Below are 288358 nucleotides of genomic sequence, written 5' to 3' on the forward strand. Positions count from 1 at the left end.
CAGTTGGTGTCCTTTGACAATAACCTGCACAGAGAAAGTTCTTGCCTGTGTAGAAAATCCCCAGTTTATCCAAGAACCCATGTACATTAACGAGGGCCTTGTCAAAAGACACCAAATGCTTAAGAAGTGAGCAATGGCCATTTGCTTGATGGAAGGTCCCATGGGAAGGACACTCAAAACTGAGGATTTTTTCAGGAATCCAGCTTTCTCTCCCAGGCTTATGTCTGTATTGTTCTTTCCGTCTGCTTCTTGTTCCCCAGCAAAGATCCTTAATGATACACCATTAGTAAAATGGACATCACATCCAGACAGGATCTCTGTAATCTTTCCACACTGGGACATCTCTCCCCAGCTAGGTGGTTCCTGAACTATTTGTTACCTGTGATCCTGCCTCCTTGAATCTGGGATGGGTGTTTGAGGGGTTCCTTTCTCCCAGGAGGCTCATAGTGACCACAACAGAGATTTGATTGTGAACAAGCATTCACTGAGGAGTATGGGTTGGTGGGGGGGCAGGGTGGGGAAGGAAGCATGACTTCCCAAAGCAGCATGTATGATATACCTCTGGGCAAGCAAAGCCATTGTGATGAAAAGCCTTTGCTCAAGCAGGCAGGGAAGTAATCACTGTGTCTTCAGTTTCTGAGATTTACCAGCAATGTCTCAATTTAGCTGCTGGCGTAGGCAGTGCTGAGTTTCTTCTGGATCGGTGCCTCAGAGGAGAGCCATTCCTCCTGAATGTGGGCTTCATAGTAACTGGCAGGTGGCTGGTGATTTTTTTTTCCCCTTAAAAACAAGCTTTAAAAAAATCACCCAGTTTCAGGAGCTGCCCTGAACTAAAAATTGTGGATAATTTTAGGTGAATCTACTCCAGAGGGCTGCAGGAAAAAAAAAAAGGCCTCACAAATTTGGACCCCCAGATGAGCCGTACTGATCTTTTCTGAGACAGTGCCTTTTTATATAGCTCTGTCTGTCCTAGAGCTCACAGGGTTACGTTTGAAGTCACCCTGCTGCCTCCACAGTGCAGGGATTAAAGGGGCAAGGCAGACTGGATACTTGTAAACTCACTATAAACTAGGCATGGCCTCTCCTCAACCACCCCTCCACCCCACCCCCGTGTCACCAGGAGAAAAGTCAAACTTCTTTCTCTGCCACAAAAGCCCACCACTAGATCTAAGCTTTATGGCCGTTTGGGACAGGAATATTTTAAATGAGTTGACAGGTAGTTTGGGGAGGCTCAATGCTGGTAGCTTTTCTCTAGTTTCCTGGTATCAAATCAATAGCACACATGAGTGGAAAGTCGGTAGCGAGAGAAGGAAAAGCCATAGGTTGTGGTTTTCACATGAATGTTGGTCCAACTTAAAAAGCTATTCTTTATTCTAAGCTTGTGCCCTTTATACAAGTGGGGCGTTAATTATCTTGTAGGTACACCTATATACTGTTTGTTTGTTTGTTTGATTCCTCATTTATTGAGTCAGTCTCCCTAAGTAGGCCAGGATAGTCTTGAACTTTAGACCCTTCAAATGCTGGGCAGCAAGTTTATGCCACCATACTTGATACCTTTCTAAGAAATGAAGGTCACCTGAGATAATTTTTTTGCTAGATATATTGGCCAAGAAAGGAATAACTCTGTAATAGGCCCCAAGCCACCTTGTTTTCTTTTGTTTTATATTAGACTGTGAAATTTTGGTGAATCGTTACATTGGGGAAGTCCACAATAGGAGAAAAGAAGTGGGTCTGGGAGTGGATACAGTTGGGTAGATAGGAACGGTTCTTGGCCTGGCTTGTCCCCAAGGTCCAGTGTTGTTGGGAAAGGAGTTTAGGGAAGACTCTAGAAGCCTGGGAGTCAGGATCTGGATAGAACATTGGGAGATATTCCAGGGAGCAAAAGGTGAGGAGAGGCTGTGTGTCTCCCACACAGCATCCATCATGTGCCTCCCAGCTGTAGTCAGGTCCCCTGATCTAACCTTCAAATAACCTCCTAGGAGCGAGTGCCCCAGGCGCTCTCTCTTATCACTGAGCTCCAACCCCTGCCCTGGGTTGTTGTTTTGAGACAAAGTTTGGTGAAGGCCAAGCTGGCCTGTAATGTGCCACATAGTTCAGACTGACCTCCAACGTAAGATCTTCTTGCCTCTCCCCCACCTGGGTATGCCCAGCTGTGTTTGCAGAAATGCAGACTCCTTCCTGTAATGAGTCCATGTGAGCCGGACTCTGCAGTCATCTCACTCACAATCTCTACTCTGCCCCACACCTCAAGGTCCTGTTTCCTAGAACTGTATTGTCTGTGGGCTCACAGGTCACAGGCTCGGTTTCAAGCCAGCTTGTGAAGTAAAGAAATGCCTGAGAGCATATGGGCACTGGAGCCCAAGCTGAGCTGCCTGCCTCTGGGTGGGCAGGGGTGGTAGTGGATGAGACTGGCCTTGGGGGTGGGGGCTTCTCAAAGGAGCTACTGGATCTGCAAATCAGCACACAAGAAGGCAGGGAAGCCTCACAAAGGTGGGTACAAGCTGGCCACAACTGCCATTTTTAAACAAGTTAGTTAGGGGGAAAACATGACAAAAGAAATCAGTTGTGTTGTGTTTATGTTCATTTTAACAGTCTGTGGGTGAGAAAGAGCATTAATTCCAGCAGAAGCAACAGTAGTGGGAGCAAACATTTGCCTTGAATCTGTGACACTCTCTGCCCTTGCCACTAAAAAAATTTTCTTCTTTTTTTTTTTAAATTTTTATTTTATGTACATTGGTGTTTTGCATACATGTATGTCTGTGTGAGGTGTCATATTCCCTGGAACTGGAGTTACAGACAGTTGTGAACTGCCATATGGGTGCTGTGAATTGACCCAGGGTCCTTTGGAAGAACAGCTGGTGCTCTTAACTACTGAGCCATCTCTGCCAACCCCACTACAGTCATTTTCTATTTCTAGGCACAAACTCGACCTGCACCCAATCACTTTTATGATTGCTTTGTTTCTGTGGACCAGTATAGGCTAGGGACTCTAAGAGCAAGTTCTCAGCACAAAGGAGATTTGCCTAGAAGGTCAAAGAACAGCAAATAAGAGACAAGGAGGAGACAGAGGATGAGGGAGAAGGGGAAGGGGTTGAGGGAGGGGAAAAGGTATTTGTCCCAGAAGGGTGTCACAAAGGACTGCCTCTGGATAGAGAGGAGACAGACATGACCAATAGGAAAATGGCCATTTATAAAAGTAAAAGGGGAATCCCAGTGTTAGAATGGGGTGTTTGATTTTAATTGGGCATGTTAATTAGGTGAGTCAAAGAGGGTTTTTGATTGATGGACTTCAATACTTTCATAGCTGGACCTTGGAGGACAGCCTCAGGAGGAGGAAGTGGCCAAATAAGGGAATAGACCCAAGGGGTTTATTTAGGGTGTAATCTAACTGTTTAGAAAGGCAAAGGGAATGGAGAAGAAGGGCAAGGCCTGCCAGAGCTGTGTTTGCCATGCTTGGGCTAGCCAGTGTCCCTTCAAGTTCTCTAACGGCTCAGCAGAGCTCACCGAAGCTGCAAGCAAGCTGCTGAAGCTGGCTTGGAGCTAGAAAACCACTTCCATGTTCACAGACGCAGCAAAGACAGGAGCTGCGTCTTTTGTGCACCATGTCTCAGAGGTGGCATCCCATTGTTTTTACATACTCGATCTGAGAGAGGTAAAGAGTCCAGTGCCTAGGATGAGGGGTTGATCATACCTGGAAGTAGTTAGCACCAGAGGCCAGCCTAAAGGATGCCTACCCCAGCTACCCTGCTTATCCTCATATTAATTACAGTAATAATGGTCCATTCGCTTTGCAGGGCTGCTGTGAGAGTACTCTGGGAATGGAGAGGCCCTGGAAATACAGTGCAATCAAAGTTTCTTACTGTACCCTCAGATCAAATGATGATAATGAACCTAGAAACTGGCATTTAAGCAGAACCCCAGGCATGTATCAGGCAAACTGGACCATAAGATTACACAAACACATACACACACACACACACACACACACACACACACAAATATATATGAAACATTTTATATGTTTTTTTTTCTTTCCACAAACAATAGATTAAAAGCATTCAAGAAGAGGTGAAAGGGAGAAATTTCTAATCCTTAGCTGCTGTACTGGGATCTTGCCATCTAAGTAAATGTCTGAGTTGCTCTCACGGTAACCTAGCTGCCAAACACACTGGCAATTCCAACACTTCACAAATGTAACCTCACTGGAGAAGTGTCTTGGACCCTGTTCAGAGGCCACCATCATTACTTTATGATCAAAATCCCACCCTATACAACTACCTCCTCTTCCCTTCCAGCAGCCTGTGACTCCAGGTCACCATGGCAGCCCCTTGAACAGTCAATGTGTTTGGCGTATACAAATAAGCATCCTTAAGTTTAAAACACCCTGGAGGGCACTTGGTGTTGCCTTGTCAATGGTAAATACTCATTATTTCACGCAGAAGAAAATGGAGTGGTTTAGCTATGGCTCATGGCAGAAGGACACACAGACAGACAGACACTGGATGGTACAGGGACATTGCATTAAAACCATCCCCCCCACCCCCTCCCAGGCCACGGGGAAATCTAAGACCCCATAGATAAGTAGTCTCCCACTTGATCCCTAGACAGCCTCTGCATCTACTTGCTTTACACGTAGCTGAGCCTTTCCTGTTATAACACATGGCTTCCCCTGGTTCTGACCTCATGAGAAACAATCAAAGCCTTTAAAAGTCCATATTCTGTGTCTGCTCAACATTATTCTGCCCTTGGGGAGGTGGGGACTCGTGACAATTCTTTCTTTGTATCTTTTTCTGTCTTGAGCTGCTTGTCCTATTTCTGATAACAAGAAACCCTTTTGTTGCTGCTGCTGTTGTTGTTGTTTGTTGTTTTGTTGTCTTGTTTTGTTCTTAGTGAATCAAACTGTAAATCATATTCAGGAAGGCACAACAAAAATAGCATTTGATTATTTTTATAAATCCTACCAATGTCTGGAGGTCCTAATAACATGCTGTGGCTTAAAGAGATATGTAAAATTCGGTCAGTTTTTTCCTACTGCCAGCTAAAAATAAATCAGAATTCTGGCCTAATCTGGAATGACTAAGTAAGTTCTACTGATGTTTGATTCCAAGGGCATCTAGAATTAAAATCAGAGATCATCTTTTTTTTTTCCTTTTCTAAACCCCTATACATAATAAGCCTCTCTTGAGTCTTAACGTTAACTGTGGAGTGCTTCCAAAATTTGTCTTGAAGTCTTTCAAAGCGACTCTCAGATTAGTTGATGTGTCCGCCAGCTTTGCCCACTGTTTACTTGTGACAGCTATAGGAAGAGGCAGAAAGGGAGCGCTCACGCTGTAGACCTGTTCATCCAACCAAGGTGCCCATGGGAACCTGTCAAAGCTGAGGCTAAACCAGAAAAGTCTGATCTCCTCACCCTCAACTCTGAGTTCATTATCGTTCAAAAAAACAAACACATCACATCACAGTGACCGAATTTCCACACATGCTAAGTACACAACTTTTTTTTTTTTTTGCTATTGTCATCTGTATTCTCAATTCTCAAATATATAATTTTATCAGGACACAGTGACCATTTAAATAAGCCACAAAATTCTGTCACTACATCTGAAGAAATCATCGTTACGATTTCACAAATTCCTTGTTTTAGCAAAACCCGCTTCTAGGGGTCACCAGTAGGCAACACACCCATAAACACGCTGTGACATTAAATGGTAAAGCCCATCTTACTCACAAGAGGACAGGATCATGGCGACCCTGCTTGCTGGCCATACACAGAAGCCTTGGTTCTTCAGCTCTGTTCCACTCACAGTAACACATCTTTCAACTGAAAGCATAGTTGTTGGCCTGTGACGTTTCTCACAGGCAAAGTTTACCCCACCTAATTTCCTGTTCTGAAAACCTCAAGAGTGTGTGAATGACAACCCAGTGGCCTACATAAGAAACTTCAGAGCTCTGTATCCAGATCTGAAGTGTTAGCACTTCCTTATGCCTACGCTGTGGGTGTGTCTAGAAAACACTTTGAAGAAATCACAGAATTTCGGTAAAAGGGACCTTCATAGTAATCAAGTAAAACTATCTTCCCTGTGCTGATACTGGAATAAAGGACCATACAAGAAGAAATTTTACTTGCCCGAGGGCTCATAGTGGAACAGGGAAAATTGGGTTCTAGGATCATGAGTATCCAAACTAGGATGTTTGGCCCTCTGATTTGGGACTGACTCTAAAGACTTGATTTGGGTTTAGGGGAGAATCTAAAGATCTGTTTTAAAAACTGGCTGAAGCTAGGTGTGGTGGCAAAAGTCTTTAATCTCAGCACTCTGGGAGGCAGAGGCGAGTGAGTTCAAGGCCAGCCTGGTCTACATAGAGTTCCAGGACAGCCAGGGTTACATAGAGAAACCTTGACAGAGAGAGAAAGAGAGAGAGAGAGAGAGAGACAGAGAGAGAGAGAGAGACAAAGAGAAAGAGAGAGAGACAGAGACAGATACAGACAGAGACACAGAGACAGAGACAAGAGAGGCAGAGAGACAGAAATAAGAGAGACAGAGAGACAGAGAGACAGAGAGACAGAAAGACAGGGACAGAGAAAAGAAAAAATAGTTCCTAAGTTCTGCCATGTATCATTTATTCTGTTTTCCCATAGGAAGCATTTGTATGGGCTATGGAAGTGGCTCAGTGGGCAAAGTGTTTGACACTGAAGTATAAGGACCCAAGTTCAGAGCCAGAAAAGTTACAAAATTGACAACCAGTAAATCAAGTGCTTGGGAGATGGAGACAAGAGATCCTGAGGGCAAACTGGCTGGCTAGACCAGCCAAATTAGCCAGCTCTGAGTTCAGTGAGAGATTCTACCTCACTACACAAGGTGGAAAGCAGCTGAAGAAGACACACAGCATCAACTCTAGCCCCCCTATGCACACAGGCACATATGCACACATGTACACATGTATCCTGCCCCCTGAGACCTACATGTGATTAGAAAGAGTATTTCAAACTGTTCACACAGGAACTCAACCTTCTTGTAACTTTCCTGAGCTGAGCCACCTTGGTTCATTTCACAGCTCATCCAGATAAAAGGAGACGATGGGTGGGGCCTGACAGCAATAATAGTAAGGCATGCTTGCCTATCACCAGCTGCTTGAAGGAGACATGAGTTGATTAAAAAGTGTGTATGGTTTTGTGATGTGGGGAGTTGGAAGGAATATGGCACATTATGACGAGAATATTTCATTTTTTACCCATTATAAAAGGAATGAGCTTAGCCTTCGGCCCAACCTTCAATATGGCAGCACAGACTCTTAACCAAACGGGTGGTTCTCCATGGTCAGAGGGAAGTCAGCAGCCAGCTCCAGTCTGTGTGCTCACCACATGCTCCAGGGTGGGAGGGATTACAGGGGCTACCGACATGGGAAGGAATAGTCCGTAACTGCCTCAGTTTTGGGAACTCTCAAATACCAAGAACAGTGTGTTGGATAGGAAATGGTTTCTACTGATGGGAACTTGTGGGGCAACGGGCTACGCAGAGACAGCCTGGTCTCCAGTCGAGCTTAGGTCTTGAACCCTGGTGGGACCCAGAGAGTGGTAATTTCCACCTACATGGGATGGAAGACGTTTGATCATGTCTCCTGGACCCCTGGCTCCTGTCAAAGTTACAGCCCCCACAGGAGAGGCACGTGGCTATCAGTCACGTAGGAACAGCACCAAGCCTTTCCACATGCAAATAAGGTTTCCCCCAAACTCTCAGTCCAAGCCAATGAGAGGTACCTGCTGTCGAACCCTGAATCACCCCCAGAACTGTATATAAATCCATCCAGGGAATTAAAGGTACGTGAGAACTACTTCTTCCTCTGAGTCTTTTGTCCCAAGAGCTGTATGTAACACTTGGGAAGAGAGCTTCTCTCCCGAAGAGCCACCTGAGGTCCCGCCCCACTCCTCACTGGATAGTCGGCTTCTCATCAGCTCAGCCCCACTCCACTCAGTTCAGAGTGGTTTGGAGTTACTGAGCAACCTGGAAGGCACTGCAGAGACTTCATCTCCCTGCCTGCACTCACTTCCCTTCATTGGAACTCTCGCACCAGGCCTGGACAGAGATCTCCGTGGAAAACCTCTGGTACACACAGGAACTGGGTTAGCTTCTTCTCCTGAAGCTCGTGAGGAAAAGGAAACTGCAAGCGAAATTCACTCAGAGAAACTGGACATCAGGGTCTGGTTCAGGATTGGGATGGAGACTTTCACTAATCCAGGGATCCAAGTCCAACAAGGCTTCTTGAAAAACACATGGCAGCTTGGAACACTTTCTCCCTAGTTCCTTTGGCAGCCTCCTGGACTCCCACAGATAAGCCATTCTGAGAACCTAGTTGGATTATATACCACTTGGTTCTAACACCTCTGGTCCAGAGCCTAGCACTTCAACAGGAGCATCTTCAATGTCCTGAGCATATTCAATGTCCTGGAAACAGTCTTAGGACTTTGGAGGTACCTAATTCTGACATGAAAATTCCTACCTAATTCTAATCAGCTCTGACCACAATGCTCAGGATCAAATAGTTCATCATAGACCATGGCTCGAGAGGGGCAGGCACTGCTATTTGTACGAGTCTGCTTGTGAGTCAGGTATCTAACAACTAAAGGATCCAGGCAGTCTTCTCTTCAGAAAGCTGTATTTGATCCCTGGGTGAGATAGAATTAGCAGCTGTCAGATTTAGGACTAGACATTCTCTAATCCTAAAACTTCCAATTAAAGGCAGATCTCTGCAGGTTTGGGGATAGGATGGTCTATGTAGTGAGACCCTGTCTCAGAAAACAAAAACAACAAAAATTTCAGCTAAAGAGATAAACGTGTTACTTATAAATATATAACTTTATATATTATATGTATTTACAATATATACAATATACAAATTTTTAAGCATACTACTAAGAACAGGTTTGGAAAGAGATGTTTCCAAAACAGAGGATTACTACGTATCCAGGTGGGTTCCTACTTTTCCTAGAACTCAGTGGTAGACAACACTCCAGGCCCAGGTTTATGTAAAATCCAAAGGGCATGGAAGAGACGCTGGGATATGATTTGTCCCCATCACAACCACCCTGGCTTTCTGCTAGCACCAGCTAGTATAGTCCCATGTTCATCTCCTGAGGCCTGGGCACAGAGCCTGATGCATGGCTGGCACTCAAACCCTTGAAGAAATGAGCAAAATGAGTGCTTCAAGTCACCAGCTCTGAGAGACCATCTGTGCAGCCGGCAAAGCAGCCACTGAGCTCAGACTGGATCAGCAGCAGATGCGCTGGGGCTCCCGTGTTGTAAGCAGAGCAGTCTATACTCCCAGGTGCCAAGAGAATTGTGTTCCGATGGCACACCATTTCTTCCTCTTGCCTTGGAAACTGGGGTCACCATTCATCTTCCAAAAGTTTCTTCACATTCAACTAGTTCATCTATCGTACGCAGCAAGTCTTCAAAGGAAGGCCTTCCCTCTGGTCTCTACAGTTAAAAATCGAACAGAAGCTATGAGTTTCAGAAGCGGCTCCCCAGAAAATTCTCACTGCTCAAATCCTGCGCCACTCTGCAGAGGCAAGACTCTTGGGGAATGGGGGAACACAGGATGCGCTCTCTTTGCCCTAACCAACCCCAAAGCTGCTGGGTTCGTTTTGGAGCCCTTGTCTTACTCATTTTGAGGGCCCTCTGTGACCCCCCCCACACTCCATCTCCTCATCAGCTAACCTCATTTCCCACAAAATTCAGACTAAGCTCTCCTGGCACACACACCATGTTTATAACCAAATCCTCCACTGTGCTCACACTGCTCTCCCTGCTACCACTTCCCACCCAATCAGCCTCTGTGCACCCCAGTCAGTGCTGGTGGGAGGTGTTATAGCGAGTGATGGCTTCGGTACGGGATAGGCCTCTGATGTTCTGTAGGTAACGGGCCCCAGGCAAGTATCACCCTTGTGAGCCTTATGGTCACAGTACAAGCATCTATGCCTCAAAGGGTTACTCTGAAAATGAAATCTAAAGGGTTGGATATGAAATATATGTGAACTGCGGTCTTTCAAAGGTCTCTCTGGGGTTTAATGTCTTCTACGGAGGTGGTGTTTCAATGTTTCTAGAGATTAAGTAAGATACCTAGAGACAATGGGTTTAAAGAAGTCCCTTCTCTAGAAAGTGACTTTCTACCTCACAGTTACTGGACGGAGAGAAGCAACTTCTCCGGGCTTTTCCCAAGGTCCAGCTGCGGGGGGGTGGGGGGGGCCCACTTGGGAGTGAGGTGTCAGCCTGAGTCTATTAAGCTAACTATTAGCATTGTTTGTGTCTTCAGAGTCTTCTCAATATTCAGCAACGAGACAAAGCTTCCTGCTAGAGTTTGACATTCCTGTGCAGGAGCCAAGCCCTCACTGGGCTGCAAGAACTGTACCTTCCCTATCCACTGGGCCCAACCATGGATCGTTTCACAGGCCAGAAAAACAACACAAAGGTACAGCCGTACCTCTTGCCAGCATCTCAGCATCACCTCATACAAATATTTGGAAGCCAGCTTTGGCCGGTGGAGGCGGTGGCCACGAGTAACCATGGTTACCACTTCGTAATTGGTGTTCTTCTCAAAGGGCATCCTGCCTTCTGTGAATATTTCCCACATTAGCACACCTACAAAAACGACACGGTTACTCAACGATGAGTCCACTTCCTCTTTGGAGGGGAGGGGAGGAGACGTGCATCGTGGACCTTACCAAACGACCAGACATCTGACTTGCTGCTAAAGCGGCTGTAATTAAACACTTCTGGGGGACACCACTTCACAGGGAACTTGGCGCCAGAGGAACTTGTATACTGATCGTCCAGAACGTACCTAGGATGAGACACACCACGCACGGGTCACACCTTTGCATGTCAGACGTGAGCTTTCGTTTACCCCTTACAAAGACAGACCAAGACAGTAACGGCAGTCTAACAGGCCACACACACGTTCAGCTCATGGCCTTGCCCAATGATGTCTGTCTAGCTCCTCGGCTTGAGTTAAGAATCTGAAGAGGTGACCTAGTGTGTGGACTTTTATTGTTCTGCTGTTTATCTTTCTCTCTTATGAGGTACCAGAGGCAGAATACTATAACAACTGCTGCAAACTTATCGGGTAGGGTATGTGTCTTTGTTCTTTGAACAAAATTTTATCCAAAGGCCCTGCATGCAAAATATCTGAAGAAGAGCTGCTTACAGGAAGGGGTAACAAGTAACTAGAGCCGCCCGTGCTCTGAGCCCCACAGCCCCTCAATTTAAAGCTACAGCACATGTAAGCAATGAGAGCACTGCATTAGAAAGATCAGAGGCAAAAGGAGGTCTAAGACGATGGTAATATACCATATTTATATACCAGCACACTGTCCCTACACACACACTCTCAAACCATGCTTTATTCTTTTTCTATCTGAACATTTCCAGATCCATCCAGAAAGACACCTGGAAGCTGTAGCATTGACCACTTGTGGGAAGAATCTTTGATGAGTGACAGATGTGAGGACTTCAGCCCCTTCGCTGTATGTGCAGCAGGTATTTATCAGAGGGATTATTAATGCATTACATATTTATAGGAAGTCAATGCTAAAGCTGCCAGGAGCAAAGATTCAAATGAGCACACCGACTTTCCCTTGAATGGACAAAGATGGTATCTGGTGGACAATGCCACCTTGGGCTGGATCAAATAGTTGTCAGTCAGACACGGCTGAATGTAGTGCATAACAAGTAGTTCTACAAGGACTGGTGGAAAAGTACCAGCTTTCTGCAAGCCAAATATGAAGAATGGTGATAAGACAGTGCAGGGTTCCCCGTCAGGTGCTAAATATCTTTACCTAGAGCACATAGAGAGGACTGGGTAATCAGGGCTTCGAGAATCAGAAACTACTAAAGATTGCATTCAGGCTGCCAAAGGCCAGTGTCTTCTTGGGAGCTGGTGTTGGCCCAAGACCCAACACATCTCTGCTTTCTTGTCTGTTCTTAGCTCTGCCTCTGGACCAGCTTCCTTGGCCCTCTTCTGATTCCCTGGGCAGGTCACACTAGTCCCAGACTTAAGGTGGCACCGCTATGGCTCTCCTGTGTTGTTCACTCAATGTTCCCATGCAAGAAAAGCCTTTCTGGTCACCAGATCTCCAGCGTCCGTCTCCACCCCCACTCCCAAGTTAGCTCTTTCACAGAACAGTAGACAATTTCAGGGAAAGACGAGACAGATAATACAGAGGATTTCAGTGTCTGCAGGGCACGCCATCTGTGTGACAGCTCAAGGTTTTGCATCTGCAGTGTGAAAGTGACCACAGATGGTATCAACAGTTGGTCAAGACTGCAAGTCGAAAGTCTCAATAACACTATGTTTTTGTTTTTTTTTTTAATTCTCTTGTGTCCTGACATGCTTTTAGTCTCTTTTTTAACTGTTTGTAAATAAAAAGTTCATCTCCGACACATCTGGTGCACAAAAGGCACAGGCTGGACCGACAGGCCACTTTCTGCTGACACCCCCACCCCCACCCCACTCTGACACAGTCTCTTTCCCCAGGGCTATGTATCTCCTTTCTCCGGCGTTTACACTACATGTGGGCTCAACCTTCAGTTTACTCACTGCTGTGGCTCACAGGGTTAGGCTCTTCACCCACTAGACACCTGATTTATAATATATGCATGACTCAAGGGACAGAGGGAAAGGGAAGGACAGACAAAATGCTTCTTATAAGTCTATTCTAACACTAGTAAAAGTAGAAAAACTAAGAGATTGAAAACATTGCAAACAAGGCTATACTAAGCACTGGACCACCAAACAAATCGAGAGAGAGAGAGAGAGAGAGAGAGAGAGAGAGAGAGAGAGAGAGAGAGAGAGAGAGAGAGAGAGAGAGAGAGATTTAATAGGCTCTACTACCATCTAGTGGAAAGAATTACTAATGCCACAATAGTAGTTAGTCTCATTTACCCTTACAACATTTGAGGAGATTTCCTTATTGCTTTATTGGTGCAAGTCATTCCCACGTTAATTTTTTAAAGGCACGATCTCATGTAGCCCAGGCTGGTCTCAAACTTGGTATATTGCCAGGAATGACTTTGAAATCCTGATTCTCCTGCCTCCACCTCTAAGTATTAGATTACAACAAGCATCACTACAACCAGGGCCCGAGGGCCTGAGTTTTTGTTTCAGTTTGGGGAGGGTTTGCGTGTGGGCAGTTCGTGCATAGAGAGGACAGAGGCAACCTTGGATGGCATGGCCAGGAATCAATTAATCTAGGTTTTCTAGCCAGAGAGCCTCAGAGATCCTCCGTCTCTGCCTCTCCAGTTCTGGGATTACAAAGCCTAAGCCACCACTCCTGGATTTTTTTTCCTGCATTCTGGTCAAACTTAGGCTTGGGAGGCAAGCAATTTATCTATTGAGCTATTTCCCAAGGCCTTCCCATGCTTATTAATTATTCAAATATAATGTGACCACTTAAAAGCACACAGTACTCAGTCATACCTGGCCATTCCAAAATCAGATACTTTGACAACTCCTGCTTCATTCACTAGACAATTTCTGGCAGCCTGGAAAACAAGATTATGATGTTACATTTATTAAAAGGTCCTGCAAAAAAGGAACAACAGAAGTTCACTTTCTACTAAATATAATACAGTCCACATCAGAAAGAACTGTACATGTGTTCATATAAACTGTTTACAGCCATACTGAAGGTACCTCCAACATAAATCTGAAGCAACCTGAAAAAAGACAGATTAAAAACGTCACATTCATTGCTAAATGCATGAAACTCAAGAAGAATGAAGACTGAAGTGTGGACACTATGCCCCTCCTTAGAATTGGGAACAAAACACCCATGGAAGGAGTTACAGAGACAAAGTTTCGAGCTGTGATGAAAGGATGGACCATCTAGAGACTGCCATATCCAGGGATCCATCCCATAATCAGCTTCCAAATGCTGACACCATTGCATACACTGAAAGGAAATAAAACTTGAGACCTGTGATTCATGTAATGTATGTCAAATAGCCCAAAGAGTTGTTTGTGAGCTTTGAAACCTGGGGCTGAGAACATAGCAGAACAGACTAGGACATGCCCGGGCAGGCCCATTGCCTCCCTATCTCCCACCCCTCTGACCTCAGGCTGCTGATGTTTAAATGGACCAATCATGTGAAACCACGCCAATTCCTCCCCCAGCCCCACTCCTTTTCTATAAAAACCCCTAGCTTCCAAGCCTCATGGTCGAATCCACTGTCTCCTGTGTGAGATACGTTTCGACCCGGAGCTCCACCATTAAAATACCTCGTGTTGTTACATCAAGGCGTTGTGTTCTATTCGTGATTCTTGGGTGCACGCTGAATCGGGAGTTGGGTGGGGGTTTCCCCACTAGGTTCTTTCAACACTAGCAAGATTTTGCTGAAAGGACCCAAATATAGCTGTCTCTTGTGAGACTATGCCGGGGCCTAGCATACACAGAAGTGGATGCTCACAGTCAGCTATTGGATGTATCACAGGGCTCCCAATGGAGAAGCTAGAGAAAGTACCCAAGGAGCTAAAGGGATCTGCAACCCTATAGTTGGAACAACATGATGAACTAACCAGTACCCCGGAGCTCTTGTCTCTAGCTGCATATGTATCAAAAGATGGCCTAGTCGGCCATCACTGGAAAGAGAGGCCCATTGGACTTGCAAACTTTATATGCCCCAATATAGGGGAATGCCAGGGCCAAAAGAATGGGAATGGGTGGGTAGGGAAGTGGGGGGGGGGTAATGGGGGACTTTTGGGATAGCATTGGAAATGTAATTGAGGAAAATATGTAATAAAAAAAATATTGAAAAAAAAAACGTCACAAGGCATTATGGCACTGTCTTTACCAACACCACACTTCACGAGGATCAACGGACATTCCAACCTTCTTCCTGGTCCAGGCCTATTGTGTTACTATGTGATTTTCTTACTGATATCGACAACACTCTTAAGTCTTTAATCTAGATTAAAGATGAATTCTCTCTAGGTAACAGTAGAAACACGCGATCGTCACAGTGACCAGTAACCTGAGAGTTGTCACCTCAACAGGCAAAAGAATGGCCAAGTATAAACACAGGACCTGCTTTATCGTGTATGAGGTTGCTAATATATTAAGGCATAATATACTCAGCTGGTAAAACACAAACATATGTTATTTGGGGTTTGGTGTTCTTGAATCCATCAAGAATTACATGGGTACAGGTCAGAGTGGGGACCACAGAGGCAGACAGCTTCTGGGACAGGCAGGAGCCACAGAGCCACTGAGGCAGCACCCTTTTGGGGCCGCAGACTTCCGGCACCCTCCCAGCCGGAGGACAGAGACCTGCCCTGCAGAGAGCACCATCTTGGCTCCGGGACTCCGCCGAACTTAGTCTGTACAGGTCAGAGTGAGGACCACAGAGGCAGACAGCTTCTGGGACAGGCGGGAGCCACAGAGCCGCTGAGGCAGCACCCTTTTGGGGCCGCAGACATCCGGCACCCTCCCAGTCGGAGGACAGTGACCTGCCCTGCAGGGAGCGCCATCTTGGCTCCGGGACTCCGCCGAGCTTAGTCTGTACAGGTCAGAGTGGGGACCACGGGGGCAGACGGCTTCTGGGACAGGCGGGAGCCACAGAGCTGCTGAGGCAGCACCCTTTAGGGGCCGCAGACATCCGGCACCCTCCCAGTCGGAGGACAGTGACCTGCCCTGCAGGGAGCGCCATCTTGGCTCCGGGACTCCGCCGAACTTAGTCTGTACAGGTAAGACTGAGGACCACAGAGGCAGACAGCTTCTGGGACAGGCGGGAGCCACAGAGCCGCTGAGGCAGCACCCTTTTGGGGCCACAGACATCCGGCACCCTCCTAGCTGGAAGACAGTGGTCTGCCCTGCACAGGAGCCCTCTGCCTCAGGAGCAGGGAGCACATCTTGGATCCAGGACTCCACTGAACTTAGGAACTTAGTCTGCACAGCTGAGAGTGTGTACCACAGAAGCCTACAGCTTCTGTGACCTGCCAAAGCAACACAGCATCTGGGAAAGGTCCTGTTTTCCGCCTTCTTCTTCGGCCAGGAGGAGGTCCAAACCCCAGATATCTGTACACCTTCCCTTTAAGAGGAAAGCTTGTCAGCAGGGAGTGCTCTAACCACTGAAACTCAGAGGAGAGAGCCTGTCTCCCAGGTCTGCTGACAGAGGATACTCAGAATCCCCAGAAGAACAACCTCTGAACAGAGACAACTATAACAACTCCAGAGATTACCAGATGGCGAGAGGTAAAGGTAAGAATCTTACTAACAGAAACCAAGACCACTCACCATCATCAGGACCCAGCACTCCCACTTCGCACAGTCCAGGGCACCCCAACACACCTGAAAAACTAGACCTGGATTTAAAAGCATATCTCATGATGATGGTACAGGACATCAAGAAGGACTTTAAAGAACTACAGGAGAACATGGCTAAAGAGTTACAAGTCCTTAAAGAAAAACAGGAAAACACAACCAAACTGGTAGAAGTCATTAAAGAGAAACAGGAAAACACATCCAATCAGATGATGGAAATGAACAAAACCATACTAGACCTAAAAAGGGAAGTAGACACAATAAAGAAAACCCAAAATGAGGCAACACTGGAGATAGAAACCCTAGGAAAGAAATCTGGAACCATAGATGCAAGCATCAGCAACAGAATACAAGAGATGGAAGAGAGAATCTCAGGTGCAGAAGATTCCATAGAGAACATCGGCACAACAATCAAGGAAAATGGAAAATGCAAAAAGATCCTAACTCAAAACATCCAGGAAATACAGGACACAATGAGAAGACCAAACCTACGGATAATAGGAGTGGATGAGAATGAAGATTTTCAACTCAAAGGACCAGCAAACATCTTCAACAAAATTATAGAAGAAAACTTCCCAAATCTAAAGAAAGAGATGCCCATGAACATACAAGAAGCCTACAGAACTCCAAATAGGCTGGACCAGAAAAGAAATACCTCCCGACACTTAATAATCAGAACAACAAATGCACTAAATAAAGATAGAATACTAAAAGCAGTAAGAGAAAAAGGCCAAGTAACATATAAAGGCAAGCCTATCAGAATTACACCAGACTTTTCACCAGAGACTATGAAAGCCAGAAGATCCTGGACAGATGTTATACAGACACTAAAAGAACACAAATTCCAGCCCAGACTACTATACCCAGCCAAACTCTCAATTAACATAGATGGAGAAACCAAAGTATTCCACGACAAAACCAAATTCACACATTATCTCTCCACGAATCCAGCCCTTCAAAGGATAATAACAGAAAAAAACCAATACAAGGACAGGAACCACGCCCTAGAAACAACAAGAAGGTAATCCCTCAACAAACCTAAAAGAAGACAGCCACAAGAACAGAATGCCAACTTTAACAACAAAAATAACAGGAAACAACAATTACTTTTCCTTAATATCTCTTAATATCAATGGACTCAACTCCCCGATAAAAAGACATAGACTAACAAACTGGCTACACAAACAAGACCCAACATTTTGCTGCTTACAAGAAACTCATCTCAGAGAAAAAGATAGACACTACCTCAGAATGAAAGGCTGGAAAACAATTTTCCAAGCAAATGGTCTGAAGAAACAAGCTGGAGTAGCCATTCTAATATCAGATAAGATTGACTTCCAACCCAAAGTCATCAAAAAAGACAGGGAGGGGCACTTCATACTCATCAAAGGTAAAATCCTCCAAGAGGAACTATCAATCCTGAATATCTATGCTCCAAATACAAAGGCAGCCTCATTCATTAAAGAAACTTTAGTAAATCTCAAAGCACACATTGCACCTCATACAATAATAGTGGGAGACTTCAACACACCACTTTCACCAATGGACAGATCATGGAAACAGAAACTAAACAGGGACACAGTGAAACTAACAGAAGTTATGGATCAAATGGATCTGGCAGATATCTACAGAACATTTTACCCTAAAACAAAAGGATACACCTTCTTCTCAGCACCTCATGGTACCTTCTCCAAAATTGACCACGTAATTGAGCACAAAACAGGACTCAACAGATACAAAAACATTGAAATTGTCCCATGCATCCTATCAGATCACCATGGACTAAACCTGATCTTCAATAACAAAATAAATAATAGAAAGCCAACCTTCACGTGGAAACTGAACAACACTCTTCTCAATGATACCTTGGTCAAGGAAGGAATAAAGAAAGAAATTAAGGACTTTTTAGAGTTCAATGAAAATGAAGCCACAACATACCCAAACTTATGGGACGCAATGAAAGCATTTCTAAGAGGAAAACTCATAGCTCTGAGTGCCTCCAAAAGGAAACTAGAAAGAGCACACATTAGCAGCTTGACAACACACCTAAAAGCACTAGAACAAAAGGAAGCAAATTCACCCAAGAGGAGTAGACGGCAGGAAATAATCAAACTCAGGGGTGAAATCAACCAAGTGGAAACAAGAAAAACTATTCAAAGAATCAACCAATCAAGGAGCTGGTTCTTTGAGAAAATAAACAAGATAGATAAACCCTTAGCCAGACTCACTAGAGGGCACAGGGAAAGCATCCTAATTAACAAAATCAGAAATGAAAAAGGAGACATAACAACAGATCCTGAAGACATCCAAAACACCATCAGATCCTTCTACCAAAGGCTATACTCAACAAAACTGGAGAACCTGGATGAAATGGAGAAGTTCCTAGACAGATACCAGGTACCAAAGTTGAATCAAGATCAGGTTAATGATCTAAACAGCCCTATATCCCCCAAAGAAATAGAAGCAGTCATTAATAGTCTCCCAACCAAAAAAAGCCCAGGACCAGATGGGTTTAGTGCAGAGTTCTATCAGACCTTCAAAGAAGATCTAATCCCAGTTCTTCACAAACTATTCCACAAAATAGAAACAGAAGGTACTCTACCCAACTCATTCTATGAAGCCACAATTACTCTGATACCTAAACCACAAAAAGACCCAACAAAGATAGAAAACTTCAGACCAATATCCCTTATGAATATTGATGCAAAAATCCTCAATAAAATTCTTGCTAACCGAATCCAAGAACACATCAAAACAATCATCCATCCTGACCAAGTAGGTTTCATCCCAGGGATGCAGGGATGGTTCAATATACGGAAATCCATCAACGTAATCCAGTATATAAACAAACTCAAAGACAAAAACCACATGGTCATCTCGTTAGATGCGGAAAAAGCATTTGACAAGATCCAACACCCATTCATGATAAAAGTCTTGGAAAGATCAGGAATTCAAGGCCCATACCTAAACATGATAAAAGCAATCTACAGCAAACCAGTAGCCAACATCAAAGTAAATGGTGAGAAGCTTGAAGCAATCCCTCTAAAATCAGGGACTAGACAAGGCTGTCCACTTTCTCCATACCTATTCAACATTGTACTTGAAGTCCTAGCCAGAGCAATTCGACAACAAAAGGAGATCAAAGGGATACAAATTGGAAAAGATGATGTCAAAATATCACTTTTTGCAGATGATATGATAGTATATATAAGTGACCCTAAAAATTCCACCAGAGAACTCCTAAGCCTGATAAACAGCTTCGGTGAAGTAGCTGGATATAAAATTAACTCAAACAAATCAATGGCCTTTCTCTACACAAAGAATAAACAGGCTGAGAAAGAAATTAGGGAAACAACACCCTTCTCAATAGTCACAAATAATATAAAATATCTTGGCGTGACTCTAACTAAGGAAGTGAAAGATCTGTATAATAAAAACTTCAAGTCTCTGAAGAAAGAAATTATAGAAGATCTCAGAAGATGGAAAGATCTCCCATGCTCATGGATTGGCAGGATCAACATTGTAAAAATGGCTATCTTGCCAAAAGCAATCTACAGATTCAATGCAATCCCCATCAAAATTCCAAATCAATTCTTCAACGAATTAGAAAGTGCAATCTGCAAATTCATCTGGAATAACAAAAAACCTAGGATAGCAAAAACTCTTCTCAAGGATAAAAGAACCTCTGGTGGAATCACCATGCCGGACCTAAAGCTCTACTACAGAGCAATTGTGATAAAAACTGCATGGTACTGGTATAGTGACAGACAAATAGACCAATGGAATAGAATTGAAGACCCAGAAATGAACCCACACACCTACGGTCACTTGATCTTCGACAAGGGAGCTAAAAACATCCAGTGGAAGAAAGACAGCATTTTCAACAAATGGTGCTGGCACAACTGGTTGTTAACATGTAGAAGAATGCGAATCGATCCATTCCTATCTCCTTGTACTAAGGTCAAGTCTAAGTGGATCAAGGAACTTCACATAAAACCAGAGACACTGAAACTTATAGAGGAGAAAGTGGGGAAAAGCCTTGAAGATATGGGCACAGGGGAAAAATTCCTGAATAGAACAGTAATGGCTTGTGCTGTAAGATCGAGAATTGACAAGTGGGACCTCATGAAACTACAAAGCTTCTGCAAGGCTAAAGACACCATCAATAAGACAAAAAAACCACCAACAGATTGGGAAAGGATCTTCACCTATCCTAAATCAGATAAGGGACTAATATCCAATATATATAAAGAACTCAAGAAAGTGGACTCCAGAAAGTCAAATAACCCCATTAAAAAATGGGGCTCAGAACTGAACAAAGAATTCTCACCTGAGGAATACCGAATGGCAGAGAAACACCTGAAAAAATGTTCAACATCCTTAATCATCAGGGAAATGCAAATCAAAACAACCCTGAGATTCCACCTCACACCAGTCAGAATGGCTAAGATCAAAAATTCAGGTGACAGCAGTTGCTGGCGAGGATGTGGAGAAAGAGGAACACTCCTCCATTGTTGGTGGGATTGCAAGCTTGTACAACCACTCTGGAAATCAGTCTGGCGGTTCCTCAGAAAATTGGACATAGTACTACCGGAGGATCCAGCAATACCTCTCCTGGGCATATATCCAGAAGATGTCCCAACCGGTAAAAAGGACACATGTTCCACTATGTTCATAGCAGCCCTATTTATAATAGCCAGAAGCTGGAAAGAACCCAGATGTCCCTCAACAGAGGAATGGATACAGAAATTATGGTACATTTACACAATGGAGTACTACTCAGCTATTAAAAGAATGAATTTATGAAATTCCTAGCCAAATGGATGGACCTGGAGGGCATCATCTTGAGTGAAGTAACACAATCACAAAAGAACTCACACAATATGTATTCACTGATAAGTGGATATTAGCCCAAAACTTAGGATACCCAAGATATAAGATACAATTTGCTAAACGCATGAAACTCAAGAAGAATGAAGACCAAAGTGTGGACACTGTGCACCTTCTTAGAATTGGGAACAAAACACCCAGGGAAGGAGTTACAGAGACAAAGTTCGTAGCTGTGATGAAAGGATGGACCATTTAGAGACTGCCGTATCCAGGGATCCATCCCATAATCAACTTCTAAACGCTGACACCATTGCATACACTAGCAAGATTTTGCTGAAAGGACCCAAATATAGCTGTCTCTTGTGAGACGATGCTGGGGCCTAGCAAACACAGGAGTGGATGTTCACAGTCAGCTATTGGATGTATCACAGGGCTCCCAATGGAGAAGCTAGAGAAAGTACCCAAGGAGCTAAAGGGATCTGCAACCCTATTGTTGGAACAACATGATGTACTAACTAGAACCCCGGAGCTCTTGTCTCTAGCTGCATATGTATCGAAAGATGGCCTAGTCAGCCATCAATGGAAAGAGAGGCCCATTGGACCTGCAAACTTTATATGCCCCAATATAGGGGAATGCCAGGGCCAAAAGAATGGGAATGGGTGGGTAGGGAAGTGGGGGGCGCTATGGGGGACTTTTGGGATAGCATTGGAAACGTAATTGAGGAAAATATGTAATAAAAATATTAAAAAAATAAAAAATAAATAAATAAATTTATTCTTTATAAAATAAAAAAAAAAAAAGAATTACATGAACCAATACAATAATTTGGTAGAATGACAGAGGGCTTCTCAGAAGCAAAATAATGGTGTTTTTAACACCCTAACTTATGGGGCAAGGTTTCTCCCTCACTCGTCGGATGCTTGTTTTTCCTGTGTGATAATTCCCCAGAGCTCCTTTCCTCTGAGCACATTTAAGAGCCTCTCTCAAGTGACAGTTAATGCCCATCTCTTGAATTATCTGCACCTTCCCGGGAGGACAGCCATGGCACTGTCACTTGCAAGCCCATGAAACACTTTACTCAGGGGAAAGGCACATTCAACACTTCCTTTTGTGAGGGCAAAAGTTACGTTTTACGTTTTAAACTGCTGTGCCTAAAAGATCTGTAAAATAAAAATTTCTTTAACCTGTAAGTTTCACTTGTTTCCAGGACAGAAACTTCCTGGAATGCTGAAGACTGTGGTCCACCTACGACCACAAGCCATGTGTTCTCACTTCTGTAAACAAGGGTGGTTACCCCAGGTGCACAGGATGTGCTTGGTCACATGTAAGCAGAAGGTGTATAACTGTAGCTGGGAAGTATGCTAGGATATATGCTTGTCCCTGATTGGACAAAGTCAAAAGTCTATAGCCTAATAGGTTTGCCTTAATAAGCACTGGGCTTATGTAATTAGCAGCCATTCTCTGGGAATCCCGGGAATGGACTTGGCTAGTATTCACCATCCTGGTCAGAATTTAATAAAGCTTGCTTCAAATTTGGCTCAAAAGTTGTGTTAGTAATCTTATTCTCGCATGGCAGGATTAATACTTTAAAGGGTGTTAAAACCTTCCAGGGATTTATATCAATATCACTGGCCAAAAAAAATTTCAAAACTCACTTTCAAGAAAATAAATTCTGTACGGACAAGTGCAAGAGTCATGAAAGTATTCCGTCTGCATCCATTCTCCAAGAACAAAACTAGAACGATGCTTAATTCATGAGTTTCTACATGACAATTAGCCGTTGTCATAGCGACACATAATCATCAAAGCTAATGTTATATGTCACATCTAGTTTACAAAGCCTGTTGCCTCTATTAAATGGTATGAACTTTAACAAGATGTTGTGAGCCAAACAATGAAGTGCACATTGCAGATCCAATTTTCAGAATGGACTAGGACTAGCCCCACAACACACCGAGGAGATCAAGTCACCTTGCCAAATCCTCAATTGTTACTATGCTTTAAATCTAGAAATGACATCGGAGTTACAGTCCTGACTCTAAAGGTAAGTTCTGGGTCCAAACTCCTCCATCTCCCCAGCACCTGATGATATTTTATCCAGTTCTACTCACTTCCTTTGCAGATAGGAATAATATTCACTTCCTTATCAAAGGAGCTTACAGTACAAAAGTAAGGCCTATGTCAGGTGAGGTTACAACAAAGCACCCTGCTGCTCCTGCTCCAAGGAAACAGATCCAAGCTCTATCACAAGGCAGCTAAGGCTAAAGGAGGGTGGACACAATGCGAATCCTGGTGGTTTGGTAGACTGATCAAGGTAGATGGTTACTTGTTACAGTTACAGTGTTGCTTGTAACAGTCACAGTGTTGCTTGTTACAGTCATAGTGCTGCTTGTTACAGTCATAGTGTCACTTATTACAGTCGCAGTGTCACTTGTTACAGTCACAGTGTTGCTTGTTACAGTCATAGTGCTGCTTGTTACAGTCATAGTGTTGCTTGTTACAGTGGCAGTGTCACTTGTTACAGTCACAGTGTTGCTTGTTACAGTCACAGTGTTGCTTGTTACAGTCATAGTGCTGCTTGTTACAGTCACAGTGTCACTTGTTACAGTCACAGTGTTGCTTGTTACAGTCACAGTGTTGCTTGTTACAGTGTTGCTTGTTACAGTTGCAGTGTCACTTGTTACAGTTGCAGTGTCACTTGTTACAGTCACAGTGTTGCTTGTTACAGTCATAGTGCTGCTTGTTACAGTCATAGTGTTGCTTATTACAGTCGCAGTGTCACTTGTTACAGTCACAGTGTTGCTTGTTACAGTTACAGTGTTGCTTGTTATGGTTACAGTGTCACTTGTTACAGTCGTAGTGCTGCTTGTTACAGTCATAGTGTTGCTTATTACAGTCTCAGTGTCACTTGTTACAGTTGTAGTGTCACTTGTTACAGTCACAGTGTTGCTTGTTACAGTTACAGTGTTGCTTGTTACAGTTGCAGTGTCACTTGTTACAGTCACAGTGTTGCTTGTTATGGTTACAGTATTATTTGTTACAGTGGTGTTAACTGTGAAGAATGGCAGGGGAGGGAAAGAAAATCAGAGGGAAGAGGAGGAAAACTGAGAAACCTCTCCACCACAGCCCTTTAGAACTGGGTTGGATTGTTTTTTAATTTTTCTTCCTATTATTATCAGAAGGAATGAAAACTCCCAGAATTCCCTCTTAGTTGAGCTCAGGATTTCTCTGGTAGTTTCTGTTCAGCACTTAAAGCAGAAAGAGCTGGAGACTTGGTCTGAAGGTCAAGGCTAAGCCTAACTTCCCCATTTCTCACAATAGGCAAGCCTCTTTCACTTCCCCCAAAGCTAACACTCTTATCTATAACACAATGACATCAAATAAGTCTGCTCCAACGAGCTATCTCCTGGGAATCTCCCAGAACTCAAATAATTAATTCACGGAAACTTGCTTGGAGATAATAAGTCTGTACACTATTAGATTTAATAAAGGTCTTTTCCTTAGAAATTATCAAGTGATTGAAATTTACCAAGTTTGAAAATAATGAAATCTTGCTAAGGACAAAAACAGGCAAGTAATACAACAAAAGCTCTCTGTGTAACCCAACGGGACAATGGGATCCAGCCAGGGTGTAGGAAGCCACAGCAGTGGGAGGCCAGGAGGACTCTGGTTACTCACTAGGTCTCTGTGGATGAAGCTGTTTCTCTCCAGGTACTCCATCCCTTCACAGACATCTTGACACATGCTTAGCAGCATGTCTCTGCTGAAATGGCCTTGTCTTTGCCGGAGGAAATTCAGAAGGCAGCCCCTTTCCATGAACTCAGTAACGATGTAGATGGGCTTCTGCTGGGTGCATACACCATAGAGCTGTACCAGCTTGGGGTGTGTCAGCTTCCTGGGAACGACGACAGACACAAAGAGTTACCACAGGAAAACAAACCAGCAGGCAGATGTGCTGGGTGTGGCCAATTTTTAATACAAAAGAGAGGAGCTAGAAATTTACATCATGGGATCTAGAGATATGACTCAGTGGATAAGAACACTGGTTGCTCTTCCAGAGGACCTGAGTTCAATCCCGAGCACCCACAGGGTGGTTCACAACCACCTATAATTCCAGTCCCAGGGGGATCTGGTGCCCTCTCCTGGCCTCTGCAGGCAATGTATACACATGATGCACAGACATACATGCATTCAAAATACCAAATACACATAAAACAAAGAATAATAATAATAGAAACTTACATCATGACTTTAGCTTCCTCTATGAAATCCTCTTCACACATGGCACCTTCCCGGATAGCTTTGATGGCTACTTTGTACTGGGCCCGCCACTTGCCAAGCCTCACCACTCCAAACAGTCCACTCCCCAACTCTCTCATAAAGGTCAGCTCTGATGGGTTAATCTCCCACTTATCTGTAAGACAGACAGGGAAAGGATGCCTTACAAAGGAAACAGCCTAAAGTCATGGGGAAGAGACCAACCCCACAGCCCTGAATAACACAGTAATAATTACTATAAGATACTGAACAGAATTACAGCCTGTACCCAGACACCCAGACACCCAGCCAGCATAGCCAGTGAAAACCACCACAATGGCAACTATTTTAGCAGCGATGTATTTAGTTTTTACCTATGGAAAGTTTTTATAAATAATGATGAGAACAGAAAATCTAGTGTTACTATAAAGTATAATCTTCTAAAAACCCATTCTATGAATGCATTAAAAACAGCTGTAAAACTTGCATGCAAAGAACTCTTTGGCTAAAACCACTGAGTCCTCCTCACTGGGGCCTGCAGGGTGACCCCAGCAGGGTGAAAGGCTGGCATCTCTGCCTCTGACTGCATCTGTCTCATTTACTTCTGGTCACATACCTGTACATGTCAGCATGTTAATCACCCAAAGAGCATCTATGTCAGACCTGATGATAGCTAACTTACCTCCCCCCCATCCCTCATCCCCCCCCTCCCAATGAAGGCACAGAGAGGTAGGAGTAACTGAGGCATCTTACAGGTTTACAACACCCTATTCTGGATACTCCTCTAAGACACTAAATGTCTCCAAGGGCTGTCCTAAACCTACAGTCTACCTCAGATTCCATGAATAACTACATCTCCCAAGGGCGGACAGACCCACCAGGTGCACGTACAGGCAATGATTCACAATAGCAACGCTGCATCCTTGTGCAAGAACAGTTAGCTCCTTAGACCCAGCTTGTCCCCTCAGGCAATAAAGACTTCTTCAGACCCCCTTTCAGGACTAGATCTGAGATAATTATCAACCAGGCCACACTTGGACCTCCTGTCTGCCTTGCCCCAAGCCTTTCTCTGTTGCAGCCTTTGATGGGTATACTCAGAGGCATTTTCTTCAGTCCCTCTTCCTAAGGCTCAGTGACTAAGCCTCCTCTCTCTGCTTCTTGCCACTCTGCATCCTTCGCTGGCACTGTGAGACGGGTAGAATTGCTGAGGCTCTCAGGGCTACAGGGACCTAGGCTTGCACTCTAGAATTCTGGTTAGAGTTGAATTCTACAGGTCTCCATTCATCTTGTAGAGATGGATTCTTTTCCAATAAAACTGGCCAATGCAACTTCCAAGTGAGTCTTACCATAGCTGAAGCCGGCAGTAGTGGGAGCGTTCTTCCCCTTTGTACTGACCGGGTACCGCAGCCTGGTGACAAGCCCTAAAAATGAAAGAAATGATTGCAGCTGAATTTTATCCTAATCACGATACTCAGTCAAATGCTAAACAAGAAAAGCCCAAGAAACACCATTCGCTTATTACTGAAGCCTCCTCTTCGTAGACACATGGCGCTGCAGAGCAGGCTTTCAACCGTTCCGTACAGTTCCCTCTTAATACAGTGTGTATCTGGCGCAAGGCCAGCTTCCGCTCTCCTCTAATATTGTAAAGGATATTAGAAGATTCCCAGCACTTACTAATCTTTTTAAATATGAGATCTGAACTATGGAAGAGGATTTTATTAGTCAGCTAAAAATTAAAGCAGTTCACCTGATGTAACTCAGTGTTCCTGACATTAGCACTAAAATCTGGGGTGTGGATTATCAGCCACTGGAAATCAGTGAGGCAGATCAAATCATTTAAGTGGCTTAGAGCCTCAAAGAAGAAGTGGGGGCCTTCTTCCAGGAGCATCCAGACAGGGCTATACATCTTCTATACAGCACATTTCATACTGTGTGGGCATCTGGACTGATCACCATTTAATATTCACTGTACTCCCCTCAAAGGCTTGGTTTCTTATATGAAGCAGGCATTAAATGCATGTCAGCTAAATAAATTAAGATAGTGGTAAAAATTTAAACACAGAAGAACAAAAAAAAATAGGAAAAGAAATACAATAAGAATAAGAGACTATCATCAGAACAGGGTTATAAAAACGTTTTTTGAAAAAACTGTTAAGAATTAATTGCTCAAGTTGGTTTTGGTTTTGGTTTGATTTGGTTTGGTTTTGATTTTGGTTTTTGCCTGTTTGTTTTATTTTTTTGGTTTTGTGTAGCCCCGGCTGTTCCCGAACTCAATCTATAGACCAGCTGTCTCAATCTCAGAGATGTCCCTGCCTCTGCCTCCCCAGCACTGGATTAAAGATGTGTGCCACCATGCCTGGCTTAATTGCTCAAGTATTGAGCACAGAATTTCAGAAAACCCAGCAAACCCACTTGTAGATGAGTACGCTGATGAAAGGAAACCCTATTTCCATGAAAACACATGAATATAAGATTATCATCTGAAAATAAAAAGGAGTGGACACCTTCTCTGACTGAAAACCAGAGCTTTAAATTTTCTACTTCCTCGGGATTTCTTTGCAGGGACAGGGCACGCTTGAGCAGAACACACAAGGCAATGTCTAAGAGTATGCTCAGCGAGTCCATCGTATAAAGCAAAACAACAACAAAACCCTGGGGATTTCCTCAGTCCAGAATCCCCATCAGCCTCTCCTCTAGTGTCATCACATCTGGAGCTGGTGCAGACCCAGGCTGCATCCTGGTTTCCACCGATGAAGGAGAGACCTTGTCAAAGTAGGTGTGTTAAGACAGCTTCCAAGACTGCCAACTAGAGGGTCAGCTGTTTATCTCACCTTTTAGCACCATTACATTGACACGGGCAATAATTTAAAAACTAAACACAGATTTCTAATTGGACTGGGTACCTAACACTTAGGCAAATATTATCAAGGCTCGGCATAGTAATTTATGTATAATTCCCATAGGTCAGGCCTTGATCATTTTTATCTTTTCTGATTATTTCAACAAGGAATGCACAGTACATGGACAAATGTAAAAAATGTTACAATGTGTCAAAACAAAAAACAAAACAGAACAACCCAGCTACAGTATAAATTGTTATCTCCATGAACTGTTCAGAACAAACAAATCTACTAAGACAGAAAGTGGGTTAGTGGTTGCCTGGGGCTAGGCTGGTGCAGACAGGGCATGGGTGACTGCTAATGGGTACAAGATTTATTTGTGCGGGGATGATGACAGTGTTCAAAAAATTAAGATTACGGTGATGTGACCGTTGGCACACTGTAAACATTCTAAGAGGTGTTGAACCCTGTGTTTTACATGGATGAATTTTTTGGTATGTAAATTACATCTCAATAACTCTTCCTATGCTCTGTATATATAAAATAATAAAGGACCTCAGAGAACAGCAACAGACATTGTAAAGAGGGCCTTTGATGAAAAACTCATAAGCCAATTTTCCACAAGTGAAATTAAGCAACCAGCTGTTGGACACATTAGCTGCTTGCACTGTTAAAGTACAAAAAGGCTGGAAACCTGCTTGTGGAAGCCTTATTTCTTGCTGTTTGTTTGGTGTTGGATGTAACACAGATTCAGGCTGTTGAAAAAGCTTGTGGGACATGCTATCCGATCATCTGTCGCCTTCAGTGGTTCACGTCTCGGTGGGTCAGCTTTAGCACGGGACCACAGCAATGTGCGTACCATGAAAATCATCTCTTTTAAACTAGACCTTTGTTGGGGAGAGTAAACTGTGTCTTCTCCTGGGCCAGTGTTGTAAGACAGGATACTTTCCAGGTGTAATGAGCCATCACTCCCAGCCAGTCATGTGACCAGGAGGGTCACCCCCTGGTACTCTACAGAGTACCATGGGACAAAGCCAGGGTGCTCAGTAGATTAGCTGTATTGAATACATTTTGTACTGAAGGCATCTTTAGTTTATACCGCTTTTATCAGGACATAACCTCACTATGAATTGCAAAGTGTATGTACTCTGTCTCTTGGAAAGCTTTAGCATTAACTGAACCCCTGGCTCATCTGAAAGCATCTATGCCCTCTCCACACACATTTTTCACATTTACATGATGAGATGGGGGAGGGGGCTTCCTTGTGTTGCTCAGACTAGCATTGAATTCTCTGACTCACATGATCCTCCAAACTAGCCTCCTAGGTTGCTCTTAAAGTAGGCATATCTTGGAATTTTAGTTTAGTGCCAAGGCTAAAACCCACAAAGGTGGAAATTTCCACAGATATTAAAGACCTACAGTCCTGTAATGGGAACATGGTATCCTATGAAGTCTATTATGCTTTCTGGGTTTTCTCTGGATACAGAATGTTCTTAATATGCAATAATTCTACTTCAGTCACACTTTAGAGATAACTACAAAAAAAATCTACCTTTTGAAGAATCCATCACAATATCTGAGCATATGATCACTAATACTCAAAACGGGTCTTCATAGCCCACTCACCTGCCGCATTGTGCTTGTGATATTCAATGATCTCAGGAATGGACCCGAAAGCATGCTTCTCTGCCAGGTAATACTTCTTTGGGGATGTTGCTGTTTCCTTTATGTGATAATGCCTGAAACCTGATGAGCCTTCTCTATTAGAAAGACAAAATAAAACAGGATTTTACACCCAGCATAAGTGTATTTATCCATAGGTGTTAATCTCCAAAGAAGGGAAAAAGAAATGAGAATTGATATAAATGTTTTCAAGGGTACATAGATAATAAATAAATAAATAAATCCAGGCCTTTGATATCTACACTTGGGAGGCAAAGGCAAGGACACATAGGTTCCTTGTGAGTTTGAGGCCAGCCTTATCTACAGAGCAAATCCAAGACAGCCCAAGCTAACCACTCTGTCTCAATTAATAATAATGATAATAATAATAATAGTTGTATTTGTTGTTTTTACTTGTTTTAAATTATCAAAATAAAGGTGGCTATAAGTTCTACGGCTGTGATGGCATTACAAATCATCTATGAGAGAGGCCAAAATAAAGAAGACACAAGTAGAAAAGGAGCTGCTAAACTGGACCAGTCTATCTACTCTCAATGATTTAAAATTGCTGGACCAGAGGTATGCTATGTTGGAAGAGAGCCAGGCAGGAGATTGGCCTGGGAAAGATGTAATGAGACAGACATATGTATGGCACATGAGCACAGGTAACCAGCCATGTGGCAGAATGTAGGTTAAAATAAATGGGTTATCTTAAATTATGATTCTAGTCAGAGAAGAGCCTAGCTATATGACCAAGGTATTTGTAAATATACTTGGAGTCGGAGTCTTATTTCTGGGAGCAGAAAGCTAACGTCAACCATGCAGGTAGTACTAACAGAACTTCATGTGTGGATGTTATCTATAGGGCAATCTCTGTAGAATCTCTTTCTACGGGCTCCTTTCTATTCCTGACACAAATATTACTTTTCCTATGCCCTAAGCTTTTTGACTCACATCAACTGGTGGAAGTCTTGAAAGTGGTCACAATAATAACTCAGTTGCTTGCATGAGAATGGAAATGAGACCATGAACCATCAGGTCAGCAGCAGTAGAATTTTAATTTGCTGTTCGTTTCTGTCCTGCAGAGACTTAGACCTGCAGTGCCTAGAACCCTCTCCCTTCTCAAAGGGAACGGATTGGATTTAAGCAGAGACAGCGCCCCTTGTAGGTATCTCTGTAGAATACAGGTTTCTAGGAACTCTGCTTTCCAATGCTCTCGAGATGATACATAATCGCCCTTAGGGTGGAGCTTGGGTTCCTTGGCCCCGAGGCGACCTGGAGTCAGCTTCTACATCTGTCAGCCTGTCGTAGGCACCCCACCTCCCTTTACCCTGTCATCTCTGTCATTCCACATTCACCTCAGACCTTCCCTGTGCGTCTCTGCCCTCACCATCTCCTCTCACTGTTGAGTCAGCAAGTCTCCCTTCACTCAGGCTTCTTCCTGTCTTGCTATAAAGTCTCAGCTTAGATGTCACTAAGGAATAAGTGAAATGTGTCTTAATAACAGCCCCTCCCCCCCCACACACACTTTTATACTACCATGGCTGCATGCAGGCCTGTCTGGGGCCCTCATTAAGCTACTAAAGCCCACTCTACTCCATGTAGCATCCTTTGTGCATAGCTCAGGGCACAATAATTATCTTCCATAGATATTCTCAACATACATGTTGTATGTGTATGTTGTTTGGGTATACATAGATACACATGTATGTAGACACACGCATCCACATATTTGAAAAACTATAGGGAAATTCTCTGGAGAGAAAAAGAAGAGGACATAAAATAGCTCAGCTTTTAGAACTAAAGATTACATTTTTTTTTCTAATGCTGAAAATTCCTATTTGAAAATTAGGACCACATACAAGCAACATGGGAGGAGGTCCTATCAAAACACCGAATTAAAAGAAAAAAAATTATAGCTCAAGCAGATGGAATGCCTGCTATGAAAGTGTAAGGACATGAGGTCAGGTTCCCAGCACTCCTAGAAAGCTTAGATGCGCCAGCGTGTGGCTGGAACTTCAGTGCTCTGCAGGGTTGAAGGGTGGGAAGAGGCAGAGAGAGTGGGCTCTCTGATCCCAAGAGCCCACTGGTCGGTGAGGCTAGCCAGAGGGTGAGCTCCTGGTTCAGTGAGAAACCCTGGATGGAAAATTATAGCAAACAAACAAAATAGAGAAACCACTGAGGAAGGTATTTGGAAGCCAAGCTCTCGTCCCACCTGCATACACACACAGGTGAACACACCTGCACACACACATTCACAACATGCACGTGCTGCATACCCATGCACCCCCACACACACAAAATAAAATAAAATAAAATAAATAAATAAATAAATAAAGCAACCACTAAAAAAAAGCCAGAGTATAAGGACTTACCCCCCAAACTTTGTGTAAAGGGAGACTGTATACAAGCCTGGTTGACTGGAGTCTCTCACCATAAAACCACCTTCTTTATCCTAAAAACCAAATGAAGAAATTCCTTTTTTAAATTCCAGTTACTAGTGCCCTGGCAAAGATTCAAGAGTTTAACGTCATTGTTTTTCGATCACCCTTTGTGTAGAAAACTCAGCTGTCAACAAGAGCAACTGAATAGCGCCCCTTGAATTTTCCACACACATGACTTTCTGCCCGGAACTCCTGGGCTGGAAAGGACTGGAGGAGGCACACTCGCAGTCCCTGACTACAGCCTCGCAGCCATGCTGAAGTGAGGCCTGCAGCTAGTGTCTCAGGACCTCTGCAGTGCTACCAGGTAGGTCCCACGGTGCTGTAAGCCACAGGCTTGTGAAAGTAACCATTGAGAATCTATTTCTAGGTTTCAGGTCATGCCATCCCCATGCTTGGTAGGAGCTTTCAATCCCTCGCAGTGTCAATTCCTAGCACACAGCCTTTATCCCGAAAAAAAACCTCAGTGCTCTTTACGAGACCGTGTTTCAGTACCCTCGATTTCCTGTGTCATTCAGCATCCAATGCCATACATAGCACAGGAGAGGGGGTGACTCCCACAGAAATTCAAATCATGCAGAGTAATGCTGACATTCCCACCAGAGCCCAGCTGAAGGGCAGGAAATGGAAGTTATATATCTCAGACACTTCGCTGTCAATGGCACCATATCCATATCTGTTCTTTAGCTTTCATATTACTTCAAGACAAAAAATGTGTTTCAGAGTTGAAAAATAACTTCTATTCTTATTTATAAGAAAGGCAGTGGAACTAAAAGCCCCCCAAGTCTATCTGATAACAATTTGAGATAATAATTATGATCATGAATTCGTGGATTAAATAATAATAATAATAATAATAATAGCTACCATTTTGAAAACCTAATCTTTTTAAATGTAGCCTCATACGTAATTTAATGCTCATTTGAGTATTTAACAGCCAGTTGAGTAATACACTTTCTTGGTTTTCTTCTCTTATTTCACAGGTAAGGAGAGGGGACACAAAAAGATGAGGTAACTTTCCCCGGGTCACCTGACTAGTCAGTTGCCAATGAGACAAAAGAGAATTTGAAGGCCAAGCTGTCAAGGTAGCAGAAACCAACAGCTCTGGGTGTGTGGTCTCTGGGAAACCAGTAAGGATCCTAGGGTGGGACCAAGCCTTGTAGTATAACCTACACTCAGTGCTCAGCGAAGCCTTGGTCACACACAGAAGAGCCAACATCTTGAACTATTACTAAGTAAAACAACTAGAAAGTAAAATGTGGAGGCTGAAACCTCGGCTTCTGGGCCAACTTCCCTATCTTACAGACCTGGAGCATGAAGAAAGCTGCCCTAGAGCAACCAGGCCCCCCTCAGCTCAGCACAATTTCCCCCTTGCATATACTGTCTTTCCCTCTAATTTCACTTTAAGGTTTCAGAAATTCATCATGTTTATTACAACAGGTGACTACAGGTTATTAAGTTTTCACTTATAAAGTACAACACATAATATTAAGGTAAACTATCCTAAAACAAGTAAAACCAAGCAAGAAAGAAAATACATTGAAACGCTAAAATCAAAGCAGCAAATGAGCCACCAGTGGTTTAGTAAACGCTGCTCAGGGGTGGGTGGTCCCTCACAATGCAGATTCCCGAGGGCCCATCCACAGTCTCTCTGCTCTACTCCAAAGAGCTGAGTCCTAAGCCTCCGAATGTGCCTGTACTTTGACATACTATGGGTTGGCACAGGTCATTAAATTAAAATATAGTCATCAAGGGGACTCTAGTTCAGTATGACTGGTACCCTTACTAAATGAGATGATGTAAACAGAGACAGAAATGTGTGCATGGAGAAAAACAGTGATAAAGTGGGGAGGGTGGGTAGCTGTCTCCAAGCCAAGGAGAGGGACTTAGGCCCTCCATCACAGGTCCCAGAAGCAATCAATCCTATTGACCATTGAAGGAGACCCCTCTGCACAGTGGGGGTTCCCTCCTGGACCCTGGATTAGAAACAAATTACACCCAAACACCTGTTTTCACAGAGAGATCATTTATTAAGCAGGAAAGAAAAGTTAAAGTGGTTGATTTCTGACTCCTGGAGAAAAACACCCAACAAATGAGAAAAAAGGGGAGGTGTGTCTTAGAATGGGCTAGGATTCAGTGTTATATTTTAATTGGTCATGTTAATTTGGTTAGCCGAAGGTGGCTTTTGATTGCCAGACTTCAATACTGTGATAGCTGGACCTTCATAGTCAGGAGGAGGAAGTGGCCAAATAAAGAGATGGACCTCGGTGGCTTTAGGACTATGATCTAACAGTTTTTAGCCAGGCAGAGGGAAAAGGAGAGAAGGGCAAGACCTGCTAGAGCCATGCCTACCACGTTCAAGCTAGCCCGAGTCCCTTCAACCATGTTGTCAGGGATGGACTGTAAGTGATGAAGTTCTGATGTTTGAGGTTCACTCGCTTTGTGGCTCTTTGTTCCAGTAAACTAACACCCCAGTACTCTCCTTTAAGTTTTGTGAAAAAGACAGCTTGTATCTTATTTATATCACAGCCATTTCAGGCCTTAGGAATAAGTATACAGAACAACACATGAAGGATTTATTGAAATTAACCTGGGCTGAAATGCCACTTGCAAACCGAGGGCGCACACTTACTTCCGTTCTGAGGAGCTGTTCTGCTTTGCTTCTGTTGGTATTTCTGCAGTACCACCTGATCAGAAAGAGATGCTCGTCAGCTTCTGAAAATTACCTTTCATGCATAGTACGACTAGAAAGCTAATATGGGAAACCAATAACAAACACATCAATAAGATACACAACCACGGTAAGAACACTCGCAATCTCAATAGCAATGACGAATTATCATGAATATACCACAAGGCGTTTCTTACCCACATGTTATGCATGCCCTCATGTATTAGATGGGATCAAAGGTTATTTGTATGTCACAACCTGAATTTGTCACAGGATAGCTTTGCAAATCAATACAAGTTCTGGGCATGGAGGTGCCATATTTCATCAGTCCTTACCATTTAACAAAAGAATCAGTTCCCATGTTTTACGACAACATTCATAACAAGAATGAATCTTGCTCCAATGACTAACCCACGCAAGAAATATCACTTTACATTACTGTCTTGAATTCAAACTATATCTTATTCCAGTCCCCATCTACCTGTGTGGCTGGTCATCGTGTCACTGTGGTACCAGTTCACTGAATTTCATGTACAGCTCAAGGGTCAAGAAAGAAGGAACAACCCTGAACAGCCATCCAGGCACTCCAGACTTCCTGATGTCCAGCACCCCTAGACCCTGTGGTTACCCTAGCCTCTACATCAATTCTGTGCCTTGTCCTGAGTACCTGCCCTCCTTCCCACCTGGTCCATACCCTGAGTCACACATATCTGTCCCTTCTTGGCCTTTGAGAAGACTCTGTGAGTACTGCCATCCCCTTCCTTATCCTAGAGACAGTCTGCCCTTCAGCTCCCCCCAGTATCATGCCTCCGTGTGACTATAAGCAAATGGACCCCAAAGAGTATGACTAAGATCATTTTCTCGGGCCTTCAACTTTAAGTTTGTTTTGCTAGATGTTTTGAGTTGGCAATAAATCCTCCATCACAGTCAAATTCCTAAAAACCTCAAAAGTCCTAAAGTCACTGGGGCCTCTTTGGTCATCTGAATTTCCCACTATTGTCCCAGCCTAGTGATTAAAGATCCTGTTGGGTAGCACATTCTCTGGGATTGAAACATTCCATCCTGAAGGAAGCTCCATAACACAGAAGGTAAAGAAGTCAAAAAAAAAAAAAAAAAGCTTCAGGAAGTCCCTGAAACTGACCAGATTTGCTGATCTACTCCCTCTCTAGGAATAAACAGTAAAAGATTGCTGAGAGTCACTCACAGGCAAGACAAGATGAATGAAAGACTATCAGGTCACCAAGAAGAAGCTGAAACTCGCCAAGCTGTCTGAAAGAGGTTTGGATTAGAGGAGTCACTTGGGAAGAATGTGCTTCAGTCTGTGGAGCTGCCTGCAGGCTGTGCAGTGTGCTCTAGGTTCCCATGCTGAGGTGGGCTTTGGCGGTGTATCTATCTTGGAGTCATATCTGTTCCTGTAAGTGACCCCTCACCCATATTCCCATAAGTGATTCCAATAAAACTCACTGGTTCGCCAAGTTGGATTTTGGTCTGTTGTGAGTTCAGTAGGGGTGTGTGTGTGTGTGTGTGTTGCTTCTTCCCGCAAAATTCATACAACAGGCTTCTGGATTTTAGCCTCAGACACCCTAGACAAGAGAATTCAAAGGCTCCCCCCTGATTGAGAAAGGTAAAATCACAACAAGCAAAATGCAAGATAAGAAAGCTGTCTGTCTGTCACCTGAGTGTTTTTAGAGAGCACCTGAATGCCTAGAAAAGTGCAATACCCTGTAATGACTTTGGAGCCTGTGGTGATGAGCCAAGGTTAGGAAGGATCGACCTGTGCATCACACTTTATGAAATGAGGCCAAATTCAACAGAACTGTACTATGGTCAGTGCAGACCATATGATCAAGCTGTTTATGAATGCAATTGAAATATGGTAATAAATTGGAAGGGATTCATTTTATCTCTAAAGCTTTTCTGATGATATAAGAAATATTTGTCAGATCCCAGAACTGTCACACACACACACAATATGGTTAAGAAAAGGTAGCTAGTTAGTCACTATTAACTAGCAAGATGTGTAAATTAGAAAATTCTTATTTATCAACAAACAGAAGGTCCAGTTTTAGATCTCCGCGGTGAAAGCAAGGGAGGGAAACTTGGTTCAGGTGCAGGAAACTTGGAGAGCTACAATGTGGCTTTAAGAAGATAGTAAGATAGCCAGGAAAACAAGGTAGTCCTCTCCTCACACTGTAAACACAGATCCCAGGAAAGGATAAAGGCATCAGGAGAGAGAGAGACAGAGAGAGACAGAGAGAGACAGAGAGAGACAGAGAGACAGAGAGGATGCTGGCACAGGAAGCTGCTCTTAGAAACCTGTTTTAGAGACTTGTTTCTGCAGCATCTCCGGACTCCTGAAAAAGATCTTTGCATCCTTTAGACAGACTGTGGTTTCTACCCACACCAAAGGGATTCTAGTCAGCACGAGCACAGCAAGCATGGCTCTGGCAGGCCTTCCCCTTCACTATCCCCTCTGCCTTGCTAAAAACCATTAGCTAATATTCCTGCAGCGAGCCACCAAGGTCTGTTCCCTTATTTGGCCACTTCCTCCTCCTGAGGCTGACTGCCAAGGTCCCGTGATCAAAGTACTGAAGTCCAGCAATCAGAAGCCCCTGAAGTCCAGCAATCAGAAGCCCCTGAAGTCCAGCAATCAGAAGCCGCCTTCAGCTCACCTAATCAACATTAAACTCCTCATCCAAACATGGTTTCCCCATTTGCCTTTATAAACTGCCATTTGCCCATGAGTCACATGTCTCTCTCTTCTATCCAGAGGTGGTCTTTGTGCCTCTCTCACCCTTCCCATAGAACAAATACCCCTTCCCACCTCTCCCCCTCTCCATTGTTCCCTTCCTCTTTTCCCTCCTCCTCTATCTCTCTCCTGTCGTTGTTCCTTACTCCCTGTCCTCTGTCCCTCTGAGGCAAATAAATCTCCTTTGTGCTCAGAACTTGGTCTCGGGGTGCCTTGTGCCAATATCCTTTTCACTCTGTGTGCCAAAGTCCTGTGTGCTGGCTGCTTGGTGCCCAGAGTGGCACTAATGGAAGGCCGAGCAACCTCTTACTGAAACGTCTTTATAGGAAGTTCTTGTGCCACAGGGGCACATCTCTGGAGGAGACTAGAGTGACCCAGTCCCTTCCTCCCAGCTTTCCAGTTATGATCAAACAGGTCTGTTCTAGCGCATGTTCCCACCATGGTTATTTTCTCACAACAATGCTAAAACAATACTATCACATATCATGGAGCCCAAACTCCAAAACTACAAGCCAAAATCATTTTTTTAAAACCAGGGATTTGTTACAGTAATGTGCAGCTGAATAATATTAATACACAAGTACAGACCCTTTAGATATATTGAGTTATTAACAAATAAATAGATGAGTTAACTGGTAATAGACTGGCAATAGCTATTTAATAGCAGCTCTTCTCTCTCCCTCTCTCTCTCTGTCTCTCTCTCTCTCTCTCTCTGTGTGTGTGTGTGTGTGTGTGTTTCTGAACCTCTAGAAATGAACCTCTAGTATCCAAAATGTTGAGAGGTGTACAGGTCAAACTACATTACTGAAAACCTTGGTAGACCTGGGTCTGACCCAAGAACAGCAGAGATCTGGGGTTCCTAATTGGCCCAAACAAACAGAAACACATTCGTCTCAACCTCCATGAGGACATGCAAGATGTGTTACTAACCCAACAAATGTGGGCAAACCCCAACAAAACAGAACCAAGCATAGGGAGGCACAAAGCAAGGACTCTGAGGACAGCCTTCAGCCTTGCTGCCCAGCATAATGCCAAGCTGGACTCCCATCCCTGGCAGATGCTGAGGGACTCCCACACTGGAGTCATCCAGAGGAGAAAAGTTCTTCAATGAGATTACATTTCCAAGTGGCGCTATGACCCAAACACTCGTGTATCCAAGTTACAAACTCCAGGAATACAATCCTTACTTGACATCCTGTGAGCCATAAGGAATCTTCATAGTTATACCAAGAATGTCTGGCTTCCATGAAATATATTATCAGTAGTCTTTGGTCCTGTCATTTCAGATCAGTTGAAGTTTGAGCCTTTGGGCATATTCGTGTTTCTGAGGATTTTGTTATAGTTTCCTAAGACATGTTTAAGAGCCAAGCCACTGTAGTTTACATAATTATCTATTAAGATAAGGAAACTACAGAGGAATACATAGTCTGGCAACTGTCATTAAGGAAGTCTCATAGAGTGCACTTAAAAGACCTAGCTCATATAGCCCACTATGCCCATGGTACCTACAATCTACTACAAGCCCCCCCGCCCCAGACTCCATGAAGTAGGCAACAGCTCTCAAGTGCTATGTTACAGAACTATGCAGTATGCCACTATGCAAACAGTAAAGACCACTATAGCATAGGGTAAGCATTTGCATATCTACTACATACACAGAAAACACAAAGATGTTAGGCAATAAGAGTTCTTCAGCTCCATCCCAATCCTGTGGAAAGATGGTCAGGCACACAGTCCATTTGATAAAAACACACTATATAGTACATAATTGTACACCGTATGCATGGACATTAAAGGACCATGCCACTGATGCTGGGCTATCAGACCCTGGTGGTCCTCTAGATTAGGAGATGCCCATGTCATCATGGAGAGAGAGCAGAGAACCACTTGTTGCTCTAAGGAGTCATATCATATTAACATCCTGCCTCAGGAGGGCCACAGTGCAGTGATACCCATGGGCTGTGCACTGGAACCTGGCTATGCACTGCCTGTGGACATAGAAAGTGAAGTGTTGCTGTAAAGTTGGGCAGTATGCATCAGGAGTCTCAACAAAGGATCTCAGAGAGATGGTTTAAGGCAGCAGAGGAGGTTATCCCAATTATTTTACTATAGCAAAACCACCTGAAATAATCCAATACCTCTCTAATAAGAAGGCAATTGTATTATTATGTGTCCATATACTGGTTGTAGCCATTGGCCCTCACCCAACAGTAGATCAATGCCAAGAACTCAAAAAACATTTTATAAACTTGTGACTGAATGAGTTATAATGCAGCTATGAAAATATTTTCAAAGACCATTTAATTGCAGGAAGACAAATAAACTCAAAACGCACTCATTACCCAGTGGAAAAAGAAAAATATCATTAATGACAAAGGTCAAATCTTATTCAAAATATTTCCTTAGTAATGTTTTTTCCTGTTTTCAAAGTTTTAAAAGAAAAAACCATAATCACACAGTGTTATTTTCACTTGAGAAAAAAACAAAAAACAAAAAAAAAACCACAATGAAACATTTCCTCTAGGAAATGTTCCCTTACCTTGAATGAATGAACAATGATATTTACTTCAAACTCAGCTGAGCTGTGCTTGTTCAAACCCAGTTCAACAGTGCCTGCTGAAGGAATGGTATTCCCACACAAGATATTCAAAGAAAATGTCTTCTAGAGAGAAGTCTCACGTTGTTACTAGGGCAGGCACCCGAATTAAGTATATGTCAGCACCTTCTAAAGACACTGAAGTCATCCCTTCATCTTTAAAATGTCTTACACAATTAGGAAAACGACAGTTTCTGGTTCCCCACTCTTACAAGGCTACTTACTCGTATTGATCTAAGTTGTTGGATTTCTTCCCTGTGACGTAATTACTTGGGATATATCCTTCACTCCTAGAGGTGGATAAGCAAACAAAGAGAAATGACTTTACTGTTTGTTTCAGCAAAGGCAACTGGTCTTCTAAAACACGTTACCTAAAGTTTACACGAAAACGCACCCATCCCCGTAATTCAATACATCTGTATTGTCTCACCACTTTACAATGTATGTCCATGTTTGATCCTCACAGAGATTATGGATATACAGACATTATGATACCCAATTTCTCATGAAGAAACCAAAAACTAGACTAAGATGTTCCCTTCGGCCCACCCCCAAAGTCAGCCAGCATCAGGGTTTAAACTTGCCAATATTCCATGATGCTGGTAAAGAAATGATCATTTCTTGGAATGTCTTCACGAAACTACTACATCACAACGTATAAGCATTGAATGGAGTCACCAGCTGCTCTAATACCTCAACAAGTACTGCAGGACAGCATCCAATGGGAGTACATGCCCTCTGCATTAGTATCATGAGAAACGTTTTTAAAGGAAAAATTATTGTTAGGAATTGAGAAGGCCTGTATGGTACAAAGGAACCTTCCATTTTGCCCCCAGGAACTCCTATGTACTGTTTAGTAGGAGTTATGATACTCATGTATAAAAATTTTTTAAAAGTAGATGCTTTATAGTGTTTTATTTAGTACTGAACCTTTTAGTAAAAGCTTATCATAAACATGCACACGTGCACACATTTTTCCACACCGACAGAAGCCTAGAAGCAGTAACAGTATACTAACAAATAGAATCCCAGAATTCTACCTATTATCTATAAAACAGTTTCTGACTGAAAAGAGGCAGAATTCCCTTGAAATATCAAACTGCAGGTCTGGCGAGGAAAAATACAAGGTGAACTTGAGTTATTTTACTGAGCCAGAAAGGAAAGAAAAATTGCAGCAGCTACCACTGACCTAAGGAGCAGAATGATGGCTACTTTGGATCAAAACCTACATAAAAGAATCCACGAAGGTAAGAAAAACTACTGGGTACCACTGTGATCATCAGAGGAAGGCCAGTCATCAAGTCCTTCTGAAAAACGGTGAGAGCTCAGTATCAGCTTTATCTGCCTCTCCTGCAGGGCCTGATGCACTCATCTGCAAAGCAGGTCCTTGGAGGATGAAATGCTGGCTATGCCGGCAGAGTTAGGAAAGGCACCATTTTGTAACGCCTAGTCAAAGAGTGGCTCTAAACAGCAAACATTCGTGGATGCTAGCATCCAGAGGGAACACAGTAAGAGAACTTTACAGTGCATCTGTCAGGCCAGTTCCTGAACCACAAGCAAACTCAGTACCACCGACAACAGCACAGCTAGAGCTCATCTCTAAGGTGACCAAGCTTCTAACGCCAACCACCAGATTACCAAAAATGAGATGACACAGAGGTATGCCAAACATCCCAAGAAGCAGGCGGTCCACGTGAGATAGATGATGATGGTTCATTTGATAAGCTAAATAAACTCATCTTGTCAACAGATCAAAAATGAAAAGTGTAAAACAAAACAAAAAGACAAACAAACAAAAAGCCCACAGGAGACATCCAAGTCAGGTATGGGGGCACGTACCAATGGTCTCTTCCCTTAAGACTTAAATTACCTGTACAAGTAATGCTTACTGTATATACATATATATGTATCTTATATACATTTATACCTATATACACACTGACAGAGATAATGAAAAACTCAAATAACAAGTTGTTCCCTTATACTGTGAATATACAGAGAGAGAGAAATTAGAAGAAAGTTTCAATAAATTATTTCTTACAAAAAAAATGTAGCAAAATGTAGAGCGCTGTGTAGCATGTGCGATGATCCAAGTTTGATCCCAGCACGCACATACAAAGAAAGAAGGAGAGAAGGGGGAGGGGGAGGAAGCAAGGAGGAAGAAAGGGATAGAAGGAAGGGAGGGAGGAAGGGAGGGAAGAGAGAAAAGGAAGAGAAGGGGAAGAGGGGAGGGAAGTGAGAGGGAAGGAGAAAGAATGGAGGGAAGGGGAGGAGAAGGAGAGAGGGAAGACAACAATTTTAGTGAATGAGAACTAAGTATAATGTATTCAAACACCCAGAAGGAGGTAATTGATTAATTTGCATTTATGAAGTGATCACTAAGGATACATATATTTCAGAGTTGGTGAGATAGTTTAGTGGGTAAAGAAATCAGCCACTCAAATCAAACAACCTGAATTTAATCCCTGAAACCCAAGGCAAGGTTGACAGAGAACCAGCTCCACAAGCTACCCTTGAGTAGACCCTGGCATACAGGCAGACACAACACACACACACACACAGACACGTGCACACAGACACACAACACACAACACACACACAGACACACACACCAATAACAAAAATAAATTTAAATTTAAGTAAATTTTAGAATGCACCTCACGATGATGCAAATTCAGTTTGCTTGCACCAGTGGTCAGCGGGACTAAGTCTGTTCTAAGCAATTAGAGTGTTCACACTTCCCTCGGCACGTGACTCACACCCACCGAGAGTCACACACCACTGAGGCACTTACCCATGCTTATCTCTTGCTCTCCACCAATGGAGGTCATTCTTCTCCAGGATGATATACTCTTGGCCTCTCTCTAACCTGAGGTCATGTGCTTCCGTCGCTTGGAAATCATACATCGCTACAACGATTTCTTCAGTATTTTCTTCCTCTGGGGGAATTGGTGGAGGAGGCCTTCTCTATGCAGAGAGAGTCACATTGTCAAGTTCAGCTTCTATTTGAAAGGGATCATGAGGCACAGCCGTAAAGCACTACAGGAGTCACAAGTCACCCTAGAGGGAAGCCTCAGGTCTAGCCCTCCATGACAAGGCTGGTGCTGTTGGAATTTTTAAGAGTTAAAATTCAAGGGAGGAGCAAAGCCTGCCCATATATATATATGTATTTACAAGGATTTTGCTTGACAATTGCTTGTTTGGCCTCAGGTCAAGGATCATTTTCCAGAGAGAGAGGCAATGAGAACTTACAAGTAGGTACTAGGCAGACTGAAGGACCACACGTGGTGGGAGACGGGTGCATCATGGACTCTATTGCTAGATCTCCCACTCCGAGCAATGTGCATGTCCTTGTCCCTTCATTGTGTAAAGCACATGCTTAGGATCTTACAGGTTTCCTTATTTATTCTTCGTGATGCTACTATGAAATAAGTCCACAGCTGAAGCAAGCCACCCATAGTTACTCATAGGTCCTATCAGCTAAGGTCTTGACTGGGTCCAAATTACACATTACTGTACCATATCTCACTCCACAGGCATATCATTAAATTTCTAAAGCCACTCCTTTATTGTGCTGTGTTCTTAAGACAGACATATGCCTTTAAAATGTCACGCCTCCCAAATGACTCTGAAGCCAATCTACAGCCAAATGCCAGCAGGTAACAAATGATAAAACTGACCCCAACAACAAAAGCTAAAGAACTAAGCTGATAGTGCTAATATTAAGAACTATTCAAATGGGCTCCAGCACACCTGCTTCTCAGGTGGTCCTGGAAGAAAGCAGCACAGCATGGCTGAACATAGCATAGTCAATAAAGCACAGACCCATTCCAAACACAACTTAAAGATGAGTTAGGGGAGGTCCTGTTACTACGGTCTTGTTCCCCAATTGGTCCTTGACTTGTCAATAAAGAAGGCCAGGAGCCAATTGCTGGACGGAAGGTACAAGTGGGAATTCCAGGTCCCAAGAGGAAAAGGAGACACAGGGAAGGAGAAGAAGGCTTTTTCTGCCATGCTTTGGAATGAGAAAAGAGCAGCAGTCATGTAAGGTCTCCAGGCAGCTAGGGCCTTCAGTCTCCACCATGGGCCGGGGCCAGGAGATTGGCGGGGGATGGCTGATACAAGCCATTAAGTTTAGGGCAGGAGGAGAAAGGGAGATAATAATTGGTAAGGGCATGCCTTTGAGGCAAGAGATAGCTGAGCCCAGCAATTGTGCCTAACCAGCAACTAGTAATAAAGTTGTCTGTCTGTCCTTCATCTGTGGATTCTAGGATCTTAGGAGTGGGCTGGTAACGTTACCCCTCCAGGAGCAAAGGCTGCTAGGAAAGAGAAGCCAGGTCAGTGCCGGTAGCACAGATCCCTAAGCAGACCCCGGAGCTAAGCAGGATAGAATGAGAGTGAGCCAGGAGTGGGCTGGTAGCTTGGTTGTAGCTCCCAGGCTAAAGCAGGAGCATGTTTTTAAAACTACATGCAACAAAGACATGACATGTGAAAGCAGAGAGCACTCACCTTCTTTATTTCTGGCGCGGGAGGCAGGGTCTTTCTTATACCTGTAAATGCCAATAACTGTAGATCATGGTGGTGTCTCACAAGAACTGACAGAAGATACTAGTGTCTCGGAGAGTGAGCTGTCCACAGGGAGCCACTGTACCCAAATCCCCACCTACTCTAACATCAGGACCTCAGGATTGCCTCCACTGGATTATCTGGCCTCTTACTTCTCAATTCTCAATTCTCAAAGTGAATCGAAGGATAAACTGGAGCTGGGGTCTGACAGAGCGGGTGCTTAGCAGTATGAGGCCCTGGCTCAGTGTTTAGCATCATGGAAAAGCAGATGAATAAACACATATGCTGGTTATGGTGGTGTTCCCTTATCTGTGGCTTCACCTCCCACAGATTGAGTTGTACCAGCGTGAGAGCCATGGTATGAAAATACTAAATGAAGCAACTCCAGAGCTTGCATTTGCACTCTCCTGAGAAATGTGATAACAATCTCTACTTGTCTGCTCACACCCTCCCAGGCCATGAATCATCCCTTGGTCCAGCACATCCACACTGCATCCACTCTCTGCTCCATTAGTTACGTTACCATCTCGGCTCCCATATCAAATGTGGTGGGATCACGGCACATCAATCATTTTTAACTGATGACTCCGAAGGAAAGCTTAGCAATGCTGGCACTCACATACACCAAAGAGAAGCCACAAATAAAAATGGACCCTTGATCTGAAAAGCTGAAAGGTCTCAATAAGGAAATTTTTTTAAAAATCGCTGCTATTACTAAGATAACACAATAAGAAAGTGTGTTTAATAACTTTGATTGTGGCATGAGATTAGAGTTGTATTTTACTGACATGTATCGTAGTTAATCTCTTATTGGGTCCAAATCATAAATTACTTTATAGCTAGTATGTATGTGTATAGGTATTGAGAAAGAGTATATGTAACGTTCTATGCACTGGGGACAGATTCTCTGAAGATAAGGTGGTACCACTGTAAAGACAACAATGACAACAGTTCTTGAGTTTAGTGTGACACATGCTTACCCAGTTAGTGAACACAGATGAAGTTCTAGTCAAGGGGATGGGCCAATTTAGACCCTGTCCCCATAAAAACTTGTGGGCACCCTGGGTCCTCTCATCACTCCTTGACCAAAGGAGAAAGAGTGGCAGAGTTGGAAGAACCTCTACAGCCACCAGCAGAATCATGCCTGACAGATCTGGGCCAGCTGCTTGCCTCTGTAACTTTAACTAGCTGTAACTTCTCAGCCATGTCTACAGCAAGTCAGGCTGGTCTTTACCTAGGTATGTAATAACAGTCTGGAAGCCTGGGTCTCTCTTGTTTATGTGCTAGGTGAATGCCAGCATGACTACCCAGGAAGAGTCAGAGTGGAGGAACTCGGAATCAGGGCAACAGCCCTGAGGAGTGGCCACTATCTCCCTCCCCAGAAGTTGCATTGATGCAACACACATCTGGGAAAGAAAGAAAGAAAGAAAGAAAGAAAGAAAGAAAGAAAGAAAGAAAGAAAGAAAGAAAGAAAGAAAGGAAGGAAGGAAGGAAGGAAGGAAGGAAGGAAGGAAGGAAGGAAGGAAGGAAGGAAGGAAGAAAGAAAGAAAGAAAGAAAGAAAGAAAGAAAGAAAGAAAGAAAGAGAGAAAGAGAGAGAGAGAGGAAGGGAGGGAGGGAGGGAGGAAGGAAGGAAGGAAGGAAGGAAGGAAGGAAGGAAGGAAGGAAGGAAGGAAGAAAGAAAGAAAGAAAGAAAGAAAGAAAGAAAGAAAGAAAGAAAGAAAGAAAGAGGAAAAAAAAAGATGCAACACACATGGTAGCCACAATGCAGGGTGAGAAAGAAAGAAAGAAAGAAAGAAAGAAAGAAAGAAAGAAAGAAAGAAAGAAAGAAAGAAAGAAAGAAAAAGAAAAAAAAAGATGCAACACACATGGTAGCCACAATGCAGGGTGACCCCATAGGACATGCCATCCTCCTTGGTACTAGTAGCTTTTGGTCTCTGTGGTTTTCACTCATGACTCTCACGGTAAGGGTTTATAGGGGTCCTGGGTGCATCTGAGCCTGGGATTACAGGCATGCACTGCCACCTATGGTCCACACTTATAACAGATTCATTTTAACAGACCTCACTGTTGTAATTAAGCTCCCCAAAGAGGCCTCGCCTCTGCAAGGTCCCACTGCTACATAAACACCATCACTCTCAGAGGCTGTATCTGCCCTGGAGTGTCCTCCACTCCATCAGCATCAAAATCCCATCACTTCTCCCAACACCAAAAGCCCACTCATGCTGTGTACATCACAGCTAAAGAGTCAGATGAATACTTACTACTCTCAAAAAGATTGTACTTTTCACATCCCGGTGCTAGTTTTTCTGTTTGTCTACAACACTGGTAACTCCCATCTGCCCAGAATTTAGGATGGTATTTAATCATGATATTATTGTTGTTCTTTATTTCTGCAACGCACAGACACATGAGTGGTTAGTGGAATAAAACAAACAAAACTGTTGGTAAGTAACTGACGATCATCATTTCTTCCTTGACCAACATGCTTGGTATGAGAATGCCATTGTGATATCACATATTCAATATTCAGAGCAGCTAGATGGTTCTCTCTCTGTCCCCTCTTCCTCCCTCCCCCCCTTTTTTTTTGGAAACACTCATGTGAACAGAAGTGAATCACTGCTATTCGATGGTTGATTAATGCCCACTACCATTGTATTCCATCAAGTAAGGAGTATCGTGCAAGACAAACTGTCCATTTAAGCACTTTGTCAGGAATATGTGAGTCCATCCACAGCAAGTGTTTGACACAGGCAATTGCTTAGGAAACACAAATCCGGCTATCATAAAAGTCTATGTTTTATCACCTCCAACCACACTGTGCAATAAACAGAAGGTGCTTTTATGAGGAAAGGACATTCAACTAGTAAGAAAGAGGATTTTAAAAAGGGAAGCTGTCCTCAATGTGCTATCACTTACAAGGAGTGACTGTCCTTGGAGGGATACTCATTATAATTTATTATAAATGCAAGAGCTATGTTAGCAATGCTTCTGGGGGTTTTGTGTATGTGTGTGATATCCTAAAATTACATAAAATACACCAGTTTTTACCTTCTTTTAACTTCTTCACCCATCGGTCCCTGCTTTGTGGACTAGGTGCAAAAATATAAAGTGTGTTAGCATCATGAACAACCTAGAACAAAACAAAAGATGAAAGCAGTGATAACACTTAGACACAGCGCTTCCACGTATCAGCATCCCTGGTACTGCAGCATCAGTAAACTATTCTTGGATGGCTGTTAAACAATCCCAGTACTTCAGAAATAAAGTTTTCAAAGACACTGGATTCCAAAAGCACATCTATTTCTTAATTTCATCAGGTTGGATGTATGTTTTACAAAGGATTATGAAAAGTGTATTGCACGTGTGCCTACATTCATGCAAAGGCCAGAGGGCATCCATAGGTAATGTCTCTCAGGCACCATCTACTTAATTTATTTAGATAAGGTCTCTCACTGGGCTAGAACTTACCAAGTAGATTAGGCTGCCTGCCTCCACCTCCCTGTACTGAAATTACAAGCACACACCACCACACCTGGCTCTTTTTCTGTGGGTACTGAGCTATAACTCAGATCCTCAAGGAATTTACTGACTGCCTAGACCCAGGATTGTATCTTCACAGAGGAAAACTGGTACCAACAGCGATCAGGATGCTTCATTGATCTTAGCGTTTATTTCAACTTAACTGACTAATGTTCTGTGGATAAATTTAGTGCCGCAGGGCTTATTCGAATCCACTATTTTTCAAAATAATGTTCTGGATTCATTTCAGTATCACTTCTGTCATTTCCTTTGCCCCATTAATAGATACAAGAGCTGGCTTTAACAAGCTGAGTCTTTCAGTTCCAGACTATTAACTCAGCCTCACCATTGGGTCCTAGCCAAGACCCTACTGTAGCTGGCCTGGGCTGCTTTGTGGGTTCTTCTTTTTCCCACCCTTTATCCCCACCACCCTGTTTCACCCCCTAACACTAGATGGGAGAGAAAGAAGGAGAGAACAGAGAGAAAGAAATAAAGACCTTTCATCTAATTTCCTTGTTCTTTTTTCTTTGAGCACAATTACTAACAAACAGCAAACAACCCCCTGAACAACCAACAACTTCACCCATCAGGGTTCTAACCTTTAGAGACCCTGGGAAAATCTCCCATAATTCCAAACATCACACAATCAGAGGAAATGTCTGTAGCTGGCAAAACTACACCTCTGCTAAAGTGCGAGGCAAATCATAGTCAGCTGCTTCAAAGTAGCCTCATATCCCACACCTGAGATGAAAATGAAAACATATTCTTGTAATATTTGTATTTTTTAAAGAAACCAAACTTCCAGAATTCTCACCATACTACCTTACATTCCTGTATAACTTCAGCAGGCCCCATTCATACAGCAGGTACTAAAAGTAGTGTCTCCCAACCATGTCCCACCTAACTGTCCATTACCATTCTGTAGACGATGTAAAAAGTAAAGATTTCAACCCCTAAGCCCAGGCTTTCACGCATCAGGCATCTTTCAAAGGAGGTTCCTAGTGAATGATTAGTCTTCTTTTGTAATTTTATATTAATAATAAGCCTTGAAAAATTGCCTAGGATCCTATCACTGCTCAGAGACTTATCCCTAATGGTTAGTCACAAGGCAGACCTGACTGACTGAAACATAATGTGTTTCATTATAAACCTCCCTCTACCCAGACAATATCATCACAGTGAAAAACAAATCTCACTATCTCACTGGTCACAGCTGGTCCCGGCCCAGTTTGTCAGGTAAATCCTTCCCATTTGTTCAACAGCTACACTTTGGTGGGACTACCCAAGATAAAAGATGTGTCAAACATGAGCCTACTTCTAAGATATATCTGGAAATGCCATATTATAAGACAGAATGTGAGATACCGGAGACAACGTGCTGACGGACACTTGGAGAGATGGTTTCATATTTGCTACCTGGTTTCCACACCTTACTCAGGTTTGTCTGTGCAGCCAGCTCTGCACTGAACAATTGAAGAGTGAATTTTAAATAACCAGGAACGTCATTGGCAGGGATTGTCATTTTCTATCTGGAAAGAAAAGCTTGTGCTTGGACCATCCCAAAACTTACAGTATTGTTATAATAATAATCTGTTTAGTGTAATAATTTATTGACTCCCTAATTTGATCTAAACATGTAACAGATGCTTCCTGGCTTAAGCTGATAGCAGCCAGGATCTCCACCGATGGAGAAGATTTAGCTCTATCTATTACCTTAGTAACATGGGCCATTTTTGTATTTGTACAAGAACTTCTAGTAATACTGCCCTTTATCAGAATAATAAACATCTAATTTGCATCTCAGGCAGTTTGATATCTAGGATGATTCTAGGGTACCAGTCTCCTTCCTTCTACAAACCCCAGCTCATGTCATGCCTGTCCCATGAAAACCTCTAAGAGTCAGAAACTGGGCTGGTGAGATGGCTCAGTGGGTAAGAGCACCCGACTGCTCTTCCGAAGGTCCAGAGTTCAAATCCCAGCAACCACATGGTGGCTCACAACCATCTGTAACAAGTTCTGGCGCCCTCTTCTGGAGTGTCTGAAGACAGCTACAGTGTACAGTGTAATAAATAAATAAATCTTTAAAAAAAAAAAAAAAGAGTCAGAAACCCTGTTACGTTTGCAGCCAACTCACCTGGAATGGAAATTTATTTTGACAGGGAATGATAGCATCATCGTTCTTCACTATCTCCACACACTTGATTTTTGAAATGTCAATGACGCCCTTTCTGTATTTCTTCTGTGAGAAGAGAAGAAGAGGCGATGTGTCACGAGCAGAACACAGGACATAAGAAAACCATTTAATGGCCGACTGTAGTTAATGATAAAATTACTGACTCAGAAGATTACAACTTAGAGCAGGCAAGATTACACAAAGATAGCCCAGTTCGTAAAGGGCTTGCCTTCAAGTGTAAGGACTTGAGTTTGATGCCCCAGAAACCATGTAAAAACAGCCAGGCACAGGGAGATGTTTGGCATTCCAATGCCAAGGAGGGATCCAGTGGCCATGGTGAAGTGGGGAGAGATGGACAAGTTATTGAGAACAAAGCCATGCTCACACCTATGCGCTCGCACACGTGCGCACACATGCACACACCAATGGATACAGTATGATTTCTTTAATAATTATATAAATCACATCTCCCTTAACTCTTAAAATTGTTCAAAAATACTAACCTTGCGATGACTACAGTGGAAGGCATTAGACCCTTTCATTTCTAGTGGTGAACTTGCTCTGTCAGGAGCCACAACGGGACAAGCTAATAACTATCAGGTGCTTGTCCTGAGATGGCCTGCCTCAGATTATCATGTAATCTGCGATACATTCGCCCTTATTAAGCAAGGCTGAAAGGGATTCATTTTAGGAAAGATTCCTGCTATTAATATGCTTTTCCTGTTATTATTAAACATATATAACAATTACTAATTAATAGCAATCCTCTTTGGAGCAGATCTCTGCAGATCCACAAAGATGTACTGTCTTGTAGTGATGCTATATAGACAAATAGATGACTTCTTAAGTCAATGATTATCCTATAAGAATTCCTAAAATTATATCCGTGATCATTAATTTCTTTTATAGTAGGACTGCTATTAGGTCCTTTTCTGATAGCCAAAACTGCAATGAGAACTCTGTCAGTCTCCCAAGTGTCGCCAGTTAATTGCTCTTAGATGATAACCAGACTCTCTCCTACTCAGAGCACATTCCAAGAGGTTGTAAAACAATTAACCAAAGGTCATAAAAAGGGAACTAATGATTTATTATAGGTGCTAGGACAGAAGATAAATATTGACTGGGTTTATCTATACAAAACTTTACTAATAACTTAGTTATGGTTTTAAACCTTCAGTGAACCTGTGGAGCTGAGACAGGTAATGGATGTTTAGCTAGGTAATTACTCCTAATAGATATGCATGCCAACATTCTCTGTTGTAAACTTCTATTTTATTTATGACTTGATATTCTGTGTGAACTTTTGATGAACTTTTTAACATGTGATCATGTATTCTAAAAGATGTTTAAGGGCTGAGGACAAAGAGAAGAGTCAGAACTAAGGGACTGTGAAAGGGAGCTGAGCAGAGGAGAAGTTTTTAGACAGAACACTTTTTAGACAGAACTGAACTCAAGAAAAACTTAGAAGTACAGGCATAGCTTTGGGAGAAAAGGCATTGAGAGTTAAGTGCGTTGTTGTGACTTCAGAGCAGGAGGAGAGAACAAGATTAGAAGGAGAATGCAGAGTGGAATAACTCAGAAACTATAGGTAACATTAAAAAAAAAACTAAGAGAGCAATATGCAGAATGCAGAGGGAAATTAGAACAAAGGAGAATCTGCGGAGAGAAGAAGGAGCAGGCAGGCTTCTCCTTACCATGGGACAGAACAGATCCTTTTTTAATAGCAAGGCAGGCTTAGACTTATTAAAAGGAACAAAGATTTTTTTGTTTTTGTTTTTTTCTTACAAACGTGGGTTTAATTCACTTAGCATTAAAAGGGTAGAAGCTTTTTCTTTCTCTATGCAATAAAGATTGGAGCTCATTTTTCACCCAGGATGAGTGAGTTCTTTCTGCACCGGTGCTTGGTCTTTTGCTCCACATGCACATGTAAGCATGGATGTGTGTGTAAATATGTAACTGTGAGAATGTATGTATGTGTGTGTGTAAGTCTGTAATTGTGAGAACGCATGCAAGCTGGACCTAACTGGTTTGAATGGAAGTATATAAATGAGCATGCATGAATCTATATATGAATTTATGTGAGATTATGCATATTAGCTTATGTAAAAGTTTTTCCTTCTGCAAGTGTTATTCTCTTCTCCTGGTTCAACAGAAGTTTACTGCTCCAAACTTCCCCCTAGCCTGACAAGCAAGAGGCATCTGGACAATAGGGAAAAGTCTCTAGCAATTAATCCTTTACTTAATCTCCTGCTGTTTAGGATGAGGTGCTAAGTGCCTGAGACTGCAGTCTCTGACCCCAGAGGAGCACAGAAGGCAGGTCAGCTGCAATAGCATATCAACTTGGACTTAGATAAGTAAACTTTTTATTATACAGCAACCCTACATACCTCGTAAGACAAAGTCTTCCCCTCCGCTGACACTCTTCCCCTTTGCTGCCTCAAGGAGAACTGACAAGAAAGAATCCCCATGCCAGGGCTGCCCCCCCCCCCCGGCATCTGTCCTTTCTTCAACACACAAACCTCTGAAACAGAGACATCAACTCCCTTTCATTGCTGCCTTTCCCTCTAGAAACACCTTTGTTCGACCTCTTGACAATAATGTTCATTTAAAAAAAAAAATTAACCAAACACACAGAGCTCCAGTTACTGGGTCACTGACACCCTCCTGTGTTCCCCCTGTATGGAGATGCCTTCCTTGGGATGGGGAGTTCAGGATTAACTGATGGGAGGTGGACTGCCCATAAACACATGGCGCTCGACCTGAACAACAGTGTGAGAGGCTGGACGCCGCCCCTCCTGCCCCCCCACCCCCCGCCCCCAGCATCCTCCCAGTCTCCCTGCTCACTGCAAATCTGCCAGCAGTCCATCAGAACCCACCCACACCCTGGAGTACATTAACTTCACACCTGAAAATTCATTCCAGGGAAGAATCCGAAAGAATCCAAAGAAGCATGTGCAAGGGTCCAGGAGTGTGCATGCATGAAAAACTAACAACAAATACAGTATCCAGATAGAACGCATTTGCTACATAACACATCTGATACACAGCACACAAGATGTGCTCCAAAGACTAAGGGGAATATATATATATATATATATATATATATATATATATATATATAGTAATGCATTGAAGGAAGAGGAGAGAAAGACAAAATTGAATAGTCCTGGAATCAACCACTAAAAATTATTTTAAAATTAAAGGTCCATTTTAAGCCAGACCTGATGTCATAGTCCTGTATCCTAGCTACTCAGGTGGCTGAGGCAATAGGATCACAAGGTTCATGGACCGCTGGGGCTAGACAGAAAGTGGAAGGCTAACCTGGGCAACTAAGTGAGAAGCAGCGAGGAGGGGCACAGGAACACCAGTGTAGCCCAGTAGCAAAGCACTTGCCTGGCCTAGGCTAGGCCCGTAGTTCAATCCACAGTACAAAAATAAAAAGACAAAAAGAAAATGATTTTATCCACTGCTCGGCGGCCTCTCCCTTGGCCACGGTTCTGTCTCTATACTGTGCCCAAGAACACACATGACGTCTTCAAAAATAAGACTTCGCAATGCAAGCATAGTGGAGTATGACTTTACTCCCAGTATTCAGGAGGCAGAGACAAGCAGATCTCTGTTAGTTCTAGGCCAGCCTGATTTACTTAGTAAGTTCCAGGATAGTCAGGGCTACATAGTGAGACCCATCTCTGGGTGGGGGAGCAGGAGGGGATGACACTTCAAACCTGCTCTTGCTCATGGCCATCAGCAGCTTCTCCCCCACTAGCCTCATTTCTGTCACCCCACTAGTGTGTGTGTGTGTGTGCGTGCATGTGTGTGTGTGTTCTCATATATATTCTCAGTCAGTTGTTCATTACTCATCCTCTCCCTTCTTCCCTCTCCTTCTCTCCTTCTCTCCTTCCCTCCCCTCTACCTCCAGATATTCTAATCCATCTTCAGTTCTGTCCTTGGTCCCTTGCAAGTGGGCTACAGATGGCCTATCCTCTCCACACTTAGATGGGCCCTCACTGCTGCTCTCCAGTCTTTTTTGTGTCTGCTCCAGAGGCCACCAGCTCTGCACACGCATCCCCCCACCCTTGACATATTCCCTCAGAGGATAAGCTCTAACTGCTTTACAGAAAGGCCCATAGCCACTCCAGGTGCAGGCTCTGGGCATCTCCATTCTGCCTCTCAGCAGCACTCTAAGATCATAGCATTAACCTTAGATCTCTTCCTTTAACCCTGTGTCTAAGACAAGATGAAAAGGACACAGAGGCTGTAAGATGGCAACTGACATTTAAGCTCTGTGCTCACGGCATCCCATGAGGTAGGCCTGTTCTCCTCATTCTGTGGGTGATGAAACCACAGCTCACACATGTTGAAGACAGTCCCTGAGGGCCTCTAGTGCTGCTGAAGCCCTCTGGCCCCTGGCATGCCCCAGCTGCGAGGGGTGGGAGGACTATGGGGTCAAGTCCCAGGCTGGACAGTTCGGATGTGGAGCATGGAAGTTCTCCAGGCCTGATTCAAATTCAAGGTCAACCTGGTCTACATGGTTAGTTACCGGACAGCCAGGGCTACAAAGAGAGACAAGCCGTGGAGTTGTTCTCTTCCAAGTATTTGCTTCTCTTTACAGACATCTAAATCAAGCCCCTGCCTGTGGACTAGCCTACTGCCTTCAGCCTTCTCCTTCCTTTTTGAGAGAAGAGTTGAATGTTCAGCCTACACTTCCTTCCCATCCACTCTCCTAACCACTCGCAACCTTCAACCCCCGCAGTCGGCTCAAGGCAACCTCGAAAAAAGGTCAGCAGTGACCAAGTTTGGCGGAATTGCTAGCCTGCCTTGCCTTCTGACCAAAGAGCATCGACACTGTTCTATGGCAGCTTTGCCTCTGGGCCATCCCAATGTTGCTTCTCTCCTTTCCCCTTGGTTTCTCAATCCGCTGTCTGCCTTGGGTCAATAATAGCATCAAGAGAAAAAAAAATCTCAAGACAAAGGAGGGCAGTGGTGGCACACACCGTTGATCCCATCACTTTGAAGGCCGAGGCATGCAGACTTCTGTGAGTTCAAGGCCAGCCTGGTCTACAGAGTGAATGCCAGGACAGTCAGGGTTACAGAGAGAAACTGTCTCGAAACACTAATAACAAAAAGATATTCAGAACTGTGGCTTCTGTGTCAGAGGTGGAATGACAGAGACAGAGAGACCCCAGCAGAATAAACAAGCCAGGCAAGGAAAAAAATCACATTCCTACATCACTCCCCATCTGAAAAGTGGGACTAATAACAGTATCAATCCCATAGGCATGGAATGAGGGTTAAATGAGCTAAGACCGCAGAAGTGCTTAAAAGGATGTCCGGCTCAAAGAAACAGACTCTGGATTATTTTCTAAATAAAAACTCAAAAGCAGACCAGAGTGACTAAGGACAGCTTAAGGCAGGATGGAAGGGTGACCAGGGGCCTGGTACCCGATGTCTGGTCAGGCAGCGTTTCCCATCGTGCTCCTCAGGCCTGCACTCACTAACAGGTAGAAGAAATTGCAACAGCATCGTCCTTCTATTACCAAGTCATGTGTGTTTGTTGTAGAAAGCTGAGAAACAGCACAGAAATCCTGTGAGACCTCATCCCTCACCCTCAGAGGCAATGGCTTTAAGCCAGGGTGCTGTTTACCCCATCTTTGCTCAGTCCTTGGGGGACTATTCTCACTGGTCCTGCAGCAGGAAGGCGTGGCCTATCTCCAAAATGCCTACCTCAAATCACTTCAGCCATGGCTACCACAGGCCAGTGTCATAGTTAGGTCATTACCTCCAGGGAAACGGGATGACTCTGATACTGGGATAACTGATACACACCCTCTACAAACATTTCCTAATGTGCTAATTAGTATTTGAACTTTCGGCTCCAAAGAGCTTCCAGTAGCATCGTCAGTGATAGTAGAGAGACAGTGGTCGACAGAGCCACTGTGAGGGCCTAAGGACCATCACTCGGGAAAAGCCCCGAATCCACGGAAAAGAGTTTCAGGATAAGTCAGGGTGAAGCCAAGTTAACGAAGTTTGCAGAGAGGAGTTAATACGAGCTAATACGAGTTAATACGAGAGACGATGAGCACTTACACCGTAAGCTGAGGAGCTGGGGAGGAGCGGGAGGGAGAGCACGCCAGAGTGTGTCTCTTCAGAGGGTTTCCCTTGAGTTTCTAGCGGGCAGCAGATAGAGACTAGCAGCCCTCTGCTAATCTGTCCTCCTTCCCATGGGATGCAGCCTCTTGAAGAGCCCAAGGCAAGTGGACTGGTCAGGGAGAAAGGACACACCCAGACAGACAGATAAGGCAGATCACCCTGGCAAGCGGCACAGATGTCGCAGCCTGATTGCCCTCTCACCAGACTTTGTGTCTTAGTTGCACTGCTCAAAGGATATGTTTTACAGGCTTCAAAGATAAATCAAAGGTTTAAAGCCTAGCAGTGGTGGTGCACGCCTTTAATCCCAGCACTCGGGAAGTAGAGGAAATTGGATGTCTGAGTTTGAGGCCAGCCTAGTCTACAGAGCAAGTTCCAGGACAGCCAAGAGAACCTTTTTTTTTTTTTTTTTTTTTTTTTTTTTAAACAAAACAAAACAAACAACAAAAAAAACCCACAAAGTTTTATACTTAAATTAAGAAAATATCAAATGAGCTGTTCTATGTAATTTTCTTAAAGAAATTGCTTTTATCAGTGAAATGGTTTTAGGGATGAGAGAGGAGTACTAATGAAGTTAAGATCAAGGTCAAAGACATTTTGACTCTAAGTAAGCCATGTTCATCTGTTGTTTCGAACACCCCTGCATGAATGGCCCTTAGGGGGCGATTATTTCTGCAAGCTATCTTGATTTTATCTGTTGTGCTGAAATTTCTTGGACACTCAGCCAGCAGGAAATGACTCCAAAATGAGGGGCCTCTTTCTCTTTCCAGGACCCCTCAATTATTCCTATTCATTTTTTTCTATCCTGTGTCACAGCTGGAAGTTTGAAGGGCTGGAGAAGTGGCTCAGCAGCTAAGGCTGCTTGCTGGTTCCCACCACCCACAGGGGTCAGCTTCCAGTAGCCTGAAACTCCAGCTTCAAGAGGATCTCTGCTGGCCTCTCGGGACACCCGCACTCGCACACACACATTTGTGTTGTCCCGTATTTGCCTTATTCAGCCAGTCCCAGGGCTGTGTGTTGAAGTCTCGGGGCTGGGAGAGAGGGCGGAGGGTCTGTGGAAACCGTCATCGAAGGAATGCTTCGGGCGGAAGGGGAGGATGGTTCCTAATCGGGGAATGAGAAAGCCAGGAAGTGGATGGAGGAGAAACTGGCTTCTAAGGAAGTAGCTTTCTCTGTAGAGAAAGCAAGGAAGGTAACAGGCTGCAAAAACGACAGAGCTCTGAGAGCACTTGGGGAACTGAAACCAAAGCACAGTGGCTAAACACAGGGGTGGATCAGGAGTATAGGAAATGACACAAAGAAAGGCTGTTTGAGGCCAGATTAGGCAATGCTCACATATAAGGCTGAGGAATTGGGGTCTCTCCTGAGCAAGTCTCAATGGTTAGCAAGTAGTGAGATAGATTGATAGATAGACAGACAGACAGATAGATGATAGGTATAGATATAGATCAATCACAAGGCATATATTTGAAAAAGTAATTATTGTTGGGGACACACCACCCATCAAACCATTTACCACTCTTCCCACCATATCCCAGTGCTCCTAGTCTTTGTCCGAAGCTCTGTGCCTGGCTCACCCTGGGCATCACTGCTACACGCCTCCATTAGAACCTCATTATATCTCACCTGAAGTACATAGCCCTGCTGGCGTCCCGGACAGCACCCACATTCTTCACGCGGCAGTTAATAATTATTAGCTGTTACTGTGGCACTGGGGAGTCAGGTCACAGCCTTGTGCATGAACAATGATAGACGGTTTGGGGTTTGAGTGTCACCATGAGCTATGACAGGTAAAACCAAAGGATAATCAGGCCAGAGCATGCCAATGCTGCCACTACTGAACTAGCAGCTGGGCTGTTTGGAAGGACCTGGAAGTTCTCAGGACCACCCTCTGTATAGATACAGATTTCTGCTCTTTCCCGGTGCATGTGGAGTAGACATGGCGTAACTTGGTGTAAGAGCCAAAGTTACCTTGTTTTAATTACTGTGCCTAAGAGATCCACAAAACAAAAATGCCTCTTAGCATTTGATGCAATGTTGATGCAATGTTCCCAGCAGCCTCAAGTTCCTGCCACCATGATGGATGGATGCATGCATGCTAGCAATGAGCCAAATACACCTTTCCTTCCTCAAGCTGCTCTTGTCTGGCATTCCCACAAGAAGGAGTAGAGTAAAGCAACAGCAGGGTGAACTCTGTTCTTGAGATTCCACCTGCTCATCCACAGAAATGAGGGACATGGTCTACTAAAAGTCTCAAATGAGCACCAAAGGCCCATTCATACGGGTAACTTTTTCCTCTTCCACCTGTGCACAATTCAGAGAACAAGTCCCAAGGGTGGCAGGTGCCATTACTCAGGGAGAGGCAGGAAAATCCTGGGTGGCTATGACATGTTCCTGTGTCCACTGAAAATAATTTGATAGGAACTCTTCCAGGATCGGGAGACCTAGAATGAATAAAACCAAAGTTTTTTCCTATTTGATGGTTGATGGCTTCTCTTTAATAAGAGTGAGATTCTAGAGTCAAGCAAAGAATGACAAAACCTAACATTCTAATAAGGGTGCTTTCCATCTGACACAGTTCTGCCATTCTTTAAAGAAAAATAAAAGCCTTAATATCAACAAACAACTTCGTGGTTACACGTAAGAGTGGCTTAGGTATGAAGATTATGGTTTTAAATATGGTTCCTATCACTGCTCGGACAATTAGGCGAGATCAAGTTAATATTCAGAGGAAAAAAAAACCACGATTTTGAAAATCTCAAGGCAAAACTTTCATTTCCATTCCTAAAATCACAGAATAATATTCATGTAAGACTGTGCCAATGTGCCGGGTGTGGTGGCTCACGCCTTGAATCCCAGCACTTGGGAGGCAGAGGCAGGCCAATTTCTGAGTTTGAGGCCAGCCTGGTCTACGGAGTGAGTTCCACAACAGCCGGGACTACACAGAGAAACCCTGTCTCGAAAATTAAAAAAAAAAAAAAAAAGACTGTGCCAATGCAGGCAATTACAGTTCCTAGAAATATGTGTTACTGCACCTAACAGTCCCATTAAAATCCTCCCAGATCCAGTAAATGCAGTCAGGATATTCCCCTGCCTCTGCTATGGTGCTCACTGCTGACCAGAACAGAACACCTCACTGGTCAGCAGCAGAAAAAGACAGGCCCAGGCATCTCTGGATTCAGTTTCTATAGTTCACACTGACAGGAAGCATTTTGCTTCTGTGATGGGGATGTCTGTCTGTCTGTCTATCTCCATGTGATCTGTATTTTTTTTTTCTTCCTAACACTTCATATCTTTGTGAGAGTAGAAATAATTAGAATCATGATTCAACTCTCCCACTGGATTAAGCGTGTGCCTGGCGTTTGAGGACTGTGTGAGCACCAGAGATAACTAGCAACTGAGACAGGAGTCTAGCCCCGGGGCTTTTGCATGGAAATGAAATGCACAGCATAGAAGACACAGTCCTGGGACTCAATCAACATTCCCACCACAGCCAGTGGTTAGTGTGATGAGAAATGACAGCCCTTGCGTTACCTACAGTGTTACCCTGGGCTTGCCCCAGGCCTAGGTTGCGTTACCCTACAGCGTTACCCTGGGCTTGCCCCAGGCCTAGGTTGCTAGACAGGTCCAAGTTGGGAAGCTTACGACTTGTTGAGAACTGTGCCTCTATAGTGCCCATACCTGGGAAGTTCCTCCACGAAGGGAACACAGACACAGGGGCATGCAGGTAAGTGTAGACTGCAAACATGAACTATTTGAAACTGAACCAAGCCAGAGAGAGCACTGCAAAGGCAGAGCCTTAACCAGCCCTTCAAAGAAGCTGTCCTGAGAGTTATGCTGTTCTCTTGCTATCTGCATGGTTCTCTAGCTTTAAAATACTAAACTGCTGGGTCTGAGGAGACAGCTTGGCGAGTGAAGTGCTTACTGTCACACACTAGGACATGAGTTCGGGTCCCCCCCCTCAAACATATGGTAAAACTGGCTGTGTTGGTTTGAATGAGAATGCCTCTCACCGGCTCATATGTTTAAATGCTTCACCCCCACTGGGTAGAACTGTATGGGAAGGATGGGGAGGTGTGGTCTCGTTAGAGATGTGTCACTGAGTGTGGACTTTGAGGTTATAAAATTCACACCATCTCCTCGTGTCTGTGGATCAGACGTAAGCTCTCAGCTTCTGCCCCAGCACCATGCCTACCTGTCTGCTGCCATGTTTCCCACCATGATAATCATGGACTCAAACCACCTGAGACTGTAAGCCCCCATACTGTTAATACCTATAATAATATCCTTTCAATTCATGTTGAAAAATTCAATTTACAGTATTTTTTTTTGGTAACATACCCTATCACTAGGACACATTGTATAGATAAAGTTATTTGTAAACCAATTTCTTCCTCAGCCTGGATACGTGATGGCACCAAGGAAGTTCCATTGGTATAGTTAGGAATACAGAGCTAGTGCTGTGCCTTTGCTTAAACTGGATACCCTGTGTCTTGTGGAACTTGTATTCTGAAGGCTCTGGAGTAGAGATGATGTGAATGCCATACAGTAAGGACCTGAGGGTTTGAGGCCAGGACAGGGAACAGGCAGGAGAGTATGCTATGTGCTGCTTACTGTGTACAAAGGGGTTTACTATACAAGTTTACTATACAAGTCCACTCTCAAGTTTGAAATATGCCATAATAAAAGGTTAAAATGCTTATCAAAAACTTAAAACTTGAAAAGTATTTTAATAAATGCTTACCAAAATGTTAAATGGTCAAAATTGTCAGAAACACAGTTTAGATAATTTTTCCATGGGAATACAGAAAGGGTCTATAATCAATGGACAGAACTGAGACATGGGCACATTCCTTTAACTGCTACTACCAAAAGCACTGGCTGTTCTTAGGCACTGTGGACTCAAAACAGGAATTGAGCTTTGGAGACCCAACAATCCTGATATCTACATGACACCTCTCAAAAGTCAAGTGCACACAGCAACCTACATTCACCATTCAGTTCAAAGTTCTCCACTGTTAATCAAAGAGCTATGGACCCTACCGAAGTGATGGCAGGTTTAGCATCTGCCTGTCGATTTCAGCACAGAGGCTGAAATAAACCACCTAGGGGTGAATCAAGCTGGGGGATCCCATGGAAAACCATCTAGAGTAGAAAGGGTTCCTAGAGGCGCTCACTCCAGGATACATGGCTACTCTCTTCACCCACCGACTCTCACAGCTGAGGTGCGCGTGAACTCTTCATCCCCACTTAGCTTGCTCGATAGTGTAGTTAACTCTTAGCTCCATATTGCAGAACATCTGCCCATTCTCAAAAAAGTCTCTCAGCACCATCCACTGCCAAAGTGCCCTGAGGATGACGACACACAGTGGCAGCATTTTGCTGTCTGCTCCTCTCACCTCTGCACTTGTGAGTGGAGCATGGGTACCACACAACACACCCAGACAGCAACTGCCTTGGATGGCTTCAAGAAATTACGTAGGTTATTCTCATGAAATCACTGAACAAATCTGAAACCTCCATTCTACCAAATGCCAGCTTTTAAGTGATCTCCTAGAGAATAGGCTTCTCTTGCTAATTCGCCAAGAGGTTAGTAGGTCACGTTATCACAGACCGCCCTGTTTTTAGGACAAAAATGATCCAATACTGGTTATTTCAAATGATTCTGCTCAGTACAGTTTGAACCTGCCCATCTACCACAAGCAGCCTGCACACCTACCACTGTGGCTGTTCCTATCTGTGTGACCTTCAGTTGAGTACCTACTATCTGTGCTGGACTGAACAGGTAACAGGCAGAGGCATGTGTGGTGTGGCCACCACTAGCTCCCAACAAAGTGCAATGATATCTGGTGTTGACCTAGGAAAACGTTTGAATCTGATTAGCTTTAATTAGCTAGGTTCACCTAACGAACCTAGACTAGGGATAATCATTTTACATTAGAGGCAATTTTGATTGCCAAGATGATTACATGGCTTATGGAGATTATGATTATAAACATCATGATTTATAAAATGTTTTGTCATGAAAGGAAGGGGGTTCACACTGAGTGTCCACTTCTAAATCAAAGTTACATGCTTCTTGGGAAGGACAATAAACAGGGATTAACAGTTGAATCCCTTTACACTACCTGCTCTCTCTCCTACATCTTCTTCCTTCCAGCTTCATTACCGAACATTTATACAGCTTCTACTGGTAAGATACAGGGAACTGTTAACCAGACAACCAAGGATGAAGAACTTCTATAGTGGAGTGGGATATAGCAGTGGGACCCAGGAAGAGGTTCATTGGTGAGGGGACAGATCAGAGAAATCCTCATGAGGGAGACACTTCCCTGAATCAGACCTTGAATCCCAGATAAGAGTTTCCCCAAAAAAGAAAAGAAGAAAGACTGTGAGTGGCACAAAGCATGGGGAGTTGGAGAGATGTCGTTTCCAAGATGCTCTGCCAGGACTAGAAACTGTAAGTATCCGAGTGACTGATACATTAAGATGCATCAAAGTAAAGCTGAGGATATCAGTTGGTGATGTGCTTGCTTTATAAGTAACAGGGCCTTAGTTTGATCTCCAGAACCCTACACACACACACACACACACACACACACACACACACACATATACACACACACACACACACACACATACACACACACACACACACACACACGAAAAATAAAGAAATGAGTGCTTGTAACTGGGGAGCTGAAGGGGGAAGTGACCAGCGTCTGGACTCATCTTGAACAACTGATCCAAGCTCCCTGTACCTCTTCCCCTAGCTATAAAATGCGATGAGTAACAGCATCAAGAACTCTGTTGGCTTGTACTAAGAGTTTAAACTGTCAAGTCCTGTAGCATTAGGGGAAAAGCTGTGCTGAGGTTTGGTCTGCTGCTAGGTATTGTAATGCTACCAAAGGTCTAGACCTATGAGTAACTTCTCATGTGTACAAGCTTTTGTGCAAAACTTTTTTCCCTGATTTAAAACTACTAGTTAAATAAAATTGGCTACAGCCGATTACTAGAGGGATTAGAGGTAGGTGGGTTTAGAGTGACCTGGTTGGAAGAGGAGAGACCGGGGGAGAAGGAGGAAGGAGGACAGAGGAAGCCGCCATGGGGGAAGATGGACCATGAGCACGTGGCCAGGAGAAACAGCAAGTATTTTGGGGTACACTGCTGAGGAGGTAGCCAGGTCAGCAGCTAGAAGACTAGATTAGGGGTTACTCCCTAGTAATTGTCAAAGCCAAATAAAATAACCATAGTCTGAGTCTCATTTGTTTGTAAACTACTTGGGATAAGCTTAAATTGGTTTTATTACAGGAATACGGCAAGTGCTACCTTAAGTTAGCTACTAATACTCTAAAACCACAGGAGGCCTAGGAAAGGCGCAGCACCGGCTCCTAGACATAAGATAAGGAAAGACTCACTCACTGCAACCTTCAAGACTCCAGTAAGACTCATGGAAGGACAGGTATCAAACATCAGCTGCCTTACCAAATAAAATGAAATGAGAGTTCAGCTTGGGACATGGGGGATAAAGTAAGCTCTCTAAGATTTTAAGAGGAAAGAGAAATGACCACTGTCCACCAACATCTGTTCTTTTCTTCCTCCTCCTCCTCCTCCTCTTCCTTCTTCTTTTGTTTTGTTTTTCTAACACAGGGTCTAGCTATAAAGTCCTGACTGCCCTGAAACTCTGTAGATCAGGCTAGACTCGAACTCACAGCAATCCTCCTGCATCTGTTTCCCAAGTTCTGGGATGGTAGGCCTGTGCCATCCTGTCTGGCTTCAACATCTGTTGTTTTCAACCAGTTTACCTTGACTTCCTTGGGTTTTGCAAATCTTCTCTAAAAAAGATGACTGACGGTTCATGTGACTGGGCTATTTTTAGCCTTTGAACTATTTAAGCTGTCTCACTTACAGCTTGAAACCAGAGCAGTGGACTGACTCACCCAGAGGCCAGAAGCACTCTGGGAACAAAAGCAGGGGACACCTTTGGCTAAAGCTTCTCCTCTTCACTCAAGCAGTAAGAGTTCAAAGGCACACACATACCACTCAGGCAGGCTCTAAGATGGCCTCGGATGCTAGCAAATAGCAGTATTAGTGCACATTAGACTCCTGTGCAAATGCACAATTTGGCCAGCCAAAGGGGATCAGAGACTTATCCAGGGGTAACACAGTGATAGAGCATAGAGCAGTGATTCTCAACCTTTTGTGACCCTTTAATATATTTCCTCATGTTGTGCTGACCCCCAAGCATTAACATTATCTTGTTGCTACTCCCTAACTCTTATTTTGCTACTGGTATGAATTGTAATGTAAACATCTGACATGCAAGATACCTGAGATGCGACCCCCAGATGGGTCAAGACCCACAGGTTGAGAAACACTGGTGTGGGTGGCTCTGGGTGGCTCACCCTGCCTGTGTTTCCCTCCTGATTCCGCTACATAGTCTGGGACATATTTTCACATGGAATGCCACCCCCAGTAGACAGGGATGGATAGGACGATTCTCTGTTAAAAAGCACTGGAAATATCAAGTACAGGCAAGGCACACTGACCTGTACTCTCTTCCTGAAGTCCCCCCGCCCCCCGTGGGGAGTGTCTCCACAGCCACAGTAAGAAACATGTCCCCATCACCTTGGACAAGGAGCTGACACAGAGAATCATGTGTATTGTTGGGAAAATGTTCCCAAAGGCGTACGTTTAAGTACCAGGCTGTGCTACATTGAAAGGCGGTAGATCAGTGGTTCTTACCCTTCATAATGCTGCAAGCCTTTCATACAGTTCCCATGTTGTGCTGACCCCCAACCATACAATTGTTTTGTTGCTACTTCCTAACAGGAATTTTGCTACTGCCGTGGATCATAATATAAACAGCTGAGGTGCAGGATATCGGATGTGTGGCCCCTGTGGGAGTTAGGACCCAGAGGTTGAGAACCATAGGTGATGGTGGGTCATGGGAGTCATGCCTTGGGTTCCAGTCTAGCCCTGCTTTGGATACTGCTCTCTGCTTTCCTGGTCTGGCTGCTGTAAAGAGCTCTGTCTACCACACACTCCCTCTACCAGAGAGCAGCTTTCCCTGACACGGCAGACTAAAACTCTAAGCCGAATTCATCTTTCTTCTCGTAAGCTTCTCTGTCAGGTGTTCTGGCACAACACAAAAGCAACTCATATGCATGCAAGCCCTGTGCAGGTCACCTTTATCCATCTTTGCTTCTTGGGCTAGCCAAAGCCTCATCTGCTTGTCACAGTTTTACAGCTTGTCTCCCAGAGCACGAGCTTTTAGCTTTAACTGCCATCTTTCCATCTTCCTTTTCCTATGGAGGTGCCCACGCACTGGGAAGGATTACGGCTTATCTAATTTTTAGGGTCTCTGCCAGAAAAAACTAAAATAAGCAGAGAAGAGGAGGCTTCCCCCCCTTCTCTACATGCTGTGTAAGTATTTGATGGAGGGAAGGCTGTTCACCTCCACCTCTGTTTCCACCATTTCCTTGTCTTCTAAGCCACAGTGAGAGGAATCTGGAATATTCCAACAGGTTAGTATGTACATAGAGCCGTGCAGAGAGGGTGTTTGCTCCATTGACATGTGCAGAAATTGAGACTCGAGTTTGCTCCAATGCCTACTGCCACTGCTACAGACATAGCTGTGTGGCTCTAAAGATTAGAACTTGTGCCCTTGGGGAACCACCTCCCTAAGAACAGGCAGCAGCAAGTGAGCATGGTAGGATGGCTCTAAATATGGCTCTGAGTCCTGCTCTGTATCTCTGATGACCAGGCAAGGCTTCTCTCTCCCGTTCTCCTTTCCAGAGACATGACACAAAAGAAGTCTGCACACAGGCCTCCTTAGTCCCGAATCCCAAATTCTCCAGAGAAAGAAGATAATATAATCATGCTGATAATAAATTAAAATAATAAATTAAAACCTACCCATGTGTTAAAAGAGACAAGTAATAGAAAGATGGAAAATTCCATTACACAGGAAGATATATACATATATGGTGTTGAGTTATTGTTTCAGGTGATACCTAAAGATTGAACCTAGGGCCTGCAGCATGCTGCCACATCCACTCCAAAGAGCTGCACCCCAGTTCCACACAGGGAAACCTACCCTAAGCAGGGAAAACGGAGTGGAATTAGAGAAGATAGGATCACTGAGCTGAGATTTGAAATAGATAGCTCTGAGTCAGTGAACTGAGGGACGTGTGTTCTAGAAAGAGGGAGCAGCCAATGCCTAGACTCCGCAGTGGGGTGTGGGAGACACTGAAACCTTTGAGGATCAGAACTCAGAAGAGCAGAGGGGAAGTGAAGAGAAGCGGGGATACAGGTCCCTGAGAGCCGGGTAGCCAGTGGTTTCCCTTCTGGGATGCAGACGGGAATCATAGGATGTTCCTATCAAGCCTTAGGGAAGCACATGATTCTATTTGTCCATTTACCACTGGTCAGAGCCACTGTGCACAGTAGATGGAGGAGAGTATATATACAGTGGCTGCTAGTTGTCTACCACAATGCCCATTTTCTTACTAACGGCACCCGCTCTGGGGAAGGTATGCAGTTGTCAAGAATATAAAAGGGTTTGTACCTCAATCTGATCATGTGGCTAAGTTCTCACCAATATGGTTGATGAAAAGGCTCTGTGTGAAACACAAGAGAAGGTTGCTAAAGGGAGCTGGCTCTGGTGCGAGACGGCTCCTCCCACCCACCCACCTCTCCTGCTTCTGGCGGCTTCCACTGGGATAAGATGGCTAAAGCGCAAGTTGTCATCTTGGGCCACAGTAAAGAAGGTAAACGAGGAGGATGGCAAGAAAGGCAAGAATCGGGTCCTTTAGTTTGGATCCAGCCCTGAAGCGAATCCTGAGCTGCCTCCGGACTTTACTCTTAATATCTACACTGAGAGAAGAAAAAACACTTTCTACATTTGAAACCAGTCTTGTTCAGGGATCTCGTGGGAACAGATAACTCCATCCTGATACAGACAGAGGTTACTGTATTCGCCTTAGAAGCGGTGATGGTGTGGATTCGGGTGGGCGTGGGGGGGAGATAAGGGCAAAGGGCAGGACTGAGCTATACACAGAAAGTAGAATCCCAAAACTGGATGAGTTCAGACCTCAGAATATATGAGGCTGAGACGCAGGAATAGGGAAACTTATTAGGACAAGATGCTAACAGAAGGCACGGAAAAGACAGTGTACACTATGGCAAATGCCAAGCGGGAAGAGACAGTGAGCAAGGGGCACACGTGAGAGGCATGTTGGGGAAGCAGAGTCTTTGAAGGAGAAAAGGAGCCACCAGATCAAGGTCCGTGGAACTCGAGTGGGCAGACACTGCCAATCATTCGCTGTACAAAAAGCCAGGGCCATCAGGGAGGTCCAAGGATATTTCCTCCAGCTGTGCTGACAGTGATGGAGCTAGGAAGGACCCAGAGAGCCTCAAGGCAGATGGAGAAAGTGGATGAAGGGACGGGGCCATGCATGGTGGCACATGGCTTTAACACCAGCACCTGGGAAGGAGCCACAGGTAGATCTCTGTGAGTTTGAGGTAAGCCTGGCCCACTTACAGGGCTTCAGGCCAGCGAGGGCTGCATAATAAGACCCTGCCTATCCACCCCCAAAAGGGGGTAAGGAGATAAGGAAGCTCTCAGTGCTCTGTTTCTGGTGAGGGCTGGTGGAGGGGTTTGTTAGGGGCTGGAGAGATGGCTAAGTGGTTAAGCGCACTGACTGCTCTTCCAGAGGTCCTAAGTTCAATTCCCAGCAACTACATGGTGGCTTACAACCATCTATAATGGATCTGATGCCCTCTTCTGGTGTGTCTGAAGACAGATACAGTGTATTCATATACATGAAATAAATAAATAAATCTTTTAAAAAAGTTTGTTGGGGGGTTTGAGTAAAGAATTAGGAGAAGATCTGCGAAGACAAAGTTCTTAAGAGCAATGGTTTCCAGTCAGGGGTGGTGACACATACTTGGGTTCCTAGTCTTCTGGAAGCTGAAGCAAGTTCAAAGACAGCCTAGGCTACAAACAAGAGTGAAAATTTGTCTCCAGCTATAAGAAAAAGTATGGGGTTTTTTTGTAAAGCACATGACAGGAAGACCTAATGTATTCTTATAAGTATCAAGAAGATAACAAAATTAAAGACTATAGCTAAAATTTCAATTCCTACAACATAAACTTAAGCAGACACAGAAGTCTTTTTCAGGAGCCCAGAAATGTATCTAAATTGGTTTTTACGACTCTGGCCTCTACCTGGCTGAAGACTGTGGGTGATCCTTGTGGTAGGAGAAGCAAAGAAAATTATTCTTGCACATCTGACCAAGTGTTCAGTTCACTGAGCCAGTATGAGCTACAGCTGGAATGAGCCTCAGAGTTCACTGGTTTTTTGAAGGTGGACAGATTGTTTCTTCCCATCCCCCACCACACACACACACACACACACACACACACACACACAGAGAGAGATAATCCTTTCAAACAATAACCTTAAAATGTTTGTTACTGATTAAAAATACTACACACTAAATTTCATCTGAGCATAATTATTAAAGTTTCAAAAGAATGGGATGTAGAGTGTGAGGCATTTTGCTGTCTTAAGTCAATACAAGCGCTCACAACTAAAACTGATTCCGGCACCCTGAGACCTCATATCAGCAATGTTACTGACTTTCCTTGGAGGCTCGTTCAAGCCAGGCTGCTCTACAGGAAAGTGGTCGGATGTAGTGCTCTGCCCAGCTCCCACCCCGCCTCCTCCCCCCACCCATGAAGTTGTAACTGTCATCATCTCGGGGCGCTGATGCATCTACCTGTTCAGTGTGGGTAAAACAGTAAGTGCGAAGAACCATCGGGTGTCAAGACCAGTGCTTTTTGTAAGTCAGCCAAAAAAAATCTGCTCTGCCCAACTCTCACACCGAAAGACTCCTTCCAGCCTTCACACCGAAGGAGCCAAAGGAGCAGAAACCAAGAAAACAGCAGGAAAGAACTCTTCCCTTGACTTGAGGACTGAGAGGCAGGTAGCAGCAGCCAGTGTGTCCTTTCCCTCAGTCTGAGGCTAATTCGTTAGAGGGAGCAGCCTCCAGGCACAAGGGCTGATTCCTCCCAGAACTGCTCTCCCCCCACCCCCAGAAGAGCGTTTGGAATGTGCACCCACAACTGGACACCCACAAACACCTCAGTCGCCTCTGCACGTGACCCAGACACAAAGGAAGCCAGGCAGAGGAAAATGCTTCTCATCTAACTTCAACAGCGTAAAATGTGAATCAGAGGAGACAGGGTGTCTGGGGTTCTGGAACACAAACTGCAGAGCTCAGCTGTTCTGGTAAAAGCCTTTTCGGGGGCAGGGGGACCGGGGTGGGGGGGGGGAGAGAAAGTCACCAAGATTCCAGAGGCAGGCTTCTGAAGCCACTCGGAGCCATCTGCATTGGGCAGTCAGAACTCATCAGACTTGGAAGGAACGCCACGGAAACTTCCAAGCAGCCACCGCATTCTGTACAAGAGGTGCTGCGCATGCGCGCACTCTGCTCGACTGGGGCAGGCGGGTTTAGACAACCATACAACATCCAGTTTTCTACAGATGGTAACAAAGACCTGCTCCCTCCTCTTGCCATTTCACCCCTTCTGAATCTGGTTCCTGTGAAGAAACCAACACACTGCGGTGGACAGCTCTTCTTGAGAAGGCTTGGGGACACTGTCACATTCCCAGCTCTGACTGACTCACTGGGCTCAGTTTATAAAAACCGAAGTTTTGCTGGACTCCTGCTTTTATTCCCTGGAAATGTGGAATTGAAGGCAAACAATGAAGGAGGCACAGACACTTACAGCGAATTCCAGTCCCTGCTGGGGTTAATTAAGCATGCCTGAGTCGACTCCCCTGCAAGAGGACTTTTGGAAGCTCACACCAGGGTTCCTAGCAGACTTCACTGTGTAAGACTTTTCCCCTTTCTTCTTGTGGCTCTGCCTCTTTTCACTTAACAAATGACAGTTCTGAACACAGCAATGTGCTAAATCTTGTGAATCTGCAAATCACCAAGCCAGAGGGTGGACTAAGAAAACTCCAACCCATAATGCTTGATGAACAGGAGAGAGCCCTGCGGTAGGGAAGACCTGTTTAAATCCTGACATTAATCAGTTGGGAGCCAGTAGGCTGCTTAATTAAGTCCCCTCAGCTTTAGATGTCTCTTACAACAGTACAGCATGCCTCAAGAGACAGTGTTTAAAGATTAGGGGTCGATAATAAATATTAAATACTTTTCTCGCATACACTAGCAAGATTTTGCTGTAAGGACCCAGATATAGCTGTCTCTTGTGAGACTATGCTGGGGGCTAGCAAACACAGAAGTGGATGCTCACAGTCAGCTATTGGATGGGTCACACAGCCCCCAATGGAGGAGCTAGAGAAAGTACCCAAGGAGCTAAAGGGATCTGCAACCCTATAGGTGGAACAACAATATGAACTAACCAGTACCCCGGAGCTGTTGTCTCTAGCTGCATATGTATCAAAAGATGGCCTAGTCGACCATCACTGCAAAGAGAGGCCCTTTGGACTTGCAAACTTTATATGCCCCAGTACAGGGGAATGCCAGGGCCAAAAAGGGGGAGTGGCTGGGTAGGGGGTTGGGGGGGTGGATATGGGGGACTTTTGGGATAGCATTGGAAATGTAAACTAGGAAAATACCTAATTAAAAAAAAATCCTTTTCTCTTCTGACTACTGTGTGAATGGTACCCTGGGTGGCTTTGCACCGTCCTGCATGCACAACCAGGCAGCCTCAATACAGCTCCCTTCACCCTTCCTTCCCCTCCTTTGTTGCTCTGGAGCTACTAGTGAGAACAGTCTTACCTAGCTCTGTCCTCAGTATCATGTTGGACAGCAGAAAGCAGACATAGTGGGAATGCTTACTCCAACAGAATCTCAGAAAGCCAAAAACCAGGGCCCCCAGCTGTTTAATATTGATGAGCAGGCCTTCTTTGAGGGTGGGAGGGCACCAGTCCTGCCAGACAAGTTTTATCTATATTCTTTTTTTTTTTTAATTAAGGTATGTGAAAAGACTCTCAACATCAGCCCAAGGCAAAACCACAGTGAGACACCACCTCTTGGCCACTGGGAAGGCCAGGAGTACACCAGAGCCAAGAGTGATGGAGGATTCGCTATACACCGATGTAATACAGAGGAAGAAGGACCACAAGTTCAAAGCCAGACTAGCAACAAACAAACAAACAAACTACAAATAAACACAGCTTCTCAAAGGTAGAGCAGTGTAGCCCTCTGTACACAAGAGAAGTAAAACGCCTATGTCTACACAAAACATGAATATTCATAGCAGCTGTTTACAGTAGCCAAAATGGAGAAGGAATCTTAACATCTATCTATTCGTAAGAACAATAGAATGTGGTACGTCCATACAGAGGAGTACTATGCAGCCAGAAGAAGGGGTGAAATAGAAACGCACACTACATGAATGTCTCTTGACACCATCATGCTTAGTGAAAGCAGCCAGGAACAAAGATGACTGGTGTGACCCTATTTACATAATCAACTGAGTAGAAGCCCTTCTTAGCAGGAAGCAAGCTGATGGTTGCTAGGAGGTGGGAGAAGTGGGGAATCGTGTTCAGTTTGTTGTTGTTGTTGTTTTAAAATATGGACAATTTCTGTTTGGATTGATGAAAATGTTCTGAAACTAAATTCTTGTGGCTTTTATATAACTCATCTCTGTCACTGGCTCATTCCAAATGGTTACAATAGTAAATTCAGGCTATGCCGAGTTTACTGCAGGAAGAACTGTATACATGCACTCGCACATACACACACACCAAATAAATACATAAATTGAAATTTAATTTTAGAAGAAGAGACTAGACAAGCACAAACACAAGTATAAAACATACATCCTTGTGTATATATGATGTATATGATGATATCTTGATTTAGAACACATATCCTATATCTTATTAAAAAAAAAAGTAAAAGAAAGACAGGAGGAAAAATGCTCAAATGGACACATCAATAAATGCAAGTAGACATTGGCTCTAATATTCTTAAATCATAAGGAAGCCACCACTTCCCACAGTGCCTTAAGGAAGAAACAGGGGTAAATGGGTGGCAAAGGTGGCCCTTTTCGAGGCCTGAGACACAGAGCCAAGGGAAGTGAGGCAAAAGGAAGTCCATGTGCCAAGGTGGTCAGTGAAGATGTGTACGGAAGTCCCCCTGCGTGGAAAGTAGTACAGGGTGGTTTCACAGTCGGGGTGCTAGCCAGAGAGATAAGACATCCGGAAGCATGTACTCAAATGAGCGTGCACCTGACTTGGCTGTCCTGGGTTCTTTCTTCCCTTGTGAAACAGCGCGTGACAATGCTGTGGGCAATTTACAGGCATAATTTATGGGAAAGCTGATAAGACGGAGCCACACCAGGACATACGTAGAACCTTTGTGTCTCCATCGATCTCCAGTACCAATTTACGGATAGAAGGGAACCCTGAACTCTTCCTGTAGGCACAATGGCACCATAGCACATCTGGGAAGCTAAGAATCCAGCCTAGTTAGAAAGCCACAGCATCTACAAACAACCCTGCCAACAAAGTCACGGAACAGAAACTGCAGGAGAGGAGGCCAGGTTGCCTTCCCCACGGAGCCCAGACAGCCAGAGAAACTAGCAGAAGCCCACAGAGTTATTAGTGGGGTTCAATCAGACTGTGAGCTGAGCTGGGCCAGAATTTACTCTCTAATAAGTCTGCTTCCCCTGTTTGGTACCGACTGACTGGCCCGCCACTGTGCTTGGGAAAATGAGCCAAACCCCATATATTACATGATGGTGCTTGCTACCAGTAGGTTACGCCCCACCCTCAGTGAGGGTGCATGCTGCAGTCTGGACAGCAAGGGAAGGCTTGGTTTGCGTGCCTTCTGCAGCAGTGAGTACAGGTGGCTCTGCACAAAGGATCTAGGAATAAAGATGGAATAGAAAGCATTGTTGGTTGTTGTTGTTGTTGTTGTTTTCTCATACCATATAATGGGGGAAATGCTGTCCCCACAACTGACTACAAAGCACTAGAGAGTCTATAAAGTTTCTTTGTCACTTGTTTACTGAATAAACAACTATATTGTCACATTCTGAACAATTTTTCTTGGGGAAACTTACAAATGTATTTGCAAATCTTAGCGATTGTTTTCTAAAACGAGAAAGAGAAAAAAAAAGGTTAAGCCAAGAATAGTATTTCATGCCTATAACCCAGCAAGGAGGGGCAGTTCCAGGCCAGCCTGAGCTACACAGTGACCTCATCGTGTCTTTGAGACATCTCTGGGGTACAGACAAAGAAAAGAACTGTAAAATTAAAAACAAGAAAGACAAACATAAAGTTGGTCTAAGAAATAGATAACAGTTGTCACTGGTAATTATTAAACTTCAACATTCATCTTGGCTGTACAGTCTATTCACAAAGCCCAAAGCTAGCAGTGTTAAGATTTTCCTGATACAATTAAAACAATCCGTCCCATTGAGGTCACTCTGTGTGACACGCAGGCTTCTAAGTTCCCCTTCTGCTTATACCTTGCTACTTGTGAGAAACAATTTAAAGGGTAGTTCCACTTTTTTCAAATTGTCATGTGATGTCTCCTGGTGTATAATAATAATGTCCATTTTTTTAAATTGTCATGTGACATCTCCTGGTATATAATAACGTCTATTTTTTTCTAACTGTCATGTATGTCTTCTGGTATATACTAATAATGTCCACTTTTTACTCCGAGAGAGATTAACACCAGTAAATGCTTTACAAAACCTTTCTTAATGTAAATAATAGATGTCCTCAAAACAATAAAAAGGAACTAAATGAAAAGGGCAGCTACGTGACGGTGTCTAACGATATTTTTGCTTTCCCCACATACTTTCTGATCGCAGCCCTGCAATCATAAACAGCAGACGCTGTCCTGAGTTGATACTGTGAAGTGCTTACTCTGTGACACGCTTAAGTTATCCAACAACAGTTTGGGAAACCCCTATGTACTGCTAGCTGGTCAGGGAAAGCAGGAACACACACCCTCCTACCTGGAGCTGGGATGGGACCCAGAGCCCCACGACTCACATGTTCTTCCCCCCCGAGTGAGGTGCTGAGGCTGCTGGGATCTGCTCTAACTTCACACCGCGGTTATCTGATACAGTAGAGTGCTTTCATTTGTTTGCACAACCCACACACATCCTCTCCTAAACTGAGGTGGTGTAGTCAGAAAACGAGGGGTTTTCTGTCCAGGCTGGAAATCAGTTAACCAGTTAATCAGGTGACCTGAAGCAAATCTTCTCTTTATCCTCAGTTTCCCAAACTGGAACACCTGGAGGTCATTCTTGAAAGTCTCTTCAAGCTCTAAAAATGTGTAATTACTCATTATGACACACCAACTATTCCTCCATATCACTATTTATTATATACATCCATACAGGTCTGGGACCATAAAAGTTCTAGACTCGCCAAGCCCAGTTTTATTCTCAGGGCCTTTGCACATGCTGTCCCCTATGCACAGAGTGTCTTCTCTCTGTTTAACCATTCTCATGTGCTTGGTCTTGGAAGGCCAGACCTTTCCCAACCCCTATACATCAAAGAAAACTGTAGGGGAAAGGGAGGTGTGAGTAGGGGTGGGTGACACCCAGTGGGGGGCTTTTCCTTTTCAAAAGAGTAGAGGAAGGTGGAATGTGGGGGGAGGACATGCATGATGGGGTACTGGGAGGAGAGGAAGGGCCAACATTGGGTTGTAAAGTGAATAAATAAATAATTTTTTTATTTTTAATATTTTTATTACATATTTTCCTCAGTTACATTTCCAATGCTATCCCAAAAATCCCCCATAGCGCCCCCCCCCACTTCCCTACCCACCCATTCCCATTCTTTTGGCCCTGGCATTCCCCTATATTGGGGCATATAAAGTTTGCAAGTCCAATGGGCCTCTCTTTCCAGTGATGGCCGACTAGGCCATCTTTTGATACATATGCAGCTAGAGACAAGAGCTCCGGGGTTCTGGTTAGTACATCATGTTGTTCCAACAATAGGGTTGCAGATCCCTTTAGCTCCTTGGGTACTTTCTCTAGCTTCTCCATTGGGAGCCCTGTGATACATCCAATAGCTGACTGTGAACATCCACTCCTGTGTTTGCTAGGCCCCGGCATCGTCTCACAAGAGACAGCTATATTTGGGTCCTTTCAGCAAAATCTTGCTAGTGTATGCAATGGTGTCAGCGTTTAGAAGCTGATTATGGGATGGATCCCTGGATACGGCAGTCTCTAAATGGTCCATCCTTTCATCACAGCTACGAACTTTGTCTCTGTAACTCCTTCCCTGGGTGTTTTGTTCCCAATTCTAAGAAGGTGCACAGTGTCCACACTTTGGTCTTCATTCTTCTTGAGTTTCATGCGTTTAGCAAATTGTATCTTATATCTTGGGTATCCTAAGTTTTGGGCTAATATCCACTTATCAGTGAATACATATTGTGTGAGTTCTTTTGTGATTGTGTTACTTCACTCAAGATGATGCCCTCCAGGTCCATCCATTTGGCTAGGAATTTCATAAATTCTTTCTTTTTAATAGCTGAGTAGTACTCCATTGTGTAAATGTACCATAATTTCTGTATCCATTCCTCTGTTGAGGGACATCTGGGTTCTTTCCAGCTTCTGGCTATTATAAATAGGGCTGCTATGAACATAGTGGAGCATGTGTCCTTTTTACCGGTTGGGACATCTTCTGGATATATGCCCAGGAGAGGTATTGCTGGATCCTCCGGTAGTACTATGTCCAATTTTCTGAGGAACCGCCAGACTGATTTCCAGAGTGGTTGTACAAGCTTGCAATCCCACCAACAATGGAGGAGTGTTCCTCTTTCTCCACATCCTCGCCAGCATCTGCTGTCACCTGAATTTTTGATCTTAGCTATTCTAAATAATTTTTAAAAATCACAATTTCTGTGTTTGTAGCTAAAGCATATCCATTACCTAAATTTGATCTCTTTTTAAACAGTCTCCAAGTAAGACCAACCATTCCTATTCTTTGTTCTCTCTCTCTCTCTCTCTCTCTCTCTCTCTCTCTCTCTCTCTCTCTCTCTCTCTCATGTGTGTGTTTTGGGGGATAGGGTATGTGTATGAGTGTGTTTGGGGGAATAGGCTATATGTATGTATGTGTGTTGGGGGATAAGGTGTGTGTGTGTGTGTGTGTGTGTGTGTGTGTTAGAGGATAGGGTGGATGTGCCTCTCTGTGTGTGTATGCTTTGGAGGTTAGAGTGTGAGTGTGTGTGTGTGTGTGTGTGTGTACGTGTGCGTGCACTCGAGTTCGAGCATGCTTATCTCCTGGCATCATCCCTATTCTTATCAACCGACATTTAGAGGAAAATGAAATTTCAAGGAAGCAACTCCAGGGCTCTAAGGATCTCTAAGCCTGGCAGTTCCTGGTCCAACAGAGACAAAATGCTCATCGCATAAACTGTGACTGTGACATCAGCATGCTTAGGAAAGAAACTTCTATAAGAAGCTGACTACAGTGTGGCAAAGACAAGTCAGTCACTTCAAAGCAGATGGATGGGAAGAGAGAGGTGGGGAGAACCAGTTGACTTCAACTACGCTACTTCCCAAGCTTTCTGGAAGCCAACCTTTTATAATTGCCTTCGGTCCCTTCAGCACAGTCTGTTGAATATATTCAGTGGGGGAAAAAGAGCTAAATAAAACTTTGATGCAAGCTTGACTTTTGGTTACCACTAAAAATTGCTGAGAGCTAAGGCTTGTGAAAATTCAATGAAGAAGACTTTTATGGAAATTGTCTTGTTGATATTGCTAAGCACTGCTGAGAGCTAAGTTTTATAAATAAATTAAAGCAGACAATACCACTTTTGAGGGAAACTGCTGATCTCTCTAATAGTCCTTGTCTCTCTTAAACCACACATAACCAGTGTCGCACAGCCACCACAGCCTGGTCTCAGATATTTTTGTTATTGTCCCTACCTAAAGTTCTAAGAGGATTAAATTCTGACTAAGTTTCCTTTTTGCTTGGTTAGCTATTGGGGATACTATATTCTTCTTTATACAAAGCCTTTCATATACCCCAGGACTGATTTGACACAAAATAATAAAAAGTCAAGGAAATTGATAAAAATAACAACTGATTTTTTTTAACATCCTAGCAGACCATGCTGAAACAATAAATTTATGAAGAAGGAGGTCATCCATCCTCAAAGACATGGAGTATAAGGATGCAAGCGAGCATCTTGGGGTACAGAGATGACTTGGAGCTTAAGAGTAACCCACTGCTCTTGTACAGGACCTGGGTTCGGTTCTCAGCACCCACATCAGAAGGCTCACAACCACCTGGAACTCCAGCTCCAGGGGACCTGGTGCCCTCTGTCTTCCACGGGGAGCTATGCACTTAGTGGACAGGATCTCACACAGGCACATGTACACAACTGAAAAAATAAATAAATAAATGAGTGAATCTTTGAATCTTTCCAGAGCACGAGAACCTGAGGTGATTTCTTGCTGGGCCCTGGTATACGGACTCACTGGGAGTCTTTGATATACTTGTGTTCTATAGATGTTTCTCTTCCTTCATCAGGAGCACTAAAAAACAATTTTTGGGCCAACTAAGTTAATGTGTTAATGAATTATATCCTGGACTTTGGGGTGAAGAAGGAAGAAGGTAGAGAAACAGCTGTAAAGACGCTGGGCACCTGAATGATACGTGACTACAGACTCTGCCACAATGTTTGCATATTGACCTCTGTACCATTTTTCTGTGGCTATAAAAAGATGTCCACCTTGGGGCTGGAGAGATGGCTCAGTGCTTAAGAGCACGTGTTGCTCTTGCAGAGGACCCAACTTCAATACCCAACACCCACAAGGTGATTCACAGCCACTTTTAACTCCAGTTCCAGGGGATCTGACACCATCTTCTGACCTCCTCAGGCACCACGCACACACATGGTACACATACCCACATGCACACAAAACACTCACTAAAATAAAATAAAATAAACCCTTGGGGTGATCCATACCTGAATTTCTGATGGTTCTGAACCATCTATCACCTGCCTGGATTGGGTTGTTAGTTTGACTTTTACTTTAATCACAGGACATTGGTTTCCTGCCTTTGCAAAAAAAATAAAAATAAAAATAAAATAAAATAAACCCTTTTTAAAAGGCCTCTGCATCCTAAGGAAAAGGGGTAAATGTTATCCAATGAAGATAATTAATTTAGCAAATTAAGATAGTGTCAGTCCTATGACTTCTGACCTAATATCTTGTCATTTTCAAATAATTAAGGAGGCAGAAAATCAGGTATCAAGGAGAAGACAACAAACAAAACTCAAAAATGGAAGAACAGACAGAAGAAAGGGAAGTAAAATAGAAACGAGAAGTTGGTATAACTCCACTTTATTTCAGAAACAGAGAGGCTCAAATGCCAATAAGAAAAGTGAGTTTTCATGTAATGATTCAGCTAATTCTGTTTGCTACCAAATATTAGTAATCTCTTTCTATATATAAAATTTACATTAAGCTTTATCAGAAATATGTATTATGTATAGGGAAGAACTAATGGTTGCATTCATGATTTAAGTCATGCCTTTCAGTGTTTGCTGCAACCCTGGGATGAGGGGGCTCTGACATCTACAGCAATAACTCTACAGCGTGATGCAAATGCTTCCGGAGCCTCTGCAGTAAGAATGAATTATTATCCCATGTTGCCACACCAACTTCCCAGCATGCAATGAGGTGCTACGAGATGCAAACTTTTGGGAAGGGACTAGAAGGCCTGTATGCCTGAGGCATCCACCTGCTGATGAACTAACCTACAAGGAAGAAGCATTCATCTTGATGGCTCTTATCCCTGTGATGCTAAGAGCTTCTAGCTTTCCAAGCCTAGCTAAAGAAAAGAACCCTCGTATGACCCAGGATGCCTTCTAGAATATAAAAGATTTCCAAGATGTTCAACAGTCTGTGATGTCAGAACTATGACTAATTGCTTTCATTTCCTGTCAGGGGATCTCAGTGAAAGACCGAATCAAGCATCTGGGGGTCATGGATAATCCCACTCTACTTGCTTCCTGAGTAAAGGTTTCCCCAGCTCATCTGCAATTCACTTAACTATGTAGCACATCACATGTGCAAAAACCCTCAGCAGTAAACAGATGGGTGAGCCATGATCCCTGTCCCCAGCTCTCAGGAAGCTGAAAGAGAGACAGACAGACAGACAGACAGACAGAAAGAAAGAAAGAAAGAAAGAAAGACAGAGAGAGAAAGAAAAAGAGAGAGAGAAAGAAAAAGAGAGAGAGAAAGAAAAAGAGAGAGAGAGAAAGAAAGAAAGAAAGAAAGAAAGAAAGAAAGAAAGAAAGAAAGAAAGAAAGAAAGAAAGAAAGAAAGAAAACAAAACCTTTCTTTTTCATTATCCCAATACCTCGAGCACCACATATCACACTAGAAACGTACAAGAATGAGAATCTGAACTTGGTTAGCCTCACTCACTAGACACCAATTGGTTGAGCTACAGTTTTTAGGACTCAGTTCTGAAACTGTGTAGGGTCAACAGGAAAGGAAAAACACCTTGACCCTGACTTGACTCCAAGCCCAAGACCAGGGCCAAGAAATAGAAACCCACCAATCCCCAAACAGGAAAACGCAACAATCCAATCCCAGCGCTTGCCCAAGCTCCGACATTTAAATCCCACCAATCCTCACCCTGGAAATCGCCAACCTGGAAATCTCATCCCCAAGAAATCCTGTATAATAAGCCCTGCCTTTTGCTCAGTTCCCTGTCGCTTCTCCCCCACCAGAGGCAGCTCCCCTCCTGGGTTTTTCCCTCCCAATAAATCTCTGACGCGAGCTTTGCCATGGAGACCGGCTTTGTGGGATTCCTTGGCTCGAGCCTGTAAGGATATTCTCTGAGCAGAGCTCTAACACTTTTGCCCGAGACGAGCTTTTACTGAGGAAACCTCCCCCTGCCAGAGCAGAACTTTCACTGGGGAAACCCTTCCCCTGCAGAGCAGAGCCCTCACCGGAGAAACCACCCTCTCCTTCTCAAGCTGTTAACCCTTGCATTGAGATGCCGGCCCCCCCGCAGCGGCCTGAAGCAGAGCTTTGGTAAGGAACCACTTCTTTAGGGAAAGCCCCAAAGGATGTCCCTTCAGTGCTGCAACATGCACCCACTGTCGGAGCTCATACACGCTGATAAAGGGTTCAGCCCTGCAAACGTTAGAGATAATGCTTACAGAGTGGGTCCCTAGGTTAATAGGAACTGACTTCATTCCAAACCACAACTTCCCACAACCTCTTCTTGAAGTTTGAGAATTTTCTAGAATTTACCAGGCAACCCTAGTACTACTGACTTACAACAAATGAACCACCCAAGGAAAGTAATAGATACGTAGGTGTGAGCTAGGGGTGCCAACCCCAGAGCCCCTGTCGCCATGGAACCCGGTGATATGACACCATCCACCTGGCACAAGAGCCTGTTCTTGTCTATCACTCTGGGAGAGTCTGAGCCTTTCATTTCAGATCTGTGCTGCTGTCAAAATGGAGATGAAAATAAAGTTAAGCATATAAAAAGATTCAATCTACATAAGATAATTTTAAACTTCATATACAAACTGAAAGTGTTATTTTAGAACATCCAATTAGAGGCAGACAGGACCAAAAAAAGTCCTGTTCAGTGTGAATTTTTTTAATACAAAAAAAAAATTTTCACAACAGTTGTAACTGAAAATAATAAAATACACTCAAATTAAATTTTATCTGTATTACAGGTTATAACAGTTCGTTCTCTCTCTCTCCTCTACTCTACTCTACTCTAATTTTTCCCGGAGTAACAAGATGGTTTCAAAGATAGGCTTTGAAGAAACAGCCCTGCAATTTCTTGTAAGTATATGCAACTTCTAGCATGGCACACTTTATGCAAGGCCTTTTATCTTTCTTTGCCTTGCTTCCTCATTCTGAAATGAAAGCAAAGAAGCCTGTGTGTGTAAAGGACTTAGCACTGTGTCTGGCACGTAGACGGTGTTTCAAAAGTTATAACCAGTGTGCCTGAGAATGCTAAGCTAAGAAAGGCCTGCTTATGCACAGGCTGGACCTAGGCCCCCTACATATAGGTAACAGATGTGCAGGTTGGTCTTCATGTGGGTCCCCTAACAATTGGAGGGGGGCTGTCTCTGACTCTGGTGCCTGCCTTTGGATCCCTTTCCCCGAGCTCAGCCACCTTGTCTGGTCTCAGTGGGAGAGGAGGCACTTAGTCCTGATGTGACTTGATATGCCAGAGTGGGTTGGTACCCAGGGTTGGGAGGCTACCCTTCTCTGAGAAGAGGAAGGCAGAATGGGGGAAGAGGTTGGGAGGTGGGACTGGGAGGAGAGGAGGGAGGGGATACCTGGCTTGTCACACTGGCCCCTCTGACTTTATAGACTGTGCTGCATCAGATAGTACTGCAGCCAGCAAACCAGCTGCTGTCCAACTAAAGTCTCCTGCTTTCTTAGTAATAATTGTTGCAAAATTCACATAGTACTGGGTTTCTTTTACTAAACAGCTCAACGTTTTTCTTTTTTTATCTATGTTTGGTTTTTATTAACTTCTTTTTTTCTTTTTTTATTAGATATTTTCTTCATTTACATTTCAAATGCTATCCCAAAAGTGCCCTATACCCTCCCCCTGTCCTGCTCCTCAACCCACCCACTCCTGCTTCCTGGCCCTGGCATTCCCCTGTACTGGAACATATAATCTTGGCAAGACCAAGGGCTTCTCATCCCATTGATGGCCGACTAGGCCACCTTCTGCTACATATGCAGCTAGAGACACAATTCTGGGGGTACTGGTTAGTTCATATTGTTGTTCCTCCTATAGGGTTGCAGACCCCTTCAGCTCCTTGGGTACTTTCTCTAGCTCCTGCATTGGGGGCCCTGTGTTCAATCCAATAGATGATTGTTAGCATCCACTTCTGTATTTGCCAGGCTCTGGCATAGCCTCACAAGAGAGAGCAATATCAGGGTCCTATCAGCAAAATCTTGTTGGCATATGCAATAGTGTCTGTGTTTGGTGGTTGTATATGGGATGGAGCCCCGGGTGGGGCAGTCTCTGGATGGTCCTTCCTTCCGTCTCAGCTCCAAACTTTGTCTCTGTAACTCCTTCCATGGGTATTTTGTTCCCCATTCTAAGAAGGAATGAAGTATCCACACTTTAGTCTTTACCACTATTCAGCAGGATTTATTGTTGGTTGTTGTTGTTGTTTTTGTTATTGTCATTGGGTTTGGGGGGTTTTGTTTGTTTATTTGCTTTTTCAACAAACTCCAGTCTTGTGCTTCCCTGACTTCTGTCCCCGTATTGAATGGAGCCTCCCCAGGAAATCAAGGGGCCTATCTCATCAGGCATTTAGCTCCCTAAGTAGAAAGCAGCACCACATACCATGGTCTGTGTTATTGTAAGATTGGGTAACATAAGCTGTCAAGATCTCTGTTTCCTCAGTTCCCTGGAACATGCACAAACGTGAACAAACTAGCCACTGGAAGAGAGGAGACGCAAACTGAAGAAACGAATGGCCCGAGAGTTTTCCAATGTGAGACTTAACTGGATAGTTTAACTGGGTTTCTGAAGATCTATCTAAAATAAACTTTCTCAGTACACTTTGAAAAGCACACAGAGTGGATTAGCAAGAAACAGTTTCAGGACAGGCTTTGGCCATCATGTCGCAGGAGCTGGGTACAGAGACTAAAGGGTTGCCATTAAAAGCATTCAATGGCCATGAGGGAACTAAGAATGGAGACTACTAAAGCAAGAGGCAGCCTCTTCACTGTCCATTAGTTTTGGTGTTTTGTTTTGTTTTGCTTTGCTTTGTTTTGTTTTGAAAACAAATGAACTACAGACAATTTAAACCTCTCAAATGGTTCCAGTGGTTTTCAGCCCAATTCTAGAATCTTACTTTCTAACTCAACATTCTCATGGGCTTCCAACCTCACTGGACTTGTTGAGTTGTGATTCTAAGAATAGGGAGACAGAAAGAAGAAGACTCATCCCAGCAAACAGGAAATGAACACACACCCACAAACAGGGAAGTAACTCCAGTATGAAGGGCTTCTTGGATTTTCTAGATAATAGGCAGAGAGGAGTCATTTGAAAACCTGCCCAGTATTGTTAGAAGTACAGATAGTTAAAGAATTTTGATTCTTATCTTTAAATTATAATTCAATATAGCAAGTATTTGTTGTCTTAGGTGTGTGGATCTAATCAATCTCTTGGTACATTCTAAGCACACACTCTACCGCCTGACTACAGCATCCCTACCCCTGGTGACTATTTCACCTCTTACTGTGAGAGGCAACAAACCTGTGATCAGCTGAAGAAGCAAGTCACTAATGAACAACAAGCCACCCACGACAGCAGAAAGCATGAACAATCCAAACACCACCCCACACATTAGAGGAGTGGAGCGTCAGGAAAGGAACTTGGCTACTGGCTGGGGTCATGGGGCCAGTGAGTGACAGCCAGAAAAAACAAGGGCAGTGAATAAGGGTTTGAAGAGGGAGTTCTATGTGTTGGACAACCACATCATTCCACTCTTTCCGGTTCTTACAACCAGTGAAGCTGCTTCACATTCAGAGAGTGGACTGGGATCTGAAATACGAGGGGCTCTCCTGTCTTTTCTCTGCTTAAACAATCAGGACACTTTGAACTTTGCACAGTTGGCCTTACACACCTATAGGTTCTGAGTCCATAGAATCAACCAACCCTGGAAAATACATGGAGGGAAACTGCATCTTTTTGAACGTATACAGTCTTTTCTTGTATGATTTCCTAAGCAGTGTAGAATGAGTAGTTTTATAGCATCAATATTGTATCTGATATTATAAGCAATATACAGGTAAGTTAAAATACACAAGAGGTTGTATACAGGTTACATGCAAATATTTCACTCTTTTATATAATAGATTTTAGCATCTGAGGTGGTGGTGAAAGGAGCCAGCCCTCTCACAGATATCAAGGGCCAATCGCATACTAAGGATCTTCAGAGTGAGTTGGCCAGTATGCTACATTTTCTCTTTATGTGTATGGTGTTTTGCCTGTATGTGTATCTGCGCACCTCACACGTGCTGCTCCCGAAGAACGGCATCAGAATCCTTGTAACTGTAGTTGCAGCTGGCTGTGAGCATCCATGCAGATGCAGAGAATCAAACACGGGTTCTCTGAAAGACCAGCCAGTGCTTTTAGCCTCTGAGCCATCTCTCTGCCCTCACTGAGTTGTATTGTAATGGCATCACCCCATATTTAAGTTGACAGTTTAGGCTTCTACATGTTTGGGGTTGGTACCTTTACTAACTGTTACCACCTTTTACCACTTCTGTTGTCATATGTCTATTTTCCTGGATTTACTATGGTAAATTTTAGTTATAACAAATCATTGCCATAAAATACAAAAACTTACCAATCTCTCCCTCCAAATATGTTTGCAATTTTTAAATAATCTTTACTTCTGGAAACAATTCTTATCTGAAACTCTTTGGGGTTTGTGAACTTCTCAGATAATATGAGAATATAGGAGGCATATCATATTATACGACAGTTCTCAATAGGCACCTATCATAACTAGTCATGTTACACATACATATGTATTGAACATGGGTAGAATGAAGGGTGAGCTTGGTCTTCTTTCAACCTTAGTTTTACAATTAAAAGTGTCGAAGCTTTGATTTTCAGCATTTGCAGGGGTTTACAGTTAAGGGAATATGGTCCTATGGTGAGTGAACCTGAGATCGCGCTGGTCATAGCGTTACGCCACAGGAGAAGGAAGACTGGTTCAGGAGAAACAATGCCACTCTGCATAAATCACTGGAACGAAAACACGGAAGAAGAAAACAACCACAAAACAAGTAAACCAGCCGCTGATAAAAATACCCTAGGAACAGTCACAATTCAGTCCAAGCACCAGGGCCACCAGGCATTCACCCTGCCCACACTTGCTCTAGCACATTGTCACCCTGCCCACACTTGCTCTAGCACATTGTCAAGGGAAATTCAGCTCCTAGCCATTCTCTACAACCTAAAATTATTTCTGACAGAAAAGACTATGGCGGTAATAGAAAATATCATGTCCACCATGGCAAGGTTTTATGTTGGGCCAGACAGAGATAGCCACTCACTCACATTCCTTGTGGGAAGCCAGACGCTGTCTAACCAACACTGTCTTGCCCACTGTACCTCAACATCCCACAGCAGATGCTCAGTAGACACATGGTTCTTTAGTCTCCCTAACCCCATCAAAACCACCACACTAGATGCTTGGCATCGAGAGCTGAAGGATTCCCCTTCAGTAGATCGACTTCAATAAATGGTTCACCAAATAATTAATCAGCTGCGGGTGGTGAGGAAATGTTCACACAAAGGAGCTTGGGCTTTGATGCATAATAATATGGCGGTTTGTGGGGGAAAGCCAAGTGCTTAATGTGCCTAATAAATTCTATAAGGACCTATAAAATACAGGAATGGATTTTCTCTGACAGATTAATTCATTCGGAGGCTGCCACCAAATGGATGGCTACCTATCTTAAACTATAATGACAGACTCGTGCTGCGTTCTATCACATGCTAAATCTCAGCTCCCAAGTCTCAATGACAGCAAATTGTAGCCTCAAGTTCATTAACTCAACAGAGAGCAACAGTGTCAACGCTGAAAACAACAGAGTAGACTGCGATTGTCTCCTACCTCCGCTCGACCCTCATAGTAGCTCAACACGGACTTTGTAAGTACAAAAAGTCTCTCTTTGTAGTTTAAGGGTGATGTCTTCTTTTTCTGCTGGGACCTTTTAATAAGAATCTCTTCTAGGATAGTGTTAAAATTCATCTCGGTCTTCTGGTTGCTCTTTCTCCTGCCATTGACGATCTCCAGATTCTACGGTAAGAAAATAAACAGTGAGGATGTGGTGTTAATTTCCTAATTCATAATGTCCTATTTCCTAATGTAGATTGTTCAAGGCAAAGAGCTCTTCTCTAACTTCAGCCTCCATCCTGCCCTGCCATTTCCTAGGAAAATCTAATCAAGATTGATGATGATGATGATGATAATGATGATGACGATGGCCATGATAACAATGGTGATACATGCCTGCCTCTGTCTCTCCCAGTATCCCTTAGCTCTCTAGTACTTTCTGCTATTTGACTCCAGAGAACAAACACTTCAGATGGCAAAGTGTATTCCATTGCCTGTGTTGTTGATTTAGACCTCAAGATCTTGGTATGCAAAACAGCATAATTGATTTAAACGATGAATGAACATGGTAGTGGATACAATTCACTCATCTGTAACTCAGTGAAGATGTCATCTTGATCTGGTATCGTCGTGGTGCCACAGGGAAGCTGTTGCTAGTCCCCTGATAAATACACCATCATGATCCATAGATGTTATCCAGACCACAAGAGAAAAGAAGCCCACCTTGTCAGAGCTAGTCCTCCTCAGGACAAGGTGCCTGGATACAAAGACCCTCAATCCTGTACCTGTACCTTGTTTACATTTTAAAATGTAAACAAGAGCTGGAAAAGTGGCTTATTGGATAGAGGTGCTTGCCACCAAATCTGATGACTCCAGTTCAATCCCCAGAAACCCCCAGAATGGAAAGTGGGAAAACAAGTCCTGAAATGTGTCTTTCTGATCACTACGGTATAGAAAAGGAAAGAAGGGAAGGACGAGAAGGGAGGATGGGAGAGGAAGGAGAGAGAGAGAGAGAGAGAGAGAGAGAGAAGTAAAATTCAACTATATTTCTCAACCACTTGAAAACCCAAAGGTACTCAGAAGAGGCCTGCAGACTCTTCTCTGAGGCAAGCTGACTTAACGGTAGCTTTCTTTCCCTTGCCTGTTCCCTGCCCTTTCAAAAAGCAATTACAATCAAACCACAGAGATAAAAGGAGTCTCTTGAAGCACATTTAGCACAATTTAATAATGTAACCTGCGACTGGACCCTGAGCTACTAAAAAATTCCACTATGCTTCTTTCCAATCTTGTGACTTCGTGTTCTTCTCTTTTCTGACGACCATCAACCACTCGGGCTCCTCTGGTTTTTATGAGGGTCTATTTAACAGCATAACCTCCAAATATCCACCCCTTGATTTAGAAGGTGTGTTGGGTGTACAAGGTCAGTGTGAGGTTTAAATGAGATGTAGATAATTAACTTAATGTGAATGTGGTATCCAAGCATCTGTTACAGTTACATGACTTCCTCTGTCATTTCCCTAGTTCGCAGCATCCTGAGCTCATAGCTGGACAATGGCAGCACCTTCCCGACTGCTCTCCCATTACCCACACTCTTGCCCCACTGAACTCTACCTACCACCTACCCCTTCTGCCCGTTGACTCAGCCTTCAAAGTTCCATCTGCTCATTTCATTCTTCGGACATCCTCAGTGTCCTCAGTGTCGTCTGACACCTGCAGGATAAAGCCAAAACTTAGTCTGACCCTGGAGATGCTCACAATCCAGTTGCAATCGGACATCCAATAGCTACCCCCAACTCTCCCCCAGTCAGTCCAAACATTGCTCAAAATAGCCCCTGGACGTGCAGGGCCACCCCTCCTCAAGGTATTCAGCCTCTGGTCTCCGCAACTCTCCCCAATCCTCTCTCTCCATCTATGAAAATTCCATCAACTCAGAACTCCCCTCCTTGAAACAACCCTTCCTCATGTCTCTAACTAATGAAAATCTGCCAATACCTGGGCTCATAATCTCTCTCGTTCATCACCAAGCTCGTCAAATCCTTCCATGTCTAACAATTAATGGACACAGCATAACTTCTCACCTAGCTGTTGATCTACCAAGGTGTACATTAGAATCACCCAAACAATGCTTTAAAATACAGGTAGGTATCTAGGCTCTGCTCCCATTTTTCTTTAATATTTTCTAGGTTTGCAGCGGGGCCTGGACATCCTAACTCTACAGGTAGGTGGAACTGTGTCCCACTCTCCTAAAGAAGAACCTGAAGCCTTGTGCCTCTTCCTACCACCCAGCTGCTTGATAAACATTTGCAACCTGGACCCATTAATCCACGTGGATCATAAATGAGCAATCAAAGAAAGTTTATTCTCTTTGCATCTAAGTTGGTCCTCTTACTATATTACAATTTTGGCCTGTGCATTTTGGTGTATAGTAGTAAACCACAACCCTCAGGAGGCTAAGGAAAAGGGATCATAAGACTCAAACCAAACCTGGGCTACATAACAAGATCCTGTCTCAAAAATAGATAGGTAGGTAGGTAGATAGATAGATGATAGATTGATAGATAGATAGATGATAGACAGATAGATATAGATAATAGATAGATAGATAGAGATGATGATGATAGATAGATGATAGATAGATAGACAGATACAGATGATAGATGATAGATATGATAGATACGATAGATATAGATAGATAGATAAATATAGACTATAGATAGATATAGATGATGATGATAGATAGATAGATAGATAGTAGACAAATATAGATGATAGATGATAGATAGATAGATAGATAGATAGATAGATAGATAGATATGATAGATAGACAGACAGGCAGGTAGACAGACAGACAGATATAGATGATAGATAGATAGATGATAGACAGACAGATAGATATAGATGATAGATAGATATACAGACAGATAGATGATAGATAGATAGATAGATAGATAGATATAGATGATAGATAGACAGACAGATAGATGATAGATGGATAGATAGATGATAGATAGATAGATAGATAGATAGATAGATGATAGATAGATATAGATGATAGGTAGATAGACAGACAGATAGATGATAGATAGATAGATAGATTATAGATAGATATAGATGATAGATAGATAGACAGATAGATGATAGATAGATAGATAGATAGATAGATAGATAGATAGATAGACTCTATATTGTTTTCCTGAGAAACTATTGGTATGCAAACTCTACTTCCTTAGAAATCTTTATAAAAAGACATTTTCAGGAAGGAAAGAAAATGGCTACTTAGGAAAGGTTACCAGGAGCAAAGCAGGCTAGGCTCTAGACACACGTGTATAGAACACGTAGTTCTCATCCAGGAAGCAGCTCCAGTGTTGCCTCACAGTACACAAACTGGAAAGCACTGGCTACAGCATGTCCTAACTGCAGTTCTGAAAGCAAAAATTGGACACCAAAGATAAGAAAAATGTCTGTTTAATGACTTCAGGGTGAGGAGGAATCGTCCGATCTGATTTACTGAGAGACTAATAGTCTTATACAGGCCATACCATCTGAGCTGGAAGGGATCTTCCACATCATCTCCTTTGCCTCACAAATTAAAAATCTAAGGCTAGGTTAAACATCATTAAAGCATCTTGCCCAAAGTAATGTAGATCAAGACCAGAAAAAAAAACATTCCCTCCTAGTTCCAAATGAAGAGTTCTTCCCAGATAAATACACTTTCTTGTTATAATTCATTGGTCAATGGAAAATTCTAGCCAGCGAAAGCCTTTGTCCCTCAAAGGGTTTAACGGAAGTACACTTCTTCTCTTAGAAAAGTTCAGCTAAAGATGAAGGGCTGAATAAACACCCACTTCCTTCCTGGACGTCCATCAAAAAATAACTATTTTATTTACTTGTTATTAAGAAATTAACTCGCCGGGCGTGGTGGTGCATGCCTTTAATCCCAGCACTTGGGAGGCAGAGAGAGGCGAATTTCTGAGGTCGAGGCCAGCCTGGTCTACAGAGTGAGTTCCAGGACAGCCAGGGGAACACAGAGAAACCCTGTCTCGAAAAATTTTTAAAAAAGAAAAGAAAAGAGAAAGAAATTAACATGATGAGGGACTGAAGAGAGGGCTCAGGAGTTAAGAGCATGCACTATTCTTGAAGATGACCCAGGTTTGGTTCCAAGAACCCACATTGTGGTTCCATGGAACCCATGGGCACCTGCACACACATGCACATACCCCACAACACACACACATCATTTAAAATAATAATAAAATGTTTAGAAATAAATACAAATTTTAAAAAGTAGAAAACAGAAAAGTAAAAGATTTAAAAGATGTTTGGAAACCAGAAGACAAATACATGCTAGGTCTGACAGAGGCAGGAAACAGACACTTAGAAAACAACCATTTTATACCATAAAACTTCTAGATAGAATAAGAATTAAGTCACCAAATCTAGGAGCCCTAGGGCCCTAGGAGTGGTAGTAAAGAAGAATTTGAAGCTAAAATATGGGTGTGTGTGTGTGTGTGTGTGTGTATGCATACATGGGTGTGGATGCATATATAGGCCAGAGATTAATATCTGTCATCTTTCTCATTTGATCTCCATCTTAGTTTTAAGTTAGTGTCTCTCACAGAACCTGGACTCACAAGTCAACAAGCTTTGGAGACCTGTTTCTGTGTCCCCGGCACTGGATTGCAGGCGTGTCCTGTTTCTGTGTCCCTAGCACTGGATTGCAGGCATGTCCTGCTGTACCTTTTCTATGGATGCCTGTAAATGAGACTTCGCCCCCTCATACTTGCACGGCAAGGACTTTACCAACTGAACTCTCTTCCAAACTCTTTAAAGGAAGGAATTAGCGTTCCAGAGGAAAGGAGTGAAACAGGGTGTAGTGGGAATTTTGATTTCTTTTAAAAACACACAAATATTGCAAGAATATGTTTTTGTTTTAATCCCAGGACTGGAATAGGGGGTTGCTTCAGATCGTCACAGCAGCTGACTGTGATTTGCTTCGTGAGGACATGTGATTTTGCCAGCTGCAGACAATTTCTGCCATTGTGTGATATTTGGAATTCTGGGTACTTTTCAGGGGGTATAGAAATGCTAGGCCCCTGAGAGTGGGTTGTTGGTGTTGGTTGGTTGCTGTCGGTCACAGTTTGTTAAGTAGTTGTTCACAAAAAAGAAGAAGAAATTACATATCCTGATGGTGAAAATCAAGCTTGTCCCAAGCTTGTTCCCTTTCCTTTCTATCTTTTTTTCTCTCCTATCTAGTGCTAGGGGGCTGAAAGGAAGGAAAAAGGATGGAGAACAGAGGGAGAAAGAAGAACCCACAAAGTAGTGAAAGATCAACTACAACAGAATCTCACTATGCAACTCTGGTTGGCCTAAAACCCTCTATGTAAATCATCCAGGCCTCAAACATGAAAGGCATTGCACCACCATGCCCAGCTCCAAGGTAATTTTTTGCAGGTCTATTTAAAAAAAAAATAATACCCCCTTTTCTGTGTCATAAAGTCTACTCTCTATGCTTGGTAAAACTAAAGTTCTATTTGTTTGCTTTTTGTTGCTGATGTTGTTTCATTAAACTTAAGACAGGATCTATCCCAGGGAAAAAATGAAGAGCTGAGGCAGAGGTACCACCCTGCAAAGGGAGCTGATGTGAAAGGGCACACGTAAGTAAATGTGACCACTTGGCTCTCTCGTACCACATGATCCAGATCACTGGGTACAAAAAGACGCCAGAACGGCCCAACCCTAAACACAAAATGAAGGAAGGCTTAGGATCACCAAGGAATTCGAGGAAGGTCTTAATACCAAACACATATGGCACAAGGCTGTGACACGGGCAAAATAAACAATAAAGCACCCAAAGGAGGTGGGATGTGGGCACTGGAAATTAAGACAATAGAAATCAAAAACTCAGGAGAGTTAAAATGCAAGCTAAGGAAGTCTCCCATGAACTACAACAGAAAGTCAAACAAACAATGAATTGGGAAGAAAACACAATAGCATTAGAGGGCCCACCCAGAAGCCCAGGGACTGAAACTTGAGAGTTCAAGGGCAAAACCAAACAAACAATGGGGGAAAAAAGCAAAAAGTAGGCATGTTTTTTGTCAAAATAAAGGTTATATCCAGATTCAAACTATAACCAAGTCAAGGCACATCTTATGAAATTTCAAAATTATGGGAAGAGACAGAAGGTTCAAAAGGCTTAAAAGCTAATAATAATAGAAAAGATCAAAATTCTGAATGGCAGTCACCACAACAATCCTGGCAGCTCAGAAGCAGAGAGTTTCCCCCTAGAGGAAACTGAGACCTGAGAAAATGTAGGGAGAGCCACCAGAAGACAGTAGCCTGCTAACGTAAATCCTATTCTCAGCAGAATGTCAATACAGGCATAGGATCATAAATACAGCATTCATATGTGACCTATGAATATCTGAATAGTAGCCTCACATTCTCTGAAAGAAGTGAGACTGAGATAACCACCTTCCTGCTCCGGACAGGGAGCTGGTCTGAGATGTCCTCCAGTCTGGTACCAGGAAAGCCCAGATGGACTCTTAGCACCTGGAGCAAGCCAGAGACAGGCAGAAGAACCCTGCCTGAATCCCAGGCAGGAATGAGCCCAAAACAGATACTTTCACAAGGGGCAACTTGTGCCTGACAGGGAGCTAGCCTGAGAGATAACCACCAGTCTGGCACCTCACAGGCCTGGGGGGGTATAGGGGTGCCACACCATGCCTGAGATGACCCTTGCCTAATACTGTAATGCACGAGCGGGCATAATGACCCCAGACACTCAGAGACCCCAGGCACCACCTAAGAGGAACAAGTGAACAGTGAAGAAATGGAAGAGAAAGAGAAACAGAAAGATGAGGCCACAATGAAGAGCAGCAGAGCCAGAGATACAAGGGTAGTGGGGAAGAGCTTGATGTGAGTAGCTGGTGATGCCACATGGGACCGCGGTGGCATCCTAGCCTGTGCTGTTACCAGGGAGCCACGTCTGCGTTTGTGGCCCTATAGCAGCAGACATCCCTGGTCTGGTCTGCCACCTAGGGATGAGTTGATGTCTGAGGACTGTGCAGAACTGGCCCCACCCCTCACCTGGTCATCGTGGGAGAGCTGGTCTTGGGGGCATAAGAGCAAGAGAGCAGACCCCCACACCTAGCCAACTTCAATACTGGGGAGAGCAGGCCACACATTGCAGAAGTTGTGGGTAAGCTGACCCAAAGATACACACATGGAAGAACTGGCCCTACCACTCATCTCCCATGTGGTAGCATAGACAAGGGAGAGAGACCCTCCTCGCCCTCAATCCTCACCACCAGTGGCAGGCAGGAGACCTAGCCCAGGGATCATGAGAGCAGGAGAGCTGGCCCTGCCCCTCACCAGATAAAGCGCTCAGGAGAGTGGGCCCTGCTCCTCCCCTGGGCAGCATAGTAGAGCTGACACTGGTGGTGGGGGTGCAGGCAGGCTGGCCTGAGGGAGGGAGTGAGGAACAGTTGGCTCCACTATTTGTCTGCTGGGCAGTGACATGGGCATAAGAGAAATGCCCCCTCCTCCATCCCTTACTTCCTATAACAGGCAGGAGAGCTGGCCCCAAGATCATCAGGGCAGGAGAGCAGGCCCCGCCCCTCACCTGGGCAGCACAGTAGAGCTGGCCCTAGGAGTGGGGGTTGCAAGTGTGCTGGCCCAGAGGGTGTGAGCAGGAGAGCTGTCAGACTGACCTCTCAGGAGAAGATCCAGGGCTTTGAATTGGCCTACCCCAACATCTACCCATTGATGAGCAGGCCACAATCCATATCATCCTACAGATCCAAAACGATAAGATCTACAAGACACAGGGCAATAATGTGATATCCAAGAGGAATCCCAGTGAGGTTCCAGTATTCATAGTAGCAGAAGCCAGAGGCCTAGTCCCAGACCAACAAGTCATTGCAATGAACATTTGCAAGTAAAGAACTGTGGACAAAAGGGTACCCTGTGACACACTACAGCTTCCACAATGAGATTTTTTTTCCTCTCTGTTGGGGTGGGGAGAGATTGCAAGGGTGAAGGACAGGTACAGGAGAGGCGGAGATGAGTGGGACTGGGGTGCATGATGAAATTCACAAAGAAGCAATAAAAAGTCTTTTCAAAAAAGAAAAACAAAAAGGCAAAAGATTCCAATCTCCCATCATGATGAAGGGAAATTCCAAGATAAATGACAGGCAGCAGCAAGCCAAGTGGCCAACCTCTTCAAAATATCAAGTTAGAAGGTTCCTGGGAGGAATTCTTGTAGAAGATAAAAGTGAATACCTGGGGAAGCTTATGATAAATTAGCTAAGCATTACTGATATAAGAAATGAAAGTAATTAATTCCAAGGAAAATAAAAACCATACGGAAAAGTCATACAAAAGCAACCACATTCCATCCTGACCTGGCTATCTAAACAGAATCCATAATATAAAATAATATAAATAATAAGTAATAATCTTGCTATTATTATAAATGTTTGTGGAGGGCAGGAAGTGTTTTTCTGTGTGGGTGGGAGGGTAGGTTGTGCAAGAGAGCCACATTCTCTTCAGGAGTGACCAACGAGGCGGAAGAGGAAGTAAAATAGAACCTAAATTTGAAATATCAAGTGATACATGCAAGCGTGCTACTTAGAGATTATCAAGAGATAAAATGACATCAAGATTACACAGATAGGCTTGGCTTTTCTGTGAAAATGATAAATGGGGCAAAGTCTACTCTGCAAAACAGAATGAGAGCACCCTTGGAAATTGACAGAACAATGACCTTAGGACCATGAGACATGGAAGCCAATCAATAGATTTTTAAACTATGACCTGAGATCTTACTTGTTCTGATGAATTTTTTAGATAAGATTTAAAGCAAAGAGGACTCTTCCTCAGACTAAGATCTGTTTTCATGGAGAACTAGCCACCTTAGGGGTCTGCATGCTCGCACTCAGTCTGTGTGTTCATTATGTGGTGCTGTAGCACAAGTGACTCCATTTTGATTTTCTTAGTCTGGTCTGTGGGAGCCTAGAACAGAAACCCTGTCAAAATCACAGCTTCCCATGATTTTTGTTGTAAAAAGATACCAGTCCTAAAACGTTTGACAAAATAAAAATGATCATCTCTAACAGTCAGAAACTCTAGGAGAAAATGGAGTAACAAATGAGCAGGCTCTCTTCTTCCCTAAGCTATTAAAGCCAAAGGCAGATCATCTCAGTGTTGATGCCAAATGAATCTACAAAAACACCAAAATACAAACTGTGATATCCCTACCTATCAAATACTATGGAACCTAGATCAACACAAGGAAGGAAGCTGAAGACAGATTTCCCCAGAAACACTCATCCGTGTCCTGAAAGGTCGCCCCAGTGACCATCCAAAGGTACCTGTGTAATCCAGAAGGCTGGGCAGACCACAGAAGAATGGCCCTTTACACAGAAAATGCATTAAAATTACAAGCATCGTGATTAAAGTTAAGCAGGTTTTACCTGCTTTGTGATAATAAGTTCCCTCTATGGTGCCTAGGCTAGTCTTAACTCCCAGGCCTCAAGAGAACCTCCCAACTCAGCCTATGTGACGGGCAGTACAGGCTCATAGCACCACACCTGGCATAGTTTTGGGTTTTGTTTTGTTTGGTTTGTTTTGCTTTCTATTTTGCTCTATATTGACACAGTCCAGACTACCAAGCCCTCAGATGCATCGTGTCATTCCAAGCTGCAGCTTTAGCACCAATTGCACTCACTGCACTATCCAGGAAAGGAAGGAGGAGGGAAAGGGAACGCTAGGGAGCTGAGCTGTGTGCTTCTCTGAGCACCTTCATTTAGGAATATTATTGAAAGCAACTGTTCATCTTCAGAGGATACAACCTATGACTGAAAAGGAACCTTCCCATCTCCAAAACTAAAGGGAGCCATCTTCTTTGAATAAGGACTCAAGCATGTTGATTTTCCATGTAAAGGGTTGATCTCCTCGGATCTGCTCACTCCTGTGGATGATAGCCTTTGAAAGATAGGAATATCACAGTTTGTATTTGGGGGGGGGGGTTGTTGAAAGTAAGAGTATCCTCAAATATTCCAGATCCATCTCCCAGACATTATAAGACTCTGGGTTAAAACTTTCTTAGTTTCTCTTGGGGACAGAAAAACTGTCATAATGTTGCCCAGGCTGGCCTGGAACTTGTGGTTTTCCTGCCTCTGCCACCTAAACGCTGGGTTTGTGGGCATGTGCCTGACTGCCAATAGTGTCTTTGTATAATAACTGCCAGATGAAGTGCCCCTTTCCTATGTCACACTGGAGCTAAAGATAACTTGACCCTTTACCTCGGCACCTATTTAAAGCTTAAAACAGACATTATCGGACTTTGAACATATGAGGCAGACAACTAAAAAATAATGTCACCATCTCAGTAGTGAAAAACTCAAGCCACCAAAGTTATATTCTCTGTCCTGTGTTGCACAATCCGCAGTCAAGATGAATGCTTCCGTTTCACAATCGCAGTTGCAACGAACCGATCTTAGAACCTCATTGATCATGAAAGACTCTGCCTGAAAAGAGTAAGCTTTAACGATCAAGGGCTCCTAGGGCAGCCCATCCAGAAGGCAGGCAAAAGGCAGGAGGAAACGCAACGTCTATCTGATTTTAGACACTACACGTCAGTTAGTGCTGTTCTCTCCATTGGCCAGAGAAGCTTCTGTCGGCAGCGGGCAATGATAGCGGCAGACTCATCACCAGCAAAGTGCAGAGAAGTGGCTGTTAAGTCTCAGCCTCAAGTAAAGCATCTAGAACAGCCCCTGCCAGACTTAGGAGCACGGAGGGAGAGGTAACAGGAAAAATATAAGGAGCAGAGGATGGGTAGGAGTACTGTAAAGCTCTGTCACCTGGACGTGGCACAGCTACGAACTCAGCAGCAGTGGGCATCTGCGCAAGACCCGCAGAAGACATGCAAGGACTGATGGGGTCCATCGACACTCCAGCACAGATGGGGACCGCTAGGCCTCACTCCCCCCTGAGGACCTATGGGCAGTTAACAGTTACAATATATTCCTTGGTGGTGTGGCCAGTGGTAAGATGACCTTGCTCTGGTAAATAACCCCTTGTTCATACAAGCAACCCTAATTAAATGTAGTGGAGGATACATGTCGGGGATGGGGAATAGGAGGGGAACTTACTGGAAAGAACAAACTTGGTGAGGTGGGGTGAGGATAAGAACAGACAGGAGAGGAGATATGATGAAAGTGCATTATGTATACATGTATATATGTATGTAAATATGGAAAAATTCTTTAAGTCATCAAAATAGGACATGTCATAGTTTCTTCATTATCGTGGTTTAACGTTTTTCCTTCCTACTAGGAAAGCCTTGCAAAAACTGAGAAAGAAGTCTAATGATTTCAAAGATTAAAAAAAAGAACAAGCTTTCTCTCTTTAAAATAGTGCTAACAAATCCAAATCTAAAGTGATTTTTAGCATGTATTTATGCACAAAAATTGTGGAAGGAAAGTAAAAAATACTCTTTGTTAGGAGTTAACAGCAATGATCTAAAGGGGCTAAATATTAGATAAAAATCAAAATATATTTATTTTTCAGAATATGCCCGAATCACACTGACTTTGTTTTGTTTTACTCGGAAAGTTAGGTGGACTCGGTTTCAATGGTGATATTCAAGCATGAATTGTCAATGTGTCAACTGGGTAGTAAATTATACTAATAATATCAAAGTTTACTGGTGTATCATTCAGCTCTCCATTGCTATAATCAAGCAGTACCTAACTTTATAAACAAAACCGGTTCATTTGGGCCACAGCTCTGGAGGTTCTAGAGCTGCCGCCTACATGGGTTTAGTTCTGTGGTTCTCTCAGCTGAATCACACTGTGAAACATACAGCAACAGGGCACAGGAAGCCAGCAGTGGCATTTCCATATTGGAAACCAGAGAGTGGGGGTGGGCGGGGGGGGGGGGAAGGCTCTGGCTTTTATAACAGCCTCAGGAGAACACTCAACACTACTGTAATCCTAATGACTTCTAAGCCCTACCTCCCCAAGGTACCACACTGTAGACCATCCATCCCCTCAGGCACAGGATGAGCAGAGACTAGCGTCCCCCTACCCCCTGTGTGCTGCCCAGCTGTTACCCACAGAAACCATGTGAGTGGGACAGTTGCTCTTACATCCCCTGCAGTGTTGGGGGCTGTTCTCTCACCCGACCTCAGATAACTAGAACACACTGGCCGTTTCTAACCTCACCAGCCTTGTTTTGTTCACCTTGTACTCCTTCCTTCCCCAGCTACCCTCCTCTTCGCTTGCTCAACTTTCCTCCGAGCTAGGTGTATGAGCCGAGCTATTCACAGGAATGCTTTCAGACGTGAATATAATCACTCATTCTGACACTGATGACATATCTAGCATGACGATCAGCCACTTATGAGGCATGCAGGTGGCTACAAAAACGAACAAGCCATGATCTGTACAATGTGAAAACCAGACAGAAAGAAAGAAGGACACTAGGATCTGTGAAGGGCTATAAAAGTGACCTGCGTGACATATGTTGGAATTATTACTAACCCAAAATGTTCTTCATGCTGTGCTCATGAAACAGTAAACCATTGCCCCCTTTCATACTAGCATAATGTGACAGAAGGTTAGAGACACATCAACGGAAGAATAAAGTAGATGTCAATGTTCAGATCTTGATGGACACATCTTGACATAGAAATTCCTTCTAAAGAGCATCCACTTTCAGTCAGAATCATACAGAGAAAAGGCATGTTTTTACTATTTCATTTTCAAATGTTTGATAGTGATTTTCTCTTTTTTAGTTTTAATATTGAATGAGCTTTCATTTTTTAGTATTCTATTACTTATATAATTGAAGCTAAACAGAAAAACAAGAACCTTAGCTAATCTGATCTTTTAATTGTGATCATTTAAATGTTTCAACTCCACCTGCTTTCCCAGAGGCCACTCAAGCAGCAGAGGTAACAGGTAAGACCTTGCCCCATGCCCTATACCTGCCAACTCCCCTTAAAGTACATCTAACAGCCATAACTGTACCATGTTCCCTGGATTCCATTTTCCAGCCCACAACTCCACCTGCCTTCCCCAAGGCCATACTGGCAACAGACACAGCAGGCCACGCTGACACTAGGGACCCTAGCGGCAATGTTGTCACCCAAAACCCCATGTAGGTCATGCAGGCCACAAAAACCCCAGTGCAGGTACCCCAATGAACCTAAAGACTCACTGGTCACCAGAAACTCAGGCCACTCAGGCCAGAAGACAGAGAAGAAGCAGAAGCCAAGGAAAAAAAATCCAAAAAACACCCATCTAGCAAAGATAAAACTTAGAAATCAGCCCTAAACCTATAATAACCTCCAAATCAAGATTATTAGAGGCCAGCATAAGAACAAAATCAACAACAGCCAGAGAAGTATAGCAGCCCAGCTATCCTACTACAAGTCCTGGATATTCCAACACAGCTGAAGCACAAGAAAATGACAATTCATCCAATCTTAAGAAGAATGTAGAGGAAGGCCTTTAAAGAAGAAATAAATAAATCCCTTAAAGAAATACAAGAAAAAAAAAAGAAAAAAAGAAAAGAAATACAAGATGCCAGGCGTGGTGGCACACACCTTTAATCCCAGCACTAGGGAGGCAGAGGCAGGCGGATTTCTGAGTTTGAGGCCAGCCTGGTCTACAAAGTGAGTTCCAGGACAGCCAGGGCTATACAGAGAAACCCTGTCTCGAATCCACCCCCCAAAAAAAAAGAAAGAAAAAAGAAAAGAAAGAAACACAAGAAAATACAATCAAATAGATGAAGGAAATAAATATAACTGTTCAAGACCTGAAAATGGAAATTGAAGCAATAAAGAAAACACAAACTGAGAGAATCCTGGAGATGGAAAACCTAGATAAGTGAACAGGAACTAGAGGTGCAAGCATTACCAACATTATTCAAGAGATGGAAGAGAGAATCTCAGGTGTAGAAGATACAATAGAAGAAATTGATACATTGGTCAGAGAAAATGTTAAATCTATAAAGTTCCTAGCAAAACATCCAGGAAATCTTGGATACTATGAGACAACCAAACCTAAGAATAATAAGAATAGAAGATTACCAGCTCAGAGGCTCAGAAAACATTTTCAACATCATAGAAGAAAAATTCCCTAACCTTTAGAAAGAGATGCCTATTAATATACAAGAAGCTTACAGAACACCAAATAGACTGGACCAGTAAAGAAAATCTTCCTGCTACATAATAATCAAAACACTAAATGTACAGAATAAAGAAAGAATATTAAAAGATGCAAGGGGAAAAGGCCAAGTAACATATAAAAGCAGACCTATCCAAATTACACCTAACTTCTCAACAGAGACTCTAAAAGCCAGAAAGTTCTGGACAGATGTCTTACAGACTCTTAAGAGACAACAAATGTCAACCCAAACTACTATACCCAGCAAAACTTTCCATCACCATAGATGGAGAAAACAAGATATCTCGTGACAAAGTCAAATTTAAACACTATCTATCCACAAATCCAGCCCTTCAGAAGATACTAAAAGGAAAACTCCAACTTACAGAAGTTAACTACACCCAAGAAAACACAAGAAATTAATTACATGTATTCTTCACTTTCTAAACGAGAGGCAGGCCAAGCATATGGCTGAAATTAAACTGAGTTTTCTCACTTGAATTTAATTCTTCGATCCAAATGCATTCTCATGGAGAAAGAAGAAAATTCAACACACATGAAACAAATGCTGAGAAAGAATCAAGGACACCTGGGACATTCCAGATGTTAGAGAGCTAAGGAGGATCCACAGAACCTCCCGGATGATGTGAAGGTTTGAGCAGTTCTCCCACTTTCTGTGACTTCCCATTTACCTCCATCCCAGAACCTTTACTGTCAGCCCCAAATCAAAGTTCCATCACCTGTAACATCTGCTAAGATACACTCATCTTCACACATCTCCAACTTCTCCTTTTGTATATTACCTAAACTAAATCTCTATATTACATTCTGCCAACATAGTCTGAAATGTCATGACTTGAGGATTTACCACACAGTTCATAAAATAAATCAATGCCTACTTTTTTCCAGTGCACTATGAAATTCTTATAAGTAAACTGCTGCCTGTCCCAGTAGATGGGAACTAACACAGAGTGACCCACAATTAGGAATGTTCAGTGAGAGACCTTGGAACACTCAGTCCTAAATGAGAAAATCTTCATCCATCCCTCCTCTCAGGGCTCAGGAGCTCTTCTGAAGAGGAGGCAGAATGGTTGTAAGAACCAGAGGTGGTGGGTGACTCCAAGGTAACAGCAACCTCCAGACACAACAGGAGTAACATGGATTCATAGAGTGTGGCAGCACGCACAAGTCCAGATGTGATCCCAGAACTGAGAGGGGAAGTGGACCGGAACTCCCATCCCTAACCGAGAAGCTATCTCCAACTGACATCTGCTTGCAAAGGGAAATGTAGTTTTCTCCCATGGTATTTCACTGTGCATAGAAACCATACTTAAATGTAGGTCCTAGTCCAGCAGTAGATGATCAGCACAAAATGGCCTCAATGGTATTTTTATAGACTTTGTCTCGTAGTGCTTGCTTTCTTTGGGTATTTTGAGTTTTGTTGTTGTGTTGCTTTGTTTTGTGAGTTACTGGTATTTTTGCTTGTATATTATGGTTTCCAGTTTCTTTGTTTTCATGGTGTGTGTGCATGTATGTGTGCGTTTCTTATGTTCTTTCTTTAGTTCTGTTGGTTTTAATTCTGGTTTATTTGGGGTTTTGTTTGCCTGTTTCAAAGAGAGAGAGGAAGAAAGGGTACAGAGCTGGGTGGGTGTGGAGTGAGGAGGATCTAGGAGAAACTGGGTGAGGGAAATACATTGTATGAAAACATTGCAATAAAAAAGAATGGCTGTATATATGTCATAGATGTCAGCTTTCATTTGGTCCCACACCAATTTCTCAAACATGTATTTTCAAATCTGGCTACTTGGTCTTATATAAATCAAGCAAAAAGAATATACAGTTAGCATTACCTGGCAGCCAGAACCTTGCCTGGAATAAAAGAGCCATTTAGTAGGTAATTGCTGTAAGGCCTTAACTGTATTACTTTAGAATCAAAACCTCAGAGGTCATCAAAGTGTCTACTTTGTAGCCTTCTCATTTTCAGGGTCTCCTGATGTCACTGGACAGATGTAAGGAAAATCAAGTCTTTTATGAAGTTAAGCATCACAAGACCCTCACCATAAGCTGGTGATCTCTGTAATGCAAATATCCATCTGCACTTTCAGTCAGTGTCCAGGAATCGTTAACAGCCAGCCAGCAGGACCTGCCCGTTCTCTGATGCTCCTGGGAACCAGTTCTGCTCTGTACAGATCCTTTCTTGACAGAACTGGAGATTCAGAGCTTGTTCACCAGACAGGCCAACACCAGTGCCAACATAATTAATCTCTTACAGTCTTGTCTCTTTGAATGGGGGCATTCTGTGTTCCCTGCTGTTCTGAGGGGCCTTTTAACATGCATGTGGTAGCCTCTCGGGGAGAGAAGACCCCTCTGTACAGGATAAGCAAGAAAACGGAGGCCAAAGCTCAAATTCTAAGGGCTCTGTGACATTCTTTGTAAGATTTACAAGCTGAAGCTAATGACCTCCAACGTTGACTTTAAAGCCCTATTATTTTAAAAACCAATTATGCTAGCTCAATATGCTAGAAACCTACTGGCTCACCAAAGAACTACTGGCTTAAACAGGAAAATTACTGTTTAGGAGGCAAGCATGTGCCTTTTCATATATGAAAAGACCAAAAAGGGTTTTTTCTAAGTAAGGATCTCTCTGTTGCTGATTATGAACTCATAGGATTTAGCAATCCTCCTGCCTCAGCCTCCAAGGTGGCTGGGACTATGGACATGCAACACCATAATAAGAAACCACTCTTAACGTGTCTCCTGATGAAGCAATAGTTCTCTGAGCACTATCTTGAAGATGTTTTTCCTAGTACCAGAAAAACATTACCTCACTCTGCCAGTTACTCAGAGTGAACTGAACTAAGAGGCAAGGGTTATTGGAAGGAACTGGAATGGCTGAGCTGAGGAACATGACTCAGACCTTATCATCACAGAACTTCAGGTAGTTCTAACTCCTTAGGTGCTGTTGTGCTGCTCATGAGGCTGAGGATAGGTGAACCAACCTCAAAGGACCAACATCATAGGAACAAGCAAGGTAACGAGCAACTTCTTAGACATACACAAATGGTAGGGGGAAATGTTGCTAAGTTAGCTCTTGCTGTATCTTTATTCTGAACTGGTTCACACAACAACTGCTAACTGAACATCTAGTAAGTGCAAGATACATTCTCAGGCTCCTGAAAACAAAATAAAATAGATAGTGCCATTAGATTAAGCCACTCAGCCTAGTAAAAAGAGCAGGCATGGCAAAGCTAACTATTTATTTACCATGTGCTAGACCACAGATGGCTTCTGCTGAGGCAGATGATCAGTAGTAAGGGAATGCCAGAGAGCTGGGAGTGCCATATACATTTGTGTTCCTAGCACTGCAGAAAAGGAGGCAGGAAAACAGCCAAAAGTTCAAGGCCAGCCTAGGCTACACAGTGAGTTTCAGGCCAGTCTGGGTTACATGGCAAGTTTCTCTCATAAACAAACAAACAAACCAAAAGACCAAACAAACAAAAAAACAGTGGTATCTGGGTTAAGCTAAAAAAAAAAAAAAAAAAACCCTAGTAAGTCGTCACCCACGGAATAAAACGGAACAGGGCCTATGTCAGGCCAAGGGCTCAGCACTGAGAAATGCACAGTGGTTGAAGAAACACAAGCAGTAAAAACAGCTTGCACTAATTTAAATACATCCCATTTTAAAGCTCCTCCATCTTCTCCATTCTCACTCAGTATAAATAGTCCTGAGAAAAGAAAACTATTTCCACCATTTAAAACAAAATCCATCCAGTCCTTTACAACATTGGGTTTACTTGTTCCTAAGAATTTCCATAAACACTTCATTGCAGCTGCACTTGACATCAGGCACTGTGACAGACACAAATGCACAAGGGAAGGTCTCCTCTTCACTGGGCTTATACCCCAGTGGGCTTTGATGTGATGCCTTGATGGACTCCCTTGCAGCTTGCTTCTGTGTTGCTACTACATGTGACAGTGAGGCATGGCGTCAGAAAACCAGATTGTGAGGCCAGTCATTTGCAGACCAAAAGTCACCAGATCCAGTTTCTCTACTGAGAGACATTAACATTGACCAATATCACCTCCCTCCCTGTCTTCATCAATACTATGACTAACAGCTTAACTGCTTTTGCACTCAATTTGCCATGTATCAATTGTACAGACTGATGGGCTGCCCTGGGATTGATTGTACAGACTGATGGGCTGCCCTGGAATTGACTGTAGAGACTGATGGCCCGCCTTGGGATTGATTGTACAGGCTGATGGGCTGCCCTGGAATTGATTGTACAGACTGATGGGCTGCCCTGGGATTGATTGAACAGACTGATGGGCTGCCCTGAGACATTTTCATAGTGGTTTTCTTAGTTTATCCCCCTCCCACTGTTAGACTTCCTCTTCCCAAACAGTCTTCCTATGTTTACATCTTTTTTTAAAATCTAGATTACATGTGAACAAAAGGAGATATTATACTATCCATCATATTTTTTTAGAATCAAAAGTTAGTATTATGGGTATTTTCCCAAAATAATCATTAAGAAAGGGTAAAATTTCACACACACACACCTACAAAGTTATACCTTATTCAGAGTTCAACTTTATTAACTGAGCTAATGAATATAAATCACTTAGACATATATGTGCTGTGGAGGTGATTGCCATCTGAATTACTCTTGTATCTTAATTCCTGGAGCATTACTATAAATTACTGAGATGTTCAGGGAGGTTGCAATGTGAATAAATACAAGCAAAGAGAATATAACCAACATTATACTATCAATACCACCATATATTCTCAACAATGAAGAACTGATGGTATAGAAATAAACCTATCTATGGCCAACTAATTTTTGACTAGTGTGAATAGAGAAAGAATGATCTTTCTAACAAACCACACAGAAACAGCTGGATATAAATGAAAGTGAATCCCTACTTTATACAAGAAATGAAATCAACAAAATTGCAAAACTCTTAAAAGAAGCATGAGTATAAATTTCAATGACCTTAGACTAAACACAGTTTTTTGTTGTTATTGTTTGATTGTTTGGCTGGTTTCAGTTGAGTTAGGTTTGTTGTTGTTGTTGTTGTTTATTTGGTCATTTGTTTTTGAGATAGGGTTTCTCAGTGTAGCTCTGGCTGCCCTGGAACTCTCTCTCTCTGTAAACCAGGCCAGCCTCTGCCTCTTCAGTGCTGGGGTTAAAGGCATGCTCTACCACTGTCCAGCTAACAAGGATTTCTTAAATGTGAGCATAAGTAGCATAAGAAAAAAATAAATTAGGGGGCTGGAGAGATGGCTCAGCGGTTAAGAACACTGACTGCTCTTCTGAAGGTCCTGAGTTCAAATGCCACAACCACATGGTGGCTCACAACCATCCATAATGAGATCTGACGCCCTCTTCTGGTGTGTCTGAAGACAGCTACAGTATACTTACATATAACAATAAAATCTTTTAAAAAATTAAAAATAAAAAAAAATAAATTGGGTTTATATAACTTTAAAGCTTTTGTATTTTATTATCAAAAAAAAAAAACAAGTTAAGACAAGGGGCTGGAGATATAGCTCTGTGGGTAAAAGTACTTGTTGCTCTTGCAGAGGACCCAGGTTCAGTTCCCAGCACACACATGGTAGCCTATAGCTATCCCTAACTCCAGCTTCAGGGGACCTGACATCCTCTTCTGACCTTCTCAGGCACTGGCATGCATACAGTGCACACATATACATGCAAACAAAACACTCATACACATAAATAAATCTTCATAATTTTATAATTAAAAACAGGAGAATGTATTTGCAAATGAAATATCCAATAAGAAAGTATAGAACACAAATAATATAACTTACAGCTAAACAGTCAAAAAGCAAATTTTACTGAGCTTGGTGGCACAGGCCAGTAATCCAGACATATGGAAGGATGAGTCAGGAGAATTACAACCCAAGGCCAGCCTACACAACTCAGTAAGACCCTGACTGTCTCTGTTCATGCATCCGTCTGTCTCTGACTCTGACTTGCCTCTCTGTCTCTCTGTCTCTCTCTGTCTCTCTCTCTCTCTCTCTCACACACACACACACACACACACATACACATACTATACATACATACATACATATACAAACATACATATACACTCACACACATAACACACACACACATACATACATATACAAACATACATACACACACACACACAGCACACATATACATACCACGCATATACACATACAAACATACACACACACACACATACCACACCACACACCACACACATAACATTGAGAATAACTGACAGTTACTTGTTCAGTCCTTAGTGAGACATCTATATCATCCCCCACCCACCCCATCCCCTTGCTCAGGGCACAGAAGAGGAAGAAAGACTTAAGAGTTAAGAGGAGGAGGGCCACTGTGAAACACAGTCTCCAAGACATGGCATGGCCATTGTGATCATATGTCACTGAGGTGTGGTTCCTGACACAAGGTCAAGCCAACAGGATCAGGCATTGTTCCACCAGGCATCACTAACTGAACTCCCAAGGGGGGGTGGGGGGCAGATCGTCATCAAAAAATCAGTGAAAGACATTCTAAATGAATACATAAGTATTCTAGAGGACTGAGCCCACAGCACAGGGGTACAGCCTAGAATGCTCAGGCCTGGGGTTCAATGCTTAGGACCAAAATAAGAGGGAGAGGGAGTGGGGAAAGAAAAGGAAGGAGAGGAGAGGAGGGGAAGGGAAAGGAAAGGAAAGGAAAGGAAAAGGACAAACAAACCAAGGAAAAGGTAATCAGTGGAGTGAGGCACAGTAGCACACTTCAAACATCCCCAGCACTTGGGAGGCAAAGACGGGAGGGTGCTGGAGCCCCGACGTTCAAGACTGACCCAGGCAAAGCTATGAGGCCCTATCTCAAAGCAAACAAACAAACACATTACATTTGTTACAATGGGCAAAGTCCTCAAGCAGACATTTCTCCCAAGATTACTCACAGGTGACCAATAGCAAGGAAACAGTGTTTGGGTCCATTTGTCAGCAGGAAAATGCAAATCAAAGCCACAGAGTCCCACTTCAGACAGGACAGCAGCTAAAACTGAAACTAGAAACAGATGGAGAATCCACACAAGCACAGAGAAGTCAGACCCCACCTCCCATCCCCCATCCCCCACCCCCCCATGCTGCTGCTGGAACTGCGAAGCGGCCCAGACGCTGACTCAGTGACAGGTCCTCAAATGCTGAAGTTCAGAGTTATCATATGACTCTGCTCTCCACCTAAGAGAACTGGAAACATTCATACAAAAACTGCCAATAATAGCCAAAAACGGGGACCATCCCAGGGGGCTATCAACTGCCGAAGAGACAAGCAGAGCAACGTGTACCTATGATGGGATAGGATCACACCATGGGAAGGAATTAAATCCTGACACACCGGTACAGCTGGGACCTTGGAAGCATTATGCGATAGAAGGGAGACACAAAAGACCGCACACCGCCGATTCTGTTTCTATGAAATATTCAGAAAACGTAAATCCACACCAGCAGAAAGCAAAGTACTGATTAGCAGAGAAGAGGGGACATTGGAGGGGAGAGTGTGTGTTTGGGGATGGGATAACGGGTCTTCACAACTTGGATAATAGTGATGGCTGCCGCACATTAGAGACAGACTCAAAGTCACTGGCCCGCACACTTTCAAATGATGTCATAAACAGTGCGTCCCATGTCACTGAATTTATTTTCCAGGAAAGAATTATAAGGAAAAGAAAGACATGTGGATAGCAGATAAACAACCCATTGATAAGAGTTAAAAGTAAACAAGTTAGAAATCAAACAAGCAAAAAGAGAATGGAGTGGACCACACAGCCTATGTGTCCTCTGCATGCATGGGAGAGAGGGTGTAGGAAAATGAGCTCTGCCTGGTTCCCCGGGAGGCACAGGCCACCGTGGAGACAGATGCTGCATCTCCAGAGTAAGTGTACAGCATGAGCAAAAGTGTCCAGAAGCTGTTGGAAATTCTGCCAGCTTTTGATAAGAGCAAAAACAAAAGCCATACCCACAGAGCGGTGCTGCCCTCTGGTCAGAGTACTGAGAAGAAGGGACTGCTGAGTATGTAACTCTAAATGAGACTTACACATCTGCTTCCCAGGACCAGGAACCATCACAGAGAAGGGGTGGGAAGACAGTAAGAGGGAGAGGATAGAGACAACCTGAAATGATGATTTCTGTATATGACATAGCCATTGCAAAAATAAAACACATTGTCTGTGACTACCTGCATAAGACACACATGAATGTGCACACACACACGCGTGCACACACACACACCACAGGAGTAGAAGGAGGACTATTTGGGAAGAAGGGAAACCAGCAAAGATGGAATAAGAAAGGATAATGTTGATCAATACGATCACAACACCTTCTGTACATGTATGCAATTGTCAAAAATACAATATTAAAAACATAGACCTGGCAAGATGGACCAGTAGTTAAAGGCTTTTGCTTCCAAGCCCGTAACCTGAGCTCCATCCCCAGGGCCCACATAGCAGGAGAGAATCCTTCAAGTTGTCCTCTGACCTCCACAACTACCCTGGTCTATGCACACCCCACATACATGCACATGTCAGTTAATAAATGTAATAGGTAGATAAACTATAATCATCATTAGCATCAAACGGTTTGAATACATTATTTCTCTTGATTCTATAGGACAAGCAGTCCTGGCCTGGCACCTTAAGGCCGTTAGCTGGAACATGTGTGGCCTATTCACTCAGCCCTGTGGGTTCAAGTTCCCAGAGCAAAGAGACCAAGACCCAAGGCGCACACACACATCCACACCTCTGAGGTTTTCCATGTACTCTTGTTTCACTGGCTAAAGCCAGTCAAATTGCCAGGCCCAGAGTCAAGAAGGAGAGAGACAACACGAGGGCAGAAGACAGAGTAGAGAAAAGGAAGACATTTTTTTATTTCTTCAAATAAGGTACCCCAGAGAAAAGTTCACATCCATTTTCTTAGTTTCGCTCTACCGTAGTTACTGCATTGGGCTTTGAAGGCCGTCTCTGTGAAAAGGCATTTGCTTTTAACTGCCACACTCCCTGTTGGCATCCGCAGACACAGATGGGAAAGAAGCCTTGCCAGTTAACATTGGGAGTGGCAGTGGGGAGGGGGAGGAGAGAGCACAGGCCATGTGCTCTGGGGCATTCACCCACACACAGAGCATGGAATCACCTCTCTCTCTCTCTCTCTCTCTCTCTCTCTCTCTCTCTCTCTCTCTCTCTCTCTCTCTCTCTCTCTCTCTCTCTCTCTCCCCCACAGAATGGAATTCCCTCCGCTCCCATCATTCACACATCCAATGATTCTGCTCCGCCCTGAGAGTCAGAACTCAGAACTTCAATTGTTGAAACTGGAACTTCCCAGGGTACGGGGGAAAGATAGCCATGTGCCTCATAAAATGGTGATCTTATTTTTACGATAACAATTTATCAAAAGACAAACTTCCCAACTTCCCATTGCTGAATACCAACAGGAAATTTGCTGATATTTGACAGAGCAGATATGAAAACTGGAGCCTAATATCTTCGGTAGGGTTTGGCCAGAAATAACAAAAGCATTCCCCCAACAGGCTACTTCAGATGCTAACAGTTGGTGATGGCTTAGTTAAGCCTTGGGAAAGGCATTTCCATGTTGGCTGAGCCAAGTAGATTACTCTCTTTGTTAACGCAGAAACGGCAATAAGTAAAACATTAAAAAAAAATAGGCAAAGGTAATATGGCCTTTGGTCTAGAAATATTAAGTATTATCCCAATTCTACTCTTGACAAAAGTTGAATGAGAAGCAGTTCAGGGTTTCCTCCCTGTGTGACAGGGATGTAAGTCATTCATTGATAACAATACAATAGTGTCACTTAAACAACATGTCCGTCAATTGGGAAAAGGTTCACATGCGCCTTTCTGGAGGTCTAGATCTATTATAATATGGCTGGCTGAATGAGTCTCCATAACAGAAAATGAACGGAATGTAACAGAAAAGGCTCAGCGACCCATAGCCCCGCAGTGGAGGCATTCACACATTACAACACCATGATATTGATGGACTAACTGACTGATTGATTGACTGACTGACTGATTGATTGACTGATTGATTGAGGTACTAGTGATTGATCATCTGGCTAGGCAGGCATTCCACCACTGAGAGGTAGAGGTACATGCTCGGGTCTTTTTTAAGGTTTTGAGACAGGGTTTCACTACTTTGTCCTGGCTGACTCTGAACACACTGGGGCACCTTGAACTTCAGCTTCTCCTCCCACATCAGCCTCACAAGTAGGATTTACTGGCCTAAACCACCAGCCTGATAAAAAAAATTTTTCATCTGACTTAAGCCTTGTTTCTTGATATCATTTATGTTACTCCTCACTAACACTGAGCTAGGATATCTCCAATTATTAAAGGTAAGAACCATAAGACCCTGGCAGGTATTCTTTTCAGTATTATTTCTGGCAAATCAGAAAGCTCTGGGAGGTCTGGAAAGATGGCTCAGGGGTTAAGAGCACTGCATGTTTTTATAGAAGAGCCAGGTTCAATTCCCAGATTCCACATGATAGCTCACAACTATGCATATCACCAGTTTTACAAGGGCCAGTGCTTTCTTCTGACTTCTGAGGGCATTAGACACACAAGACACACATATGATATATATATATACATACATGCAGACAGAACTTTATACACATAAAATACAAAATAAGTCTTTAAATTTATCAAAAGGAAGGAAGGAAGTCTGAGAGAGAGAGAGAGAGAGAGAGAGAGAGAGAGAGAGAGAGAGAGAGAGAGAGAGAGAGAAGAAAAGGCAAGAAAGAAGGCAGACTGGCAGAGGTGTGGTTTCCAGTTCACACCATAAGAAGACACTAGTATTTTAAGTCAATGAAACAAATTATTGAGGCCATGGAACAAAACTTCTCCAAGGTCATCATTAAACACCAACAAGGCACCTCATCTCGCTCTACACGAGCACACTCACTCCCCTGGCACACACTGGGCACACACTCCCAGAGGGCTCACAAACACCAGTGCTCAAGCAAAAGATAAGCATGTGCCTGTCTCCAACCAAAACATGTTTCAAATGTGCAGCCCGTGAGACATCTGCCGTGTACTTTCTGAAATCTTTGAGTATCTGTGTGATGGGTGTGTAGGATGTGTGTATGGATGCAGGACCATATGCCGTGGCTCGCATGTGGAGATCAGGGGACCACCTCAGCTGTTGGCCTGCACTGTCAACCTTGTTTGAGACAGCCTCTCCTGTTGCTTTCCTGCTATGCAAGCTAGCTGGTCCATGCACTTCCAGGGACTCTCCTGTCTCCCCTTCATGTGTTAGTGTGTGCTACCATTTTTGGATTAACATGGGTTCTAGGGTTTCAAACTCAGATCCATACACTTTGGCTGCAAGCACTCTTACCCACTGAGCCATCTCTCCAGTTCCTACTTGACACTTCAAAAGTCCAGTTACACTGGCTTAAAAACCACAAGAAGGAAGTCATGGCTCAGCTAGAATTCTGGAATGTGTGCCTCTCTGGAATCCACCAAGTTGCAGGCTCCTGGCATCTAAGTCTGTGAATAAATGGGAATCTTTGCATTGTCAGATGCAGTTGGTTCTTTATATCAATCAAGAAGGGAAGTCAAGCCATGCTGGTCTAAGACCCTGAATGAGAATGTAGCACATGATTTCACACTCCCTTCCTAGCTCTGCCTGGGATCTGCCAGACTTGTAAACCACAGCCAAACCTAAGATATTGGATTTACCAGCATCAGTCAGAAGCCAGTGCAAGACACACTGAGAACAATCTACTTAGGGAGATGTCTTACTTAGGGTGACTCAGGTTGCGGACAGACACCGTGACAAGGGTGCCTTAGAAGAGAAATCTTTCATTAGGAGCTTGCTTAGAGTTTCGGAGGGTTAGTCCATGATCATCATGGTGGGAAGTATGGCAGGCAGACAGGCACACACTGAGGCAGTAGCAGAGAGGTTACGAAGGCAGGAGAGGAGGAGAGGGAGAGGTGGGGAGGGAGAGGGAGACAGAGAGATAGACAGAAGGACAGGGAGAGGGTGAAAGATAGAGACAAAGAGAGACAGAGCTGAAGAGAAACAGAGACAAAGACAGAGACAGAGACAGGGACCTGACCTCCTCCTACAAGGCCACACCTCCTCCAACAAGACAGCATCTAATCCCTCCTAAGCAGTCTACCAATGGGAACACATTCAAATATATGATCCTTCAAAGGGCTATTCTCACTCAACCCACCACAGGAGACATCACTAGTGTGAGAAGGTCTTTGAGCACAGTAGGGAGTATTTTTCCTGAGTTTGGGCCCCAGTACTCAAAGAAACAAACAAAGAAAATAGGAAAGGAAAATGTGTGAATGTACACGTGAGTGTATTTGTCTGAGTGTGTGTACCTGTTGGCTGGGCCTAAGGCACACTCACTAAAATTGCCCAGAAGGACCTCAGACACTCTCAAGTTGACAGAAGAAACTGTTCCAATAGTGGACATACCCTTTCACTCCAAATTAACCATCGAGTTCACGGAGACATACACCTGAAGGTCAGACATTGAATAAAGTGTATTCTGAATTTTCAGCCCATCCTTTCTGGCATTCATGTAGTAGCCTGTCTTCAGTACACCCCACCATCTCTATGAATCGTGCCCTGGCACAGTGTATCATTTACAACCCCTAAAGAAACCACCAGTTTGATCCACTTACACTTCCAAGTACCGTGTTTATTCTTGAAACTCAGGATTAGCTTTCCTGTCAGTCTACCTCCCCTCACATTCTCTCTCCTCCAACCCCTCCCATTAGGCTCTGTCTGTCTACCAAGACTGTGCCTGTCAATCACTAAGGATGTCCACATGACCAGACCCTACTTCTTAATTCACATCCTACTGGCTGCATGCAACACATGTAGATGTTTCCCCATCCCTGGTCCCGTGACACAGACATTCCCTATATTTCTTTGGTCCTAGACGCTGCAGCTTCTCAGCCACAAACACAAATATTTGCATGCTTGGTCCTCGGTTGGTGAATTATATGAGATGGATTAGAAGGATTAGGAGACATAGTTCTGCTAGAGGAAGCATGGTCTTGTTGGAGGAAGTGTGTGACTGAAGGTGGGTTTGCTAGGCCCAGTGTCTGCCTCTGTCTCTACCTCTCTGCCTCTCTGTCTCTGTCTCTCTGCCTTTCTGTGCCTCTCTGTTCTCTCTCTCCCTCTCTCTCCTGCATGCTGTCTATATATCAAGAGGTAAACGCTCTCAGTTATTCCCCAGCACCATGCCTAACTGTGTGGTGGCGTCATGCTCTCCACCATGATGATAATGGATTAACCCTCTGAAACTGTAAGCCAGGCCCCAATTAAATGCTTTCTTTATATCAGAGGAGTTGGCTCGATCGTGGTGTTTCTTCACAGCAATAGAACACGAACTGAGACGGCCACTTTGCTGTTTCCCCTTTTCTGTTTTACTTCTCAGGCAGGAGTGCCGGATTCCATCTGAGGCCTGCTTTGTTTCTACACCTAGACACTCCCTTTATGGTTAGCCTTGAATCAAGCCATAGCTTCAAATACAGTCTCTAGGGATGCCTCTGAAATCTACTTGCTCAGCCCTTAATTCCTCAAGAACTTCATCTTTTACATCCACCACAACCCTCACCCCTTCATCTCAGTTCCTATCAGTTATCTCAGAACTTCAGGGACCCTATCAAACCTGTCCTGTCCCAGGCCTTGTTATCCGAGTAAATGCTTCACTAAATCCAGAAGAGCTCAAAGCTGGGAAGTTCATTTGATTCTCACCAACATACACAACCTCTCCGGTCTTAAATCAAATTGCTCGGCATGTTCTTTGAACCATAAATACAAACTGCTTTCTGAGTCTATTCGACTCTCTCCTTCATTCCTCCCCACTAGTATTCACACTCCTGACCTTGGCCTGACCTTGGTTTCTCGTATTCTCCTCACACATGAGTGCCTGCCTCTTGCCAGACCCTCCCACGCTGACTATGAAGACCCTCAAACAACCTGCGTTGACAGATAGGACGGAAGCAAACTTAACCAAAGGTATGATCTTAAGACACGCTTGCTTGTTGTACCTCTGTCCTTGGTCCTTTGCCATGGTCATTAAAAAGGTGACTGAGAAGAAGCCCACACTAGGCTCCTAGAGAAGGATCAGGGACTTACGGGACAGAACAGAGCCATGCCAGCAAAGTCATCCTAAAGCAGATGACATCCAGTTCTCCCCAAAACAGTTAAGAACCCAGACAGCATGGCAAAGCTACTGAACTAAACCACAGCCACCACAGGTACATGGGCTAGTTTAGTCAAGAGCAACAGAGCCCAACTCAGAGCAGGAAAATGATACAAACATCCCACAAACTCCTGAGCAACAGTGGACCGTTGTTGTATGCTGCTGAGTTTATGGGGTGTGTCTCACACAGCATTACTGCAGTGATAACTGATAAAACTGCAACCACCATCATAATCTTATCAAAGCTCCCGCAATATCCCCAGTGGATCTCACCACTTCCTTATCTCCTTATACTGGTTTCTCCATTCACCAATCAACACAATCTTCTAAAAGCATGAGTCATGACCATGTTGCAATCCCTGTTTATATGCTTACACTAAAAGCCACTCTAACCTAGCCTACCTCCAACTCTAACTGTATTTAGTACCCACCCCCACACTGACCCATCATGGTTTAAGTATCCTTCTTCTTCCAACAGAGAAATCCATGGGCTCTTTGTACATGATGGTCCTTCTTCCTATGAATGTTCCATCTATCTATATCTCTTTATCTCTTTCTTCCCCTTTCTTTCCCCACCCCATCTACTCATTCTAATTTGAATGGTACTTTACATGTCACTTTCACAAAAAGGCATTGCTTTGACGACCCGCAACATTGACCAACAGTTGACAGAAGTATACTCACCTAGGAGAGACAAGCCTCTGATCTAGATTATGTTAAACTGAGGTGGAAAGACCCACTTTTCGGGTTACACCATCACCCGGGTTGGATCCCTGGGATGAATAAGATGAAGGCCAATGAGCTGAGGACCAGCATGTATCATCTGGTCTCTGCCTCCTGACCAGGGATGCAATGTGACCAGGGGCCTCCAGCTCCTGCCACCAGACCTTTCCTGCTGGGATGAGCTGGACTCACACATTGTGAGCTGACACAAACCCTTCCCTGTGTTGCTTTAGTCACAGCAACAGGATAGGTACGCATGTACTGCCAGATCTAAACTACACAGACTAGCTGGATAAAAGCCTGTAATCCCAGCCCTGGGGGAACTGAAAGAGGAGGGCTGCAACTTCAAGTCCAGCCAAGGCTAACTAGGAAGACCCTATCTCAAAAAACAAAAAATCAGTGGGAACTGAGAGCTGGCTCAGTGGTTAAGAGCACTGGCTGCTCTTCCAGAGGTCTTGAGTTCAATTCCCAGCACCCATATGGGGGTTCACAACTGTCCTTAACTCTAGTTCCAGATCTGATACTCCATCAGGCACATACATACATGCAGCCAAGATACCCAGACACATAAAATAAAAATAAATATTTAAATAAATAGACACACACATAAACCTTATGACTGAGAAAATAAAATATCAGTCCATTTTATTCTGCTTAATTTGCATTCTTAGCATTATACTGTGATGTTTTTCTTGATTCTGTGTCTTTACTAAGTATCCTCTTGCAATTGGCTGTTAAGTTTCACAAGAATAACATCCAAGAACGTGTGCCCACCTCTAGATCCTTAGCTCCTAGAGTTCCGTCACCTAGTTGGACATTCATAAAGGCTGTGAGAGATCTCCCTGGCTTAGTTGTTCAGGGAGTGGATCAGATCCTTTTTGAGAGAAGGTTTGTATTTTGTATATTTTATTTGTGTCCCTGTATGAGTGTATGCTGTGTACACAGGCTTCTGTGAGCACGAATGCATGGTGTCTTTCTGTCTTTTTGTTTGTTTATATGGTTGATTTGTTTAGTTTTGTTGAGATTAGTCTCACGAAGCAGCCCTGCCTGGCCTTGAACTTACAATGTTCCTCTTGGCCTCCTGAGAGCTGAGATGGGAGTTGTGTACAGGCATCTGGCTGAAAGTCAGTTTTTACAAAGGTGACAAGCTAAAATGGAGAAGAGAAAAGACACACTGACTCTGCCAGTTTGAACCTGAAAATAAACACTTCCTGTTGCACAGAACAGGCTCGAAACAGCCTAAAATAGAAGTATGGCTCTGCCCTTACAAGCTGTGTAAAATGGACACCGTACTCAGGCTCTGAGCTTCCTTCCTCGTTTATGAAACAAGGTAGTAATTACCACCTCACAGGGCTGAGAAATTAAAGAAATGCATAGAAAGTACTTGGCCAGGCACATGGTCAATCAAATCATCATTGGACAAAAAGGGTGGCAATGGAGATCCTATACTATACTGATTAATAGAGTTCCTATACTATTCTGATTAATAGAGATCCTATACTATACTAACTAATAGAGATCCTATACGATACTGATTAATAGAGATCCTATACAATACTGATTAATAGAGATCCTATACGATACTGATTAATAGAGATCCTATACTATACTGACTAATAGAGACCCTATACTATGCTGATTAATAGAGATCCTATACTATGCTGATTAATAGAGATCATATACTATACAGATTAATAAAGATCTTATACTATACTGATTAATGGAGATCTTATACTATACTGATTAAACTGTCACTGTCCACAGGCCCTCACTTAACATGTTAAATGGGTGTTTCTCCCCATTTTTAAGCATTTCAGGTTGTCCCTTCTCACTAAGAATGCAATGAGCATGGAACTTAGAACCAGTTGGGTTAGGTTCTGGCTTTTCTCCTGCAACCAGCTGGGTAACCGTAGGCAAGTCACCAGCTTCCCAGACCTGAAAGTTCCCTTGCCATGCGCTCTGGCCATGCAGAGCAGGAGGGACAGGAAATACTCTGTGAAGAGGTGGAGAGACTGATGAAGACCAGAGACATGAGGCCGATAGATAATCAATCACTCCACATTGCTCCACTCCAGAGTACAAGTGGGAAGGTTTAAACAATCGGCACACAGGCTTTGCCATGTCAGGCTTCTCACCACAGTAGGACATGTCAGATGATCACACACACTTAGGCCTGAGCTGACTCTCATAAGAGGAGGGGCTTGGGGTACCAGTGTTCTCTACTGCAGGACACAGGGCCAGCATGTTATAACCACTCCATGACAGTGTGCACTTCCTACATGTGTGCTGGATAGGGGAATGAATGAACACATAAACATATTAGGTAAAACCTGACTTAAACATCAAACCTGCTTCCTGTGTGCATTTCTGGGAGGGTTTAATATGTGAACATGCTCTATGAATCACACCAGCCACAGGGTTTCCCAACTTTATTTGGTCACAAAACTCATTGTATTTCCCTTGAACCTTATTAACATCTCTCAGGGTTGTAGCATTCTATAAAACATGCTTTGAGAAACATCACAAGCTTATATAGTGTAGGCCATTTTTACCCTCATGAAGGAAGTTATCTTACTTTTAATGCACAAGGTAATTAAAGGGCTAAGAACTTTGATTCCTAGCTAGTACACAGATGCTGTCTCCTGGCAGCCCAGAACACCTGTAAGTCTCTCATCACCGGGCCGGACCTCACTCTCACCAAGCTCCTAAGAAGCAAGATCCCAGCCTCGATCCTCCACCCTGCTCCCAGCTCCCTCGTAGCCAAGCAAGTTCTTCAAACTTATTCACTATCTTTCTCTACACCATGAGTCTTAGCAAGAATGTCTTAAATCTGCTTCCTTCACTAGTCCTCCTTTATAAAATCTCCAACCAAGTTCTCATCCTGTCTTCACAACAAAATCTCACTCTTTCTCCTGTCTGACTCATCCCTTAGTTGTAAATAAACACAACCACGCCTCATCAAACTGGGCTCTCTCTTCCTCTCCTACCATTAGTATCCCAGCAAGACTTTTTCTATCTCCAGACTTCTGCCCAAGCAGTTAGCTCTGCCTGGACAGCTCTTCCGCTCTTGACCTACCTACAGCAATCCTTTTCACTTCTGAAGGTCTTGATTACAGGATATCTCTTAGGAAATCCCCCCCTTTTCCCACAACTAATCGATTCCATTACAGACCCCCACCGACCCCCCTACTGTAAGTATAAAGTTAACTGTACACACGAAGACAGGGAGCAGGGTTGGGAGAGAAGAACAGAAGCCATCAAATCAGGGAGAATGACTAACAACAGGCTGGTAGGAGGAGGGTGTGTGCAACAATGGCTTGAACTCTAAAGGAGAAGGGCAGAAAGGGGTGCCCTGTGAACCTCCCAGAGAGCTGCGGAGAAGGGAGTGTTCAGGCTCTGTGTGGGAGAGTTGATTCACAATGGAACAATGCACTCGCTCTCGCTCTTGGAGGGCTGCCTAAAGTGTGGGAAGGAAGCCAGCGGGAAGGATGGAGGACAGAATCACAGCAGGAGTGTGAGATCACAGGCAAACAGCAGACCAGAAAGGCTGGAAGTCAGGGTGAGTGGGGCTGAGAACCAGGTTCTGACTCAAGCTGGCTGGGAGCCCAGAGAGTGTCCGGGGCCAGATGGATTCCATGCTCAGGAGTCTTTGATCAGCATTCAAAGAATAGGATGGTGCTCACATTGGTAATTCCCCAGTGTCTATGAAGAAGAGAGTTCTCTAATATTCTACTCATGGTTCAACATTCACCCTACCCATATCCATGTGTGTGGGCTGCCCCTTAGGAAATGGGGTGGGGGTGCTAGGGAATGGTTGGGTGTGGTATCTCCTTTCACTAGGGAAAGGAGTAACAACCCACAAGGAAAGGATACAGCGTGATGGGACCCAAAGTCTGCAGGGATCAAAAACATCTGGGTTCCAAGTAGATAGCAAGATCCCAGAATGCCTGCTCTCACCCAGAGACAGAACATGGCAGTAGGGAAGCCAAGGCTGCATTTTCAGGATTTGTGAGGATTTTGTCAAATATCAACACTTAGATTTCAGCAAACCACAACCAAAGCACCTGTCCCACGTAAGTCTAAAGTCCTGGACACAGGGAACACAGCTGAATGCAGAGCTTCAAAGGTGGCTGTCTCTATTCTCCCCGCAGCTCATGCCTCTTCCCCCAACCCCACCCCCCCCATGTGACAGTCACTCTCCTAAGTCAGAGAAAACCTCCTTCCTTAAAGGGAGCCTGGGAGCCAGCCTGGGTCAAGTACCAGCTCCTGAGCCAATCACAAGGCCTGATGGAAGGACTCCATAGATTGACCAGAGCTAAGTCACATGACCACCAGGGTTCTATCTATCCTACCCAAACCACATGAACCCCAGCTCCCCAGAGAAAAGAAGTCTAGGTCGATAAACAGTTAAGTCTACTATGGTGTGGCTCCTGTTCCTAAAGACCCAGGGACCATAGGCAGAAGTCCAACCCCAGTAATGGCAACACAGAAGAGCTTTGAAGTCAGGGGCAGGCTATAAAGATCCTCTGGGTCTCATTAGCTGTATAGCCTTGGGTAAAATACTTCATTTCTCAGTGCCTCAGTTTTCTTATAAAAAAAAATGGGGTATAATGCCTGCCTCCTGGAGATGTTTACAAGGACTAAATTAAATGACACACATAAACAGCTCCGAACGATGCCTGCTACAAGCGATCAAGAGCCCGCCCCTATTTATTAGAAGCAACCATGATGACAATGAGTGTCATGAGAAGACCTGTACCACATGAAGGGTGAGGGGGGGACTCCGTGAAGGAAAGCCATGTCAGCATTTACATCGGTCAGTCTAGGGTCAAAGGTCATTAGAGCAACTCAGGACACAAGTCAGAGGTTCAGGAGTTGAGGCCAGGTCTCAATGCCAATCAAGAAATGGGTTAAGCATCTGGGAATGCAATCACGAGGAAGACACATAGGGCTCCAAAGTACAACAGTGTGAAGAGTAGTGGGCCTCTAGGCACACTTTCTGCAGGTGGAGAGTTTGGCTAAAATCGCTTCCATATATCCAGTCACTGGCAGAGGGGATGAGACCCTGTTAAGCATTAAAAAAAGTGATGATGAAGAAGAAAAGGGAGGAGGAGGGGGGGGAGGGGCAGGGGGAGGAGGAGGAGGGGCAGGGGAGGAGGGGGAGGGGCAGGGGGAGGAGGGGGAGGGGCAGGGGGAGGAGGAGGAGGAGGAGGGAGGAAGAGGAGGAGGAGGAGGGAGGAAGAGGAGGAGGAGAAGAAGGGAGGAGGAGGAGGAGGAGAAGATGATGATGATGATCAGAAGCAGCAGCAGCAGTTGGGCTCTCAGAAGATACAGAGACTACGACTACTCATCCTTCCCTCCCCCCTCCCCCTCCCAAATACCTCTACATAAGTTAGGAAGCAAAATACCTTCCCTTAAGATTGTTACCTCTTACCCTCTCTAAACTGTGGCTACGAAAAGTAAGCAGACCCACTAAGATTCTGCTGTGAAGGAAGGCCAGCCCATGATGTTGCAATAATCCACACAACTGTGCTTGGCAGCCTTAGACACAGGCAGGTAAACAAGACTGAATGAGGGAGGGACAAAACTTGAGTCATAGGCCTTTGGGAACAGGGGACCTTTGGCTCTGTGCTGCTGTCAAAGCTGCTGTCAATGTGACTGTTACTCACACAGCTGCCTTCTCAGAGCTGGGGAGAACGAAGCTCTCCCACCACAGAAATTCTAATCGAAAACTGAAGCATTATAAGACATCTTCCCATGAACAACAGCTCTGTAGTTTGGAAGGACATTTCACTACCAACTGCCATACGTGAGGCACTGCATTGAACCACAACACGTTCTGTTGTACTGTGTTCATGATCTTGCATTGCTCCAAACTGCTTCTCATTAAAAATTTACTATATGGTTATATATAAGAAAATGACAGTATTTTAAATATTAGGTTATACGGCGCATGTTGTGAAAGTTAATTTCACTTGCCTTTCTCTTTTTCAAAGCCATTACTGTAAGTTTCTCTCTGTGGGTGTAGGGCTAGATATCAAACCCAAGGCTTTGCATGTCTCAGGTGATCACACTAGCACTGAGCCTCCATCACAGCCCCGGTGGCACCGTTAGACATGTTCAAGCTGCTGCGGTTCACGGAGTTGATCTGTTTGCTGCTGGGACGCATTCTCAGGACCCACGCCTCGTCAAGGGTCTAGAGCACACTGTATAAACCCAATAAACACTTGAGATGCTTTCTGTTGAGGACTAAGGAGCACTCAGGTGAGGGGTGTCTTCCTTACGGTTTCTGTTGCTGCTACGAAACACCATGACCAAAAGGCAAGTTGGGAAGGACCGGGTTTATTTTGGCTTATGCTTCCAGGTAACAGTCCATCACTGAAGGAAGTCAGGCCAGAAACTCAAACAGGGCAGACACTTGGAGGCATGAGCTGATGCAGAGGCCATGGAGAGGTACTGCTTACCCGTGTGGTCCTCACGGCTACAGATCCCAGGACCACCAGCCCAGGAATGGCCACGCCCACAATGGGCTGGCCCCTCCCCCATCAATCACTAAGAAAATGGTGCCCTACAGGTTTGCCTGCAGACTGATCTTATGGGAGCATTTTTTTTCAATTGAGGTTCCCTTCTCTCAGGTAACTCTAGCTTGTGTCAAGTTGACACAGAACTATCGAGCACACAAGGCCTCCCTGAGTTGGCTGGCTCTGTTTATGAGATGCTGGTCACTCGTTGCTTTGCTGATCTTTCTAAATAGAAGAGGACGATGGCAGTAGAAGACTGAGAAAAAAGCAGATGTATCGGCTTCTCCGAGTCCACTTTGTTTTCAAGATGCATCAATGAAAACTTAGAAAAACTGAGGGAAATGGCGTATTATGGAGTTCACTAACCACCTCATATGGTAGGGTCCAAAATATCGCCCAAAGTCTTGTGTTCTGAACACTTGGTTCCTGGCTAGTGGAACTATACTGAAGGCCGGGAACCTTTAGGAGGTGGGTCTGGCAGAAGCAGGTCACTGGGAGGACGCCTTTGAAGGCTATATTCACCCGTTTCCAGCCTAGCGCTCCCACTCCTGTCTGTACCACGTGAGCATGCTACAGTCTCACACTCCCAGCACCACCGATGGAGTGGCCATGATAAAGGTTACAGAAAGGAAAAGCGAGCCCTGTAGGAGATGGTGCCTTGCTAGGGCCCAGGGGGTAAATTTATCTCAGTGTATAGAACAACTGAAACATAAAATTCTCTGCCTCCCCAGTCCTTCCATGTGTTCATACATTTCCTGTCTATAAGGCTCACTCCTGCTAAGTCGGACTGAAATCTTTCTGAAACCATGAGCCAAGATAAACGCTTCTCCTCGTGTTTCTGTCGGGTATTTTGTTACAGCGATGTGACCGCACCCACCTCTTGCACATCATCTATCTTCAAATGGTCATTATTAGACTGTTAGATCATGCCTGTATCCTGAGAGGAGCCCCATGCTTTGCTACTTCAGTTCCTCTGAGTACTCATCTCTTTAAAATGTCTCCCAAACTCCCACGGGTTCCATATACTATCTGTATATAGAACAGTTCCAAAAATCACTTTGAAAGTGAAACTTTTTTCCCCCTGAATGCCTTAATTTTCTTTAAGGAAATAACAAGGAGCTCCAGGGATGGCTCCGCAGCTCAGAGCATTCACTGCTCTGTCAGAGGACCTGGGTTCAGCTCCCAGGACCCATAGCAGGTGGGTGAGAACTGTCTCTAAGTCCAGTTCTGGAGATGTGATGCAGTCCAGTCTCTGTGGGCACCTACGTGCACATGGTGTGCATAAACTCACACAGACACATGAACATAAAAATAATAAGCCTTTTTTTAAAAGAGAAAAAAATTAATATACTTTTCAAGCATGAACTTTTTTTTTAATGAAGGAGAAGTAATGAAGCTAAAAAGCAGGAGCAGAATCCCCCAAATGGTGCATTTGGTTAAAGCATACATGTGCTACGCAAGCACGCATGTACACACTGGAGTGGGGAGGGAGAATTTTATAGTTTATTTGTTCTAACAAGTCTGGGGAAAAATCCCATAGACATTATGTTAAATTTACCCTCTGATCCTCAGCAGGGCTCACTTTTCCTGTCTGTAAAATGGGCACAAGATAGGTGTTCTTTGCCGAACAGAGAAGCCACCTCACCGCTCGTGAATGTGTATAAAACACTCTCAGAACAGCTCAAAGTTTTCTTCACAAGCATTCGGCCGTGTACCTTTCTGAAGTGGGTTATTAATTACGTGTCATTATGCTTTGTTTAATAGATGGAAAGGCTGAAGCATGAGGACATAATTCCAGTTAATAGTTGACTGAGAAACACAGTCGAGGCTTTAAACATGGGAACAAGATAGCAGGACAGATGTCTGGGGAAGAAAGATCTAAGCAAGAATTCCCTCCACCCTAGCGCCTTATGGCAAATGGCTGTCCCTGGCGGCCTGTGTCGGCCTGCATGCACTACTGAGCAGGGCTTACTTGCCCGGGAAAGGAATGGGGGAATGAGTGAGAAGCTTTTAGTTTGCCACTTACCTCAGGTGCCTTCACAGGAAGACTGGGAAAGGATAGAGGAGGGCAAAGAGTGATACAAAGTTACCATCAAAACCTCTCCACCCTTTGTTAAGGACCCTTGGAGACTTACCAAAAGTCTAAACAAAATGTATGACCCAGGCCCTATACTCTCTCTCTCTCTCTCTCTCTCTCTCTCTCTCTCTCTCTCTCTCTCTCTGTCACTATGTAACCCTGGTTATCCTAGAACTCATTATGTAGACCAGGCTGACCCCCAACCCACGGAGGAGATCCTCTTAACTCTGCCTCCCAAGTGCTGGGATTAAAGGTGTGCACCACCACACACACACAAGTCTGCCAGCTTCTTCTGACCTGACCTGCAACCCAACAACTGCCTACATGGCCTCAAGCCATCTGGCTAAACCCACTCTACACAGGTGAGGCTGTCGTCCATCCCAGACGACCAAAAGGAGGAACAGCGCAGACAGACGTGAGAGTAAACAGCTAGCCAGCTTTTCTTCCTGGCGATGCTTGTGTTCCTCCAGCAGCCATTGATAGAAATTAGAAGCACTTTACTCCCAGGGTGGTGCTATGAAAAATAGTCCCCAAAGGGGAATAGAAAACACAGGACCTATAGAAGTCACTTCTGTGTAGAAAAGATAAAAAATAAAAGGTCCAGTCCATTTTTGGTCCAGCCCATGTGAAAATGTCACGGGTTGCGCCTGAAACCTAATACTGGAGACCACAAGAGGAAGCGGGGGCTCTCTAAGGAAACAGTACCAGACTCCTGCTTAGAAGTCTGTGCTAGATAAAGGGGAAGAGGTAAGGCCGCTGACCACTGAGGTGAGTTAGAAGGGAGTGGGATATCTAACAGGAGCCTGCAGGATTTGCATCGTACACAATGAATGGGGATTTAAAGCCTGTGACTTTGATACTCAGTAGCTAAGTATGTCAAAAGCATTTAACCTTGGACGTGAAGGATCTAGTTAAACGAGAAAAACATATATATATGGTGCTGCAATCAAAGGTCTGCCTCCTTCACCATAGACCATCTAACCACATGTACTTCCTTCCCTATCAAGTTTGTTGGCTTTACCACAGAAGCCAAGACAATGACGCTTCGCTAAGGAAAAGTATAGATGGGAAATAGAAACAACAGCAGCACATTTCCATGAAGAATATTTCTAACTAATATAGGAAACAATATGCCGGGAAGAACACAAATATTCTATGCTTCCGTCTATACAGCCAACCTGAAACTGAAGTCAGGGATACAGGAAATTTCCACAACTGGACAGAGCATGGTTAATTGTAACAAAATCTTTCTTAACTGCAAAGTGTCTACAATTATCTGGGGAAAGTCATCGGAGTGTTTTTAGAATTGTGCTTTCTCTAGAAGAGTGTATATGATACAGCTGAGAAGGCAAAACCAGTTCCTGTGAAACGCATAAGCTTGCGGAGAAAACGATTAGGTGTGCAAATGGAGCTTCAACAGCTTCAGTCTTTTAACATAAGCATGACAGTCGGATGTATATGAGGCTGACCTCAGCTACACTGGGTGAGTTCTAGGCCAGTGCATGCTTAGGAAAGCCATGGCTTTCTGGGGGGGGAGGGGGGAACGGTGTGATGATGCAAATCTTTAATCCAAGCACTTGGGAGACAGAGGCAGAAGGAGCTCTATGAGTTCAAGGCCAGCCTACTCTAAATAGTGAGTTCCAAGATACCCAGGGCTACAAAGAGAAACCCTGTCTCAAGACAAAGCAGAAAATAGATGACAGGTTGATGGACAGACGTACAGATAGACAGACAGATAATGTACAATTGATGGATAGACAGATGGACAGACAGATAGATGACACATACACACACTTTCCTTTTGGAAAAAAGGCCCAGTAGGCATGATGGTACGTAGTTTCAACACTCCTAAGTCTAAAACAAAAGAATCATAAGTTCAAGACCAACCTGGACTACGCAGAGCCAGTCATGATGACAAAATATAATAATAATAATAATAATAATAATAATAATAATAATAATAATAATAATAGAAGACCAATAGGCTTCTCTCAGACAAGCATGCATTCATATAGGCACCCACTGGGGAACAGCAACGTGGCTCTTGGCTGATATGATCTTTTCTCTCAGCCACCACAGTCCCACGAGCACTGGCTGTTTTGCAGCCATGTCCACTGCTTGTGGTCCGCCTCTTCCCTTGGCGCATGCGCACCTGCCATCTAAGAGTACAGAGGTCCGCCCATCCGGCATGTGAAATGACCAGTGAAGAATGCTCTTCCTGCTTCTGTGGAGGCTGATGCTTGGGGCCATTCCTCTGTGTGTCACCACTGAGAACGCTGATGCCATGAGGCTCTTGGAAGAAAATGCTGGAGGTCATGATTCAAGAAGGAAGGCTAGGCAGTGACTCAGCTGGTAAGCTGGGGCCGGGAAAGTTGCTATGGGCAGGGTAAGTCAGTATCCCAGTTCAGCAAGGCAGAAACAGGAACTTGGTACACATTCCAAGAAGGGCACCCACGAGAGCAGGAAGAGAGGGTTCTGGGAAGGCAGCTGGCCTCCAGAGAAATCGTATTTGCTCCTGAGGCTACACAGCCACCAACAAGAATCCTTCAAAGTGAGATGTTAGACATGTATAAAGAAGCTGAGCTTTACCGGTGGGCAAGACATAGTGGCCCAAGTGACTGAGTCTTCGAAGGCAACCTGGACTGGAGAAATAGGGCCATGACCGAAACACCATTAAGCGTCATACTGCCCACAGGTCTGAGCCTGGTTTATATGAACACTTGGCTTCCTGCAACAACTCTGATCAACTAGTAATGACTAGGGAGAGCTGAAGGCATTCTAAGCCCGACAAGTGAGACTCACTGGACCAGGCTAGTTAGAAAACGTGTACTTGTGGTACAGGCAGAGAGAACGACAGCACAACACCCAGACCCAGCCACTGGATGACAAAGTATTTTTCTTAGATGTATAAACCAGCAATTCAGAGAGAACCGAAGAGATAACACTAGACACAGTTGTGGGGTACTTATGGGGTGCGAAGACAATGATGAGATGTATAGTTCTTAAATGACAGCATGGGGATCAGCTAGAGTCTCTGGAAAGCTGGATTCAGTGAGGATGAGGTAGAGAGTATCTAATGTGTTTAAGGCTCCGGGTTCATTCCCCAACAGTACAAGAGAAAAGTCAGCTGGACCGTCCAATATCCCTTCAGCCTCTTGGAGAAGTTAAGTAACTACCCTGAACTTCTTCCTTCCAGTCAAGCTTGGACAAACAGCAAGAAAGGGTTCTGAGCCCCTGTGCCAGCCAGCCTACAGATCACCTGCCAGGCACGCCTTTAGCCTCTAGAAGACCAGACAGGCCTCTCAGATCACTCTCCCTCAACCAGCAATGATATCAGACATCACCCTCAAATGGGAGGCCCAACTGGATGAGCCTAAGATGAAGCTAAGGCCAACAAGCCCATCCTCACCTTCAGCTCGTTAACTGCCCTCCAACCCCCAAAGTCGAGGGGGTAACTAGAGCAGAAGGAACACTTCCAACACACTGCACTAGTGCACACTTCTAGCCAAAAAAGCCAGTAGTTTCCCCAGAGAGATAAGACCCTGGAACCAAAAGATAAAAAAACAAGAAGTACATAAACACGAAACCACACACACACACACACAAATAAACACACATGTGTACCGACTTGGAGAACGAGAGAGAGAGAGAGAACACTTTTAAATTAAAAATGCTAAAAACATGCTTAGAACCAGATATGGTGACACACCTGTGACTCTATCACAGGTGAAGTTAAAGCAGGAGGAAAGCCGCCTGTTAGGCAGCCTAAGCTATACAGTGAATTCTAGGCTGGTGTGAACTACGTAGCAAAGCCCTATCTCAATGATAACAACAACCATAGTAATGTTAAAGACACTGGGAAAACCCCAGTGTTAAACATGGATACTACTGATACTGAGAAGACCTTCCTAAAAGACTTGGGAAATAACAAGACAGAAACGTATGAAAGGCACAAAGTGAGAGGATTGATCCAAAATACCTGACATCTAAACAACAAATTCCTTAAAGAAACATTACAGAAAAATCGGACAAAAATACCAATGAAGGAACCCAAAAAAATTTCCCCAAACTAAAAGATGTAAACTCTCACAGGCAAAAGCCCACACACTGATAAGAACAAAGACACGCCAACGCACAGCATCAGGAAACTTAGAGATGGTGGGAAAGAAGAGAATAGTTCATAACCTCGCAGAAAGAGCACAGCGGGGCTGTGGATTCCACCCCAGCTGCACGCAGAGATTAAGGAGCCAGAAGTTCATAACCTAGAAGACACTGAGACAGTGCCTTTGAAATTCCCATCCTAGGAGTCCACACTCAGCCAGTCTGCAAATTGTGAAGGGAAATGGATAACTTCAGGTATTCTTGGTCTTAGAAAGACTGACATCCTGTGCTTCCCTTTCCAGGAAGCTTCGATGATTCAAAAAAAAAAAAAAATGGAGAAAGCAACATGAATACCAGGAGATGGGACACAGGAAAGAGATGATGGGGATTCCCAGGAGGCTAGTGACAGAGCAGCCTCTGGGTGACAGCTGCAATACATAAATAAAAGTCCACCTCTCCAAGTGTATGGATGGCAAGCCGGAAGGTTCATGTTCAGCTTCTTGGGGCAAATAAAATAAAGAGAAACCCTGATTCCTTTCAGAGAAGGCTTGGAGAATCGGTCAAGGGTTGCAGATTGAATTAATAAGAAGTACACACACACACACACATGCCAAACAATTACTAATCCCAAGGAACACAAAAATTTGTGTTTAGCTGAGCTGTGAATATTGACCTAGCCATAAATACTGTGGCTTATCTTGATCTAACCACTTCAGAGCCCAGATTCTGTGCCTACATATATTTAGATTTGTTTGCTCCTTCTGGTTTCCCAGTAGCAACCTGTGTATGGGGTTTTGGTTGCTGCTGCTGCTGCTGTTTTAATTCCTTCCTTTCTTCCTTTTTTTTTTTTTCCTTTACAATGGAAACATAATTTTCAACCTCTGCTTCATGGTAGCTTTGGTCATCTGAGCTCTGAGCAGTCAAACAGGCAGTCAAATTAGTAGTTATAATTTGACCCAAGTAAGGACTGGCTGACCCAGGCAGAGATTGAAAGGCAGGCCTAGGTGGAGACAAGCATGGAGATACAGATAAGGTCTACGCCCTCTCCTCTAGGTGGCTTGTGGTTGTTTCTTCCAACAAATCTCTTCTAACAGCATAATCACATGGAATAAGATCATTTTCCCCATGATCAGAAGTCAATTTCATTCCTTTCTTACAGACTTGAATGCCCCACGAAGGACCTTAATTCTTGGTAGGAATTCAACTTCAAAGACTCTGCTTCACCTGCTGTTCGCTGGACAAGAGGAGAGCTTCTACGGGCTCTGAACAGGGACAATGTCTACAGACACTTACTGAGAATCCACAGGGTAGCCATCAGCAAGCTGAGTATCAACAAATGATCTTCCCCAGATGGGAGTGGGGGGGTGGTGGTGAAGTAAATGCCAAAATCTAGTAGGACGGGTGCAGGGAAGAAAGAGAGGCACCAACCAGGGCAGCCTGGAGAACCTGTAGGAAGAGGTGTGGTTAGAGGCCCTGGGTGCAGGGGGTCAGGGAAGGCCAGGCATTCTTCTTCAAGAACACAAATGGGCCAGTAATTGTCCACAGTCTATCCATCCTCCTTTAAGGATCAGCTGTAGGGAGGGAGGTTACACATAGCCCCAGCCCTGTTTGTAAACAAGACCACCTTGTTGTAAGGGAACCAAGAAAACAGTGTGGCAATGCTAAACCATGCATTCCCACCCTAGCTTCTTTCCAATCTAGAAAGAGAGGGAAACTCTAGGCCAAAGATCCATGTAGGGCAAAGGTATCGCCAAGTAGAGCGTCTCACTGATTTGCATGTGTTTAAAATACTTGTCCCCACACAGTTCCACAAATCCGAAGGCACACACCCTTGTGGGAAGAATGAGGGTGATTAACATCGGCACCCTACAGAAAGCACCCCTGAGCTGGCAAGGATAGGAACGGTGATCAGATTAATAAGTGTATGGCGAAAAGATAGGCCTGTCTTAAACAATGAAAATGTAACTGGACAACAAGAATGTTTTCAAATACTTAATGTGTAAGTTGAGCCACAGCTCCCCCCAGCCCCCGCCCCGCGGAAAAATCAAGCTCTTCCTTATTTTGAGTCTTAGAGACCACAGAGCTACCAGTGTCGGTCACTCAACTATTAAATCCCAAATCTTACTTAGGAGACTCGATGCTTCCTCCTACCACGCCTCGGCTCCTTAAAAGAATTATCTAGACGGGAATAGGTGGTCAGAGTTTCCTAAGAGGGAAATGGGCACTCACTGGAAAAATGTAAAACCTCTGCTTAAAGTATGTAACTATTCTGTCTGGATAGGCTTCAAAGCCACTTAACCAAGCCAGCCACCCAGTTGTCCCAATTTCACACTGCGATCAACTCTTCTAACCAAATATTCCAGTTTCCAAAGATCAGCCCGAATGGGACTGGTACACAGAAACATATTCGCCAACGACAGGGAAAAGTTAAGAAATGTCAGATCCGGGGACACAGTCTCGGGACAAGGTCCACGTAGTTTTTCCCACGTTGATTCTTCGAGTCCCTGTTTATCAAGATCCAGATACCATTTACCAGAAGAGAAAAATAACTAAAGAAGTGCGTGCACCTGCTCGGACACAAGCAACTGTGGACCGTCTTCCTGGATTCTAACTTTACCGCGGGACAAACAGAAAGGAGAAAGGCCCCCTGCCGCTCGACTGGGAAAGGAACTCAATCGCGAGTCCTCTCGGCTCAGATACCAAGTCCAAAAGGGCTCAGATCTGCAGCCACCGGGAAAGGCGCGGCCATTAGGGGAGCGCACCTGTCCCTTCTTCCTGGCCCAAGGGGGACGGGCCTCTGACCCGACGCAGAGAGTCCGTTCTCACCTCCATGAGAAGGTGAGAAAAATCCTCCCTAATCCCACTAAGGTCAGTCTCCTGCAGGTGGAGGCCAACTCCGTGAGCGCCGAGAGTCCCTTGGTTCTTACCTTGATGGAGCGCGTGCCGAGACAAGCCAAGACAGAGCGACGTCCAAACTGCGGAGCCCGGAGCTTGGCAAGAGCTGACCAAGCCCATCGGCCACGCCCACCGCCCGGCTCCTCCCTGGTCCCGCCCCCTCGCCGCGCCGCCTCTGCCCTCCGCTGCCCACGGCGCCAAGTGTCCCACCTTCCTTCCGCGATTTCAAAGCCAAAGAGAAGAATCGGAGCTCGCGGTCCTGCGGCCGAAGTTCCAGGGAGCGTCTTTTATCCAGACAGATGCGGCGTGGGGTCTCTCTAAGTCCGGACTTCCCATCCTAAGAGAACCGTCCAGAAAAATGCTCCTTCGTCCCCGGCTCGGAGAGCCGGTAGCAATGGCACTTGTGGGTGGCTGAGAACCGACCTCCACTTCCGCTTAGCCCCTCGCGGGCGAAACCGGATGATGCTGTGCTCTGTGGTGATAGAAGAATGGGTCGCTTGACTGACAAGCCTGAAGCATCAGACCCTAGCATAGGGTCACCCACTTACATTATTACTGTTGATACACTAATAATGAAAACAACCTTCAAGTTATTCACTTTAAATACTGTAAAGTTCTTAGACTCTGGGAAAGAACGTGCCTTTTGTCACCTAGCTAGCTAGCTAACTGAGAAGCTGGCCTGGAAAGGCTGGGGCTGTAGATCAGTGGTACAATGTTTGCTTAACATGCACAAGGCCCTGAGTTTGATTCCCTACCTTCAAGTCTTCCCTACCTTCAAGTCTAAGTTGTCTTTGATGGTAGTCTTGAGTTTTATCCACTGTTATCTGATCTCATCCATCCTGTACTGTCAGACAGGCATGGTGCCCACATATTTTATTCCAGCAGTTGAGAGGGCAAAGGCAAGCCCATTTCTATGCATTTAAGGCCACTCTGGTAAACACAGTGGTTCCACGCCAGCCAGGGCGGGGATATGAGGACTTCTCAGAGGGAGAGAGACACAGGATAGGACTGTAAAGTTCATAATAGTCCATGGGAATACAAGACTGAACTCGCCTTTGGGATGGAGAGAGAAATTAATTTGTAAAATGCTTGCTATGCCGAAGGTTGATCAGGTAGAGCCCATGTTTAAAAAAAAAAAAAAAGGAAAGAAAGAAAGAAAGAAAGAAAGAAAGAAAGAAAGAAAGAAAGAAAGAAAGGAAAGAGAAAGAAAGGAAGGAAAGAAGGAAGGAAGGAAGGAAGGAAGCTGTTTTTCACCTGTACTCCAGAGCTGGAGGCAGAGCCAAGCATAGCTTGGCCAGTCAATCTAGCCCAACTGGCCAGCTCCGGGTTCCATGAGAGACTTTATCTCAAATAATATGGAAGAGAGCAATTGAGAAAGACACTTAGCCTCTGACCTCCACAGTGGAGCCTTTACATAGGGAGAAAACCAACATACGGGTAAGCAAAGAAACCATTTCACAGGTGAGAAATGTCTTGGCTGAAATAAACTGGGGTAATGAAAGAGAGAGCGATGAGGAAGGAGGACTTCTCAAAGGTGGACTGTGTGGAGCTGAGGTCGAACAGTGAATCAGGCAGCCAACCTGAAGACGAGGCTCGCGATCACGTGTGCAGTCACGTGTGCAGTAAGTCTCCTCCCCTACACCGGCTTAGGACTTAAAAGCAGTGCCTCCCTGTGCTATTTCTCCTGTGATCATCCTAATGACCCGAGAAGTCAGCTGACAAGATTCCTTTAGACAGGGAAAGAACTAAGAGCAATTTAAAGGACTTGCCTAAAGTCATATAATTAGGAAGGGGCCGGGAATGGGAGGAGAACGCAGAACTGAACCAGTGATTCCTGACTCCAGTTTCTCTCCTCCCGGGAAGGCCTTCAGTGTAATGAGCCAACCTCTGAAGGAACCTTCCCTTTTCTCTCCTGCCTCTCATTCCCTTCAAGGGCTTATTTTCCTGCCATGCAGAGAGATGTCCTTGGGGAGCAGAGGCTTGAATCTGTGAAACTGTATGTAAAAGAGTAGAGGCGCATGTGCGTGCAGAGAGCAAGTTACAGCTACCAGTACTGCAGTGAGTGTGTGTGTGTGTGTGTGTGTGTGTGTGCGCGTGCGTGTGTGTGTGTGTGTGTGTGTGTGTGTGTGTGGAGTGTAGACTCGGAAGCTTATCATATTGATACCACTTTAAAGGACCTGATATTTCCTTTTTTTTTTCTTTCCTTTTTTTTCTTTTTTCTTTTTTTTTTTAAGAACTATGATACTTTCCTGTCACATGGGCTGCTACCCCTGGATGACCCTTGTGCCTCATATTCTCAACTAAATGGAATGATGCTTTCTTAATGTTAATAAAGTTGAATATAAAATGGGCATTTATATACATTTCTTGGAGCCCATGGTCTCTCTTCTTGTTGGGTATTGCCATAACATCTATAAAATTGTATTTATTTAAATGCTAGATAATAGATTGGAATAATCTCTGTTTCTTGAGAGAAGAAAATACCCCTTTTTAACCCATACGTAAATTTCACATGGCACATAAGAAACACAGAATCTGTCTGAAAAGTTTGTAGATAAAGTGGTGTTTGTATTTGGAGTTTCTGACACTCCTAATTTGGACATCTCTGCCTCCCTTTTGTGACCTTTCACCTATCCAAGGAATCTGCCCCTCACCTGACCATGTGTTCATTGAATGAATAAATGATAATGATAACAGACGAGGCCAGCCTGGTCTACAGAGTGAGTTCAAGGACAGCCAGGGCTATACAGAGAAACCCTGTCTCAATAATAATAATAATAATGGTATTAGTCTTGTACAGAGCATCTCCACCTATGTGAAGAGTACCTCATTGCAATTATATGACATGTCTGCCTCTTTCCAATGTGTATCAAAAGTAGCTACTTTGGGATTCAATACATAGAAGGAAGGGAAACTGTTGAATGGTACACACAAAGTTATTACTTATGCTACCAAGAACATTTGCTAGGCTGGAGAAATGGCTAAGCAGTTAAGAGCACTTGATGCTCTTCCAGAGGACTCAGGTTTGATTCTCAGCACCCTTATGGTGGCTTACAACCCACCCTAACTCTAGTTCCAGAAGGTCTGGCGCCCTCTCCTGGCCTCTGGAAGTACTACATGCATGCAGCATGCAGGCATCCATCCAGGCAAAACACCAGTACGAGCAAATATAAAAATTTGCTGGGTGTGAAGGTACACACCTTAAAAAATAATTTTAAAATATAATAACTGCTAAATAAATAATTCAAAAGAAATAAAAAAGAAGTTCCATATGCAATCTATGTCTACAAAAGCATCACATAACTGAGTGTGGTAGTACATCCTATAACCCCAGCACTTGAGACGCAGAATCAAGAGAATCAGGAGTTTCAGGCCAGCCTGGGCTACCCAGTGAGCTGTGTCTCAGGAAACAAGAACTGGAGGGACTGGTGAGCTGGCTCACCAAATAAAGGCACTTGCTTCTAAGGGTCACAGATAACCTGAGTTCCATACCAAGGGTCCCTAGGTAGAAGGGAACTGACTACGACAAATTGTCCTCTGAACTCCACACACACCATGGCACATATGTACCTGCACATATGCACATTTCAAATGCTATCCTGAAAGTCCCCCAGCCTTTATTTTCATCTTTGTATACACACACACACACACACACACACACACACACACGATAATAATAGTAGTAGTAGTAACAAAATAAATCTTTAATTTAAAAAAGGGGGGAGACAATATCAGGCTGCTGGGCTGTATATTCACTGTGGGGTCAGGACCCCTGCTCCTTCTATCTTTCCATGTAGGCTACAGAGCCTACAGGGAGTGTGAACGTTCTTGGGCTCATGATGAAGTTATTAAGCCAGGTAGTCATCCATACATACCAGTGTTCCTCAAGACTTGTCATCTTTATTTTCATTTTGGGAAGGCTAGCTATGAATTTTAATCTTCCAGCCTCAGCTTCTTAAGTGCTTCAATCCCCTTTACATGAAGGCAGAGTGGGAAACCTGGGCTCTTAATAGCACCTGTCATAGACAGTAAAGATGAGCTGTGTACCTCTCTGTGACAAGGCAGTCTCAGTGAAGTGCTCAAACAAAAGGTCTATATCAAAGCAGAATCCAGGTATAAAACCCAAAAGTTTGTGTGAAAGTAACTAGCTCACTGTATTTACAAAAAAGAAAAAAAAAAACAGGGAAAACTTGAACTAAATGAAAAGACCATCTATAAACCCCCAACACTCAGATGCAAGCGTGTTAGAACTGTCTGGCAAGGACTTTAAATCAGCCACCACAAAACTGTTTCAAAGTACAATTACACACATGCTTGGGGCAAATAGCCTAAGAAAGACAGGAAGTGAAGGAGGCATGGAGGAAAATAGGAAAGAGGAAGAAGAGAAAGTGGGTGTCCAGGTAAAGCAGTAGAAGATGCAGAAGAGGAAGGGGAAGTGACAACGTTGGCACTAATAATACAGGAGCGCGAACCGAAACTCCAGGAATGCTCTACAGTGGTGGACAGGATAGAATGAAGAATCAATGAACTGCTTATTCTAGTAATAATCTAATCTGAACTGCAGTGATGGCTGTGGGGTGGACAGAAGGAATGATAGAAGGAGGAAGGAAGGGAGAGGGAGGGAAGGAGGGAGGGAGGGAGGGAGGGAGGGAGGGAGGGAGGGAGGGAGGGAGGGAAGAAGGAAGGAAGGAAGGAAGGAAGGAAGGGAGGGAGGGAGGGAGGGAGGAAGGAAGGAAGGAAGGAAGGAAGGAAGGAAGGAAGGAAGGAAGGAAGGAAGGAAGGAAGGAAGGGAAAGTCATTAATAGTTCTCCAAGCTACAACAAACAGTTTACCATTTGCAACATCAGAATCTCAGAGAAGGAAGAGGACAGAGCTGACACAATGTTCAAAGAAATAATGGCCGAAACTTTCCACATTTGGCAAATGATGTAAAGATGTCAAAGAGTAGGAAGTTGAACAAACCTCAGACAAAGAAATTCACACTAAGACCCACTACAGCCGAACTTCATAGTTCTGAAAGCAGAGAAACACAACACTGTTCTTAGACGAGAAAACAACTCCCATGATAGCTCATTTCTCATGGGGAACCTGGCAGAGGGGAGTGGGAGAGATTTCCAGAGAGCTGAAAGACAGTAGCTGTCAGTCAGCCCAGAATTCTACAAATAACCAGAATGCCCTCTGACAAATGAAAGATGAGGCAAGATAGTCTCAGATCAAAGAAAATTAACAACATGAATCTTTGCTGGGAAGTGCAGGTGCACACCTTTAATCCCAGCACTTGGGAGACCCAGCAGGCAGATCTCTGAGTTCAAGGCCAGCCTGGTCTACAGAGTGAGTTCCAGGACAGCAAAGACTACACAGAGAAACCCCATGTTGAAAAGCAAACCAAACAAACAAAAGACATTTATCATCAGCTGATCTATCCTGAAAGAAAACCATAAGGAAGACCTAAAAATAGAAAAGAATTGATCAAGGAAGGAATCCTGGAGTGTTAGGCAAGAAGAACAAATACAGACAGCAAGAACACAGGCAGCTCTGTCTGAAGACCCTGCTTCATTAAGGTCGCCACCCATCATCTGTCTCCTAATAGCTCTTGGGGCTCGAAGCAAAATGGAGGACTTCCTTTCCAGCGGGGCTTCCCCTTCTCCACTGACCTTATCTGGAGACTGTCTCTGAGCACAGGTGACACACCTTATCTGGAGGATGACCCTGCACAGAGCTTCCTGCAAGTGCTATATGATTCAGCACGAAAGTTCCACTCAGCCCTTCCCGACATATGATAATTAGGAACTGTGTTATGACCAGTCAACCTTCCCACCCATAACCCAAAAACCCTTATAAACCCAACCTTCTGAGCAATAAAGAGGCGCTCTCTCACTGACGCCATCTCGTTCGTTCTTCTGTGATCTCAGCCGTCAGACTCCTGCTCACCCCACCTCCACCCTGGTGGGCCAATGGCCAAGGACACCTGAGGAGAAGAGAGACCCACACAGCTCTTTAATTCTCTCCTGTTCTTTCTAACCTGTAATGGTGGACCAAGACAACGATTGTAATATTGAGTTACTAGAAATGGATCCACGTGGAAGGGTAAGATAAAGATTGTCTAAATACATAAAAGAGGTTCCTTACCTGGAGAAAAACGGTGTCACCAATAGAGGTTGCAAAAATAATGTAAAGCCTGAAGTGGCTCTTAAAAAGCTGTACAGTATACAGAGATAGCTCAGCTGTTAAGAGAACTGGCTGCTCTTCCAGAGGACCTGCACTCACACAGTGCCTCACAACCATCTGTAACCAAGCCCAGGGAATCGGAACACAGCAAAACATGTATGTTCTTCAAGTGTTTATGAATCACATAACAAGACAGACCAGAGCTGGGTTACCACCACAAGCTGCATCAAGACAGACCATAAACTGAGTCACCACAAACTATACCGAGTCAAACTACAACTGGGTCAAAAATCAAACCACCACAAATCTCCAAAAACTGCAATCATACATGCTGTCTTTTCTGATCATTCAGAGAAACAAAAACCAAAACAAACAAACAAAAAAAAACCCACTTCAAATCCAAATATATAATACAATAACAAAAATTAATAAGATAACTGAATATGGTGGTCTGTGTATTTAATCCCAGCACTTTAGAGGCAGAGGCAGAGGCAGAACTCAGTGTGAGGGAAACCTGGTCTATATATGAAATTCCAGGCCAACCATGGCTACATAGGACGACCCTGTCTCAAATAAATAAATAAATAAATAAAAATTAATAATGGAAATATCTCCAAGCAATATTTGGAACTAAATAATATACTTGCCAGAAAGCCCAAGATCAAAGAGGTCTCAAGAAAACACAAAAAGCATAATAAATAAAAAGCAAAATACAGCATTCACACAAATAAATAGCAGCAAAGGACAATTTTATAGCAGTACGTGCATGCATTAGGAAAGAGTCACATCTCTAACTGATAATCTAAGCTCTTTTGTAAGAATCTAGAAAGCAATACAAATGCAAAGCTAACAGGAGGAAATAACTGGGACAAAATCAGAGACTGAGGAACAAAGCGTCAGTGAAAGAAACAGCTTTGTAAGAATAGTTATTTTTATTTCTTAGATTATAATTACATCATTTCTCCCTTCTCTTTTCAACCTCTAAGTTCTCTCATGTACCCCCTTACTCTCTCAAAATCAAGGCTTCTTTTCTTTATTAATAATTAGTGTGTGTGTGTGTGTGTGAGAGAGAGAGAGAGAGAGAGACAGACAGACAGACAGAGACAGAGACAGAGACAGAGACAGACAGAGACAGAGAGACAGAGACCGGCTAGCAGTGAAAACCATCTAACAAGACTCACAGTAAGATGACAACTAAGACCAGAACAGAGCTAGGCTGCATGACTGTAAGGAATGGTGGAGATGGGATAGGTAAGGGACCTGGTTGGGGACCACCACTAGGGAGGCAGATTCACCTTAAAACACTGCACTCTTTCTTCCCAGAATTCCTATCTCCAGTGCAATCCCCAGCAGCTGAGAGGCCGTGAGGCTGGCTGGGTTTGACCCCTTTTCTAAGGCCTGAGTCAGGAACGTAAATATTTTCTTGTCTTCTGTCTTTTCCGTTCAGACGGTGGCCAGAGTATGAATGTTGTTTTAAACACCCTAACTGATGTTTGGGGTTTCCTTTCTCTTATTAACCCTCCCCTTTGCTGGTAGGGCGGGCTGCTGACAGATGGTGGGTCTCCATGGCTCATCTCAAGCAGCCGAGGCTCTCGAGTCTTCCTCTCCTCTTCTCTCCTCTCCTCTCCTCTCCTCTCCTCTCCTCACACAGTGTCAACTCCAAAGGAAACTCCAGTTCCACAAACCCCAAAATGGAGTCCAAGTGTCCAAAGATGAGCTCAGCCTGAACTACAGGAGGGTTTCCGCAGCTTAGCCGAAAGCCACATCCCTCAAGAACAGTAAAGCCAATTCCCCTCCAGCAAAAGCAGTCATTTCCCTTACCTCTGGCAGAAGGGACTTAGGGCCACCTGTGATGCCTATTAGCTTATCAAAGCTCGTGCTGGCCTCCCACTACCTCAGTAACACAAGTACCTGCTGCACATTCAAGCTAGCATCCAGCCGGGCTTCCCCCCTCCCCTTCCCTAAGCTCCCTGCAGCACGGGCTTCCCTCCACCCACAGCCGCTCATTCTCCTTAGAACCCTGCTATTCTTGATGTAGGCTCCCTCTCTCTGCGGCGGCGCTCCTGCTTCTCTCACTAGGTTTTCTCTGTTCTCTGGCCTCTGCTATTCTTAAAGTGGAAGAACATTTTGCCTATTCTCATTATTCCCTTTCCTCCAGGACTAATTTTAACACTAAATCTGTGAAGGTGCTAGGAATAGCCTGTTTCCTGTGTTTTCTCTGCTGTCAGGTAGGTCCCCTGTGATGGCTCAAGGCAATTGGACAGTCCCCATTCAACTTCTTTCTTGGCTTCTCATGTTGGGAACAAAGTCCATTGGGAAATTTGTCAAACCAGGCTGATAACCACCCCCTGGATCTTGTCCAAGAGGTAAAAAGTAAACAAACAAATCACATCTTTCTCTTTCAGTTTCTACCCCTATCCGCCCATTTTGAGCATCTGTATTTTGAGACAAATGCTATAAACAGTCCTTTCTGAGATTTGTTCTTCAACAGGCACTGTTTTGTGAAATTGGCACCCGCTGGGTAAGTTCACCTTCCAACTTGCCAGGAGTCACTCATTGAATTGTGAATAAATTAATAAAATTTTCTTTGTGGGATATTGGCTGATAAACTCAATTCTATCTTTAAAAATAATCCCTTTAATCACTGTTCTTTTTTTTTTTTTTTTTGGTTTTTCGAGACAGGGTTTCTCTGTGTAGCCCTGGCTGTCCTGGCACTCACTTTGTAGACCAGGCTGGCCTCGAACTCAGAAATCCGCCTGCCTCTGCCTCCCGAGTGCTGGGATTAAAGGCGTGCGCCACCACGCCCAGCATCACTGTTCTTTATAAGTTCCCAAATTAACTTTAAAAGAAGAAGGAGGAGAAGAAGAAGAAGAAGAAGAAGAAGAAGAAGAAGAAGAAGAAGAAGAAGAAGAAGAAGAAGAAGAAGAAGAAGAAGAGAAGTTCTTGACCATCCTTCCATGGAGACGAAACTTGGTCTTCGGATACAGGCAGAGACATCCAAAAGGCCAGCTTAAAGGGTTGTTAACTTGTTATGTATCCCAAGTGGTATCGCTTTGATGGAGCATCAATAGTAAGAAAGTATAAGCATGTAGATGTAAAAAGAAAACAAAAACAAAACTCCATAGCTCTCACCTTAAAGGGAGTGAGAGACAATTTAGTCGAGAGCCCTTTCAAGTGACTATGGACGCAAGAACACGGTTTTAGGTTGCCCCAAGTTCCATATTTCATCACAGAATCAGTTTCATAGTTTTAAACTAAGAAAGTCATAAATCTAGGTGATAGGTGTTTTTATAAGCAGTGGCGTGATGCAGTGGGTGGCATATTTATAATTGACAGTGGGAAGCTGGCCAGGGGACTTCTAGTCTATGGCACTTGTACTCACTGCAAATAGAGTCTCACCCACCCCCCACGGAGCAGGACGGGAATCTGTAGAAGGAGTGAGCTCCCTAACCCTGAATGTTCTCTACAGTGTGTTGGGTAAAAATGTGGGCAAATGTTAAAAGGCTTGCTTTCACTCCCTTTCTTTGTTTCATTGCATGCTAGATTTTCATGTTAGGATTTGTACTTTATCAAAGTCTAGTGACAGAAGATGCCCTTTGTCATTTGGTTGGAGATCCTCACACAAGCACTCTCAGGAAAGGTTATCATGTTAATGGCCTTTCTGAATACACTATCAAAAGAGCACTTGCCCTTACTAAAATGGACATACTCAAATTTCACAATAATATTTTTCTACATGAGCTTTGTTTTGTGTGGGGGGTGCTTCAGTGGGCCCATGCTGAGGCACCTGGGTACTCAGGTATCAGCCATGTGACAGGTTTAGTATAAAAGGAAGTTTATTTGAGACAATAGAAGGGGATCTAAGGAAGGGAGTAGAGGCAGATGAAGAAAGAAGACAGAACAACAAAAAGAGAGAGAAAGAAGGGAAGAGGCCAGCCAGAAACGTAGGGAGAGGGAAAGAAGATAGAGGGGGATGGGGGGGGGAGGGGGAGAGGGAGAGAATGAGAATGGAGAGTCCTTTTATACCTGAACTAGGCTAGTACCTGGCTGTTGCTAGGTAACTATTGGGCGGAGCTTAGAAGAAATGCTAGCACTAGGCAAGTTTAAACTACTTTGGTGGGTATATCAGAGCATGGTTACATCGCGATGAGGGAAGCTCTTCTGTAGGCCTCAGGTGCTATCTGATGACGTTCTTAGCTTTTGGGTTGGCTGAAGCTAGTGGATTCCAAAATGGTTTTCTCTATGAGTCCTAGGGTGTTAGCTCTGGCACAGAGGTGGGCAATGGATGGCTGTGAGGGAGCTAAAGCTAGCCCAAGATAAGACAGTTAGCCTCTGGATATGCAGCGTTCCAACCTGCCCACCTCCCTTCAGTTTTAATCAGTGCTTGCAGACACTAAGTCTTTCCAGGAATTGTCATTCACAAGAACAGGACCGTTTTATGTCTGGGTGACTTCAGAGAAAGAACAGGGAAGCTAGCTTCTCCCCTTCTTTGAATGACCCTTGGCTATGTATTCCTAGATGCCTGGTGTGGAAAGAAAGAAAGAGACAGAGGGAGGGAGGGAGGGAGGGAGGGAGAGAGAGAGAGAGAGAGAGAGGAAAGAAAGAGAGAGAAAGAAGGAAGGAAGGAAGGAAGGAAGGAAGGAAGGAAGGAAGGAAGGAAGGAAGGAAGGAAGGGAAAAAGCTATATTTCTCATTCTGGTATATCTATGTACTTATTTAAAATCTACTTATTTTTATTGTATGTGTTTTATTGTATGTGTTTGCTTGCATGTCTGTGTGTGCAACATTGTGTATGCAGTGCTCATGGAAGTCACAGAGTGTCAGATCCCCTGGGACTGGAATTATAGATGGTTATAAGCTGTCATGTGGATGCTGGGAATTGATCCCAAGTCCTCTGCAAGTGCAGCCAGAGCTCTTCACCACTGAGCCATCTTTCCCAAGCCTCTACTACACTTAATCTTTATTGGGAAAGAATAATGTTAGGAATTCCCGGTAAGAGCCGTACGGGAAGGTTTTGACACCTTATGTGTATGTGAGGGATGTAGAGGCCAGCCTGGTCTACAGAGTGAGTTCCAAGACAGCCAGGGCTACACAGAGAAACCCTGTCTCTAAAACACCAAAAAAAAAAAAAAGAAGAAGAAGAAGCTGCCAATGTAACTTACTGTTCCTTAGTGTGGTGAAGGTTTTTATTGTAGGTTAGAGAGAGAATGACAGGATACATCTGGAAGAGTCCAGAGCAGGAAGAGAAAGAAGTAAACTGAACATGGCCAGCTGACTAGACATGGCCAGGGCCATCTGAGAGAAAAGAGAGATAGCAAGGGAGAGAGACTAGAGAGGTTAGTGCGAATGGCTGGAGCAGAGAGAATAAGCTGTCAGAAGGATGAGTAGCTGAGGGGAGGAAAGCCCGTGGGGTGAAGGGAGCTTAGGGAAGGGGAGGAGGTGAGAAGGATTAGGATGCTGGCTTGGACTGGGTGACACCGGAGGAGGAGGTGATGGCAGCTATGTGCCGTGGGTCTCTATGTGTCTCTTCTGCCAGAGGTAAGGGAAATGACTCCTTCTGGCAGGCAGGAATTGGTTTTTGCAACTTCCTGAGGACCGATGGCTTTTAATCTAACCACCAGAAATCCTCCTAGACTCCAGATTCACCTCATCTCTGGAGGTAGTTGTGGATATAGCCTTTTGGAGTCGCGGAACCGGAGTTTCCTTCGGAGCTGACGATAGCCAGCACATCAATATATGTGAATGGTTCTATTACATTGTTAGTACAAACTTCAGTCTCCACTCTTACATGGCCACCCTGACCTTACTGTTACTTTTTTTTTTTAATTTACTCACTTAAATTAGTCCACTTAATAGAAACACTGCAAGGGCAAAGGTCCGCCACTCTCCTCCACCAGCTCGTCTGTCTTAGCTTCTGCCTCCCACAGCCAGCCCTCACTCCTGGGCCTGCTGTAGGCCATCAGTAGACAGATCTTTGTTTTTACCTGGCTTAGAGCCTTTTCTAGTGGTCCCAGGCCAAACTCCCAGCATGCCATGGGGATGGAATTGTGATGAGTGGGAACCCTTCTTTTTTTTTTTTTAATTTATTTATTAATTATATGTAAGTACACTGTAGCTGTCTTCAGACACTCCAGAAGGGGGCGCCAGATCTCGTTACAGATGGTTGTTAGCCACCATGTGGTTGCTGGGATTTGAACTCTGGACCTTTGGAAGAGCAGTCGGGTGCTCTTACCCACTGAGCCATCTCACCAGCCCAGTGGGAACCCTTCTAATACAGTCAGTTCAGAGCAGCAAGGGTTTGATTAAAAAAAAAAAAAAAAGATACAGACTACAATGCAGGCTATAAATGCAAGAGAAGTGTGAAAAGAAGCAGATAAAAATAATATGAGTCTGACATCATGTTTAACCTAATTTATCCCAATTGTTATATTTTAATTAATTATTTTTTATATGTATGGCTGTTTTGCTTGAATGCATTATCTGTGTACCACATGAATTCTGGGTATCATCTGAGACAAGAAGAGGATATTGGATCTCCTGGAAGTTACTGACAGTTGTGAGCTATCCAGTGAGTGCTAAGAATTGAACCCCTGCCTTCTGAAAAAGGAACTGTTGTTGTTGTTGTTGTTGTTTTCATTATTTTGCCAACATGATGCCATTTATTATGCTTGTTGGTGCCACGGGAAGTAATTTGCAAGAAAATAGGAGGGCCCTCAGCAGGGTCCAGTGTTGTTCTGTTGTGTGGAGTTGCCCAGACCCGGGCTGTGCCAGGGAGTCACAGCCAGGACCGCATCCTGATGGAGAGAGAGCTCTTGGGATAAGTTTTCCAGAGTCTTTGCTGCGGCTCCACTGAACAGCGTGGACCCCAGGGATTTACCTTCACCTGGGCAGCTGCTGGCAGTGCTGAGTTCTCTTGCTCAAAGCTGGCCGTGAGGGGCAGGTGCGCTTCCAGGTAGAAGGTTTTGAACTGTGATAGCTTATTACTCTCACCCGTCAGGCTCCGCCTTAGTCCTGTAGGAAAACTTTTGCTACCTGGGTTTCTCAATTCATGGCACAACTGCGTGGAAGGAACCACTGGACCTCGTGTGCGCTACCCTTCCAGTCCCTGGGGGTTTCCGAAGTTCGGGAGCATCCAAGAGTATCCCTTCCGCCCTCCCACCTCCCAGTCCCTAACAACATTCCTCCCACCCTCTCTCCACCTTCAATATGGTGGTATCCTCTAAGAGGACAGAAAAGTAGGAGGGAACAACAGGTGTGGTCACACTGGGAGGTTCTTTTAGCGGGTGCGGTGTTGGGGTACTGACAACAGGAACTTGGACCTGTAGCCCTGCCGAGATGCTTACACCCCCAGCTTTTGCCTTCGGCCGCATCTCAGATCTGGTTGTTGTTGTTGTTGTGTTTTGTTTTTCTGAGGCTTCCAGCTTTTAGAACTGGAATTTCTCCAGATCTCCTCCCTGCTGGTGGCCACTGTGGGGACTATTCAAGCCTCCAAGTATGTAAGCCATTTTTACATTCCTTCTGATAATATATATATAGTATGGCTCGCGTTCTTCTAGAGAACTGTGACTCGTATCAGGACTATGCTGAGCAATGTGTTCACTCTGTAATATTCATGTCCCTGAAAAGTGGGTGGGGAAATCACACCCTCTGAATCACCCTTTGGGAAACGTGTTTCACCTTGGAAAACACTGTAGCTTTCCACAGGCCCACCTGTGACCTGACAGAATTTCTAGTCGTCTCATATTTCATAAGATCCCTTTAGGACCCTTAAAGTCACCCCACACGCCTTCAGTCAGAATTTGGAAAAACCTCAAACGTGGTCCCAGAACAGATTCCCCAAACTGGGACATCCTAGAGTGCACACACAGAGGTCTGGGCCAGCTGCTCACTCCCTTTGGGCATTCCTGAAACTACACAGTGCTCTGCACATTATGCTGAAGACTGCCAACTTAGAGAACTGGTCCCGCTTTCCTCTTTTTCTCCTAATAAATTCTTACAACTCAAGCTTTCAAAGTGCCTGGTTGTCAGCTAACTGCCCCCGGAGTATATCTACTATAGCTAAATTCTATTTTCCTTCAGGCCATGTGCAAAGTCAATATGGAGTGTGGAAAGGACTATTTAAAGCATAGAGTTAGTTTTCCCATTATCTCCACTACTTGTAAAAATAGCATACACTCTGTCATCTTGAGCAAGAACTGCCACACAGCTCTGCTATCTGAACTGGTCCACATGACTGTGCAACTCTGTTGGCCTTGGATGACATAGGTCTAGTATAATTAGGCTAGTCCGTCTAGGCTATGAATACTGTGTTCTGACTTTTTTGCTATTTGTGAGTCAGTGAATCATAAACCCACAGAAAGATGCACATTTATCAATGGAGGGGTTAAATATACTCCAGACAAAAATCATCTAATTGAGAGGGAAGACTGGTTTTTGGTTTTTTGGGTTGTTTGTTTGTTTGTTTGTTTGTTTTTCAAATAGTACAAGAGGGGCTGGAGAGACGGCTCCGAGTTAGGAGCACGTGTTGCCCTGACAAGGGATCCAGGTTCCACACCCAGCACCCACCGGGTGGCTCACAATCAGCTGGAACTCCAGTTCCAGGGAATCCAATGCCCTCTTCTAACTTCTGAATACACAAAGTGCACATATATGCACAAAATACTAGATTAAAATAATTTATATTTATACATATAATTATAACATTAATTATATTTATAAAGTATAAGTATAATATAAATTATAAATAAAGATAATATTAATATAATTATAAAAATAATTAATAACACAAGTCCTGATCTAGATTTTAATGCAGAGACTTTTTAAAACTCTAGCTAGGGTCTGGGAAGATGGATCCACGGGTAAGAACACTGGCTGCTCTTCCTGAAGACCTGGGTTCAATTCCCAGCACCTGCATAGCAGCTAACAACTGTCTGCAACTCCAGGGAATCTGACACCCTCATACATGCAGGCAAAATACCAATGCAAATAAAATAAAATTAAATTAAATTAAATTAAATTGAATTAAAACTCCAGCTATTTCAAATCATTCAGATTAGTAGAAAATGATCAGTAAAACCAATTTAAAATCATAAAGTATAATGACTGAGTAAATAAACCTATAAGCTTAAGAACTATGGTAGCAGCTGGGCAGTGGTGGTGCACACCTTTAATTCCAGCACTTGGGAGGCAAAAGCAGGCAGATTTCTGAGTTCGAGGCCAGCCTGGTCTACAGAGTGAGTTCCAAACAGTCAGGGCTACACAGAGAAACCCTGTCTTAAAAAAATATATATGGTAGCAAAAAGAAAAGGAAAGTAATAGACGCTAAGACAGCAAAAGCAAACAGTTGGGTTTGTGCCTAACCCCACATCTTACAATGCCCTAAGATGGAAGTTTACATAATCTGTCATACTTCCAAAGAGCATGTGATACTTTGGCCAACATGTTGTTAGTTACATTATTGCATAAGGATACTTTCCCTGTGGTTAACCACAGTTATAACATTGGTAAAATAAACAGCTAGGACTTCAGCCAGAAATTAGAGACATTAAAATATAGCAGAAGAGAGTTAATGACAGAAACACTCCCTGACAAGACAGTTATTAAACCTCCAGAATGGCTCTTTATAAATGTCAAAGTTTCTTCTTCTTCTTCTTCTTCTTCTTCTTCTTCTTCTTCTTCTTCTTCTTCTTCTTCTTCTTCTTCTTCTTCTTTTCTTCTTCTTCTTCTTCTTCTTTTCTTCTTCTTCTTCTTCTTTTTCTTCTTCTTCTTCCTCTTCTTCCTCTTCTTCCTCTTCTTCCTCTTCCTCTTCCTCTTCCTCTTCCTCTTCCTCTTCCTCTTCCTCTTCCTCTTCCTCTTCTTCTTCTTCTTCTTCTTCTTCTTCTTCTTCTTCTTCTTCTTCTTCTTCTTCTTCTTCTTCTCTAAGTCTGTTCAAGGAAGTGTATTAACATACCACAAAAGATTTCTCTGTTTGGCCCAGTAAATTCATTTCCCCCTACTTATGAGGGTGGTTACAAGCATTTTAGAAAACCCAGCGAGAACATCTGGCCCATAACCCACCAGACTAAACATGCACAAGATGAGCATGCAAAGATGGCTGCGCATTCTTTCCTGGTGTCTGTGTAGGGGCTTTCATTTTGTATGGCTTTGTTCACGGTATAAAAACATTTTCCTGTCCCTTTCACTGTCAGGACATAACCATTTCTTCCTGTGAGACATTATACTCAGATGACGTATGATGAGATATCTTTGCGACGTTGTTATGTCTATTATTCCCCCACACCATAATGACTCATGACCTGGTATTCCTTGGGGGTTGTGAAACAAAGAGGTCTACCATCTAGGTAGGGTCAGCGAGGTCTACTTCTGAATGTGAAAAACAAGACACCGACCAGGGCGCGGAGAAATGGCTGGGTGGTTAAGAGCATCTGCTCCTCTTCCAGAGGGCCCAGGTTCTGTTCCTGGCACACACGTGGTAACCTATAGCCATCCAGAGCTCCAGCTGCAGAGGTTCTGCTACCCTCTCTGACCTCTGTGGGCACAAGGCATACACGCGGCGACCATACATATGTGTAGGCAGACATGCACATAAAAATAAGTACATCTAAAAACATAATAAAGACAGCCAGCTTCTGCACACTCTTATGTATGGCTGTGAAATGCAGTGGGTGGTAAACTATTGTTGACAACAGAGCTCCTGTCAGGAAGGGTTAGAATCCTAGGATGGAACGGAAGCTGTCTGGCTGAGCATGCTTGAAAGGATGGCCATCCCACCAAGTTACAGGGGAATCCAGAAGTCTAGAAAAAAATGGTGGGACCCGCCAGATCCAACCTTTCCATAGGGCTGATACACAGCCATGGAAGGACTCTAAAGTGTTCGGGTAGTCTCCACACATTTTAAGAAGAGACATGCCCGTGCCAGGTGAACACATTGAGCTGAACCCATCTAGGAGAGGGACCCTCTTCCTTCTATTGCTTTCTCCCCCTACAAAGTGACTGTGAGAGAGACTGCACCCCTGAGGTCATTTATCAACCATAGTTTGCATACATGTATATCAAAGAGTTAATGTAGCTACGTTCTTTCGAAACTTAGTTGTCACAGAATTCTAAGGTGTTGCTATATAGACCCTAAAACTGACCACGGAAGATGGCTTATACGCAGTGGTTCTCAGCCTTCCTAATGCTATGACCCTTTGATATACTTCCTCATGATGTGGTGACCCCCCCCCCCACACCATTTATTTTCATTGCTACTTCATAACTGTAATTTGCTAGTGTTATGAATCATAATGTAACTATCTGATATGCAGGATATCTGATATGTGACCCTTGTGAAAGAGTCATTCAGCTCCCAAAGGGTCATGACCCACAGGTTAAGAACTGCTGGCTTATTAAAAAGCAAAGCAGCCGGGCGTGGTGGCGCACGCCTTTAATCCCAGCACTCGGGAGGCAGAGGCAGGTGGATTTCTGAGTTCGAGGCCAGCCTGGTCTACAGAGTGAGTTCCAGGACAGCCAGGGCTATACAGAGAAACCCTGTCTCAAAAAAAAAAACAAAAAAAAAAAAACAAAAAAAAACAAAAAAAAAAAAAAACAAAAAAAAAAAGCAAAGCAAAACAAACAAATAAGCAAAAGAAAAATAAATATCTTTAAATACATGTCCCAGGTAGGTATTCAAATGTTTGTTTCAGGGGTGAATATAAGGTCAATAGAAAACAGTAAATTTCATCTGCAGTCAGTCAGGTGACTCCATCATGTAGGCTAATGGATCTAGTCCATGGAAAAACGTTCTCTGAAATCATACTTTATGGCCTAAACTCAATTAGCCATGAGTTTATCTAAATATTTGCTAACTCACAGTGGCAAACTACATACATTTCAAAAGTAACAGTTTCCGAAATATTTATGGTATGGATGCAAAAAATAATGATTCTAGTAAAAGAGATGTATGTTTGAGCAGGATATATATATGAGTTTAAGATATATATATATATATATATATATATATATAATCCTCTTGGCATGTGACTTTGTGAAAAAAAGTATTCATTTGAATTCATGTTGAAACAATTCATGGGTTTTTTTCTTAATTCATTTCATTGCATGACATGTTAGAAATGGCTCTGAGATTAATGGGTTACCTAACATATGGTGGAGATGTCTTCAGAACAGCCCTCTAGTAAATGGCTGCTAATGGATCCCATTGGATATTGAAAACATTAGTAAGCCTGACATTTATTATCTGCCAAGTAGAGCAGTAAATCTAATGCCTTGTTGGTCAGAGTAAAAATACTGGCGAAAATGCTTTTGCATGCATTTATTGCACAAACCTTTCTTTTGTTTTAATTGTTTATGCATATTAATGTAGTTGTTTGTTGGGGCAGGAAAGCACACATACCTCAGCCCACGTGTAGAGGACAAAGAACAACTTGTAGTAGTTGATCCTCTCCCACCATGTCACGTGGGTTCCAGGACCCAACTCAGGTCATCAGGCCTGGCAGCAAAGGCCTTTACCCGTGAGCCATATGTTTCTCATATAGTGATGTTTTAGAAGAGTGTGTAGCGATATGGAAAATGGCACAGAGAACTGCATAAAGCAGCTGGGCTTTATCACACCATCTAGGGTTAGAATGAATAACTACACACCCGGGAGCAGAGTCTCAGAAGTGCGGGCCACATGTTTGCTATTACCAATGGTGAATAATGGGCTGCTTCTTAATTTTGCTTTAAAACAGTTTGCGTAATGAAGATAATGTTAAATTCATAGATGACTTTGAAGCTCAGGTTGATTTCGCTATATAGTCTTGTGTTGGGGGGAGTATCTTTTCCTATTCTCACAGTTATTAAAAAGAATAGTCTGTGCTTTATTATTATTATTTATTTATTTCTTGGTGGGAAGCAGTAATGACCACGTCAGCATTGTTCAAGCATCTTGTCAAGGTGGAGTTGGGTGTGAGCTACTTCACGTTGCATACAAAAAGTGGTCACAATCCTCCCAGGAAAGCAATTTCTGGACATCTATCCAGGCTTGAGGCACCAGGTGTCATAAATTCCCAGCTGGCATTCCCACTACTTGCAGATTGCTGGGAGAAATACCTTGGCAATGTCTACCAACAATGCCAGTCACCACTTACTGTCTTTTTATAGGTGATCCCTATTTCCATCCAAAACATAGTTTAATTATCTCCACCCCTCAGCCGCCCTCGCCTTCTCTTTCTCCTTCTCTCTCTGCCCCACCCCCTTATCTCTTTGAGGGTGAAAACGCTGGTAGAAAACAAGACCTCACACATGCTATGTAAACACCACACCCTCCATTCCTACGAACAAATGTGAATAGCAGCAATTATTAAGCATGAAAACAAAATAAAACAAAACAAAACAAACCACTCTGCCTTGTTCAGCCACTGCTCTCCAAAGGAAACAAGACAAGTGCTGAAGCCTTGATTTGGTGTGAAGTTCTTCCATTCGGCCAGGGAAAACCTTTGCCTAAAATCGTATTTTCTTAGTGACAGTCTTGAGTCGTCCATTTACGTGGCATGCAGTTTTTAGCTACCCACCTTTACGCTCCTGGGCGGGCTGTGCTTCCAGCTACCCGCCCAGGGTCTCTTTGGAGCCAAGGATGAAAGACACACAGACATTAGAGTGTTCTTAACATGACTTAATGGCTCAATGGCTGAGCACTTCTAAGCCTCCCGCATCTGGCGTGCCCTTCCCTCCAGTCCTCTGTCTGAACACCTTCCAAATCTGCCTTGAACTTTGCTGCCCGATTACCTTCTGTGATGCCCCCTTCCTCTTTGCTGCCCAAGGCAGCCCTCCTATGGGCTGCTTTCCCTTTCTGCCTACATTTTAAATGATCTTCTCTACAGCTCTGAGTCTGTTCTGTCTCTCTTTCCCAAGTATAGTGATCTCTCTCTCTCTCTCTCTCTCTCTCTCTCTCTCTCTCTCTCTCTCCCTGCATCTTAGCCTGCGCAACACTAAGGGTCCCGAGCCACCTCCTTTTTCCCAGCACTGGCCAGTGGTACTTTTATTGGTCATTAAAAACTAATTGGGGACAAGGAGGCCATAACTTTCCTTACGTTGCATTCAAAAATTTTGTTTATCAAACGCGCATTAAAGTTACCAAATAATATGTGAGAGAAAGTGTTCATAATGCCCAGCAGGGGAAAATGGTAAAATCCATAATAAATAGAAGTCAGACAGATGAAAGAGAAAATAACACCAATAAAAATGGGCCAAGAACATAAACAGGTGCGTTTCGAAAGAAAGCCTAACCGTAAAACATAGAGACACAAGTTCTGGCTGCTGGTAATTACAAGTGCAAATTACAAAGTGAAGCCATAAAGATTCAAAGCCTGACTTTCCTCCAACTGGAAAGGCTTCCAGTACTGGCCTAGGAGAGGATGCGATTTTCTTTTGAGTGTCAGGTACAGCCATTAGGAAGAAAGCCAGCCACACCTTGTAAAGCTAAGGGTGTCCTTGTGCTGATAAAACTCTCCCACGTAGGTAGATTCAAGGAAGGACAGCCGGAGAGTGTTTACTACATCAGAACAACGAAGAGGGAACAATACAAAAGCACTCTAGACAACAGAGACGGCTCAGTGGACAAAGGGGCTTGCTGCCAAGTCTGACGGTAGACCTAAATTCAATCCCTAGGATCCATAAGGAGAAAATCAGTCCCTGAAGCTTGTCCCCTGCTTTTCAAGTGTGCTATGGCATATACCCACACACCCAACACCCATACCTACGAGTTAATTCTGTCCCTAGGATAACTTTCTGATGGAAGGATAAACTCTAGTTAAAATCAAAGAACGCTTGTTTCCAGGATAGTCTTGGTTGGGTGGCCACCCTCCCATCCCTCAGTGCCCAATGACAGTATGATTTGAAAGGACTTCCCCAGATTCCTCTATTCTTACACAGGTCAGTAAGGTGTTGTTGTTGTTGTTTAACTTGCACACAGGCTTTGTCTTGGACGACGTGCTTTTGAGGGCTGTGGATTTAAACTATCTGCTCGAATCCTGCAACACAAAGCCCAGAGCGCCTGGGGCCCAGGTTAGGATGCAAACACATACGATAAATCTGATGAACGTCTTTACATCATCATAGACATGAGTGGCTCAGTCAATTGTTACACTAGTGAGAGGGGACTTAGCTGTGCTACAGTGCTTGTATGGCACCTGTGAGGCCCTTGGTTCAATAACCAGCACCCTGGTAAGCTGCAATACTTCTATAATTTTAATGTTTTCTTTAATAACCTAATTTTAAAAATTATCAAATATCCCAAATCTTCAGAAAATATCCTAAGCATTGGCCTATCATCTCAAAATTCCTCTGTGTGTGTGTGTGCGTGTCTCTCTCTCTTTCTGTCTCTCTGTCTCTGTCTCTCTGTCTCTCTCTGTCTTTGTCTCTCTCTCTGTCTCTCTCTCTGTGTCTCTCTCTCTGTCTGCCTCTCTCTGTGTCTGTCTCTGTCTGTCTCTGTCTCTGTCTGTGTCTGTGTCTCTGTCTCTCTGTCTCTCTCTCTCTCTCTCTCTCTCTCTCTCAGTGTTCCACTATGTAGCCCCAACTGGATTGGAACTCACAGAGCTCTGTCTGCCTCCCAACTCCCAAGCGCTAGGATTAAAGGCATGTACCACCACACCTCACTTTACCACATCAATTTTTAAATTTTTTTATTATTTCACAGTATATGAATGTTTTGCCTGCGTGCCACATGTGTGTGCCATGCTTACAGGGGGCAGGTGAAAGCACTGGATTAGAAGAACTGGAGTAAACCCGGCGGTGGTGACTCACGCCTTTAATCCCAGCACTCGGGAGGCAGAGGCAGGCAGATTTCTGAGTTCGAGGCCAGCCTGGTCTACAAAGTGAGTTCCAGGACAGCCAGGGCTATACAGAGAAACCCTGTCTCAAAAAACCAACAAACAAACAAAAACAAAAACAAAAACAAAAGAAGAAGAAGAAGGAGAAGAAGAAGAAGAAGAAGAAGAAGAAGAAGAAGAAGAAGAAGAAGAAGAAGAAGAAGAAGAAGAAGAAGAAGAAGAAGAAGAAGAAGAAGAAGAACTGGAGTAACATAGCTGTGAGCCACCACGTGGGTGCTGGGAATTGAACCGGGGTTCTCTAGAAGAACAACAAGTAATCCTAACCACTGGACTACCCCTCCAGTCCCACCATCCCTATTTAACTAGTGCCTATCTTTCTGGAATAAGCACTCTGACACAGAGGGGAGAGGAAGAGATGTCATGGGTGGACTGAAGTCAGGATCGTTCCTGGAAGCCCTCGGGATCGGGTTCTATCTGTAGTTTCATTTTTCTAATCTTAAACAGTGGTTCTCAACCTGTAGGTTGTGACCCCTTTAGGGACAACAACTGTTTCACAGAGGTCACTATCAGATATTTACATTACAATTCATGGCACTCGTAAAATCACAGTGATAAATTAGCAACGATAATGATTTTATGGCTGGGGGTCACCACAGCCTGAAGAACTGTATTAAAGGGTCTTAGCTTTGTGAAGCTCCAGAACCACTGCTCTAAACCTACAATGTGGAGTGAACAGTGTAGATCTTACAGAAGCCTATGTGGCGGTCAGCAGTCAGCAGGTTGTTAAAGGAAATGGCCCATTGTTTTGGCTCCTGATCTTTCTGTTCCAGGTAGCAAGGGTACCTGGAACAGAAGCAAGTCATGCTTGGTAACTAGGCAGTACAGCAGTGCTTTCAATAACTCACTAAATAAATCAATGTCCAATACGTGGTCTTTTCTACTTTATTTACACTTTGCCATCTTTGCTTCAGAAGGTTTTCCTCTAAATAAATAAAATATTGAGAGGGATAGAAAGATGGTGGTTAAGAACACTTGTTGCAGCTGAGCCCTGCTGGTGCCTTAACCCCAGCACTCGGAAGACAGAGGCAGGAGGTTCACTGAGTTCAAATGCTGGGATTAAAGGCAGACGCTTTCCACCACCCAGCCTTGCAAAGTATTCTTGCATTAAAAAACAAATCAAACAAACAAACGAAAACTAAATCCTCTCAGGGAAAAAAAAAAAACTTTTCAGTAATCATTAAGACGATAACACTTGGTAAATTTGACTTTATCAAGCTAGCTGAAGATCGATCACCCTGGGGATTTTGACGTCCTAGCTAGTAGGAGCCCAAATGGGCCCACGCAGTTTGAATTCCATAGTAAAGTATCCTTTTGCCACTAGGTGGCGCTTCCTGGCTTTCGGCGAGGTTACTGCAAGGTATTGTCTTTTTACTTTGAAGGGTGTGGACACTAGCTGCTGGAATGTCACCGGGACTGTGTTCCGGATCCTGGTGGTAACTAAGATCGCACCTCACATCTCGCGTCTTGCATCTCACACCTCAAATACTTCCTGTCTCTCCTAGCCAATTTACTCACTCATACTGTGTCAGTGGTGTTTTTCTAAGAGTTATATTTTAAGATATGGTGCTTTCTAAAAAAAAAAAATTGGGGGTGGGGGTGGAGAAAATTCAAAATTATACAACAGGAGCCTAAAGAAATTATTTCCTCTTCATCTAGGACTCAGATTCACTGCTAATTGGCGCTTTAACATTCTGCCTGTCTGCCCATCCATCAATCATCTATATTCCCTCCATCCCTCACTCAATTTTCTTTTCTCAGAACAAAATCAGGAGGCAGGCAGCATCAACTTGTCTCTTTAATGAGCAACTATTTTGTTTCTTTGTTGCTAAGTGATTAATGTTTCCGGCTCCTAGTTAAAACAAACAGACCCAAACCCAGTGCTTTGATGGGATAACAGGTTGGGACCATACAAACATCCTTTCTCTAGTGAAACTTTGACCAACTGTTTCCTCAACTGTTAGCAGCTGCTGCCTCCTGACTCTGTTGTTTCTTTTACCTTCCCTACTTGGCATGCTATTATAATATGGACGCTCACTTACGCATTCATTCACTTCTGCATGCCAATGTATGTCATATTCCATTTTACTCTTTGGCTTAGAATCCACAACTAGTATTTATTTTGGTGCTAATGTTGTCCCAAATTTGGCAAGTGGGATCCTCTTTAACATGTTCCGTAGAACCTTCCCTATTCTCAGTTGCAAAATGATGTTTATCTTATCTTGGGTCTCCCTCCGCAACCTGGAATTGGAAACTTCTCCAGTGAGCTCCAGTTCCTTTCAGTCAATTACTTTAGACACCAAACTGGTGTGAGGCGTGCTCACTGTTACCAAGATGCCAGTCTTACCAGGCATTCTTGCCAAACAGACCCCCACGCCCATCCATACTGTACCTATACATAGCCAACATCTGTAGCTCATACCTATACATAGCCCACATCTGTAACTCATACCTATACATAGCCCACATCTGTAACTCATAAACCATGATATCACGGCAAGTCCGTAAAGACAACCTTGGCTTCTCTCTTCATCCGTACGCCCTTCTGCAACACTGAGTAGCTTGCCTTCCACCATCTTTTTTATGTTTATTTCTATATAGATTTGTTTTCCCCAACCAATATCTAGGTCAAATGACACACACACCCTTTTTTTTTCCATGACCAACTTCTTGGCAGAAGTCACCAAGCCACAGATTAAGTTTACTGTCTCAGTCCCAGATCTGCTTAACCTGCCAGCCCCAATTCTGTATGTCCCCGATCCCAGGTGATCTCTTGTCATTTGGCTTCCTCCCCTTTCCTTTCTGAACACATAGAACATTTCTTAACTCTTTCTATGGCACCAGGTGAAGGGAATTTGAAAAGAAGTCTTGCTGATCACTGATGCAGTTGGCAGGTTTTAATACAGTATCCGCCCCTCCCCCATCCCTTTCATGTGGTCTGACTGATGATAACCAATTCTTAAGAATCTAATTATCCGTAGCTATCCTCAGACCATGCTTGGTGTCTTTTTGTTAATTACTTGGAGGGCCCAGGAACTGGATTTAAAGTCTGAAGCCTTCCTTCTGGCATCACGGGGTTGATGCTGTACTTTGTCGAGGGAACTGGCCCAGAAGTCCAAACGAACTGTGTAGGTTAACCGTTCTTGCACTATCAAGATCTTTATCACCTTAGAGTTGATCTAACAAGTGGAGATGGATACAGTGAGAGAGACCCTTCCTTCACATCCTGAAAAACATTTTTTATGAATTTGTTAAAAATTGGAGAAATGACTCAGCTGTCAAGTGCACTCGAACTCTTCAGAGGACCTGCAAAATCGTTGTCACTCCAGTTCCCCGCAATCTGACGCCCCCTTCTGGCCTGCTCTGGCACTGCACACACTTGGTATACAGACATCCATGCGGGCAAAACACCCATACTTTAATCTACACTAGAATAAACAGAAATCACCCCTAATCATAGCTCTTTGATATGATTTCTTCCTACTTATTCTATGCTTTTGTTTGTTTGTTTGCTTGCTTGCTTGCTTTTGAGAGAAAGATGCTTGCTATGTAACCTAGGCCGACCCACATTCTTGATCCTCTTGGCTTAGCTAATCCCAGTGTGCTTACAAACATATCCCATCATAGCCGGGACTTCAGCATCAGTTTCTTCTGTACTTTCATAAAATTTGTCTTTATGATAGTATATAACTTTATGTTTTGCTTCTTCTTAGCAATAATAGAAGCGTCCTTTCATTCCATTATTTTAGAACATTAGAGAAAGCACAGGTGTGTCCCAATTTAATAAGGTATGGAATATTTTTTACATGGAGGGTGTTTCCTGTTGTTTATACTGTGGGTTTTGCTGAGGTAAGCACATATTTTATACATATACATATTGTGATTGTTTGTATATGCTTGGGCCAGCGAGTGGCACTATTAGGAGGTGTGGCCTTGTTGGAGTAGGTGTGTCACTGTGGGCGTGGACTTTAATACCCTAGTCCTAGCTGCCTGGAAGTGAGTCTTCTCTTTTTTTTTTTTTTTTTTTTTGGTTTTTCGAGACAGGGTTTCTCTGTGTAGCCCTGGCTGTCCTGGCACTCACTTTGTAGACCAGGCTGGCCTCGAACTCTGAAATCCGCCTGCCTCTGCCTCCCGAGTGCTGGGATTAAAGGCGTGCGCCACCACGCCCGGCTTGAGTCTTCTCTTAGAGGCCTGCAGATGAAGATGTAGAACTCTCAGCTCCTCCTGCACCATGCGTGCTTGGATGTTGCCATGCTCCTGCCTTGGTGATACTGGACTAAATTTATGAGCCTGTAAGCCAGACCCAATTAAATGTTGTCTTTATCAGAGTTACCTTGGAGCTGGGCATGGTGGCGCACACCTTTAATCCCAGCACTCGGGAGGCAGAGGCAGGCGGATTTCTGAGTTCAAGGTCAGCCTGGTCTACAAAGTGAGTTCCAGGACAGCCAGAGCTATACAGAGAAATCCTGTCTCGGGAAAAAAAAAAAAAAAAAAGAGTTACCTTGTCCATGGTGTCTGTTCACAGCAGTAAAACCCTAACTAAGACACATATTTTTCCACATCAAGAAATACTTGGATCTCAGATAGGGTGCCACTTACGTCTGTGAGGACTGCAGAACTCTTGGAGCAAAGTGCTCTGGGAAGAGCTTGCTATCATTCACACTTGCCTCAGTCTTTCTTGTATCAACATCACTGCATGTCCACAGATGAGGTAAGAAGAAATAGGGAATGGGGGCAGGGTGAGAGGACAAGCCAGGTTAGCTTGTCACCTGAGCTCGAGTGAGCTTTCCTTTCTGGCTCCTGTCACTGAGCGTGAAGATGCGGTCAGGCTATTTGCTTGTCCTGATTCTCTTGGAGACCTTTGGCCTTGTTTTGTGCACTTATCTGGGGAAGCTGGAGATCTTGGACTGTAGAGTGCTACACAGGATGCTGCTGGCATCCAGTTATGTCACTCGGTGGGAAGATGATGGAAATTAAATGGCTCAGGCTGGATGCTCTGGAGCAACCTCTGGCCATCCTTCTCACCCAGCCCCCCGGTGAGTGAATGAAGCCACCTCGGTACCCTGCCCCCCACCTACTGCCTCTCCTCTCTCATTAGCTTGTTGGAGTCATTCTCACTCAAATAAACACAGAGCTTTCCATAAATAACCTTCAAATCCATCCTTCAACCAGAGGGATCTGCCTAAAGCACAAATAGCCCTGTGACCCATTCTAGATGCCCATGTGATGCCTCATTGCCCATAGAATAACCACCAAGCTAATTCTCCTGATCACCAGGTGTCACCAGCCATTCCCTGCTGGCTAGCGCTCTTGTTTCTTATCCCTACCCACAACACTTAGTGCCACAAGCAGCCAGCTGCTTTAACTGTAGCTCATGCCCCCCCACCACACACACACCCTGCCCATCTCTTGCCTCTGAGTCCCTCAATCCCACCACCCAGCATGCCCTCCCTCTCGATGACTATGTTATAATAGAGTCTACAGAAAATACTCTTATTCCACTAGGTGTGCTGGTTCTTGTCCGTAATTTCAGCACTTGGAGAGGTAAGAATAAGAATCAGGCATTCAAGCCTCATAAGGAGCTCAAGTGGAGATCAGCCTGACATTAGTGAGACTTGTTTCAAAACACATGTACACACACACACACATGCACAAAAAAATACATATACATGCACACATATATACACACATGCACACGCATACTTATGTGTATTCTTTTTTTTTTTTTTTTACAAACATAATAATTGCCCTGCTCTGATTATTACCCAAAACATAGGTGGCCTCTTGGTGTGATGTTCCCTGGTGACTCCGAAATCACACTGGCCATTGTGGTTTATTTTGAGCAGTAGAACGCAATCAAGTTATGCTCATCACTTCCAAGTAGACGCTTCAAAAAAAGGAGTGTGACTTACAGTGCCTGTTCTCTGTCCCCTTCTGTTTTTACTGTTATGAGGTCAGTAATATTCTAGAGGCTTCTAAGCACCTAGAGTGAAGTCAGTATTCAAAACCTGCCAGTGACATGACCTGAGACACATCTCAGTGGGTGTAAGTGCCTGGCCTTTTAGAGTCCTTTGCGTGTCTTATTTAGAGTCCACAATAGTGGGTCTTATTCTGACTGACGCTGGCAATTGCCTGCTATCCTTATCACTGGGCCTTATCTCTCCCGAGGTTCTATGGTAGCTGCACGGCCACACAATGCTAGACAATACAACCTCCTATTGGAGGAAGTCCCTAGTTCAAGACTTTTGGCAGGAGGCAGGCTTTACCTCCCACTAAGGAAGTTAAAAATAGCAGACACTTGTTCCCCACATTCCTCCCAGTGAGGGAACAGGCATGTGACCTAAGGTCATCCTTAGAAGCGTCCCACTCAGGGCTTTGGAGCCTTGATACAAAGTGGGAACAATGTTGCACAGCGCAGGTTCTATGGCTGCCGGTTGTATTCTCCATCCAGGGAAGTAATAGCAAAGAAAGCCCAGCCAGGGTCACAGTGTGCATTGTGTAGCTGTAAGATTAGCGGAATGTTCCAGTTGAGTGACCCGCCCAGGTTGACTTCTCAGTCAGTCCTCCTGGCTCCTGTTCACTTTCTGAGCCTCCCAGGAGTCTCTCCTACAGTTCTCTCAGTAACTCTGATATATCCAAGATCCTTCCAGTCACCGCCTCTGATTCCCCTCATAGATTTTCTAGCTGTTTCAAGAGCCCGTAACTGAAAATCTTGTTCCTAGGAATCCCCAGGACCCAAAATGATGCAGGGTCCATATGGAATCATGGTTTCATTTTATGTATGTATTTGAGTGTTTTGGCTGCATGTGTGCCTGTGCACCCCATGCGTGCATTGTCTGTGGAGGACAAAGGTGTCAGATCCTCCGAGACTAGAGTTACAGACAGTTGTCAGATGCCATGTGGGTGTTGAGCCAGAAGACTAGCCAGTTGTCTTAACTGCTGAGCCATCTCTTCAGCCCCTCCAACCACATTCAAAGAGTCCAATTTGGCATCTTCCAAAAATCTTACTTATTTACCAAGATCGGGCCTCACACTGTAGTCCAACCTGACCTCAGATTCCTGGTAATCCTCCTGCCTCAGCCTGCTAGGCAAAAACCTAATTTTTTAAAAAGATTTTTGTTGTTATTTATCTGTCCACTGGAGTGAATGGTGTGTGTGTGTGTGTGTGTGTGTGTGTGTTTGTGTGTGTGTCCTTGGTCTAGAGTTACATGTAGTTGTGAGCTATCACAGGTTCTTGTAACTGTCCTGGGGTCCCCTAGAAGAGTAGCAAGCATGATTAACCACGGAGTCATCTCTCCAGAGGCCCCCAGATGATCTGTGAAAAGCCCTAGTCCTTAATTCCTCTGGCGAGCATTAAAGGGAATCCCATCCCTGAGCTGTACTCAGCCACACTATTCTCTTTCTCTACAACTGCTCCACTCCGAGAAGGTTCCTCACCGCTGCCCCACCCCAGCCTCAGACTGTCCAGTGCCTGCAGCTCTTCTCCTTTTACCACCCCCACCCCCACCCAGGCCCCCACTGTCTTGGCTCACTGTTATCAATGGCATCTTACAGCGACTGGCTGGGTCCTTCCTTCTTTGTTTCACCTCCCAGATCTTGTTACCCCTTCTCATTTCCCCAACGCTGCAGCATCATGAATTCTGCAAGTCTGAGAATCAAATTGACCACAATTCTCTGCAAAGGTGTACCTCCCAGGCCATAGCCACCTCCTAACTTCGGTGACTTTTAACAAAAGCACCAGGCTACTGTTGCTTTTGTTAAATTGGGTGCATCCTAACATCCAAGAATGGAGAGCCACTCTTGAAAACCTGCATTTCCGGGTTGAAAAAAAAAAATTGTGGTGTGCTGAAGAAATGGTTCAGCAGTTAAGAGCACTGGCTGTTCTTGCAGAGGCCCTGGGCTGGCTTCCCAGCACACACATCAGGTGGCTCACATCCCCCTGTTACTCCAGCTCCAGGGGATCCGGATCCAATGCCTTCCTCTGACCTCTGTGGGCACACATATCATACACACAGTGCACATACAGACAAGCAAACACATGCATACACAGGCAAGCAAACATACACACACAAAAGTACACACATACAATGTGCACATACAGACAATCTCTCTCTCACACACACACACAGAGCAACATTGATACCCCATTTCTTCATGGTAAGAATCAGCCAGAGTCAACCTTTTATAGAACACCACCCCACTTCTCCTTGACCCCAGTTAGTGGTTCAAACACAACTTGTTTCATCCTTGCTCCAGAAAGCACACCAGAACGGCCAAAAAGGCCTAGGTTAAAAAGCACCTCCTCTTTAGGGATGGGGTGTGAGGAGTGTCACAAGAAGGACATACATGACATTATAAATCCTTTCCAGTTATGGAGAGACAAAAGGAAGGAAGGCAGATAAAAGTGGACACCCATGGGAGAGAGGAGGGCAGTGTAGGGCACAGGGAGAGGGGGCAGCTCACAAAAAATGGTCTACCAAGCAAGAGGAGCGCCATGTTCGCAATACCCTCTAGGCTTGTGTTTCAGAGGTGCCGGTAATTGTCCCCTTGACTGATCCACCTCTGCCAGTCCACACCCATTACTGTATCTGCAGGTTATCATTCCCAGCTCAACCCCTCCGAGCTTTGGAGGAGGTAAATACAGTGTCTGTGGCTTAAAGGCAAGCTGCCTTAGGTTCCACTTTAAGCACACAGGAGAAAGGGCTGCTGAAGGAAGTCACAAGGTAAAACACTTCGGAAAGAATATTTACCTTCTATCTTTGTAGGAGTTTCTATTGCTGTGGGAAAAAGAAAAAAAAAACCACAAAACCCACTGTGACTAAAAGCAACTTGGGAAGGAAAGGGTTTATCTCACTTGACTTCCATAGTCCATCACTGAAGGAAGTCAGGGCAGGAACTCAAGGCCTGAACCAGGAACTGATGCAGAGGCCATGGAGGGGTGCTACATACTGGCTTGCTCCATGGCCTGCTCAGCCTGCTTTCTTATACTACCCAGGACCACCAGCCCACGCGGTAGCACTGGCCATGGTGAACTAGGCTCTTCTATATCAATCACCAAATGAGAAAATGTACCACAGGCTAACCCATAGCTCTGACTGGTGGGGGAATTTTCTCAATTAAAGAGATCCTCTTCCAAAATGACTCCAGCTGTGTTGAGTTGACAAGAAGTCGAGTCAGCACACCTTCGAATGTCTGTTTCTTTCTCTCTCTGCCTCTGTCCATCTGTCTGTCTCTTCCTCTCTTTTTTTTTTCTCTCTCTGTGTATATGTCTCTGTGTCTGTGTGCTTTCGTAGGTCAGAAGAGAATGTTGGAGTTACTAGAACTAGAATCACAGACAGCCTCACAAGTGTGCTGGGACCTGAACTTGAGTCCTCTGGAAGAGCAGCAAGTATTCTTGAATACTGAGCAGTCTCTCCAGCCCCTAGCTCACAGTTTTATTACTCCTCATTTTCATATGCACTTAGATCTATGTGTATATAGATTCACCTACATAATCTAACAACTAAAGTAAAATTCCGTATGCCAGACTTGTTTTCTTCCACCACCTCACTCTAGCAGATTGCAAGTTTAGAGTACTTCATGTTTCTATGTGTGATCATGTGTTGTATGTGCGCATCTATAGGAAACAGAGAGTTTGAAGCCTTCATATTCTTTTGCTGAGAATGAAAATAAAACAGCAAGTTTCAAGCTGGTTAGGAAGAAACTTTCAGTGATATTAGTGAAAAAAAAAAAAAAGAGCTTCGTTTCTCAGGACTGTGACCAAACACCTAAGGAAGGCCAGCCAAGGAAGGAGAGGATTTGCTGGACCACGGGCTGGAAGAGACGGTCTGTCATGGCAGGTACGGTATAGCGGTATAGCGGTGGGAGCCACCCAAGGCAGCAGCAGCAGACACGTGAGCTGCTTGTTTGTATCTCTTTGGGGACAGGCTACAAACACAAGGGTCCACACCTCGAGACCCACTTCCTACAGCTTGGTCCCACCTCCCAAGGGTTCCTCAAAGTTCCAAAACAGTGACACTTGGGGATCAAATGTTCAAACACAGGAGCCTCTGGGGGACATGTTACATCTGAACCGTAGCTGGGATCAAACGAAATCCTAGATTGTGAAGGAACGCCAGCTAAACTGAAAGAAAGATGAAATTTCAAGACCTGTAAGTCATATAAAGTACTCAGAAATTGCTGGTTGTTTGTGAGCCTAGAGACTGCCTGGGGCTGAGAATAAAGAAAAACATTCCTGGGAACAGCTTAACCTATAAGATAAAGAGGAATGTGAGGACAAGCAGAGCTATCTTGTCTGGGTCAACACCACCTGGCCGGAACCTCCCCTCTGTCTACTGCCCCTTGACGCCGGGTAAAGTCATACATCAACTGGTTGCTATGTGAACAAAGATAAGCCCCCAGACCACAGGAACAAAGTCCTGATGCCCTGTAATCTTTCTGTTAATGTTTGAATAAGCCAATAGTGTGTCGCTATGCTGAATTCCACACCCCTAAGCCCCTTACCCCATAAAAACCCCTAGCTTTTGAGCCTCGTGGCCGACATCCGTTATCTCCTGTGTGGGATGCATGTTGGTCCAGAGCTCCGTAATTAAACATCCTCATGTATTTACATCAAGATGGTCATCTGTTCGTGATTCTTGGGTGCACGCTGAATCGGGAGTTGAGTGGGGGTTTCCCCACTAGGTTCTATCAAACATGATTCACACCTCAGGAAAAAAAAATTGAGACGTCAACATTTATAGAAATATGTCACAGTTCCTTGCTTTTCAGAGAGGATCTGGGAATTCGAAGTAAAGGACAGCTGAAGGTGGAGGAATGTGACAGCTCACCTTCACTCATGTCCTTACGAGAGGGGACTCATAGATAACAGGGTTGGCTTACTTGTCATGTGTTTTAACTCCTAAAAAAACTTTCTTGGCATTTTCTTCTCTCTACTACTTGAGTATTTTGTATATAATAATCATGAACATGAGACTTCCTACAGACTGATTCCTCAAATATAAAGGGTCTGTTCATTTTGGAGAATAATTGGGACTGGCTGGTTAATCTGAAGATGCACAAGACATGGGACCCTGGCAACATTCCTCCAGTAGGTGTTGACACGGGAGAAACTCGTGCACAAAGATGCACTCAGTATTGTGGTCTATTCAATGTACTGATTACACAGAAGTTAAAAGGGTCTACACACACACACACACATACACACACACACTCAGCCTCATTTCCTCTGCATGGAATTCACTTTCTTCATCCCCACCACAAGATCTCAGGCCCTTTCTACTCTCTTCTAGACAAAGCAATGACTTCTTACCTGTTGCTGCCTTACACTGTCAGGTATGCTCTCTTCCACCCATCCTCCACAGAGAGAGTGTGTGTGTGTGTGTGTGTGTCTGTCTGTCTGTCTGTCTGCCTGTCTGCCTGTCTGTGTTTGCATGCATGTGTCCATGTGTGTGTGTGTCTGTCTGTCTGTTTGCATGCATGTGTCCGTGTGTGTCTCTGTTTGTGTGTGTTTGTATGCATGTGTCCTGTGTGCTCTGTGTGTGTGCGCATGTGTTTTTGCATGCATGTATGGAGTGCTCATCCGTCTGTCTGTCTGTGATTCTATGGCATACATATAGAAGTTAGTGGACGACTTTTGGCAGTTGGTTTTATCATTCCATTGCTTGGATTCTAGAGATTGAACTTAGCTCTCTGGGCTTGGTGGCACGTGCCCTAACCACTGAGCCATGCCACAAGCCCTACATTATAGTTTACAAATGCCTTCCTCAAGGTCATATCCCTTTCTTACACTACCATAGGCAGCTTTACTCTGTGTGTGTGTGTGTGTGTGTGTGTGTGTGTGTGTGTACTCAGGGCAATTCACAAGCTAGGCAAACCTCTACCACTGAGCTATAGACACCACAACAAAATCTTCCATTGTTATTTTCAAATCTTGTTTTCTATGACAGTTTTTGTTTGTTTATAATACTTCCACATATTTGCAACTATGGGTTGGTTGTGGTTTGGCATGCCTTTCATCCTGGCCCTGTGGAGGTTGAGGCAGGAGAATCTCCACAGGTTCCAGACTAATTTGGTCTACAAAGGAAGTTGCCGTTCAAGGCCAAAAGGTGAACCTTTGTTTCAAAAACAAAGAACAAACCAGCAAACAACTGCAAGTATTACCATTCATTAGCTGCACTTTAGGTCGCTTTCTTATGCAAATGGGATGCTTGGCTTGCATGCTATTTAGCCTTTGGACTCAGCAGCAAGAGCACCATCTGGACTACTGCTCAGCAAACTGTGTGATAACAGCTATGGAAGCTTCTAGAACGGCTGTCGTAGAAAGGTCTGCGATCTAAAAATGAATTCATGGGATGTTTGTCTATTTGAATCTTACCAAATCTTCACTTATTTATAGCTACTTTATTTATTTACTTATTGAGACTAAGTCTCACAATGTAGCCTAAAGCTCACTATGAAGCCCAGGCTGTCCTTGAACTCATAGAAATCCTAAGAGATGCACGTGCCTCCGCCTCCCAAAGGCTGGAATGAAAGGTAAGCACTAGCACTCCTAGTCATTTCTATTCCTCTTGATGACTCTCCCGAGAAGATAATTCTGAAAACAGCATGCATGTGTTTCCACACAGCAGCATGGAGAACAATTTAAATTCTTGGCAAGGATGACTTTGAAATAATTGCTAAAAATAGTTTCTTGTTTTTCTTATTTCTTGGTTTGATTTTCAAAGAGTATATTGAACAAAGTGCCAAGGGGTGGACCTCATGTTTTCCCTGAATAGAGGACCCTGGGGTAACAACATTCTGATGGTTCTGATGATAACAGCAAAACTTGGAACACTAAGGAGTGAATACTCCACCTGACAGCAGATGCTGCTGTGTAGTAAGTATATTTGTACGTATAATTTGAATTTGAGCCAGGATTTTGCAGAAACTGATGTCACACAGTCTTACAAAACAAAACAGAGGTCAAGGTCACCAGGATAAACAATATGGTTTTCTGACTCCATGTGGCTGCAGGAGACTTTGTAAACAAATCAGTTACACTTGTTCATTCTTCAGGTAGCTTTGCAAAAGTGTTGCGGTCAAACTGTAACATATGAGCCTGGATGGGTTAATTCCCTTTACAGAGAATATAGGGTAGCAATTAGCTCCCAAGTGCCTGCTGCAGTAGGACCCGGGTTCCCTATCCATCACCAACCCAACACGACAGAAGAGCTCAGCAAAGCTGTGTATTTAGATGTCTCATCCCTGATCAATGGAGAGTGAAGCTTTTTTCTTTGTCTTCCTGTCCTTGAAATTTAAGAAAGATAACTCCAGTGGTGGTTTGTTTTTGTTTTTGTTTTAACTTTTTGTTCTTTGTTTGTTTGTTTTCTTATCTGTTTCTAACCTCATAAGACAAAACAAAACAAAACCAGGAGCTATTTTAGCCAGACTTGGTAGGAGAGCTCATCTCTGACTGAGAATCTAAACAGAACAAGTTTGAACTACTTTTCAAGGAAGAAACAGCTTCTTTCCCCACACGCCCATTTGGACTACACATAAGACACTCATGATCAAAATATAATGACATCACAATGTCCTGTGCCTTACTATGCTTGTTCAGAACATGAAATGGCATTAACCTGTTATCATTGCTATAAAGTTTTATATACAAAAGTATGGGGGTGGTAAGATTTAGTTTAGTGCAATTTAAAGCCTAGAAATGAATGCAGGAACCGAGCCTAAGCCTTGAGTACAGGGATCGGGCAGGGCATTTCTCCATCTGCAATGGTTGATTTCAATTGTCAGCTTTATGGGATTTAGAATTACCATGGAGACAAGCATCTGGGCATAGACTGGGTTAACTGAGGTGGGATGGCCCACCCAAACTAGAGATGACCCACTCCACTGGTGGAGATCCTGAACGGAGTAAAAAGTGAGCCCGTGAGCACCAGGGTTCACTGCCCCTTCCTTCCTGACTGTGGCTTACTGGGACCAGCTGCCTTAAGCTGCCCCACTGTAATGGACTGCTCCCCTGAACTGTTCTCCAAAACCTTCCTTCCCCAAGTAATTCATCCCAGTAGTATGTAAATTGATACACCATCAAAATTAAGAATAAAACAGTCAAGTCGGTTTTACATCTATTTTTAATTTTTTTCTGGGATTTCATTTTAATGTATTTTATAAGAGCTATTATTCATCTGTAGATGGGCAATAAAACTAAGAAAACTGGGCCTTGCCACAGATAGCATTAGAGCCCTGTTTTTACTATAAAGCCATAATCTTGATCTTAGACAGAAGACAGGGAAGTGATAACAAAGCCATAATTTTTGTAAATAATATAATGATATATAGTCAGAGTCCTCCACCATTCCTGTCACCCTTAGGTGCCCAGTGAGCATGACAGTGCCCAGGATTGTAGATGATGTGGATATGCTGGAGTTGTTGACTGCCATATATTATTGAGAAAGATACGAGGTACCTGATGAAGCAGACCTGCTCGGTACTCTACCTCCCCATACTTCCTCTGGGAAATGTTGCAATTTCTGCTTACTTTTGACTCTGGCTTCAGTTTATGATACCACAGTGGACTAATATTACTTGGTCGACTCACACTTGAGGCTAATATTATGTCACCCAGGAATCTGGATTTAGAACACTGGATGGCTAAGCGATTAGGTCACAGTAGGCACATGAGCCGAAATGTCAACACTTGCTGTAACACCAAACCAAAAGCCACAGGCAAGCTGATGTTAGCAAGGGAACACACAGTTGCGAAGTGAGCAGAGGGCTGGAGATGGAAGAAAGGAGAACAGGGCAAATGTGAAACATATAAGAAGCAAAGAGGGTTACTTCTGTCAAAACGTCAATCAGGGGCTGTTCAAAGCAACCTTAGAATCTTGCTTCATCATCTGCATTGTTGACTGCCTAAGAGGGTCCAAGGAATCCCCGCCCCTTTTTTTGGGGTGGTGGTGGTGTTGGTTTGCCTTTTTTTTTTTTTCAGACAGGGTTTCCCTGTGTACCCCTGGCTGTCCTGAAACTCCTTTCTGTAGACCAGGCTGGCCTTGAACTCAGAGATCCGCCGGCCTCTGCCTCCTTAATGCTGGCATGAAAGATGCGTGTCATGCTTCCTCATCTCCGGCACTGTGATCCGGTGGAAGCCGGAAGTGTGGTTCAGTGATGGGATACCTGAGCCTGAGCGTGGCCCTGGGTTGGATCTCTGGTACTGACTGCCTCTCTGTCCATAGAGAAGCCACCACTCTATAGGAAGTCTTGCTCCCACTCATACTACCTCCCCTGATGTCCCCTGATGTATTCATAGCATCGTCTCTGCGCCCCTTATGTTCCATTTCCCCCGAGCTTCCCCATGTTTATGGACTTTATATTTGTTCTTCTATTGCCTTGTTTTATGAACATAAATGTCTACGTGTAATTTTTAGTTTCCCCTCCCTTTTTTCAGACAGATCTCTCTCCCCATATCCCTGGCTGGCCAGGTACTCACTAGACCAGGCTACCCTTGAACTCACCTTCTGCCTGCCTCTGCTTCCTGAGTGCTGGGATTAAGGGATGCTCTATCATACCCAGCTCCCTTCCGCTTCTGATCTGAAGGGCAAGCACCCTGCAGGCACCGCTTTGACCAGCTATCCAGGAGATGCTCACAAGACTCGCTTTCCATAGTCCTCCCTCGTGTGGGAGAGCATACCTTCTTCACTAGCAGCTCACACTGATGGCTTTGCGCTGCTCTTTGTCTTTTGATTCTGCAAACATGCTGGGAAAACACTCTTTACTTTTGATGCTCTATTTTTTGAATGATATCTTGGACTTAAGCTTTATGAATAACAACCCATTCACTCATCCTCATTTCTTTGTTTGAGAGAGGGTTTCATTATGCGGTCTTTTTGTTTTATCCTTGTTTGTGGAGACATGGTCTCACTGTGTAGCTCTCTCTGCCTAGCCTTGGACTTGGTATGTAGACCAAGCTGGCTTCAAACTCACAAACATCTGTCTGCCTCTGCCTCCCAAATGCTGGGGTTAAAGGCAATTCTTTCGTAAATTGAGATGATTAAGGGGAGTTTCTGTTAATTCTAACTAAACGATGGTTATGATCATTAATTCTCCTTATGGGCCAATTTTAAATCATACTTGGAGGAAAACCCTTATTTCGGGCAGAAGAAATTGGTTTCTAGTCCCATAATGTCTCCCTTCCCCCAAAAGCTTTGTATTTTTTTCTCTTTCATATTGCTTATGTCTCTTTTCACCTGTTGGTTTGTATGTGAAACACTCTGCATGTGTCTTCCTAAAGGGACAACAGGCCAATGCAGATGAAGAAACCTATTCCTACGATCTTTATCATCTCTGGCCCAGAAGAGTGTAGGTACCTTGAAGTAGTAACTACTGATGGAATGAATGCACATAGCAGGTTCATCTAGAATATGCAGTATCCCTAAAAAGTGTCCATGCGATGCCTCGTGTAACACACATTCACCAAGGGATATATATAAAAGATCTGGGGGGCTGGAGAGATGGCTCAGCAGTTAAGAGCACTGACTGCTCTTCCAGAGGTTCTGAGTTCAATTCCCAGTGACCACATGGTGGCTCACAACCATCTGTAATGGGGTCTGATGCCCTCTTCTGGTGTGTCTGAAGACAGCTACAGTGTACTCATATAAATAAAAATAAATACATCTTTAAAAAATAAAAGAGCTGGATATAGAAATATTAAAATTACAAGGAAAACCATTATGAGGAAAAAATAAGTGAGGTTTATTGTTTATTTCTTCACTTAATGGCAGGGCTTTCTGTACCTTGAGCCTTCAAACTACCTTACATTCACATTTAGCCTCGTTTTGGATCTTTGTAGACAGCGCTAAGAAGGTTTTCTCTCTTATAGCCCCATTCCCTAATGTGGTTCTTCAGGGATGTCTTGTGTGCCTCCTCAAATATGACATTCAGAGTCAAGTCCACTTCTGTAACCACGTGGAAGATCTGGCACCCACATCGTTTTGCTCAGAATCTCCATTGCTGCATGGGCCAGTGCTCTTTGTTAGCCTTTTGACTAGGAGGACGTGGAGGAGGAGACATTTGTTATGTGGTCATGCTTCGCCTAGACTCTGACAGGTCTCACCACTTTTGGAAGGATCTTGTGCAACACAGTGATGTTGTTCCGGGCAGTGCGTCAGAGGTGAAGAAATAGAAAGGCATCTTTATTCTGCCTGTTGGGGGGGATGGGGGATTTGACACCTCTCCACATAGCAATTCCATCTTTTGAGAGCAAGACGCACTTCCAGCTATTCTGTAGGATATGACCTCTTCCCTGCTAGGGTGCCCACAGTTGCCACCGTGATAAACCCTGCTGCCAGCGAACACCAATATTTTGCTGACTGGCTGGCTCAAGAGCTATCTATACACCAAGATGTGGATATTCAACTCAAACTCAGGGGATTCTTCTGGCAGAACTGCTGAGAGCTGTGTCTGCTTCAAGGTTGACCAGATGCCTGACTCTCTGATCCTAGCTGGAAAAAACAGGCAGTGGCGAGAGTAAGAATAATTCAGAAGTATCTTATAAGATGAAAGGAGCCAAGTACTTCAGTGATAAAGTACTTCTGTGATACTAATAGGCCACTTGATCGACACACAGATCTGTTTGGACTGTGGGCTACTACATAGGTAGCCAACCTGAAATAAAGCAAACGCTAAGTAAAGGGGACCTACCTGTGCCACAGCCTACAATCTATGTCTTCCCTCCCCAACCCTGTCATTTCTCCACAGAACTGTGCAAGTATGAAGGCTACCTGTTTTCTGGGTGCTAGGGGAAGAAGAAAATCTGTCTGGACTCAGGCAGTTTTGCAGATTGTTGAGCCCGAGTCCAGCACATCGGGGCTAATTTTTCCCAGTGCTAGAGACCACCTTGCCAGAGAACAGTATCCCTGACCCCTTAAATGAAAATGTCTTCGGCACAATTCTCTCTACAACAGGCAGCCAACGATAACCATTTGCTTTTGGCATTCACCCAGAATTAACCATTATCTAGTATTGAGCTGTAGTGTTTCTCAGCACATCCTTCCTGGTGCGATGCTTTGGCTTTTGATATCTGCTTATGGTCTGCCTCAGTCCAAGATCTATTCAAGTTTTCATTTTCTGGTCTTAGGACCTTTTCATCTTATTTTGTTGACTGACACGCTGCTGTCGCCCTGGGTAATAGCTGTCCTGTAAATTCATTTCAGGCTGAGCTTGTTCACTAGCCTTTCCAGGGAGGGACTGTTGTTGAAGCTTCATTTCAGCAAACCACCGACAGGTGGGGTTTCCAGCCTTCCCCTGTCTTTCAAGTGCCTCAAGTGCAGCCCCAGTCAATGGCCTCTAGGAAGTCTTATGAGTAAGAGACAGAGGGGATCAATTGTTGGCCAGAGGTCCTCCCTACGTGTGTGGTATATGTCACTATGGCCACTTCTCTTGAGGTACCCCATAACTGTAAGACCTGATTGATGCTCACTGGGAAAACTCTTGATTCATATTTTTGGTCCCTTCATGTGGGACCCAAGATTTCAACTCTTGAGTCTGTCATATAACAAACTTTCAAAGTTCCTGGAATTCTGCGCAGATGTGGCAGTTTGGACATTTAATTCCAGTACTCAAGAGGCATATTTATTTGCGCTCAAAGCCAGTCTGATCTACAGAGTGGGTTCCAGGCCAGCTAGGTCTGGATGCTGAGACTAGAAGCATTCCTGGGAACTGGGCTTGGTGGTGCATACCTTTAATCCCAGTACTATGGAGGTAGAGGCAGGTGGATCTCTGTGAGTTCAAGGCCAGTTTGGTGTACAAAAAAAGATTGAGGCCAGTTAGGGCCATACAGTGACACCCTGTCTTGAAGCACCAAAATAAATGGAGAAAGAAAATTAGAAAGGCCCTATCTCAAAACACCAAAATAAATGGAGAGAGAGAGAGACAGAGACAGAGAGACATAGACAGAGAGACAGAGAGAAATTAGTTCCTTGAGTTCTTTTTTTAAAACATATTTTCCCAAAGAGGCCCCAGATAGACCAAAGGGAGGCACATCTGGAGGAAGGACACTGTTGAAGGACAGATGCAAGAGGACAGGAGGAAATGACTGACCAAGTGTGTGCAATGAAGATAAAGTGGAAGCCCCAGATAGTGAAGACTATGCCAAAGAATTTGGGAGGTTTTTTTTTTTGTTGTTGTTGTTTTAGATTTGTTCACCTATTTTATGTATATGAGTACACCATTGCTCTCTTCAGACACCAGAATAGGGCATCAGATTCCATTACAGATGGTTGTGAGCCACCACGTGGTTGCTGGGAATTGAACTCAGGACCTCTGGAGGAACAGTCAGTGCTCTTAACCACTGAGCCATGCTTCCAGCCCCCTGTCCCCTTTCTTTTTTGAGACAGGATCTCTTACTATTTACTCCTGGCTGGCCTTGAACTCAGAGATCTACCTGCCTCTGCCTCCCAGAACAGGTTTAAAAGGAAGCACAGCTATTTCTGTGCATAGCAGTTTCTGGACCACTTTTAGTATGTGCCCCCTACTACAGACCTTGATTTGGGACTGTGTAATGCCTTGAAGCTGTTGAGTCATGGTTTTCACTCTACATACTTGCAGTGGTTTGTAATGGTTTCCACTTTGTCAGGGCCTTCAGGGAAACACACGTGCAAGTAGGAACAAGTCACAGAAAGGTCCATGCCTGCTTAGAAAACAGCAGCTCCTTCATTCCCAAACAAAGTCAACTTGTCATGGGAGGTGACACCTGAAAATCGAGTTGGAAGTGTGGATTTCCATATGTCAGGCACCTACTACTAGCTCTACTCCTGTCTACTAAGTATCACTCAGTAATGGACTTTTTCTAGGTATACTGCTAAGTTGTAAAGACCTTATCCAACAGGCACGGGAAGTCCTGGCTTCTATACCCAGCACCACATGAAACTGGGCATTGTATTGATCACCCAGGAGGTGGAGAAAGCATTAGGAATTCAAGGGCATTCACAGCTACTTAGGATATCTGAGGCTAGTCTGGGGGATATGAGACTCTGTATGCTTTTAAAAAGTGACTTTGGATTTGCACCAACACTTCTGAGTTGCCAGAGGAGTGTTGCAACCTGGAAAAGGAAGATTGTTGCAATGTTTCAGATGGAAAGAAAATATCTCCACACATCTCAGAGAGAACCCAAGGCTACCTTCTGCAATTCTGCAGGGCTCCTGGCTCTCCGGAGGTGGAGTATGACCTAGTTTTAAAGTTGATATATGCGGTATGGCATGCTGCTCTTTTGGAAGAGGAAAATGTAGATTAAAAAAAAAAACCAAAACAAAACAACCGTTCAAAATGAGTAGGAATTTCTCGTTTAATGTTTCAAGACACAACCAACATATCCATCTGAAATTCTATTTTAGGAGGCTTCGCTTGACCTACATGTATTCATTTGACAAATAGTTATTGGGCACTCACTTTGTACCAGGCACTGTTTTATGGACTAAGGGTGCAGTGGGGGAATTCCTGCAGTTCACATTCTACTGGCGAGAGACATTCATTAAACAACAAAAATGTATATGAGCAAAAAAGGGGGGGGGACCCAAAAAGATCAACCATGATAGGGGTGCTATTTTGTGAGGTAGCAATAATAAAGATAGTAAACCTAGGTGACATTTGAGCAGAGACCTAAATCACAGAAGTCTGTCCTGGGATCTTCTGGACGACCCAAAGATCCTAGCTAGATGTGTCTGTAGCAGGTATAAAGCCCTGGCAGTAGAAACCTGTTTGGCTGTTTTGAAGACCAGCTAGAAGGTTGGTGTGGCAAGAGCTGAAACAGGGGATGGGAGATGGTGGTCGGGAAGCTACTTATAGAAGTTATCAAGTATCCAAAGCGAGGCAGGTCAATGAAAGGACTTTGGAGTTGAAGATATAGGAAAGCGACTTCTGGGAGGCTTCTGATAGCAACATGACTTGCAGGAAGGAGTTTCTGGCTACTGTGTATCCACCAGGCTATCTGTAGCAAAGGGGATGTGTCCATTAAAAGAGAGGGGAGGAAACCACAGGGGAGAACAAGGGCAATTTGAACCAGAGTCCTAAGGGTCCCTTAGTTGGGAGGTATTTAAACCTATTCTGAATGCAAGGCAGTGTGACCTACTTAAGAAGTGGATTTGGTGGGTGAAAGAACATGATCAATAAGGATTATCATAGTTTTTATCCTTAACATTAAAAAAAAGAGCTTTTACTATTACAGTGTAGTATAGAGCAGATTTGACTTTGTGCTCAGGTATCTGTGTGATGGTGATATATATATATATATATATATATATATATATATATATATATATATATATTTGTCTGTATAAATTGTAACTTTAGTTTTGTTTTGAGACAGGTTCTCTCTATGTAATCTTGGCTGTCTTGGAACTTGCTATATAGACCTGGGTGGCCTCAAACTCACAGAGCTCCTCTGTCTCTGCCTCCTGAGAGCTGGTTTTAAGGTGAGTACCAGCACAACTAGCCAACTTCAGTTTTTGGCATACAAACTTTATTATAGATAGAGTCTGAAAGATCAGGAGTTCAAGGGCATTCCAGACTTCTAGTAAGTTCAAGGCTAACTGGAACTACAAGAGAAACTAACAAATGATTAAACCATCAAGTGCTCAAAACAGACCTACCATCTATTACACACTTAATATTTACTAAATTAAAAACAATGTGTAGTAAGGCAACTGGGTTTAAAAAATATCTTCTATGGATTTCTCTGTATGAGCATATTCATACTTCTATTTTATAATCATGATTCACCAGAACCCTTCACTTCTTGGTAATAGATTTGTTATTAGAAATCACCTAATTTACACATTCGGACAAAAGGCAAGGCCCATATTAAAGAGAGAGAAATAAAGTTTAAGGACCACGTTCATGGGAAGAGGAGACCTTGCCAGCGGAGCTGATTCTGATCACCATTCTGCATGACCTCTGGCTTGCTCAAGACGGCTGATGCTAACTTCATAATGGTAACTGACTTTGTCAAGAATCTTTGTTTAAAGAATTCATTAGAAATGTGGCGAACATGGAGTTGGACTCCATGTCATCAGCTGATAATATAAATGTATTACTGCGATGTGTGATTTCATCTTGGTGGTGATTCCTTTAGCAATGAGATCAGATATGTCAGGCAGTGTCATAACATTTAATGTGCATCACACAGATAATGCATTTTGTTTTGCAAAGGCATTCTTTTAATGGGTCTGTATAGCTAGGGACATAGTTATACTTGACAGCAAACAGTAACACACTCAAAGAATTTAATTTTGATGTCTGTCTGGGGGTTGGGCTATCAAAACATATCTTCCATTTAATTTCGGCAAAACAGGCACTGACTGTGCACTTTGTCAGCTTCATAAGCAAGGAAAATGGAATGATTCCTTTTAATCAGTTGTACAGATCAAGCCAAAGACTTGCTAGGAAAAATGTAATTAAAAATTACAAATATCTGTAGCCAACTATTGAGGTGATGTCAGCGCAAAGACAGTAACTCCTTCGGGGGTTTTCCCAAAGCAACATCAAACATGGTAGGTAGGGTAGTCGAAGCAGGGAAAATACAACATGGAAAGGCAGAAGGGTTAAGTCTTTATGTGAGTCCACACCCGGGTGTAATAAGACTGGTTCGAGGGTGGAGGAGGCAATTGGAGTCAACTGCAAACATCAGCCAAAAAGTTGAGAGACCAGGCACGGTTGGCTGCTTACCATATAAGTAAACCAAGCAGCTCACAACTGACAACTGTGGAAGAGTGAGCCAACATGACAGAAACAAAACGTTTAAGTTTTGTTTGCAGTCGCTTCCACCAGTATGCTTTATAAACAGATGCCACGTAGGGCAGAATTTTACATTTACCACCCCCTCAACATTCTCTATTGCCTGTCAACGGGTTGCTTGAATACTTTTCATATACAACTTAAAAAAAAAATCAAGGAGCATACGCCTTTAATCCCAGCTTTTGAAAAAAGGCAAGAGGATGAGTTTCGAGGTCAGCCTGGTCTACAGAGTCTCAGGACAGCCAGGAATACATAGAGAAACCTTGCCTCAAAAAACCAAAAAGTCAAGACATACTATTAAAAAGTCTTTTGGGGGCGGAGGGAGAACCCAAGAAATACAATGCGCATTAATTACTACCGTTGAAAGATTAGCACAGAAGTGTTTTCCATCATCCTCTTGTCTCTGGACCTGTAAGCCTTAAGCCAACGAAACAAAACAACCCCCGCCCACGTGTTTTAAACGGATGAAATAATGCCTTTAAAAGTGCTTAGCGCAGTGTCTGGCTTATAGGAACTACTCAACAAATTACGGTTATCATTTTGACTTCCGAGCTCTGAACCATTCGGGATTCGGGTTCTCATTTTCAGGGGATGGAACGGGCGAGCCACAGATGGTCTCCGGGGCTGCTGCCAGCCCCGACAGTGTCCGATTTCAAGCAGGAACCAACTCAGTATTGCCAAACAAACCAAGGGAACGGTCCATGCGACAGGCGGGGCCGCCCGACCGTGAGTCTCCGAACAGACGCCTAGGGCGGGGCTGAACCCGAGCTCGAGCCGGAGTCGGAGCCGGAGCCAGAGTCCGGTTCTGGGTCTCACACCCGCCCGCGATGAGCCTTGGGGAGGGTAGGCGGCCAGGGCAAAACTCCAGCGATAGCTTAGCCCGGCCCGGCCGGGCCCCGCCCACCTTCGCCAGCGCCCACCACACCCCTTCCGGCCGGGGCCCCGCCCCAAACAATGACCACGCCCCTTTGGGCCCTGTCGCGTTTCAGGCCCCGCCTCCAGCCCCGCCCCACCGCGAGCCGGGCGCTTAGTTCTTTCAGCCCGCGGGCGGCCACGTCCTCCCCCGACGCTCTGAGGTCACCGACCGGGCTGGCCGGCAGGGGGCGGAGGGACGGAGGGAAGATGGCTGCCGAGGCCGGATATTGGCGCCGCCTCCCCCAGTCGCGGAGCCGGCGCAGATGAGGCGGTTAGGCTGGGGCCAGCGGCGCTTCGCAACCCGAGCCGGGGAGACCCTGGCGGTGGGGCCTGGCCCTGCTCTATGCCGGCGCCTCGGCTAGCGTGAGCGGTGGCGGTAACGCCTCTCTTTCCCCCCCGACCCCGCGCTTCCCCTGCGGCTTGGGGAGTCGGAGCGGGCGGCGCGGCCGGCATGGAGGACGTTAACTCCAATGTGAACGCGGACCAGGAGGTGCGGAAGCTGCAGGAGCTGGTGAAGAAGCTGGAGAAGCAGAACGAGCAGCTGAGGAGCCGCTCGGGAGCCGTGCAGGGTGCAGGCCTCCTCGGGCCCGGCAGCCCAGCTCGGGTCGGCGTGTCCACCCCTTCGTCGGGCGCGGCGTCCCCTCGGGGCTTCCCGCTGGGCCTGGGCGCTAAGGCCAGCGGCGGGGCGGGCTCCGGCCCGCGACGGACCAGCAGCGAGGACCTGCGGGACGCCACCTCCTTGCTGGCGGCCGGCGAGGGAGGCTTGCTGGACGAGGTAGAGCCGCTGCGGCCCGACGAGCTGGAGCGCTTGTCAGGCTGGGAGGAGGAAGAGGAGAGCTGGTGAGCGCGGGGCGCTGGGCCGAGTGGGCCTGCGGGGCGGAGGGGTGTCCCTGGGGGAAAGCAGGGTGGGCTCGGCTTGTGGTGGGGACGCTGGCTTTTGCCTGCTTCTGCTGCGGACCGGCAGGTCCGCTGGAGTTGGGGGTTTCGAGGCGTGCCTTGGAAACGGATTTGTAGCTAGTTCTCTGGGTCGTAGAACCTCTGGGTGCCGGACCAAACTGGACCCAGATGGGATCTGTGGCTTGGCACAGTCCCCCGTGGGCCCGCACGCTCAGAGCACTCAGAGGGTACCAAGCTGCTTCGTAGGAAGGGATCCTGCTTTGTGTGAAAGACGGGCTTTCGGATGGTGGTCTGGGCGGTTTGGATTGTAGGGAGGGGTCTGCTTCAAGAGGTAACAACCAGGTGCGGGGACATAGAGAGTAGCTACTAGCAAGCAGTGCTTTGGACCGGAGTGAGATTGGGGATGTTTGTGGGGAGGCCGGGTGGACGTCACTCCCCTTTGGGTAGTGGGGGGTAAAGCTTTGCTTTGTGTGAGGAGGGCAGTGGAGAGGGATGGGGCTGCTTTGTGTGAAGTCGGCGGTGGATCGGGGAACCCTGAATTTTATATTGGAAAACAAGAATTGCATACGACATAATTTCGGAGCCGTGAAGCGATAGTTATCCAAGCTGACTATCATTTCTCTGCCTGCCATCCTGGAGGCAGAGAAAAGGTCCTAGTTAAAAATCTAGACCAAAGCCGCAATTGTCATGAGGCACCTCTTGACGAGCCGACGTGACCCCACACCTTAAAGTCACACTTTTCTTTTCGGTAGGCCATGAGAAGCTTTCCCTCTAGTTTTATTTTTGATTAAAAAACACCTGCTGGAAATATCCTCATAATTCATCCGTTCTTGAAGTTCTAACTTTTAGCTAGAACGTTTATGCTGTTGACATTAAAACTTCTCTGAAGTCGAAACCTCTCATGGACTGGTATCCAGGCCTCTAACTTTGAAGAATTCTAAGCACTGCCTGGTTGCAGGCCCTAGATTTGCAACTTTAAAGGTTTCTGACCTTGGAGAAGTTACTTTGAGCGTCACTTTTTTCCTCAGAGGAAAAATTCTCATTCTTGTGTAGAGTTCTGAAGGTTAAGTCAGATAATCCACGTGTACTTTTAGCACTGGGCGGCTTGGCATACAATAAATTCTCCAGGACTGGGCACTGTTAGCCTTAAGCCTGGCTATTTAAATCAACACTTTTGTGAATTCACATGTGATCCCTGCTGTGGGAGAGTCTAAAGATTCTTAAGTGCTGATGCCAGTGCGTGAGGCCCTGGCAATCCTAGTGAGAGCTAAGTCTTGGGCAGTTAAAGAAGATAGGATGTATATACAGTGAGGTGAGAGGAGAGCTACAGAACAGGAATGCTGACTGTGCAGACGCTAGTGCCTTGGTCCAGATCCTGGGGCAGACTCAGGAGAAGGTAGAAGTCGGAGAGTGGCATCTAGGAACAGTCCAGCATTTTACGTTTAAAAACTACAAGAAGTACTGGTAACTCATGTGTAGGATCATATGAATGACAGGCATTGCTTCTTATGTCATTGCCAAGAGATACCAAGCATTAGTAGAACTGAGTCGTTAGATGGTTCATGTCAGCCACCCTGTCCTCTGAAGGGATCCTGTGCAGGTATGCACTTTGAAAGCATCCAGAGTCATCCAAGTATCATCAGAGCCCTTCCAAGTGATGAGGAGATGAATGCTCATGGTAATGAGGATTGGCTGCACTCATCAGCCCATTTTAGATGGATTGGTGGAGCACATTGACTCCCCCAGGCACCAAGCAAGTCTTTAGCTGCTTTGGTTTCTGAGCATGGATTTGTCAAGGTGAAGCAAGTCCCTTAGGTAAGCATGCCAGGAGTTTGTTTTGACTATACAATTCCTGCTTACTCTGTTTCACCTGGTTTCCTGTCTTGATGCTCTAAGTTATCTTATGCTTTTTCCTGTAAAGGCTTATGGGAATTAAAATCTGGGCCTGAGTTGGATTTTAACTGTGATAGGTCAGGGGAAAGTTAAAGAAATCAGAGTTAAAGTGCCTTGGGTGTGTCTGAGTAGTAGGAGGGTGTGGCTGTCGGTGGCTGGGAGAGTTCAGAGTAAAGTTTGCTTTCTCAGAAAGCCAGAAACCTACCTTCCATAGCTGGTTTCTGTTGCATATCATTTTCATCTAGAGAAATTGTTGCCCCTAGTATATGCCACAAAATGTAGAAGGTACTAAGTAGTAGGCATTATATAGAAAAGTAACTGGCTTCTGGTATAAATTTCAGGGAAACAGGGATTACCAAAAGTAACAGGTTTCTTTCATGCTGGGCTTCTTGGAGATGCAGATCTGTGTTGGCCATAATAAATTCTCCAGGGATTGTGCTTGCTTCCTAAACTTAATTAAGTTCCCAAGGAGCTAGTTACCATCTCATAGAACACACTTAGGCAGTAGTGGAGGATAGACCTGAGGGCTCAGCCTCATGATACAAAGTGCACAACCTACGTATGAATAACAGGGGATACTTTACTATGAGTGGTGCACTTTAATACTTTCTATTCTGTTGTATTTCGTTATGAGGAAAATACTAGCTACTACTAGCCTGACTTAGAGACCTGCAGATGGGTTGCAACTTTCAGTCTGAAAAACCATTGCTCTCAAATAACTCAGAAAAGCCCAAGAAAGAGAATGAAGACAATTAGGTATTAGTGCATTAAGTGCTATGGGGTGTGTGGGATTAAAACATTTTTGCCTTTAATTAGACTTAACTTATATATTTATGAGGTAGGTATCAATTTCGGTGTAAGGAAACTTTATCTTGGCATCAAATAACACGAAGTAAATGGTGACACTAAGCTTAGAATTCAGCTCTTCATACATTAAAGTTTATGATACTCCCATTGTTTTGTGTTTTCCAACTACAACACCAGCTTTTCTACATGAACTGCCTTTTTATGTATGGTGGTACATGTATTTGAAGACTACTAGTGTGTTCCTGGTGCCCCTTTTCCTACCATTTGTTGAACGTTTTCTTCAGAGTCAAATTATTGAATAATTTCTTAGATGATATAATTCTTTATAATAATAATAATAATAGTGGTAGAGTATTATTATTGAGACAGGGTCTTACTGTGTCACTCTGTCTGTCCTAGAACTATGTAGGCTAGGCTGGCCTCAAACTTTGCCTCTGTCTGCCAAGTATTGGGATCAAAGGCATGAACCAGCATACTTGGCTGACTTAATTTTTTTTTCTTTATTTACTTTAGTTGCTCATTATCAGATATGGTATCCAGAATTGTATTCCCATTTTTAAGGTAATCAGAGTGTATGTACTATATCTCTTGAACCAAGAGCTATTGTTAAGACATAATAATGGCCAGGTAGTGGTGGTGCATGCCTTTAATCCCAGTACTCAGGAGGTGGATCTCTGTGAGTTCGAGGACAGCCAGGGCTACACAAAGAAACCCTATCTTGAAAAACAAACAAAAAGAAGAACAAAAAAGAAAAGAAAGAAAAAAGTAATCAGTTAGAGATGTCCCATGCTGTACCCCAGGCTGGATCTTACTATATAGGCCAGACTGCCTTGAACTCATGACAGTCATCAACCTCCCAAATATTGGGATTGCAGATGTGCACCAAGCCCTGCTATTGTATTTTAAACAGTTAGTCTTTAACAGTTTCAACTTCTGTTACTAAGTTTAATAGGCACTAGTAGTATGGCCTACTCTGTCTACCCCGTGTTTTCTATTAAATTATGTTAAACTATGTCTCCCTAATTTTGTTTTTTTTTGTGAGATTTTTTTTTTTAGTTTAAAGACAAGGTATTTATATTTCATGTCATTTACATTTCATTCAATGTCTTGACTAAGGCATTTACTACCTACTTTCTAATCTTTTTTTGTATCTTTATATTTAGTAAACACTTGTTATAGACCTTTGTTCAGATTGTGTGTGTGTGTTTACACACATTGGTGTTTTTGCCTGCATGTATATTTGTGACTAGGCATAGTTACAGAAGTGGAGTTATAGACAGTTGTGCCGTATGGGGACTAGGAATTGAACCCAGGTCCTCTGAAGACTAGCCAGTGCTCTGAATCACTCCGGCTGCATTTGTTCAGATTGTTGACAGAAGAGCTAAGTGACAGATAAATTACTCTGAAGTATGCAGCTCAACTTGACCTCTCCCTCCAGTAACACCAGTCCATTAGTGCCTGTTATGGTTATTCACTGGCTATTAATTCTTTCTATTGTCAGGCCCATGTGACATTGGTTTTCTGTGAATATTCTGAAAGATTTTGGCAAGTACTACACTGTAATTAAGCTGTAATGAGCCTGCATGGTTCTTACCTGCAGTGAAGTCATTCCCTTAAAGTGGAAATTGGAATGAATTTGGTTTTGTTGTGGTTATGTGTCTACTTGTTATGAAATCAGTCCATTCTTAAATTCATAAACATTATTTAATCTTATTTTCAGTTTGCTCTGGAATTTCTAGATACTTCTTATTATTCTCTGTAGAAATTACCACCTTTTGTCATAACCTTTTCCTCCATATTTCTGATCCACAGTGATTTTATGATAAAGTTTTTGTTTTTTTTTTCATGATTTAGAGTGGTAGGGCTAAGCATATTTTAACTACATTTGGCTTACTAGCTCTTTGAGCGTAATAGTTTCTTTGAGCACTGATTCTCTTTGAAGGATGTTCTCCCTTTTCCATCCAGCAAACTGATGACAGAAATATTTTTGTCTTAGATATTCAGTGTCCGGATGTATTTTGTTTGTGGTTGTGACTGTTGCTTCTTTCTACTGATGTTACTGCCATTTTTTTCAAGTTTTTCATTATTGAAGTTTAATTTTATAGTATATGATATACCATTTAACACATTTTTATAATGCATGATTTATTTTTAAATGTATTTATTTACTCATTGTGGGGGGTGTTCATGTCACAAGTGGGCACACGGAATTCAGAGTACAGCTTCCTCAAGTTGATTTAACTTCTGCCTTGTGGGTCTCAGGTTTTGAACTTAGGTAGGAAGGCTTGGTGGTAGGCAGGTGCATTTACCCACTGAGCCATCTCTCCAGCCACATAGGCATGTTTTAAAGCCTACAGGATAGTGACTTGTAGTGCAGACAGGGCTGTGCAGCTCTCCCCTCCTGTCTCGGGCATATTTCCTCAACACTGACGGACACTGACTTATAGCAGCCTCCCTGTTTTCCTCTCCCCTGCTTCCAGTTGTCTACTTTGTCTATCAGATTACCTATATGGGCCCTTCATGGAGGTGGATTAGAGCAAACGGCCCTTGTGTCTGTCTTTCATCTGGCATATTCTTCCCAGGTTTGTTCATGTTGTAGCACATGTCATAATATTACCTTTATCCTTTCTTCCTTTTATGTGCCTGGACAATGTTCTAATGTGTGGCTTACCAGGCTCATGTGTCTGCTCCCTTGTAGGTGGGCATCTGGATCGTTTCCACCATTGGCTATTAGAAATAATACTAGTATGACATTTATTTACACATTTTCGGATGAACATATGTTTTCTTTTTTCCCCCTTTGGGTGTGTGCCTATGAGTGAAATTACTCCAAATGGCATCGCCATGCTTAATTTGTTGAGAAACTGCCAGCCTGTTTTTCACAGAAGCTGTACCACTTCTCATCATCATAAGCAGTATACGAGGGTTCTGATTCTTGTGCATCTTTGTCAGCACTTGCTAGGTCCATCTTTAATTGTAAACCTTCTGTTAATATAATTTTGGTTCTGATCTGCATTTCTCTACTGGCTAATGATACTGAGCATCTTTTTTCCTGTATTTCTTGGCCATTTGTGTTAATTCTTTTTGAAAAGTGTCTATTGGAAGCCTTTATACATTTCTTTTTCTGCACTAGGGATTGGATCTCCTCGTATCTTGGGTATGCTAGGTGAGCAGTCTCCCATGGAGCTAGCTAGTCGCTGGCTCCACTTGACCTTTTTCTGATTGGATTGTCTTTATGCTGTAGGCTGTAAGAGTAGATTCTGGGTGTGCATGGCTTATGCATGTTCTTGCCCCATACCATGTGATCTCATTTTCTTGGAAGAATCTTTGATGCACAAACGTCTTAATAGTGACAAGCAGTTTATCTGTTCTGCCTTTGTTGCTTGTCACTAGCATCTTTGTTCTGGAATTTATGTATCCATTCCTTTGTACATGGGCATTTGCGTTGTTGCCACCATTGGCTGTTATTAGTAATGCTGCGGTGACATTTAATTACACGCACTCCTGTTTCACTGCTCGCCACATGAGGACTCGGATTATGGGCATGTGTCATCACTGTAAGCTTAATTTTAACTCTTTAAATTATGATTTTTACTTTTTACTTTTACAGTTTTGATTTGTTTTTGAGACAAGGTCTCTCTACATAGCCCTGGCTATCCTGGAACTCACTTTGTTTACCAGACTGGCCTGGAACTCAAAGGGATCCATCTGCGTCTGCCTCGTGAGTGCTGGGATTAAAGGCATATGCCACACACCTGACTGATTTTATTTTTAAAATTTCTTCCCTTCCCTTCCCTTCCCTCCCCTCCCTCTTCCCCCCCCCCCTCTTTTTTCCTTTTTTTCCCTTTTACCTTTCCTTAAATGGGCCTACTTACTATCTGACCTGAAACTCTCTTATATAGAACAGGCTGGCTTCAAACTCACAGAGAGGGCCCTGCCTCTGCCTCTAGAATGCTGAGATTAAAAGTGTGCACTACCACAGACAGGAATTTCTTTTTTTTTTTTTTTTTTTGGTTTTTCGAGACAGGGCTTCTCTGTATAGCTCTGGCTGTCCTGGAATTCACTTTGTAGTCCAGGCTGGCCTCGAACTCAGAAATCTACCTGCCTCTGCCTCCCAAGTGCTGGGATTAAAGGCGTGCGCCCCCACCGCCCGGCAATTTCTTTTATTTTTTTAATTAAAATATTATTACATTATTTCCCTCCCCTTTCTCCATTACCTCTCACATGCTCTCCCAAACCTTGCTTCCTCTTAAATTTATGATTTATTTTCTTTAATATATTATTACACTTACATGAATAAATATACAAATACAGTCTGCAGTTCTCCTTCTCTCAGCATGTATTAATTGCCTGTAGCACTATGTCTAGGGGTGCAGCCCAATGGCATTTCCTCCATCCATGTATGTCAGCTGGTGTTACCATTGTTTAGGTATTGATTAGGCAGCCATATTGTTGAGAGTTCATCGGTGTAGCTTCCTGTAGTAACTAGATAGCACAGTCTCTCAGAAGACTTCCTAGTCCTTTGGCTCTTTCAGCCCTGCCCCCAGTGTTTCTTGAGCCATAGATGCAAGTCTTGTGTTATAGATGTATCAACTGGGGCTGAGCATTTTGACCAGTTGTGGCTTCCTGTAATATCCTCCATCAGCTGCATAAAGAAACTGCTTTAACAAGAGGTGAGAAGAACGCAGTTAAGAATTTGCAGGTTTAGGAGTGGCAGTGGTACATCTTCCTCTGAGATCCAAGACGTCAATAGTCTGGGTAGTTGGCTAGGTGTTGAGGACTGGGCATGACTTCTCTCCAGTTGAGTGGCCCTTCAGAGCATCTAGACAGCTCTTGGTTACTGCCAAGATGGAAGTGGCACTGCTGCATTTTAGCTCTATCTTGGTGATCATTATTGTGGTTCATAGGCATCACTGCTGGCTAGGACTACTGATTGCTTGCCTCCCTTAGCAGCACACTTAGCACCTCCTACCACTATAAAGGATAGTTCTTAGGGAGGAGGCTTTTGGATCAGATTTAGCTTAATTCCTGAGAGTCCTGTGTCCAAAGTGCATAGTGTCTTCAGCAATAGGGACATGCCATCAACTTCTAGGAGACAGCCAAGGGCAACAGCAATAGTGTGTGTTTGAGAGTCTCTTAGACTATCCCACCAACAACTCAAATGTTTGTGTGTGTATGTGTGTGTGTGGTTCATATACTGGATTGTGGTGGTTGTTAGTTTGGGGCTGGGGGGCCATTGTCCAAGTGGCAACTTCATCTAAACCACACACACACACACACACACACACACACACACACACACACTACTATGCAATGTTAGATGAGTATAAAATATGGATCCCTGTCACTTTTTCAAACACATTCCCTTTCCTTTTCCTTCTGTATTGTCCTGCCATCTTCCTCCCCAATTACTGTCTCCCCACTTTCCCATCTCCTCCTCCATATCACTTGTGTCCTGCTGTTCCCCACCCTCTGTGACCCCTCTTTACTTTCCTGGGTTCTGGGATTACTCCAGGGTAGGTACTTGTATCGAAGATCTGGAGCTAGCAGCCTCTGTTGAGAGAGAACATAGCTATATTTGTCTTTCTGGTCTGTGACACCTCACTCAGTATGCTCTTTTCTAGATCCATCCATTTAACCTGCACATTTTGTGACATAGTTTTTCTTTATAGCTGAAGAGTATTCTTAGTGCATGTATGCCACATTTGCATCATCCATTCATCAGCTGAAAGACATTTGGAGTGTTTGTATTGCCTAGCTGATCGTGAGTGGAGAGGCTGCTGAATCCTCTGGGCACATGTCAAAGAATCAGATAGCTGGGCCACATGGTGGATTTATTATTTAGCTTTTCGAGAAGTCTTTTAGGTCTTTGTATTCCTCAAGATTTATTTGAAGTAAAATAATGTAAATGTAACCTTGTTCACCATTCTCTTTTGCTGGTGTGTATGTTCATATTTGTGTAGATGCCTGCGTGTGGGTGCACACAGAGGTGAGAGGAAATTCCTTGGGTGCTGTCTCCCTTTTTTCACACTGACTTTGAACTCACCATCTAGGCTAGGCTGCCTGGCCAGGGAGCCCAACCATCTCCCTGCCTCTGTCTTCCCAGGACTGGGATTTAAAGCACACACTATCATACATGACTCTCCAACCCCCACCCTATGATTTCTTCAAATCAAACTGAAAATCTTCTGCTTGTTGCAAACACTTTACCTTTTTCCATTTAAGCCGTCTCCACTGCCGTTTTTTGTTTGTTTGTTTGTTTGTTTTTAATACAGGGTCTCCCTCTGCTTGCTTAGGTTACCCAGGTTGTTCTGCAACTTGCAATAATCATCTTCTAAATGTTGATTACAGGCATGAACCACCACTCCTAGCTGTTAAACACAAATATGCAGTTCAGTGACATTGACATTAGTACATTCATATTTGTGTCCATCTGCAGGCCATTTCTATATTCCTCAATGGAAAATGCCTAGTTACTAAACAGTAACTGTTTTCCTGCCTGACAGTCGCCATTCCACGTGCTTTCAGTGTCTGTGCTACTCTAGGCTCCTTATACAAGTGGAATTTTATCTGTTGTTGGCCACTCAATTATTTTACTTAGCATAAGTTACTCAGAATGTATTATGTCATAGCATTTGACAGGATTTCCTACTTTGTTAAGGCTAGGTGATATTTCACTATTGTATTGTATGTGTCCCGCTTTCTTTTTTCACTGCTGGAAAACATTGCTTTCACATCATGGCAGTGGTCAATAATGCTCTGACTGATGGTGCAGCTATCTGAGTGTCTGTACTTCTTGCGTGCTTCCGACTTGACCAGCAAGAACGACGCTGCAACAGGATCCTTCTGCACGCGTTTATTGGGAGAGCTTGATTGCAGAGGCGAAAAGACCCTCAGCCCAGCCCTGGTGCTGCTTTATATAGGCCTAGGAGAGGCGTGTCTCACACCCGGATTGTGTTGTGTTTGGTTGATGCTTACTACCTCATTTGCATTCTTACATCTGATTGGTTACTTTCTCTCTCTTCTGATTGGTCAATTTCTCTCTCTTCTGATTGGTCAATTTTGGTCAATTCTCAAAACCTCATCTTGGCAAAAAACTTTTCTGCCTATGTATGCGTGGTGGCCAGCAGAAGCCTGTGCCACTCTGCAACAGCACATGTGGCTTCCCACATGTACTTCCAAATATTCAGGAGTGCATTTGATGGACAATTCCCTTTCCTATCTTTGGTGTGTGCTGTGCTTATGTATATACACACATATTCAAGTCTATGGGCAAGGATGCATGAAATTTGTGTGTGTGTGTCCAAGTTTAATATGTCAGAAATCTACCTTGATAGCTCTTCTACTTTATTTGTTGAGTTAGAGTCTCTCAGTCAAACCCAGAGCTCACTGATGAAATGGCTAGTCCTGCCAATCTGCTTGCTGGGTTGGGATGAAGGGCGTTAGTCTTGCCAGTCAGCTTGCTAGGGTCAGATGAATGGGGCTGGTTGTGGAGGTCTCCTTCAGAGACTGACATTATAGATGAGCTGCCAGGCCCACCCAGCATTTCCATGAGTTCCGGGAATGGAAGACTTCTGTTGTATGTATGGCAAGCAAATAAACTTCTGAGGAGGCCTCCCAAGTCACGCTATTGGACTCGTTCAGAAGCTACCTCTCTGTGGTCCACACTGGCTGAGCTCTATGTTTTGATCGTTTATATGTCCTTAGCTTGTGGCAGTCAGAGCAAACCCAGTTCCTATTTCCCCTCAGCCATTGGTTCTGACGTAAACTGTTGAGGTAAACCAAGGGTTTCTTAGGTTTTCTTTTTTCCATGCAGGTGACGTGTTCACTAGGTATCTGAGCACTTGGTGGCTTGTATCACTGTACTGTCATAGCTATGTCCTTTGTACTAAGGTGGAAATTTCCTTACATGGGCAGCTTTATTCATACCTGTCTTTGCCTGCTGGCTTGAAATCAACACCCACAATGCCATTCTTATTTTATATTTATAATTTAATGCTTTTGGAAAAACCCTGAACTATAGCATACTATATACACACACACACACACACACTCACATATATACGTATATATGTGTGTGTATGTGTATGTATATATACATGTGTATATATATGTATGTGTGTGTATATATGTATGTATGTGTGTATATATGTATATGTATATATGTATGTATGTATATGTATCTGCAGCTGTCTAGGATAAATTGAGTATTCATTATTGTGGAGAGGGTTAAGAGCTGTCATCCCCTGGACTCAGCTAATGTTGCTCATTACTATGAATTGTGCTAATAGAAAAAAGAATTTGTTCATGGGCAAAAGGGGAGAATGTGTTTGAAGAACTGTCTAAATGAGTTTATGTTGCATCTCTGCTTACTGTGCTGCCCTAAAATAGGTGAGAGGTCAGTATGGGCTGCACTGCTTAGTCAGGGTCAGCGGACTGGTTTTTAGCATCCCAAAGCCAGGGTTTTAGCTTTTATCTCCTTAACTTTAAGATAACCCTTATTGCTGACATGAACCCCCTAAATCCACTATGCAGACTGTAGATTGAGTTTCTAAGAAAAATAATATGAATTGTCATGCTTTTTTGCAGAGATGTCAGGAACTTGTGTATATGATGAAATTGTAGAAAAGTAAAATCAGAATTAGACTGAAATGTGTTCTGTGAACTTCTTCTCAAACCTGGTAAGCTCAAGACAGCGTCTCTAGGGCTGTGATTATAGGGATGAGCCGCTATACCAGCTACCTGTCTTACCTTTAACTGTTCCTCCCAGGTGAAACTGAACCAGTTAAACTATATTTCTCTTCCTACACCCCAGGCTCCAACAACTACCATTCTGGTTTCTGTGTCTATGAATTTGATTATGCCAAGTAGTTTTTGATTACATTTTGAATCTGCAGTGTCCTCCACAGTCCCTTTTGTACTTGTTCGCCAGCTGGAGGGCTATTTTGGGTGAGGCTTTAGGAGGTAAGGCCTAACTGGTAGAGGAGGATTACTAAGAGTGGCGATAGATGGTTCCAGCCCTTCTTCGTTCTGCTCAGTAGTGTGCCACCATGTGTCCAGCTGCTCCTGTGTGCTCTGCTATTAGCATGGTTTTCATATTGTGATGTATGTACTGGGACCTTCTGAGGCTGAGTTCTCTTCTGTAAGCTGTTTGAGAGAGGGAAATGTAGTTGGAATCAAGCCATATTTGTCCTTTTGTTTTGGCTTGTTTTATTTAACATTATGCTTTCAAAGTTTAATCTATTTTATGACTTGTGTATGTCATTCCTTTTATAGTAAAGGAAGGTAGACCCAGAGTCACCTAGCTGATAAATAGGGGGAATTGGGACTTACAGCAAGCCTGAAAGCCATCTATGGAAAAGTAGTTGGCTTTGGTTTATTTAGTTTATGGACATGCAGTTAGAGGAGGAAGGCTTGATGATCACGTTTGTTTTGAATGCCATCTCTTAAAAATGGCATCGACTAAAGTTGCAGTTTTTGATATAATGTTTTTTGTTGTTGTTGTTTTGTTTTGTTTTTCAAGACAGGCTTTCTCTGTGTAGCCTTCACTGTCCTGGAACTTGCTCTGTTTGAGACTGGCCTCAAACTCAGAGTTCTACTTTCTCTGCCTTCCAGTTGAAGAAGAACATTTTTAGTGGAGTTGCTCTTGGGCCTCCAGACTGCCTTCCAAATCACTGGGAATGTCCTTCCTAAGACTGCAGACTAGGCCTGTGGTGAGAGTGCTGGAAGACATGTAAAGCATTTAATGAAGTAGTTACCTGTAAGTGCTTGCAATTCTGTTGTTGTGGTAACAGAACAAAACAACACTGCAGTCTCCATAAGAGAAGAAGCTTAAACAGAGAAGTGTGTAGCAGTGGAAGGAAGCATGGATTAGTTTTAGGTCCTTCTTGAATATCTCTAGTAATAGCTAATTCCTTTCCTACTGAGGGGAGGTAAGGAATGGAAAGATTCCTTTTTTTTTTTGTTTTTTTGTTTTTTTGTTTTTTGAGACAGGGTGTCTCTGTGTAGCCCTGGCTGTCCTGGAACTCACTTTGTAGACCAGGCTGTCCTGGAACTCAGAAATCCGCCTGCCTCTGCCTCCCGAGTGCTGGGATTAAAGGCGTGCGCCACCAAAAGATTCCTAAAAGCATTTATCATGCATAGTAGATCAGGCTGACATAGCAAGAATTAGGGGTCCTTAGTGACTGGTTCACCTGAGCTCATTGACTTTTGACAGAGCAGCTCCTGAACAGTTAAGACTTATGATGTTTTGCATACAGTTCCTTTTAATCCTCTTGCTAAAATCTAAGTCTCAGTTCAAATTTTCTCTCTTAAGAAATTCTCCTCACCTTTTTGCCGTTCTTTCATAGATTACCTCATCACTGTATGAATGTCTGTTTAGGAATATACTTAGCACAGTACTGTTTTGTTTTTTCCTTTTTTAAGATTTTTTTATTTTATGTATATGAGTATACTGTAGCTGTACAGATGGTTGTGAGCCTTCATGTGGTTGTTGGGAATTGTATTTAGGACCTTTGCTTGCTCCGGTCAACCCTGTTCACTCAGTCCCTGCTCCCTCCAGCTCAAAGATTTATTTATTATTATACATAAGTACACTGTAGCTGTCTTTACACATACCAGAAGAGGGTGTCAGATCTTATTACAGGTGGTTGTGAGTCACCACGTGGTTGCTGGGATTTGAACTCAGGACCTTCGGAAGAGCCGTCAGTGCTCTTACACTGAGCCATCTCTCCAGCCCCAGCACAGTAGTGTTTTGATTGTGTGTCTCTAGTCCAAGTCATGAGCATTATCACATTCACCTTTATATTTCTAGATAAGACACAGCATCTTGTATGTAGTAAAAATTCAGTTATATTTATTAAATTAGTTGGAGTTAGTCTGAGTTATAGTTATAATGGGGTAAAATCAGGTAAAGCTGTAGAATGTGACTGAATCCTTCCATGACCATTATAATAGTAACAAATGAGGAATTTCCCCTGGTGTCTAGATGAGAACACTAGTAAATTTACTCTCGTACTTAAGGACCTCATGAGCCTTCTGAATCGCTGGTGTCACTAACGCTCAGCTCCATGGTTGTGATTGTTCTGCATGTAAATCCCTGTGTTGTAGTGCCAGGGGACCTGGCTAATGCTCTGCTATCCTCAATGGGATCCATCTTCACCACGTGCACTCTCATTAAGACCCTGCCTCCTTGCCTTCTTAATAGGAACACATCTATAACCATATCCACAAGTAATGTGATTTTTCATGTGGTTTTTAAAAGGAGATAGTTTGGTGATCAAGTAGCAGAAATTTGGACTCTTCTGAAGGGTATTAGAAGAACATATTAGGGCTGGAGACGTGGCTTGGTAGTAAGAGTGTGGGCTGCTCTTGCCGAGGACTCCAGTTTGGCTTGCAGCTGCATGCTATTCCAGCTCTAAGCAATCCAATACTGTCTCTGGCCACATGTGTACAGAGCACATGTACACATGTGGCATGTACTTAAACACAGGCATACCTATGTGCACATAAATAAAAATAATAAATAAAAATAATAAAGATCTATTTTAAGAAAAACTATAGTCTTTCTTAAAGATTGGGTGAGGTGGTATATTTTTAATCCAGCACTTAAGATGCAGGTGGATCTCTGTAGATAGCAAGTTCTAGACCAACCATGGTTACATAGTGAACCTCTATCTCAATAAGTAAAAACCAGTGGAGGGATTAAAATAATGGTCTTCATGAAATATGAGGAGTAATGGATACACAATAGCACAGTATTATGATGTCGGTGTGAAACTTGTGAAGATGAAGCAGGAGTGCTTAAAATTTAGATTTGCATGATGAGGATGAGTCGGCCGTCTCCTGAGTCTGGTTTAGTAAAAGGAAAGCTCTCCCTCCCTGCCTTCTGGCTGCTCTCAGCAGTCATTTCTGCTCTCTGTCTCTCAGTGAGCATTTACAAAGCATCCAGTCATGGTGACTGGAGAAGTCTGTTCGCTGGAAGAGTGACTAAGAACTGGGAATGGATCAGGTTGAGGAATGGGGTTTAGTGGGAGCTGTCAAGGTAATGCTTGTTGTGGATTGGTCAGGGTCCTTGCTGTGGATTTGGTACCAATCACTGTTACGTTTTTTAACCATCATGAAATTAGATGGCAGATTGTTGGGTGGTCTTAAAAAGATGGTATTTCTTTATTAGTACCTCAGTAGTAGCTTTAGAAAAGGCCACTTTTTAGTAATCTTAGAACACGAATGTGGGTATTCTTGAATTTTGGCTATCATTTTCCTTCTAATAGGATAATGGATCTGTCTTAGTTGTCATTAACAAATTTCTGTTTGTCCTTGGATATTCTTGTCTAAGGCTGATTTGAAGAGAATTAAAACCCAAACCCGGAGGCTGGAAAGAGAGAGAGCAGCTAAAAGCACTTGTTCTTACAGAGAACCTACCTGATTCCCCGAACCCACACGGTGCCTTACAAACACCTATAATGCCAGTTCTAGGGGACCCAATGCCCTCTTCTGACTCCATGACACCAGTCACACACATGGTGCACAGAATATGTAGGCAAAATGCTCACATGTAAAATAAGTCTAATTAAGACAATAAAATAAGCAGGGTTTGGTGGTGCATGTCTTTAATCCCAGCACTTGGTAGGCACTGGTAGGGGATCTCTGAGTTCAAGGCCAGCCTGGTTTACAGAGTGAGTTCCAGAACAGTCAGGACTGCACAGAGAAACCCTTTCAGATGGAAAGGTATGTCTTTCTGTCAGAATCAAAAAGCACAGGGAAGAGCATGAGTGTTTGAATAAGATAGAGGAATGGCCTATAAACACTGTTAAGTGGAGTGAAGTTTCAGAACTAATGAGAAACACAGTTGAAAATACAGTAAACATATGTCAATAAAGGTAAACAATTTTTAAAATAGAGCTAAACTATTGAGTTGGAAAACATTATTAAACCTAGGAATCTTTTGAATTTTGGGAATGTTCTTAACAAATGATCTTGGGTGATAAACCATCGGCAGTCATAATAGTGGTACACAGTAGGGTTAAAGGAAATATATCATTTGTTAGAAGTTAGGACATTTTGTCCAGAAACTACCAGAACTTCTACAGGTAAGAGCCTGTTTTAGCTACAAAATCCAAAGTTCTCTGGAAGAATCAGTCTGTATTAAACATATGTAATGTAATATGAGGATATTTTATGTATACATATATGCATATGCTCATGATCATTATCTGAAGACTAAAACATTTTGGTTTGTGATTGATGAGATAGATAGCTTAGCAGGTAAAGGCACTAACTGCCAAACCTGGTGACCTCAGTTTATTTAGTTCCTGGGACCTACGTGGTAGGAGAGAGCAAACTCTCCCATGTGATCTGACATCTAAACAACCACTGTGGCATGGGTAGCCCCCAAACTGGTCCTCTCTCTCACACTGTGTAGTTGAAATGTTGTATTAGTCCAATGTATAAAGACTGTCTCTTACAGCTGGTACCACTACAGAGATGGTGTAGTTAGAGACTCCAGCGCTTTTTCAAACCTCATCTCTAAAAGCAGCAACTTTTCTGGTGGCTGTCTTCTAGGTTGGGCTCTCTGTAGATCCTACATCTTGGTAGTACGAACACCTTGAATTTAAGAAATTAATTTCATCCTTAGTTTTATGAACTTTAGAAACATCAGAAATGTTTTCTATAAAACTAGAAGGAGGGACTAAAGTGAGCAATGAAATGAAATAGGTGCATTCAATTCTGTGTCTAAAATTTGGGATTCGTGACTTAGTGTTTTTTGGTTTGTTTTTTGTCACTCTATGTTGCTGGGTTCTTTGTCTCCTTTAGTGTCCTGTCACACCCGCTCTCATTGTAGATTACATATTTTACCCTGGGAAGTTAATAGTCTTTAGTGATATAAACTGTTCTGCTCTTTTTGAGTTTGCCTGTTAATAGTAAACCACCTCCTCCTCCTCCTCCTCTTTAAAGATTTATTTTGTGTATATGAGTACACTTAGCTGTCTTCAGGCACACTAGAAGAGGGCATCAGATTACAAATGGTTGTGAGCCACCATGTGGTTGCTGGGAATTGAACTCAGGACCTCTGGAAAAGTAGTCAGCTCTTAAACACTGAGCCATCTCCCCAGCCCAATAGTAAACATTCTTATCAATAATACTGTACTCATCTAAAACTTAGATGTGTATATCATAACTATAACTATAAATATTTTATATCCTTTACTCAGTAGGGCAAATATAACAATAGATAATGTACTGTGATCAATCTAAACTTCAAAGGGACTGTTTTACTATATATATATATATATATATATATATATATATATATATATTAACAATTTTTTGGTTACGAGTTTTTAAATCTAATCTTGAGCTTAATTACAACTTATATTTTATAGTAGGTAAAGCTTAGGAAAAGATAGGCTGTGAAAATGATTACTGTATTGAAATCTTTTCTCAGATATTTTGGATTGGTTTTGGCAGTGTTGTTAGGCAGCATTGTAATGTTTAAAAGCCATGGATTCTGCATCAGTGCTGGCTCTCCGACCTTGGAGCTGTGCTTCCTTGGACAGGTTGTTCTCTCACTCTGTTTCAGAGACTTCATCATAAAATGAGTGCTGTGAGAGCTGTTTCCTAGGGTGGTTATGAAGACTTGAAAAGCTGTTATTTATTATATTACACTGGTGGGTGGGTAGGGAGGGCAGAGTGCACACCACAGCATGTGAGTAGAGGACAGGACAGCTTGTGGAAGTCACTTTTCTCCCTCTACCATGTGGGTTCTGAGGAATAAACTGAGGTCATCAGGTTCAGTGGCCTGTCTTGTGGCCTCACCAGCCACAACAGTTATGTTCATCAAAACAGTGTGATGTTTGGTAAGCCTTTGGTACAATGTAAAATAGTAACAGCAGTTACTGTTGCTGCATTGACTAAGAAAGTTTGCTAATTCATGTGAAGCAGTGTATCAAGAGGTTTGGAATCATTGTGGTGAGGTGTGGATAAAACTAAAAGTACTTTTATTAATGGAAATTGTCTGTGGGTCCATGTTTACATGGGGTGCAGGTGTTTCTGTGCTTTTGTGTTCTTGTGAGTATAGAGGCCAGAGGTGGTGGGTTTGTGTCTGTTCTGACACTCTCCACCTCATATTTGAGACAGGGTCTCTCATTGAATCTGGAGCTTGGTGATTCAGCTATTCTAGTTAGCCAGCATAAACAGGGATTCCCTATGTCCTCCCAAGTGCTGGCATGGTAAGCAGATTGCCTCGCCCACCAGCACTTTACATGGCTGCTAAGGCTCTGAACTGTGGTCCTTAACAGTTGTCCAGCAAGAGCTCTTCCCACTGAGCTGGCTCCCTAGCCTTAAAGTTTTTAAACTATGGTTTTTTTGTTTTGTTTTTTTTTTTTTTTTTGGTTTTTTGAGACAGGGTTTCTCTATATAGCCCTGGCTGTCCTGGAACTCACTTTGTAGACCAGGCAGGCCTCGAACTCAGAAATCCTCCTGCCTCTGCCTCCAGAGTGCTGGGATTAAAGGCGTGCACCACCACGCCCGGCGAGATTATTATTTTTTTAAATCTCAGAATGACCACTTGGGGGCGGTAAATTCAGATGTACATATTTGAATATAAAATATGCATAATAGGTAGTGTACTGAACTTTAAAGATAAAGTCTCCATTATTCTTTTGCTTTTAGCTCCTTAAATAGGTAGAAGACCATTGTTTTGAGGTATATAAAGTGATATTTTCCTTCATCTGTAAGAAATGTTTCCATTGCAGTCTCAAGAAATATGTTTGTTTTTTTCCCCCTCGCCCCAAGAAATATATTTCAATAAGTGTTTTACTAGCTTCTTTTTTTACATTAAATACAGTTAAATCTTTGTTGCCCTTAGCTTTGGCAGCCTATTTTTAGTTGTTTACAATGCAGAAAAGTAAGAAATGATTACTATAGTTATAAATTTAACCAATCAATTATGGTCTCCTTTCCATCATCTAACAATATGAGTATTCATAGAAGAGTCAGATAATCCAAAATGTAAAGTAATATGGGAGTTAATTTCAGCAAGGAAAACGCTGTTGTTATTCTTATATCTGCAAACGTCTATATCCTAAAAGGCTTTGCATTTTTTAAAAAAGTTACATTAGTGCTGGGGAGATTGCTCAGTCAGTAGAATGCGTGTCATGAAATCATGAGGACCTGAATTCGATCCTCAGGCTGTGGTTATATGGGGTTGCAATGTCAGCAGTGGAGAAGCAAAGAGGAATCCTTGGGGCTTCATGACAAGCCAGATTAGACTGCACAGAGAGTTCCAACCCAAGAGAGACCACTTCTTTAAAAAAAAAAAAAAAAAGGATGGCACTCGGTGAATGACCCCTGAAGGTAATTTCTGGTCCCCATATGAGTGTGGGTGTGGTGGGTGTGGGTGTAGGTGTGTAGCTAGATAGGCAGGTCATCAGTTACTTTTCAAGTCACTTCACCAATTTTGGAAGAAACTATCCTAAAGGCAGGAGGACACTGGCACAGAAGTTTTAGCAGAGGAGGGAATATTGTTTAGTCAGATTTGTATTTTTAAAAGTTGATTGGCTATGGGGGCCATCAACATTTTTCCTGTAACTGATTGATCTGCCCGTTTAACACAAGAAAACTGAAAAGCTAGATAAAACCTTTTGAAGGTGACCACGTGTAAGGTTACTTTTCCTTTTGCTGTCTGGTCATCCTCCTCAGGCTTCTGCTGCTTGGTGTCGACATCGTCAGCTTCCTCAGCTTCATCTCCATCCTCTTCCTCACCACCACCATCTTCCTCCTCCTCTTCCTCGCCACCTTCTTCCTCTTCTTCAGCTACCTCATTGCCAGCCTCCGGCTCCCCATTTTCCTCATTTTGAGCGTTCCCATTAGCAGGTGCATCTCTCTTATTCTCTGCCTCCTCCACAACTTCCTTCTTCTCCTTCAAGTCCTTGGTGGTGATCTCAGAGCTGGTGTCCACTGCCGCGTCTGACGTCTGACGTGGTGGGGCACGCCGGTGGTCTGATGCTGTGAGTGAGGAATTAATCAAGTACAAGGACTCTGGCGAGAAAGCTGCAGGAGTCTGGAGTCCGCATTGGAGGAGGCGGTGGGCGGCAAAGGTGGCTGCAGGGAGCACAGAGCACAACCAGGGAACAATGCAAAGATGGCTTTTCGGAGTAGCCAGTGGGGATAAAACCTTTTGAAACCAGGGTGAATCAGGTAAACACACTGCAGAAAATGGAAGAGAAACAAGTATGGACGGTTTAGATGAGCTCATTGGAGAACATACTTCACTTGAAAGCAAGAATGCCAGGGCAGTGATTGGAAAGAGTACAAGACTATACGGCTCATTCTGTAAGCAGGCAAGGCCTCAGTTTTTGACCTATAGATTGTCCAGCAAGCAGGGTGTTCTGGAGCCAGAGCCCAGCAGAATCATTACCAGAGACCAGAGAGACTTTATCCAGTAACTGATGGGAGCAGGTGAAGAGTCCCAGAGCAGAACATTAAGTGGGGAAGTCTGCAGAGGATGCAGAGGAAGGATTGGAGGATCCAGAGGGGAGGGGTCGGGTACACATCAGGAGAACTCAGCCCACAGAACCAACTGACTGGACTCAAGTGAGCTCACAGTTCAGGGAGCCTGCACTGGTCACACTTAGGTTCTCTGCGTGTATGGCAGAGGAGCTTGGTGTTCTGTCAGGAATCCCAGCAATGGCAGTGGGAGGCTGTTTGTGACCCTTTCCTCCTGCTGGGCTGCTTTGGCATAATGGTATGTGCCTGGTCTAGAGTAGCTTGTTTTGCAAATAATAACAAGTGTTTGATTGATGTCCCTGGGAGGCCTGCTCTTCTCTAAGGGGGCCTAGAGGAGAGGGAAGGTGAAAGGGAGAGAGAGAATGGGGAAGGTGAGGGAGGGGAAGCTGCAGTTGGGATGTAATATATGAGAGAGAGAAGAATAAAAAGAGAAGAAAGAAATAGACATTGAGCAAATTTAAATGACCATGGCTCTGATACAGGTAGAAATGGAGCAGATTTGATAAAACATGGTATAAGTGGCTCAGATGACAAATGAAAGGGGAAATACTTCTGGATAGTGTCAGGTGAACTTTAGGATATTAATACCACTAAATGGAAAGTCAACGAATTTAAATTAGTATCAGAATACCAACAATTATTAACCATTAGTATTCATTTCCTAATATCTTATTTTTGCTTTTATTCATGTTGTACAAGCTGCATGCACTCTGGGAGAGTTGTGAATACCTACAAACTCAACATAGTAAAGATACTGAGATGGCTTTTGTGGTTTATAGAATCATTTCTTAGTTCTTAACTATAAACTTTACATGGCAACCTCTGTCAAAATATCCATATGCCTCAGAGTTTTCATAGCTGAGATACAATGAAATTCTTCTTTTATTGGATATTTTATTTATTTACATGTAATGAAATTCTTTTTTCTTTGTTTGTTTGTTTGTTTGTTTGTTTTTTGGTTTTTCGAGACAGCGTTTCTCTGTGTAGCCCTGGCGGTCCTGGAACTCAACTTTGTAGACCAGGCTGGCCTCGAACTCAGAAATTGCCTGCCTCTGCCTCCCAAGTGCTGGGATTAAAGGCGTGCGCCACCACCGCCCGGTGTAATGAAATTCTTATGCTTAAAAATATGTATATATTTGGTAAGTAGAACTTTTAAAATAAAAATTCTGTGAACTTCTTAAAACACACATTTAAACTGGTTCTACTAAACCATGTAAAAATTATGTTCAAGAAAAAAATTCCTCACAGTATAAGGCTACAAAATATATTTTTAAATAGCAGTCACTTAAAAATATAGTTTATGGTGCTGGAGAGATGACTCATTGGTTAAAAGCACTGTCTGCTCTTGCAGAGATCCTGAGTTCAATCCCCAGCAAATACATGGTGTATTCAGAACTGTCCGTAATGTGATCTTAGGTCCTCTTGTAGGTGTATGTGAAGATAGAACACTCATATACATAAAATAAATACATTTTAAAAATATAGTTTACATATTCTATATCTTTAGTTGAATACATTTTATGCAAGTGGTCATGTGATAAAATAGTTTAGGAAATATGGAAAGGTGAATATTACTAATTTGGAAACTGCTCAAAAGTAAATTTCTAACTTATAATTATGAACCCTTTCAGCATATTTTTTATTATGTTTCAACTGAATTCTGTGCAATTCAAATCTGTAAATATTGAAAAAGAAAGAAAGAAAACAAAAAGACTATAAGGCTCTTCATATATATCAGTGGTTCTCAACCTTCCTAATGCTGTGGCCCTTTAATGCAGTTCCTCATGTTGAGGTGACCCCAGATATAAAATTATTTTTGTTCCTACTTCATAACTAATTTTGCCACTATTGTGGATCATAAATAAATATCTTTGTTTTCTGATGGTCTTATGTGACCCCTGTGAAAGGGTGCTTCAACAGTTCAACATCCCCCCAAAGGGTTGCAGCCCACAGATTGAGACCCACTGATGGAGACTCTAATGACAGTGTTTACTCTACACAGAACTGATCCCAAGTGCGTGTTCAGCATCAGCGTCGATATTAAAACAACCGTAGAAACCTGAGGAAAGTCAGTAATCCCTACCTTGGAGAAGGGTCTGTGGCCGTCACCCACTGCAACCAGCTAACTCTTACTTAAAACCAGTGCTGTAGGATACTTAAATTACCAGTTCTTTTACACTGTAGCTGTCGTCTTCAGACACTCCAGAAGAGGGAGTCAGATCTCGTTACAGATGGTTGTGAGCCACCATGTGGTTGTTGGGATTTGAACTCCAGACCTTCTGAAGAGCAGTGGGGTACTCTTACCCACTGAGCCTTCTCACCAGCCCAAATTACCAGTTCTATAAAGCAAATGAACTGAAGATTGTTGATCCCTCCTTATCTGGCCGGAGGAATCAAGGGTAGTAAAATTAAAATAACAAATGTAGAGAACATTCAGAGGATGGGCTCTTTAACAACCGGAGGAGGCAGAGGCGGGTGGGTCTCTATGAAGCCAGCCAATGGGACACAGTCTCAGCAAACAAACAAAAAGACAAAAGAGATATTTCAAAGCCCTCATCACCTGGTTGAGGTAGCCAGGATGATAGCAAATTTCAGGTCTTCCACTGCCATCTGTAAGAGGAAACAATAATTGGCCTCTGACAGAAGTGTGTCATCTTCGCACAGGCCCTATCTATCCTCTGTTTTGTTTTCTGCTCAATGGCTTGGAACTTGCCAAATAGGCTAGGATGTCTGTCTATCCAGTGAGCCCCGAAGATTCACCTGTCCTACTTCAGCAAAATGGAACACTGGCTTACACCACCTCCTTATAAACAGTGTGGAAGAGCAGCTCCCCATGGGCTCCGTGGACCTTAGGGAGCCAGAGAGGTTCTGAGATAACATGCCCTCCTTGGATGGAGCCTTGTGTTTGTGAGTGAGGCTCAGCTGCTGATTGGACTTCTGTGACTTAATTTTAATAGGACAATGAAGTGTCTTGTTAAGGTTTCTGTTGCTGTGAGAAAAATACCAGGACCAAAATCAACCTGAACAGGGAAGGGTTTACTTCATCCTATAACAGATAACCTATAACATATAACATATTCAAAGAAGTAAGGGAAGAAACTCAAGGCAGGAACCTGGAGGCGGAAACCAATACAGAGGCCATGGAGGCGTGCTGCTTACTGATGCTCAGCCAGTATTTAAAATACTTGATTCCATTCAAGACTATGGGCCCAGTGTTGGCACTATCCATAATGAGGTGGGCCCTTCCATATCACTCACTAAGAAAATGCCCACATAGGCTCGTCTTCAGGCCAGCTTGCCCTCGCTAGCTAACAGCCCTTGAAGGTAATATAAGTTTTTCATCAAATGAAACCTGGTGGCACATCTCAATTTATCCTTGGTTGCATTACTTATGAAACTGGTTAGGTCTACCAGAACCCGCAGCTTCCTGAGTCCTGCTCTTTCTCCCCTGCTCTTCCCACTGTTTCTCTTCTCTGATTAAGTCATATATTTTAACTTTAAAAATTTGAAAGTGTAAATTAAATGTTGTTAATAGACAAAAGTTATTACCTTTAAGAAGTCTACATGCTTCTAAGAAATGAGCAAATGAAATGTATATTTGTTACAAGTGCTTTTATTAGGATTTCTTTTCTCTTGTTCTTTCTTTTTCTTGTTGTTGTTGTGGTTGTTGTTGAGACAAGGTCTCACTGTGTGGCCCTGCCTGACTTGGAACTTATTTTGTAGAACAGGTTGGACTTGAACTTACAGAGATCTGCTTGCTTCTGCCTTCCAAGTGATGGGATTAAAATACGCATGTGCCATCATTTTCTGCTGGATTTTTTTTTCTCTTAATTTTTCTTAACTTTGTCTTCCTAAGAGTAGATCCAGATATGTGAGACACTCCAGCTTATTTATCCTCTGAGAGGTTTATAGGTACTTTAAAAATCAATCAAAGGTTCCTTAGCCAAAGAATAATATTGTATCAGTGTCCTGTAGGCCTCCATTTCTAGCCTTGGATTGGTGTCAGGGACTGAGAGTAAGACTGGGTGATAGCAGTGAGTGTAAGCATGGAGAGTCATCCCTTTGGTCTCCCTGGACTTGGAAAAGGTGTTCTGTTAACTCCTATCTGCTAATAATGGAGGAAGGAACAGTCACTTCCCATAGGAAAGCAACGAAAGGCTGTTTCTAAGGGGAGGAGAGCTGGTGACACTGAGACAGGCAGGAGGTGGAGAGAGCCTGTCACCTGCGCTGCACAGTGCCATTGTAGAGACAGGAAGATGTGGGCGGAGGTGAGCAGTGAGCAGGTGCTGCTGATGATTTCATTCAGTGCCCAGGCTTTAATTTCTGAAGTTGGTTCACTTAATTTATAGTGGTTGTTGTATTTGGTGTTGTAAACACCTTTCAACTTTCTAAAATATTTGAAAAGTAAAATATAATTTATCATATCATAATGTTTACCCATGCTTATGTAGTTTATGTAGCATAAAATTGTGAGAATTGTACAGTTCAATGAATGTAGTGTATTTACCGCCATGAAGCCATTGCCACAACTGAGTACCATCTAAAAGAGAGGAACCTAACAGCCACCTCTAACCCTAGACACGCAAGGAGGTGCTTTCTGCTCTTTGTCTTCCCTTAGGCATTTTCTGTTACTGGGATGGGATATTAGAACATGTCAGCGTGTGATGTATGCGTTTGGCTTCTTTTACTGAGAGTATAGTTATATATATATATATATATATATATATATATATCCCTCCTGTTCATGTTCATTGAATTTTTTTATCATCAGTTCTATAGCCAATAACAGACAAATTATATACCAAGATTGTCATGAGATTGTCATGAGATATGTGAGTAAGTTATATGAAACCAGTAAGAAGTTACATATTAGAAGTGGTGAGGGCTGGAGAGATGGCTCAGTGGTTATGAGCACTCTCTGTTCTTACAGAGAATGCACAGCATGTTTGGCTCCCAGTACCCCCACGGCATCTCACAACTCTCTGTGTTTGATACCCTTTCTGGCCTCTGAGAGCACCAGACATGCATATACATATATGCAGGCTGTGGTGGTTTGAATATGTTCAGGGAGTGGCACTATTAGGAAGTGTGGCCTTATTTGAGTAGGTGTGGTCTCTTTGGAGGAAGTGTCATTGCAGGGAGTGAGAACCACCTGGGAGCCAGTCTTCTCCTGGTAGCCTTCAGATGAAGGTGTAGAGCTCTCAGTTCCTCCTGCACCATGCCTGCCTGGGCACTGCCATGTTCCTGCCTTGATGATAATTGACTGAACCTCTGTTTTTTTGTTTTGTTTTGTTTTCTGAGACAGGGTTTCTCTGTATAGCCCTGGCTGTCCTGGAACTCACTTTGTAGACTAGGCTGGCTTCAAACTCAGAAATCTGCCTGCCTCTGCCTCCCAAGTTCTGGGATTAAAGACATGTGCCACCACCGCCCGGCTTTTTTGACTGAACTTCTGAACCTGTAAGCACCAATTAAATGTTGTCCTTATAAGAGTTGCCTTGGTCATGGTGTCTGTTCATCGCAGTAAAACCCTAATATATAAGCAGATACTCATGTATTTTTATAAACAAACTAATCCTTAGCCAGGGAAGATGGTACGTACATACACCATTAATCCCAGGCAGAAGCAAGGCAAGATCTCTGAGTTTGAATCCAGTATTGTCTGCATAGTGAGTTCCAGGCCAGCTAGGACTACAGAATGAAACCTTGCCTAAAAAACATCGTGGAATGTCATTTTAAAAAAAGTGTAAATGATAGTTATTCATCTGCAGACATTGAACTGACAGTCAGTGTGCAACAGTTATCATAATTTTTAAAGCAGATGCCAATATGAAGATTTGCTGCAAACACCTGAAGTATTTAAGTTGGAAAGAGAATGAACCCACAGCTTTTTTTGGTTATGTTTGTACTACAACAGTCACTTACCCTATATAGTCTTGATTATCTTTATCAAAGCAAAATGGTAGTACCAGACATAAACTACAGATAGAGAAAAAAAGGGAATGTAAAATTTGTGTTGCTCTTGAAAGTAGTTTGTTTCATTGTAAAAAAAAAAAAAAAAGTCATATTGTAGAAAAATGTTTATCTAAATATTTTACCATCACTTCATACTATTGGCTTAATTTGATTAAAGTAAAATGTGAGTGTCAGCTTCTTACTGAGACATCTGTGTAAATATATATAAGCAAAATGTGTTCCCTTCATAAATCCCACTTCATTAACGCACAGATAGTCCTGGTTAAAAGTCAAGTATCCACATTTTTCACAAGGAATTACACCTGAGATGATTATAAACAACCAGCACACCTGGACTATCTGAGGAGGAACTCCAGTGTAGAAATTGAAGTATCTCTCCCACTTCTACTGGCTTTTCCCTTCTGTGTGCCTCTTCAGAACCTTCTCTTCAACCCTGCCTTTCTTCCTTTTGAAAACCAAAGTCATCTCTGTGTGGTTTGATTTGAAGTGCTGGCTTCTCTGACCCAGCAGTGTACTGTACGTGTACAGTAAGTACTGCATCGGCCCAGTGTATGTTTATTTGGTAGAAAGGGAAGCAGGAGGTGGAGCAGCTCCTGCTTCTCTGTCTAGATTTAGTGTGGTGGTTAGATTAGGAAGTTAGTGGTGGCCTGCTGAAAACATCATAAGTTGTTACAAAGACAGGTGTTTCTTTGTAGCTCTAATCACAGGAGAAAAGTAGAATTGATTTTGAGAATTCCTCCTTTGGGTTCATTTCCTGGTTGAGATTTGGGGGTTGTGCTGCTTGCAGTATCATTTTCTTGCATGGTAAGTAGTGATGACTAAGCGTACCCCATCATTCACCCTACTTTATAGTCCTGTACTCAGTAACAAATGTGCCCTTTGCTTTCGTTTTCTTCTAGGTTGTACTCATCACCAAAGAAAAAACTCACACCAATGCAGAAATCTGTTAGTCCATTAGTTTGGTGCAGGCAAGTTTTGGACTACCCAAGTCCTGATGTGGAGTGTGCTAAAAAGTCCCTTATCCACAAACTTGATCAAACTATGTCAGGTACGTCTATAACTTTAATTGTGAATTTATTAATTTTCTTTGGCCTGAAAGCATATATGTTGAGTGTGCATATTTAGGCAGGCAGTTCTTGCTTTATAGCCTTTCTGAATTTCACTGTATTCATCATGAAGGCTAGATTCATGTGATAACAGTTTTTAAAAACCTTAGTCTTACTTTAGTGGATTATATCTATGAGATTATGAATTTTAATTTTTCTAATAATGACCTAAAACAGTTCCTAAAATGAAAATGTTTGTCTCATGTCATCAAAACTTATCCCACATACCACACTTTGCTAAATGGATGTGGTGGAGAATATATGTGAAGAGCCAGGAGACACCATGGCCTCACTCAAGAATTTGCTTGTTCCCTGTCCTCACGTCTGGCTCCTCCAGCTGACCTCAGATCCCTCGTCAGGCTGAGGAAATGGTGATGGAGGGAAAAGAGCCTAGCTTGGCTCTGGCTCATAGAAGGTGCCTCTTACTCACTTTTCTTCCTTCTCAGAGTTGTCTTGATTTTCTTTTCTAGTACTTGACATTTTAAATTGCTTCAATACCCTTTTGTTTAACAGCATTCACAAAACTTACGTGTTCATGGTTATATTTGTGCCATTTAGTGTGGGAAGAAATATAGGAAAAGTATTGTCTTTCTTTGTACTTCTGTCTTTTAAAACCTATTGTTTATGAAATATAAGTTATAAAGCATGATGAGTAATTCTGAATAGGCTTTTCTATGTATGTATATCTATGTAGTAGTGTTCATGAATGTGTATGCACATACCTGTGTTGGTACAGGTACACGTATATATGTCATGTGTGTATGTGCATGTGGAAGCCAAAAGTTGACAATGGGTGTTTGCTTAGTTAGCATTTCTATTGCTGTGGTTAAACACCATGAGCAAAAGCAACTTGGGGAGGAGGTGTTTGTCCCGTCCAGCAGGACCCAGTTATTCATGGGTGCGAGGGGGACCGCAAACCTGGAAGAGAAATGGGTGGAAGGGAAAGAGAAGCGGAGACCAAGGAGGGTTCCTGTCAAGATCTCAGTTTATTAGGCTGAAACGCCAGGTTTTAAGCACACAACGAGGGAAATAGGGAGGGGCTGAGGGGGAATTAACTAAGAACAAAGAAGTGGGCATCTGGGGACCTGAAGGCCGAATTCTGACTGCAGGCAGGCGGGAGGCACTCTGAGTCCTATCTCGGAATGTAGATCCCTCCTTAACAATCCCGGGTGTCAGGCTGGGCTCAGCACATATCTCAGGTTCTTAGAAGTCTTGGGAGCCAGGAAGAGATAAGGAAGAGGGGACTATAATTCAGCTTTTTACAGCCTCAGGTGCCAGGAAGGGAATAGGGAGGAGGGGGTGATGACTGGCTCATTAGGGTGGGAAGCTGTGAAAGGCCAACTTTCTCATGGTATAGTCTCCAACAGGTGTTTATTTCAGTTTATAGTTCCCTATCGCTGAGGGAAGATAGGGCAGGAACCTGGAAGCAGAAGTTTATATAGAGGCCATGAAAGAATACTGGTTACTGTCTTGCTCAGCCTTTTTTCTTATAGCACCTAGGAGAATCACCCTGGGGGTATGAGCTGTGAGATGGAGGCAGGAACATTTCTAGGGTTTTGTGGCGTCCAGCACAACTTCAGGTTCAGTGAGAGACCCCCATCTCAAGGGAATAAGGCAGAAAGTCATAGAACATCCCTTGTCCTTGTTAACCCCCTGCACATGTTCTGGCACACGTTATCTGCATAGAACATGTACACAGCACACAGCACCCAGGCAGATGTAGACAGTATATGAATTAAGAGGGTGTACTGGCTGGTTTTGTGTGTCAGCTTGACACAAGCTGGAATTATCACAGAGAAAGGAGCCTCTCTTGAGGGAATGCCTCCCTGAGATCCAGCTTTAAGGCATTCTCTCAGTTAGTAATCAAGTAGGGGAGGGCCTAGCTTATTGTGGGTGGAGCCATCCCTGGGCTGATAGTCCTGGGTTCTATAAGAAGCAAGCTCAGCAAGCCAGGGGAAGCAAGCCAGTAAGGAACATCCCTCCATAGCCTCTGCATCAGCTCCTGCTTCCAGGTTCCTGCACTGTGTGAATTCCTTTGGTGATGAACAGCAGTGTGGAAGTGTAAGCTGAATAAACCGTTTCCTCTCCAATTTGCTTCTTGGTCATGAAGTTTTATGCTGTAATACAAACCCTGACTAAGACAGTGGGCACAACTTGATTTTAAAATAGGGAGTGGCCAGCCGGGCGTGGTGGCACATGCCTTTAATCCCAGCACTCGAGAGGCAGAGGCAGGCGGATTTCTGAGGCCAGCCTGGTCTACAAAGTGAGTTCCAAGACAGCCAGGGCTATACAGAGAAACCCTGTCTTGAAAAACAAAAAAAAAAACCAAAAAAACAAAACAACAACAACAAAGGGAGTGGCCTGGATTTGGCTTGCAAGTTATGGTTCTCAGTTCTTGGTTTAAAATAGAATAGGGACATTTACCAGTTACTACCTATCAACCCAGATTTGTGAGATGAAATAAGACTGCTGTCTCTCAAAAGTAGCAATTCTAAATGAAAAGTTCTTTGTTTTATTATAGCAAGGGTATTTAAGACTAAGAGAAGTGGGAGGTGAGTGGTATGTGTCTGCAAATCTAGTATAGGGTGAAGTGGAAAGATAGAGTTCAAAGCCATACTGGATTGTATATCGACTCTAAACAAGCCCAGAAACATAACTGGGGCAGTGAGGGGGTGAAGAAAGGACAGACGTATAGACACGCATAGAGAAAAGCTAGGGTCAGGTAGGCTGATGGAGCTATACCAACTGTGTGAAAACCTGGAACCCCAGCTTTTACCATGTACAGCGAGGGGAGGGGCTAGCTAGTCTTGGTAGGAGGTCTTTGTAGGTGAGCAGTCTTGGGCTGTAAACATCAGGGAGAAGATAGTCGTAGTACTAAATTTTGTACTTGTCCGTCATTCCTAAACAGTCACACTTAAATACAGTGTCATCATTCACACTCAGCCATCCCCATGGGTCTGAGCACCTGGCAGTGCTCATGGCAAGCAGTACATGTCATTCACTCTTTACAAGTTCACGAAGGACCTCCTCAGCTCCCACAAGGAAACAAACTGGGAGCGGGGAGGGGAGAAAGAAAAAAGAAATTGGAGGGGCTGGAGATGGCTTGGTGATTAAGAACTCTTGACTGCTTTTCCAGAAGACCTGGGTTTGATTTCCATCACCCACATGGCAGCTCACAATTGCCTGTGACTGTAACTCAGAGGATCTGAGTTTCTCTTCTGACCTCCAAGGGCACCAAGCATGCACATGGTACTCTGACATACATGCAGACAAAATACCTATTCATATAGTAATGATTTTAATTGTAGAGGTATGTAAGACCTTAACCAGAATGTAAGATCGTAACCAGACTGCATGCTATCAAGTACTATCTCTGTTTAACAGTGTTTACATTATAGCTACATGCACAAAACAAATTACCAAATTATATAGGTATAATGTATGATTTGAAATATGTATGTAACATATATATATATATATATATGTTATTTAAGATATATATGTGTGTGTGTCTTAGTCAGGTTTTCTATTCCTGGACAAAACATCATGACTAAGTTGGGGAGGAAAGGGTTTATTCGGCTTACACTTCCATGCTGCTGTTCATCACCAAAGGAAGTCAGGACTGGAACTCAAGCAGGTCAGGAAGCAGGAGCTGATACAGAGGTCATGGAGGGATGTTTCTTTACTGGCTTGCCTCCCCTGTGTTGCTCAGCCTGCTCTCTTATAGAACCAAGACTAAGACTACCAGCCCAGAGATGGCACCACTCACAAGGGGACCTCCTCCCTTGATCACTAATTGAGAAAATGCCTTACAGCTGGATCTCGTGGAGGCATTTCCCCAACTGAAGCTCCTTTTTCTGTGATAACTCCAGCCTGTGTCAAGTTGACACAAAACTAGCCAGTACAATCTGGAAATCTTTTTGAGGTAGTATCTCACTATGTAGACCAGGTTGGCCTTGAACTCAGAGTGCTTCATCTGCCTCTGCTTCTTAAGTGTTGGGATCAAATGTGTGTTACCATGCCAAGCTACATTTAACTTTTTAATGGAAAAAATAACCAGTTGCAAGTTTGAAGTTTGTAGTATTGAACTCTCCTGTTTTCAAGATTTTTTTAATAGAATTTTTCATAAGGCAAAACTTACCTAGAAGGTTTTTTTTTGTTTGTTTGTTTTTTTGTTTTTGTTTTTGTTTTTTTGAGACAGGGTTTCTCTGTGTAGTCCTGGAACTCACTTTGTAGACCAGGCTGGCCTCGAACTCAGAAATCCGCCTGCCTCTGCCTCCCAAGTGCTGGGATTAAAGGTGTGCGCCACCACGCCTGGCCTTTACCTAGAAGTTTGAGAGCTTGTAGTCACCTTGTTCTGGGGATCCCGTGTTCACCTTTCCAGCTGGGATTATAAGCTGGCCAACACACTCGTCACATGTACACAGACACTAGGCTTCTAAGCTCTAGCCTCATGTTTGCACAGCCAGCCCTTACCTACTGAGCCAGCACTCTCCAGCGTCTCCTTCGAGTTTTTAATGGAGGCTTAATTGCAAAAGCCTGATTGGAGCATGAACTACTGTGTCAGAGGGCATGATAAACTTGTTAGGAAGCCAGCAAGACCCCTTCTGAAGTAGGGATCTTAATCTGTCAGATAGCATAGGTGAAAAATTTTTTTTCTTTGTAGCTAGCTCATGACAGAAAGGGAGGGAAATATTAGAATTTCTAGATTGACCTACAGGAAGACAAATTCTGATTTCTATCTCTTGAGCTGGGAGGTGATTTATAAGGTAAGAACTATTTATAAAGTCAGAATATATTTAACATCCTGGAGGATTATGAGTAATAAAAGGATGAATGAGATATGAAGAAACAGAAGGAAGCAGCAGGAGTGATTTCTGTGTTTTTCCAGTTGTGTGGCAGGACATGTCAGCAGTTGTCTCAGTTGCTCTATTGCCGACGAGGCATCGTGACTAAGGCAACTTATAAAAGAAAGCATTTCCCTGGGGGCCTGCTTACAGGTTCAGATGGTTACTCCTTGACCATCATGGTTAGGAGCAATGGAGGCAGGCATGGTCCTAGAGTAGTAGCTGAGAGCTTACAAAATATTACCTGAAAGTTCAAGGCAGAAAGAGAGAGAAACCTCAAAACCCACGCCCAGTGACACCCCTTTCCAACAAGGTCACACCTCCGCCAACAGGCCATACCTCCTAATCCTTCCCAAATGGTTCCATAACTAGGATCAAGTATTCAAACATGAATATATAGAGGCCATTATTATTCAAACCACCACATCAATCTAAACGAGGGATGTCCCCCATCCCAGAGGAGAAACTGACTTTAGCAGAAAGAATGTAAATTGGATTTGGTATGCTGACTCTAGGACACACTGGCCATACCCATGGGGAAATAGTGACATTAAAGCCCAGAGCAAGAAAGCTTGGGACTGAAAACAAATAATGGCAGCCCTTGGCGTATTGATGGTCATTAATGTTGTGAAGAGCACAGAAGAATAAGGCATGCTGGTGATTAGTAAGCAAGTACAGTAAACTAGAGATTGAAGTTAGCAATTGTGCTTCTGCTCAGGTTGACATTTCTGTGATCATGCTGCATAGCAATACATCACAAATATGTATAGCTTGTGCTATCTCACAGAGAACATGTATACAATCAGGTGGTCTAACTAGACAGAAAAATGTTCTTCCTCCTCCTCCCTAAATCGCCCCCTGTTCTGTCAGAAGGCAAACCAGGACTTCAGCCATCTCATTTATTTTTCTTTCTTCATCTTCCAGTTTTTAATGTCTATTCCTTTTTAAAATTCATTTTCCTAGTCACTGTTTATTACCTAGTCTAGTCTATTTATTAGGTTTCCTCTCTGATATGATTGTAGCACAGTGCTCTTTGCTCAAGACAATAACAACAAAAATAACACCCCCCCCAAAAGAACCCCAAAATGTTAACTTGCTACTGCATAGATTTCATGCTTATGGGCATAGTGTACCAGGATTTCTAGTACATCTGCTACTTTTTTGGGTGGGGGAGGTGAGAAACAGGGCCTCACTATGTAGTCCTGACTGAGCTGGGACTCATTATATAGACTAGGCTGCCCTCATGGGACCACATCTATCTCCAGCTACTTTTCCCTAAGCTGCTCCTTCCTATTCTCTACCACCATAGGCTACTCTTCCTTGAGCATTTGCTGCCTTTAAGATATCCCTCTCCGCAGCCCATGTCTATATCTTCTCTAGGATTTAGCTTGTTGTAAATATTGAAAGTGTTGTGTAATGGATGGAAGAAATAGCCATTTAAGGATTGATGCCTGAGTGGGTATGGGAGGGGGGTTAGGGGTGTGAGTGTGTGGGTGTGGTTTCACTTGCTGTTTTAGACCCAACACTGTAAGGCCAGTTATCGTGCTTCTTAAGCTCTGGTGGGATGGTAGAGGAGTCACATCTGTGGCTTCCCACTCAACAGTCACTTATTCTCAGCATTTGGACCAGTTACAAGTCAGTTACTGCTGACTCCTGTGAAATTCCCTACCTGAGCTGACAGCAGCACTAGTCTCTGGACACAAACACAGTTACATAAAAGGTTTTTTAATGGGACATCATATCCTGACCTCTAAGAAAACTTTTTGAGATGTTAACCTTTTCCCACTTACTAAATTTGATTTTCTTTCTTTTTGTTAATACAGCTCTCAAGAGGCAAAATTTATACAATAATCCTTTCAACTCTGTGAGTTACTCAAGTTCTTATAGTCCAAATGCCAGTAGCCCGTACAGTAGTGGCTTCAACTCTCCATCCTCAACACCAGTGCGACCTCCCATCGTCAAGCAGCTTATACTTCCTGGAAATTCAGGTAAGGAGTGGCTTTACCTCCAAAAGTAACAACTTGTTTTATTTATGAAACTGAAGCAACAGGGGAAAATCTCCTTGATGTGCTGTTTTATACTAGTTACTGTACTGAGCACCAAAGAAACAAAGGCAGCCTGTTAGTGGCAGCCTGTTTTCTGCATAGAATTTTCTTTGGTGTGTACCTAAATCTGGTTTTAAAACTAGTATTTAAAATGTGGCTAAATTAAACAGGACCACAAATTTGATTCCTTTAACCAATAAAACCTATTTACAGCCTGTTGGGGGTTATAAAGTCTACAGACCTGTCTTTAAAAGAGGTTTAGTAAGCATGATGGCATAGGTATTGTCTGTGAATGTACGAGAGCAGTGTGTGCTGTAGTCGTAGTGTGGACGGCAGACTGCTGTGGCCTGGAGTCCGCTCTGTTCTCGGTCTGCTACTGGCACTTTGCTTGAGTAGCTCACTCTTCTCTACCTCACCACATCTCTTACTGCGTTCTTCTTTAACCTTTCAGTGCAGCTTCCTTTAAAATGGTTAGTGTGCTGCTTAGCAGTGTGTGTGCATGTGTGCTTCTGTGCACATGCATGGGGAGTCCACAGGTCGACATCAGGTCTTTTTCTTCCATTTCCACCTTAGTTTTGTGATAGGGTCTCTCACTGGGCCTGGAGCTCATGTTTTGGCTAGAATAGCTGGCCAGTGAGCTCCAGAAACCCACCTGCCTGTCTGGCCCCTCCTGCTAGTTTACAGACTCTGCTGCCCTAGGTGCTATCTTCAGCAATCAGGGCTTACCTTTGACCAGTAAGAGGCAGCTGGGGGCAGTAGCAAATTTGGGAGTCACTTTTCTTGTGCCTGGTACTAGGTCTTTGGTTCCTGTGGAGAGCATTGTCAGCCCAAGTGGCATACTTCCTTTAAGCTCTCTGAGGCTCTCTTGGGCTCTCTCTCTCTCTCCTTGAGAGATAAGATAAAGTATGTATAGATATGTACATATATATACACATGCATACATACAGATATTATGTATATAATTTTAGATAAATATAAGATAATATGATATTTTCTTGAGGCTTTTATCAAGCCTTGGTGTTTTTGTCTGCCCTCCCTTTTTCTTCTGTATTGATGTCCCTCCCCATTCCCACTTGAAGCCCTTCCTCCTCCATTTTTTTAAAATTTTTTTATTTTTTCCTCCTCCATTTTTGTTTCCTTCATATCACGTGTTATTCCCTCTCTAGAGCTCCCCTGACCCATGGTTCCATTATACTCTGCTGGTTTTCTTCAGTGATTTTGTGTTTATAAACTAATGCCTGAAGATTTGGAGCTAGGAATGGCACATGAGAGAACCTGGTTTTCAGTCTTGAGTTATAATCTTTTCTGTGTTTACCTGCAGATGTCATGATTTGATTTTAGTTTTTATAGCGGAATAGAACTCCTTTGTCTCTTTGTGTCACATTGCCATCTTTCATTCATCAGTTGAAGGGTATTTGGGCTTTGTTGTTTCCTGGCTCTTGTGATAGGGCAGCAATGAGCAAGTATCTGCAGAAGACAATGTCAGGTCTTGTGGGCATAGGCCAAGGGATGATAGAGTCAGATCATATGATGGATTTATTTCTATCTTCTTGAGGAGTCTCCATACTGATTTTCAAAGTGGCTGCATCCATAAATTTCCATTTCCACCAACAGTGAATAATGAGGTTCCTCTTTCTCCACAGTCTTGCCAGCATTTGTCAGTTTTGTTGGTCTTAGTCATTCTGAATGGGGCAAGATAAACTCTCTAACTTGTTTGAACTTTGTCTTCCTCTAACTACTGAGGACAAGGAACCCTTTGGAGACGCTGTTTAACCATTTTGGTTCCTTCTGTTGTTTTCCCTGTTCACATGCCTAGCCATGGTTTAATTGTGTCATTTGTTTCCTTCATTCTGAATTTCAAGTTCTTTGTCTATCCTGAATATTTAATCTTCTATCAGGTGTAGCTGGCAAAGAAACCCCTTTCTGTGGGTTTCTTTGTGACTTGTTTGTAGTTGTACAGAGCTTTTTAGTTTTTTGCTGTTTGTTTTTGTTTTTTGAAACAGGTTCTCTATGTAGCCCTGGCTGTCTACCTTACTATGTAGACCAAGATGACCTTAAACTATCAGAAATCCACTTGCTTCTTCTGCGGGTATATATGTTTTGTGCTATTATCATATTGTTTTTATTACTACAACTCTGTACTATATCTTGAAGTCTGGAATGGCAAATCCACTCAGTATTATTATTATTATTTTGTTCAGTTGCTTTGGCTATCCAGGATGTTCTCTCATTCTATATGAATTTTAGGATTTTTTTTCCTATTTTTGTGAAAAATGCTGTGGGTATTTTGATTGGAGTTGTTATGATTGGATTTGTAAATGGTTTTTAATAGGATGGCTATTTTCACTGTAGTAATTCTCCTGATTAATGGACATGGTGCCTTTCCATGTTCTCATGTCTCTATCTCATTCAGAGATCTGAAGTTTTGTTGTGGAGGTCTATCACCTACTTCTTGGTTAGGTCTGTTCCAAGATATCTTATTGTTTTGATAATGTAAATGGCAGGTATCTGTGACCCCTTTCTCAACATTTGTTGTTGGTATGTAGAAAGGCTACTGATTTTTATAAATTGATTATGTACCTTGTCACTTTGCTAAACTAAGTTGTAAAAGTTTTGTGGTTGAATTTTTTGGGCTCTCTTCTATACAGTTTCATATTATCTGCAAATAGGGATGCTTGGCGTCTTTACCTATTTGTATCACTTTAATTTCCTTCACTTGCCTTGTTGTTCAGGCTGGTGCTTCCACCACCGTGTTAGGAGTGAGGATAAGTGGACAACCCTGTTGTATTCCTGATTTTTATGGGATCACTCCAAGTTTGTCTCCACTTATGATAATGTTCACCTCAGGCTTGTCATAGCTACCCTGTATTTAGGAGGTATGTTCCTTCTAGTTGTACATTCTCTGGGACTTTTATCATGAAACTGTGTTGGGTTTTGTCAAAGGCCTTTTCATCTTTTGAGATGATTATATGAGTTTTGCCTTTAAGTCCATTTATATGACTTATGTTTATTAACTTACATATGTTGTGCCTTCAAAACTTGCATTTCTGGATAAAACCAACATGAGTATGGTGGGTGACCTTCTTGATATGTGCCAGTATTTGGTTTGCTGGTATTTTATTGAGGAGCTTTGCGTCTGTGTTCATCAGGTATATTGGTCTGTACTCTTTTGGTTTTTTGTTGTTGTATTTTTCCTAGTTTGAGTCTTAAGAGTAACACTGGCTTCATAGTGTGGAGTAATCCTTCTTATTTAGGAAGAAGAAAAAAAAAGAATTATTGGTTTAGCTCTTCTTTGAAACTTTGGTAGAATTCTTCTGTGACAGCATTTAGACCTGGATTTATTTTAGTTGGAAAGCACTGTATTAGGCTCAGCCTCCTCTTTGTTGTGCGTCTGTGTATGTTGGTGATCTCGTCTTGGTTTAACTTCAGTAGTTTGGATGAATCAAGAAATTTATCCATCTCTGATTTTTCAACTCAGTGGAGTACAGGTTTCTAAATTTCTTTTTTTCTTTCTTTCTTTTTTTGTTTTGTTTTTTTTTTTTTTTTTCCTTTTCTTTTTTTCGAGACAGGGTTTCTTTGTGTAGCCCTGGCTGCCCTGGAACTCACTTTGTAGACTAGGCTGGCCTCGAACTCAGAAATCTGCCTGCCTCTGCCTCCCAAGTGCTAGTGCTGGGATTAAAGGCGTGTGCCACCACTGCCCAGCACTAAATTTCTTTATAATAATCTGTGTTTCTTTGTGTCATAATGTTTCCCTGTTCATTTTTTTATTGCTAATTTAACCCCCACTTTGTGTGTGTGTGTGGTTAGTTAGACCAAGAAGGGCCTTGATGTGTCCTCTCAGAGAACTAGCTCTTAGATTCTTTGATCCTATCTGTTGCTTTCTTTTTTTTCTGTTTGATTTTTATTATTTCTTGCCATTTCCTGGTTTTGAGTTGTTTTTTCCAGTTTTTTTCGAGTTGAGTCATGAAGACATTTATTCACCCTCTTCAGTGCAGACACTGAGGGCTATAGGACTGCGTTTAGTGTGTCACAGAGCTCTTGCTGTGCTCCTTCTTTATTTTCATTTAGTTTCAGGAATATTTTGATTTCTTCTTTGCCCCATTCATCATTCAGAAAGGAGTTGTTTATGCCATGGAAATTTTCTTGTCTGCCTGGGATTCTGTGTGTTTCCTGTATCTGTATGGATGTATCTTTGGAACAGTCTCTTCCATGATCTTATCACTGACCTCGTATTCTCTCATCTACACCTGTACTTCAAAGGCTTGGTATGTTGATGGTGTCAAACATTTCCAGCGTGTTTTTTTTATGCTTGTATTTTTTAAAAAATATTCTTAATTCATCCAAATCCTCTACTTTAAGTCCTGGTAGTCTTTCTTCTGTTTCGTTTATTTCTTCTTCTAAGGCTTTCCCCAGAGTTTTCTAATTGGCATATTGAATTTTTCAGTTCCATCCTCATTTTAGCTTTTGTTGTGTTTCATTCTGCCTCTTCGTTGCTTTCAATTTTACAATCTTAAATTATCATTGTCATTTCATACAGCCATGTATTTGCATTTGCTTAGGCATCACTCAAACATTGCTATTAACCTTTGAAGGGCAAAGAAGTGTGTGTTTGGGCTGGAGAGATGGCTCAGTGGTTAAGAGCACTGACTGTTCTTTTGAAGGTCCTGAGTTCAAATTCCAGCAACCACATGGTGGCTCACAACCATCCCTAATGAGATCTGACACCCTCTTCTGGTGTCTGAAGGCAGCTACAGTATACTTATAGTAATAAATAAAGTAATAAATAAATAATAATAAAAAAGAAGTGTATGTTTGTGTTGTCTTAAATTTTTTTCAAACCCTTTGTTAAGTTTATGGTTATCCTTTTAACTTCTGTGTTTTGGAGTTCATCTAGGGAGCACTTACATAGTTCTAGTGGGTTTGAAGGAAAATGCTGTCTTGGCCATTCATGTTGTTTTTGTATTTGCAATTTGAGTTGAACATGTGGACTAATTTCTTTATTTTTGTGTCTTATGCAATAATCTGACCGATCTGAGCTAGGCCAGGTGAAGGTAGTAGATAACCTGTTTAATTGACCTTGCCAAGGTGGTCTCTTAAACCACTGGTCTGGAGCTAGGGCTTTGGGTGTGGAGATGGCATCAGGCAGAGAGGGAAGGATGGGAGAGCCAGTCAAAGATGACTGTCCACAAAGTGAGTCACCAATCTGGAGTGGACATGAAGATGGCTATAGACAGAAGGGTAAAAAAGGGGGTGGGAAAGGAAAGAGGCTACTTTCTTATAAACATGGTTTCTGGACAAAGAGGGATCTTAGGTGGGTCTGGAACTAGGCTTGTGGATAGTTAACTGTAATGGTGAGGGTTTTGTTTTTTTTTTTTAACTAGATTTATTACATGCCTGTAATCCTAGCACTTGGGAGGCTGAGGCGGGAGGATTGGAAGTTGGAGGCTAGCATAGACTACATGTGAGTTCAAGGAAAGTTTATATTACAAAGTAGAACCTTGTCTCAAAAAAACAAAAACAAAAAAACCAAACCTGACCAAATCATTTCTTCTGTGAAACACATCCCATGAAAGTATCTCCTAAGAAACACACTAAATTCATGTGTGTATTCCTTGTTTCTAAGTTTTCTCCCTTTGATTTAGTGTAATAGAGTACCTTTAAAAAATGTACTAATTTTCTTGACAAGCATCTATTGTTCTTCACTAGTTTGGCAAGCATGGCATCATGTAGGACAAATTAATTTAGTATTTGGGGGGGGCTGGTTCTTAAATGTTTAAAAAATTACTTTTCTCAAATTAGTTGTGAAAAAAAGTACATTTTTTCTTAAAGGAAAAGATTATGATGTTGCTAATGAGAGTGGTTTCTCTGACTATCTTATAAAAGTTAATCTCCAGCTCAATGGTATTCAACCTGTGGATCACAAGGGGTCGCCTAAAACCATTAGACAACATAGATATTTACATTATCATTTATAACAGTAGGAAAATTGCAGTTATGAAGTAGCAGTGAAAAGAATTTTACGGTCACCACAACATGAAGAACTGTGTTAAAGGGCCACAGCATTAAAAGGGTTGAGAACCGCTGGTCTAGCCTGTAGTTACTGTGTATCAGGCACTTGCGGAAAGCCTAATTATTTTGTGGGGCTTAAGTTATACTTTTTTCTCCTAATGAGTTCAGTATCTAATTTTAGTTTTGGGGAGTTTTATAAATGTAAATGGCAGAATAAAAACCAAATCAAGGGATGTAATTATTCAGCTAATTGTACCAAATGTTTAGCTCAGTTTTTTTCTTCCAAGGTTTGATGTGTTTTTTCCTTTTCCTAAAGGTAACTTCAAAAATTCCTCAGATAGAAACCCTCCGCTCAGCCCTCAGTCCTCTATAGACAGTGAGTTAAGTGCTTCAGAACTGGATGAAGACTCGATTGGATCCAACTATAAGCTAAATGATGTGACTGATGTGCAGATCCTAGCGCGGATGCAGGAGGAAAGTGAGTCTTCACTCTTCCTACTGAGAGCTTCCTTACGATACAGCTTACTGCATATATTCAATTTTTTTTTTTTTTGGTTTTTCAATTTATTATGCATTTTAAAGTGTTATGAAACACAGTAAGATAATGAGTGTATAAGTAAACATTGTAGAGCCTAATGCCATGTATGTACTTGCTTTCCAATTGTGTTTTATATAAAACAGCTTTGCTGTAGGAAGGACAAGAGAGGGATGTTAGGTCAGTCAGTGGTGTTTGTGCCCTGTACAGTTTGTATTGGCCCTTGTCACTGTAATTACTATGTTACTCTCTATCTTAGCAATACCCTAGAAAGCCCTTTTACCTTTTCATTTACTACTCTTCCATGAAATTATAGCGTCAGATACACTCTGTATCGCTTTAAGCTCAGTAAGGAGCCCAGTGTCTAGTGTTGCCCTGGCATGATGTGTCTTGTAAGATACATTGGAAGCTTTGTCGAGTTGTAGGTTTTAGGAAACTGCAGACTGTTCGTGCTCCACTGCATCATTCCCGCCTGAGTATGACCTCCCTCCCCTAGAAAGATAGAGATTCCTTAGTCTGAAACACTCGTAACAGGGAACACCTTCCTTCTGGGATGTTTCTCTCTCTCCACTGAGTCAGTGTAGGGTCAGCAAGATGCTAGTTATTCATACACAGGAAAGAGAATGCTGCCTAATTCTGCACCTTAGAGTAAACTCAGGCTTCACTTTGAACACTGACTTCTGTGGAGAGTTCTGCAGGCTATTTTCTGTAACTTTGATGCTGTGTTTGGGTAACAAATAGTAGAAATCATGACTTTTATACTTAGTAGTTCTTTCTAAGCCATTATGCTAAAAAATTGAAAACATCTTCCTGCCCTCCTTTTTTAAACTATGGTTTTATTCTTACAGCATGGCTCTTCTAAGATTTGTTGCAGTAGTTAAAAATTAGAATTACATATTTGAGCTGTTGCCTAAGTGCCTTTGTTTGTTAGTGAGAAATGCAAAATACTACGGTGATTGTGGCTTGCTTAAAGTTCTCCTTTGTTACTGGAGGCTGCATTGGATTCTGACTTCCTTTTCTATAGCAATGGTCCCTATTGCGTTGCTGTCTTCTGTTATTGCTGTTTACTGCAAATAGTTACTTGTGCATCCCAAACCTACAGGGCTACATGAACCTAGCAGTTCTAAGGTTTGGAGGGGTTGCTTGCCCTTTATTTTGTAGTTTGTGGGGAATCCACCTTGTGTTTGCTCTGCCACTAAACTCCTTTTCCAGGGATTTATGGTTTTAAAAGATACCCTGGAGCTCTCATCTTCGATGGCAGTTTCTGTGCCTGAAGGCTTGAATCTGGCTGTACGATCCCTTTAGAGGATGCCAGTAGCAAGCAGGACTTGCTGACAACATACCTAGATTCCTTCCCTCATTATAGCTCTAACGGTTTGTATGCTCACTGCTGCACTCTGTTCATTGTCTACATGGCTCTCCCTCAGTGCTCCTTCAGTCCGAGTTTGGGATTTTGTGTTTAAAGTAGAACTCCTTTTTGTTTTATTTTGTTTTGTTTTGAATTTATGTCTGTACCTTGTTACTTAGGCCCCCAGAGTAAGAAGTTTTAACAGTTAAGCAAACGATTTTCATTCAATTAAAAATAACTTTGGGATGTAATTTATGCAACTTTATATAGAAGAATTCTAGAAGTAGAAAAGGAATTTTTCTTTATACTTTATACCCTAAATTGAATTTCTCAATAATAATCATTTACTTCATTTTTTAAATATTTAAATGTTTGAATATATAGTCAAAGAAGTAAATAATGCATTTGTTGTTGCTAGGTCTCCGGCAAGAATATGCAGCCACCACCTCTCGCCGCAGTTCTGGTTCATCTTGTAATTCTACGAGGCGGGGCACTTTTAGTGATCAGGAGCTAGATGCCCAGAGCTTGGATGATGAAGATGATAGTATGCATCATGCAGTATACCCTGCCGTTAATAGGTTTTCTCCATCCCCGCGGAATTCACCCCGACCATCTCCTAAGCAGTCGCCTCGAAATTCACCTCGTTCACGGTCTCCTGCCCGGGGAATAGAATACAGTAGAGCGTCCCCACAGCCTATGATTAGCCGCTTGCAGCAGCCTCGCCTTTCCCTCCAAGGCCATCCCACAGATTTACAGACGAGCAATGTTAAAAATGAAGGTAAAACAGCAGAGCTTGGGAAAGAGGTGTCCATATTTTAGTGTAAAAAGAATGCATTTTCCCGGGATGGTTTTATTTCAAACAGGTAGTTATGGTCACTGTTTCATTAATGTAAACATGAGCAGAAAGTAAATTTAACTTTATGAAACTAGTTATCTCTCAGCTACTGATGTGATTCTCAAGCCCAAATGCGGGGCTAAGTGGACATGGGAATTTTTAAGAGTTTGCGTTATTTTATTCATGGAATGACCTTTATTTGTTTAGGTTTGATTATGTAACTTACAGTTTCTTTAAGGGTGCTTTATTTCATCCATTTATAACCTCTGGGTTTGCTTTTTTTATATAATTTTCTGTTACTTCTACAGTATACAGAAAGAAATGTTTAAATATAGTATTTTACTTTGAATTATACTTAATATTTAAGTTATCTATCCGAAAGAATGGTTTGATTTTTTAAAATTATTATTATTTATTTAAAATCTCATTGTTATAGAAAAACTTAGACGCAGTCTTCCAAACCTATCCCGAACATCGAACACACAGGTTGACTCTGTGAAAAGCAGTAGAAGTGACTCCAATTTTCAAGTGCCAAATGGAGGAATACCTCGAATGCAGCCTCAGGCTTCAGCCAGTAAGTACCTTCCTTACACTCTAAAATGTCATTCAGAAACAGAAAGGGGACATTCTAGAAACTGATTTTGTGGTGATTTAAGCCGTTGCTACAGTAGGGCAAGGTAGCTCAGGTGGGCAAGGCACTTGTTGGCAAGCCTGGCCACTTTAGCTAGAAACCTTGAACTCATATGGTGGAAGAAGAAAGTTATATCTAACCTCTACACCTGTACCATGGTATATGCACCACTCCCTCCAGCCCTCCTCCACCCAGTAACTAAATATATCTATTTTAAATAAAAAGTAAAGTAAAATTAAAAAATAATATTGTAAGAAAATTCTAAAATTGTCTCAATTTAATTCTAACCAGTTTTTATAACTGCATGACACTCTGATTTCTTCCTCCTCTTGCTAAAGGGCATCTTTGTTTTGTTTTGTTTTGTTTTCTGTTTGTTTGTTTTTGAGATAGGTCTCTCTATGTAGGCCTAGCTTTCCTGGAACTCAAAATGTAGACCAGAGTAGCCTTGAAGTCACAGAGATCCTCCTGCCTTTGTCCCCCTCTTGATGGGAGTAAAGGTCTGTGCCACCACTCCTAGGTCCTAAGATCATCCTTTTTAATACTTAATGCTATGTCATTTAAGGCTATTAAGGAGTGTATATTGTGCCACCATATAAATGCTTGTATTTATTTAACATAATTCTTGTCACAAAATCAAAAGCCAAGCATTAATTACACATAAAGACTGAATAGAAGTTTTTGAAGCCTATTTTTAAAGGGTAGGTTTTGCTTTTTCTTATAGAAGTATGCAGTCGCTGTCCAAATAATATATTTAGTAAATAGTTTTCCTTAAAACATCTCCCCTTGCCGGGCGTGGTGGTGCACGCCTTTAATCCCAGCACTCAGGAGGCAGAGGCAGGTGGATTTCTGAGTTCGAAGCCAACCTGTTCTACAAAATGAGTTCCAGGACAGCCAGGGCTATACAGAGAAACCCTGTCTCGAAAAACCAAAAAAGAAAAAGAAAAAAAAAAAAAAGAAAAAGAAAAACATCTCCCCTTTTAGACGTTCTAGAGCTAGAGGTACAGCTCAGTGCTAGTATTTAAAGAGTGTGCCTGAGTTTTATCCCCAATGCCACAGAAGTAAAACAAAATGAAAGTTTATTTTTACATATTTTAAGCCATGTAATAGCAAAACTAATTGGTTGTTCAATAGTGCAATCTATTAAATCTATAGCAGAACTGAGCTTGTGTGTTTTCTTTGCCAAACAAAAGTGTATAATAAGGATTTGTATAATTTCACTTAATATCTGCATCATGAAGTTTTTAGTTCTTATTTGATTAATCTCTATGTCTGCCGAGAATGTAGTTGTACACGGTATAATATTTAATCATAGGTGTCAATCAATCCATGTTTTTAATTTGACTTGTAATACAGATTAAAATTTGAAGTAATAAATTATCAAAACCATTTTTTTAAAGAACAAATGACCATTTTTAAAAAATTGTTTGGGGAATTAATTACTGAGTTAAGTCTGAACTAGATAGAATATCTGAAGTTCAGTCCTGACATACATACAATCATAGTATTATTGGCAGTTATGAAAAATGAATAGGGAAAACCATAATAGTTTTCCAGTTACTAGTTTATTATGTGGAAAATAAATGTGCAGTTTCACACAGTTGCATTTCTGCATTTGATTAAAAAGTTGTCTAGGCAGAAGCGTTTGGCTACCATCCTTTGTAAAATTGGATATATACTTGTTCTTTCTTACATTCGCAGCAGCTACAGTAACACTTACTTATAATTTAAAATGTCCTCATAAGCACTGTACAGATGTATTTGGAAAACAGAAAACAAACAAAATATTAACAAGCTTAAAACTTAATTTTTTTGTGTGGGTTTTTTTGAGACAGGGTTTCTCAGTCACTCAGGCCTCGAACTCATAAAATCGCCTGCCTCTGCCTCCCAAGTGCTGGAATTAAAGGCATGTGCCACCACTGCCCGGCTTAAAACTTAATTTTAAGTATACTGTATAAAAATTTAGATTTTTGTTATACATTAATACATCAGAGTTATCTGTTTTCTTGAAGTTTTACATATTTTGATAGATAAAATATATATGTAATTGTGCTTTATGTATATAATTATATAGTACAAAGGTTTTGTAGTTTTTTACTTTGATATATGCTATCAAAGTAGATGGAAAAGTATATATTAAAATATAATAGCAATTTTAATATATTTTATATAGTGAATTGGTATGTTGCTTTAAAATTTCGGTTTCTAGTCTAATGTTCATTTTGTCTTAAGTAATTCTTTCTTCAGCTGTGAATGGTAAAGCTTTGGTCTCATCTGCTGGTCTGCATGAAGCTAACTTTGCCAGGCTGCTGGTTTCTACCCACTGGGCCACTTCTTTGCCTTGTTCTATGCCAGTCACTTTGTATATGCTTATTTGCTATGGCTGCATTATTGTGGATGCTGGCATTCAAAGATGAGGATTATGACAGTGCTGATATATTTTCAACTTTTATATTTGTAAAATATGAGTAACTTAAAAAGTTTAAGAAAACCAGAGCATTTAAGAAACCAGAACAATTTTTTTCTAGTTAAAGGGAGAGGAGTTGATCAGAGGTAGAATTTTATAAAAGACAATAACTTGCTTTCTAACCTTATTAGAGTGGATTTAAGTTTAGTTTTCAGAAAAATCAGGAATCACTGACTGATAAGTGAGAAAAGGAATAGGTGAAAATCTCAAGACTTTCTAGTGCTTTTTATATCCAAAGTTTCATTACTGTTTTATAATGGCTGGAGAAGTTTTACATATATTATAGTATTGGAGCTTCATAAATACACATTTATTTTTGTAGAGAGCAGATATCCATGTAATCAAGTACATTATGCAAGCTCATATATATCTAGTGTGTGACACAACTAAGACCAAACTGCTCCCTCTCATGCATAGGCCTCTTGGAAAACACTCCTGGGTGGCTCTATTGGGGCATGGTCTGAGACTGAACCATAGACAATTTGCCCAATACAGGAATAGTTTTACACAGCATACAGACAGACTGTGACCCAGAGAAGAGGCATGAGGCCCAACACCGTGCTCTGCTCTGCTCCGCTCCGCTCCGCTCCCCAACAGAAGGATCCAAGGCAGCTGGCACCTTGTGTAGCCAGTCTGCTCCGCTCCGCTCCCCAACAGAAGGATCCAAGCAGCTGGCACCTTGTGTAGCCAGTCTGCTCCGCTCCGCTCCCCAACAGAAGGATCCAAGCAGCTGGCACCTTGTGTAGCCAGTCTTCTGAGGTTCACAAGGAAGGGATTTCCTCGAGATTTCACCTACTACCAAAGCACTAATGGCTATTCTCCATAAACCATATTATATGCAATAATTATATCATTGGCTGATCTAAGACTAGTAAAATATTTCAGGACTCTCAGTTTAATAAGTGATACTGGATCATTTACCTTAATCAAAAGGACTTTATAATTGAGTTGATATGGGGCCTTTACCACTCAGCATTGACTACATCTTAGAGTGAAGGTCCATATTCTCATTGTTCTAAGTGTCTCAATTGAATTTTTAGACATATTGCAAGCTTAAGAACCACTTATTTTGGCTACAGTTTTGTAAAACCTTGACTGAAAAAGTATAATTTATTTAACAAAATAAATAGTATACATTTAAATCTACATTTTTGTACACTTGGCAGTCACTTGTGTATATACCATAGTCCTAGTACTGGGGATTTATATGTGAGAATGACTATACCACAGCCAAGGATTATATGTGAGATAGCCTCTACCATAGCCAGAGATGCTATGGAAGCAGAGGAGAGACAGCACACTCAGCATGGAGGCCTTGTGACTTGAGTTCAACGACACTGGGACCCTCGTGATGAAAAGAGAGAAATGACTCCTGCAAGTTGACCTTGGACATTTACACCATGGCATGCCTTATGTGCTTGTGCACATACTAAATCAGAATAATACTGAAAAAATAATGGCTTATAGTTTGCCAGCATATATGATCATTTGCTTTTCTTTTATCATTATATCTGAGAGTACTTCTGTTCTTTAAACACTGGGCATTCCCAGTCTCAGTGTTCTTTACTGCTGCTGCTTCATCTATCTGGAATGCCTTCTACAGAGCCCCACATGGCTCCTTCCCGCTCTTCATTTGATCTGTGAGCAGATGTCATCTTCAGGGAATCTTTATGGATTACCCTGTGTATAATGCAACTCCAGTCTCCTCTGCCTCCTTTCCTACTTACTTCCCTGCCGAGCAGCCATCACTATCTGGAAGCCTATGCATTTTGCTACTTTATTTTCATTCTCTTCTTTCCTAAGTATTTCATTAGAATAAGAAAAATTCCTAGTGGGCTTCTGAGTCTATTTTACCGATAGTACCTGGTAAGAATGGATGGGTGGGTGGGTGGATGGATGGATGAAAATACGAATAACAGAGAACATTTGTACAAATAGATAGCCAAGTAGCATTTAATGATAGTATCCTATAATTTTGTGGTTATAGGTATAAAGTAACAGTTTTCCCCTAAGTCTGGAGAAATTTTTGCTTGTTTGCCTGACCTTGTTTGAACATGAGCATCAAACACTGTGTTGATATAGTTAAGGTTTGGAATGCTGGGAAGTTAGAAGTTTTTCTTCTAATTTAAAACATTTCTTGTTTTAAAAGTTGATTATCTTAGTGAGGACATAGAAATGCTTTCAACTTTTCTCTTTGATGTCTCCTTATCATCTGATGATCATTTTTTATGCCCTACTTAGTCTTGTAGGAATAGAACCTTAGCATTTTTGTTGTTTGTATTTTTTTCTTTTGGCCATAACTCATTAAAGTATAGACAGTGTTTCTGACCAGTAGAATGGCAGTTTAGAGGCACCTCACTAGGTGACTGGAATAGAACAGGGTAACTTTGAATTACAGTAACTTTGAATTTCACCCTGAGCACCTCTGGGCTCTCTTATGTCCCAGTTTTGGAAGTTTTAGTATAGTTAATAGACCAGAAGTTTGAGAGTGACTTTAGCAGCCCTCGTTGATCACATTACAAAGCAGGTATCCTACACACGCACACGCACACATGCACACACACGCAAAATCCACAGACCAGACACGTTGCCTGGGATATAAATTAGTTGGATTTTACATCAAGATAATAGTAAACACAGTAAAGATGCCAGGTTGTGATAGGACTTCCCTGGTTCTGAGTTTTCTTCTCCTTTTTGAGAATGGAAATTACTGTTTGATTTTGGAGCAATTCATCTACCAATAATTGCTTTGCCAAAATGTGTGGGTTTTTTCCTTTTTTGCATTGAACAAGTACTGTGTGTTGTGTTTATTTCTATTGTATTTTCTATGCTGTGTGCTTGTGTGCACCACTTTGATCCTTGTGCTTTTATTCTCTGCATCTATAGCATGTTTGCTGGTGGCTTGTTTTCTCTTTGATATTCCAGCCAATTGACATATTAGAGTTTTTTTATCTACAAAAAAACCCTAGCTCTAAAAATATGCAATGGCACTAAGATTTCTGCCCCTTTTCCATCTTAATGCACGGAGCATCACTTGAAAATTCCTGCGCTTCTAGAATTCTAATGTTCTGCCTCATGGTTTCTATTCCTTGGTAACTTTTAAATCTGTATTAAGTGTTTAGGTTTACAGAAGGTGTAGCCTTTACCTTGTACTTCCCAGCAAATATTACACTTCCTTGTTTCTCAACAGCTTCTCAAAGGCTGAAAAGTTTGCCTCGTACTTCCCTCAAAGCCAAACAGTTGCTTCCAACTTCATCTACAAAAAGAGGTAACTACAGCCTCTTGTTGAGCTTAAACTTGAGCAAGTGGTGCAGATAGATCTCACACCTCTGGATTTCTGAGTCAGTGATGCCTGGGGCACATTTCATGTTGTGTTTTTTTTCCTTCATAAAATAATGCAAATTAATTCCCTGTTGTGTGGATAATAGTGGAAGAAACCTATTTTCTTCAGAGGTATGTATTGAATTGTTCTGAAAGAATTAAGGGATAATTTCTAATTTTCTCTACTAATTTAAAATCAAAAACTATTGTTTTAAATTAATGGAAATTGGACAGATGGGTACTATAAATGTCACACGTCCTATCTGTTCATGCTTTTTCCTTGTGTTGGTCTTTGGGTTTACGTATTTTTGGCGTAAGGTGGGACACTTTTGAATTATACACTGATTGAAGTTAAAACACACGTTTTAATGTTAAGTGACTCCATTTGGAGGATCTGTGATACAGCGGTAGCTTTGTAAGAACTCAGTGCTGAAGAAGTAAGCACATGAAGGTTGGGCGCTAATGCTAGATGAGATTGGTTCTGAACAATTGAGTATATTGGTAGGTCGAGGACAAAGAATTGAGAGAAACAGTGACATAGGGTAGACCAGCTGTCCTGAGAGTGAACAGATGCCTCAAAGAGTGGACAGAACAGAGGCAGGGAGCAGGAAGAGCCCTGTGAGAGTAAGGAAAGCTGGAGGAAAGAGAAATTTTGATGTTTAATTTGGTTTTTTTTTTTTTAAATGTGGTTAATATGACTGCAAAACATAATATCCTGTTGTTGGTTTTTGGTTTTTTAGACAGGTTTCTCTATGTAGTCTTTTTTTTTTTTTAAGATTTTATTTATTATTTATTTTATATGTAAGTACACTGTAGCTGTTTTCAGACACATCAGGAGAGGGAGTCAGATCTCATTACGGATGGCTGTGAGCCACCATGTGGCTGCTGGGATTTGAACTCAGAACCTTCGGAAGAGCAGTCAGTGCTCTTAACTGCTGAGCCATCTCTCCAGCCCCCTCTATGTAGTCTTAACTGTACACCAGGCTGGCTTTGAACTCAAAGAAATCCACCTGCTTCTGCCTCCTGAGTGCTGATAAAGACACATAACACATATTCTCCCTCAGATGTAAGTCCTAGCTTTTGTATTTTTTTTTAAAGATTTATTTATGTATGTATACAAGTGCCTTGTCTGCTTCTATGCATGCACACCAGAAGAGGACACTGAATTGTGAGCTGCCACATTGCTGGGTTGAATTCAGGATCTTTGGAAGAACAGCCAAGTGCTCTTAATTGCTGGGCCATCTCCAGCCCATATACTTTTAAGTAGGTTTAAGTGTGTTAGCAGTGATTTAGTATGTGATTGTAAGTGATTCGTTTACAATGTAAAGAGAATCTGTAGGAAAGAGAATAGTCAAATGGCAGCATGCTGTTTGTACTAAATGCTAGGTACTCATAGATATCTCACTCCCTTGGTACCATAGTCAGGGATCACGCACTGCATAGGGCTTGTTCTGTAGAACAAACGGCGATGGTTTGGGGTTTATAAAAAGGGATCCTATTATCTAAAACTTCACAAAAACGGAATGTAAAGCATAATTATAATACATTCTCCAGTCCTGCAATAAAGAATATTTATTACATCATGATAATATAAACACAATTTTTAAGCAACATTTACAGTATAGCTTTATTGGCAGAAAGGGACTCCTAGGAGGTTGAGGTAAGGAATAGCAAAAACGTTATATCATGTTTAATCTCTGAGATAGTCAGTAGGTAAAATCTAAAAATGATGGCTGGAGACAGAGCTCGGGAATGAGCAGCACTTGCTGGTTGGTCTTCCAGAGGACCTGAGCTCAGTTCCCAGCACCCAGCATGTGTTCAGGTGGCTCACAAATTCCTGTCAACTCTGAAGATCTAGTACATTTATTTGGCATCTACAGGTGCATATACACATGCATACCTCCACACAAACACAATTAGTTTAAAAAAAATAAAGAAACCTTTTATAAAAAATGAAAACTGTTTGGTTTAAACTGATGATGTACACATATTAGTAGAAGTAACAGGTAACTATGAAAGAGGGCACTAAATAGTTTGAGACCACGAATCCCCTTGCATATTGAAGTACTTGTTACAAAAGCTAAAATTTGAAATCAGCCTGTCCACAGTATATGCTTGGATATTTGGATATATCAGAATGTGGCCTCAGTGAGATCATACAGCTCATTAAAAGAATGAAATCCCATGATTTTTGACAATATGGATGGTTCTTAAGGCTATTATGTTATATGTAATGAACCAGACACAGAGACTATTTTAGTCATCTTGCTAACACTCATTCACAAAACCACCTTATAGTAGAAAGTGAAGTGGATATTGGAGATGAAGAATAGAAGCAAAGAAGTAGATGGGGATTGCCAGGGGAACAGAGTGCAAGCGAACAGGAAAAAACCAGTTGTACTCTTTGTAGTAGGAAGAAATATATATGTCACAAATATGTATTGCTTTGTGTGGTTTTGCATTTTTAAAGATTTACTCTTGCGTTTATTCATTTTTAAAGATAATTCCTTTGACCAAATTTCTAAAGGGGTTGCATTCTTTTTGTGAGTCCAAGTCAAACTGCAAACTACCGACTTGATGAGGAACTCCAGTCTTCGGTGGATAGTAGAATCCCTGCGTCTGTCTAGACTTGTCTGTACCTGGGAAAGGAGAAGGCTGTGTGTGAGCTGTGGGGATTTCTTGTTTTGTTTTTATCTTACTTAGTAATCCACGCTTCTTTGTGTGTGGTGGAAGTTGTGTTTGTGGAAGTTGTCATTACAGCCTTTCTCCATATTAGCTTAGCTGCATGTGCTGTTACACACCTGTAACCCCAACACTCGGAAGGTGGAGGCAGAAGGATGTGAGTTCAAGGCCAGCCTGAAAATACAGCACCTGCCTAGCATGCCCCTGGCACTGGAGTTCATGTCGTGGGTTCAGTCTCCAGCACTGTACAATCCAGTACTGATTCATTACTGATGATCCTGACACACAGATACCTCTCAGGTCTGAAGTCAAAGCCCACTGCACCAAGAGAAGCCCCTTCTCTTTAAGTGCTGATCATCAGGGATAAAACCAGTGCCGCCCTTTCTCACAGCTCCATTCAGGTTGAAGGTGGTACCAGCTGTTCTTTCTTTTCTGCCTAAATGTGCTTTCTAACGTTTCTTTGAGTGGAAGAATTAACAACAAATTCTCTCCCGTTTTTATTACTGCTATTGCTTTGGTTTGGAGGGGTTTGGGGATTTGTTATTGTTGTTGTTTTGTTTGTTTTTGTTTCTGCTGTTCTTAAACATATTTATGATGAGCTTAAAAGTTATTTGTATGAATGTAGAAGTAGGGCAGCTTTTTAACTTATGTACTGTGTGTGCCTGTGCACCCGAATGCACAGAGGTGTCTGCAGAGAATAGGGACATCATCCTCAGGAACTGGAGTTCCAGGCAGTTGTGAGATGATGAATATGTGTTCTGAGAAGCAAACCTGGATCCATTGCAAGAGCAGTGAACATCTTAGCTGCTGAGCCATCTCACCAGCCTCTCAGGCAGGCGTGTTTAGTGATGTTATTCTTCTGTTAGTTTCATGCATTTCTGTTGAGAAGTCTGATGTTTTAACTACTCTTCCCTCTCTCTCAAGATGTATTTATCCTTATGTGTAAGTGTTTGCCCACATGTCAATCTGTTTACCATGTACCTGCCTGGTTCCTTTGGAGTTCAGTCCTAAAAAGGATGCTGGATCCATTGGGACTAGATAGTGTGATCCACCATGTGGGTACTGGTAATTGAACCCATGTATTCTGGAAGAGCAACCAGAGCTCTTTCCCACTGAGCCATCTCTCTAGCCCTTCTATCTTATTTGCATTTTATTTTATGTATATGGATGTTTTGCCTACATGTATGTATGTACACTATGTGCATGTCTGGTACCCACGCAAGCCAGAAGAGGGTTCTGGATCCATTGGAACTGAGGTTAAGGACAGCTGTAGACTGCCATGTTGCACCTGAGACCTGAACTCAGAGCTGCAAGAACAGCAAGTGTTAACTGTTGAGCCATCTCCTTGCTATCCCATATTTGCTGTTTTAAAAATTGTTTGTTGGAAGACCTTTTGTGTCAACACTATCAAAACTCATATGCACTCACAGAGACTGAAACAGCATGCACAGGGATTGCGCATGTCTGCACATGTCCTCCACATAGATAGTTTAGCCTTCAGTTTAGTGGGTTATTTTTTGTTTTGTTTTGTTTCCATTAATTTATTTATTAACTTTACATCCTGATCTAAGTCTCCCTCCACCCAGTCTCCCCTCACATGGCCCTTCCCACCATTTTCCCCTTCCCCTCCCCCTCCCCTCTGAGAAGGGGGAAGTTCCCCCTGGGTTCCAACCCACCCTGGAACCTCAAGTCACTGCAGAACTAGACATATCCTCTCCCACTGAGGCCTGAGGCCAGACAAGGCAGCTCAGTTTAGGGGAGCAGGATCCACAGGCAGGCATCAGAGTCAAGGTTAGCCCTTGGTCCAGTTGTTGAGGAACCTGCTATATATGTGCTGGGTGGGAGAGGGCTGTACTAGGTTTAGTCCTTGTGTGTTCTTTTATTGTCTTTAAGGACAATTTTGCTAGGTTCCTGTCTGCAACTGTAACAGTCTCATTACTAGTGTCAGGGATTGGTGCTTGCTCATGGGATGGGTCTCAAGTTGGGCCAGTCATTGGTTGGTCATTCCCTCAGTCTCTCTTTCTTTCTTCCTGCACTTCTTGTAAACAAGACAAATTTTGGTTCCAAGGTATTGTGGAGGGGTTGATGTTCTCGCGCGCGCGCGCACACACACACACACACACACACACACACACACACACCATCCCGTTCCTATCCTCTTCCACCCCAGTTTAGTATTTTTCATGGGATTCCTGAGTATATGAACAAGTGGGTCTCTGATTTTTGTGCCCTCTCTTGGGCTCTTGTGTTGTCCAATAGAATGGTTTTGTTTTATAAAATATAGTATTTTTTTTATCTCTTAGAAGCCTGGTTTTTTTTTCTTTTTAAAGAGTTTCATTTTTTTTATTCCTACAAAGAAAAATATGGAATGATTCAAGACTTTGCTCAGGGGCCATGCTAATCTATTTTCCAATTTTAGTATGTGTGCTGCAAAATTGAGCACAGAATCCTTTTCTACTGAGAGACAGGGAGTGGATCCATATAAGAGGAGGAGAGGGAGGGGAAACTAATTAGGATACATTGTATGAGAAGAGAATAAAAGAGAAAAGTTATTTGTTGGTCCTCGGAAACTTGACTGTACTGCCTTTTCCTGTCTTAACCCTCCTTAGGGAAGGGGGGGGCGGGTGTTATTTGGTTGGTTGGTTTTTCCACTTAAGTTGTCATTTTAGTTTCTGTATGTGATTGTATGTGTGCATGTGCCGAAGCATGATCGTGGAGGCAGAGGAGACCGTGAAGAGTCATTCTTCTCCTTCACGCGTGGGTGCCAGGATCAGACAGATCATCAGGCTTGGCCTCTCCTCCTTCAAACGAGCTGTGTGAGTGAGCTTATGGTTTTATCCAGTGGCCTTGTGCCGTCACACAGTCTCTCCCCAGTTCTGGGACTCGGGTACAGATAGTAAAAGCTATTTGTGCTGGCTTGCAGTTAGGTCACAGAGGCCTTTTAGGAGTCGTCGTACTGTGCTGCGGGTGGGACCACGCTCAGTGCTAAGCTGCTCTTCTTCTGCATCTCAGCTGTTACTGACCCTAACAGAGGAGAGCATGCTGCTCTAAGTTCTTTATCTTTAAAAGGCTCCATGTGCTTTTCCAGGAAACATATTTCTCCTCATCCCATTTAAACTGTGTGTACCTTTGAGCCTAGGTAAGAGTCCGTGTGATATGCCTCCTGCTGGTTCAGGCATCAGTTTCTCTGGACATAGGTGCTTCCTGGCCTGCCTTCCTGTTTCCTTGTTCCTTGGTGTGTTTCATGATTATGCAGTGGATGGTAGACAGTGTGGAAGTTTACATCATTCTGTGATGGATATTGTTAATCTTCTTTTAAATATTGTTGGAGTTTATTAAGTAATTGTATTTCTTACAAATCAGTTTAAACCTTCATAGTAGAAATGGATTATTTTCTCAAAGACCAGCTACTAACAACTTTCGGTAACTTAAAAACAGTGACAGGCTGTGATAAATGAATGAGTATGTTCTAATGTAACCCTATTTACAAACACAGTATATTTACCCACATGGACAGTAGCTGTGGACACAGTTATTCAGAAGTTTGTTTTATAAGTAAGTTTTGTTAGAGGAGATTTGTGGCATCTTTTTTTCTAGAGCTAGGTGTCCCATCCCATGTAGGTGTCATTCCCTCCCCACCCTCTAGTTAAGGCTTGACCCTTTTAGAGTATCTCCAGGCTGCTTTGACATCTCTTTGGTTTGGCAAGGACTCTCATAGCTGGTTGAAACTCAGGAACGGCACTTTGTGTGAGCTCTGCCGGCTGTTCAATTTACAGTGCTGCACTCCTTTGTCCACATGCACGGAATTTCATTCTGGGTATACTCAGCCCAGTGTTTAGCTGAAGGTTCAGCCAGACCCCAAGCCGAGTTCTGAAGGTCTTCTAAGCAGCTCTTTCCTCTAAAACACAGTATCTCTCAGATTTCTGATTTCCTCTTCTCTGCTCACCAAAATAAGGTTGGTCTGCCTGATATACACTCTGTTGAAAGAATGTGTTCAGAAGAGCAACAAAAAGCCCTAGGGCTTCAGCCCTGGTTCATTTCATATCAGACTCTTAGACCCAACATTCCAAACATCCTTCTTGCAAAATTACTATACTGAATGGCTAAGTACTTTTTTAAACATTTCATGAACCGTCCAGTCTTATAGGAGTCTAGTAGCAGGATGATCTCCTTTCAGTCCTACTCAAGCTTGGTTTCAGGCTGGCTTCTCAGGCTTTTCATCTTAGAACTTCCAGTCAGTGTTGGCAGGGAGGGTGTGGCAGAACAGGCAGAGCCGCTTACATCCCCAACCCCCATGGATGAGTTAGTGCTATCTACATTCAGAGCTGTGTCCCTGCCTTGTTTGATCCTCTGTGGAAACACTCTCACAAACACACTGGCAGTCTGCTTCACTACGTAAGCACGGAGTGCAGTGAGGGTGATGATCAGAACTAATCACCTCTCTACTGCCCTCCATGACTGCAGTAGACTTGCTGTACTCTGCGTACAGATGGGCTACAGAAGTGGAGAAAACAGAATAGTACAGGATGACCCACGTCTGTGCCTCAAGCTTTCTCTCCACTGTACCCTCCTGAAACGAAGGGAGTTGTTGGAGAATAATGTTAGTTTTCTGCCGCTGGTCCACACACACCCTCCACCCTGCCTTATCCCCAAGGTCCTATGAAGGCTATCCATGGCCTTCTGAGGAAACGTAAAACCCTTTCAGAGGAGACATATTCAAACAAGAAGCAGAAAAGGGTGAGCATGCACCCCAAGAGATCTAAACTTCATCTCAGAGGGACCTATTATAATAATAAAATGTATTTGAATCGTGTCTTCTCTTAGAAAGCAATGAAGATTGGACATTTCATTTTATCTATCTGGCATTTGTTTAATATAAACACATATTTCATAGTAGACTTGGCATTCTGTGACTTCATAGACCTTTTGATATGCTCCTGGAGTGCACGCACATGTGTGTCAGAACAACTTTCAGGAATTGTCTCCTTTTGCCATGGATTTCAGGGATCCAGATTAGGTTGTCATATGTGTGTGGCATGCACTGTTGTGCACTGCATTATCTTGGTGCTTCTGTAGCTGACTTTTATAATAGTAGTCACTGTTAATTCCTGACTTCTAGTTACACCATGATAAGTAGCTTTGAGGCTCTAGTCATTAGATTTTTATTCGCATGTATATCCAACCCTTACTTTTACCTTTGGAGTGTTCTCGTGTGGGCCTCGTGTGGGTCTACTTAGTTCCTACAGTGAGACATAATCCTGTGGTGACTAAAGTTACTGATAATTGTGTTATGTGTGCATACAACACATGGAGGCAATGGTATGGTGGGAAGGTTGTGGCACACAGCATATGTGGAGGTCAGAGGACAGCTTTGTCAAGTTCTACCTTTATGTTGGTTCCTTAGATTGAACTTGGGTTTCTAAGTATACATGGCAAGCACCTTTTACCACTGAGCCATCTTCCTGGTCCCTATGGTGCTGCACTCCCACCCCCTTCCTCTTGTGGGACCCAGGGTACCCTGGTTAATGTACTTCTTTCAAAGACAGTTTGTCACCCTCTGAGGTGACCTTTTTTCTGTTAGCCCAGAAAGGTTCTTTATTTGAGGCTTCTACTATAGATCTTCTAGTGCTCAGTCATCGTGGGTAACAAAACAGTGCTTTTGACTGGTACTTGGTTCCCTCTGAAAACACTGGTTTTCCTTTGCTGTTCCGCATACAGTACCTTCTCCAGGCAAGTTCCGCTCCCCTGCAGCACCATCTCCATTGGCTCTTCGGCAACCAGTGAAAGCGTTTAGTAACCATGGCTCTGGTTCTGGTAGCCAAGAAACTACCCAGTTCACACAAACCACCTCCTCACCTGGGCCTCCTGTGGTGCAGAACTCAGCCCCAGCAAACCCTTCCAGCAATATCAACAGTGCCACTCTAACCAGACCTGCAGGGACAACTGCAATGAGGAGTGGCCTGCCCCGGCCTAGCGCCCCTTCTGCGGGGGGCATCCCAGTGCCTCGCAGCAAGCTTGTACAGCCTGTTCGAAGGTAAGTGTAAATGTTGTACTCGGCACGACGAGTCTATGAAAAGGAGAAACCTGCAGTCAGTCCTGCCTGCATCCAGTTGTCAGTGTGGAGGCTCTAGTGGGTCCCCACCATGTTAATCCAGTTGTCAGTGTGGAGGCTCTAGTGGGTCCCACCATATTAATCCAGTTGAAGGAAAGCATTACCTCCTTGTTCGGAAAAAGTCTTCATTTAGACATCATACAACCTTGATGCAGATGCCCAAATGCCTACCATGATGAAGTACCTCAGGCAGCTCCTAGGACTGAATGGTTAGTCACTTGTGTTGGTTGTGATAGGTTGAGAACAACAATTAAGATAATGTAAGCACAGGGCGGTTAAGAAAGTACTTGCAGTGCTCCCTGTTTAAACCGGTGCACCTCAGAATTGTCTCCGAGTTTTCAGTAAATGTACAGATCCACCTTCTACCCCAGAGATTCTGAGCCCCGTTTTGTTGGTTAGTCTTGGAATGCTTCTGATCCCAAGAAGGTTGTGAGCGTACCCACACGCTCTCTGCCCTTCAGGAAGGGCTTAGCACTGTCGCTAAGTTAGATGTCAGCTATAACTAAACTGTCTTTAACAAGTTCCAATCTTGTATTTACACTGTACATGCCTGTACATACGTCATCTTCATACAAACGTTTCACATTTCCAGGCTCGGTAGGAGAACACGGTGGCTTTGTGCGCTGTGTGCTTCTCACCATGTCTAACTGTCACAGCAATAAGTACTCTACTTTTTACAGGACTGTGTGAGGTTTAGTAATTCCCTGCGGACATACAACTAGTAAGAGCATCAGGTCGAATTTGACATCAAATGCTTTCCTTACCCAGTGCCCCACACTGCCTGCCAGTCTGCGGCGGGAACTCTGAGCCGCACTGTCCCATTCGTCCTCTCACCACACAACAGGAGATCGGCTGTTTGTGTGTTAGAACTTTTCTTTCCTCTTGTGTTAATTCCACAGGCACATTAACAAAAGCAGGTTAGAGGACTCAGCTTGTCTGTAGTAACATTCAAAAGTTTTAAAGTTGCCAAGCAAGGAAATGTTGTTCAGTAGCTGTTTAGAGCTTAGTGGTTCCCTGAAATACCCTTGTGGGACACTGCCGCCTGAAAAGTACTGAAGACATGTAACAAATCATATGGTAGCATTCTGTACAGACATAAAAAGTCATAAAGTTCTTTCATTTCAGATCATTGCCAGCTCCTAAAAGTTATGGTAGCATGAAAGATGACAGTTGGAAAGACGGCTGTTACTGACCAGCAGAGATGAGGACACAGATGTCCACAGCTTCATGGACACCGTCACCAAGCTGAAACCAACTTTTATATGCAGACTCTTCAGATGAGACTCTTGGGGTTTGCAAACTCCCAGCCTCTCTGTCTTAATAGCACAACTGACGGAGACGAGGAAGCAGCACTTTAAAGCCACGTGACATCAGATGTGTTTGGTAATCATGCAGTCACTCTCCACGGGCTCCTTAGCTTGTTCACTAGAAACACGGTTCATTTTATTATTTGACAGAGGCCAATATCTGGGCAAATACCTACTGGATGCCAAAGAGAAATGCCCATTTGTAAAGAGAGTACCTGTGTACATGGGAAGATGGTGAACCTAGGCTATCCAAAACCTCACGTTCAACCTACTTTATTGTACAAATAGTATCAATAAATATTGTGTTAACAAGAACTAATATTCTGACTAATTAAATTGCTTTATTAGTCCTTCAGGATACAGTAAATTATAAAGATTGGGAGAGAGGAAGGAAGGGCCTGAGCTAAAGACTTCAAACATGCTTCTACCTGTGTTTAGGGAAGTTTTATACAGTACTTTTGAAGGCTCATTGGGAAAAGTATCTTATGTTTTAAACATAGCTCACACGTACCCACATCCAGCTGGTGTCACAGGGCACGCCCACGCCTTGCCTCAACATCACAGACTTGTGTGCACTTGTTTTTGATTGCCAGAAGGGCTCCCTGTCAGTTACAGTCTTTCTAACTGTCTAGTTCCTGGCTCAGGAAAGACGGCCTTTGCTGTTGAAGCCACCTTACTCACATGCTGTTTCTATCACACAACTAAAAGATGTCGTTTCCATTCCCAGGTTTCTATGATATGATGTGTCTTTGTTCTTGACAAAATAACACCTCAGCACTTACAACCTGGAATAAAACCATATCACAGGAGGAGGGGAAATCTATGCACTGAACTATAAAATCTCTGGTGATGACAGTTGTATTGTTGCTCGTGATCGGCAGAATGCTCTATTATGTGGGAGTCGATCCACTTTAAACTGAATTACTGTATGAAGTATCTTTTTAAAATACTGTCCCTTTTAACTTAGATTCTGCCTTACATCAGCGTTTTCATCGTTTGTAACAAGTCATCCGACTCTACTTGGCTGAGTACTTGCTTTCTAATGGCATATGTGTGTATGTACCCTTGAAATCAGCTGGTTTATTTCTATCGGTTATTAGCAAACTATAACTCTAGCTGACTTCTCATTTTTTATAATGAGGTCTGTTTTTTAAATACTTAATCTAGACAGTTTTAAATATTGGCAGTTGGGTCACATAAAGGTGGGGCGGATTTGAACTCATTTCCTGTAAGTAGAGGTGATCTGTAAGGTGCAAGTAGAAATGCAGAGAGAAAGGGAAGGAAAGTTCCCCTCTCAGGAAAGCATGAAGTGATAACAGAGACCCAGTCTGCCACTGCTGACGCTGGACCAGCAGCAGGGAGACATAGAGCTCGCCAGCACACACAGCGCCAGCGCCAGTGCCGGAACTAGAGTGTAGAATGGAAGACATTGTATCCTTGCATTGGAAGGGATGAGAGGGAAAGGAGGGGGTCACGGTTATCCATAATGATGAACTAAAAAACTGTTGTTTTTCCAAGAAAGATGGGACATATGCTTTGGTGCGATGTGTCTCATAAATGACAAAGGAGTAGCCGCTGTCTCTGTAGAGTCACATGTGCACACAGCAAGCAGGTCTCTGTTCAGTGTAACAGTTGAAAAGAAATAATAAATGCTGCAATCTAATAATTTAAAAGAACTTTAATGAACCATCTATTACATTTTTTAAGTTAGATAATCAGTTTCAAAAGGAATATTCAGGTTATTTAACATTGTTTTTAAATGGCTGTATCAGAAAAAAATATCTATTTTTTTTTAATTAAACTATTTCATCACTTGTTTAAAAATGTATTTTGGATCTGAGTTTGGTGATATTATTTCAGCTGCTGCTGTACTACCACAGATTATTGGCTTTTAGTTTCCTAAAGAGAAAAATTGCCTTCTTACTAGAAAGCCTTTGTGTATTGCCGGTTTTTCTGTTTGGGAAAATCTAAGGATTTACTGTGGTTTAGTAGTACAGAAGAAATGTGGATTTGATGAACTAGTGCCTATGATTTTAACTTATGTTTGATATATAGTAGTAGGGTTATAAATGTTGATTATTTTGTGCCAACAGCCCAGAATTGTCACTTGTATGTCAGCAGAAGCTATGACCTCTGCTTCCAAAGTTATTTAATTTTCTCAGTGTTTGGATGTTATTTTTTGTAAGTGTGTTAATAAAAGTGTAAAGAATTGGAAAAATATAAATATTCTTAACTCAAGCATTTGCTGAATCATTTTTCTACAAAACTTGTTTGTATAAAACTCTCTGAAGAGTTGACTTTTCTCAGTTTTCATACCCTGGAAATCACATTTTGTAAAACTGGGGACCATTCATAATTGTCAGATACTTTTTTAAATTATCTCAGAACATCACTTTTATATATAGATATAAAAAATTTTTTTGAAAGCAAAGAAGATTAAATACATATGTGGCCCCAGATGTTTGTATAACTCTAGGATGATCTAGACTATGTATGTTCAAATTGACGTAATTCACTGTACAGGTGTCCAGTTTTGACAGTATGATGCATGGTCCTTTTAGATCACATAAAGTTTGATTTGCAAACATTTCTATAGCTGAACTTGTAATATGTGGTTGCCTCCTTAATAAACAGCCTGACCATAATGTTTATTATTAAATCTATATTTATTTTCCAAGTGTTTTATTAATTTCTGGATATGGCAAGATTTCTTCTCTCCCCCAACCCTGTTACCTACAGTTGGTCTTCATAAAACTTTCTCAGTTGGTTTTTTTTAAAGCACACACAGACCCAAGTCTCGCTGCCCTTCAGATCCTGACCCGGAACTGGGTTGGGTCACTCCAGTCACTCTCCTCCTTTCATAGTTGAGTCATTTGGAGCCATCACGGTTAACTTGATGGTTGGTTTGTTCTTGGAGGTTTTTCATCTGCTCTGAATTGCTATGTAGCTAGAAAGTCTATAAAACAGGAGGGATTACCTAAAGGTTTCCAACAGGGAACCTCCATGCTTTATTTGTTTGTTTGTTTGTTTTAGATTTATTTATTTTATTTTCATGAGTACACTGTAGCTGTCTTCAGACACACCAGAAGAGGGCATTACAGATGGTTGTGAGCTACCATGTGGTTTCTGGGATTTGAACTCAGGACCTTAACCGCTGGGCCATCTCTCCAGCCCCCTTCCATGCGTTCTTAAGCCACATGCTGCTTTTAGGTGACCGTGCGTCTCTTTTATGTTTGGAACAACTGAGACCTGTGCTTGTCAATGTGCTCTGCTTGCTCTATAGGAGACGAGATGCTCACACCTGCATCTTACTGATGATGACACACAAAACTGATACCACACATTGGAGTTCTTCTCTCAAGACAGCTGAAGACTTAAAGAACAACTTGAATAATACTTGTCAGTATACTTTGGTCAGTTATGAATGAGAAGTGTGTCTAAGCCAAGTATATCTCCAATGAAACACTTGCTGTATTAATGTTCATTTGGAAGCCGTCTGCTGTAGCAAATCTGCCATCCTAGTACTAAAGCAGGAGAAGTAGGAGTTGAGGGCCAATCTGATCAGTGTTAGCGAAGACTGCACAGTTTAAGGAGCACTCTGACTGCAATTTAAAATGGTCCTAAGCAGAAGTATAGGTGGGCTAAATAAGACAGATTTTACTTGCAGCCAGATTTACTACAACTTACTAAGACTGTGAACTACACATGAATTCAAACCAATTCTCATATACTTTAGATGACTTTAGGAAAGATTGGTCAACGTTTATCAAACTATAGCTAAGGGGGCCTAAATTCTGTTCTGCACATGAAGGAATTTTATAATCATCAGTAATGTACATCTCAAAATAACTAAAGGTATTTTGAATATTCTTACCACAAGAAAATTGTAAAAATATTAAATATTGTCTTAAATTATTAACAGGCATCAAAACATAAGTTCTCAATATTTATAACTGTCAATTATGAATAAATTGTGATCCAGTAATAAATGGATTACAATAAAATGTTTTACTATTTAAATATTGATATTTAATATATACCTGTTTAAGAAATAAACAGAAAGCTATAACTATGACAAATGATTGCCTACAGTTCTACAACTCAGAAATCAGTTTTGAAGCATTTACCAAACATGGTTATAAAGTATGAAGTTGAAAGGTAGAAAGACTTCATTTTTCTCATTTAAAAATCTGAATGCACTTGCACTTGAGGATGGGGCTTGCTGCTGTAGAGAGGTCATTTGTACACAGTCTCTCTGAGACACACATCATATATGTTGCCTTTATTGTTAGAACATTGATGAACTCTTCTTATAAACACCTGTAATAAAAATGAGAAGACGAGGGTGAGCCAGAAAGGCAAGTCAGTTACATTGGTATTCAATTCCACCTTGGAAGTCTGAGGCGGTTTTCTGTCTGACACTGAGACCGGTCGTGCTTGCCAGTTAACTTTCTGGGCTCCGGAATCATTGAAGACTGTTCTAAGTTACGTAGACTTCTGGTGAGACAGATGTGCTTCCAGAAACAACATACAGATGTTTAATGTTCATATTCCTGGCTGCTTATTGAATCTTGATTTAACCATACCCAGGCTCCAAGCCATGGGCTGACAGTATTGAATGCAGTGGCAGTTCTATAACAGAACATGTGTCTGTCTGTCTGTCTTTCATCTTCCCCCTCTCACTGAATATGGAGCTTGCTGACTGAGCTACACTAGGTGGCCAGCCGATCCCAGGGATCTTCCTGTCTCTGTCTCCCCAGTGCTTGGGTTACAAGGCCGTGCTGCAGCTGTTTACAGGGGATCCAGATCAGATCTTCATGCTTATGGGCCAAGCACTTTGAGCCATCTTCCCCAACTCATGAGCCAAAAAGACTTCTACAAGAGAGAACAGATGTCATCAGAGAGTTAAGAGAGTCTGAGTTCAATTTAAAGTAACCAGGAGGGCTGCTGGAACACAGAATTCTCTGTCCTGCATCCAACAGTACCAAAGTTAGCATCCCCCCCCCACCGAGAATTCTAAGGTACCTCACTAGTGGAGTAATTGGATTTGAGTTAAATTAACATAAAAACCCATTCAAACCGTAAAGGTGGAGCAGGCAACCTTTTCCTCTGCCAGAGCACACGCGTATGAGCCAGATCATGAGCAAACACAAAATAGATCTGCAGCACAAATGCAGCGTGCATAAAATGTAAGACAACCATCCTAGGTCACCCTGTAGTGACATGAGGACAGCACCGCTCGCCTTGGCAGTCTCCTGCACTTCCCTCAGAACATGGCCAGTTTCTACTCAGGCTTTGTCATCTGCAACCAAAGGGGCTCATTTTTCAAACAGCTCTTAAATGGATGCCTAAAACATGTTCAGAAAAGTGAAGGTAGCCAGTGATCAGTAAGAATTCTCGCTAACCCCTTGCAGATGAGAGGCCCCAGCACCCAGAAAGTCTGATAGCGCTCGTTCCCATCCCCCAAGTTGAAGCTGTCCTTACACCTGACACTGATAATAGAGTTTTGAGCCACAAGGGAAGCCATTTGTATTTTCTCCTTGATTGAAGGCCAAAAATGGTTTTCTTTCACATTCAGCCACTTAACAAAAACAAGGTTCACCGGCCACCGTGGCTTGCTCGTTCTCACAGCTTTTACATGTCATTGTGTAAATGCATTCGTCTGCCCTTTCCAATAAAGGCAGTTGCTTCCAATTGAGGGCTCTGAAAAATAGTGGCACTTTGGATTTCTACCAGACTACCAAAACCCCACTGAGTGAAATTTGCTGGACACAAGGCAAATAGCAACACAGGGAAGTAAAAGCCGATTGGAGAAGGGAGTCAGTCCACAGTGGAGGGACTTCCATTTCTGCCCTTTTCTCCTCATCCTGAGATCAAGGTCGGCACTCACACCTGCTCCAGCCATGTCTTTGCTACTATGAAGCTGGTGAGTCAGGAGTCCTCTCTCATGGAGGATGTGGGAAAGCCCTCCACAGAAGCCTTGAAGCCTTGAAGGCAAGTAGTGCCACCAGTCCAGCTGCAGTGGATGGGAGCCCCTCCAGGACAGGGGAAGGGGGAAGGGGCCGGTTTTCCATTAGTTCTCTCTCTTGAAAATGGCCAGAGTTATGCAGTAGCCATGATGTGGTGTCAATTCCAAAGGAAATACGATATTTCTGTCCAAAGGGGGGGGGGGGATGCCTTTGTGAGACAAGAGGGAAGCCCAGAGATGGGGAACAAATCCCCCTTTTTTGTTTTGATTTTTTTTATTAATGTTATGAGAAAGTGTCTCCTGGCTGGCCTAGAACTCTGTGTAGACCAGAGTGGTCTCAAACTCAGACCCACTTGCCTCTGCCTCCCAGGTCCTGGGATTAAAGATGTGCACTGCCACACCAAACTCTTTCTAATTAACACAAGCTTCAGGCTCCCCCTCTAAACTACAAATACATATATCAGATCTGAGGGAGCCCTGCAGATTTTGGAAACAGGTTGGAAACTGAACAATTTGTGCCAAGGCCTAGGGTACTGAATGGTCACAGGAGAGACAGATCCAGTTTTCTAAGCCCTGCTGGGCAGACCTGCAGCAAATGGTCCAGAACTTTAGGTCTGAACCTGTCCAGATTGATATAAATAAAACAATGCTGGGGGGCTGGTGAGATGGCTCAGTGGGTAAGAGCACCCTACTTCTCTTCCGAAGGTCCAGAGTTCAAATCCCAGCAACCACATGGTGGCTCACAACCATCCGTAATGAGACCTGACGCCCTCTTCTGGTGTGTCTGAAGACAGCTACAGTGTACTTACATATAGTAATAAATAAATAAATCTTTAAAAAAAAAAAAACAATGCTGGATCATCTTAATATGTAGTCTAGTATTGAAAATGCCCAGCATTTAATCTAAAATTACCTGAGGATGTATGATACTCTCAAACACAATCCATTTGCTAAAATTAAGTCTTGAAGGCAGTCACTGTTAACATCAACGCAAGTGGGCTTTTCACCAAAGGTCACATGCTGGGGCAGAAAAGGATGCAGTTAGAAGTATTGAAATCATACAGTGTATGTTCTCTGGCTGTAAGAAATGAAAGCAGACGTCAACTATGGGAAAGTACCTGAAAAGAACAAATATCTGGAAATTTTAAAACACCAGCCTAGGGATCAATAGCCAAACCAGAAAATACTTCAAAATGCACAAAAATGAAAGTATAAAGGCAGAATTTGAGATTCTGCCTTAAAAGAGATTAAGAAAATAAGTAATACTAAATTCTTGTATTGAGGGAGAACCATGAGAAGCAGAATTTTGTGGCCTTCTAAAGACATCCACACCCCAACACTGGTAGCCCAGGACTATTAGATTACACAGCACAGGGGATTAGGGTTACAATGGCGTTTGAATTGTTCTTCAACAGAGTATAATGGATAGATGCCCAGGTGTGCTGAAATGATCACAAGGTCTCTCTCTACCATCTGTGCTCTCACCCCATTTCAGAAATCATGGGAGGCTGTGAACCCCAGGATGGGAGAAGTGGGTGTTGTCTGTGTTTTTTGCCCCAGTGATAGTAATTCTCCAGCAGTAAATTTGTATTTTACTGAAATGGAGCCCATTCCCCTTTGCCTGTGTGTGTGTGTGTGTGTGTGTGTGTGTGTGTGTGAGAGAGAGAGAGAGAGAGAGAGAGAGAGGTCATTGCAGAAGGGTTGGGGCACCCCACTCTTATCCCAGCCAACCAACAGTTTCTGAAACAGACCCAGCCCCTGTTCTAGAAAGGGCACACAGACAACTTTACACCAGTAGAAGTGTGTAGGGAAGGGACTCTCCAGGTAGGACTCCCTAAAACCAAATAAAGCCCAACCCCTTAGAGTCATGGTCTCTAAGTCGGGGCCTCTCTGCCCCAGGAGTCTGGGAGCTTGCCAATGAGAACATACACCCAGCAACGTGCCAGCCCCCTGCCTTTTAACCCTTTAACTATGGGAGAGAAGAACTCACTGCCAGGTGGTCTCACTTGTTTCTGGTCCTGATGCTCAGTTGGAGCGAGGATACACTTACAGCCGGATGTGTTCCAGACGCTGAAGGGATTTCTCCAATACCTATGCTCCCTTCCACTAGGTTGGAGAAAATCAGAGACAGGAGGGCTTACTCTTCCTTAGGTAGCCCTCAGTGTGCTTATTATATAAATATTGTCTTTAAAAGGATTATGGGGGAAGGAATATGTTACAAATCCATTTTGCCACTCTATTTTTTATTATTTTAATTTAATTTAATTTTTTTTGAGACAGGATCTCTGTAGTCCTGGTTATCCTAGAGCTTGCTATGTAGATAAATCTGGCCTGGAACTCACTGAGGTCTTCCAGCTTGTACTTCCCAAGGGCTGGAATTAAAAGTGTGTAGCACCATGCTGGGCCCCATTTTGACATTTTTATACAAAATATCCAATTGTCTCCTTCATTCTTCAATGAGCTGTTTAGGATGCTGTTATCTACATTGGACACTAGGGGGCAATCTTGCTTGCTCTTGGAATGTTAAGTTTCCAGTCTCTGGGCTTGCTTTGAATTCAGATTCACTTGGTTGTCTGCACAAATGAGTCAATGTGATATTTTCATATTAATAAAAACAAAGTGAGGCTACACGATGATTAAGTGTGGTGCTTTGGTCAGAATCTTGGAACAGGAGAAGCAAATTCAATATTATAAAAATGAAATTTAGCTAGTAAAAATGACCAACAGCCAGGCAGAGGTGGCACATGTCTCTAATCCCAGCACCTGGGGAGGCAGAGGCAGGCAGATCTCTGTGAGTTCAAGACCAGCTTGGTAAAAAAAAAAAAAAAAAAAAAAGTGAGTTCCAGAATGCAGAGAAACCCTTTCTCTAAAACAAACAAACAAACAACAACCAAAACAAAAAATTGTGCCTGAAGAGCTGGCTCAACAGTTAAGAGCACTGGCTGCTGCTCCTTAGGACCCAAGTTCAATTCCCAGCACCTACATGGCAGCTCTCAACTGTAACTCCAGTCCAGACTGTTCTGGTCTCTGCTGGCACACAGGTGGCGCACAGGCATGCATTCCCCTGCCTGTGCCTCCCTCCCAAGTGCTGGAATTGAAAGCGCATGACACAGTGCCTGGCAAAGCAAAACATTTTATAACTAAGAGTAGAAGCTCACTTCTGTTTCATTTCTTCTGAAGCCATGAACAACACTCTAAGAAGTCCACTAAGTGGTCCATAAAGAAGCATACAGTTGAACAGTGCACATATATTTAGACACGATCTTGCAGATCAAACTGTGGGCTTGTGCCTGCCAGGCACGTGTTAGTGCTATTACTGACCAATCAGCTCGTAATAAAAGCAGTTTGATGTTTGGATCCCAATCCACAGACGAACCGGAGAGAGGATTTCCCGGTAGAGTTGGGGTGCATATTTGCATATTTCCAGCAACGCTCCAGGAAGCCCCTTTCAGCTTTGTTGCCCCACGAGTGGGCCATCTTGAGGCCTGTCTTTAGCCTGGTGGGCCAACGGAATAAAACAAAATTAAAGGGCACTGAAAAGTGGCACCGCTCTCTCACTCTCAGAACCCCCCCACTCATAAATATCGCTCATTATCTCAGTCCCAGGATCTAAGCCCCAGTCTTCCTAGGCGTATCTACCCTTCCCCTCCCCCAGCCTTCTCCTATTCCCTCTGCAAGAATCCACTTCCTCCTCTTTTGTGTGGCTCTTCTCCACACGCAGAGCTGTAGTTGAGGGATCAGGGTCTGTGATCCTCACCAGAAGGACTGCCAGAATCCCGGTTCTCTTGCCTCCAGGAGGAAGGTGGGATTGATGCACTATCCCTAGCCAATGCGCAGACGAGCAGAAGTGAAATTCGGGACAAAAAGTCATTAAGAGCTCTTGTATGATGCCTCAGTTTCCCCTTCCCCCCACAGAAACGACCATCACAGGCGATGGAGTCTCTCCTGGGCTTGAATGAGGACACTGTGGAGCCCACAAGGACAGATAGCCTCTCTGTGGGTGTAAAGCACAGAGATTTGCATTTGTTAAGGCAGCATGGGCCAGCTCAGCTTGACTCTCATCCCATCTGCTCAACTTCATCCAAGCAAAAGGAGCTGTTATCTCCCCCCCCCCCCGCCCCCGCCCCCGCCCCCGCCCCTCACTTCACTTGTGAGGAAACTGAGGCAGGAGAAGATTAAGGAGCGTGCACAGGATCATGTAGCTAGTCCTGAGGCAGCATGAGCAGAGATGACAAGAAAGCTTCCTGCAGTCAGTTCACTCCTTCCTCTGTGTGGGTCCTGGGGATGGAGCTCAGGTCTTCACACTTGGCAGCCAGCACCTTCACTCACATCTGTCTCTTAGTCACCTAATTGTTTACTGAAAATTCCAAGAAGCTGTAGGAAACATTCAGGGTGGGGGTGGGGTGGGGACAGAAGGGAAGGGTTTGGTGGCTGTCATGGGTCAGCTCCTATGGGGTGTAAATGCCAGATAGGAAGTCAAACAGTGTTCTGGACGTTTCTATGAAAGCGTTTTGGGTACAGTTACCATGGGACTGACAGTAAAACACATTGTCCTCCCCATTGTGGATTGGCCTCAAGCCCTCAGTTCAAGACCAGAACAGAGCTAGAACAGAGCTAGACCAAACTCCCTGCGAAAGGGGAAACCCTGTAACTGCCTGTTTTCACACTCGAACACCAAGCTTCAGACTGGAATCCCAGCCTCTGGACTTGGACCCCAGCTCTGTCTTAATACAAGTCAGAAGAGCACATCGGATCCCATTGCAGATGGTTGTGAGCCACCATGTGGTTGCTGGGATTTGAACCCATCACCACAAGAAGAACCACTGAGTCATCTCTCCTGCCCCAACAGAACAATACTTTGTCCCAAGTGCTTTGTCATTCCATATGGGAAGGCACGATGCCTCTTGGGCAACCCTCCAAGGGCCTTTTGAATTTGTGCTGTTCCATTCTGGAAATGTTCTTCCCGACAGTAACAGTTGTAGAGTCAAGGCCCTGTGTGCCTGGCTCATAATTCTTCTGTGGTGCTGTGGGAAAGCACCCGCCAACTAGTGAACCAATGAGTGACTGAACACTCATAGAACAAGATGCTTTGGAATAAAGACACTGGGCTGAAATTTTAAAACCTGCCAAGGCCTAGGCTAAGTTGTAACCAAGAGCCTGGGCCATATCAGGAATATGAATTTAGGAAATTTGCTTGTATTTGGTACTTAAAGGCCTGTTCATGGTATAATCTCTCTGTACAAGGATAAGAAATGGGTTGTGAGGGATGCGAAATGGGCAGAGTCATTTGATTAAAGGAAACCTTTCTTCCAAACAGAGGTAAAATCATAAGGAAGCTGTTAACTGTCCTACAGCTCTCTTTGGTTCCCAGCAAATTTGGGACTCTTCTCAAAGAAGATGGCGCTAGCATGCATTAGTTACTGGAAACCATGCCATTTCTAGATCTATAGCCAGAGAGGGTAGGTAAGAGAAAGGGTGTGTGATTAATCAATGAGAGAAGTGGCAGGGGTGTGATTAGCCAATGAGAGAAGTGGCAGGGGTGTGATTAGCCACTGAGAGAAGTGGCAGGAGAGTTAAAAGAAGTGAGCATTTCTGGCCCAGCAAACCCTGGCTCTCATCAGAGCTATTCAGACCCATATTAGTCCTCTGGTTCAGAAATCTCCACCGTGTGATGCTCCTAAGATGCGTGCAGGCCCGAGCTCTGCTCTTCTAACCAGCCCCACCTGCTTCTCCACCACTTATTCTTCCCTCAAAGAAATGGCAAACTGATGTCATGAAATTTCAGCTCCTAATTACACCTGAGACTCACAAACCAGGTCCAACTACTGCCATGGAGGGCCCCGCCCCCAAGGCTATCGTGGGCATCATTGCCTGTTGTGAGCAGACTCTCCTCCAGGTCCCCTCTTTGCCCTCCACCACTCCCTTTCATCTTCCTCTGCAAATGCCACGCACCCCTCTGGATGAAGCCCTCAGGAAAGCAGCCCTGGTCCAGTGGCGACTTCCAGCCAGAACAGGCTCGCTGCCGAGCTCACAATTGGATTTTCGTATGGTGATGGCAGAGGCTAGGGCATCTGGGAGCCAGTCTGAGAAAATGTCTTGACTACTGGCAGAGACAATGATGAAATCCAGACCTAACATGTAGGGCTGAGATCCTCCGTTCCAGGGCTGGTGGACTGGGGCACTGCAAGTAGGAAGAGGGTTTGTATGCCATAACATTTCATATAAACGTGTTGGTTTTTATTGGGGTACAAGATGGTTTTCAAGATCAACCTTTTCTGTGGAGTGAAAACTACGCAATAAAACACACCCCAAATCAGACGGGAAGCAATGAAGAAGAACTGAAAAGACCCTGGGCTATGCCATGCCAGTCTGGAATAGGGATGGGGAGTCTGAACCAATCATGGAGAAAGATGAACGTGGAGAGCCCAGCATGTGCCAAGGAGGTCGGTTGGAGCTGAATACTTGTCCGCCCATAGTCTGCCTACAAAGAGCAGGTTCAGGGGTGACACGCCCTCTGTCAGAGAGCCCCAATCTACTACAAATGAAAGAAGTATCCATACCTTCCTTCACTGATGAGGGGCGCTGAAGAGATAATGGAGCAACAAGTGACACAGCCAATCTGAGTTCAAGAAAGAGAATATCATTCTTATTTATGTTGCTTGGACCTTTCGCAGCTAAATACATCAGAGTACATGTGTAAGGCCCTGAGTTCAATACCCAGCACACACACACACACACACACACACACAGACATACAGATATACATACATACAGATATATATGCACATATACACACATAAACAGACATACACACATACATGTACACATACAAACACACACACACACCAGAACCACTACCACCACCACCACCAAAAACAATAAACAAAAACAAACAAACATAAAAACCAAAGTCATCACCACCACCACCACAACAAAAAGTGACGCTGGTGATCCCAGCAGCCACCGAGATTGTCACATTCAGCCAATAGAATCCTTGGTAAGGAATGGCCTGCCACTTAAAGACAATAGTGGTTCAGGTGGTCTTCCCTGTGCTGTCCCTTCTACATCCTGAGAGTCTGATAGCTAAGAAGGGAGCGGGGCTGGAGAGTGGGAGCTAGACTCACAGGTCCTTTCCTTAAAAACAATTCCACAAACTGCTCGGGAACACACTCAGCGGGCTTCCAGTGGGTGACTAAAGCTCCTATCCTCTTAAACCACTGAGACTGGGGTGCAGGGGGCCACGGGCCTGGCCAAGCAGCGCTTGCCTTGCGAGAAACTGAGACTATACTACAAAGCAGCTGGGTTGTTTTTGACTATATAGGTCTCCCTTCAACTCAAACACTGGTCTATATACATATACATATACATCATATACATATACATCATATACATATACATATATAATTTATATACCTAACAACTTCTGATTCTGCCTTTTTAAAATGCCTTCATTTAAAAAGAAATCACCATGCCCTGCAGGCATTCACTAAGCGGCAGAATGTTTCATGATTTTGTAACTCTCTTAAGACTTCAAGGAAAGCATCCAGGAGACATTTGACATAGTCTCCAATTTAAGACTTCAAAACAATGTAATTATTTCCGAAGAGCTAATTAGCATATCATGACTTAATTTAGCTAGACTGGTAAATTATTAACCCTTGAAAGTACAGATAGAGTCAGATGTGTTGAGACTCGGTCTTCTTGGCAAACTTCCAAACGGAATCACAACAAAGGTTACTAAATTCCAGGGACCAGCATAGTAATTCACTTAAGATGGCAGTCATGATTCTTAACAAAATCCTTCCTAATGGCAGATACTCGGAAAATCAGCCCATTTAAAGGCATTTGTACCGTCTCAGGCTCTAACTGGCTCTGTCACTGCCAACTAGAGCCAGCCATAAGGATAGAAGCCATGAGTCATGACAGGCCCAAAGTTACAAGTGTCACCTCCTGGCCATGCTTGAATTATGAAGTTCTAAGTGACCAATCAGACAAGCAGGGAGACATCCCAGCAGAGGATTTTCAAGAGTGGTAAGGACCCCAGATTTGTCACTAGACATTCCCTCTCCTCCCAGAGCTATTTATATTTTGAATGGTGGAGATATCCAGGGACCAGCTTGAGCAGGCCCCTCCTCTCTAACTGAGGATGCTTAGCCCTTAGCCCTGGCCTGCTATCACGTCGGAAAAGGATTAGCAGGGCACTTTTTGATGCTATTTCCTGTTGAAAGACCTTGTGAGCATTTATTACTCCCAACCACAGAGCACAGCCTTTCTAAGCATGCTTTCCATTGAAACTGTAGAGACGAAAATGGCTGGAGTACCCGGTATCATACAGGTAAAGTCCCTAACTACCCCCCCCAGAAACCACTGGGAGCCATGAGATAATGCGAGAGGAAAGGGACTGAAGAAATCACCACGGATGCAGGCCTGGATGCTGCAGGGTATCACAGAGGCCAGGTCACTGCAGGCACATCTGCTCTCTATAACCCGTTAATGAAAGCCAGTCAGTATTTTAATCAGTATTTGTCCCCTCGTGAGGGTTTGTTACTTACACATAGGTTAAATGTCTATGTTTTAGTGAACTTCAGTTTACAAAACTGATGGCCTTTTGAGAACAGTTGACCACTGCAGGGCAGTCTGGCAGGGCTAAAGGGAGAAGCATACAGCCTGTCACAAAAACACAGGAGCCAGGGGAGTGAGGTGCTCTGTGTTCCCTGCTTCTAAGGTCACATAACCGACTCCCCAGGTCTCAGATCAGGACGAACTATTTCTTTATTTGATCCAATCAACAGAACATGACGGGTAAAGAAGGAAACTCTATAAAATGATCAAGAAATGCCAAGGGCTTGTACCAATGGCGTCAAACAGCTTAGAAAACGGTGGGACAACGGGGAGGAGAATTGTGACAGGGACCTCCCGGGGACAGCTGTCAATGTGTCTATCCCTTAAGTCATTTGCTCATAGATAAAGGCTTGCACTATGTTTGAGGCATTGTCATCCCAGGAGTCTATCCCCACAGCTGTATTTAGCAGTGTGACAGGCCAATTGGGGCCACTTACAGCCTAAATGTCATTAGATATGTCCTCAATTGGCGGCCGTTATGCTTCATGCATCTTGCTAGATGTTTACCCTAGGAAAGCCAGGTGCTGGTTCTCCCATGCCAGTCTTGGCTCTATGCCTTCCTTGAAAGCTTTCCATTTATTTTTTTTTTGCCGGTGTCTAAAGGTTGAGAAGGAAGGCATGAGGGGACCGGAGAGATGGCTCAGTGGTTAAGCTCTTTCCAGAGCACCTGGGTTCAGTTCCCAGCACTAACCATACAGCTCACAACCCTCTGTAACACCAGTCCTCCTGGGGATCCAATACCTTCCTTCGGCCTCTCTGGGCAGCGCAAGCATATGGTGCCCAGACATATGTGCAGGTGGAACAACCATATATGGAAAATAAAAATAGAGGTTAAAAAATATAAGGGAGGTTTGAGAGTTTGGAGCCCCTCAGTTGTATATTGTTTTAGAGTTTCTATTGCTCTGGTAAAACACCATAACCAGTGGCAATTTGGGGGAAGGAAGGGTTTATTTTGATTATATGTCCATCACTCAAAGAAGTCAGGGCTGGGTCTCAAGTACATCAGGAACCTGGAGGCCGGAATCAATGAGGAGGCCATTAAGGAGGCTGCTTACTAGCTTGCTCTTCCTGGGCTGCTCAGCCTGCCTTCTTTTACAATCCAGAAGCACCCACCCAAGGGTGGTACCAGCCCCAGAGACTGTCCACAGGCCAATCTGGTGGGGCCATTTTCTCAACTAGGGTCTGTTCTCTTCCCAAATAACTCTAGCTTGTGTCTAGGTGACATAGGACTAATCGAAGGTATTCTAGATACGGTTACAAAGATAACCTTTGGTGAATACAAGGTCGTCTTAGGATCGGCTTGGAGACACAAGCTTCCCCAGTAGAGGACCTTTGCCTTCCCCTCTTGTTTTCCTCCCTGGCTCTGCAAAGCAGCACCAAGCCACCCTGTCCCCCGTGTGCGTGCCTGGGAGGAGGGAGAGACTGTGGCAAGCTCTGGCTGGCTATTTCTGTTCTGATGCTCTCCTCTCTCTGGCTCTAAACTTTAAAACCCGAAAAAATAATCTGAGTTTCCAACTGTCTTTTTATGTCTTTAAAACATGATTGGTGTATATGAGTGTCTGTGTCTGTATATAAGAGAGAGAGAGAGAGAGAAAGAGAGAGAGAGAGACAGACAGACAGACCGACAGAGAGACAAAGAGACAGAGTATGTGCACCTGGGCACAGTACTCCCAGATGTCATCAGATCCCCTGGAGTTGTGAGCCAGCCAGAGTAGGTGCTGGCAACGGGACCCAAACCCTCTCTGAGAGCAGCTAGTGTTTCTAAGGACTTCCTCACTTCTCCAGCCCCTTGATGGTTTTCCCTTCAAAATATCTTATCTAGAGCTCTTCACTGTCTTCAGCAGGGAGGTTGGCCCTCATTGCTTGCTCTGGTATTCCTCCCGAGGAGAAAGAATTATTCGTATGTAATTTACATACGGAAACGTACACAAATCTTCCAGTTTCACACAATTTGTTTTCTCTCACTTTAGTGAGAATGGTTCTTTAAGATTTCTGGCTTTCAGGGCCAAGAAGTGGGAGTGGGTGGGTAGGGGAGCAGGGCGAGGGGAGGGTATAGGGGACTTTTGGGATAGCATTTGAAATGTAAATAAAGAAAATATCTAATAAAAAAAAGATTTCTGGCTTTACGGACAGTGGTGGCACATGATTTGAATCCCAGCACTTGCATGGCAGAGGCAGGTGGATCTTAGAGTCTGAGGTCACCCTGGTCTACACAGATCAAGTACTAAGATAGCCATGGCTACACAGAGAAGCCCTCTCTCAAAAAACAAAACAACAAAACAAAACAAAACAAAACAAACAAAGATGGTGGTCCAGACCTGTACTCTCAGCTACATGGAAGACTTCGGCAGAAGGACCATATATTTCTGACCTGTCCTGCCTTGCCTAAAAAGCAAGTTTACAGTCAGCCTGGTTAACTTAGTGAGACTTTGCCGCAAGATACTTTTTTTTTTTCTTTTCTGTAAGGGCTGGAAATGTAGCTAGCAGTAGACGGCTCACTGAGCTTGCACAAAGCCTAGGTCCCGTCCACAGCCCCTCTCTCACCTTCTGGCTTAAATGGTGTTCGTTCATATGTCCCCGAAGCCCCCCCCCCCGTCCCTGTCCTCTCCACACTCCCTCCCATTCCGACGTTGGCCTCTGAGACCCTAAAATCTTCCAGTAACCCTCAATCTTGTTCTCAAAGAATATTTACAATATTTAATCCAGATGTCCTGACACTAGAGAAATCCTCAGAATATCTAGTCTGCAGCACCGCCAGGAGCAACTCATCTTGTTAAATCCGATTCATCTTCTGAGGTACAATTCAAAGATCACCTCAGATACCAAAGCTTCCGAGTCTCCCTGCTCCCAGAGGAATTTGGCTTGCTTCTCTTAATGAGGGAAAACCTCCCCAGCCCAAGGGCTGTGCTGCACTTCAGGAGGCTGCTTTAACTGTGGCTGTCTCCAGCACCAGTTAGAAGCCACCCCACACAGGCACTTTGGGAATGCATCTCTCAGCTGCTTCCAGTGTGGTACCCATCAGGTGAGGGCACTTAATAGTCACTGAGTTAATTCATTCATAAGTGGAGCAATTAATTAATAGTACGTAAATGCCATAGATCAAATTCTGCAAATGCTTGCTCCCAGTTATTGTGGTAGTTTGGGTCTTAAAGGCCCCCAGAAGTCTACATGGCCTTGGTCCCTGCAAAGTCCTATTGGGAAGTGGTAAGACTTTTTCAGAGTTAGGGCCCAGTATGAGGACGTCTGGTCATTGGAACCATGGAACTTGGTCTCTCCCACCTTATCTGATAGTCTCAGGCACAACGTGAGCACTTTTGATCAACCATTATGTACTACCATGATATGGCCTGCAAACCCAAAGCAATAGGGCCAATGGTCCATGAACTGAACCCTATACAACAGTGAGCTAAACTAACCATAAAACAGTGAGCCAATTGTAACCGTAGGAGGGGAGCCCTGGGCTTCGAGGTGAGCTTCTGTGATGTCAAAGCCTACATTCTTTCATTGACCGGAGATTTGCATTTTAAAAAAATTATTTGTATGATTCCCTTTTTATTCACAGTGTGGTCCCGGAAGTGTCCGCATCAGGAATCTTCCCAGAATTTTTTAGAAATATAGGTTCTGGACTGGGCAGGAAGCTCAGGGGTAAACACTCACCTCCCAAATGGGAAGGCTGACTCCTCAGCACCACACAGACAGACAGACAAAGGAGCAAATAAACAAGCACCCTGGCCGGCCTTGTGAATTACTCTGCAGTCCTCAGAGTAACACTGAGACAATTAACACTGTCCTCAGGTGATGTCTGTACACCGTGAAGGGTTGGAGGAACTGTGGATTGGTTGTTGTTACTATTTTATTCTTTTGAGCCCCAGAACCATAACACAAACTCTTGGGCGTGCTGGGCCACTGAAGTGGAAACTTAAGGGTTCTTTCAAAAGTGGGCTGGATGGAGTTTTGCTGGGTCAAACACGTGAAGGAACGTTCCGTTAAAAAGACACAGGTGTGAAAGGCTAAGTCAGACTTGAGAAGGGATGTTTTGCTGAAGCAGACACAGGAGAGAGGATGTTCTTCTAAAGTAAGCACGTGAAAGGATACGTGATGGAGGATTCTTTGCTAACATCACACACGTATTAGTCTGCTTTATATTGCACAGTTAACTGCATTTGTCAGGACTCCATAGAGAGAAACGCACCAAAAAACTTCTGGTGGTGTGCTGCAGTTTGATGCTGATTTTGTGGACTCGGGCTGACTGGATGCACATGCTGAGGCAAGACATGTGGAGGAAACATGATGTTTGAAAGGCAATGCTTGTAGGTCTCATGTCTTTGCTGGTCTTCGCTTCCCTGAGAGAGAGGCACAGCTGAGAACTTCTGGTGTTCCTGTTGGTCTGGTCCCTCCTGCTGACTTGAGCCAAGTCTGAGGCCTGGCTGTCTCTGCTAGGTCAGGTCTCCACTGTTGCTAACCTGGCTCTACCCAACTGGACTGGTGTATCTGTGAAGTGTTTGCAAGTGGATTGAGCTGCTACTGCCCTGCTATCCTGTGAACTGAACTTCCGATTTCCAGACAACACAGATGGGAGTTGCTCCAAATAACTTTCTAAATAGGTCTACTCCCCTCCCTCCGCCCCCATCCTTTCTTTTCTACTACCTCTGGTGGGTGATGGCCTACAAGGGAGGTTAAAATGTTTAAGAACCATCATTAAAAATAGGATTTGAAAAAAAAAATTAAAGTTACAGGCCAATGTTTTACCATAAGCTACACCCCCAGCCCCAGAAGACTGTTCTTTTTTTTTTTTTTTTCCTCTTTTTTTTTTAACTAGGTATTTTCCTCAATTACATTTCCAATGCTATCCCAAAAGTCCCCCATACCCTCCCCCCCACTTCCCTACCCACCCACTCCCACTTTTTGGCCCTGGCGTTCCCCTGTACTGGGGCATATAAAGTTTGCAAGTCCATTGGGCCTCTCTTTCCAGTGATGGCCGAATAGGCCATCTTTCGATACATATGCAGCTAGAGTCAAGAGCTCTGGGGTACTGGTTAGTTCATAATGTTGTTCCACCTATAGGGTTGCGGATCCCTTTAGCTCCTTGGGCGCTTTCTCTAGCTCCTCCATTGGGGGCCCTGTGATCCATCCAATAGCTGACTGTGAGCATCTACTTCTGTGTTTGCTAGGCCCTGGCGTAGTCTCATTAGAGACAGCTATATCAGGGTCCTTTCAGCAAAATCTTGCTAGTGTATGCAGTGGTGACTGTTCTTAATATATGTACTTATTCTTCATTTTTGTTTGTTTTAGTTTTTGAGACCGTGTATATTGTGTGTATGTGTATGTATATGTATGTGTGCGTATACATATATATATACCTGGCTGTCTTGGAACACATTATGTAGACAAGACTGCTCTTGAACTCACAGAGATCTTCCTGCTTCTGCCTCTGGAGTTTTGGGATCAAAGCCAACATACCCAGCTATGTTTTGTTTTATTTTTTTCTTTCTTTTTTTTTTTTTGTTTTTTTTTTGTTTTTCGAGACAGGGTTTCTCTGATAGCTCTGGCTGTCCTGGAACTCACTTTGTAGACCAGGCTGACCTCGAACTCAGAAATCCGCCCGTCTTTGCCTCCCGAGTGCTGGGATTAAAGGCATGCACCACCACGCCTGGCTCCAGCTATGTTTATTCAGTTTTATTTCCCAATTCACTCCAAAGCAAGCTAGCGGTGTGGCTTCCTACTGCATATATTCCATCTGTAATGTGACCCACACTAGCTTATGAGCCTTAATTCATCCATTCATCTAGATACCGCTAAACTAATCTTATTATTTTTCACCCAGGCTCTTAAAATTATCTCCTGATTTATCTGAGCTTCCATCTCTTTGAATCCACTGCAAGCAATTTTTAAGCAGTGGCACACATTGCTACAAGAAATTGCAGCAAAGGGGCCAAAATAATCAGATAATAGCACAGCTGCTCTGGCTGAAGAGCATTGTGTGTATGTGGTATGTGTGTGTGAGTGTGTGTATGTATATGGTATGTATATGGTATGTATATGAATGTGGTATGTATGTGTGTGTATGTGTGTGTTTGGTGTGTATATGTATGTATATGGTATGTGTGTGTGTGTGTGTGAGTGTATGTGTGTGTGTGTGTATGTGTGTGTGTGTGTATGTGTGTAGGAGTGAGCAGAGCTCTGTCTTAAACTCCCCCCAGGTCTTCAGAGATGCTTCCCTGCATCTCCAGGCATCTATGGAATACACGTGACTGCCCTTGCTCCATCTGCCAATTATGGGGTGTGTCAAGATGGTTTAATAATAATCGACGAAATAGTCCATAAGAAATGGTTTGTGGTAACTTGCAGTGGATTCAAATTGTGCTTTCTCTTTCCAGTATACTTTCTGAGGATGAAGGTCCTTACATTTGCTACCTTTGGGAAGTCAACATGCAAGTCTTGGCAGACAGAAATCAAGAGTCACAGGGCTAGGTTGGCTGCCTTGTTAGTGCAAGGAAGGGGTTTCTTTTGTTGTTGTTTGTTTGTTTTTTATTATTATTTTTATTTTTTATTGGATATTTTCTTTATTTACATTTCAAATGCTATCCCTTTTCTTGGTTCCCCCCCCCCCGAAACCCCCTATCCCATTCCTTCCTCTTGCTTCTATGAGGGTGTTCCCCCAACCATCTACCCACTCCCACCTCCCACCCTCGAATTCCCCTACTCTGGGGCATCAAGAGGAAGGGGTTTCTTTTTTTTTTTTTTTTTGGTTTTTTTTTTTTTTTTTTTTTTTTTTTTTTTTTTTTTTTTGGTTTTTCGAGACAGGGTTTCTCTGATAGCCCTGGCTGTCCTGGAACTCACTTTGTAGACCAGGCTGGCCTCGAACTCAGAAATCCACCTGCCTCTGCCTCCCGAGTGCTGGGATTAAAGGCGTGCGCCACCACGCCCGGCTTGGAAGGGGTTTCTTAAGCCCTATAAACTCACCAATCTGTCTACCTGTTTAGTTCATTCCTGTCCTAATCACTCCCTCTGCCCCTCCTCCAGGACACTTATGTCCTTGTCCCTTCTGGGAGAGTGTCTTCACAGGTGGTTTTCTGTCTGGAAAGCTCTTTTCTCTTTCCTCTCCTGGTATTTACCAACCCTTCCCCAGCACGTGTGCCTTGAACAGGGCGATCAGTGGACTGGCAGGTAGGCGGGAGACTGAACGGAGGAGGGGGTGAAAGTTTTGGCCCTATGGATTCCTGATCACACCAACTGGCTCTAACCCCGCCTGGCTTGCTTTGGCCTTGAGAGTCTTCCCTGCCCTCATTTTCAGCTTTGCAGCTCCTCCTGCTTTGTGCCTGTTCAAAGGCAGAAATCTTGTTTTATTCATCTTTGTACCCTCGGGGCCTCCACACTGACGACAATGGGACACATTACTTGGTCCTTTCTTAATGGAGCAAGTCAAAGAATGCCACCTTATGTTTTAGGGTTCGTATAGCCATTTCTCCTTTGGTCAAAATGACCCTAAAGGAGACTCTCCTTTGTGTAAAAATAAAATCGTTTGTGTTTCTTGGGACTCTAACCTATCACGCCGATTTTTCCAGTTTTGGTTTCCTCTAAAGTAACAAGAGTTCTGTATGTCAGTTCCCTAAAGAAACAGTAGTGCTCGTCCGCGTCTGGCTCATAGTTCTCTTGTATGAAAGATAGATATATCAGGAGTCTCCTCCTTTGGCCAAAGCCAGCAGTGCTCAGGGCTGGGCTTAAAAAAAAAAAAGTAATCCATTAGCTTTGGAAATAGAAAGTGACAAGGAGTAATTGATCTATTTCAATTTGCTTTCAGAAGAGATGGCTTTTATTTCTCTGGGCCACGGCCCCTTTTGATTTAATGTATATATTTTCCAGAATTTTTTTCCTTTTTTTTTTTTTCCAATTCAATGGGTAGCAAATGTAGGTGATTTAGACTGTTTTAAATTATACGGTAGACCTCTCTGTCTTAATCTCTCCTTCCCCATGATAATTAAATATAGGAATCAAGCTGCACCAATGTCCCCTGCCTTGGCAATGTTCTAGTCTCAGTCCTCAGTCCAACCTTTATTCGCTCCCTCCCCTCCCCCACGGAGATTTTAATTTTGTTAAAACGTTTCTCCTGCAGCTGTGAGTCAAGCAGCCCAGCGAACTGAGGAAACACAATGTCATTTAATATTCCAGCCCACAGCCCAGACAGTTGCACATCGGGTCATTTGGAGCAGTGCTCTTGAGCCTGCTTTATTTGACAGTGATTGGCAACACCCTGCTGTTGGAAAAACAGCCATCTCGTTCCCAGCAATCGCTCCTCAGCTTTCCAGTACCAGACCACAAGCAGGAGCCACATTCCATCGGGTGACAATGTAACACTGAAGCCACACTCTGGAGTCTTTCAAGCTGGTTGGATATAACTTATCCAAAGGAATTCCTCTATTCACTGATTCAACTATCTCTCCCACCTGGGCTGCTTCAGAATAAACTCTTCATGAGGCAGCTGTGGGCCAAGTTTTTGAAACTTAGTATTTTTTTTTCCTCCCTCCCTCCCTCCCTCCCTCCCTCCCTCCCTCCCTCCCTCCCTCCCTCTCTCTCTCCCTCTCTCTCTCCCTCTCTCTCTCTCTCTCTCTCTCTTTCTTTCTTTCTGCTTTTTTTTTTTTTCAAGACAGGATTTCTCCTTGTAGCCCTGGCTGTCCAGGAACTCACTCTATAGACCAGGCTGGCCTTGAACCAAAAGATTCACCTGCTTCTGCCTCCCAAGTGCTAGGATTAAGGGTGTGTGCCACCACTGCATGGCTGGAACTTAACATCTTCATGTTGATCTTTTAGAAATTATGTCCTTTAATTTTTTTTTAAACAGAGGTACACTATATAGCCCTGACTTCTCTAGATCTCACTGTGTGGACCAGGCTAGGCTCAGTCTCACAGAGATCCACCTGCTTCTGCCTCCAAAGTCCGGGGATTCTGCTTTTTTGTGTCTTTTTTTCTTTACATCTGTAACTATGTGCTTATTTTGTTTATTTTCAGTCTCTACCCAAATTCTCTGTGTAGTGAGGCTCTTGGGACTCTAAGCTGGGTCTGCACTCGTCTGGTAGCTCTTGCCGGGAATAAGCCATCTTCTCATATTATAACTGCTGATGGGGAACTGTAAGGTCTGGGTTTAGAGTACGGGTTGCATTTATTTCTTAGTTCTGGTGCTCCTAGGACATAGTAGTGAATACCAGTATACATGCTGTTTGTTTGTTTGTTTGTTTGTTTTGTTTGAGACAGAGTCTCTCCATGAAGTCCTGGCCGTCCTGGAATTCACTATGTAGACCAGAGATCCTTCTCCCTCTGTCTCTCCAGTGCTGGAATTAAAGGATAGTATAATTTCTAACTGACAAACTATGTCAAGTCAGGACAACACAATGGCCTTTCATTCTTAATGTGAAACCCTGATTGGCAGCAAACATCACTTTCTGGGGCAGAAACATGTACACCTTTGTTGATTTCAAAGTCCCAGTGTGACAACATAGAAAGAGAAGCTTAGAAGAAGTGTCTATTTTTAACTCATGCAGCCTACAGTAGACTGGCCCCAGCACTCTTCCACAAGAAAACATTTTAATTTTGTGACTTAGGAACCTGTGTGTCTTGATCAGTTTTCTGTTAGTATAACGAAGCCCTTCAGGCTGAGTAATTGATAATGAACAAGTATAATTATAATTTTGGAGTTTTGATTTCTTCAATAACCACATAAATATTATGCAGATTTGTTTTTGTTTTAATCCCAGGTGTGGGCTATGGGTCTGCTTCCGATTGTCCACAGCCGCTGACTATGATTTACCTGATGCTCCAGCAGGAGCAGGGTCTGGCCAGTGGCAGAGAGTTTTTGGAACTCTGAGAACTTTTCAGAGGGTACATAAATGCTAGGGCCCCAAGAGGTGGGGGTAGATTGTTGGTTGTTGGTTGGTTGCAGTTTGTTAAGTAGTTATGCTTGGAAAAAAGGAAGGAAGAAAGAAAGAAAAGAAAAGAAAGGAAGGAAGAAAGAAAAGAAAGGAAAGGGAAGGAAAAGAAAAGAAAAGAAAAGAAAAGAAAAGAAAAGAAAAGAAAAGAAAAGAAAAGAAAAGAAAAGAAAAGAAAAGAAAAGAAGGAAGGAAGTTAGCTATCCTGACAGCGAAAATTAACTTTGCCCCAAGGAACTCGACACCCCTACCCAGCAGGAAATAGTCTAAAGATAACATTGCCCCTTTCCTTTCTATCCTTTTTTCTTTCCTATTTAGTGCTAAGGGGTTGAAAGGGTAGAAGAAAAGGGGTGGAAAACAGAGGAAGAAAGAAAAACCCACAAAGTACCAAAAGATGGCTACAAATAGGAATTCATCTGGCTCCTGGTCCTGGAAGATGGAAGTACAAGAACACAGCACCAATACCTGCTTGGCATTGAAACAGAACCTTACTGTGCTGTGACATGGTGGGTACATCCCACGGGGAGGTAGTAAGCTAACCAGCTTTCCTCTTTCTTTCTCTTCTAAAGCCCTAATGCCCTCTTGACTAGACTAGACTTATGGCTTTGTCTGACTCTCTCTCCCAGATATACATTATTCCCTCCAGATACATTAACTGATAGGTGTTGGGATTGCATTTATAACACAGGAAATCTTAGGGGACACCCTCAAATCATAGCTCTGAGGCAGGCGGATTTCTGAGTTCGAGGCCAGCCTGGTCTACAAAGTGAGTTCCAGGACAGCCAGGGCTATACAGAGAAACCCTGTCTCGAAAAACAACAAAACAAAACAAAACAAAACAAAACAAAAAAACCTTTTATTTTTCTATGCTTATAGATAGATTTCTTTTTTTCTATTTCAGTCTTTTCCTAAAAGGGTAATATTTTTGAGGTTTCAGTTTTCTAGTTTTTTGGGGGTTGTGTTTGTTTGAGTCAGAGTCTAGCTAGGCTAACCTAGAATTTGAAATTATCTTCTCTCAGCCTCCCAAGTGTGGAAATTATAACTAAGGGAGTATTTCCTTCGTTCAAACTTTGCCTGGGGCATTTGAATGCTGTGACAAATGTCTGTCCAAAGCAGCTAAGGGAGGAGGGGAGGGAGGGTTTGTTTTGACACACAGTTTTAGGGAGTCTCTCATGGAGGAGAGGGCATGGTAGCAGGAGCAGAGCCTTCTGGCCATGTTGTGTCTGTGATCAAGAAACAGAGACTAGGCTGGGATGGCTCAGTGCTTAAGGGCACAGAGTGCTCTTCCAGAGGACTTGTGTTTGATTCTCATCAACTGTGTTAGCTGGGAGACCACCATCTGTAACTCTGGCTGCCGAGGACCTGAAACCTCTGGCTATTTCAGACATGGGCACTCACATGCACACACCCTCACAGATGCACACACACAAAATGGGAAGAAAGAAAGAAGGAGAGAGAAACTCAATAAAAATAAGTCTTTTAAAGGCAAAGAAGATGTTTTAGTTAGGGTCACTATTACTGCAATAAAACACCATGGCCAAAAAGCAATTTGGGAAGGAAAGGGTTTATTTGGCTTACACGTTCACATCATTGTTCATCAGTGTTCATCACTGAAGGAGGTCAAGACAGGAACTTAACCAAGGGAGGAACCTGGAGGCAGGAGCTGATGCAGAGGCCATGGAGGGGTGTTGCTTACTGGCTTGCTCCCAATGGCTTGCTCAGTTTGCTTTTTTATAGAACCCAAGACTACCAGCCCAGGGATGGTACCACCCACAAGGATGTGGGCCCTTCCCCATCAATCACTACTTAAGAAAATACCTTATACCTGGATCTTATGGAGGCATCTTCTCAAGGAGACTTTAGCTTGTGCCAAGTTGATATAAGATTAGCCAGCTCAGAAAAGGAGGAGGGTAGTGTGTGTTCATGCTTAGCTATCCTCTTCTTCCCAGATGTCTTAGAGTTTCACTGCTGTGAACAGGCACCATGACCAAGACAACAACATTTAATTGGGGCTGACTTACAGGTTCAGAGTTTCAGTCCATTATCATCATGGCAGGGAGCATAGCAGCATCCTGGCAAGCATGGCTCTGGGGTAACTGAGAGTTCTACACCTTGATTCAAAGGTAGCCAGGAGCAGACTAGGAGGAGCTAAGAGGAGGGTCTTAAAGCCCACGCCCACAGTGACACACTCCCTCCAACAAGGCCACACCTCCTAATAGTGCCACTCCGTGGGCCAAGCATATTCAAACCACCCCACCAGCCCACCCCACCTTTACTCCACTCAACTTAATTAATCTAACCAAAAAAAATCCCTCACAAACATGTCCAGATATTGGCTGGGCAGAGGTGGAACATGTCTTTGATCTCAGCACATGGTAAGTAAAGGCAGGTAGACTACAGAGCAAGTTCCAGGACAGTCAAGGCTACACAGAGAAACCATAACTCAAAAAACAAAACGAAACAAAGAAAAAACAACAACAACCAAAAAACAAAAAAACAAAATCAAAACTCGTGCCCAGAGATTGGTCTCCAAGGCAGTTCTAGACCCTGTCACATTAACAATGCAACCCCAGCTCTCATCCGACGTAATCTCTCGTCTCCATATGGCCATGAAAGGGAAAGCCAAGAAACTTTAGAAACTCTGGCCAGAAAATCCCTGCTTAGCGTTTTTATCTTCTTTCCTCTGGTTCTGATTCCTGGGGATTTCTGTGACTTTACCGAGGCCTCACCATGCCTGTGAAAGGATGCTTGCTCTATTTTACTCGGCAGAGCTGGCTTTTATTTATTTATTTTATTTATTTATTTTTGTTTTTTAGAGGAGGGCCCACTGAGTCAGCCATATTGCCAGAAATGGGAATTAAAGACATAAATTGCTTTTTAGATGAATGCTTTTAATGAATTAATTATTAATTTAGTACTTGTGCACACATGTTTATGTGTGTGCCAAAGCATACCTGTGAAGATCAGTCTGTGTGAACAGCCTGTGTATTTGTGTTCCACATTCACACCTGGTACTAGCAGAGGCCATTGTGTCTGTGAATGTCTTCTGTGAACTGGAATTACAGACAGTTGTAAGCCACCATGTGGACTCTGGTCATTGAACCCAGGTCCTCTGGAAGAGCAGTTAGTGCTTTTAACCACTGAGCCACCTCTCCAGCCCCAATTGAAGCAATTTTTTTTTTTTTTTTTGGTTTTTCGAGACAGGGTTTTTCTGTATAGCCCTGGCTGTCCTGGAACTCACTTTGTAGACCAGGCTGGCCTCGAACTCAGAAATCCGACTGCCTCTGCCTCCCGAGTGCTGGGATTAAAGGCGTGTGCCACCACGCCCGGCGTTGAAGCAATTTTAATCATCTTCTCACTGAGCCCTCAGTAATCCTCTCTTCAAATCTGTAAACATGTTTTTGTAGAAATGGAGAGAGAAAGCAGGACCCAGCTCCATCCACTTTCCCCTGGTCAATGTTCAGTACTAACCAGGGCACCAGGAACAGTGATGGACAGGTGCTAGGGCGTGGCATTGGTTACCAGGGCAATGGGAGCAGTGATGGAGAGGTACCAGGGCGTGGCATTGGTAGGCAATAACTGAAAGCAGCTCTTGAATGGCAAGATGAATCCTGAGAGTAAGAAGAAATGCAGAAGATATAAAAATGACCAAATCACATGAAGCCAGTCTTCTATATAATTTCCCAGCAGAAAGAAGAGGGTCAAAACATGCTTCTGTGACTCACTTTATACAAACAGAGAAAAGTCTCAATAAGAGAAAGTGACCTTTGCATATACTGAAGATAACATTTCCATGATAGCTTAGTGATTAAGAGCACATGATCCTCTTCCAAAGGACCTAAGTGTTCCCAGTGTCCATGCCGGGTGGCTCACAGCCACCTGCAACTCAGCTTCAGGGAGTTCAACTCCTTCTTTTGACCTCTGAGGACATGCAACCACATGGCCTAAATTAATATAGATACATACATCCATTCATATATACATACACATGTATATAAGTAATAATAATAATAAATTATTTTGGTGGTACATGCCTTTAATCTCAGTACCCTGGAGACAGGAATAAGTAGGTCTCTATGAGTTTGCATCCAGCCTGGTCTATACAACAAGGTCAGGGCTATGTAATGAGATTCTGTCTTGGCAGAAATGTTAATTCCTTTTCTCCTTTGTATAGAGCAACAGAATATAAAACAACCCAATTCAAAACCCTCAGTGCAGTCCGGTTTTAGACAGAGGTAATATTTTACTAGTAAGCCTTGAAAATATCAGTGGACATTTTCTATATGTTTGTGCCAAATACATCTTTCACTTTAATATCCTGCTGGGGCTTTGTTTTTGCTGGTCAGTTTATCAGATAACAGACCTCTCGCCTTCCTTTCTTCCTTCTTTTCCTCCCTCCTTTCTTTTTTCTCTCTGTTTCTCTCTGTTTTTTCTCTGTCTCTCTCTCTCTCTCTCTGTCTGTCTCTGTCTGTCTCTCTCTCTGTCTCTCTGTCTCTGTCTCTCTCTCTGTCTCTCCGTCTCTCTGTCTCTGTCTCTCTGTCTCTCTCTGTCTCTGTCTCTGTCTCTTTCTCTCTCTCTCTCGGAGATATGGTCTCACTGTATAGCTCTTGCTGGCCTGGAACTGGCTTTGTAGACAAGGCTAGCCTTGAATTAATAGAAATCTACTGGCCTTTGCTCCCTGAGTGCTGGGGTTAAAGATGTGCACCATGCCTGTGCCATTTGACTCTGTGCTACTTGAAAGGTATGAAGTCCCTAGAAAATTCTGCCCAAATGCGCCAAGATCAGGTTGAAATTTTAGGTTAAAATATAAGTGGAAGCAAGATTGGGCTAATTGGGCAACAGAAGACTAGCAGAGAAAGGAAGGGCGAACTAATCTTAGTTAAAACACATGCCTGCTCTTGCCTCACTGCTCAAGACCAAGGGCTCCTCTCACACACACACTTGAAGATAACACGGAAGGAGACCTGGGCTCAGTAACATCTGTATTGATGGGCTAGGAAGTGTACAATTGCATCCCATGGAATCTGACGCTTTCAAAGGGAACTGGAAAAGGTTCTGAAAGCAACCTCTGATGTGAGAAATGCAGTGGGAGGCAGAGACCTGCTGGTGGCCATGCTACAACTTCTGTGGGCACTGCTGTTTCTATTCTCAGTATCCCTGTTTCCTCCTGTTTACAGCACTCAGCATTCCACCTCATTCCTGTATGAAACCCCATAGCTGCTTCTGAGTCTTCTGTCTTGAGGGATCATGGACTACTCTGAAAGCTTGAGTAAGGATGCCTGCTCTCTGGGCGCACGATTGATTGAGGATGATTCTAGCTCTCTTGCTTGGACCAAATGAACCATTGGGGAAGACTATAGAGAAGAAGCAACAACTCTTGCTGCAGCTACATCTAAAATGGCAGCATCCAGTGGAAGCTCCCTGGGCCCCCTATAGAGAAAGTGGAGAATGGAAAGAGTTAGGGTCTTCAACTTAACTCTGGGGTCCAGCCACATATAGAGATTAATCATTTCTGTGAGTCAATAATCTCTTTCCAGCTTAAACCGAGTTGAGTCAGAATTCCTGGCACCTCACCTGAAATAATCCTCATTTTCTAAGACTGTCCAGACATTTAAATATGTATATATACCTCCCAAATGCATATACGTTTAGGATATTTACTAGCATGTATATAGACACATATATACACATACATACATTTGTGGGCTTATTTGCATTTTAATATTTCACTTCAAATAGTAGTGTATTCTTCTTCATCTTCTTCTTTTTCCTTCTCTTCATCCTCCTCCTTCTTCTATTAATCATTCTTCCAAACGTGTCTTGAGCCTTCTTAGGAATCAGAAAAGGCAGTGATCCACTCCCCCCAAAACAAAGCCAAAGTACAGACACAGAAAAGCACACACAGCACTTTAGTTGAATCCCAGGTTTGTTCATGGGACTGCAGAGATGGCTCAGTGGTTAAAAGCACTTGCTGCTTTTTCAGAGGACCTGGGATTGGTTCCCAGCACCCATATCAGGTGGCTCATAATTGTTTATAACTCCTTGTTTATAACTCCTTGAATGACACCTGTCCTTCAAGGGCACCTCCATGAATGTAAAGCACAAACACTTACCCTGGTGCACACATAAAGGAAAATAAACAATGCAAATTAAAAACTAAAGACCTCTGGTCATCGAGGTGGGGTGGTTTCTCCATAGTAGAACAGGATGCACAGTGTGCCAGAACGCACAGTGTGCCAGGCACTGGGTTTGATCTCAGGTACTGCAAATAAGGAACTCCAGTCCCAAAGCATGATACTTAGAGTCTGCACAGCAGCATCCCGATTACTGCCTCTTAGTTCACAGGACAGTGCATTTACAAGGGAGTACTGGCATCTGATAGTGTGTTAGGCGTGTGTCTCACTCTCTGTTTGTGAGCATTGCTGCAAACTTCTCGTGAAGTCACATGTGAGATGAGACGAGAGGCTCCAGAGAGTTCACTGCGCACCCCGGATGTGCATGCCGTGTTCAGGGATGTTTTCAATCCCCCAGTTGTCGCCTTGGGATAAACACCCGGAGACAGACTCACCAGGTCAAAGGGGATACACATTTGTAGGGCAGGTGTCATCTACTACCAAGTTTTCTTCTAGAAACGAAAGACTGACCAGATGAGTGTGGAGTTGATGCAGCATACCCCTGCTCCACCACATAATCTTAGTCATTCTAATCTTTTCTAGTGCTAAGACAATGTCCTCTGATTGCTACAGTTCCATTTGTTTGGTTGTAAGTACATGTGAGTGTTTTCTATAGAACCACTGTTTTCATCCCTTCTTGTGCTCTTGTGTGCATTCCTAGCATGTACATTTTTTCTTGCTGCACTTTTAGTTTTTTTTTTTCCCCATAGGCAGCTCCGTCCCCCATCCTGGAAGGTTCCCCTCAGCAGTGAAAGGTCAGGAAGAATAGAACAGGCAAGAGCACCCTTTTCCTTTGCACTAACAGCAGCCACTGCAGGAGAAATGGCCACAGGTCTGCGGGGTCCACACAGCCCCCCACTGTTGTAGGCTGAGCAGGATCCTGGCCTTTCTAGTTTCCATCCAGCACTCTCTGTTTCCATTCTTCACCCATTGTACAAATTGCCTCCCAGATTTCTCCCCAAGCCCTGGGAGGAGCTGGTTAGTCTGCCTGTAATGACTGCTTATTTGATTTGTGGGTTTTAATATCTTTAAAATGAGGAGCCATGCTAAAGCAAGCAGGCTTGGTGCACGGTCAACTGAGCCAGCCTCAGCTGCATCCCTGCCAGGGGTGTTCTTAGCTCATCTTAAGCCCAGGGCTTGAGAATATAAAACAGCCCTGTAACAAAACACCTGAGATAGTCCCCTTACAAAGAGAAGAGGTTTTGTTTCATGATTTTGAAAGTTTCAGGACTAAGCAATCAGCCCATGATTGCTTACCTGTATTGCTTTGGAGCATTGGATGAGGTGGAAACACACAGGAAGCCAAGCTGTTTGTCTCTTAGCCAGGAATCAAAACCGAGTGAGCAGGGGCTGAGATCTCACAGTTCTCTTTGCAAGCATTCTCTCAGTGAAGTAAAGAGCTTCCAATAGGCCCCACCCCTTAGCAGTGCCAGGACTTCAAAATAGTTCCAGATTGGAACTGAACCTTTAGCATTGAGGCTTTGGGGGGAAATTAAAAACTTCAACTATAGCTGGGCTCGGTAGGTAAAGCCGCCCTCATCTTGTGATAAAATGGCACTGTCAGGATGTACTCAAGTCATGAAGAGCACATCTCATTACACATGTGTCTTTTAACCTTATAGGTCTTGAAAACATAGACTATTTTTCATTACAGCCCACGTTCTTCAGAGCTTTACACATGTGAATGTACCTTTTTTGAATTTAGGACATTAGGACATAGTGTGCTCCCAAATATTTGCTGAAGTTCTAAGCTCCTTGAATTAATCCTACAGTGGAGGAGCAGAAGATTGTGTGTGCTTCAGTACGGTAGGATTGTAGTCTCATTTTTCATATCCTTTGCCGTTTCCATGAGACCTGGGGAGGAAGGAAAGCAAAGACAGGGCTCACAGTATCACCCTGTCTCTCTGGGAAAGGGATAGGAATCATTTCTTGTGGGGAAGAATTCACTCCGTCTTGGTTTTGCTCAGCAAGAACAGCCTGGGCTCTGACTGTAGGCTAGACATTCCCATGCTGGCTGTCAACTGGCTGTCACTGCTGTAATTACTCCAGGGACATTCCCACCTCCTTAGGAGATACACTCTGTGGAGAGAAGTTCCTTTCCTCTGACGTGTATGGAGTGATGGGCTTCACACTGCTGAGGCTCTGTTCCGGTAGACTCTGAGGTGATTTGTGTGGGATTAGCCTGTCTGCGGGCAAGCCTCTCCATACTTCGTTTCTGTCCAGTCCTCTGATCCCAGTGCTGAGACTCTACTCACGACACTTCATAAATCTGTGACCACGGAAATGTCTTCTCCCCACCTGCCATTGACTCCTTTAAATTTGTAACAACATTATAAACCTTGTTTTATATATGTGTATGTATATGTATAAATCCTTGTGAACAAATAAAACTTCACACACCAAAACAAACCAGACCCAAAGTCTATACTACCTAGTTAGTTAGAACGGGCGTTTGCAGTGAAAGCTGACCACAACACCCTTAACATTCATTGTTTTCATCAAGACTTTTCTCAGCCCAGCTTCACAACAAGGTGGAGATCGAGCCAGGTACTTAGGAGCTTCGTATGGGGAAGTGGGGGTGTCCTGCCTCCAACTGTAAGAGTCAGGTATGACCCAGAAGGGTAACTGGCAACAAGTGATTGAATATTTTCAATACAGGGCCTAGGAGGATTCAAGTTTCCCAAGCAGAGACAATGCAAATGTGTGCCAATGGCTCTCATCTGATCATTAGCATTGTGTATATGATTAAAATGCTATGCCACCCACAATAGATATGTACAATTGCAATGTATCAATACAAATGAAATAGAATTTGCAGACAGAGTATAGAGCCCATGGGTTTGCCCTGGCTCTGAAATAGCACCAGGCTCAAAAAACCATGATCAGTATTATTGTTTTTTAACTCTTAGACTGGACATAAAGGCTTAACACTTTCGTTTGCGAATTTAAGCCACGTGCTGCTTTTAGACCGGCTCACATGAAGCCTGGTGCCTCTATGGGTAGGGCTGCGGGCTATTTAAGCTATTTATATACATGACTTATATATACATAGATGAGCTTCTTTTTCTCCATTCGATGAGTCTGGCCCTCTAAATTTCATTACCAAAGAGGCCGAGTTCTGGTGTGCAGCTGCTGGGCAGCCTGACTAAAGATAATTGTGTACTGCTAGGCGAAAGCATTGGAAATGTTTTCATCATTAAAAAAAAAAATCATATAAATGTTGAAGTAGCTACATTCAATATGACTTGACAAGCTTATACATCTATCCAAACCTCACATGGGACTTTATGTTCAAATTTAACATTTGAACTAGAAAAATTATTTTCAAAAGAAAAAGAGGCAGGACCATCAGAGAATTTGATGGGTAGCCAGGCCTGGTTGGTCTTCTCCGCCCTCTTGGGCTTTGTTGGGCCTTTGTTCCGCCCCTGGCTGCACTGGTACAGAACCACTTAGCTGTGATTAAAAGGAGGGGGACCGAGCTGCAGGGCGGGGCCTGCGGTGCGGGCGGGCGGCGACAGGGCCGCGCGGCACTCAGTGCCAGCTGCGGGGCAGCATGCACACCGGAGCTACGACCGGTCCGCCGCACCGACGCCGCGGGGACGCTTGACCAGACAGACAGGTAAAAGGGACCACAGGACCGAGGGAGGAGGTGTGGCCAGGGACAGCCCCTGCAGACCGCGCCTCGGCGACAGCGCCATGGACGGCCTGGACAACACCACCCTGCTCCTTACCCCGTCCTCGCTGCTGCCTGACAACCTCACCCTGTCTCCCAACGCCAGCAGCCCGAGCGCCAGCACCCTCTCGCCTCTCGATGTCACCTCTAGTCCTGGTCCCGGGCTCAGCCTCGCTCCGAGTCCGAGCATCGGCTTTAGCCCCGAGGCGACCCCGACTCCAGAGCCCACGAGCAGCAGCCTCACGGTCGGCGTGGCTGGCCAGGGCTCCTCCGCTTTCCCCCGGCCCTGGATCCCCCACGAGCCCCCATTCTGGGACACGCCGCTCAACCACGGGCTGAACGTGTTTGTGGGTGCCGCCTTGTGCATCACCATGCTGGGTCTGGGCTGTACCGTGGACGTGAACCACTTCGGGGCGCACGTCCGGCGGCCCGTGGGCGCTCTGCTGGCTGCGCTCTGCCAGTTCGGCTTCTTGCCGCTGCTAGCCTTCTTGCTGGCCCTCATCTTCAAGCTGGATGAGGTGGCCGCGGTGGCCGTACTCCTATGTGGCTGCTGTCCTGGTGGAAATCTCTCCAATCTCATGTCCCTGCTGGTGGACGGCGACATGAACCTCAGGTATGGCCTCTTTCTCACCCCAACCCATAAAATTCACAGCAAGAGAGGGGTGTGTTGGAGTTCTTTGGGTGAAGCCCTGAGGAGGGATGGATGGGGTGGGGATGGGGATATGGAGGCTTGGCTTTGAAATCCTGGCGGACGTTTAAAGATTGTGTGTCAGTGGGGGAAGATCTAGACTAGAAACTAGCTGCTTAAAGGCCCTGGGATGTCACACACAGCCCCTCCCGGAGAGACAAGGTCTTAACTCATGTCTCCAGGAGGGCAAAGAGAAGGGAGAAGTCAGAAGCTAGGACTCGAAGGAAATGCAAAAAAACCAAATCAGGACTGTAGTCCCATAAGGAAAGTAATCTTGAGAGTGCAACATAATCGAGTTTCATCCAACAAGTCGCTTTGCCAGCTTCCGCGCTGCAGGCTATTTGGTAGGGTAGGGTTAAAAGAAAAAAGGTTTCTTTCCTTCGCATCCTCTCAGTTACCCAGTTTCCAGGCTTCAGGACGCCCAGGGCAGCTGTCCTGGGTCCTGCATCCTAGGTCATTGTCTTGCCTGGAATTCCTGTTTCTATTGAGACATGATAAAATAAATTCTCTGCAGACTTCAACCCGAAGGCTTGCAGTGTTACCACCTCCCTTCCGGGGGCTTTGTAACAGGTAAGGAAAGACATGGCTGACTCTGGCTTAAATCCCTTTCTGACTTCTGCTCATACCTTTTTGCAGCATCATCATGACCATTTCCTCCACACTCCTGGCCCTTGTGTTGATGCCCCTCTGCCTCTGGATCTACAGCCGTGCCTGGATCAATACCCCTCTGGTGCAATTACTCCCCCTAGGGGCAGTCACCCTGACTCTCTGCAGCACTCTCATCCCTATTGGGCTAGGCGTCTTCATTCGCTACAAATACAACCGGGTGGCTGACTACATCGTGAAGGTAGGCTCTTCCTAGAGTCTGGTCTCTGAAGACTGGCAGAAGTGCTAGAAGGTTTGGAAAGCAGGGAAGGATACAAAGGCCTTTCAGGGACATACTTAGATGTATACGGCAAGCCTAATGTCTGAAGTGGGAAATTCCTAGGGGAGTATCTCTACTTAAGTCACAGCTCAAGTTGGGAATAATGATGCAGGTGGTAATCCCGGTGCAGAAGGGCTGAGCCACCGAGGGTCTGGAGTTTGAAACCAGCCTGGACTACAAAGCAAGACCCTGTCTCAACTTCTACCTGGTAGGTGGTGAGACCTCTGAAAATGAACAATTAGTAACCACTCATGGGGGCACAGTGTGGTCAAATGGCAAACATTAGCAGGGTACAGAGCCACATGCTTGTAATCCAAGCACTTGGGAGGCAGAAGCAGGCAGATCACCGAGTTCAGGGCCAGTCTGGTCTGCATAGTGAGTTCCCGGACAGGAGCTACATAGTGAGACTATGTCTCAAAACAAACAAACAAAACCACAAAATGGCAAGAAATTCCCACAAATTGAATAGTACTAAAAATCAGAGCAGATTAAATAGAATTATTCAAAACATTTTATAATGCATTAAGTATGTTTTCAAGAGTGGAACTCTAATTCTGAGGAAACAAAACCTGAAATAGTATCCTTAAGTAGCTTACTTAAAAAATTCAAATTAGCAAGATAATGTTCTCAATATAATAGAACACACAGAATATTGGCCTTAAAGCACAAAATAAAGCCAGGTCCTGCATAGAGAAAATTATGCTGTCATTTCTAAACCTATGTATCTTTTTCCTTCCCTGTTGTATTATATTATATGTTTTTTAACTTAATGAAATGATAAGGGATCACTATTATTAGACAATATTTTTAGGGGTCTGGAGAGATAGTCTAGTGGTTAGGAGCACTGGCTGCTCTTTGGGAGGACCCAGGTACAATTCCCAGCACCCACATGTCAGCTCACAGCTGTCTGTAACTCCAGTTCTAGGGGATCATACACACACACACACACACACACACACACACACACAGAGAAAACACCAATGCACATAAAGTAAAATAAATAAATAAATAAATAAATATTTCTGACATTGATTTATTTTTAAAACAGATAGTTTTAGCAGCATGTACTTTCTAATAGTTGACCAGAGAATATTAATTTTACCTCTTCTGAAAAATTAAAACAGTGAAATCATAAGCAGAATGTTCATTTTGGGAAGTAAGATAACTAAAATGCATAGCTAAGGAAGTGCAAAGACAAGTCCCCTGAGGGTAAAAAGAAGAGCCACTTCAATATCAATCGTGGAAAATGACTTTAACAGTCACACTCTTCTTTTGTTTCGATTTACTTTTAATAACTTGTTTTCTACTTATACAGAGGCGCCAGATTTCCGTAGTAAGAGAAACAGAGTGTTCAGTTCTGCAGTATATATATATATATAGCAGTATAGTCACTATAGGATTTAATACACACATGCTTCTGCCGTATCATCCCCTTGGATGCTCCTGAGATGTGTTTAGTAAGGGCAGCCATTCAGCTTTGCTTTGCAAATCTGAAAGTGAGCATCCAATCTCACTGCTCTCCCAAACGACTTTTCTCATCTTTTGTTCCTTTCTCCTCCTCCTCTTTCTTTCTTTCTTTCTTTCTTTCTTTCTTTCTTTCTTTCTTTCTTTCTTTCTTTCTTTCTTTCTTTCTTTCTTTCTTTCTTTTTCTTTTTCTTTCTCTCTCTCTCTCTCTCTTTTTTTTTTTTTTTGGTTTTTCGAGACAGGGTTTGTCTGTGTAGCCCTGGCTGTCCTGGAACTCACTTTGTAGACCAGACTGGCCTCAAACTCAGAAATCTGCCTGCCTCTGCCTCCCTAGTGCTGGGATTAAAGGTGTGTGCCACCACTGCCCGGTTCTTCTTTTTTTTTTTTTTTAAACTTTTAAATCACTTAAAGGAACTTTGTAGCTAGCATCCTCAGAGTGAAGGAATTGGATTTCCTATCAGTGCCTTCAATGTGATACACTTTGGAAATTAATAAAAGTGTTGCTTTGTGATAGTTCTCTGCCAGTGGGCTTGTGTTTTTATATACCTTGGGAAGCTATTTCAGTATCTCCTCGAATAGAAATTTTGACCAGCCAAGGTCCATTTTAAATATCTTTAAAAGATCGCTAGGTGCATGTCAAACCCAGAGACTCCAGAAGATTTGCCTCTCTGCTCTGCTCCCTCAGAGAGGCAGGATTACTCTTCAGGGTCTTGGATCCCTGTTGCAGTCATACCCTATGGGAAAAGAGCAACTCACCTATCTTAAGGAGATTGGGAGAACTTAGATATTTGTGCATCCTCTTTCACTTGAATGAGAACAATGTACCAGATCGTCAACAGTGCACATTTGACCCGGCCAGTAGCAACATACCTAAAACTACCTCACTATTGTAAAACACCCTAAGAACCACAGGAAACTTACAGTTTTTCAGAGACAAATCAAGGAGCAGAGTTACGGAATTAAAAACAATTCATCATACCTTAGAATTTTCTCTAATCGAATGAGTTGATAATTGTTTCCATACTCTTAGCCATCTTTGGAGCTATCCTTTGAAAGTTAAAAATATCCTAGACTAAGTTAATTTTCATTGTAAATGTTAGCAGCCTTTGCTTTCTGGTGTGAAATAAGAACTAATTTCAAGTAGAAAGCACAGAGTTCAGGAGAGATGAAGACTATGTTGCCCAGGCTAGTCCTCAGACCATAACTGGGTTCTTGGGCTAAATTCTAGCTGCTCCATTGGAAATAAGCAAGACAGTGCATTAAACACACACAAAGAGTACTAAACGTTGTGTGCCCGAGGCCAAGAGGCTGAGGGACAGTCTGCCTAGTAACAGTAACTTCCCCTGATCTCTGCTTTATCATTCTGAAGACCTTTTCAGGAGTAGTCTGTCTGTCTGTCCTTCCATCCCAAGCAAGTGAAGAGCCCAGAGGAGCCACTGGATGTCAAGCTAGGTCTCCAAGCAGTTATGTCTAAAGAGCTTCAGGCTTTGTTTGTGAGGTTAGAATGGATGTAGCTTGTCCAGATGCCTCCTCAGTGATGTTGTTGCTGATAGGTTGCCCATGTGTTTCTTTTCTTATCAGGTTTCCCTGTGGTCTCTGCTTGTGACCCTGGTGGTTCTTTTCATAATGACTGGCACCATGCTGGGACCTGAACTGCTGGCAAGCATTCCCGCAACTGTTTATGTGGTTGCCATTTTTATGCCTCTGGCGGGCTACGCCTCGGGTTATGGTTTAGCTACCCTCTTCCACCTCCCGCCCAACTGCAAGAGGACTGTGTGTCTGGAAACAGGAAGTCAGAACGTGCAACTCTGCACTGCGATTCTCAAACTGGCCTTCCCGCCTCGCTTCATAGGTAGCATGTACATGTTCCCTCTGCTCTACGCCCTCTTCCAGTCTGCCGAGGCAGGGGTCTTCGTGTTGATCTACAAAATGTACGGAAGTGAGATACTGCACAAGCGAGAGGCCCTAGACGAAGACGAAGACACCGATATTTCTTATAAGAAACTGAAAGAAGAGGAAATGGCAGACACCTCCTATGGCACCGTGGGGACAGATGACTTAGTGATGATGGAGACCACCCAGACCGCCCTCTGACCGAGGAGATTCACGGGAGCTGAAACATCACTTCCTATTTGTGACCATTGGTAGCAAGTATGGTTCGCATCCAGGATAAAGATGGGTTGACATTTCCTGTAACAGATTTGCTCTTCCCACTGTAATGTTGTATCTCAGTATTATCCATGTGTTTTTCTAACTCAACAGAGTGTCCCAATATTGCTTACACCTGGATCAGCTAAATTGCCGCATCCTCTGCTTTAGTGTGCTGTTTGTTTGTTTTTTTGGTTTTCTTTTCGATTTTTGTTTATTTTGCCATTTCCATCAGCATCGCTACAGATAGGAAACGGGGTTGGAAATGTAGATGTCTGGTGTTTGTAAAACAGAACCATGGGTTTGCTCAACTTACAAACAACCAATTCTGTTCAGGGCGAGCCTGTATTGAGAAAAGTCCAAAACGGGTCAGTGAAACTACAAGATAGAATTGCATCGTCAAATCATTCTCAAGCCAGAGAAAATCGTATTAATGTGTGTGACTACTTGATCTAGTATCTATTGTTAATGGTCATCAACATTGTCCAGGGTTGAAAGGCATTTTTCCCCATATGTTTCCTGTATTTGTATAAACGCATCTCAGCTCCATTTATCGTCTGAAGGAATGATTTACTTAGGAAAATGCGTAGACCTCACCTCAGGGAGAGAAAATGGGCCCCTTTGTTCATCCGTGGGAAAGGGCTGTGGCTACAGGCTTTCCTTCCTGAAAGGCCTGTGGCTGGACACTGTCCCACTGCTCTGGGAGACTGGAGCTGTGATCTGAGACAACCTAAGAGGTTCAGAGCAGTCTCCTCTAACCTTGGTATTTTGCTCCCTAATCAGACAACGGCCTCCCTTGCCTTCCTCATGATAGACATCTGGAGCGACAGACATGGGGGCCCACCTGGCTCGGCTAATCCTGGTGATGATTCTGGGGTCGAATTCTCATCTCATCTAGTTCCCCTACAAATCGTTACTGTGGCTAGCAAGCTCTTTTTCTGCATCCACGAGGGGGGTCGCCTTTAACCAGTGTGGGGAAGGTTTCGCTCCGCATGGCAACAGCAGGTGGTAGGGCTTTTTCTACCGGTGCGCGGCCGGCCGCCTATTTCATTTGGCTTGGAGGGCAGCTGGGCTGCGCTGATGGCTGCCTGGGCGGGCGAGGCGCGGGACGCACCCATGTTCCCGGCGAGCACGTCCCACCGGTGCCCGCATCCTTATCCGCAGGTCGCCAAAGCTGTGGATAGCTGGAGGTTCAGAGCCAGGGGCTGCCGACCCGCGCCCCCCTCCTTCCTCCCCGGCTACAGACAGCTCATGGCCGCGGTGGCTTCGACAGCCACCAGTGGGCACAGCTCATGGCCCTGCTGTCGCGGATGGGTCCCCGGTCGGTCAGCAGCCGCGACGCTGCAGTGCAGGTGAACCCGCGCCGCGACGCCTCGGTGCAGTGTTCACTCGGGCGCCGCACGCTGCAGCCTGCAGGGTGCCGAGCCAGCCCCGACGCCCGGTCGGGTTCCGGCCAACCCCGTAGCCACGCCGGCGCCCGGAGATCCCCGCGATCCTGGCAGACCGTCGCCCCTGTCTGGGGGACAGGCAGACACCCACGAAGGGAGAGGGGAGCCCGGCATCCGTAGGGACCCGTGAACCAGAGCCGAGAGAAGTGGCCTTGAGGAAAGCGGTCCCCCAGCCGCGAAGCGAGGAGGGCGATGTCCAGGCTGAAGGGCAGGCCGGGTGGGAGCAGCAGCCACCACCACCGGAGGACCAGAACAGTGTGGTGGCGATGCAGTCTGAGCCTGGGAGTGAGGAGCTGTGTCCTGCTGCAGAGATGGCTCAGGTCCCGGGTGACTCGGCTGCCCGTCTAGGCCGGGCCTCCCGGCAAAGCACGGAGCAGGACAAGGAGCGCCTGCGTTTCCAGGTGAGGCCAGCCTGGCGGCCTGGACGCCTCCAGAATTGTAGGGCTCCTTCAGGGCTAAGCTGGTGGCTCTGGGTGATGCAGAACATAGAATTCTTCCATGCCATCAGTTTTTGTTTGTTTTAAACATGTTTGGTGTTTTGATTGCATGTTTTATCTGTACACTTCGTTGTAGTGGAGAGATGGGAGCAGAAGAGGGCGTCGGATCCCCTGGGACTGGCGTTTTACAGATGGTTGTGAGTCACCATGTGAGTTTTAGGATCGGAATTAGGGTCCTCTAGAAGAACAGGGTGTTGTTTCACAGCTGAGCCATCTCTCCAGCTCTTTGGCATATAAGATTTTGCAGCCGCTGCCTGTTAATACAATGGGAGGCGTTTACACAATAAAAACCAACCCATATGTGTCCCGACCCACTGGCAGCCTCTGCTCCTGGGGAATACCAGTGTAATTATTTAATTCTGATCACATAAACGCTACACATGAGGTCTCCGCGGTGAATGCACACAGTCTGGTTTGGACCAAACTTCAGACGGCTGAAGGAAGTGCACACAGGGCAGAAACATCATCTTGTGAACTTCATTGCGGGGAGAGTCGGTTTCCCAAGGCTCCTTTTCTTATTTCCTCTCTAGATGGATCTGTCATGGTTAACTTGCCGGCTTGTTCTCTACCTCCCTTCGTTTCTGAAGCTGTCAACTGAAGCTTCTTTCTCCCAAACTTGCCTGGCTTAAACAAACAAACAAACAAACAAACAAAAACAAACCACTCTCCCTATTCATCCAGAAGACCAGACGCTGCTAAGCTGTTGGATGGTCTTGAGTTGCTGCCTGTGCTAGCAAACAAGGAGGCACAAAGAGTATGGTCTTAAACCCCCACCAAAGAAATGGAGAGCCGTGAGCTCCTGAGCTGAGGAGAGGACTCTGAGACATTCCTTGTTTTCCAGTCATTTCAAGGCTGGTGTGTTTGAGGTTGGGGTGGCAGTGGAATGGGGTGTCAGAAAACATAGAAAAGCGCTTGGCGTTTGCCTTTCACAGCTGGGTGTGATCTCTGAGGCAGAAATCCCAAGTTTTCTGGCCTCTGGTGTTCGTTCACCTATAAAAAAAAAATTGCATTAAGAGTTCTTCCAAGCCCCTGCCACTCCTAAAGGCTTAGTTATAACAACTTGTTTCCAACTTGTTTGTCACTAAGTGGGAAGCTCAGGAAGTTTAAGAACCAGGTGCTAACACTATGTAGTTCATACCAAATGAGCTAGACTTGGGTAGGTAGCAGGACATTTTTGGAAACTTACCTAGCATCAAGGAGAATTTAATATTGGTTGAAGACATTGAAAGGTTTTAGAAGAGCCTTTCTCTTTCGGCGTAACAACGTTTTCATTTGTGAACGTCCTAATGCATCAGCCCACATAAAGGGCCTGAGGGAAGAATCCCAAGCGCTAAACCGCACTATGTGGCTTCTCCCTTGTCTGAGGGGGAAAACACACTTATCAGTCTGCTGGTATATGAACTATCTTGTTTGGCCTCAGTTTACATATTTGTTTGAGTGAGCTATTCATTCACCTGGTTAATTTAGAGGTTGACCCAAGTCTAACCTTACTTACTACCATGGTAATCTTAAAGTATCAAGTGGAATGTGGTCCCAGGTTCTGAAAATGAGGGTCACTCGGGCATCACTTGTTTAAAGTCTGGTACCCTGCTGTTCAGTTCTTAGAGCAGAAGTACGGTTACTATCACTGCAAGGACTGCAACATTTGGTGGCAGAGCACCTACGTGTGGTGTGTGCAGGGCACCAGTAAGGTAAGAGACACTGTGCAGCCCTCCTGTTCTGCTGTGCTGCCAGAGTGTCTGCTCCACAACTACACTTTCTTCTTGCAGGTGTACTTCAAACAGTTCTGCCGAGTGTGTGAGAGATCCTACAACCCTTACCGAGTGGAGGACATCACTTGTCAAGTAAATCAAACGTTTGCATTTTGGAGAAGGGGTTTGTTGCACGACTTTGAGTATATTCCCTGAAGGAGGTGAAGGTTCCCAGTAGCTTTAGGCTCTACCTTTTCCTTCCTCCTTCCTTTTCATTTTTGACTAGATTGGTGGTAGAGAGTCCCCTCCACTGTGAAATGGGGTGTGTTTACGCCCTTCTGCTCTTGCAAAACTTGATTGCATGGCCTCTCTTGAATCTGTTACCTCGTTAGCAGTAGAGAAGGCTTGCTTACCTGCCTCTTCCACTCGGCCTAAGGGAAAACATATTGCAAAACAGGGTGCCTTTCTGCTGGCTTGAGGTGGCACACTATTACCCCAATGCTACATAGGAAACACATTCCCAAGTTAGCGTATGAAACGCAAGAAATTGAGCTCTGGCTTTTCTTGAGAGTTTACAAAGGGAGTTTCCTGTAAGACCATCCTACACTGTCTAGCTCTATGCAGTTTACCCATAACCGTGGCTGCTAAGAGTTGGCTTGCTTAGTATTAATTTAGCACTGTGCCAAGGGACTTAGATAACCTTTAAATTGAAAAAAAATTGACATTTACCTGTTAAAATTAATGACAGAGATAAAGGACTTCCACATCTGTTTGAGAGTCCAGTGCACTTAAAGTTGGTGATTGGAGAATTAATTACCTTAGGGTGGGCCCTGAGAAACCAAGAATGGAAAGCCACTAAAGACTCCATCTAGAAAAGGGGACTGTAGGCACCTTTCTACAATAAGGGGCCTTAAACTTCCCTAAGCTTCCCTGCACTTGGCTCTCAGTGCCCAGCACAGAGGCTACTTGTTCTGTAATCTGTTTTGAAGCTCCAAGAATCGAGGGGAGACAGGGTTCACCCTTTGTACTTTTCACTCTGATTTTTCAGAGTTGTAAAAGAACTAGATGTGCCTGGCCAGACTTCGCCACGTGGACCCTAAACACCCCCATCGGCAAGACTTGTGTGGGAGATGCAAGGACAAACGCCTGTCCTGCGACAGCACCTTCAGCTTCAAATACATCATTTAGTGAGAGTCGAAAACATTTCTGCTAGATGGGTCTAATGGAGTGGACAAGTGAGCTTTCTCCCCTCATCACTTCTCCCTTTTCAAAATTCTTCATGAAAGACGGTGTACTTGGATATAAAGCCTGTGAGTAAAAGGTATTGCAAACAAGTTTGAGGCTTTATCCAATGCATGTGTCAGTTTGAGGGGTGCATTTGTGGAGAGTCAGTAACTTTGTTAACATTTGTTGATTAGAGTGAGTCAGGTTGACTTAGGGAAGTTACAGGCATTTCATTCAACTCTTAAGGTTTTTCTTTCTTTTTGTTTAATTTAATTTTATTTATAAATAAAATATGAGTACACTGTAGCTGTCTTCAGACACACCAAAAGAGGGCATCAGATCCCATTACAGATAGTTGTGAGCCACCACATCTTAAGGTTTTACAGACAAGAAGTTTACAGCTTCAGTCTGTAGGTCTGAAGTTCCTAAGAAAGATGTTATTAAAAAGGCCCAGCACACATTAAGTTGTGTTGTGCTTTTTAAAATTTAAATTAGCCCTAATTTAAAGGTCTCCTTGGGAACTTGGAGAGCCCACTGCAGCTGATGCTGGGCAGGCAGCCTCAGGTTCTTCTAATGGAGCAGGTGTTGGTTGTTGGTCTAACACAAGCATCACCGCTGGAGCTAGGTAAAAACCTTGTTCCCTTCCAGTTTTTCTAAACACTTTATTATAGTAGCAACCAACACCTGTCCACTAGGAAGTGAATGCTGGTCTGGCACCTTGGGCGCTAGCAAGTATTCGAAGAAACATGCTAAAATTCCAAAGTGGGCTTGATGGCTCTCTAGTGTCCTTGTGAGGAGGGGATGGGTCCACCTGGGCCCAGGTTCATCACTGCTCTGTCAAGCTGATGCATGAGCAGTGCTCCCAGCCTTTCAGTCTCCTCATTGGTGTGTCTAACAAGTATCTAAAAGATCAGCAAACAGTCAAGACTGAGGACTGACGTGATGGGGAAGCTCTTCTTGGCTAAAGGCCTCTATAAAGCATAGCTTCACCAAGGTCAAGTGAGCTGGAATTTGAGACAGTTGAGTTTGACAAAAAAGACCCATTTCATGCAGGGACAACATGTGCAAGGACCCTCTGGTAGAGAAAACCAGAGAGGCTAAATAACTGAGTTTGTGACAGTTGGTAAAACTGGCCATTGAGGTCTGGCCATGAGAAAGCACTAAAGGGGGTCTTACCTTTTCATATTTATTTTATGCATGCTTTTCCTGCATGTTATGTGTACAGCATGAATGCCTGGTGACCAATGAAGCAGGAAGAGGGCACTGCATACCCTGGGGTGGAAGTTGCAGTTGAAAGCCACCATGTGGGTGCTGGGAATGGAACCCCAAGTCCTCTACAAAGGCATGTTAACCGCCCTTGTAGTCTGTTAACTGCGGAGCCACCTCTCAAGCCCTCACTAAAACATTTGAAAGGTACACTGTGGATAGTGGACCATGAGGATAGATTGTCTTTTAAAGGAAAACACTCTGGGTGCCTGCTGACAGGTAAGGAGTTTTAGGGACTAAAGTGGTGCTGGTTAGAAGTGGGCATTAAGATCCCTGTGCTTAAAGGGGACAGGCTTCACATGTTCTCATGGGCTAGCTCTCACTTAGTTGGGACTAAGTCCAGGCAGAGATAAGGCAGTTGACTTGACCTGGGTGGGGCATGATGGACATACTATATGCTCAGTATTTGCCAAGTAGATGAACTAAAACACCTGCAAAGAGTCCTGGGACAACCCCACTGGGTGTTAAAGTGGGTGTGAAATCATTTGTTGAATTAATTTTCCCAGGGCAGCTAATATTACTTGGAAAGGATCAGTATGCCAGCACTGAATGCAGATACAAAGTGACTCAAGAAGTTTCCACCTTTGACACCAACATTCTAGCGCCATGGCCCGTCACACACTGTTTATAGGTGTGACCCAGAGCTTAGAGAGCATCAGACTCTCAGACTGAAAGGCTAGCAGGAGACACTTAATGCTATCTTTGCATGTTGTGAGAATTGTGTTTTATGTAATTAAAAAAAAATTATTTTATACATATGAGTACACTGCAGCTGTCTTCAGATACACCAGAAGTGGGCATCAGATCCCATTACAGATGGTTGTGAGCCACCATGTGGTTGCTGGGAGTTGAACTCAGGACCTCTGGAAGAACAGTCAGTGCTCTTACCACTGAGCCATCTCTCCAGCCTGTATGTAATTCTTACACTTTTCAAACTGTGGACTACTTTAAAAACTAGGGGGAAGAGAAAAGCCACTCACACTATTGGCTCTCTCCTGCTGTGTGGGTGATGTTTCTCTGACAGAGCAGGTCACTTCTATGTTCTGGCACTGCTCTTCCCTAAGATGTTCCTTAGCCATGCGTCAAGCCAAGGTTGGCTGAGGATAACAGCCCTAACCTTGGAATCACTAAACATGGACACAGCTCCAAACCCTGCGATTGTATTCTGGCTTCCCAAAGAGCAGCACCAGGGAATTGCCTGATCTCTCAACTTCCCAACTATTTAAAATGATGAGTTCCATGAAGAGGATTATATGTGGCAAGCACTAGGTTCTTGCAGAATGAAGAAGCAGATTAGACAAACTTTGGAGTCAGTGTAGGTGTGCCAAGGAAGATCCTAATGGGGCTGGTTTTGTTTTGTTGTTTTGCAGATGTAGTCTTCCTCCCCCGCAACCCCCATCAGTACCATATGAATTGTTTAAAATCTTTGGGTAGTCAATTTAACTTTCCCCCTGCCTTTTTAAAGTGAAATTATACGTGAGAACTATACAGGTAACAAGATGTCATCTATAGTCATCTTTATTTTTTGTTTTCTTCTTAAAATACCACACAAACCAACAGCTACAATGCTTTTTTATTTTTAACAAAAAGGATGTGAGGGGGATGGGAAGTGTGGTGTCTCTCCGGACACCATCCCTGTGCCGGCCCCCCCAGCCCAAGAGTTATTAATAATTTAAAGGACACCATTTACAGTACCAGAACACCATTAAAATAATTTTTTTTATCTGGGTCAAAAAAATACAGTGATTATGAATGTGCTGTGACCAGTTATAGAGTTTTACAGGAAACATAACTACGGTCAGCAGTCCAACGGCGTGCACAGTGGCCTTGATTAATGCACTTGAGCATAATTACATTTCTGTCAGGGGCCACGCCCCCAGGGAAAGGCAAAGCTAAGCAATTCATTTCTACATTCCAAACTCTGGAGCCACAGAGCCCAGTTTGCAAACAAAAGTCACAGTGGAAAAGAGATGCATATAAAAAAATACAAGGTGTTCCTTTCAAATCAGAGGAGTTGGGAGGCTACATTCATTTCCTTTACAAAATTCTATTAAAAAAAAAAAAAAAAGACAGGATCCAGTTTGTTATGCTACAGACGGAGACAGTGGAGAAGGATATTGCGTGTTTTGGGAGTCGGTCTTCAGGCTTCCTGTCTGTATTCTCCCCCATATCCCCAAGGTTCCTTTAGCCTGAAACAAGTTTGAGTCCTGCATAAACAAGTTCATTTGCATCTCTTCTCTTGAAGTCCGCAGCCCTTCAGGGCCCACAGAACACACACTCCATCAGTGACCACAACTTTTCCTTTAGCTTTGTACAAGTTCTCTGATGTAACAGCGTGTGGTGCGAACGTACGAGAAAATACAGGTTTTTGTCTAGGCGGTGTCTATAGTAGTTACTGAGTGAAATAAGTTAACTTGTGTAATGAGAGGCGCCGGCGGGCAGCGTCCATCTTTATTTTACAATTTAAAGTCTCTGCAGGCATCTGCTTTGGTGAGTTATCCACATCTACACAAGCGCTGATCAGAGAGCTGAGCAGCAGAGTCCACTAACGTTAACAGATATATTACTTCTTTCTTCTTGAGACACTGGGGAAAACCCAGCTTTAAAATATTATTAAAGTGTTCTAACATATACACACTATGAAGAGTTATATCTAATAAAATAAAATTTCTTCAAAAATAATCTTGCAGTGCTCTTTTAGGCATGCTCTGAGAAGCTGTCACCAGACATCCACACCTTGAAAATAGGACTGTCACACACGCACACACACTCCAACTCACACACACATAATTCCTTATACAGACCAAAAAAACAAAAAACAAAAAACCCAAACACCCCAAACCCTTATCCCGTAAGTCGGAAAAAAACCAAAAAACCCCAGACCCAATGGTTTTTGCAAATAAGTCTGTGTTATATGTCTGACTGGGTGGTCAAGTTGATCATTAAGTGTCAACTCTGTGTTGATGGCGGCTGGAAATCCAAGTGGCTCTGCAGGCACAGGTCTTCAGCTAAAAGGAGTTGGCCCCATCCCAGCCTCACTTCACCCTGCCCTGCAACGTCTTAGGGCCATTATTGCAAACATCCTTGGAATTTCTTCCTTTCTCCAGAGTAATGTAGTTTGTACGTGTCGCTTTTAGCCCTTATTCTTATTCACATAGGTTAATAACAATAAAAAAAAAATTCCTTCTTCATACAGTTACTGTGGAGGTCTCGGCAGCAGTTAAGCAGTTAGATATTTTTCTTCAGTTTTGTTTTTGACAGTTTGAAGTTAGTAGACTACAGTTAAAAGTGCTGCCCCCAAAGTTATCAATGAAGCACAAGGGTTCCTAAAAGGTGCTTGGCTAACAGTCTTGATCATCTTCAGCTTACTCCCTCTTGAGGGTTGCAAGTCACTCAAAATCCAGTGCTCGCCATATTTCCAACCGATTTGGCCTGCGCTAGGAGTGGATATGACTGCACTGTGCGGAGAGACTCTCTGATCTCCAGGTTAAGTTCCATCAGTTTGCAGTTAGCATCTGACATGTCCAGGTTTGAGCCGATGACCGCGAAGCTTCCTGTCTGGCCTAGTGTCTGGTGATGGAAATAGATGTGTAAGAGAGTCTGCACAGGGTCGTCGTCACAGCTGCCGAAGATGTCATTGGGCCAGAGGGTTCTGGAGAGAACACAGAATGTTAAAGTTCTGAGATGTGTGTCATTACTACGTATGCTACATTTTAGGTTAAAACCTACGAACAGAACTACCCAGTGAATAAATGGTGCCTGTTTATTATTTGAGTAAGCATGCTACATACATATGAGCCACATGTGATGTGTAAGAGCATCACATATGGTGCTGTGACATCTCTTCCTGGCTTACCTGAAAGCTTTGACTTGTGCCACAGCTGATACAAATTCCTTGTTCTTCAAGGTTTCGATCAGAGAGTGAATGGCAGTTTCTATCGTGGTCTGGGCCGCTTTGGAGATATCAATTTCTTCATTTTCTGAAGCGGCCTCAGCTTCCTTAAGGATGCCTTCCAGCTGGGCAAGTTCTTCTGACATGTTGATGACCTGAAACAGGTAAGTCTCTAAAGATCTATTTCTGTGGTCAGCGACAAAGGGGCACCCAATCAGTTGCAGGGGATATAGCTGATGGTAGGAACACTCTTCTGTCAGGAATATAGACTAGCCACCAAATAAAGCACGTAAACAAAACAAAGAGGCAAAGTCACTTCTGATGGAGCCTAGGCTACTATGAACTTGAGAACGTCCTGAGCACCTGGTGTTACAGTACATATATATTTGTACTGTATACACAGAGGTGTATATGTGTGTGTGTGTGTGTATATATATATATGTATACATACACACACATACATCAGGTTTAGATATTCTAGATAAATTGGGTTGCAATAATGTTTATACTACATCTTGAAAGATTATAATTGCTTTTAGACAGGAGAGAAAAGTCTATTTTAGAAGGTTGTTTACCAAGGGTATTTTATAGAAGTGTGTGTGTGTGTGTATTTGTTTTACTACAATGACCGGACATGGCATATCAGTTTGAAGGAAAGCTAATTGATTAACTGGAGAAAAAAAAAATCAATGAACTTAAGGCATTCTAACACACACACACACACACACACACATGATATCTATATAAAAATTTTAAAAATCCAGTTATTTTCCCAATGACAATTCTAGTACCAGCATGCAAGGAGGGGAACAAAAGGTTATAGTCAGTAACTGTGAACCTATATATTAACCTCTGCATGAATGCTGTGTTCATTTATAAAACTACAGAAACGGACGAGATGTTAGGGGCTTTGCAGTGCGACTTTCTGCATCCTTTACTCTGTTACAGATCTGTTTTGCTACTGAGCCTCTGTCTGGCTTAACCCGTTGGATATCAGGTCTCATTTATGACAATGGCCTGACACGGCATGTCAGTTTGAAAAAGAGCTAACTGATCAACTGGGGAAAAAGAAAATCAACATTAAGTGGCTTTTGACTTTAGGCATTCTACCAAGGGATGTACACATATAAGCACGTTATACACATGCAGGTATATATATACACACACACACATGCAGGCCTATGTCACAGCGCTGAGAATGGTGCCTGATGCCCGCTGGGACTTACCTCTGCTTCATTCTTGATGGTATTTACTTGGTTGATGAGTTTGCAGTAGGCCTGGAACAGAAGCAGCAGCTGAAAGTGCAGCCGGTACAACCTTCTGCAGAGCTCCAGCTCCTAGGAATGAGCAGCGGTAACTGAGGTTAGCCAAATGTCCGAATCCCACCAGAGAGAGTGCTTCCAGTCAAACAGTACAAATATGTTAAAATCGTTGGCGTTTGTGCTTCTGTGGTAAGCAAGTTAATATGGGGTGAGGCTGAGGAGAGGCGGGGGGGGGTGCTTTGGGGGCTGGCTTTCAAATAA

The 288358-nt window shown here is 43.5% G+C and overlaps 5 protein-coding genes and 1 pseudogene across 22 annotated transcripts in view; 3 read left to right on the forward strand and 3 right to left on the reverse strand.

The window, feature by feature from the left end:
• Positions 1 to 8833: 8833 nt before the first annotated feature.
• Positions 8834 to 131424, reverse strand: Tec (tec protein tyrosine kinase). 6 transcript variants are annotated; one of them, XM_085836752.1, is made up of 20 exons: positions 131226 to 131283; positions 129592 to 129744; positions 88061 to 88148; positions 86436 to 86621; positions 50580 to 50684; positions 47975 to 48056; positions 47188 to 47316; positions 44869 to 44909; positions 43154 to 43326; positions 40584 to 40649; positions 34976 to 35030; positions 32278 to 32357; positions 29867 to 30000; positions 26747 to 26821; positions 25386 to 25557; positions 24822 to 25038; positions 13471 to 13535; positions 10718 to 10836; positions 10477 to 10634; positions 8834 to 9473 (listed from the first exon to the last, which is right to left on the reverse strand). In XM_085836752.1, the coding sequence occupies exons 4-20, from the start codon at positions 86571 to 86573 to the stop codon at positions 9390 to 9392; spliced, it is 1893 nt and encodes a 630-aa protein (XP_085692878.1). In that variant the 5' UTR covers positions 86574 to 86621; positions 88061 to 88148; positions 129592 to 129744; positions 131226 to 131283; the 3' UTR covers positions 8834 to 9389. The 6 variants fall into 6 exon arrangements, 5 of the variants coding, with proteins under 5 accessions (XP_085692878.1, XP_085692879.1, XP_085692881.1 ...); XM_085836753.1 differs by lacking the exons at positions 129592 to 129744; positions 131226 to 131283 and adding an exon at positions 131404 to 131424; XM_085836755.1 differs by lacking the exon at positions 129592 to 129744 and having other exon boundaries at positions 47975 to 48015; positions 131226 to 131318.
• Positions 131425 to 177078: 45654 nt separating this feature from the next.
• Positions 177079 to 239899, forward strand: Slain2 (SLAIN family member 2). 2 transcript variants are annotated; one of them, XM_021162559.3, is made up of 9 exons: positions 177079 to 177756; positions 204894 to 205042; positions 211771 to 211935; positions 218318 to 218479; positions 220303 to 220662; positions 221156 to 221293; positions 227005 to 227082; positions 235536 to 235851; positions 237055 to 239899. In XM_021162559.3, the coding sequence occupies exons 1-9, from the start codon at positions 177368 to 177370 to the stop codon at positions 237119 to 237121; spliced, it is 1824 nt and encodes a 607-aa protein (XP_021018218.1). In that variant the 5' UTR covers positions 177079 to 177367; the 3' UTR covers positions 237122 to 239899. The 2 variants fall into 2 exon arrangements, with proteins under 2 accessions (XP_021018218.1, XP_021018216.1); XM_021162557.2 differs by lacking the exon at positions 227005 to 227082 and having other exon boundaries at positions 177081 to 177756.
• Positions 232175 to 232260, reverse strand: LOC147005160 (U6 spliceosomal RNA; annotated as a pseudogene).
• Positions 239900 to 271551: 31652 nt separating the features above from the next.
• Positions 271552 to 277355, forward strand: Slc10a4 (solute carrier family 10 member 4). Its single transcript, XM_085836192.1, has 3 exons — positions 271552 to 272205; positions 272917 to 273127; positions 276251 to 277355. Exons 1-3 carry the CDS (start codon positions 271616 to 271618, stop codon positions 276761 to 276763), a joined length of 1314 nt encoding a protein of 437 aa, XP_085692318.1. The 5' UTR covers positions 271552 to 271615; the 3' UTR covers positions 276764 to 277355.
• A 542-nt stretch (positions 277356 to 277897) lies between these two features.
• Zar1 (zygote arrest 1) lies at positions 277898 to 281641 on the forward strand. Its single transcript, XM_085836193.1, is given in 7 exon segments — positions 277898 to 278078; positions 278081 to 278326; positions 278329 to 278666; positions 280361 to 280453; positions 280532 to 280606; positions 281502 to 281523; positions 281526 to 281641. Coding segments are annotated over 7 exon segments (1071 nt in total).
• Positions 281642 to 284499: 2858 nt separating this feature from the next.
• Fryl (FRY like transcription coactivator) overlaps positions 284500 to 288358 on the reverse strand; it is a 233378-nt gene continuing 229519 nt past the window's right edge. For all 12 annotated transcript variants that reach the window (XM_029477617.2, XM_029477615.2, XM_085836757.1 and 9 more), the window contains 3 exons: positions 288062 to 288172; positions 286800 to 286990; positions 284500 to 286595 (listed from right to left, as the gene is read on the reverse strand). In XM_029477617.2, coding sequence (XP_029333477.1) covers positions 286337 to 286595; positions 286800 to 286990; positions 288062 to 288172 — 561 coding nt within the window. In that variant the 3' untranslated portion in view covers positions 284500 to 286336. The remainder of the gene's footprint in view (positions 286596 to 286799; positions 286991 to 288061; positions 288173 to 288358) is intronic.

This window comes from Mus caroli, unplaced genomic scaffold, assembly GCF_978045245.1.
Source record: "Mus caroli unplaced genomic scaffold, Mus_caroli_1 scaffold_4, whole genome shotgun sequence".
NCBI classification, from domain to species: Eukaryota; Metazoa; Chordata; class Mammalia; order Rodentia; family Muridae; genus Mus; species Mus caroli.

What these genes read in the sequence shown, in the direction of transcription:
- Slain2 (XM_021162559.3), top strand. Translation starts at nt 177,368, where the DNA reads ATGGAGGACGTTAACTCCAATGTGAACGCGGACCAGGAGGTGCGGAAG. An exon ending in GAGGAGGAAGAGGAGAGCTG is followed by an intron (nt 177,757 to 204,893) that starts GTGAGCGCGGGG and finishes GTTTTCTTCTAG; the next exon opens with GTTGTACTCATCACCAAAGA. An exon ending in GAGCAATGTTAAAAATGAAG is followed by an intron (nt 220,663 to 221,155) that starts GTAAAACAGCAG and finishes TCATTGTTATAG; the next exon opens with AAAAACTTAGACGCAGTCTT.
- Tec (XM_085836753.1), bottom strand. Translation starts at nt 86,573, where the DNA reads ATGAATTTTAACACTATCCTAGAAGAGATTCTTATTAAAAGGTCCCAG. An exon ending in GTACAATCTTTTTGAGAGTA is followed by an intron (nt 44,910 to 47,187) that starts GTAAGTATTCAT and finishes TGGCATTTACAG; the next exon opens with GTATAAGAAAGACCCTGCCT. An exon ending in CTTTACACAAAGTTTGGGGG is followed by an intron (nt 30,001 to 32,277) that starts GTAAGTCCTTAT and finishes TCTTTCTAATAG; the next exon opens with AGAAGGCTCATCAGGTTTCA.
- Slc10a4 (XM_085836192.1), top strand. Translation starts at nt 271,616, where the DNA reads ATGGACGGCCTGGACAACACCACCCTGCTCCTTACCCCGTCCTCGCTG. An exon ending in GACGGCGACATGAACCTCAG is followed by an intron (nt 272,206 to 272,916) that starts GTATGGCCTCTT and finishes ACCTTTTTGCAG; the next exon opens with CATCATCATGACCATTTCCT. An exon ending in TGGCTGACTACATCGTGAAG is followed by an intron (nt 273,128 to 276,250) that starts GTAGGCTCTTCC and finishes TTTTCTTATCAG; the next exon opens with GTTTCCCTGTGGTCTCTGCT.